This window comes from Macrotis lagotis, chromosome 7, assembly GCF_037893015.1.
Source record: "Macrotis lagotis isolate mMagLag1 chromosome 7, bilby.v1.9.chrom.fasta, whole genome shotgun sequence".
NCBI classification, from domain to species: Eukaryota; Metazoa; Chordata; class Mammalia; order Peramelemorphia; family Peramelidae; genus Macrotis; species Macrotis lagotis.
In genome coordinates this window covers 66,321,933-66,610,290 of record NC_133664.1, presented here as the reverse complement: position 1 = coordinate 66,610,290, position 288,358 = coordinate 66,321,933, and the positions used below count along the sequence as shown (strand labels likewise).

General features: G+C 37.5%; 5 protein-coding genes and 6 pseudogenes across 7 annotated transcripts; 8 read left to right on the top strand and 3 right to left on the bottom strand.

Annotated features, from left to right (window-relative positions):
* Positions 1–20,854: 20,854 nt before the first annotated feature.
* On the top strand, positions 20,855–22,245 carry LOC141493702 (solute carrier family 52, riboflavin transporter, member 2-like; annotated as a pseudogene).
* A 15,595-nt stretch (positions 22,246–37,840) lies between these two features.
* PTCHD3 (patched domain containing 3) lies at positions 37,841–49,382 on the bottom strand. The gene is given in 11 exon segments (XM_074195234.1): positions 37,841–38,160; positions 38,163–38,591; positions 38,594–38,696; positions 38,698–38,835; positions 38,837–39,238; positions 39,240–39,302; positions 39,304–39,389; positions 43,129–43,131; positions 43,777–43,922; positions 47,613–47,733; positions 49,379–49,382. Coding segments are annotated over 11 exon segments (1,815 nt in total).
* A 6,857-nt stretch (positions 49,383–56,239) lies between these two features.
* LOC141493701 (large ribosomal subunit protein eL38 pseudogene) lies at positions 56,240–56,490 on the top strand (annotated as a pseudogene).
* Positions 56,491–56,741: 251 nt separating this feature from the next.
* On the top strand, positions 56,742–72,129 carry LOC141494062 (uncharacterized; annotated as a pseudogene).
* A 22,082-nt stretch (positions 72,130–94,211) lies between these two features.
* LOC141494061 (small ribosomal subunit protein uS2 pseudogene) lies at positions 94,212–94,868 on the top strand (annotated as a pseudogene).
* Positions 94,869–107,488: 12,620 nt separating this feature from the next.
* On the top strand, positions 107,489–129,703 carry LOC141494060 (phthioceranic/hydroxyphthioceranic acid synthase-like). The gene is given in 10 exon segments (XM_074195233.1): positions 107,489–107,543; positions 112,513–112,633; positions 113,657–113,817; positions 116,943–117,146; positions 119,220–119,401; positions 124,192–124,656; positions 124,658–124,700; positions 124,703–125,692; positions 125,695–128,580; positions 128,583–129,703. Coding segments are annotated over 10 exon segments (6,228 nt in total).
* Positions 129,704–140,400: 10,697 nt separating this feature from the next.
* Positions 140,401–184,564, bottom strand: YME1L1 (YME1 like 1 ATPase). Its single transcript, XM_074193045.1, has 19 exons — positions 184,353–184,564; positions 178,283–178,414; positions 177,754–177,916; positions 176,300–176,398; positions 171,030–171,139; positions 169,890–170,040; positions 169,206–169,289; positions 164,025–164,107; positions 161,900–161,990; positions 160,544–160,696; positions 159,552–159,684; positions 159,051–159,113; positions 158,049–158,161; positions 156,390–156,545; positions 153,838–153,989; positions 151,500–151,626; positions 151,340–151,413; positions 149,170–149,256; positions 140,401–142,204 (listed from the first exon to the last, which is right to left on the bottom strand). Exons 1-19 carry the CDS (start codon positions 184,383–184,385, stop codon positions 142,061–142,063), a joined length of 2,148 nt encoding a protein of 715 aa, XP_074049146.1. The 5' UTR covers positions 184,386–184,564; the 3' UTR covers positions 140,401–142,060.
* Positions 184,565–197,982: 13,418 nt separating this feature from the next.
* On the top strand, positions 197,983–232,835 carry MASTL (microtubule associated serine/threonine kinase like). Of its 2 annotated transcripts, XM_074193041.1 has the most exons (12): positions 197,983–198,207; positions 204,235–204,372; positions 208,428–208,567; positions 209,341–209,429; positions 210,217–210,323; positions 210,549–210,699; positions 216,931–217,103; positions 219,326–220,504; positions 223,102–223,243; positions 226,393–226,506; positions 226,598–226,699; positions 231,599–232,828. In XM_074193041.1, exons 1-12 carry the CDS (start codon positions 198,022–198,024, stop codon positions 231,754–231,756), a joined length of 2,679 nt encoding a protein of 892 aa, XP_074049142.1. In that variant the 5' UTR covers positions 197,983–198,021; the 3' UTR covers positions 231,757–232,828. The 2 variants fall into 2 exon arrangements, with proteins under 2 accessions (XP_074049142.1, XP_074049143.1); XM_074193042.1 differs by lacking the exon at positions 226,393–226,506 and having other exon boundaries at positions 231,599–232,835.
* A 574-nt stretch (positions 232,836–233,409) lies between these two features.
* On the bottom strand, positions 233,410–282,362 carry ACBD5 (acyl-CoA binding domain containing 5). Of its 2 annotated transcripts, XM_074193043.1 has the most exons (14): positions 282,317–282,362; positions 281,362–281,511; positions 277,883–278,003; positions 274,625–274,697; positions 269,583–269,697; positions 269,401–269,433; positions 262,616–262,741; positions 261,718–261,918; positions 259,261–259,367; positions 251,485–251,761; positions 248,304–248,503; positions 241,534–241,578; positions 241,171–241,280; positions 233,410–235,519 (listed from the first exon to the last, which is right to left on the bottom strand). In XM_074193043.1, exons 2-14 carry the CDS (start codon positions 281,435–281,437, stop codon positions 235,507–235,509), a joined length of 1,497 nt encoding a protein of 498 aa, XP_074049144.1. In that variant the 5' UTR covers positions 281,438–281,511; positions 282,317–282,362; the 3' UTR covers positions 233,410–235,506. The 2 variants fall into 2 exon arrangements, with proteins under 2 accessions (XP_074049144.1, XP_074049145.1); XM_074193044.1 differs by lacking the exon at positions 269,401–269,433 and having other exon boundaries at positions 233,411–235,519; positions 282,317–282,358.
* LOC141492599 (large ribosomal subunit protein uL24-like) lies at positions 250,456–250,830 on the top strand (annotated as a pseudogene).
* LOC141493538 (SNW domain-containing protein 1 pseudogene) lies at positions 270,637–272,384 on the top strand (annotated as a pseudogene).
* Positions 282,363–288,358: the final 5,996 nt, after the last annotated feature.

Genomic DNA, 288,358 nt, shown 5'->3' with positions numbered 1-288,358 from the left:
CAGTGATGATCTGATCTTAATTCCCTAAACTCATAAATATATTAGTAGTTTAAGGACAAGGAGTTGAGGTATAACTAGTTTTTGGAGTGTACACTATATTTCTAAATAAACCATGATGATTTTATTGCCTTCCTATGATTGACTATTGAATAATTTTAGTACCATGCTTACTTTTTTCCTTTTTTTTTAATTTTACTTTCATACACTTACTCTCTGAAAAAATATGATGAGCTTATGCTGGAGAGGTCCAGAAAACAAATAGACTATGGCTCTGTTTTGAAGATCTCTGGAAATACACTACTTTAGCTCCTATTGCCTAAGCAGCCAAAACATTTCAGCTTAAGTATTTCTGAAGTTTAGTTGGGTCACTTTCTCCTTGTGGTTATGATGATATTTGTTTGTCCTTCATTCTCGAAGAAAACCATGACATCAAGGGAAGTGATGCCATGACAAGCACATGGTTTGGATTTAAGTGAGGGGGAGCTGTGCTAAGACCCCAGCCTCACTTTTCCCTCTGGGTCCAGTGGTCAGTTATGGATCAGGACACAGGATGCTTGGCAATCAGGGTGAAGTGACTTGTCCAAGGTCACACAGACTAGCTGGCAAGCTGTCTGAAGCTGGATTCAAACTCCTGTCCTCCTGACTCCAAGGCCAGTGCTCTGTCCACCGCATCACCTGGCTGCCCTTATGGCTACAGCACAAAAGTGAACCCCCCAATCTGTATTCTTCATCTGCAGCCTCCCAAGCTGATGTGCAGAGCTGGACTTGATTTTAACGATAATATAAATAATAAACTTGCTTTAGTAGCATGTCTAGTGGATAGAGATCAGGAAGGCATGGATCCAAGTCCTGCTTATGATCTGTGCATACTATGGGAACTCAGGGAAGTCATTTAAATTCTCATTGCCCCAAGTAACTCTCCAAGGGAACAAACTGCACAGCAATTGATTCCTCTACATTAATAGTAATCCATGGGTGGCTAGGTGGCACAGTGGATAGAGCACGGGCCTTGGAGTCAGGAGGACCTGAGTTCAAATCCAGCCTCAGACACTTACTAATTACCTAGCTGTGTGGCCTTGGACAAGCCGCTTAACCCCATTGCCTTGCAAAAACTAAAAAGAAAAAAAATAGTAATCCAGGAGTCTAAACAATCAATAGACATTTATTATCTTGATATTTATTAAGTATCTATTATGTGCCAATCACTGTGTGAAATATCAGGTATACAAAAACAAAACAGTTCTTACCATATGGTGCAGTAGATAAAGTACCAGCCCTGGAGTCAGGAGGATTCTGTTGTGTATGTGTGTGTGTGTGTGTGTGTGTGTGTGCAAAATAAAGATAAAGTAATTGGTAGAACACATTAGTTGCTAGATAAGGAAAGATCTCATGGAAAAGTTAGGAAAACTTATACAAAGGCAATGAAGAAAGAAGGTAGGATATTGCTGTGTGAGGGACTGCTAGTTTGGTTAGACTGTAGAATATGTGAAGGGAAATAAATGTGCAAGGTCTGGAAAAAAATATGCTAGGTCTAAATTGTTAAAAGCTTTGAATGCCAAATAGGAATGTGTATTTGATTCTAGAGACAATTGGGACCCACAGGTACCTCTTGAGCAAGGAAGTGATAGTATTAGACAATGGCTTAGAAATATCACTTTAACAGAGAACAGACTGGAGGGACCAAATCTAGGAAACAGGGAGATGAATTGGGAGATTATTGCAAGTGCATTGATAACAAGAGTAAGGATTGTACGAGTATAGAAAAGGTAGCACCAACAATACTTAGAAACTGATTGAATATAGAGAAGGGTGTAGGGGATAAGGAGTGGAGGCTGAAAATCGGATGACAGGAAGGATAGTAATACCTTTGATGGACAGAGGGAAATTAGAAAGTTGGGTAAGTTTATGGGGGAAATATATTGAGCTCTATGAGCATATTAACTTAGGGGATGTTTGTGGGATACTCAATAAGAGCCTAACATGGAATCAGGAAGAGCCAAGTTCAGATCTCATCTTAGGCATTTACCAGTTGTGTAACCCTGACCAATCCACCTAATCTTCTTAGATCCACTTCCCTAATCTGTAAAATGGGAATAATAGGGGCGGCTAGGTGGTGCAGTGGATAGAGCACTCACTGGCCTTGGAGTCAGGAGTACCTGAGTTCACATCCGACCTCACACCTAACTATGTGGCCTTGGGGAAGCCACTTAATCCCATTGCCTTGAAAAAAAAATGGGAATAATAGCTCTTACCTTAAAAGGTTATTGTGAGGATCAAATGAGATAACATGTATAGTGCTTTAGTAACTTTAAAGCATTACATAAATTATGGCTATTATAATTATTGTTAATAATTTTTACTATTATAAATTGTCCAATAGGTACTTTATGGTGTGGAATTACATTTTGGAAAGAGTAGACTAAATAAATGGAGCCTGCAATTTTTGAGACCGCTAGGTGTTTCAGTGAATAGAATGCTAGACTTGGAGTCAGGAAGACCTGAGTTCAAATGCGACTTCAGATATTAACTGGCTGTGTGTGACCCTGGGCAAGTCACAACTTCTGTTTGCCTTAATCTATCAGAGAAGAAAATAGCAAAGTATTCTAGGATCTTTGCCAAGAAAACCATATGGATAATATGGACTAGAGGGGGTCATGAAAAGTCTACTATGACTGAACAACAACAGGGCTAGAGAGATATCTGGAATTCTAGAAAGCTATATCTGGAATTCATCTGCTTAGAGGATCTGATAAAACATGAAAGACAGAGAGAGAGAGAGAGAGAGAGAGAGAGAGAGAGAGAGAGAGAGAGAGAGAGAGAGAGAGAGATTCATGACATAGCTTAAAATTACATTTAGGGCAGAGGTTATATATCATGACTATGGAAAGTACACTGAGAAATGAACAGACAATTAAGCAAGATAGTGTCTCACTGTTGTTGAAATTCATGTCTAGGAGGAAAGGAATGATCTTTTTGTTTTTGTTTCTACAAGGCAATGGGATTAAGAGTGACTTGCCCAAGTTCACACAGATAGGTAAATATTAAGTGTCTGAGACTGGTTTTGAACTCAGGTCCTCCTGACTCCAGGGCCGGTGCTCTATTCACTGAGCCACCTAGCTGCCCCTAGGAATGATCTTAATATCATCTAATGCTTCAGAGGGGTCAAGAAAGATGAGTATTGGAGAAAAAAGGTCATTGGCTCTAGCAATTGGGAAATCATTTGTAACTTGGAGAGAGTTGCTTCAACTTAGTAATGAGATCAAAAGTCAAATCACATGTGGTTGAGAACTGAGTAAAAAAGAATAGAAGTGAAAGCAAGAAGTATAAATGGCTTTCTATAGAAATTTGGCTGGTAAGAATGAGGAGAGCTATGATAGCTTGAGTGAGCAGTAGAGTTAAGGTGGGTTTTTTTAAGGTAGCTATCTTAGACATGTTTGCTTTCAGGGAGCTTAGTAGGAATCATTAGAGAATGATTGAAGACTCCAATGAGGGGATATTTGTAAAGGCATTCTGTCTAAAGAGACTAAAGAGGATGAGAACAAGGATACTTGATAAGGAGATGGTCCCCTTTGCCAGAGGTTGCATTAAAGGAGAGAATGGAAGATGATATAAAGGGATTGTGAAATGTAGAATGAGAAGGAAGTGAAAGCACACAGATAAGAAAACTATTTTTTTTTTCAGTAAAGTATAGGAGAATCCTCAGTTAAGAAGGTAGAAGGAGGGAATAATGTGAAAAGTTTGAAGAGAAAAGAAACTGAGAAAGCTTCTGTAGAGAATGTGATTGCAAGTTACTTAGGGAAGAGTAGAGGAGTAATAAGTGCTGCCATGAGCGTCCAGTAGAGATTAAGTAACATAAATTTGAAGTAGACCCAGTCAGCAGTTACATGACTTCTTCCAAAGGCATTTAACAGCACATGAGCAAGAGTAGAAGAGGCAGATGGTGAAAGCAATCCAGAGTTGATATAAGACAACACAGAAGTGCCAAAAGAGCAAGGATTTGCAGTAGAAGGCAGTATAGCATTGAACTAAGTTTCTATACCAATTAAATCATGGAACCCTCCAAAAAGAGTGGCATTTTGCTCTAGCTTCTGAACATTAAGTACAAGGATATATAAAGTGAAGAGAGATGTCATGGAAAGAACATTGGAATGAAGTACCTGGGAGGTCCCTACTGTGCCATTTAGGATTTGCATGACCTTGCAGGACTCACTTAATCTCTCTGAATCTCAGTTTTCTCATTTGTAAAGTGAAAGAATTGGAATAGGTGCTTCCAAAGATCCATTCCAGCTTGAAAATTTGAGGAATGTTCATTCTCAGAGCAATTTACCAAGAGCCTTCAAAATGTCATGGTGGAGACTTGGCGCCATCTTGTGGTGCATCTCAGGCACAATTTTAACCCAACCTGATTTTAGTCATTAATTAAGTCATTTAGAGTGGGAAAAGACATAAAGATCATTTAGAGCAAGAGTTCTATCTCTTTTGTGTCATAAACTCCTTTGGTAGTCTGGGGAAACCTGTGAAAAAAGTCATAAGAGGAACTAATTTAAAAATAGAATATGAGGGGCGACTAGGTGGTGCAGTGGATAAAGCACCGGCCCTGGAGTCAGGAATACCTGGGTTCAAATCCGGTCTCAGACATTTAATAATTACTTAGCTGTGTGGCCTTGGGCAAGCCACTTAACCCCATTTGCCTTGCAAAAACCTAAAAAATAAATAAATAAATAGAATATGAGTCGTTAATCAATTACTAATTGAAATTGATAAATTTTTAAAAAACAAATATGGAAAAATGACCAGGCAATAATATCAAAAAGAATGAAAAAAAAGAAAAAATGCCTGAAGGTAAATAGGTATTTCTTAGTACATAATGTAATAGCTTAAAAGCTACCTACAAAATAATAGAGATTTTAGACATTGAACCAAAAAAATACAAAAGATCAGTATTTCACAAACCTGTAGAAAATTAAAAACTATGGAAATAATTCACTATTTAATAAATGCACAGGAAGTACTGGTTGCAATATGGTAAAACATATAGATGGCAAAACATTGTAATTACCATTGCAATATGGTAAACCATAGACTTATTTCTCATACCATAATCAATGATGAATTCTTGCTAAATCATAAACTTAAATATAGTAAATTATTTTAAAAATAGAGGATGAAATTATCTCCATTATTTTGGAGATATGACATCCACTAAACAAAGAGAAGATATAATAAAGACAAGATACTTAGGTCTAATCAGTTGTAAAAAAAGAAAAGTAAACTGCACATAACAGAAAATGTCATCAAAAGAAAGATAAAAGGATATTAAGAAAAATATTTATGGTAATATGACAAATTAAAAGCAATATTTCAAAAATACCTAAAGGCAAAAGCCAGTTACCAACAAATAATTTTCTAAATAAGAAATTCAAATTGCTTGTATAAACCTAAAAATACTCAAACTCACAAACTAGCAATTAAAAATTTTAAAATGAGATATCATCTTATGTTCATCAAATAATAATAACAATAATAATAATGAAAAGTAATAAAACTCAATCCTAATAGGGTGGTAGAGAAATGATTAATTCATTGATGATGGAACCATAAACTGCTGTAATCTTTTTAGAAAGCAATCTAACAGTAATCTGAAAAAAATTTACAAAAATTAAGTAATGTCTCTATGTCAATAATTCCATTATTAGCACTACACATTGAGGATTAGCAAAAGTAGAAAAAAGGAACCATTTGTTCAAAGATTCTGATAGATTATTTTTAAGTGTAGGTAAATGGAAAAACCTAAAAGCTCCACCATCAGGGATTCATTAAATAAACTGAGGTAGATTGGTGTGGTAATGCATTTAAGATTAATGCATATGTGTGCAGTGGATAGAGCACCGGCCCTGGAGTCAGGAGTACCTGAGTTCAAATCTGGCCTCAGACACTTAATAATTACCTAGCTGTGTAGCCTTGGGCAAGCCACTTCACCCCATTGCCTTGCAAAAAAAAAAAAAAAGATTAATGCATATGACTAAGATAAAGCTATATAGAGCCTGGTGAAAAATAAAAAATGAAAAATATCAAGCCAGAATAGAGTACATAGTAATTAGATCACATAAGAGGAAAAGTCAAAATAAATGGAAAAAGAAAACTAGACAGATGGAGTGATTGAGATGTCATTATGGATAGCATTAAAATCCACTCATTTATATGCAAATAGATGTAAAACCAGTTTTAATTAGTTTTGTGTTTAATATTTATAATAACTTTTAAAAATAGAGACTTTAAGTAAGTCTCTATTACCAACCAAAATTAAAACAAATTCAAATAAACATTTTGACTACAATTATATAAAGAACAAAACATACTAAGTAGTCAGATGAAAAAGATCAGAAAGGATTCCAAAGCAAATAAGTTAGTTTTGTTTTTTTTGCAAGGCAATGGGGTGAAGTGACTTGCCCAAGGTTACACAGTTATAAGTTACTGTTTTCTTATTTTTTTTACTTTATCAAAATTTAAGTAATTTAGATTTTTATCACTTTAGTTGAGTTTTATTCTTCCGTGGTTTTTGTTTTGCTTTTAGAGAGATTAACTTTATAAATTTTTTTCAAAGTGTATTCTAACAATCTTCCATATCTCTAGTTTCCTTAATAATGCAGAATACCACAGCTTGGGAAGTATCTCTGGGCAGTCCCCTATACACTCATATCCTCCATTTAGGTACTCTGCCACTTCCATGCCTACTGGATAACAGATGGAGCAAGGAAGGGACCTTAGAAGTTATCTTGACCTCCCTCTTTAATTTACATAGGAGGAAACAGATCCAAAGAACTGAAGGGTCAGCCCAGCATTGAGTGGCAGTCCTCAGACTCCCAGGCTTTCCCTCCAGTCTTAGGTTTTGGGTTTGTTTTGGGTTTTTTTGGCAAGTCATTCATTATTTGGCAAGGGATTCATTAAATAAACTGAGGTAGATTGGTGTGGTAATGCATTTAAGATTAATGCATATGTGTGCAGTGGATAGAGCACCAGCCCTGGAGTCAGGAGGACCTGAGTTCAAATCCGGCCTCAGACAATAATTACCTAGCTGTGTTAAGTGGCTTGCCTAAGGCCACACTGCGAGGTTATTATTATTATTGTTGTTATTATTATTAGGATTTTGCAGGGCAAATGGGGTTAAGTGGCTTGCCCAAGGCCACACAGCTAGGCAATTATTGTCTGAGGTCGGATTTGAACTCAGGTACTCCTGACTCCAGGGCCAGTGCTCTATCCACTGCGCCACCTAGTCGCCCCTTTCCCTCCACTCTTGACCCTTGAGAGCTAGAGAGCTCCAGCCTTGGAAGTTGTCTCTTACCTTCTGGGCCACCCAATCATTGTAGGTGGTATGAAGCAATTCCTCTGACCATTCTCTCTTACCACTATCGTCCTTGTTGGTGAACTGGCTTCCAATAACAATTATAGTAGGCATTAACGATTTATAAACATTGCAGTGAATTATTGTAATAGCTCCCATGAGCTAAGCAGAGACAGGATTAATACTTTTATTTTAGAGATGATTAAATCAACATTCAGAGAAAGGGAGCAACTTCTCAGAGGACACACAGAGCTGAGACTCAAGCACATTCTTCTCACCTTCAATCAACTCTTTCCACTTGGCCAGACAGCCTGTGATTTCTCTTTATTGTTCTAAACTAAGGTAAATGTCCTCTTTATTCTGGAAGTGTTTTAACCCTCAGAACCATATAATCTAAGCCACCACAATTCTCTTAACTTACTTCAATTTTCATAATTTTCATAACATGGCCCCATTCTAGATTGCATTCTTTTTCCTATTAAAACACCAGTGCTCTGAGGTGACCCTGCCAGCAAGGACTCTTTTGAGACTTTCAGACTTTCTGATAGCTAGTTCACTATTAAAGCAATATTCACAGACACATGCTGGGGTAAATATTAATGAGCACCTTTTCTTTCACCCAGTTCCCTTCCCTGTGGATTTGTTTTTTTTAGAACTTTTCCAACAAGAGAAAATTTTGACAAATGTAAACTGAAATGTGGTAGTTTAAATGAAGAAGAAGCATTTGCCAGTATCTCCAGCACCACCTCAAAAACTAGATGACTGGGAATTTTTTAGATGGAAACCTCCATAGAATGGAAATAAACAATTCCTCAAGGAAACCTAATTTGATTGGAATATTCCTTAAGAAAAACCACCTCCTTGGCTTCATAATTTTATTTAAAAAAGAAATAAGACGATAAAATTACCTATGTCAAAACTGAAAAGTGTAAGCGCATCACCAATGAAGATAAAGTAATTGCTAGAAGTTATTTTGCCAAATTATATACAAATAAAATTGACAACTAGATGAAATTAATGAATATTTACAAAAATATAAACTGCCCAGATTAACAGAAGAGGAAATAAAATACTAAACAATCCTATCTTAGAGAAATAAATTAATAAGCCATGGATGAGCTCTCTAAGCACCCTCACCAGATGGATATACAAATGAATTCTACCTAAACACTTAAAGTACAATTAATCTCAATATGTATAAATTATCTGAAAAAAATAAGTAAGGAAGAAATCCTATCAAATTTCCTTTATGATACAAATATGGTTTTGATACTTAAAGCAGGGTGAGCAAAAACAGAAAAAGGAAAATATAGACCAATTTCCTTAATGAATATTGATGCAAAAATTATTAAATACTAGCAGGGAGATTATAGCAATAAATCACAAAGATCAATTATGACCAGAAGGGGTTAATACCAGAAATGGCTGACTGATTCAATATTAGGAAATTACCAATAAGATTGACCAAATCAATAACAAAAACCAAAAATCATATGCTTATAGCAATAGATGAACAAAAAGCATTTAAATAATATAACACCCATTCCTATTAAAAATACTAGAAAGCTTAAGAATCAATGGAACCTTTCTTTAAATAATTTGTGGTAGCTATCTGAAATCAAGAGCAACATTATCTGTAATGGGGAAAAACTGAAGACTTCCCAATAAAATAAGGAGTGAAGCAAAGGTATCCATTTTTACCATTTTTATTTATTATTGTACTAGAAATTCTAGTTATAGGAATAAAAAGAGAGAAATTAAAGGAATAAAAATGGGAAAAAACTACCACTCTTTGCAGATGATATAGTGGTATAATTAAAAGAGTCCCAGAAAGCAAACTAGTTAAAACAATCAACAACTTCAGCAGTTTTAGGATATATAAAATAAATCCTTATAAATCATAAACATTTCTATATTCTATTAACAAATTCCAACAGGAAGAGATAGAAAGAGAAATTCCATTTAAAATGAAAGACAGTATAAAATACTTCGAAGTCTACCTCCCAAGACAAATCAGGAAATATGTGTGTGTGTGTGTGTGTGTGTGTGTGTGTGTGTGTGTGTGTGTGTGTGTGTGTATGAACACAATTACAAAAACAGTTTTCACAAAAGTAAAGACCGATAAACATAAACAACCGGAAATATATTAATTGTTCGTGGGTAGGTAGGTTGAGCCAATATAATAAAATGACAATTCTACTTAAGATAATTTTACTTACTCGATGCCATACCAATCAAACTATCAAAGAAAACTACCTAGAACCTCTGAACACAGAAAATGAAATACTACTTAAAAGATCCATAGATTAGCTTTAGAAAAATACCCTCTGCCACAAACTTTAAGGTACTTAATAACTAAATTTTTTTAGGTTTTTTTTTTTAGTTTTTGCAAGGTAATGGGGTTAAGTGACTTGCCCAAGGCCACACAGCTAGGTAATTAGCTGCCTCACACCACCTAGTCGGCCCTCAGAGGGCATTTTGTACAGAAAGGACAAAGAATAATAAAAACTGAGTTAGGTAAGTAATGAGATTTCACATAGATGACATGGCTTTACAATATGCTTCTCTCAAATCTTATAATATTTGCTTAAAATTCCTATTGATAACCATTTAGACTGGAGAGCAAATGTTTACAAATAAAAATAGGATTTTCTCTCTCCTCATCCAAGATGTCTCTTATCTTGAGGTTTGTTGATCAGGTAAGGAATTTATTAGTGCTATCACTGAGATGACCAGATAGTACTGACACAGGTGAAGTCAACATTGTAGGAGGCAGGTCATACATAGCAGACTGACATTTATAACTATTAGTTAAAGGTTAAGAAACTGATTTCTGATCAGAAACATACAGATCAGAAGTATTAATTCCAAATTAAAGAATATCAGATTAGACAGTAAATATGTCAACTAAGGAAGGCATAGGTAATGAAATAAATTTCCCCTGGAGAAAAAAGAGGAAGGGGTGGCTAGGTGCACAGTGGTGGTACAGTGGATAGAGCACTGGCCCTGGAGTCAGGAGTACCTGAGTTCAAATTCAGTCTCAGACACTTAACAATTACCTAGCTGTGTGGCCTTGGGCAAGCTGTTTAACCCCATTTGCCTTGCAAAAACCTAAAAAAAAAAAAAAAAAAAGAGGAAGCTTATAATGTTAAAGTATCATCATAATCATTAACAACACAACAATAAAGAGGCCTTAAGATATTTCCTTCTAAAGGAGACAAAAGTAAAAGCAGAATTTAAAAGAAGGCATTGATGGTGGAAGAACAAGCCTAGAACACCATGGACACTACATCACACTACTTTGCCTACATACAGGTCAATCAACATGTTATATGAGACTAAACTGCAAAATGAGAGAATACATCATAAGGGAAGAAAAGAGGAAGAAGACAGATGTGAATGTAAGCAAGTCAATGGTAAACAATGAACAGAAAATAATTTTCTTAGTCTCTCCAAATGAAAAAGACCTGTCAGAGAATTACAGAATTAGACTGCAAAGGAAGGGATTAAAATAGGGTAAAGAAAGAAGGAAATCTTGATTCAGTGAATTGGAGCTTCCACTGATGAACACTCCTATGATGGGAGAGACAAGTTCTATAACAGGAGATAGGCGCCTTATTGTTAGGTATAGGCTGCAGTGGTTTGTCCTTAGACAGAACAGAATCACTGAGAGACTTGTACTTAAAGGACAGCTCCTGACTTAGAAGAAGGGGCTTGTGGTGCCACATTCAGTAAAGTGGGAAAGCATAGACTCAGAAAGGAGACTGTATAGAAAATAGGAAAAAGAGAGAGGGGGAAAATAAAGAAGGAAAGAAAGAAAAAAAGGAAGGAAGGAAGGAAGGAAGGAAGGAAGGAAGGAAGGAAGGAAGGAAGGAAGGAAGGAAGGAAGGAAGGAAAGAGAGAGAAAGAAAGAATGAATGAAAGAAAGAAAGAAAAAGAAGGAAGGAAAGAAAGAAAAGAAAGAAAAGAAAGACAGAGACGAAGGGAGGGAGGGAGGGAGGGAGGGAGGGAGGAAGGAAGGAAGGAAGGAAGGAAGGAAGGAAGGAAGGAAGGAAGGAAAGAAGGAAAGGAAAATGGAAGGAAAGAAGGCTTAAAGAAAAAAGGAAAAAAGAAAGAAAATTAAGAAAGAAAATCTATTTTCCTTCGCTCTTACTCTATATTACCACTCTCCTCCATTTCCTCCCCACTTCCACCATGAAAACATCAATTTTATAATTTGTCCTCTGATGGGCTTACAATACTAGAAAGAAGTGTTCATCTGACAAGTGATACTAGTTTCCATTGCCAAGCATATGTGTTATATTGTAAAATAATAAAATGCATTCCAGTTTAATTCCAGTTCTGATATTTGCTTATTATAACTCACTCTCCAAGGGCAAGATTATTTCTAAATGAATTAAAAAATTAAGTTCCTGAACATCCAAAGTAAACTATCAAAGGCTCGACACAAGACAAGGACCAGCCTGAGCAGAAATGAACCAACCACAGAATTTTCTCTCTCCAACTTTTCCTCCTTTTCCTCTCTATATTCTGTAGTAGAGATCTAAGTGGCAAGGAGAGGATATAATCATTCACTCAACAAACTTTGTGTGCTGTGTATTGCAATTACAAGGTTTTGTTCGAGAAAGGGATCTCATTCACTCAACTAATGATTATTGGATGAATGAATGTCTCCAGACTGTAGCCACATGTTATACATTCCTCCATAAAGAAAGTTAACTACCATGAAGAAAAATGGGAGCTGACCAGCCCAAGACAAACCCAAAAACCTATCACCACTCCAATCCCCTAAGAATGGGTTTTTGCATCATTTGAAAGCTAGATTTTTGTAAGCTGCCACTGTAGATGTAATTTAGGTCCACTCTGTTGTAGAAATCCAAATTTCCTCCATCTCCTGGACTTACCTTGATAGGGACTTATGGGTACCCCCAAAACAACTTTAGTAGGAAGAGGTAGATAAAGTATGAGAGGACTGAGCAATTCACATTTGCCTAGCATATGTGTTTGGTCTAATATAGGTAGCTAGTAGATTCATTGTGATAATTTAATACCACACATGATTTGTCTTTTTTTTCCAATGTGTCTTGGATTTCTCCTTGAAGGATCTATTATGTCCCAGAAACAATGGTAGGTACTATAGATTGAAACCACAAACCCCAAAATGACCACAGAATCATAGATTTAGAGCCAGAAGGAAACTTCAAGGCTATCAAATCCAACCCTTTCATTTTACAGATGAGAAAACTGAGGAACAGAGAGGTTTAATAATTTATTCACATTCACATAACTAATAACTTTCTGAGGTGAGAATTGAATCCAGATCCTCTTTACTTCAAGTCTGGCCCTGCCTGGCATGAAATGAAACGAAACATTCTTTACCTTCAAGTGGATTACAATCTATCTGTGGAGACTATATATGTATTAGTAGATATATAAAAAATAAATTCAAGGTAATTTGGGGCAAGAACAGGGCCACCAATTCAGGGGAGGCAAGGGGAATAAGAAAAAAATTTCCCATTCAAGATGATGCTTAAGTCAAGCTTTGAAAATAACTAGGAATTCTAAGAGGCAGGAGCATTTTAATAATCTTAAGGTCTTATATATGTCATCTAATATGATAATTCTATTAACCAGATTAGGGTGCTATATAAGTAGATGGACTAAACCCCAAAGGAGAAGATATTGACAAATGGTTATTGTTCTTCATCCTCATTCTTAAAAAGGATCAATGACAGCAAGGGAAGTGTTAGAGGTTAATGAGAAGCAAACACTATGATTATGCCTCTTCCTTCTCCTGGTCCATTATGTTGGGTCTGGAGAAGATACCAAGAGATGAAGTAATAATAACAATAATAATTTTAATAATTTATATAACACATTAAGGTTTGAAAAGTACTTTACAAATATTATCTCTGCAACAACTTTGGGGAGTGAGATGCTCTTTTTATCTTCCTTTTACAGATAAGGAAACTGAAGCATAAAGAAGTTAAGCAACTTTCCCAGGGTTATACAGCCAGAGGGTCTTCCTGACCCCAGTCCCAGAGATTTTCTTCTGGTTGTTCATTTAGATTTAGCACCTAAGAAGATGGTAGAAACAGGAGAGGAAAAGGTCTAAAATAAAAGGAAGTTTGTTGACAATAGAACAAGAGTTCCAAAAAAGATATTATGAAAGGAGTGACCAAAGGATAGGGCCTAGAAAAAGATAAAATTAAAGTAGATAGGAATAAGAGATCAGGGGGTGCTAATAAGGGAGCACTTGGCTAAACAGCCTGAAATTCTGAATGACATCTTGCTTCTGAAAGACATTTAGTACAGAAAAGAGAAGAAAGGAGTTTGGGATCCATAAAAGGGTAGATGTCAGCACCATCCTTCATCCCTCAACAAAATTTGCCTGTTTCCAGAATTTCTAATGATAGATCTAAAGGATAATATATTTTCTAAAACATAATAAAGAGGGCTGCTATTATTCACTTACCTTCCCCTGCTGACTTTAAACACTTATCTATGAGTAAGGATTGAATATATACAGTAGCATCATCTGCTGCTTAATACCAGGGCAATAATTCCCTATTGACTGATGAAACCAATAAGGAAATAAAGCAATAAGGAAAAGAAACTGAGCTGGGAAAAAATTAACTATAGCCCTGGCTTATCTTTCTTTTCCTTGCTTGATTATCTTTTGGGGGGATGGGGTTTACAAGGCAATGGGGTTAAGTGGCTTGCCCAGGGTCACACAGCTAGGTAATTATTAAGTCTCTAAGACCGGATTTGAACCCGGGTACTCCTGACTCCAGGGCCAGTGCTTTATCCACTATGCCACCCAGCTGTCCCTGTTTGATTATCTTTTGACTGTCTTTACTAGATATGTGTGCCTTTGTCATCCAAAGCCTTTCTCAAGTTTTGATTAAGCCAACAATAGGTAAAATAATATTAATAATAATAATAATAACTAGCATTTGTTTGGATTTTTAAGGTTTGTATTTTACAAATATCTCTGTTTATCTTAACAAGAACTCTATGAAATAGGTTATTAGTTTGAATTATTTATAAAAATCAGCTTCCATATGACTCGTTGTTCCCCGAAGTAGGAGACTAAGTGTCTGTGACACTAAATACCAGTGATGCCCTATTGTCGCTGTGATGATGGTGGTTGTTTCTGTGATGTTGGTGACTGTTGTTGTGGTTCCAGACTAAACACATCTAAACACCTACTCCATATCCTCAACCCAACATTGGGAAATGTCTGGAAGATTCCTCGCACAAGGAGCATGCAGAGAACCAATCCCTGGGAGATTTTTGATGGTTTTCAGACCAGGAGGACAGCAGATGATGACTTTGGTCTCTGTTCTGAGCTCAACACAATACCAAATCTATTGCCTTATCTTTGTGGGAAATGAGGCACCTTCCTCCAAATAAATGTCGTCTGCTTTTCACTCCATTCTGGAATTCCTTCATATTACTCAATTCAATGTAGGATTTGGAAAATGGGAGTACTTCAAGTGCCTTAATGCTCCAAACTAATTCAGTTGAATTCTCTACCCATCATCTGAATTGCATTTGTACCATGGTGATAGATCACACATAGAACATACACTTGAAAAGTAAAATATTTAATCAGAATCAAAACAGTTAACAAGAAGATAAAATAAATAGCTTCTACAAAACAATTAAGAAATTCAAAGCTAGAGAATTCTAAAACTTATCCTGGAAAATGCTTTCCACATCTAGAGAAAAAAACTATGGGGGCAGCTAGATGGCGTTGGGGTGGCTAGGTGGTGTGGGGCGGCTAGGTGGTGTAGTGGATAAAGCACCGGCCTTGGAGTCAGGAATACCCGGGTTCAAATCCGGTCTCGGACACTTAATAATTACCTAGCTGTGTGGCCTTGGGCAAGCCACTTATCCCCATTTGCCTTGCAAAAAAAAAAAACTAAAAAAAAAAAACCAAAACTATGGAGTCTGATTGCAGACCAAAGCATACTATTTCCACTTTTGAAAACTTGTTTTATGGTTTTTCTTTTTCTCATTTTTTTCTTTAGTCCTGATTCTTCTTTTTCAACATGATTAATATGGAAATATGTTATACATGATTATACATGAATAACCTATATCAGATTACTCACCATCACGGGGAAGGGAAGGAAGAGAGATAGGTAGAAAAATGTGGAAATCAAAAGTTTGCAAAAGGATGAATGTTGAAAACTTAATTTGCACATAAATGAAAAAATAAAATAACATTCCCCCCCCCAAAAAAAGAAAGAAATTCAAACCTGGAGGTGAAGGACAGAGTCCTAAAATACACTCCCCTTGGGTCTCTTAAAGGACAGAATTGAGTGTGGCATCTCATTAGCCATCCTGAAAAATTGTGTCAAGCCACAATTTAATGCAGCACTGGGTGATGGTTGGTACTCTATGGGTCATCCACACAGAGTTCAGTCCCTAAAGATCCCTAAACCTTAGACCGCATCCCACATCTGGATGTTCTGGGTCTATTCCCCAAAGCTCAGAATTTCTCTCCCTGCTCAAGGCAAGTTCCTGGTTCTCAGACTCTGCCTACTTCTGACCTGAGCTCCCTGTCAGCACCAGAGAGGATTCGACCACTTAGCTCTTCTCTTCTTGTCCCATCAGAATTTTCACTTACTGACACAATCCTTTTGCCACAGACACCCATCTCATGGAATTTCAGGCTTTATGGGAAGGAGTAGGTGAGTAATACTTTTCTTCCCTCAGACTCCATCCTTTTCAAGATTCAATGGTCTTAAAGACTTAGGCTCCCTTTAGGATAGATGATTTCTTTTCAGGGACACTGGAAACCTTTCTTTGTGACATCTCCTTGATATACTTCTCTTTGCTGTCGTTTAGTGAATAAGAATTTCTTAAGTTCTTGCTATGAACGAAACCCTAAGAATACAAAGAAAGGCAAAGGACAGGACCTTGCCTCAAGGAACCTCAAGGAACTTGCCCAGTGGAGCAAACAGCTTGTACAAACAAGCTATAGGTAAGATAAATAGGAAATAAGCAACAAAGGGAAGGTGACAGAATTAAGAGAGATGGGGAAAGTCTTCCCATAGAAGGTGGAACTTGAAGGAAGCCAGGGAAGCCAGGAGATGGAGTTTAGGAAGGGGAGTTTAGAAAGGAGAGCAGTCTGGGCCACTACCTTGGGCAGGTACTCATCATCATACCCCATGTCTGTACAATACCCTTTTAGCTGGTCTCCCTGCCTAAACTTCAATGGTTCCCAAGCACCTCCAGGATCAGAAATCAAACCTTCAGTTTGGTTTTAAAAATCTGATTACTTCCTATCTTCCATTTTAACACCTTAAATGTAATAATAATAATAATAATAATAATAATAATAATGATAATTAAAACAATCAAAACTTTTATATAGAAATTACAAGGTATGAGTTACTTTGTTATGCCTTCACAATGATCACTTCAATTGATCCTGGGAGATAGGTTCTATTATTATCCCTATTTTACAAGTTAGAAAGCTGAGGCAAACAGGTTAAATAATTTAAATGCCTAGAGTCAAATAGCTATTAAGCATCTGAGGTCAAATTTGAACTCAGGTCTTCCTGACTCCTGGCCAGATGCTTGCACTTGACCTACCTAGCTACCACATACACTGTGTTTCCATCTTCTGGCTTCCTTACCATTTCTTGGATAGGACACCTAATCTCCTCATTCTGGGAATTTTCACTAGCTCTTCCTCATCTGGGATTTTCTCCCTCTTCATCTCTACCTCCTGGCTTCCTTCAAGGCCCAACTAAAACTGCATTTTTTACAAGGAATTCTTTTTAATGTCTCTGCCATCCTGTGGTTGATTATCTCTAATTTATCCTATATGTATTTAGTTTGTACATAGATGTGCATGTTATCACTCCCATTAAACTAGGAGCTCCTCAAGAGGAGGGGCTGTCTTTTGCCATTATTTATTTTCCTAGAACTTAGTGTAGTGTCTGGTAATAATAGGCACTTCATAAAATGTTGGTTGTCTTGACTGGGAAAGAATAAAGTCAAATGTCCTTAACTTCATTAAATATTACAAGATAAATTTAGAAGAAAAAGTCTCATTTAAAAGAAAAAAGTATGGCATTTGTGCCCCAGAGCAGTAATATTTTAAGACTGAATCTAAATCAATAACTAAATTTAAATTAAATTCATGAAAGTAGGAGAATGATATGGGACACTTCTGGACTAGATGGCTATCTAAATAGGAGGTAGAACAAGCAGCTTTCATATATCACTTCTTTGAGACAGAGACTAGAACCTGGGTCTTAAAAGATGAGAGAGGCAGCTAGGTGGTGCAGTGGATAGAGTACCAACCTTGGTGTCAGGAATACCTGAGTTCAAATGCAGCTTCAGACACTTAATAATTACCTAGCTGTGTGGCCTTGGGCAAGCCACTTAACCCCATTGCCTTGCAAAACCTAAAAAAAAAAGATGAGAGAGACTCATAACAATGACTTAGAATTACTTATAAGTTTCAGTTTCTGAACTATGACCACTCTACATTCTAGATTACTTTTATAAGGAAGAAAGTCCAGGGGAAATAGTTTACAGAATCTCAATTCACAAGAAATTAAGTGGTAATGTGGAATGTCAGTTTATTCATTTATAATGAGAGATATGCCTTTCTAAATAATGAGTAAACACTATTTGCACTGTTGGCTGGGAAGTTTCAATTAGGAGATCAAATTATAAATCAAGGGGGATTTTGGTTATCATGGAATCAAGACAAAGGTCATTCAGAGTGATTTTCCACCAAGGTAAAGTCCTGTTCACAAGAGTCAATACCATAAGATTACTAAATCAACAAGTTTTTATTAAGCCTGCAATAAGCCAAACACTGCAAAGCACTGAAAAACAGAGAAAGGGAGAAACACAAAAGCTATTCTTAAGGAGCTTATAATCTAATGAGGAAGATGATATGCAAATAACTATGTACATACAAAATATATAGGGTATAAATGATAGGTGATCTGAGAGGAAAGTACTAAGAGGTGGTAACAAAAAAGAAATGGACTATGTATGAAAGGTCTCTGGAGGAAGGTCAGATCTGAGCTAAATTTTGAAGGGACCTGGGGAAGCCAAGATGTAGAGACAAAGACAATATCAGAAATGTAGGAGAACCAATAAGAAGGCTTAGTATCAGGAGATGGAGAGTTAGCAGCATTACTGAGGCATAAGATATGTTGAAGGGAATAAAATGTAAAAGGATAGGAAGGTCAGAAGGGACCACATTTAAATACCAACTAGAGAACTTTAATTTGGTCTTGGAGGTCATAAGGAAGCATCCTAATTTATTTATTGACTTTGGAGTTGGGATAGAGGGTGAAAAAAACCCTTTGGCAGGTCACCACTGGAATGGTCTCCTTGCAATAGGGTTGTTGCCAAAGTTCAAGTATGAGGTGGTGAAGGTCTTTGCTAGGGTGGCAGCTGTGGGAGTAGATAAAAGAAGACATGAAGATAGGGCTCTGGTCTTCTGGAGAGCATGTAGAATTTTTGTTCCAAATGTCAGACAACTCAAATTCAATATCTTTTTTTTTTTAGGTTTTTGCAAGGCAAATGGGGTTAAATGGCTTGCCCAAGGCCACACAGCTAGGCAATTATGAAGTGTCTGAGACCGGATTTGAACCCAGGTACTCCTGACTCCAAGGCCGGTGCTTTATCCACTAGGCCACCTAGCCACCTCAATTTCTGATTATATTTGAAAGAGGCCATAAGCCCCTCATAATAACTAAAGACATTGGTGACAATCCATGGATAGATTTAAGAGATTTTTGAAGTTCAAAAGGAAGTTACATCTATTTATATCATTCTTTTGTTTCCCTTGTACTGTATTTTATGCATTTAAAAACATCAAGATACAGACTTCACCAGATTGTCAAAGAGGTCCATCACCCCATATTTGACACAGCACAGTCATAAAATAAGATGTTGTTTTTACTTACACTTCACATAGTCTCCCTCTTCAGATGTATCCTGTGTTCCTGGCTCTCTCTGAATAATAATTTACAATAATTTATTATTATTATTATTATTATTATTATTATTATTATTATTATCTCATTTTATCCTCACAACTAACTAGGAGATAAGTGCTATTGTTATTTCCTTAACACAGATAAGGACATTGAGAAAGATAGAGGTTAAGTGACTTGCCCAAGTTAACGGTCAGTAAGTGTCTAAGGAAAGATTTAAATTCAAGTCTTTCTGACTCTAAATCCTGTGCTTTATCTGCATCTCCTTGTTGACTAACTAAAATGAAACCAAAACTATAATTATGAGTGAACATAGCAATGAAAAGAGGTAGGAAACTATTAATGTTAAACACATGCTGTCAAATTTTTTTTTATTAATCTTGGTTAATTGCCTATCAACCAGAAGAACTTACAAAGTACCTACTATTGTCAGCTGGAGATAAAAGAGTCACCAAAATATATTAGAAAGCATCTCATTTATTTGATTAATGGAGAGAGTCAACTGCCAAATGTAATTTGGGTAAGGATACAAAATGTTGTCAGATATATTGAAGTAATATGTATTTTTTTCCCTTCCAAGTTCACAGACTAATCTTCCTACCTATGGTCACAATTCACTTCCACCAAGACTGTGCATCTTAGATTAAGGAGCTTGGGGGCAAGATGAGTTCAAAGATCCCTTCCAACTTTGACTTTCTGTAATTCTATGATCCCCATAGTGTTTAACAAATTATAATGTTGGAGCTATCTCTCATCTTTCCTGACATATGAGGAAGGGAAAAATGAAGTTCAATAGCCTCATTGATTGGGAGGCTCAGAAAGAAAAGATATTAAATTGCCTACCAAACTAAAGGTCTATTGAATCATTGTTCTGACCTTATTGTTATACGTCTGTGAAACCTGGAGAGTCCACTGGTGCCATGGCAGGAAACTAGATCCATACTATCTGAATTGTCTTATGAAGATTCTGAAAATCATCTGGTTAGAAAAGGTAGAGTACTGAGGTCCTTTTGAGATAAACTGTCAAGCATTCCAACTCTTCTGCAGAGAGACCAATTGTAATGGGCTGGCTCCATTGTTCAAATGCCAAATGACTATTTGGTTTGCCTAAAAGATTATTTTACAGAGAGCTCACGCAAGGAAGATGCTCACATAGTGGTCAGAAGAAGTGATACAGGAACACTCTCAAGGTCTCTCTGAAGAATTTTGGAATTGATTGGGTGACAGGGGAGACACTGGCAAAGGACCACCCAGCATGGCACACCTGCATCAAAGAAGGCACTATGAGCAGAATTGCAGCAGCTCAAAAGAAATGTGAGATACACAAATTTAGAGAATGCATCTCAAATGTTCACATAGATCATATGTGCTTGACCTGTGAAAATGCTTTCATTGGTCTGATTAAGCAGTTAGACACACTGTAACTTGATGTCATTTTGGTCCTCTTTGAGAACAAAGGACAATTCATTTACTAGTTAATCTTTTAATTTTAATTCCCAGGCTCCGGGGTCGCGGCAGGCTCACTGGGATGGCAGCACCCAGTGGCCGAACAGTGCTCACACACCTCCTGGTAGCCCTTTTTGCCATGGGCTCCTAGTTTGCCATCAACGGGATCTGGGTAGAATTGCCAATACTGGTGAAGGACTTGCCTGAAGGATGGAACCTTCCATCCTACCTGTCGGTGCTGGTAGCCTTTGGAAACCTGGGACCGCTGGCTGTAACACTCTGGAGCCACCTATCAAAGGGTGAACTAGGCCCGATCTGGGCAGTGCAGGCTCTGGGTGTGGTGGGCATGGCACTGCCGGCTTCTCTGTGGTCCCACGTGGTACCCATGTCAGGGCAGCCCCATGCTGTGGCCTTCCTGGCATTAGCCTTTGCACTGGCCCTGAGCTGTTGCACCTCCAATGTCACTTTCCTTCCCTCATGTCTCATCTGCCCCCAGCCTTTGTGCGAACATTTTTCTTGGGTCAGGGTCTTAGTGCCCTGCTGCCTTGTGGACTGGCTCTGACCCAAGGTGTGGGCCACCTAGAGTGCTGACCAGCCCCCTCTCCCAGCTCTAGAGTCACTACCCTGGCATCCTCACCAGGTCCCACTGTTTCCCCCTCCCCTGACATTTCCCCATAGGGCCCCATGGTGCCCATCTACTTTGAAGAACGCTTTTTCAGCCAACACCTTCTTCTGGGTGATAACCAGCCTGCTTGCCATCTCAGCTGCAGACTTTCAGGGCCTGCTGCACTTACTGCTAACATCACCCAACACAGTTACTCCTAGGAGCAAAGGGCAGGCTCAGGGAACTACCCCAGAGGAAGAGGTGTCACCGCTTCGGGATCCAGGAGAAGAGATTGGGACACCTGAGCCAGAGTCGGAGGAAAGAGCCCAGGAGTCACTGAAGCTGTGTTCAGTCAGAGGGGCTTGCCTGCTGGTGCTGCTAGGGACCACCAATGTCCTGACCAATGGGGTACTGCCCTCTGTGCAGAGCTACTCCTGCCTGCCATATGGGTGCCCAGCCTACCACTTGGCTGTGGTGTTAGGAAGTGCCTCCAGCCCCCTCGCCTGCTTCCTGGCCATGGGCATCCTCTACAAGTCACTGTCAGGTCTGGGTGCCCTTTCACTGCTGGGCACCTTTTTTGGGACCTATGTGATGGTGTTGGCAGCCCTGAGCCCTTGTCCCCCACTAGTGGGCACCTCTGCGGGTATAGTCCTTATGGTGCTGTCATGGGTCCTGAGCCTGGGTACCTTTTCCTATGTGAAAGTGGCAGTGAGCTTGCTCCTGCACAGAGATGGCCAAGGTGCGCTGTTGGCAGCAGGCATTGCAATCCAGATAGGTTCTCTGATAGGGGCTCTCGCGTGTTCCCCCCAACGAGCATCTACCAGGTCTTCCACCAGAGCCAGGACTGCGTGGACATATGTAATCCCTGATAACCCTTTAAGGGGGTTGTCGGGTTCTTGCTGGAGTACCCTTGCCTTTTCTACCCCCCCACCCTCCCAGGAGTAAAGTTACTCCATCCCTGCTGGAGCAACATGAGCCTTGTTCCCTTTGCACAATTCTCATGACTCAGGGATGGTCCAGGGATTGACTCAGTGCCCCTACCCCCCAGAACCTTTTTCCCCACCAAAAAGAAAACAAAACCTTAGGAATAGAAACTGAGGCCCAAAGACAGGGATTCTGTTGATTTCCCTCCTGAAGGTTTCTCTACTGGCCCCTCTTGGGTCACTTGTCTTTGGGATCCCAGAACCAAATAAGTTCAGCAACATGTCCAGAGAGCAGCTGGTGCCCAAAGCCTTGGGCTGGGGATCACAGAGAAGATGACAATTGACAATTCCTCTTCTGGGTACAGGAGAGCAGGTGTCACTCTACACAGTGTCCCTCAGACTCAGTCCCCAAGTCCAGCTAGAACTGCAGTTTTAGAAGAAAAGTTCTATTTTCTTTCTGAGTGGGCTTCATCAGTGGGGATCAAATTCCTTTCCAGGTCTTTCCTAAGTTCCCTCCCTCCCTTCATCCTCAATGTCTGGCCTAAGTTGCCCTGAGACTCAGCTGAGAGTACAGGCTTATCTCAGCTTTCCTGATAGCTATAGCTTTGTGGGGTCCTGAAGGAGGAGACTATCATAGGCAGCGCCTTGTGGAATACAGTCACCACAAACCTAAAGTTTTCTTCATAAGCTTGCTGCCCAGGTCCAGAGAAATTGAAAAGACCACCAAACAGTAGCCCACAGACTAGTCACAAGGCCATTACGCTGTTGCCCAGCAATGTGTCCTCCCTGGCCTGAGCTCCCAAATAGCTGTAGAGAAAGAGTTAATTATACTTATGCATAGCCTGACTGTGGGGAGTCCAGCTCCCATTCATTGTTCTCTTGGAAAGACTATCCTGGAACTTGCCAAGGTTCCCTGTCCCTGACCTTGCAGGCTCTATCCACACAGCCTTTGATTTGGCCCTGGGCCCTGCCCATCTGTGCCTCCCAGAGTCCACGATCACAACCCCTGCCTCCTGTTGGTTTATGCGCCAACAGTTTGACCTTCTCCCAAGGCTGTTTCCTGAAAGCCTCACCTCTCCCAACATCAGTTCCCCACCACCCTGCTTCCAGCAGGCAATTTTTGAGGTCACTTAGTCCAATCCCCTCATTTTACACGGTAGAGAAGGGAAAAGTCTCACAGGCAATTCGTGGTAGAGCCTGGAATTCCAGCCCAGCCCAGCCCAGGTCTTTGGACTCCAAATGAACTGCTCCATCTTCTGAGAGAAAGGGCTAGGGTGGTCATTTTCCATCACAAATCACTGAAAAAGTATGTGGGTCTAGGGAATCTTGCCCTGTGCAATCTTCTCCACTGTTCTTCATGCCACTGCCAGTTCATCTTCCTCAGAGAAATCTGTTTTTTGTTAAAAAAAAATCTTAAATAGTTCCCTATTTTCTGCCAAATAAAATTCAAATTCTTTTGCCTGGGTTCAAAGCTCTCTACAGTCTGGCACCACCCTACCTTTCCAACCTTTTTGCTACTCTTTCTCGGTGCTCTAAGCCAAACTGGACGGCCCTGCCCTTACACTCTCCTCCCTCCATTTTTGCTCAGGCTCTTATTGATGTCCAGTTTCCCTCTTTGGTCCTGATCAATTTTTACTCACCCTTTAAGGCATTGGTCAAATGCCCAGTTATCCAGAAAGCTTTCTCAGATCTCCCAGGCAATCATTCTCTTCTCTTTAGACCTCCGACACCTTTTTGTATCTCTCCAAATGAACCTCACATGTCACTGTGTATTGTAATGTGTTTGCTTTATATGCTTTTACTGGACCATACCTTCTACCAAGAGAGGGACCAAGTGAAATAAATAGCTCCCATTTATATTTTAAATATTTAAATTATAAGTATTTAAATTTTAATTAAATAAAAAATTTTAATATAAAAAAATTTTAATTTCCAAATTCTTTCCCTCCCTCTTCTCCCTCCATCCATTGAGAAGACAAGAAAAACACACACAAAATATATATATATACAAAAAACTAATTTTCTCATGGGTCATGTCCAAAAGAAAGAAAGAGAAAAAATATGTTTCAATATTCATTCTAAGTCCATTGACTTTCTCTCTCTGGAGGTGGATAAGAGTTAAGAGTTAATATTCTTGGGGGCCGCTAGGTGGCACAGTGGATAAAGCACTGGCCCTGGAGTCAGGAGTACCTGGGTTCAAATCCAGTCTCAGACACTTAATAATTACCTAGCTGTGTGGCCTTGGGCAAGCCACTTAACCCCATTTGCCTTGCAAAAAAAAAAAACCCTAAGAAAAAAAAGAGAGTTAATATTGTTACTGAAGTCCTCTTGGGGTTAAAAATCATTAAAACAAAGACAGACTATCACCCTTAGACTATTCTTAGAAGAGGGGAGAGAGGCCTTGCATTCCCAGTCAGACACCCTCCTGATTCTGCTAGGGAGTGAAACAGTGGACTATTTCCAGAAAGACCTTGCACTGATTCTGCTAGGGAGGGACATAGTGGAATACTTCCAAAGAGACCTTGCAGTCTTAGTTAGCCACCTGTTTGATAGTGAACTGTGAAAATAGTTGCCTGTCTTTTCTTATTTGATAAGTGCTAGTAAAAGTCCCTTAGAAGACCTTGCATACCCAGACATTACTTCATTTAACAGAAGGTCATTAGAAATCTTCTGCTGATACCTTCACCATCTGGATGGTGAGATGATATTTTATGAAAATCTTTTATTCTTCTCTTTGTTGCTGAGTATATTTTTTTGCATAGATTCTAACTCTGAAAACCTTAACCAATCAGGTTGGAAGAGAGGGGGCTAAGGAGTGGGGAATCACGCTAGGCCATATAATCTTGCTTGACTGTCTCCTCAGTGCAGCTCCTTGATCTTCACTACCTTTGTGAGACTTGGGGGGGTGCCCTTTTCTCAAGAAAGAGTAGTCTCTATATTTTTTTAAGTGGATTTTTATCCCACACATTCATAAGTCCTTTAGAACTATAGTCATTTATCAACTAATATTAAGCAGTAAGTTATAAGATATGGCAAGCAAACAATGACTCAGAAGCAGTAATGTGGACTCAAAAAAGAGGCTGAGATTTGAGAAGTCCAGGTGAAAAACTGATCCAAAAATACCAACAAAAGGTGACCTGGAGAGGAAATAGTCAAGACTGGACTGCTGGTTGCTGCTTCTGAAGCTGGCAATAGATGGGCTGGCTTTTTTGTTAAGGATGTTGTAGACATAGGGAAAAGTGGATGTAAAACCATCCCTAGAGTAGAGTGAATCAGGACAATTCTCAGGGCAGCTAGGTGGCACAGTGGATAGAGCACTGACCCTGGAGTCAGGAGTACCTGAGTTCAAATCTGGCCTCAGACACTTAATAATTACCTAGCTGTGTGGCCTTGGGCAAGTCACTTAACTCTATTTGCCTTACAAAAACCTTTAAAAAAAAAAAGGACAATTCTTTCTGAGCTCTGTGTGTTCAAGGATTTGTGCTTTTGAAGCTTATGAAGAGAGCGGCTTGTGGCAAGAACCCTTTCAGGGGGTGCTTAAAAAGAAAAAAAAGGACAAACACAACAAAACAAAGAAAAAGGCCTCACATGTATGCAATCAAAAAATCTATACCTCTCCCAATCCTGCAAGCCTCATCTAAGCAAAGGCAAATAAAACTTTCCCTTTCCCTGATTACATATAAAGGTACCCTATTTAATAATTTGCATAATAGATCAAGTAAAGTGTAAGCTCCTTGAGGGTAGATACCATCCTAGTGTTTTATGTATACATATTTTTGGAAATAGCATTTTTCCAAATACATCTAAAGATAGTTTTCAAAGTTTATTTTTTTATAAAATTTTGAGTTTCACATTTTTTCCTCCCTCCCTCTCACCCCCATCCAATAAGCTATCTGATATAACATGTGCAATCATGTAAACATATTTCCACATTAGTCATGTTATGTGTTGCATGCCTGCTGGCTAACTTATCTGTTACTCATAACTAATACTTGTCTCAGACAAAAAGGCTGGAGACAATGACAAGTTCTCTGTTTATTTTACAGAGTGCAAGAGCTTAAATATCCCCCAAGTCCCTGGTCTACTTCCAATTCATGAGGTTTTCTTCAATTAGCAAATTAAACAAATGCCTCTCTGCCCCTGGACAGCAGGTAATAAAGTTTACTTCCTCAGGCTAATACTTCTCACAAACTGTTGCTATCACTGGCTTAGTGTTTAGCACAATGCTCCAGGAACTGCCTAAACATAAGGAACAAATGAGAAGATCTGAAGAGCCAACCCAGGTGATCAAGTCATTGAATGTACCTGGGCAAGAGGACCTGGAAAGTCATTCCCAGTCACACCTTCCTGTGATCCTCAATAGTCTCTTACAGTTGTGAAAGAAGAAACAGAACAAAAAAGGAAAATCACAAAAAAAGTATGCTTTGATTTGCAATCAGACACCACAGTTCTTTTACTGGATATGGACAGAATTTTCCATGAGTCCCTTGGGATTGTCTTGGATCTTTGTATTACTGAAAAGAGTTAAATCAATCATAGTTTATCATGTTGCCTTTACTGTGCACATTGTTCTGGTTCTGCTCAGTATCAGAAGTTTTTCTGTAAACAGCCTGCTCATCATTTCTTATAGCACAATTGTATTCCTTTACATTCCTATGTGTTCAAAACATTCCTCGATTCATGGGCATGCCCTTAATTTCCAGTTCTTTGCCACCACACAAAGAGCCGCTATAAATATTTTTGTACACATTGTTCCTTTTCTTTTTTAAAAAGAATTATTTTATTTTATTCCAATTACATGTAAAGTTTCATTCATTTGCAAATTTATGAATTCCACATTTTTCTACCATGCTTTCTTCCCTCCCTCTCTCCAAGGCAGTGAACCCTTTTGTCTTTTTAATGATCTCTTTGGGATACAGACCTAGTAGTGGTGTTGCTAGGTCAAACTGTATGCACAGTTTGATTGTCCTTTGGGCATAGTTCTAAATTGCTCTTAAGAAAGGTTGGATCTGGGTGGCTAGGTGGCTTAGTGGATAAATCACCCACCTTGGAGTCAGGAGTAATCAGGTCTCAGACACTTAATAATTACCTAGCTGTGTGGCCTTGGGCAAGCCACTTAACCCCATTTGCCTTGCAAAAACTAAGAAAAATAAAATAAAAAAGGTTGGATCAAAGTACCTGCTTTCTCAGTGATGGGGAGTGGGGTGGGAGGAAGGGAGAGAATTTGGAATTCAAGGTTTTGGAAGCAAATGTTAAAACTTGTTTTTATATGCAGTTGGGGGGGGGTTAAAATAAATAAAAAATAAAATTAAAAGATGGTTGGATCAGTTTTTAACTCCACCAACAATACATTAATATGATAATTTTCCCACACACCTTTCAGCATTGATTCTTTCCCTTTTCTGTCACATTAGCCAATCTTATAGGAATGAGATTAGTTCCTCAGAAATGTTTTAATTTGCATTTCTCTAAACAAAAGTGATTCAGAGTACTTCTGTATATGACTAACAATAATTTTACTGAAAACTGCCTATTCATATCCTTTGCCCATTTATCAATTGGAGAATGGTTTGCATTCCTATAAATTTGACTCAGTTCTCTATATATTTGAAAAATAAGGCCTTCATCAGAAACTCAGGGTTGCATTTTAATCCAAAACCTATAGCATGTAGGAAATGTAAAATAAACCACTTTCTTCAGACAAGATTTGCTCATTGCTTCTTTATATTAAAATTCATTTGAGTAAGCTGGGAGAAACAACTTCTTTCAAGATCAAAGTGGTTTACATCAAATAGTGAACATCAACAGCAGAATCTCATATGGGAAAGGACAGAACATTTGTTGGTTCCAGACATTCCAACAATTGGACAAGGACAAAGTTAAGAATTACTTACTGGTCACTTTGATTTAACTTTAATGGATAGACATACTCCTGGACACAGAAGTATTCAATTGGTGTAGAAAAAAATAGGATTCTGAGAAACATGCTTCTAGCAAAAGAGTGCCCCGACCCGCGGGGCAGAAAAGTGGGGTGTCGAGGAGGACCCAGCCTGAAATGGAATGGGTGAGAATAAGGAGAGTGAGACCCAAGGATGGTGGATAAGGTCTGAGTTTATTTGAGAAAAATACCTGCTTATATTTTGTAGAGAAGGAACAAGGGGATTAGCTTAGGGGTGGAGTTGGTATGCCTTGGCCTGAGAGAAGGGATAGTCTGTGGTCAGTTTGTTCTTGATAATGGAGGGTGACCTTCCTTTATCTTGGCCCTTGGTGTGCCTGGAATTTTGTTTGCTCCTTTTATCTTATCTGACAGGGGGCTTCTTGGCTCCTGGTATGTCTGGAATTTATTTGCTCTTTTTATGGGGGCTTCTTGGCCCCCTGGCATGTCCCCCTTTTTTATTTTAAATTTATGGGCAGGATCCCTGTCTTAGGCTGTGCAACTTGGTTTTCATGCTTGGTATCCGTGACCAGGAGGGGACCTTAGCAAGGTCCTTGTTATCTCCTGTAGGATCTGATGTTCCCAAGTCATGGAGTTGCACTAAATCCCGTCATTGGGTATCACTGCAGCCCTTAGGGGGTGCCTTTCCTTGAGCAGATGCGTGCATACCAAGGTGGGCGAGGTGTAAGAGCAGGGAACCTCAAGGGTTCCATTTGGGGGTCCTCACAGGACCCTTGGCTTTTCAATTGGTGATATAAGACCGAAACTGGTTTTCCAAGGGCTGAGTCAATTTGGGATTTGATAAAGTTGGTCAGTCTCCTGAAGGCCCATGGTCCAAAAGAAATTAGATTTAGGAAGCCAATTAATGGGCCTAGAAGGCTTGGGAGCAGAGTAGAGAGCCAAGGGGATGTGGAAAACCAATTTTTATACCATGCCTCACCTTTCTCTCTCTCTCCCTTTCTTTTTTCCAGGCTATCCTTAACCCTTTGCAGACTGTCTTCTACCAGGCCAAGTTTATCCTTAAAAAAACAGCATTCTTCCTTTAGTGCTGCGCAGAGTCCCCCCTGTTGTAAAAATAACAAATCAAGACCTCGTCTATTTTGTAATGCTACTTCAGCTAGAGAGGCAACAGAATCTTTTAGGTGTTTTAACCCTGCTTGAAGTTCTGAGAGATCCTTATCAATAGCAGAGCTAAGCTGGGTGTACTGTGCATTGGAGGAAACTAAGGAGGCAATACCTGTACCAGAGCCAACAAACCCAAGTCCAATCAGGACTGCGAGTGTAACTGCTGTCAGGGGTTCTCTTTTGTCTCTGATAAGGGTACCCCTTCCATGTTCCCAAAATTGGAGGAATTCCTCCGGGTAGTGGACAGTTAGGTGAGGAAAAAGGGAGACAAGGACACAATAGTCCTTTTTATCAAGGAATTGTTTGGTGTCCACAAAGGTGGTTAGTCCTGATGAGCAGGCAAGATAGGTATTAGGAGGGGCTACAGCATATCTATAGGAAGTATTAATAAGGGTATTTTGGTTACATACTGTGTCTAGCTGAAGAGGGGGGAGCATTTGTGGGCCAAGGAGACAATTTCCCTGACCAGAGATTTTTGCAAGAGTGAGGCCTTGGGATTCCCCAGTGCCCCATCTGAGATCATCTGTTCTGTTGGAGTGTGTGATGTTCCCGAATTGAGCAATACCTTCATAGAAGGGAGGGGAAGAGGAATAGCAGATCCAGCATTCTTCCAATGAAGAATTCTGTATCTGGGTCAAAGCTTGTACAGAGGCATTAATGAGAGTAAGTATAATATGAGTAGTAGAGGGAATGCTAACAGGGAGGGTGGGTCTGTAGGAGGGGGTGTCAGGAGTGGGTAGGTTAGGGTTAGGGTTAGTGTCAGGAGTGGGTAGGTTCAGGGGTCTTATATTGGGGAGGTTGACAAGTGGCCCGACATCTACCAGTTGGGGGGGTGTAGGGATGGTTTGGGTAAGTCTTATGGTAAATATTAAACCCTCATCGTTCCCATCCTTGTACAATCTGAGTCCCCAGGTGTATCCTTTTCCCCATCCAGATGCCCTTTTACCTTCTGTCGTGAACTGGATTTTTAGGGGGTTACACCAAGGATGATCTTTACAGGAGGAGATGAAAGGACAGGAGAAGGAGGGGGCATGGTTAAGGGAAAGGGGGGCATGGTTAACCACAGGGCTCCCCAGGGTTTTCCTTATACATTCCTTGGTGGAATAATTGGTAGAGACGGTAATGAAATCCGAGCCTGAGTTTCTGATCCAGTCCCCAGTTCCTGTTGTTTCACAGCCCCATTGTTTACAGAAAAAGTCTACGGCTCTGCCACATTGAGGCTTTGAGGCATGGGGTCCGGGACAAACATAAAAGGTGAGGAACCCAAGCCTTCCTCTCTGGTCCGGGGTAAGGCATAGAGTGTCCCATCCTGCGTATGGTCCTGCTAATCGGCAGAGGTCTGGATACAGAGGAGGCCAGGGTGTCGCGGAGTCAATTTTGGAGGTACTCCAGATGTGGAATCCTTGAGCATCTTCGACTGACCAGGTGTAATTAAGCAGTTGGTATGAGCAGGACAGCGGAAGGAGCAGGCACAGGATGAGTGCCTTCATGCTGGATCTTTTATCTACAAGAGAGCACAGAGGGAGATTCCTCAGGGGGTTCCCTGGGTGGATTATGTAATTTTACTAGACGCTCGGGTAGCCATCTAGCATTTTGAGCTGATGAATCATAAATACAGGCATGTCCTTTACCCCAGATAAGGACTGGGTCAGGTCCTTGCCATTTGTTGGAGATGGGATCTCTCCACATAGCCTGTGCATAGTTGTGTTTAGTAGTGGGGTGCCAAAGGCGATCTGCTGCAGATTTGGCATTAGCATCAAGGGAGAGGAAATTGAGGACAAAGAGGGCATGGTTAAGAATGGTTTTAGCATTATTAATCTTGGGGTAGAGTGTTTCTGACCCTTTCTGTAATTTAGTAATCATGTTTTTGAGCGTTTGGTGGGCTCTTTCTACAATGCCCTGTCCTTGAGGGTTATAAGGAATTCCTGTAATATGTTTGATACCTAAACTCTGACAGAAGTTACGGAAGGAGACGCTTGCATATCCGGGGCCATTGTCTGTTTTAATGATCTTAGGGTTGGGGAGTGTAGCCAAGGCGGCCAGAACATGGTTAATAACATGGCGGGTAGCTTCACCGCTCTGGGGGGTGGCAAAAATAAACCCACTGAAGGTGTCAATAGAAACATGGATGTACTTAAGCTTTCCAAAAGGTGCATAGTGGGTGACATCCATCTGCCAGACTTCACCAGGAACCAACCCCCGGGGATTGACGCCGAGGTGTGGCTCTGGGAGCAGGACAAGACACCCTGGGCACTGTTTGACAATTTGTCTTGCTTGTTCCCTGGTTATGCCAAATTTAAGCCTGAGTGTCTGTGAGTTTAGGTGGTGCAGCTTGTGGGCCCGCGTGGCAGCCTCTAGGGGACACAGCAACACAGGCTCATAAGCTACCCCACAGAAACCTGTTCCTTTTCCTAAAAATGGGTCTTGAGTTGCCCGGTCCACTTGTGCGTTCCCTTCTGTCAGGGGGCCTGGGAGGTCAGAATGGGCACGAATATGACCAATGAAAAAGGGTTGACTTCTGGAAAGTATGAGCAACTGTAACTTGGCAAAGAGAGGGGAGGCATTGGTAGATGGTCGTATATAAGGGACAGTTTCTAAAAGGGGTACCGAGTGGGCAACGTAGGCACTATCTGTGTACAGATTTAAAGGATCAGGGACTGCCTCAAAAGCCCAGATGATCGCAGCAAGCTCTACAAGTTGTGCTGAGGTGTATGGGAAGGTGAGGGAGGTGATCTTCCCATTTACGCTCACTGCGGCTTTCCCAGATGCTGAGCCATCTGTGAAGATGAGATGGGCCTCCTTGAGGGGTGTCCTTTTAGTTATTTTGGGGAAGACTACAGGTGTTATTTGCAGGAACTGAATAAGTTTGTCAGGGGGGTAGTGATTGTCTATGACTCCCGGGAATGAGATACAGCTCACAGCCCAGTCATCATCGTTCAATAGGAGCCAATTTATTTGTGATGCTGTGTATGGGCAAATGATGCGATCAGGTTCTTTGCCAAAGAGTCTTACTGCAGCTTCTCTTCCTCCTTTAAGGAGGTCAGCAGTGAGGTGTGGGTATGATGGGAGAATTTTGGTGGGGGTGGCTGGCATGTGTATCCAAAAAAGTGGATGATTTTGCCAAAGCAGGCCAGTGGGAGAGAGATTTGTGGGAAAGAGCAAAAGCCAGAGAGGCTTTTCAGGGCTATAATATCCTATGTGTTGGTTTTTTATGGCTTGCTCGACTAGCATCAGGGCTGAGCGGGCTTCTGGTGTCAAGGAGCGTGGGGAGGTGGGCTCTGGGTCTCCCTTTAAGATGTCAAATAATGGCTTTAATTCCCCTGTTGTTAGTTTTAAATAGGGTCGGAGCCAATTGATGTCTCCTAGTAATTTCTGAAAATCATTGAGGGAATTCAAATGATCAATACGAATATGGGCTTTCTGGGTCAAGATTTTGTTAGTAAAAAGTTCAAATCCAAGAAATAACTGGGGGGGTTGGGTCCGAACTTTTTCCGGGGAGATCCGGAGTCCTCTTTTTTCTAGTGCCTCTATAAGTTTCTGAGAGATAGTTACCAATTCTTTTTCTGTAGGTCCTGCAAGGAGGATATCATCCATATAATGGATGATATAGAGTGAGGGATATTGTATCCTAAAGGGGTCAATAGTCTGGGCTACGTACTTTTGGCAGAGTGTAGGGCTATTGGTCATGCCCTGGGGTAAGACTTTCCATTGAAAGCGTGGGAATGGGCCACGGCAATTGGTGATGGGCAGGCTAAAGGCAAAGCGTTTACAGTCAGCGGGATGGAGAGGGATTGAGAAAAAACAATCTTTGAGGTCAATAACTACCTTGGTAAAACCTTCAGGGATGGCTACAGGTGAGGGAAGACCAGGTTGCATTGCCCCCATGGGGATCATAGTTTTATTAACTGCTCTGAGGTCATGTAAAAGTCGCCATTTACCTGAGCGTTTTCGGATGACAAAAATGGGGGTGTTCCAGGGGGACACAGAAGGTTCGATGTGTCCTGCATCTAATTGTTCCTGCACTAATCTAAAGGCTGCATCCAATTTAGCCTTAGGAAGGGGCCACTGGTCAATCCAGACGGGATGGTCATCTTTCCATGATATTTTTTCCGCCTGTAGTGCAGGGGGACCAGTGGCCCTTATAAAAAATGGTTTTCAAACCCTAATCCTAAGCGCCCTGTTTTTCCTGTAATTTGCAAAGGGAACGGTTGACCTTGCTTTTCTTTTCCAAGACCTTGTCCAGGGAGAAATCCTTGAGCAAGCATCTGGCTGGTTACTGTAAAATTAGGGCTGAACATAATGACTCCCATTTGGGAGAGAATGTCTCTTCCCCAGAGGTTAACAGGGAGGCCAGGGACTACATAGGGTCGAACAGTACCTACATTTCCTTCCTCATCTTTCCAGGGGAGCCATTGAGAACTTTGTAGGGCATTTTGAGATTGTCCTATTCCTTGTAGGTGGGTCATAGAGGGCTGAAGAGGCCAGGAGGGCGGCCAACTTTCTTTGGAGAGGACTGTGGAGTCCGCCCCAGAATCTAGTATGCCAGAAAAGATCCGGCCCTGAATGGTTAATTTAAGTGTAGGGCGTTCCTGTGAAATGGTTTGAGCCCAAAAAACATCTGAAGACCCTGGGTTGGAAGCTCCCCTCCTTTGTGTAACTGTTGAATATTGGGTTTGCAGGGGGAGCGGGAGTGCTTGGGCAAGGCGTTGTCCTTTCTGAATAGTGATGAAGTTATTAAGAGCGGACACCATTATTCTAATTTCTCCTGTATAATCATTGTCTACAAGAGAGGGGTGGACAATAAGGTCACCCAAGGTGGAGGAGGCACGGCCAATTATAAGAAAAAGGAATCCCTGAGGGGGGGGGGCCATAGACGCCAGTGGGGATCATACTGGGACCATCCTCAGGGTTTAATATTGTACAGGAGGAGGAACACAAGTCCACCCCTGCACTCCCTGTGGTGGCTCTGCGTAATGGTAGGTGGGCAAGCTGTTCCCCGAGGCTTGCGGGTTGGGGGTTGTTTGAGGGGCCCGGGGCTGGCCCCTCTTGCCGTTTCCCGGAAACGGGACAATAGGTTGGCCTTCAGCGTTGGTGGTGGATCGACAGGTGTTGGCCCAGTGCTTTCCTTTCCTACATCTGGGGCAGAGGGTCTGTGGTTGATTAGGTCTTTGGAAAAAACCTCCTGTGTTGTTGTTGGTAATTGGGCATTGGCGGGCAAAGTGGCCTTCCTGGCTACACCTAAAACAGGTCTTAGATTGGTCAGAGTGCTGAAGGGCTGCCCCAACAGCTAAATGAACTGCCTGCGTAAGGGGGTCTATGTCTCTACAGAGCCTTATCATTTCATCTAAGGTTTTGTTTCTCCATTTTCCCCGTAAAATGGAGCGGCAAGTGGCATTGGCATTCTCATAGGCTAAGCGTCTAACAAGCTGGTCATCAGCCGCTTCCTGCCCTAGGGTCCTCTCTGTAGCTTCCAGGAGCCTGCTTACATATTCTGAGAATTCCTCCTGGTTTCCTTGGACGATTTTATTGAGGGGTGCAAAAGGGGAGCTAGTGTTGGGAAGGGCCCGCCAGGCAGAAATGGCAGCACTAGCTGCCTGAGCAAGCAATCCAACTGGGAGACGTGACTGCCGGGTTTCACTAGCATACTTGCCCTGCCCTGTGAGTTTTTCATAAGCTCCCTTAGAAGTTTTATAGGTAGTTGAAGCAATGGTTTGACAACGATCAAAAAAATCAGCCTTCCAGGTGAGGAACTGTCCTCGTGTAAGTACTGCCTGGACAACCCTGAGCCACTCGGAGGGGAGAAGATGTCCCCCACGGGGGATGGCTTCTAGTGCTGAGAGAGTAAAGGGGGCATTAGGCCCATAGGTCTTAACAGCTGTATGTAAGTCTTTCAAGTTTTTGAAGTGGATTTTTCTATAATTTAGTGGTTTTTGTTCCCCTTGACGATCTGCCACTTCCCTTTCATCTTCCCTGCTCCTATTCTCCTCTTCCTCTTCTTCGCTATGGGAAGACTCGGGGGGCTCAGCCTCTCCTGCATCAGGGTCACTATCATCTTGGCGGGATCTTGTCATGACAGGGAATGCCATTTGTTTTTTATAATTCATGGCAGCTTCTGCCTTAGAGTGTCTCTGTTTTGTTTTGCTTACACTTCTGGTTTTTGAATTAAACTGGTTTTTTAAGAGGGGGATTTTAAGGGACCTTTGTAATGAATCCTGTAGGGCAGACAACTCACTGGAGAGCTGCGCATATTGTGTTTGGAGATCTAAAACCTCACGGAGTTCTTTTACTTGCACGGATAGTTGCTCCCGTGCCTTATTGAGTGTGGTCATATTAGGTCCCAGGGGCAGGAGGGCAGGGGCAGTTAGGTATGGAGGGGGAGCGGAGGCTAGGGGCCAGTCTGGGTTATTATATCTAGCAGCTTCTTCCTCAAGTTCTGCCTCATTGCCTGGGTCTAGAGGCTCTGAGTCTGGGTCCATCTCTGGACTGGACTGGAGATTCTTATTTCTTGTAAACACTGGGCAGGTTATGGGCTCCTCTGCTGGTGTTATCTCAGAAGGGAGAGGAGGATAGAGGGATTTGCTTGGGGGGATTTCAATAGCTGCTGAGGGAGATCTAGCTGGAGTTTTAGGGGGTTTCGCTTCCTCTTCTTTCAAAGACTTTATAGAGGCTGTACGCGAAAGAGGGCGAAGGCAGGACTCTGCAACTAAAAGAAGCTGTTTTTTTGTGGGGTCCCTGGTTGCGCTTTCCACTATGTCTCTTATAAGACCCCAGTAAGAAAGGGCTGAAACAGGGACGGCATCGGGTCCTTCTATTTTCAATTTCTGATTAAGATCTCTTCCTACTTTCTGCCATTTGTCTGGGTGGATCTCAGGTCCTGTTACCAGAAACCACGGGCATACTTCATCTATAAAAAGGAAGAATCTAACAAGATCCTTTTTCTTTACTTTAACTCCCCTGTCTTTAAGTGCCAGTTTAAGGTCCCGTATAAAGACCTGTTCTTTAGACAGCTTGGAACCCATGAGAAAAGAATGAGGCAGACGTCACTTAACTGTTCGTGGGGCTCTCCGGAGCGATCAGAGGGGGTCGCGACGATTCTTCTTTACGGGGTCTGCCTGGCAAGAGTCCGTGCCTCGAGCCGCACGATGGGCGCCACGTGCCCCGACCCGCGGGGCAGAAAAGTGGGGTGTCGAGGAGGACCCAGCCTGAAATGGAATGGGTGAGAATAAGGAGAGTGAGACCCAAGGATGGTGGATAAGGTCTGAGTTTATTTGAGAAAAATACCTGCTTATATTTTGTAGAGAAGGAACAAGGGGATTAGCTTAGGGGTGGAGTTGGTATGCCTTGGCCTGAGAGAAGGGATAGTCTGTGGTCAGTTTGTTCTTGATAATGGAGGGTGACCTTCCTTTATCTTGGCCCTTGGTGTGCCTGGAATTTTGTTTGCTCCTTTTATCTTATCTGACAGGGGGCTTCTTGGCTCCTGGTATGTCTGGAATTTATTTGCTCTTTTTATGGGGGCTTCTTGGCCCCTGGCAAAAGAGAAAGGACAATTTTTGGATGGAAAGTTTAGCTGATTTCTACAGAAATAAAAAAAATAAAAATTCTTGTTTTATTTCTATGAAAAGAAAGACAACTCATTGGTTGGAGTAGGGGAGTAAAGATGTTATGGAATGGACCTGACCCAGACAGTACCCTGGTAATTTATGCTTCAATTCAAAAGACAATGATATACTCAGGGGTAGTCATTGAACATTTTAAAAAGATTTACTTAGCCATAGGTGAGAAGAATATTCAACAAAGACAGGCACTAAGGAGGTTAACCTGAGTTCATTCAGATTAGCAAAGCTCCCTATTTGCTCATTGTAGCCCACTGACCAAATGCTGGAGTAAGACTGGAGCTTCTTCTAGCAATTTCTGGACTTAGAAAATGAGAAAGTGATTAATAATAGCATGAGCCATTAGTCCCCTGAACCAATCAAGTCTCAAAGTTGATTAGAGAAAAATGAGCATAATTTGCATAGGGTTAGAAATGAGTTTCCTGTACCCACCAGAGAAGATGTGATTATAGAGAGGAGGAAGGAAAAAGTACACTGGTAAAATTCAGGAGAGGAGTATTAGGTGATATTACTGTGTTAGTCATTTAACCCTATCGGATCCTGTTTCTTATGATAACGGATTTAAAAGATTAGCACAAGGGCAGCTAGATGGCACAGTGGATAAAGCACCAGCTCTGGAATCAGGAGGATTTGAGTTCAAACCCTGCTTCAGACACCTAATAAATGCCTAGTGGTGTGATCTTGGGTAAGTCACTTAGCCCCATTTCCTTAAATAACTAAAAATTTAAAAAAAGATCAGCACAGGAAGGATTTTTGACCCAAATCATATCAAACAAGACATTACATTTGGGAAATGTGGATTTCAAGTTAAGAAAAAATTCATTTTGTCAACTTCTCTAAAGGAATCATTTATAAACCAGCATAATAATTAGGGACAGTCAGGATCTTTACAAGGAGTCTCTTCAGAAGCTCTACTACAAATTCCAAAAAAGGTTAAAAAAACTGGAATGAAGATGAGGCCATGAACAGCCCCAAACAAGATAGCTAGAAACATGATCTTGAAAAAGGTCCTGAAGATGTAAGCATTTGCCGCAGCTAAGGCAACCACCCCTATTATGGTAGAAGTAGTCCCTTGTATCACTGGGAAGCCCAGAAGATCCAATGCCTCATTGACTTTTTGATTTGCACTCATAGAGTCACTAGAAACAAATGCATAGGGAAAATGTGCAGAAAAGTCTACTGAAAATCAATACAAATGATAAGGTTGATCATGGATATGGAATCAAGATTGACATTCCAATATGACATGAAACCTGCCACACCCACAATCATAGATACAATAGCAAAGGTCACCCACAAAGAACATGGTGAATTGGGAATGAACAATAAGGAAACTATCAACATGGCACCAGCTGCAACAGCAACATTTTGAATAGGGTTGTCTACAATCACAGAATACTGATCAAAATAGATAAATGCTGGGTGATATACAACAAGCAGAATGTCCCACTGTGCAGCAATACTTCTTAGCTGCCTTAACAACATCTTTTCACTTACTGCAGTACTGACATTTACTGACTGAATGAAGAACCATGAAGACAATATTTCTCTTGCAGTTCTATTATCTTGAATATCACACTGATACTTTGGAAAGAGTTTTAAAAATGGGTCTAAGTTCATGAAAAAACAGTCCTATTATTTATATTTTGGTTTAGAACTTTTAAATATCCTTCATATGTCTTTAACCAAAAATCTGACAAAGTTTCATCCATATAATGATTTTTTTTCCGATAATTTTAAACAATTGTCCAAATTGTTCCAAGTGATTTCCACCCAATATGGAACAAATTTAGTGACAAGAACCATTATTCTGGGACCAAATTCTGAAAAATATTTCTTTTCCATAGAATAATAAGGAATGAATGACATAGGAGTTATCATTGACCAGATTTTGAAGGTCAATATGGATTTGGAGACACCCATAGATACTAGCAGCCAGGGAGCTGGCACAGATCAGCACCACAAACAACTTTGTCCATATGTTGGTAAGCAAAGGGCCATAATACTTCTTAAAGAATGTATTCATTGCATGTTCTTCTTCACCATTTGGTGAAATATAAAGACCTTTTCTACAGAGAATCTTTTTTGCAACTGAATATTTGCTCTGTTCCTGTTGAAAGGCAAATTGGTTCAGATATACTTCAACTTTACCATTAAGGGCAAGAAATGCTCCAAAACAGGTGATATTATGTAAAAAACAAAAAAGAAGGGTTGTTCTTGTACATATACAAAAGGTCTGCACAGATTTGAAAGAGGTCATGATCCCAAATATAGAAAGCGAGAGCATCAGTCAGCGTGGTAACTGTATTGGACACAGCTGCTTCTGCATTATGTGTCAGCCAGCCTCTGTTCAATACTATGTATGAGCTTGGTCCACTGCCAGGCAGAAACCATGATAAACATGTCATCAACACCAGCTCTTATAAAATAGGGGGAAAAGAACTGCAGTTTATAACAGTTCATTCGAAATTAAACAAATTAATCCAAATTTTTTGTCTATTTAATATTGACACTCTATCCTCTCCTCCCTTCTCTTCAGAGATGAAAGCTATATATTTTGCATATTATACATACTGTTGGACTTGGTTGATTTCCTGGTTAGTTGTACTGAATTCCCTTTTCATTCTTTGTTATAAAGGCTTCCTCTTTGGGTAGGGCAAGGGGAAAAGATATGTTTCATTTATTTATTTATTTATTTATTATTTTAATTTATTTTTAATTTTTTTACATCATTTTATGTTTAGAAAAGATTAATACAATTTTTAAAAACAGATATTTATTTAAAAACAATGGCAAGGTGCACCCTTTATGACAAGTAAATTGAAATTCTATAATTTAACCTGATGCCGTTATAGCATCCTGAAAAAAAAGGATCTTGGTTCCTGTATTATATGAAATATGTCTACCTCTTTAAAGTACTTGAGTCACAATCCTGAAATCTCAAAACAGACATTAAAATATGAATGCCTAGCATGGGGCAGGTGTGACCTTAACCTTAGAAGGTGATTAATCCACATTATGAATCCTTGTCAGACCATGAAAATGTACCAAGATATTCTACCATGAGAGATTCTAATCTCCACATGTATCCCAAGACCAATAATGAAATAGCTCACAACCCCACTGTAGGACCTGATATATTTGTATTAAGAGATCTGACCTAGCTGTGACATATGGGCAAAACAGAATCACAGAAACTCAGTTGGAAGGAATGCTAAATGTAGATCTAGTCCAACCTGTCCTGGAGGAAAAAAGTGGTCCTCTAGTCATCATTTGAAGATCTAAGGTAAGGAAGAACTCACCACCTCTGGAAGCAGATAATTCCACTTATAGGTTTCTCTAATCATTAGGAAGTTTCTCATTACACCAAGACAACAGTTTCCAACCACTTACTAAATCTACTAGCTGGAATCAACCAGAAAAGTCCGATGACTCCTTCACGTGGCTATTCTTAAAATATTTAAAGACATCTTCCATTTCTCTTTTAAGATTTCCTTTCTCCAAGCTAAATGACCCTGTTCCCTTGTCTGTCAAATAAACAGAAAAACATATATGCATTGTATTAAATATAGGTAGAAGAGTTATAATACTTGATTACATAATATTCTTCAAAAGATGGAGAAAGTGATGAGGAAAAATTACTATTCTGAACTTGAATCATACCCACAACCAGTCCTTCTTTGATCGAAATTATAGAAATATTTTCAGGAAGTGACACCACCAATTTAGCCAGGGAAGCCGGCAATAAATATTTACTAAATTCTATTTGAGAGATACTAAGTGCTACAGATACAATGAAATGCAGAAGACAGTCCTTGCTCTCAAAAAATTCAGTCTGATGTGAAAGGCAACATGCAAAGAATTACATACAAATAAAATATACACAAGACAAATTGTAGATTAAATAACAAAAAAAGGCATCAGAATTAAAGAAGTTTGTGAAGAAGGGAAGAAGATACTAACCTTCATTCCTATTACTGCCAAGTGGTTTCAGTCTAGTGACTATTGGAAAAAGGTGATAACAGTAGGCAAGTAGGCTCTGTTGGCCTAGGAACTTGTAAAAAAAGTTTTAGTGATGTGTTTGATTTTTAAAAGACAAACATTTATAAATCATCTCTACTTCCTACGATTTCTCTTTAAACAAAATAAAAAGAACTAAATAAAACTAACATTACAGTGATCTCACCTGAAAAATCTTTAAAAAAAAAAACCCAAACATTCCATATCTTTAGTAACCCCTGCCCCTATTTATCCATTTTTAATAAATTATTTTAATTAATAGAAAATACTTTATATCCCTCTTACTCCCAAAACAACAGGAGAGATAAAAATGAATAAAATAAATTCCTTGCCAAAAAGTGCATTCAGAGAGACACTGAGGGTACAGCTCATATGTTGGGAGCCAGGGTCTCTAAGCTGTTTGACACAGTTGCGGCAAGAAGACTCAGGGCAGTCACACTGCCTGATGGAACAACATTTCCTTCTTCAATATACATAGGGATTCCATGTATACCCATATTTATAGGTCTATTATTGATTGAAAAACTTACTCATCCTAATAGTGGAATGACTATAAGGAAGGATTTCAAAGAAATTCCTTGAATAAAACAGATTGTGAACTCTGTCCAAATTTAACAGGACTGCCTCTCCCTGAGACATACAAAAGGCTTCAGCATTATGAAATCTTTGGAAGATACAGCACTGGGAGTTCCAGGGAGATGTCAGAATATATACAGGGAAACCAGATATAAGATGGGTCAGATAGAATTCCAGGGAAATTAACAGTTTTGCCCCCTTATCATACACAGGAATATATGATAAAGATGGTGAGAGAATAGTTAGTATAGGTAACAAATATGTGAACTCTAACAGCCTTAGTTTATTGGCAAAGAATAAAAAGTCATAGAAACCATAGCGTCTACCAACAAGGGCTGAAAGGAAAATTAGTTATTGAAGGAGTCATCGGACAGGTGGACAAACATAACTACCCTCAATATAGGTTGTCAAGGGAGCATATCGAAAACATTACATATGTGGTACAAAATCATAGAAGCATTCCATTAAACAAATTATATCAAAGATTATTCTAAGGAAAGTTCTGTTTAATCAATAACTTTACTATGCAGCAACAAACTAGGCAACAGGCAGGTTGAGGTCATCACAGTCTGAGCAGGGACAAGAAAATTAACTACATGATTGATAATCACACTTGTAAGCACTACATGATCAAACTTGTAACCATATGAACTATGTGATTAATGATGAAAATTGTACATTTTTGTAACCAAGGAAATGATTTTAGTTTGCTTGTTTCATATGATTTTTGAGACTATAAAAATAAATCTAAGCAGCTGACAGTCAGACAACCTGCTCCTGCCTTTACCCACTTGTTGACTCAACTCATTTCGCCGACTCTATCCCTCCTGTCAAGTTCCAAGAACCCAGCAGAGGCTAGACCCCAGCACTCATAGTGATGTGGAGGATGATATTCCATTATACTCATCTTTAGAGTAGCCAGCAAGAACATCTACCTTAATGTGAAGCAGCACCACAAGATATCCAGGCTCATTCCCTGATCCCCCATCTCTGTACCCTAACAAACCTTTCTGTGGGGTGATGATAACTATACTTATTCCATAATCATCAAATTGATAATCATGGAATCTAAGTGGATAGAGTATTGAACTTGAAATCAAATATGATTTCAGATAACTACTAACTGTAAGACCCTGGGCAAGTCACTTAACTTGCTTGCCTTAGTTTCCTCATCTGTAAAATGAGGGTGATGATCACTTACCTGTTGTGAGAATCTAATGACTCATTAATTATAAAGTCTTAGCATAGAATTCGGCACATACCAAGTGCTATATAAATATTTGTTACTATTATTTTAATTTTTTTGCCTTGGTTTCTTAATTTGTAACCATGGGGTAGTAATAGTACCTATTTTCATAGAGTTCTCATGAGCATAAAATTACTTATATAAAACTCTTTGAAAAAACTTAAGACACTTTATAAATATTAGTTATCATTGTCATCATCATCATCATCATCAAGTCTGTAATCTCCCATATAGGTAGGACAACAAGTAAATAAAACCTGGACTTCCACTATTTAGGCACTAGGGAATTATAGTAATTACTTAATTACTTAAACTACCTTCTCTTTATATGATGAACATATAATTATATGAGACTCTAAGTTCATATCCTTCCCTTGTATCAAAGGATAAAAAATATGCCAATCTCATCACTCTGTGACAGACATGGCTTAAATGATAATTCTTATTTTAAAAAGAAGAATGGAATGAAAGATAAATGGTTATTGAATGAAAACAGTAACAACATAAATAATTTTGTGCCTTAAGTGTACTTATTTTGTTTCTTTGCTTATATTTACTGGTAAGGATAAAAATGAATCAATATTTTATATACATATATACATATATATACATATATATATATATATATATGTATGTATATATATTGTGTAGGCCTGGTCTATGAATTCAGAATTAGATGAGAAGCCTGGAGGGATCTAGGGAACCTAATCAACTTTTCTTTCCAAATGTTTTAACTTAATTTACTTTTTTTTCTTCTTTTTTTTAAGGATTTTGCAAGGCAAATAGGGTTAAGTGACTTGCCCAGGGGCCACACAGCTAGGTAATTATTATTAAGTGTCTGAGGCCAGATTTGAACTCAGGTACTCCTGACTCCAGGGCCAGTGCTCTATCCACTGCACCACCTAGTCTCCCCGTTTTAACTAATTTAAATCAATTTATTATCATATTTCTCTTTTGCTTACCTAGAATAAGAAATGGTGCATTGGAAACTGTAACAACAAATGGCATCCCACAATACAACAAGAGGTCAAAGCTGCTTAGTACTGCTAAACCCACTGAAATAACTCCAAATGCTGCCACCCATATTTTGCTGATTATATGGTTCATCCTGTAAAATCTGAAGAGAAACATTACTGAGATAGTGACCAATCTACTTAATTTTAGTTAATTCAAAAATGGTTTGTTGGAAATCTAAAAGATACTCCTAAATAGTGAATTTATTCAGAGACCTGTCTTTAACTACTTATTAATTTATAGAAGTCTCCACTTTGATCACACATTCTGTTCTTTGAAGGTTAATGCCTCCCTCTACATTGATCTGCAGAGAGGTATACAGCAGGCAATGCAAGCCTCTTTTTTTGAGGTATAGGGATAAACATGGGCCACATCCTCTTTCAAGAAGTTATTTAGGTTTATTTAGTGATCAATAAATGGTCAATGCTTTGAGCTAAATTACAGAAATAAAGAATTTCAATGTTGGGAGGGCCTCCATTAATCATCTAGTTGAACCCAATCCCTACTATAATATATTAGCATTTGCTAAGATCCCTTGTGTGGTCTATTCAAAATGTCTCCTACTAAATGCAACATAATTTGGAAGTTGAGGAAATGAAGAGAAACAAAGAGAAAAGCAAAGATTGAGAACCTTGGAAAAAATACCTACAGTACACTTAATCAGTGAAAGATTCAAAAAAAGGCATAATTAGAGAATCAAGAATCCCAAGAGTTTGGTGTCTCTGGGGTCCAAGAAAAAAAATTATATGCATGAGAGAGGTGGTAAACAGTAGAGAATTATTCATAAAGGTCAGGAAAGAAAAATTGGGGGAGGGGAATTCACTTGATCTATAATTAGAGGACTTAGAGAGAAAAATTTCTATAGAGCAATGGAAACTGGAGATCAATGATTGAGGAGTGGAGGCAGAATGTAGATAGTTTTTGTCATAAAATTTAGCTGTGAAAGGAAGGAAGCAGAGGGATGGTAGCTGGGTGGGATAAAAGAGTGAAGGAATAGACTTAAAAAAGACTTAAAGAAATCTAAACATGTTAAAAGAAAGATAGGTAGGAGCCTATGGTGAGGAAAAGATTAACAGTGAATGAGAAAAAAAAGTCCCATAAGAGGCATGGAGGAATGAGATCAAGGACCTCGCTAGAAAGAAGTAAAGACTTCTGTGTGATCTGAGGTAAGAAAACGACAGTAGATAAAGAAGTTTTGGTCTTAAGTCTTCTCAGTGAAGTAGGAGGCTGGGCCTTTTGTCCTGTGGGGAGACAACTGATTACAATAAGATTAAGGTTTGAGGAAAAGATCTTATGGGAACTCAAACTGAACCCAAGGGTGTGAGACTGAATGACCAATACAACTGGAGGAAGACTGCTGTAACAGGCACCATTGATGGAGAATTTACATTTTTCATCTTCCTCCAAGTACAAAAATGAATTGCCCATGTTGCCATTTGAAAGGGCACCAGGTTACTCATAGCCACTTAACTTTTGCTTTGCAATTCTAGGAAGGGGCAAGGCAAAGTAGTGCTGATGTGATAGCAGGCTTCCATATGGTTTCACATGCTCAAACTGTCAATAGTTCTATATTCTCTACCAAATATATTCAAAGTTGCTCAATCAAATTCTAGTTCATTCCCTGTTGTCTATAAATGTACACAAGTTTCTCCATGCTTAAAAACACAACAACAAAACAACCTCTTAATCCTATTAACTATAATTTTTTCTTCCATTTCATAATCAAATTCCTAGGAAAGGGTTATTCAATAATAACCAACATTTGTAGCTTGTAAAGCACTTTATAAATCATCTCTCATTTGATCTTTATACCGATCCACTTATCAGGATTTCATTGTATAGATGACAAACCTGAGATAGACAGAAGTCAAGAGACTTAGCGTGAGTATCTGAAGCAAGGCTCAAACTCAGGTCTTCTTGACATAAGACCTAGCATTCTACCCACCATGCTACCAGACTGTCTTACAGTCATTACCCCCACTTTCTCTCAGTTCACCTAATTCTTGGTCTTTTACAACTTGACTTCCAGCCTCACTGTTCAACTGACACTGCTTATTCCAAAATTATCAATCTTGAGTCAAGTTTTGAAGGAAACGGAGATTTTAAGAGTTGGAGGTGAGGCAAGAATGCATTTCAGGAATGGAAGATAGTCATTCCAAAGGTTCAGAGATGGGATGTGGAGTCATAGGAGTCCACTTTGGCTAGAGTATGAATTAAAGAGTATGGGAAGTAAATAATAAGGTTGGAAAAGGGAGGTTGAGGATAGTCTGTGAAAAGCTTTACAAGCAAAACAGAGGGATTTAGGCTGGACATAATGGCTAGCCAAGTCATCAAAATCCTCCATGTTTCCTAACTAGGTGTAGTGCAAGGGTCTGTCCTACACTACCTCTCTCAAGGTGATCCCATGAATTTCCATAGATTCAATCATCATCTCAATGCAAATGCCTTCCAGATCTCTATATCTAGCCCTCCCTTTCCTCAGTATCCCACAATATCAACTGCATTTTGGACATTTCCATTAGGATGTTTTGGGGACATTTTAGACATTTAGACATGTAGACATATGTTCAAAAGAGAATTTGCTATCTTTTCCTCCAGAAGTCAAGACTCTTCCACTTCTTCCTAACTTCCCTATTTCTGTTGAAGGCAATGCTTTTAGACATTAGGTTTGCAACCTAAGAATCACCTTAACTTCATATTCTTTCAAACCCTCTCCCTTCCACATTCTCATTGCCCCTTTATTGTGCTACCTTTATATGTGCTAACTTTATACATTTAACTATAAAAGAATAAATTATGATAAAATGTAATAAAATGAGGGAAGGGACTGCTATTTTTCCTTTTGTGTCTCCATCAAAACCTCTAACATGCTTTGATAAAAATAAATGTTTAATAAACATTTATCAAATTAATAAAGAATGCTAAAATAACTAGTTGAAATGGAAAAAAAAATAAATCAAACTAACTTTTGGTGTCACCAGATATGGCAAAATACAATTGCTTTGGGGTGGCTAGGGGGCGCAGTGGATAAACCACAGGCCCTGAAGTCAGGAGTGCCTGGGTTCAAATCCGGTCTCAAACACTTAATAATTACATAGCTGTGTGGCCTTGGGCCACTTAACCCCATTTGCCTTGCAAAAACCTAAAAAAAAAAAATACATTTGCTTTGCTCAATGCAAACAGTATTTTTAAACTGAGTTCAAATTTTTTCTTCACAACTTGTATTCCTTGCAAGAATGAGAGAACTTTCAACAGCCCCCCCACACCAAAGAACAAATAAGGATTTTTTTTATATTTGAATTCAGAGTTCAAAATTCTGTTTTATCGATATAGCCAGGGAGCAATTTATAACCAGAAAAAACAAAGATTTTCACAGTGGAAAAACAAACTCTCAATTCAGTGATTACTGCTATAATGCTTTAAACAACATAAAATCAATGACTTCCAGCTCTTTTAAAATAAGATAATGTTATGGTTATAGAAGTAGAGCCTATGTTACATTGCTTTCTATCAGGGGAAGGGGAAGAAAAATGTAAAAAAGATGTTGAAAACTACCATTACATTTAGTTGGGAAAATAAACATGTAAAAGTATATATAAAATTATGCTAAATACAAATACAGAAACAGGACTGTTAAGGTGGTGAATAAAGTAAATATGATGTGATACCATATGTCAGTTCATATCATTCTGTTGCTTCTAAATTTACTCATAAGTAAATGATGATGGGAGTTAAAGAGAAGATTATAAGAATTCAATTAAAGAATTAAAAAAAAAGAAGTTACCTGTAACATGAGACAATTGAAAAGAATATGATGAGAAAATAGGAGACAGAAAACAATGGAATTACTTCCTTTACGTTTCCTTCAAATTCCTCTTGTCTGGATAGTGATGTAAAGTAGGACACTTGTAATTAAAGAAAATCAGGGGGCGGCTAGGTGGCATAGTGGATAAGGCACCAGCTTTGGAGTCAGGAGTACCTGGGTTCAAATCCGGCCTCAGACACTTAATAATTACCTAGCTGTGTGGCCTTGGGCAAGCCACCATTTGCCTTGCAAAAAAAACTTAAGAAAAAAAAAGAAAATCAGGCAAATTGCGTTTTTTATTTTTACATAAATTTTTTAAGGATGAAATGCAACAGTTTATAATTTATATATATGAAATACAACAGTTTATAATTTACATATGTATTATATATAAAATGCTCATATATAACATGCAAATAATAAATAAATATAATAATAAATGTATACAATGTTAAAATGTTAAAATACAATGTAAAAATGTTAAAAAGAAATTTAAATATGCAAGATTCTATTTTTTGCTATAGAAAAATGCAAACTTGCTAGCACCATCTACTTCTCCCACATTTCTCACTGAGTCACACGCTTATGAGTGCAATTCTGAAGTCTGTTTTGAACCAAGCAAAATGAGGGGAATGGATGTTGCCAATATGAACAATCTAATATCAATGAAGGGAGCAGCTTCTTACTGTACCCATTCCTGAATATTTTCATACCCACCCAGTTGAACAGACTTCAGAGCCTATAACCTCTATATCACCATGATGATGAGCCTAGATAGGTCTGTAGGCAGGCAGCTGGGAGGTATAGTGGACAGAGCCCTGGCTTTGTTTGGCAGGAGGATCTGACTTCCAATCCAGCTTCAGACACTAGACACTAACTAGCTGGGTGACTTTGCGCAAGTCCCTTAACCCTAGCTTGCCTCGAATCCAGAGCCTTTTCCAGTTGTCTTGCTTCCTATCTGGCCACTGGATCCAGATGATTCTGGAGGAAAAAGTGAGGCTGGTGCCTTAGCAGGACCCTCTCACTCAAATCCAAGTCATGTGCTTGTCCCTGGTGCCTTCTTCGGGAATTAAGGACAAACATCATCCTCATCCGGAGGCTACTCTAGGGAACTAGGGAGGACACCCAGCCCGCGTGAAGCCGGGTCTCTCATTTAAAAGCACTTCTAGCCTGGAAGCTAGTAAGACCCGGATTCAAGTTCTGCCTCTGATGCAGCACATCATCCACTGGGTCACCCTTGGCAAGTGATCTAACCTGTGCTTGAGCAACTCTTTTATATATATTTTTTATTTTTCCAATTATATTATATTTTATTTTTCCAATTATATATATTTCATTTTTCCTATATCTTTATTTTAATTTGTCTAATTATATATATATCATTTTATTTTCCCAATTATATTATATATTTTATTTTACCAATTATCTTATATGTATTTTATTTTTCCGATATATTCATTTTATTTTGTCCAATTGTATATAACATTTTATTCTCCCAATTATATTATATATTTTTTATTTTATTTTACCAAAAATCTTATATGTATTTTATTTTTCCTATATATTCATTTTATTTCATTTTTCCAATTATAGTATATATATGTATATATATATACATATACACACACACACACACACACATATATATATATATATATATATATATATATATATATATGTATATATATATAGTTTCTTTTTCCAATCTGTTATCTATTCACTCTCTTTTTCCAATTCTACGCTACCCATTCCGGCCCTCACCCCGGGCCCGCCCCCGCGCCCTCCGCAGCTACCCCGAGGCCCGCGGTGCCCGGCGCAGCTCCGACCAAGGCCCAGGACGCTCGGGCGCCAGCGGCGGCTCCTCCCGGGTCGGCCGCCCGGTCCTCGCGCAGCCGAGGCAGCAGCTTCGGGGCTCTGGCTCCTCGGACTTCTGAGTCGGGCGGCGCCGACCTGCGCACCCCGAGCGAGGGCCCCGCGGCGCCGGGGTCCGGGGAAGGTGAGGGGCTGCGGCGCCAGCAGCGGGTCGGGGGCGCGGGGCCCGCAAAGCTGAGGGGACCCCGAGGGCGTCCTCCACCGCCAGCTTCTGCCCGGCCAGCAGCAGCGACCCCGGCCCCCCAGCTGAGTGGGACCCCCGGGCCCCAGAGACCCCGAGCCAGGCTGAAACAAGACTTGTGGGGGTGGGGACGGCTAGGTGTCGCAGTCTATAGAGCTCCAGCCCTGGAGTCAGGAGTCCCTGAGTTCAAATCCAGCCTCAGACACTTAATAAAGCCCTAGCTGTGTGGCCTTGGGCAAGCCGCTTAACCCCAATTGCCTTGCCAAAACCTAAAAAAGAAAAAAGTTGTAGGCAATGCACCTATTATGATACCCACGCTGTCTCAGACTTCTGCTAGACAGTAAGCTCCATGATGGAAACAAAAAAATTCTTCTCCCTCCATCTCCAACCTTGGGCAAAGCTTTACAGAATACATGTTGCTATAGATTTAAGCATCATGGACATAGAGATGATAATTAAACCTAGGAGAAGAGAGGAAATATTTCAGAAAATGTCAAGTTCTCGGAGAATTGGAGGACCCAGTCTTGTTGAATGAAAAGGCAGAGTGCCCATCTCTTGTAGGAAAAGTCAGTTTCTTAGTAACAATAGTAATAACAGCTAATATAAAGACGCTACCACTGTGGAGCTGATCAGGATCTCAGAAGAGTAAGCACTTTTATACTAAAATGAAAGGAGACTGGCATTTGAGATTCAATCTAGAAGGTAAAACAATTAGGATTACAACAAAAAATAATTTACTCAACAAAACTGAGTTTAATCCTTGTGAGGAAAAGTGGACATAATGAAAAGGCCAGATATGAATAGAAAATTTGACTTTTAGGGTTTTGCTTTGGTTTTTTGCAAGGCAAATGGGGTTAAGCGGCTTGCCCAAGGCCACACAGCTAGGTCATTATTAAGTGTCTGAGGTCGGATTTGAACTCAGGTACTCCTGACTCCAGGGCTGGTGCTCTATCCACTGTACCACCTAGCCACCCTGAAAATTTAACTTTTAAATACAAGACTCAAGAAAGATAACAAAGTAAACATGTAAGAGTAATCATAATTGATTCAATAAGCATAAATTTTTTACATTGCTATACAGGAAGATGAAACATGTAACAGGTGCACTAGCATAAGGAGAAAGGGAGAGAAAATGAGGAAAATTATATCATAAAAGAAATATACAAGGAAGAATTTTTATAGTGGATGGGGAAAAGGGAGAGATGGGTAACACTTGTACTTCACACACACACATATATATACATATGTGTATACACACACTCTCTATTGTCTTTAGAACTCTGTCTTATCCAAGAGACAAGTAGGAAGAAAAGAGAGTAAGAGAAAAGGGCAGGGAGACAAGAGTGATAAAAATGTTCAAATAGGAGCAGAGCCAAGATGACAACAAGAGAGGATCCTCTCTTAGGTGCTCTCTCTCTCTCTGATACTCCCAAACTTATAAAATAAGGACAATAACTGAATTTTCAAGAGACAGAACCCACAGAGGGATTCAGCGAGGCAATTCTCCAGCCCAAGGTAACCTGGAAAAGAGCAGAAAGGTTCCTTTCCATGGAGTTAGAGGGGTGGCCCGCCAGAATAAAGGAACTTCAGCCTCCCGGAGGCAGCCCCAGGGCATTTCCTGATCTACACCTCGAGTAGCAGCAGGCACAACTTGGGGGATCAGCAGGGGGACCTCTGCCAGAGCAAGCACTTGAAGCCCAGCCCTCAGGGCACTCAGCCAGCATCATGGCCACAACAGCACCAATCCAGGAACCGGAAGCAGAAGCCCCCAGGCGTGAGTGCTGAGCCTAGGTTGGGAGTGGAGAGAGACTGCCTAGCTCTGTCCTCTGTCCCTGGAACAGGACTCTGGGGTTCTGACCATATTCAGATCCTGATTGCAGTCTAGGCCCCCCATAGAACAGCAGGGCTCCCCGACCTCAGCCCTGTAGCAGAGGGGTGCACTTGTGGTTATTCACAGACCAAGAGGGAAGACAGAGCCTCACACACAGAGATCTTTGTGAGGGGGGTATCCTAATAATACTGAAAAGCTCAGGAAGTACCCCAAAACCAGGCACAGGCTGGAGAAATAAGTAAGCAGAGAAAAAAAGAGGAATACCCCAAGAAGGATCAAAATACTCAACCTGAAGATGAGGAAGCACAAGCTCCTGCATCTAAAGACTTCAAGAAAAAACAGAAATTGGGTTCAGGCTATGACAAAGCTCAAAAAAGACTTTGAAAATCAAGTGAGGGAGATAGAAGAAAAATTGAGAAAAGAAATGAGAGAGATGTGGGAAAAACATGAAAAAGAAGTCAGCAGCTTAGTAAAGGAGATCCAAAAGAATGCTGAACAAAACAGCATGTTTAAAAACCAGCATAGGTCAAATGGATAAAACAGTTCAAAAAGTTATTTAGGAGAATGCTTTAAAAAGAAGAATTGGCCAGATGAAAAAAGAAATAAGAAAGTTCTCTGAGGAAAACAAATCCTTCAGAAGTAGAATGGAACTAAAGAAGTCAATGACTTTACGAGAAGTGACACAATACTTCAAAACCAAAAGAATGAAAAATTAGAAGAAAATATGATACATCTCATTGAAAAAACAAATGATCTGGAAAACAGATTCAGGAAAGATAATTTAAAAATTATTGGGATACCTGAAAGTCATGATCAGGAAAAGAGCCTTGACATCATTTTTAAGGAATTCCTACAGGAAAATTGCCCAGATATCCTAGAAGCAGAGGGCAAAATAGAAATTGAGAGAATCCACCCATCTCCCCCAGAAAGAGATCCCCAAAAACCAACCCCTAGGAATATTATAGCCAAGTTCCAAAACTCCCAAGTCAAAGAGAAAATATTGCAAGCAGCCAGAAGGACACAATTCAAATATCATGGAGCTGCAGTCAGGATCACACAGGACTTAGCAGCAACTACATTGGAAGCTCGTAGGGGCAGCAACTACATTAAAAGCTCGTAGGGCTTGGAATATAATATTCTGGAAGGCAAAAGAGCTCAGAATGCATCCAAGAATCAACTACCCAACAAAACTGAATGTCCTCTTCCAGAGAAAAAGATGGACTTTCAATGAACCAGAGGAATTTCAAATGTTCCTGTTGGAATGGCCAGAGCTGAACAGAAGGTTTGATCTTCAAATACAGAACTCAGGTGAAGCATGGAGATTGGAGGAGGGGGGGAAATATGAGGGACTTAATGATGATGAACTTCATGTATTCCTGCATGGAAAAATAATACTGATAATACTCATATGAACCTTCTCATTTAATAGAGCATGTAGAAGGAGCTTTTATAGATGAAGCACAGGAGAAAGCTGAATTTGAAGATATATATTATATTGTAAAAATGGAGTCAATGGCTAAAAGGGAAATGTACTAGGAGTAAGAAAAAGGAGAGGAGGAACAGGCTAAGATATTTCATATAATAAGATTTTTCTTTATTACAATGAGCTATTGCAATGATATGGAAGGGGGGAAGGCAAGGGGGAATGAGGGAATCTTTGCCTTCATCAGAGGTGGCTAGGAGAGGAAACAGCATATATACTCAATGGGGTATAGGCATCTGGAGTAAGAAGCAGAGAAGGGCTAAGGGGGGGAAGGGGGGAATGTGTGATGGAGGAGAGGATGGACCTTGGGGGAAGAGTGGTCAGATATAACACATCTTCTTTTTTTTACTTCTTGCAAGGGGCTGGAATTGGATGGCCTGTCCTGGACCATAGGGTTGGGTGGATGTAGGCCAAAGGGGTGATATGTGGGCTCAGGGCCAGGGATCTGTTTGCTGTACCACTCAACTACCCTACAGCAGTCAGAATGAAGGGAAAGAGAAAATATAGTACATGGTAGTGGAGAAGTATAAATGGAGGGAGTTGCAATCAGCAATGGCAATGGTGGAAAATATGGAAGTAGCTTTTGTGATGGACTTATCATAAAGAATGTGATCCACCCATGACAGAGTTGGAGGTATTGGAACACAGACTGAAGCACATTTTTTATTATTATTATTTGGGGGGGGGAGTGCTCCTGGCTCCAGGGCTGGTATTCTGTCTGCCACCTGGCCACCCCTACTATTATTATTATTATTTTATTTTATTTTATTTCATTTTGGGTCTTTTTTTTTTTTTGGATTTTGCAGGGCAATGGGGTTGGAGTGGCTTGCTCAGGGTCACACACCTGGGTGATTGTTAGGTGTCTGGGGCCAGATTTGGGCTCAGGTGCTCCTGGTTACAGGGATGGTGCTCTGTCCACTGCGCCACCTGGCTACACCTACTATTATTAATATTATTAGTTTTAATTTTAATTTTAATTTTTTTCTCTTTAATTTATTGCTCATGCATGTCTATATTTTGGGGGGGAGGGGGTATTATGTTTACTCTTAAACAAGAATATTTTAGTAATGTATAAAAAAACAGCATTTGTACAAAATAAGAATAAATTAATTAATTAATTAAAAAATTTTAAAAAGATGATAACACACCAGGTAAAAGTCAGACAAAAGGAACAGCTCTTACTGAAGGGTAAGGTCATGGCTGGAATTTCAAAATAATAGGTTTTTTTTTTATTTGAACTAAACCTTTCATTCTTTTTTTTTAATGTTCTATTATTTGTTTATTCTGCTTCTCAGTGAGCCACAGGTCAGAGTGATTCATCTCAATCCCAGAAACTATCAAGGAATATTTAATATGCCAACAATGAAAATGAGAGCCATCAGTGACATCAGGGTACTTTGCAGTTATATAGGCCATGAAAAGCTAACAACATTCAATAATCAAATCTGTAGTAACCTTATCTCCAAGGATAAATTAATGGACAAGACCTCACACAAAGCATGAGAATAATTACAAGTCACATCACTAGTCATGTTTGTTCCCTGTATTTACAATACAGTCTTTGACAGATTTATTCAGAGCTATAATATTAATTTTCTTATTCTTATCCTTATTCTAGGAAATTCCTATTTTAGTTCAATCTACTTTATTCCTACTTACTAACCTCTGGGAAAATATGTATTAAAAAAGAAATTCTAACCTTGACTAGACTAACATCCATAGACATCATAATTTTATTTCAGGAAGTAGTGTGAACTTTCTTTGACATCACAACAAAGGGCCTATCTTGTCTCACTGCCTACTTCCATGCCATTTTGACTTGAACAGATTTTCTACTCAGAACAAATCTCACTGAGGGACTCTACCTTCTCTTTTTCTAACCTCAAAATTTTATCTACCCTCCAGGCTTGACTTTCTTCTCTTCATCAAAGTCCTGGTAAAGAATCCAAGTTTCACAAAGCCTTCCCTAAAAGGATGTAGACAAGCATAACCTTAGGCAAAATTGTGAGTTAGCAGAAATCTATCTTTCTTTCCTAAAACTATAAATCTCAGGAATCAAATAAAGCAGATCTGAACATTTAAATCATGAATTTTCTTCTTTTGTATTAGGAGAAATTATTATGGTGCTATTATATTAGTAATTAATTATTAAGTTAGGATCAAGACTTTTTCTTTCTTATTTTCTCTTTTAGGATCCCATGGCTGTGGAAGATCAGTCAATATTAGAACAACATGTAAACCCTTCACACTTGAAGTCATTCTAGTGACAATTTGTTACCTGACCTGACTTGTTTCTTTGTAGACATCTTCCAGTTATCAACCCAAACCATTCCCCAAGCAGAAAAATCAGAAAATCTCAGATCTGACCCATATCTGAGCAAGAATCCCCACTGTAACTTCTTCATTTAATAATCATCTTGCCTTTGCTTAAAGACCTCTAGTAAGAAGGAACCCACCACTTCCCTACAGAATGTTACCCTTTTGAATAGCTCTGATTATTGGGAAATTTTTATCTTAGATCAAACTTAAATATATCTGTATGCAAATTTTACTCATTCTTCCTAATTCTGTTAGCTGGTACCTAGTATTAGAGGTCAAATCCTTCTGCTGCAAGACATATTTTACCACTTATAGATGACAGTCTTTTTTCCTCATGATTTATTTTGAGTCTCTTTATTATCTTGAATATCTTCCTATGGATGCTCTCCAGTTTATCAATAGCCTTCCTAAAGTGCAGAACCCAGAACAAAGTGTGATATTCCAGATGTGGTCTAACTAGACAGACCATAAGGAGTCTATCACTTCTCTAATCCTATACATATCTCTTTACCCAGTGTCAGATATCATTCAGTGGTTTTTAATATTTTGTGCCTGTATCACAGTCTTGACTCACATTGCTGCTGCTCACTCACACTCTAAGATCTTTTCAAACTGCTATATAGTTAGTTCGAGGGACTCATTGGCACAGCACATAGAATGCTAGACCTGCAGTCGGGAAGACCTGATTTCATGTCCTGCCTCACTTATTAACTGTGTGATCCTAGGCAAATCACTTCACCTATGTCTATCAGTTTCCTCATCTGTAAGATAGAACTAATAATAACATCTGCTTGGAATGAGATGATATTTCTCAAGTGCTTTGCAAACCTTAAAGTATTACAGAGCTTTCCCGGCTTCCTTGGCTCCTTGTGAGAATCCCTCCCGAGGCTCTATCTCTTGGGCCACCCGCTGCCGCCACCATGCCCTGAAAAATTGAGGAAATAAAAGACTTCCTGCTCACAGCCAGATGAAAAGATGCTAAATCTGTCAAGATCAAGAAAACAAGGACAATGTGAAGTTTAAGGTCCGATGCAGCAGGGACCTGTACACATTGGTCATCACAGACAAAGAGAAGGCAGAGAAACTTAAACAGTCCCTGCCTCCTGGTTTGGCTGTGAAGGAGCTGAAGTGAAAGAACCAACTCACTCAATGTTCCATCATCTCCATTAAAATACAGGAAAAAAAAGTATTACAGAAATGCTTGCTATCTGTAATAGTAATAGTAATAGTAATAGTAATAGTAATAGTAATAGTAATAGTAATAGTAATAGTAATAGTAATAGTAATAGTAATAGTAATAGGAGGAGGAGGAGGAGTAGTAGTAGTAGTAGTAGTAGTAGTGGTAGTGGTAGTGGTAGTAGTAGTAGTAGTGGTAGTGGTAGAGGTAGTTTGTCAATGGTAGTAGAAGTACTAGTAATGGTGATGTCGTTTGTCAGCAGTAGCAGTAGTAATGGTAGTGGTGTGGTGGTGATTGTGGTGATTGTAGTAGTGGTTGTTTGTCAGTAATAGTGGTAGTGGTAATAGTATTAGTAGTAGTAGTAGTAACAACAGTAGTAGTGTAGGGAGTGGTTATTTATCAGCAATAGTAATATCAGTAGCAGTAGTTGTAATAGTAGTAACAGTAGAAGTAGTAGTGGTGGTAATGGTTTGTCAGTAGTAGTAGCAGTAGTAGCAGTAGTAGCAATAGTAATAACAGTAGCAGCAGCAGCAGGAGGAATGGTGGAAGTGGTTGTCTGTCTATAGTAGTAGTGGTAACAGTAGAAGTAGTAGAAGCAATAGCAGTGGTGGTGCTGGTTGTCAGCAATATTAATAGTAGTAGAAGTAGGAGTAGAAAAAGCAGTAGTAGTAGTAGTAACAGTAGCAATAGAAATAGAAGTAACAGAAGCAGTAGTAGCAGTAGCAGCAGTAGTAGTAGCAATAGCAGTAGCAGTAGTAACAGCAGCAATAGTAATAGTAGTTAGTAGTAGTAGTAGTGGTGGTGGTGGTGGTGGTGGTGGTGGTGGTGGTGGTGGTGGTGGTGGTGGTTTATCAGAAGCTGCAGCAGCAGCAGCAGGAATGGTAGTAGTAAAAGCAGTCTTAGTAACAGTAGCAATAGCAACAGTAGTTTGTCAGCAGCTGTAGCAGCAGTAGGAGTAGAAGTAATAGAAGAAGAAAACTACCCCCAAATTATACATGTGTAGCTGATAATTAAGATTTGGTTTCTGTCCCTAATAAATTTCAACTTAAAAGATTCAGCTCAATCTCCTTACCTGGTACATTGTACTTTATTATGTTTTTCTCCAGCACATTGAGGTCTTTTGAAGAGGGACATCAGAAAAGGAAGGCATATTAAGGAACTGAATTATAGAATCCAAATATTATTTATTATCATCATTGACTTATTAACAAATTTATTTCTTAGAGCTGGAATGTCAGCAATATAACTAAACAGTTAGTGGTGTGTCACTGATATCCTGCCCAGGTTACTTTATCTTTTGACTTAGTAAGATGAACTAATACTTCTTTTGATTTCAGTCACTTATAATTAAATTTAAGATAAACCCTTTACTAGGTTGTTTATATACCCAAATTTTAATTGAAAACTAGTTAAATTTTTAAAACTTTATACAATAAAACAAAAGGAAAAGAAAGTATATGCTTTCAAAATTACTTCAAGATCTTTGAAGAATTAAGGATTTTTTTTAGATTTTTTTTTTTTGCAAGGCAATGGGGTTAAGTGGCTTGCCCAAGGCCACACGGCTAGGTAATTATTAAGTGTCTGAGGTCAGATTTGAACCCAGGTACTCCTGACTCCAAGGCCGGTGCTCTATTCACTGCACCACCTAGCTGCCCCGAATTAAGGATTTTAACAGATAATTATTAGTAAAAAATATTCAGTAGATATTTCAAACAAAGTCTTTTTTTCTTTCACAGATTTAATGAATTTGACAAGTTATTTGGAATCAGTGATTCAGAAGCCAATCACATGGATCCTCAGCAAAAAGTACTCCCAGAATGTTCCTGTAGAGCCCTGGAGGATGCTGGAATCCCAATGGAGGATGTGGCCGGGTCCAGAATTGGTGTTTTTGTGGGTGAAATAGAAATCTAGTGATCTCTTTCATAGCTCTTCCAACTCGGGGACCAAGAAATTCTATAATACCATCAGGATCAAAAAACTAAATAGTGCTGCCAATCAAGGCTTTAAGGAACCAGTTCTTTCATCTTTCAAGAGTTCAGAAGCAACAGAGTTTAGTAACTAGATAGCAAGAAAAATTCATTTAAAAGAAAATTCTAGGAGCTTCCTCCACCCTTCCCAAGTCTCCCTGAGGTGAGCTCCTCCTTATTCCTCATTCCCTTATTGTTGATCCTAACAGTTTATACTAATTTTAAAAACACAGATTTTTTTCATTATGTGCATAAAAAAAATCCCATGTCATCTAGACACTGCTACATTCTTTAGCTATTAATAGATTTTCCTTTTGTAATACCAGATTATGAGAGGTGTCCTTCAAGGGGAAGGAGAGAAAAGGTCAGTAGTAATTTAACACCTGGTCAAGGAGGTCACAGCTGCCTTGCCAGAGGTCAAGCAAACACTATCTCTCTACCTCTTCCCTTCTCCAAAGCTGGCACAACAGCAGCAAACTAATGTCATCAGACAAAATGGTTCCAACCTTTAAATCAGGCAACTTTGTGGTTTGTCCTTTACTTGTTCACTTGCCCCAGGATTAAAAAAAAAAGGGAGGAAATAAATCTAGAAATGGATTATCTTTCCTAATTGGCTCTCTTGTACTCAGGGTGTTCAGGGAACAAAATTTAAAATTTGCTCTCTCCATTGCGTATTTCCTGTTCTTAATTTTATTCTTTGTATACAAAGATAAACAACTCCTAGTAGAGAGCCATGGAGTTTTAAAAGCAATAACTTTAAATCATTAAGGATGAAATGAAACAGTTAAAAAATAAAGCTTTCAAAAGCTGCTTTGGAGGGGTGCTAGGTGGTGCAGTGGCTAAAGCACTGGCCCTGGAGTCAGGAGTACCTGGGTTCAAATCCAGTCTCAGACACTTACTAATTACCTAGCTGTGTGGCCTTGGGCAAGCCACTTAACCCCGTCTGTCTTGCAAAAAAAAAAAAACTACTTTGGCATGTTCCTGTAAAAAATGACAGAAATTGAGTGCTTCTAAGTCCTGCCCACCTCGCCCCCACACCTCTGATATTATCAGAGAGGTAAGAAGCAAGTGATAAACTGGGAAATGGAAGAATTCCCTTTTACAGAGAAAGATAGAGGATAGAAATCCTGCATCTATACCAAAGTCACCCCCAGCTGAGCTCCTAGGTTATACTCCCAGGGAAGAGGGAGAATCCCAGTAAAACTGTAAATGAGCTCCAAGCATCTCATCACCTAACTAAGCTCCTGTCTCCATCTTTCTTTTTTTTTTTTGCCTTTACTTCTTGGCAGGTGTGGGTCAGCCTCCTTGGTCCACACTAATGCTGCTCATCACATTCCTTCTTTCATAGACTATTCACTAGGCTGCCACTTATCTGAGGAAACCATTCAATGTCAAAGGGCAGTTTTTGACCTTAGTAATGTCTACCTACCCACATATAGACACTTAAATAAAATCTCTCTGATCTCTAGAGAAGGGGAGATCTATGCCACAAAAGAAGGCTATTCTTCCATCGAGAGATGTTTCAAAAGATTATTAGTGGTCACTGCCTTCATGTCTTTGCTGGTTACTCATTCCTTATTCCATTTATTCATTAGCTTCTGACCCCATCACTCCATTGAAATGTCTCTCTTATATGTCAACTGGTACCCTTTTACCAAATCTCTTTGTCGTTTGCCCTCTATTTAACATCTGTATAATTTGACATAGCTGAATACCCCATCTTTCACGAAGCATTTTCTTGCATTGACTTCACTGCCCTTCTGGTTTTTCACTCAACCCTCTGACTCTGATATCTTCCACTATTGATGTTCCTTTACCCTAACCCAAATATAAAATTTTCCTTGATCTTCTTTTTTCTCTTTCTTCTTCATAGACCTGATCCATTCTCATGAGTTCTAAAAATTACATCTAAAATCTAAAATTACATTCTGACTTCAAGTCCCCTATCCCCTAAACCAATTCCTTCTTCTGACTTCCCTATTTCTATCATCATTCTCTCAGTCATTCATTCTTAAAAACAGTCAAAACAAAACATTAACAAAAACAACCAATGAGCATTAATCAAGAGCTTACAATGTGCTAGGAACATTGTAATCTTTAAATATTCCCTCACTTTTGTTCTCCAGAGCTAGTTAAATAATTCTGTCAATTCTTCTTTCTCAAACTTATTTCTACTTTTCTATTTCCAATACCACCATTTTAGTGCAGACCCTTTATTCCTTGGGAGCATTGAAATTTAGAGTCAAAAAAAAAGATCTCAAGAGTCATTTAGTCCAATCTCTACTTAAAATAAGAATCCCTTCTATACCATCCCAAACTCATTTCATATTTTGAATAGTTATTTCTCATACTTAACCAGGGATATGCCACATTGTAGCAAATTGAATTGCATCTCTATTTAATTCATACTCATTTCCCAACATCCTGATGAAATATTATGACTTTAACTTTCCCTAGTATTGTGCATCTTCTACCTTTTTGAGATCCTGTCTTCTGGGTATATACATGCACATGTAATCCATGTATATGTATTCAGTAAGCACTCCCAGGAACTGTAAAGAGAGACAAAAGTAAAAGTTTTCCCTCAAGGAATTTACATTATATATATGAAAATGACAAGTTCATTAGTAAATATATACTAAATATATAAAAATTAATACATGGAATTTTTTTTTAAAAGAGACATTATTATCTGGGATGAAGGAAGAGAATCAAGAAAGTCTTCATTGAACTTGGGCTGAGCTTTAAAAGAAGGGTGTTAAGCAGTGAATGTTGTGGAGGTAATGCATTGTAGTCCTGGAGCTAAATGGAGTTCTGAAGCTGAGTAACCAGAACAAAGACCAATGTGTTTATATGAAAGTTAGCAATGTATAATAAAACAGGAAAGGTAGATTCTAGGCTTTAAAAGTCAAGTATTTTGTTTGATTCTAGAATTAATTAAGAGTTTATCTAGCCAATGACTTTCTTTTTAGATTTTTTTCAAGGCAATGGGGTTAAGTGGCTTGCCCAAGACCACACAGCTAGGTAATTATTAAATGTCTGAGGTTGGATTTGAACCCAGGTACTCCTGACTCCAAGGCCAGTGCTCTATTCACTGCACCACCCAGCTGCCCCTGGGTCTAGCCAATGACTTTTACGATAAAATCTGTTTTTAGGAATATCACTTTGGCAGCTGAAGGACAAACTAGAATTGGGAGAGACTTGACATAGGAAAACTAATTAGGAGAATTGCCAGCTAAGGTGAAAGATCCTTTGGAATAGAGAAAGTGATCCAGGAAGGTTCCTAGATGTGAGCATTAGTGGGATTCAGAACAAATGGGTAGAATTACAGGACAGTTTGTCAGAAGATGAATGGTTCAGTCCATAGATGTTTTTTTGGGTCAGAGTCTTGAGGTTCTAAGAAATAGAAATCTGGTAGTGGCTAGTATGGGGAGATCCAAGTAAATCAGTAGTCACTCATCAGTAGAAGACATTTAACCAAAGGAGTTTTGATTCAGGAGTAAGGTCACACTTCTTGACCTGACTGGACGTGACTAGGTCCCTGACCAGGGTTTTAAATCTTCCTTGTTTGAGGCTTAAGGTAAAACTCATCCTGCAGGCTGGCTTAACAAGCCCAACCTAAAAGAATTTTTGGCATTATAAATATCATTCATATGATATATTATCAGGGCTTATCAGCCCCAAATATTCTGGCTTTTATTGATTGGCCAATCATAAGTCCCAAGCCATCCAACTTTAGTTCTGAGTGAATATAAATGGCAATTGTTTCTGTTTTGGCCAAAAACTATGAAGATCTTCCCCTCCCATATTGATTTGGGTTTTTTTTAACTCTGCAAAAAAAAAATAAGGCCATTATTTTCTTTATGTGTTTCTTACCTGCTTTAATCACCAAATGGGATTTGCCCAATCATTCTGAGATCTCTTTAAGATCTTAGCTTAAGAAGGTCAAGATCTTCCACTGCATCCAGGGCCATCTCCAGTCATTCTAATCCATATCTGGTGATTGGACACAGATGATTCTGGAGGAGAAAAGCACAGCACTGATGTCATAGTCCTCCAAGAATGAAGGACAAACAACAATAACACATTGCACATTGCCCTGTGATATAGTACTTGTGCTACGGAATCTCTCTCTCCTTTTTTAAGGTTTGTATTTTTGCAAGGCAATGGGGTTAAGTGACTTGCCCAAGGTCACACAGCTAAGTTATTAGTAAGTGCCTGAGGCTGGATTTGAACTCAGGACATCCTGACTCCAGGGCCAGTGCTCTATTCACTGTGCCACCTAGCTGCCCCTATGTAATCTTTTGTACTAAATTATAAGCCTCTTAAGTACAGGAACAAATGTATTAGTAAATCTTTGCATCCTAAGCAATATCTAGCAAAGTAACTGTACATAACAAAGTAGACATTATCAATTAAAAATTATTTCTTTGGTTCATGTTATGTAGAAAAATGTTGCATTAGATCCCTGAGTGGTGAATTTCCAAACTGCAGGCTCTTTTGATCTGGCATTGCCAAGGCAACTGGAAGCAGGACTCAAACTACAATAAATCTAGTAGCTTTTCAGGTATGAATTAATTACATGCTTGACCAAAATATAGCCTGCTATATCTTTATAGATTGTCCAAATAGTGTTATTTTATCCAAATAATCCTTGGCAGAAAAAAGGTTCCCCACCCTTACAAGATGCTGGAAGATACATAAAACATAGTCCATCACCTCCTGTATCTTAGAATACAAAGTAAGTTATATAATATATGCAAAAAAATATAAAAAGAATGCTATATAAACTAAGTATTTGTAGAAAGAAGGAAGGAAGGAGGAAGGGAGGGAAGGGAGGAATGAATGGGAGAAGGAAGGAAGGAGAGAGAAGGAAGAAAGGAAGAACAAAGAATGCAATTTCATTAAATTTAAAAAATAAACGAAATCTTGAAGTTCATATTTATTGATTCTTCATAAATATGTTATACTTCTTTGCATTTTTTTTCACTTTTTTACAGGTCTTATGAATCAAGATTTTGCAAATATGACTCACAGTTTTCAAAATAATGTGAACCACTGTGATGCCACTAGATCTTCAGCAAGTATTGCTGCAAACAGGATCTTATATGTTTTTCACTTAACTGGACCATCCCTTTCTATAGATACTGCCTTCCTCATCTCTTGTTGCCTTACGTTATGCCTCCCACTCAATTAAACAAGGTAGTCTTTGGCCTTGAAAATAGTCTAGAAAATACTGCTGTGCCATTTCATGCAGATGCTAACCCTATGCTGTTGTTTATCTTTTAATGGATGTACCATATCTACCCAACTAGATTAAGAGCTCCTGAAGGGGGGGAATGATGTCTAATGCTGCTTTGTTTGCTCTTCCACTAATAGTAATTTCTATTAATGGCAATGACCATAGTGATGGTGGTGGTAGAAGTGGAGTTGCAAATGGGTGAGAGTGAAAAGGTGGTATTCATCACCATGAGAATTATAATTGAGTTTATCCTCTTACAGTCAATCAAAAAAATTGCACAGTGAATAACTCAAATGTAAACATCACAGCAAACTCAAAACTAAACTAGAATAAACAAAATAGCCATGTTGGAGGGACTGGACAACAGTCATAATTTACATGATTGCAAGTGTATAAGCTTTTTCTCACAGCTTACTGTCTCATGGAGGAGGGGGGAAGAAGAAAAGAAGGAATATAATTTGGAACTCAAAATTTTAAATAAAAATGTTTTTAAAAATTGAAGAAAAAGCATCTGGTATAGCAACTGCCTCAGGAAGTTTACAGTCCAGTTTAGAAAATAAGACTCGTAGGTATGAAACAATCAGGGAAAAGAGTATATCTAAGTACTAAATGATAAGATATTTACTCTGAATACTATTGGTGTTTACAGGAAGGAGTAAGCAATACCAAACAGAAAACCTATGGGAATTTTTAAAGAAGAACCTTGAGGATATAGGGAAATAATTAGATTCTGAAGAGGGGGAAAACCAACCAGATCAAGATCACACTATCAGCTAAGATACTGAGAGAATTGAGTGAATAGAGTATTTACTAATACTATTCATATGATATATGATAAACTGCTTAGCAATATAACCTGTGCTTTATTAAACTGTAAGCCTCTTAAGGATATGAACTATGCAGTAAATATGTTTGTATCCTGTTGAAGCAAAAAACTCTGTGTTTTGTCCATAACTCTCAACAAATTTCAACAAAATTTTATTTAGTGCAGGTTTTCTTCTAGCATTTGAGGAGAAACATAAAGCATAGTCTTTGACTTCATAAGAATTATAAACTAGAAGTGGGGATATAATACACAGAAAGGTAAAAAAATGTATTAAATGACTCAGGGTGGGTGGGTGGGAAGGAAGAAAGGAAGGGAGGGGAGGGAGGAATGGGAGAAGGAAGGAAAGGAGGGGGAAAGGAAGAAGAGAAGAAGGGAGAGAGGAAGATCTCATGTTCATTTTATTGCTCATACTTTTACCTCATAGTTGAACTCAAGGAGTTAGTTTCTGTTCATTGTGAATTGTGAGAAATGGGAACTATGAGCAAGGAGGAAAAGTTATGGCCTATGTTTGGAACAGCAAGAATTTCTTAATGTATCTGCTTAGTAGGAGTAGATATTATAAAGTAAAGTAAAATCTTAAAGCTTTGCAGAAGTTGAAAAGTGGAAGAGATCACATCAAACTTGAAATGGCAAAGATGAGAAACTTCAAGAACAGTGAGAGAGAAAAGTATACTTCAGTCTGTGTTCAGATTCCAATGGCTCTGTCTCTGGGGTGAGTTGCCTTCTTTATCATAAGTTCACCAGAGAAGTTGCTTCAATATTTTTCTCACAGTTGCTATTACTAGCTGTATTTCCCTCTACTCTATTCCTCCCCACTCTCATTTATTCCATTCTCTCTCTCTCCTTTCATCCTGTCCCTGCTCAGAAGTATGTTGTATCTGAATACCCTCTTCCATGACCTCATTTCTAAGGTCAGATATGAACTCAGGTCCTTTTGACTCCAGGGCTGGTGCTCTATCTACTGAACCACCTAGCTGCCCCTCTAAACTAGTTTTGCATTTATTATTTTCTTCATTATTTTTTTGTATTTCTTTCACCAAGCTGTTGACTTGGTTTTCATGATTTATCTGCATCACTCTCATTTCTCCTCCCAACTTTTCCTCTATCTCCTTAAGTTGCTTTTCAAAGTCTTTTTTGAACTCATCCATAGCCTGAGCCCATTTTCTATTTCTCTTGGAGGTTTTGGATACAGAAGCTTCAACTTTGTCATCTTCTGAGTATGTATTTTGGTCCTCCGTGGGACTGAAGTAATTTTCTATAGTCAGATTCTTCATTTTCTGTTGTTTGCTCATTTCCTTAGCCTATGACTGATTTACTGAACTTCCAAGGCTTTGGGGGGTTTGGGGGACAATTCACAGGGACCTTAATTCCTCCAAGGTCTGCTCTCTTGCCTGTGCTGTGGGATATAGATGACCACAGGGCCTCCCCTCTGCCCTAGAGCTGTGAGGAAAGTCCCTACTTCGCTATGGTAGTATGGGGACCCAGACTGCAACCTAGATCTGAGTGTGGGGAAAAACAGTAGAGTACTGCCCCAGGGAGAGCAGAGAGACCTCTGCAGTCTCCCCTGACCCCCTTACCATCTGTGGGCTGGGAGCTCTGGAAGTGCTGATTGGCTCCACCGATTCCCTCTACAGGTTCTCACTGCAGGTCTGCTCTGAGGCTGGCACTCCACTCTGGTGCGGCAGAGTTCTCTCACCACCCCTTCCAGTTGTCCGGTGATCCCTGGGCCAAGAGGTCTGGAAACTACCCCCTCTGCCATGGACCCAGGCACCCAGCCCACTGCACTGTGGCTCCTTCCAACCCCTGGTCCCCATGAAACAGACCTTTCTTGCAGAACTTCTAAGTTGTCTTAGACTGGGAAATTGTATCACTCAGTCTTTCTGTGTGTTTTGCCCCTCTAAATTTTGGCTAGATTCATAATTTGACAGCTTTTGGAGTTTTGGGAAACAACTTTCCAGGACTTCATTATGATATTGATATAGCATGGTGGTAAAAAAAAAAAGCCCCAAGACTGAGAGAGCACAGAGAACCTGGCTCTAGGTTTTTATATTTACTACTAACTAAGTATATAAACTGGATAAGTCACTTAACTATTAATTTCATATACAATAAAATTAGATGCCCCTTTAGAGGAAAAATTACATCTAATTTTTCTTCATACCAAAATTTAATAAGCCCTGCATTCAAAAGAGTCTCTCTGCAAAGAGCTCTAACATAGTCTGTAAGTTAGAAATTTGGAACTCTAAAGGAAATTTCATGCTGAAAATGAAATTTTGATTCCATATCAATAAAAACCCCACTCAAGATACCTAGTAATAAATGAGGCAGAGATTATTTTGTCTTTCTCAAGCAGAACATGACAAATAATTAATACTGTTTTCTTTTTTACTATTTATATATTTTATATGGCTTATTATGAAAAAATGATTAAAATCAGTGAGTTTGAAGACAAAAAAAGTTGAAGTATTACTAATCAAGATTCTAACAATGAAATAAACATCATCACACCTAGCTCTTATACTAAATCACAAGTTCAAAAGAAATTTTTTAAAAATAACTCTTGTGGTAACTTGCAATATTACTGCTGAACATTGTGGCCTGTTATCTTAATATGTTCAACTGTTTCACAATTATTGCAAAGTTACAATGGCCTTTTAAACATAAAACAATGGAACTTTAAAAGAAAAGGCAAATTTTTTTCAAATGGAAAACCTATAACAGTGATTTCTGTCAATAATGTAACAGTTTCATTGGTACAGATAACTCAAAGATGAAAAAACTCCCTATAGCATTGCTGGGGTCTTTTTTGCAATTTATAATCTTAGAGGATTACCTGGGACACTGAAAAGATGAGAGACTTGCCCAGGGTCACAAGGCCAGCCTGTGTCAAAGGCAGGATTTGATCTCAGATGTTCTTGACTTTAAGGCCAAATTCACTCCACTCATCTACCAATAGCATGGAAAATGAAAACTAAAAAGAATCTTACTGTAAGGTCTAATTGATCCAATATGGGCTTCTAGTTAAACATTATTTTCATATAGTCCTATTTCTCATTAAGTGACTATATATTAAATAAAATTGTTTTGAAACATATTATCTAGAATCACTGAGTATTCTACAAAATGAGACACAGGAAGGATAAATTATTTGTTCAGATCCACAAAGCTAATTAGCAGTAAAACTATCATTCCTATTCCTGGATTCATTAATTCATGGTACATCTCAAAACATTACTCTGATGTCTAAAAGTTTTATGCTAAATTTGAAATTAAATTGTTTAGATAAGATGAAAATGTTGACTGTTAAGTGATTTTTGGTGAATGGTAGGAACTTTCTTGGATATTCCTTTTATTCAGAAAATGTTATTAACTAAATCCCACTGAATTTAATCTATTATAATAGTCACTGGAAGATGGCAACAAAATCTGGGGTGTTATCAGCATTAGTGCAGTGAGTCAGGATGAATGATCAATAACTCCCATCACTAGACCCTCTCAAACACAACAGGAGAAACTCCTAGAGAGCATTTATTCAAGTCACATCAACCCATCAATTGTGCAATACATCGAAGCTCATGGCACAGTAGCTGGAGACCCTACTGAAGCAGAGAGCACAGGCAACATTGCTGGCACAAGAAGATCCTATAATGCACCTCCTCTGAAGATAGGGTCAGTGAAAGGCAACATTGGGCACACCAAGTCAGCCTCTGGAATAGCTGGCCTCATTAAAGTCCTTTTGATGATGAAACATGAAAAGATTGTCCCATCACTCCATTATTCATAGTGTACCAGAAGCATAAATATAACAATGCTCAATCTTTCCATTTCAACATCAGTGGAGAAATGGGAAGAGTCTATAGACTTTGGCAGAGTAGCTGGCATAAATAGCTTTGTGTTTGGACAGACCAACGCCTACATTATTGTTATGCAATTTAAGCAACAACCTCAACATATTCATTCTAAAAGACCCTACGAAATATTTATACTTTCTGCAGCTTCCAGTAAATCCCTCAAACTCATAATAGAAGACACAGTTCAACAACTGCATCAGAGGGACCATGTATCTCTACAGAATCTAGCCTATACATCTGCCTGTAGAAGAAGCCATGCCAACTACAAATACCAAAAAGCATTTGTGATGACTTCCCTAGGAAATCTGCAGCAACAACTTGTTTCAGCAACTGAAGTCCAAATATCTCACACAAAAGAGACTCCTCAAGTAGTATTTGTCTTCTATGGTAATGGGGCCCATTACAAGGGAATGGGTAAGGTCTTGCTTAAGACAGAGCCAGTAGGGGTGGCTAGGTGGCACAGTGGATAGAGTACCGGCCTTGGAGTCAGGAGTACCTGAGTTCAAATCTGACCTCAGCCACTTGATAATTACCTAGCTGTGTGACCTTGGGCAAGACACTTAGCCCCAGTGCCTTGAAAAATCTAAAAAAAAAAAAAAAAAAAAAGACAGAGCCATTATCCAGAGAAAAATGTCAAGAAATCTCCAAAATATTTCTCCAATATGCACCTTTCAGTCTACTGAATTTAATAGAGGAAAAATTTGATGATTTTCCAAGATCTGAAATCGCCCAGCCACTTCCCTTCCTAATGCAGGTGGCTTTAGCATCCCTCCTGAAACTCTGGGGCATTGAACCCATTGCTATTGTAGGACATTCAGTTGGAGAAACAGCTGCTGCCCACTGTGCAGGGTGTCTTACCCTTGAGGATGCTGTGAAGGAGTAACTTTCAGGCAAAGGTTACTGGGGGGAAAATGTTAGTAGTTGGAAACATTCTTACAGAGGAAATCCCAAAATCCTTAGCCTCTCACTCTGGAAAAATATGCATTGCAGCCTTCAATAGTCCCAATTCCTGTAAGTTATTGGGAGAAGCCAATGCAATAAACATGCTTCATGAAGAACTATTTCAGCAATTTGGGGCAAGAAATATATTTCTATTTGGGTTGGAAGTTCCTGCTGCTTATCAAAGTCATATGATGGACCCAATTATCATGGATATTACAGAGAATCTAAATGATTTGGTGGCGCAGGCAGGAGCCAGAAGTGGAAATTTTCTCCACGGTGACAGGAGAAAAATCTTCTGAAGAGGATTTCACTACAAGTAAATATTGGGCCAGAAATGTACAAGAACCAGTTGCCTTCACACAGGTCATCAAAACTTTGGCTCAAGGAAGGACAATGTAATGTTCATTGAAATAGCCCCTAAATAAGTATTACAAAGGAATATTAAAGAGACTTTAGGAAAACAAAATGTCATTGTGTCTGCACTGCAAACAGAAAAAGAGCATGAGAACTTTTTTGCACTGGTAGGTACCCTATTTGAATCAGGATATAATCTTAATTGGCCCGCACTTCTATGATGGGTTGAAGTTCCAACAGAATATCCAAGATATATATTTGAACATCAGAATCTCAACATATACCTGAAAAGTCTTCAGCAGCAATACAACAGAGCCAATTCCCATAATCTTCTCATTATCAACACAGATAACAACTTGGAAATCACCTGTACAATATCTCAGAATACAGCACCCTATGTTTATGAGCACAAAAACAATGGAGTACCTTTGGTTCCAGGGGCCCTTTTTGCTGAAACTGGCTTAGCTTCAATAATGATCAGTTTGAAACCTAAAATACCTGTAAGTACATGTCAACTGAGCATCTGTTTATAGCTCCCTGTGTGGTAAACCAAAGTTCCCTTGACTTGCAGGTCAAACTTGAATTTAAAAAAACAGCAACCAAATTAAAAAATACTCTCAAAAACTGTAGTTTTTGCAACAGGGCAAGTTACAAAGATACCAGAAGGAAACTTAAGAGAAAGCAAATGTCTCTCTCTTAAGAGCATCTTCCAAAGATGTAAATCAGTCTTAGTCATCAAAGAAATGTATGAAACTCTCTCTCTTGTTGGTTTTCAATATGGTGCTATTTTTAGGCAACTCAGTGACATTTCATATAGTGATGAGCTAAAGGAATGCATAGCAACCATTAGATAAATGAGGTAACCAGAAGGGAAATGCATGATTATCATATTCATCCAGTACTGCTAGACTGTTTCTTGCAGATGACAGCTGCTATTGCCAGCAGAGGCACAAAAACTAGATGAAAGGGTGCATTTCCTTCTTCCCTAGGTAGCCTTGTAGTCTTCAGATCCCTGGAAGAGCAAATGTAGATATATATATGAAAGCCAACAAGTCCACTGAAACTATTTAGAAATCTAGATTTTTTACAGATAAATATGGCTAGATTTTGGCAGAACTGAAGCATGTTGGGATCTTATATATGACAAAGACCTTTTCTAATGATAACTTATTGTTTGAAAATAAACGGATACTGGGGGCAGCTAGGTGGCAGAGTGGATAGAGCACTGGCCTTGGAGTCAGGAGTACTTGAGTTCAAATTTGACCTCAGACACTTAACAATTACCTAGCTGTGTGGCCTTGGGCAAGCCACTTAACCCCGTTTGCCTTGCAAAAAAAAAAAGAAAATAAATGGATACCAATCTCTCCAATTCCAGTGACTAATCATTCCATTGAATCTCCCCAGTTTTTGGTATTTGCTGACAAATTTGGAATAGCTCATCAGCTAAAAAAATACTTACACAGTCAGTCCAAGTACATTTGAGGAGTGGGATATCAATTAAAAAAAAGAAAAGTCAGAAAGAGATGTGATGAGAAAAGAGATCCAGGGCTTCCACAATGTTTTATTCATGTGGGGAATTCAAAAATTAAGTGAAGAATCCCCAGGAATACTAATCATGCGACAGTCAGCAAAATGTTGTGATGCACTTCATTGTTCTGTAACACTAATCACTCACTGAACAACATCAAGAAACATTGATCACATTAATCCTGGCTTTTCTCTGTCTGGCATGATAAGGTGTTGTTTTGTAGATGTTCCAGATATCACATTTAAGATGATCGTTATCAGTTTTACAAGTACACAGGACATAGCAAGTTTAGCAGAAGCTGTCATTAAATATAAGGGAGAAGATTATCTTGAACTTTGATCAGGGAAGAATATATGTATATATATATATATATATATATATATATATATATTTATATATATATATATAAATATATATATATATATATATATATATATATATATATGTATATATATCTGAAGTCAGGCACACTCCCTTTGAACAGCCGACTTCCCAAAGATCTACAGACTTCAAGAATGTTTACTTTATGTACAGCAGATCCATATAAGGCAATGGATCTGTCTGCTCAGATAACAGAACCTGAGATCACTCACCTTGAAAACCACACTATTGAAGTTCAAGTTGAGAGGATATGTATTCATTCAGAAGACTATTTTCCTGTTAGCCACTCTAGTTCAACCTTTGGAAAGACCTTCTACTGGACTGAGGACATTGTGGAAAATCATCAATTGCTAGCCATGGACTATAGTGGTACAGTAACCAATATAGACAAAGGAGTGAAAGAAGTAAAGGTGGGTGATCATATCACCACATGCTTCCCAGTTGTTGCATCATCAAGGTTCTTAATTCCTGAGATGACCTGTTTCAGAAGCAAGAAATTACCAATTTTTAGAAATATACCCTATGTCTCATATTTCATATGAATGAATAAATAAATGAATAAACAAATAAATAAATAAAAATGAGAGATATATACAGAGTTAAAAATAAAGGGCTGGAGTAGAATTTATTATGCTTTGGCTGATGTAATAAAAGCAAGGGTAGCAACCAAGATCTCAGTAAAAAGCTAAAGTTAAAATAGGTTTAATTAAAAGAAATTAAACAGGGAAACTACATTATGATAAAAGTGCCATAGACAATGAAGCAATATCAGTACTAAACCTAGATGCACCAAATATTTTAGCATCTAAATTTTTAAAGTTAAATGAATTACAGCTGGAAATAGAAAGCAGTACTTTAAAAGTGAGGGGACTTCAATCTTTCTCTCTCAGAAATAGATAAATCTAACCAAAAAAAAAATAAAGAAGTCAAGGATATGAATAGAATTTTAGATAAACTAGATATGATAATTATCTGGAAATAATTCACTAAGAATAGAAAATAATATACCTTTTTCTCAGCAATAGTACTTTTTCAAAGACTATATATTAGTGCATAAAAATTTTGTAGTTAAATGCAGAAAAGCAGAAATATTAAATGCATCCTTTTCAATACAATAAAATTTATATAATGCAATAAAATTATATTTAATAAGGTACCACAGAAACAGAATAAAAACTAGAGTGAGTGTTTTTGAAAATAGGAAGACATAGATATGGTTATCCTTAGCAGTGAAGCAATCAGTAGAGATGGAGAGAGGGAAGATTAGTGAGAAACTGAGATGCTAAAGGGGAGATCTTCTGGGGAAGATGGGATGAAATGAGATCACTGGTGTTTAACCTTTCATATGCAGGTCATATTTTTGAAATTGTTCAGCTAAGGTGGACAAGTAGCAGCAACTGACTGGGTTGACTCTCTTCTAATTGGAGGAAGAGGAAGTGAGAATATTAGAGATCTCTCAATTAGAAGATGATTTCTTGGACTGATCCCGAGAAAATGTCTCAGAGATGATGACTCTGGTAATAGCTTCTTGATATACTGAGGTTGGCAGTTCACTCAGCCTTAGGGTATGTAGTTTTCCTTTGAATGTAAATCCTGGGTGGAGCAAGTTCCAACAACAATGCCCTATTCTTCACTTTATTGCCTAAGAGGTAGATACTCACTTGACTCAAAGTTGATTCTCAAAGCCAGTCCTCATAAACAATTATCTTCTGATTACTGGATGAAAGGGAGGGTGTTGTGTTGAACTTTCCCTAGAGACTTATATAAAATTGAACTGTCAATTATTCTCAAACTCCCAGATTGATCAAAAAGTAGCAAGAGTGAGAGATAAAGAGTAGGTTTCCAGTATCCATTTCTGCCATTAATTTTGAGAATGGGAAGTCATTCCTAATATGGCTTTCTAGATGTATTCCATATTATTCTCCTTTATACCCTCTACAGACAAATGAAAGTGAACTCCCTCTAGCTGGTCCCCAAACTCCTCACTTCATCTTTTGTCTCCATGTCCCCTTTGCAAAGGTTGTCCCCTGTCAGCTTCCACTTTTTAGTATCCCTTGATTCCTTCAAGGTTCTGCTAAAATATCACCTCCTACCCAGAGTCTTTCTCTATCCCCCCAACTGTTAGTGTCCTCTATTTACCTTTTGAAATTACCTTTTTTTTGTTTTTCTAAGGCAATGGGGTTAAGTGACTTGCCCAAGGTCACACAGCTAGATAGTTATTATGGGTCTGAGGCTAGATTTGAACTCAGGTCCTCCTGACTCCAGGACCGGTGCTCTATCCACTGTACCACCTAGCTGCCCCCTTGAAATTACCTTTTATCTACTTACTATGTAAGCATCTCTCTATTCGAAGGGAAACCCCTGTGTTGTGTGAGAAATTGTGTAGCCAATAAAAATAGAAAATTCTTGAAGGTGGAAATGAATATACTTTTATCTATGCCTCAACAGATAGAAGTTAATGACTGCCTATCTTCTAAGTACTCTATGTAAAACCAAAGGTTTAAATACAGCCTGAGACAATTACCAGTTCTGTAACCTTGGACAAGCCACTTAACCTCTGTTTGCCTCCATTTCCTCAACTGTAAATGGGGTGAATTATAGTATCAAATGAGATAATTTTATAAAATGCTTAGCACATGTCCAACACATAGTGCTCATTAGAGAAATACTATGATTTTTATCACTAGTATTGTTATATCAATATGAATGCAACCTGAACCTCAAAGCCCAGTTTTAGGTTCTCCTCATTGGTAAAAATTGATTATTCACTGCCCCCCCCCCCACCAGCTTTAAAGGTGGAGTAGTGGGGAACATGAGAGAAGAGAAATATTGGTCTTTCAGCTGCTAAGAGAAAAGACACAGACTTCCAGAATCTCTAGAGAGATGTAACCAAACATAGAGACTCTGAAAAAAAGCAGGTGTAGTGGAGGTAGGATCTTAGGATCTCAGTCATGGCACTCTCTCCATCTTATGACCCTAGACGCTTTGGGGAATTTTCCTTTGCTAAAGATATGGGACTTTCTCTCTCTCTCTCTCTCTCTCTCTCTCTCTCTCTCTCTCTCTCTCTCTCTTGGTTGAGCTGAGATTTCTCATTCCAATGGGATTGCTCAGTCCTTGTATTGTCTGGAATACATTTTCCTCTATATCCTTTTTCTGATTTCTGTTGGCAATCAGTTTGCCATTTGTTGTATGTGCTCATTGTGAACCTTGCATTTGGTAGGAAGAGAATCAACCTTGGTTATTTAGTTTAAGGCATCCCTCCATTGGTCAGTAAAGTGCTACAATGATAAAGAGCCAGACCCAGAATCAGAAAGACTTGAATTCAAATCCAACCTTGGATGCTTACCAGTTGTGTGACCTTGAGCAAATCACTTAACCTTGTTTATCACAATTTTCTCATCTCTAAAATGATCTTAAGATGGAAATGTCAAACTACCTCACTATCTTTAAAAAGAATACCCCAAATGGGGGTCAGGAGTTGGACACAATTGAAATGACTGAACAGCAAAAAAATTTCTCCATTAAGAAATAATAATCAGGAACACAGTTTGAACCTAAAAATAATTTCCCCTAGACCAACAACATTTAAGTGACAAGAGAGTTATAAATCTAGCCACCTAATCTCTCTAAGGAATGCAGAGTGGCTAGCCATGGCCTCAATAGCTTACTTCTGGCAGGAATCAAAGAGTCTCTTAGAAAAGAGTGGGTGGTGTAGTGGATAAAGCACTGACCTTGGAATCAGGAGTACCTGGGTTCAAATCTGGTCTCAGACACTTAATAATTACCTAGCTGTGTGGCCTTGGACAAGCTACTTAACCCCATTTGCCTTGCCAAAAACCTAAAGGAAAAAAAAGTGGGAGAAAGAGACTCAAGGGATATCTTTTCTTGCCTCCCTTCAAGTCATATGTTGTATCTAGACAGATCCAAGTGGGCACATTGTCTCTTTAAGGGCAACAATGCATATCAGGAATAGGAAAGCCTTTATTTAAACTTTAAACATGATCAAACCCCCCAAAATATGAAGAGGACACACATAAATGGTTGATATAATTTTCCTCCCTCTCTGGTAAGTCCCACTTTCTCCCAGTACCAAAACAATCCCCAGATTTGGTGGCCTGAATTCCTTTCAGAAGGGAAACAAACTTGGAGTTGATAAAATACCAACTATTAAATTCTGTTGAGTCCATTTGTTATCCTAGATTCCCCAAATTGCTAGAGCATCAACCTTCTAAAGGTGAAGCTAAGAAGGCAGAGTAACATCACCCCCTACCCCCCAAAAACCTCCTCCAAACAGATCTAGAAAATGTACCAGACAGAATCCTAATGGAAAATTTAAAACTCATAGTGAATTATTTTCTCAATCCAATCCTGTATAGGGAGGCAGACAGAGAACTTTGTGTTAAAAAAAGTTTTTATAAATGAAAATGAGATGACTAAAGGGAAAAAAATGAAAAAGAAATGAGTTGTAGAAGATATTTGTAAAGGGAATTAACAGCTTGGCACAAGAGGTACAAAACTTTGCCCAAATGACAAAATTTTTGAAAACTAAAATGGACCATCTAGAAGGCAATGACTCTCTGAAATGACAAGAAGTAGTAAAATGAAGTTTAAAAAATTGTAAAACAGTAGCAAATGTAAGGTATACCAGAGCAAAAAAGAATTGACCTGGAAAGGGAATTATTAAGTCTCTGAGGTCAGATTTGAACTCAGGTACTCCTGACTCCAGGGCTGGTGTTTTAGAGAGAAAGTAAGAATTATTGAGAATTATTGAGCTGTTTAAATTCCATGACCCAAAAGCCCAAGGTCATACAGATTTCATATATAAAATAAAACTGCCAAAATCTCCTAGAATCAGGGCAAACCAGAGCAAAGTAGAAATGAAATAAATCCTCCAGAAACCTCCTGACAGAAACTTCAAAATGAAACCTCCTAGGATAACCAAAATTTAAAGCTTTCAAATTAAAAAAAAAAATACTGCAAGCAACCACAAAGAAAGAATTTAAATACCAAGGTAGTATCTTACATAATTAAGCAACCACATTTATAAAGGAACAGAGAACTTGGAATACAATATTCCAGAAGCTAAAGGTTAAAGGCTTATAACCAAGAATAACTCAGAAAAACTGAGTAAAATGCTACAAAGGGAATGAACCTTTAATGAAAGAGACAATTAGGGGAAGCTAGGTGGCATAGTGGATAGAGCACCTGAAGTCAGGAGGACCTGAATTCAAATCCAGTCCCAGACACTTAATAGTTACCTGGCTGTATGACCTTGGGCAAGTCACTTTAACCCCATTGCCTAGCCAAAAAAAAGAAAGAAAGAGACAATTTCTAAGTATTACTGATGAAAAACCAGAGCTGTGGAGAAACTTTTAAGTTCAAAAATTAAGAATAAAAGAAACATATAAAGGCAAACAAATAAGCAATCTCAAGTAATTAAACAAAGATAAACATTACATTCAAATGTGGAGAAGTAATAAATAAAACCCCTTTGAACCCTTTCATCATCAGGATCCATAGAAGGAATCTATTAGATCTTGATGATCTTAAGAAAAGAATGGAATGAGAAGGAAATAGAAATGTAGCAGGGGTGAGGAAAGAAGGACCAAAAAGGCTAAGGGAAATTATCTTATTTAACCAAGATATCTATACAAATGAGTGGCATGGAGGAGTAGCAGACACTTAAACCACAATCATCTGAATTGGTCAGAAGAGAAAAGAATACATACATACATACATACATACATACATACATACATACACAGAGGAATATAGAAATACATTTCACTCAACAGGAAATTAGGAGGGAAAGAGATTAAGGGAGAAAGATAAATTAGACAGAGGATAGATTAAGAGAGGTATTAGTTCCAAGCAAAACAAATTCTAACTAAGGATGTACAGCAAAGAATGAGAATCTGGGAGAGTTCCCATAAACTGGGCAATGACTGAAGAATTTATGGTACACAAAGTGAAGGAATAGTGTTATGCTTTAAGAAATGATGAAAGGGAAGTTTTCAGAGAAACCTGGGAAACCTTAAGTGAACAGATTCAAGATGACAATACAATGCAATAATATGGTAAAGACAAACCAACGTTGAAAAATTTAGGAACTTTAATCAGTGTAATGACTAACTGAAGGACTAATGATGAAATATGCTACCCATTTCCTAAAAAAGAACTAAAGGACTCAGAGTATAGAATTAAACAGATGAGGTTTTTTGGTTGTTGTTTTTTTAATTTAAAGAAAATTAATCTCCCAACATTCTGGTGAATTTCACTTTCACCTGTACAGGTAACCAACTCTATGAGATTGCACTGAGGGTTTGAACCCTCACCCCACTACAGTTCTCTCTGTCAACTAAATCATCCCTAATAACTCCATAACAAATCAAGTCAGTTGTCTCATTCCTAAATGAAGAGACTCAAATTCCAATCCTCAATGAGGTATGATGAAAACAATAAATGCCATGGGGCACTGGCACACCCTCCATAGGAGATGCAATCAAAGTCCCAGACAAAAGTTCAACACTGTAAACTCATCAAGAATACATGTAGAGAGGGATGGCTAGGTGGTGTAGTGGATAACGTACCGGCCCTGAAGACAGGAATACCTGGGTTCAACTCCGGTCTCAGACACTTAATAATGACCTAGATGTGTGGCCTTGGGCAAGCCACTTAACCCCATTTGCCTTGGAAAAAACCTAAAAAAAAAATGAAGTCAAGGCTTTTTTCCTGATCATGACTTTCAGGTATCCCAATAATTTTTAATTATCTTTAATTATCTTTCCAGATCAGTTGTTTTTTTCAATGAGATGTTTCACATTTTCTTCTAATTTTTCATTCTTTTGGTTTTGAAGTATTGTGTCATTTCTCATAAAGTCATCAGCTTCCTTTAACTCCATTCTATATCTGAAGGATTTGTTTTCCTCAGAGAGCTTTATCTCCTTTTCCATTTGGCTAATTCTTTTTAAAGCATTCTTCTCCTCAATAACTTTTTGAACTGTTTTATCCATTTGACCTAAGCTGGTTTTTAACATGTTATTTCCTTCAGCATTTTTTTGGATCTCCTTGACTAAGCTGCTGACTTCTTTTTCATGTTTTTCCTGCATCTCTCTCATTTTTTTCCCAATTTTTCTTCTATCTCCCTTACTTGATTTTTGAAATCTTTTTAGTTCTGTCATAGCCTGAGCCCAACTTCTGTTTTTCTTGGAGTCTTTAGATACAGGAGCTTGTACTTCCTTATCTTCAGATTGAGTATTTTGATCCTTCTTGGTATCATAGACAATGTATTTCTCATTGGTGTTCCTCTTTTTTCTCTGTTTACTCATTTCCCCAGCCTGTGCCTGGTTTTGGGGTGCTTCCTGAGCTTCTTAGTATTATTGGGACACCCCCTCATAAGGATCTCAGTGTGTGAAGCTCTGACTGCCCTCCTGGTCTGTGAATGACCGCAAGTGTGTTCTTCTACCACGCGGCTGAGGTGGGGGGGGGGGGCTGTTCTATGGGAGGCCTAGATGGCAATCAGGATCTGATTGTGGTCAGAGCCCCAGAGTCCTGTTCCAGGTACAGAGGACTCACCTTGGAAGTCTCCCCTGCCTTCAGGGGCTGAGCACTCAGGGCTCAGTTGCCTGGAGACTCCTGCTTGCTAGCTTCACACCTATTTGCACTTCCTGGATCCGGGCTGCCTTAGCCTCTGCGGCTACGGGTACACTGACTGCCCTGAGGGCCTGGGCTTCACTTGCTCTGGCAGAGGTCCCCCATGATCCTTCAAGTTGTGCCCGGTGCTCCCCAGGGTGTAGATCAGTAAATTGCCCCCACTGCTGTGAGCCAAGGCTCCCAGGAACCCTGGGGCTGCCTTCTGGAGGCTGAAGTTTCTTCACTCTGGTGGGCCACCACTCTAACCCTGTGGAGCAAAGCCTTTCCACCATTTTCCAGGTTACCTTGGTCTGGAGAATTGCCTCACTGGATCTTTCTGTGGGTTCTGTCTCTCAAAAATTTAGTTAGACTCATAGTTTTAAAATTTTTGAAATATTATGGAGAGAGCACCTAAGAGAGGCTCTTCTCCTGCCACCATCTTGACTCTGTCCTCCCATTCTTTTTTTAAAAATCTTGTGTTCCAAATTCTTGCCTTCCTTTCTCTCCTTCCCTCTCCTAGACACAAAAAACAATGTGATACAGGCTATACACATGCAAACCATACAAAACTTATATATCATGAAAAAAAAAAACCAAAAAAGATGAAAAACAATATGCTTTGATCTCCATTCAGACTCCATCAGTACTTTCTCTGGATAGCATTTTTCATCATGAGTCCTTTGAAATGATCTTAGAGCATTAGTTTGCTGAAAATAGCTGTTCCTGTGCACAATGACCTCCTGGTCATTCACCATCAGTTCATGTAAGTCTTTACTGACTTTTCTGAAATCTTCCTGCTCATACGTTATAGTACAATAATTTTCCATTATAATAGTATACCACAACTTGTTCAGTCATTTCCCAATTGATGGGCATTCCTTAAATTTTCAATTTTTTGCTACCACTAAAAGAACAGCTCTAAATATGGATCCTTTTCCCTTAAAAAAAATTTCTTTGGGAATCAGACTTAGTAGTGGCATTTATTGTCAAATGGTATGCACAGTTTTATAGCCCGTTGGACATAGTCCAAATGCTCCCTGTGGCCCTATACTCTCACATCTTTAATCTCTCCTTGTCCTGGTTTCTTACCTATTTCCTACAAACATTTCATGTCTCCCCCCTCCTCAAAAACCCCTCACTTGATTCATTCATCACTGCCAGTAAAAAAATTTTCCTATATCTCTCCCTCTTTTAATGGCTAATCTCCATTAGAAGCCATTTACAATAGGCACCTCCACTTACTCTCTTCTCATTTGGCTCTAAACCCTCCACTGGAAGACCTCTGTCCTCATCATTCAACTGAAATTGCTCTCTCCAAAGTTACCAATGTTCTCAATCTTCATCCTTCTTGACCTCTCTACAGGCTTTGACATCATTTTCTTAAACTTGATAATCTATTGTCTCTGGGTTTTCATGACATCTTTCTCACGATTCCCCTCCTATCTATCTGACTACTCCTTCTCAGGCTCCTTTGATAGATCTTTATGAAATTATGCCTACTAACTGTAGATCCCTCCTGGCTCTTCTCATTTCCTTCTATATTATTTTACTTACTGGTCTCATCAGCTCCCATACAATTGCCTTCTTTAAACTTGTAAACTATCTGGACCCAACCTCTCTCCTGATCTCCACTATCCTATTTCTAAACAGCCTATTAAACAACTCTAATTAGATAGTCATAAAAAATTTTAAACTCAACACATCAAAAATTTGGTTTATATTTCTCCTCAAGACCTCCTCTCTTTCTAACTTTTCTTACTATGGAGGATTACCACCATCCTCTTAGTTACCAGAGTTCACCCTCAACTCCTTATTCTCTCTAAATCCATGACCCAATCAGTAACATCTCCCATATACTCCTTCTCTTCTCTAATACTACAATGATCCTGCTGCAGGTCTTCATCTCCTCACATTTGGACTATTGAATTAGGCTTCTGGATGATATTCTCCTCACCTCAAGCCTCTTTCCCTTCTAGTCCATTCTCCACTCAACTGTCAGACTAATCTTTCCAGCATACAGGTTTGACCAAATCACTATCTTATTCAGTAAATTTCAATGACTAAAATGAAATATCAAAGTCCTTTAAGACCTGTACCCTTTCTACCTTTTCAATCATCTTATTCCCCTCCATATGATACTTCATCCCCCAACTTAATGAATTATCTCTAACTCTTCCCCACATCTAGAATACTCTTTCTCTTCATCTTTACCTTCTGGTTTTCTTGACTTCCTTCAAGTCTCAAAGTCTAATCTTCTACAAGAAGGCTTTCCCCGTAATCCTTAATCTTAGAACCTTCCTTTGAAATTATCTCCAATTTATCCTGTAATTTCTTTCTTATACATTATTTTTTGCATGTTTATGAGCTTCTTGAGATCAGGGACTGTTTGTTATATCCCCAGCAGTCTTTAAAGTGAGTGTTCAATAGGTATTCATCAAATGGACTTGTTGAGTAGTACTCACACATTGACATTATCTCTTTTTGCATTCCATATCATCATTCCACTTTTTATCCTCTCATTTCAGGGTCTTTTCTCCATTTTCATTTCTGAAACTCCCTTACCAGAGGAGTAGTCCACAGACTGATTCTAACTTTTCTAGCTCCCCTGTGCCTTTCCAAATAAACCTGGGCTCCTTATTGGAAATTCATAAAACAGGTTCTCAGGTTGTCTAGGATTCACCAATACAGAGGTACCCTACTGTCCTCCCCATTGCCTTTTGTCTCATCCCCTCCAGACTAGATTTGTAAGTTTTTCACTTTTCATACTGATGATTAAATGATATAATAAACAAATGTATGCTCATGAGAGAAAGTGATCCTTCTAGGGAAAATGTTCCCACCTTTGTTGTGAGCATTTTAGTATCCTTGGGGAATTCCATTAAAGTCCTGATTCAAGGAAAGTGCATGGGTAGGATATCTGAAAATCAAAGAATCATAGAACTGAGAAATGGAAAAGATAGACTATAGAGTTTCTTAGTAACCCTTCGACAGATAACATTTTTCTCATCACCTACTCTAAATAAAGGGTGTTCTCTAAAAGCAAATTCAGAACTCTGGTTGAATGACTTTAAAGTGCCTTTATTATTGGCCTCATTCCCACAACTCCAAGGCTTCTGTTCTTTCAGATTTTATCAGCTGATTTTTAAAAATGTTCATTCTCTAAAAGAAGTACTTATTTTTATGTGGGTCAGAACCTGGGTGTGTTTCTCAGATGCAATTCAAGTCAATTTTCAATACTGAATTAATTAATTAGAAATTTTTTCCTGGATCTTATTCAATATTTTTAAAGCATTTTACAAATCACCAAGGAGAAATGGAAACATTGTGCAATTCATCTTTCCCCTTTCTCTATATAAAAGAAATATTAGGTATGTTCCAAAACTCATCTCTTCAGCAGAAGAATTACACAAGGTAAGAACTGTTTCAAGGGCAATTTTTTTGTGGGTGTGAGTAGTCTCTCCATCAATGTAGATCACAAGCCTTTTACACTTTTATCAGACATGATGTGCTAAAGTCAAAGAAGTCAATTTTATTCAAATTCAGTGAACATTTTTGTTTAGTGTGTGCTAGGCCTATGATAAATATAGGGAATGTTTTTAAGGAATCAAATGGTGATGGGGCGGCTAGGTGGCATAGTGGATAAAGCACTGGCCTTGCAGTCAGGAGTACCTGGGTTCAAATCCAGTCTCAGACACTTAATAATTACCTAGCTGTGTGGCCTTGGGCAAGCCACTTAACCCCATTTGCCTTGCAAAAACCTTAAAAAAAAAAAGAAATCAAATGGTTAAGCACTTTCAGTCTTCAAGGAACTTATTTTCAACAAGGAATTGCAAATGCATTCCAAGAAATAAATACAAGTTGTCACTTAAATATAACAGTGAGGATCTGGAAAGGTTCCCCAAAAGTGAAGGCATGAATACTGACCATGGAAAGAAAATAAAGTTTCTAAAATACAGAAAGGAGGCAGAACATAACAGCTGTAAGAGAAAACTTGAACAACTAGATGGAAGCAAGAGATTGAATTTCAAACAAAGAAGAGTTAGCAAGATAATTAGGTAGAACAGAGGGGGCGGAAGGTAGAACAAGGTACAGGAAGATTGTAAGTAAATGGAAAACTTTAGATATCAAATTGAGTCTGCTTCTTATTCTAGAAGCAAAAAAAAGTCTGTTTCTTATTCTAGAAGTGGAAAATCTCTGAGAAAAGGAGAATGAATCTGATGAGACCTGTGTCTTAAGAATCAACCAATCCTTAAAAATCTATTAAGCTAGGCATTGGCCTAAGCTGCTCTCAAGCTTACTTTATATGGAAACAGCAGGTAAAAAAAAAAATAGGTACATATAAGATACAGGTAAGGTAAGTGGAAATTAAACATGGATGAGAGGGTTTTAGTACCTGGGGTAATCAAAAAAGACCATGCAAGGGGCAGTGAGGTAGATAGAGCAGTGGCCTTGGAGTCAAGAGAACCTGAGTTCAAATGTGACCTCAGACACACCTAGCTGTGTGACCTTGGGCAAGTTACTTAACCTCATTGTCTTGCAAAAAAGGTAAAAAGAAAGGCAAAAGGTGGCATTTGAATGGAGTCTGGGGTTCTAAGTGGTGGAGGTGAGGAGGGAGAATATTCCAGGTATAGTGGACACTCAATGCAAAAGAGAGTAGCATGTGCAAGGAGTAATAATTAAGCCAATCTTGTAGAATGGAACAGGCCAGATTATTAAGTACTTTAAATAGCAACATCCTTTATATTTGATCTTAAAGGTTAAAAAAAAAGCCAGAAGTTTCTTGGGTAGGAAAAGGGGGAGAAGGAGGTTTGGAGTTGATTAAGATGGAGATGTTGACAATTTTAGAAAAATCACCTTGGCAAAGTGTGGAAGATGGATTGAGGGGGAAGAGACTAGACAAGCAGGACTAATTGGAAAGCTGCTGCAATAGTCTATGCCTGAAATAATTAAACTTTGAGTAAGGTGGTGACTATGTGAGGAAAGAGAAGGTGTTGTATAAGAAAGACATTGTGAAAGAAACAGCATAATTTGGTAATAGGTTGAATATGTAGATTCAGGGAGAGTGAGGAGTTGAGGATGTCAAAGAGGTTGTCAGCCTGGGTGACTGGGAGGATGATATTAAAGAAATTTTCAATTAGGAAGATTTTCTCTTTTGGAATTGTAGATTTTGAGATGCCTACAGAGCATTCAGTTGGGAATGAAACTCTCTAGGTGTAGGAATTCTCTGCATAGAGATAACAATCCCTAAAAGCTTATGGGATTACCATTTCAGATAATATAGAGCTAATGAGAAAAGAGCCCTAGACAATGTCTTGGGAGGAGCAGGGAGAACAATAAGAGGTTTATATGAATAAATATCCAGGGGAAAAAAAAAGACAGAAAAGAGATAATTAAAAGAAGAGAGGTAGTAGTGCCACAGAAACCCATTGAAGAAAAACTCTAGAAGTAACTTAATCATGTTAAGATGTCAATCAAAATGTCAACACAGAATTGAGAAAAGGAAAATTTCTCAGAATTGAAAAAAGGGAAAAAAATACATTTGTTAATTAAGAGGTGAAATTGGAGATATTGGAGAGAAGAATTTTAGTTGAAAGATGAGTTCAGAAACTAGAGTGCAGAGAAGAGGAGAGAAGTAGAGGCACATTGAGTCTAGGGATTTGGGGTGTTTTGTTTTTTCGAGGAATTTAATGAAGAAGGTGAGAAAAGAGAATGATAAGTCTTGGGAAAAGTAGGATCAAGTGAGACTTTTTGCATATTTTAAAGAAATATGTAAGTAGGCAGAAGGGAAGGAATCAATAGCTAAGGAGAGAATGGCTTAGAGGGAATCATGTATCCAGGAAGAACTCTATGAATTCATTTTGGATAAGATAGTGGTGAAGTGGGGAGGAAGGTTAAGGATGACAATCTACTTTCCTCTCCTTGCTAGTTCATCAGTTCAACTTCTAAAAGTTCAAAAGGAGGATCCAATATATTTTTTTTAAAAAAATTTTGGCTATTTTTATTGTATCACTATTTAAAAAACAAATTTTAAATGAACATTTGCTCTTAACCTAAACCCTCTGAAAAGTTCAAAAGTACAGATATTATGAATATGATCTTAATTAAATAGGCTATTCTCTGTCTCATGTTTCTTTTTAGAACCTTTAGAAATGACCACACTAAAATACTTCGAAAAATGGTCCTCCATAATGCAATCATTTTTTGAGGCCCTGTAAATTATAATAAAAAGCTACAAAATTTCTATGATCCCTGTAGAAGAGAATACTCACACTCATGCTATCTAGTTCCCTGTATAAAGTTTAAAATCCATAATATACCCCCCTCACTCCCAATAACTCCCACAAGCTGAGATCTTCCTATCCTAATGAATGAGAAAATTTACTATAGGGCATCAACCATTTGTTTCTTTTGCCTAGATGATATTTGAAATGAAGGAACTCATAGCTAATAGACTCAAGGCTAGAAGGGACTGTCAAGTTGTCTCATCCACCCCATTCTAGTTAGAATTCAGGTTATGGGGCAGCTAGGTGTTAAACTGTGTGGTACAGATTAAGTAATAAAGGATTTCTGAGACAGGAGTGATCAATTTGGGCTATTGCAAATGGAGAATATTGCATGGAAGAAGTAGGATTTGGGCTGGATCCTGAAGGATGAGCAGGTGAGGAAAGGTGAGAGTCTTCTTGAGGGGGAATTGTGTGTGTGTGTGTGTGTGTGTGTGTGTGTGTGTCTGTGTAAAACAGTGAGACTTACTAAAGTTGAAGTTATACATGGGGGGAGTAATGGGAATAAGACTGAGTATAGGATGATACCAGCTTATGGATGGTACCAGATTATGGAGAGATTTAAACACTGAGCAGGGTTTAGACTGACTGAATAGGGGCAAGTTTTTTGTTTTGTTTTGTTTTGTTTTAGCAAATGACATGATGAAAGGAATATTAAAGGAGCAATTAGACTGACAGAAGTAGGGGCGGCTAGGTGGCACAGTGGATAGAGCACTGGCCCTGGAGTCAGGAGTACCTGAGTTCAAATCCGACCTCAGACACTTAATAATTACCTACCTGTGTGGCCTTGGGCAAGCCACTTAACCCCATTGCCTTGCAAAAAACTAAAAAAAAAACCCAAAAGTGGTAAATTCTATTATTCCAAGGTCCCAAGAAGTATGCAGAATAGATCAGAGGAGAGATTGAATTTGGGATGGATAATTGAGAGACTACTTTACTTGGTGTGAGATGATAAAAGAATGGATAAAATTAAGGGAATGGAATAAAAGCAATACATTCAAGAAACAACCTAGAGGAAAAAGTGTATGTAACTCTATGAGGGATCAAAGAGAAGGGAGATGACAAAGTTTGGATTGGGGTTCAAGTGATTGGAAGAGTGGTGGTGGAGACAGTTATTGGGAGAAAAAGTAAGGGAATTACAAATACAGTTTTGGACATATTAAGTTTGATATCATCATCGCTGTCATCATGCACAATATTTATATGGTACTTTAAGGTTTACAAAATGATTTACAAATACCTCATTTGAAGGTAGGTGCTATTATTTTATTATTATTATTATTTTTTTTTTAGGTTTTTGCAAGGCAAATGGGGTTAAGTGGCTTGCCCAAGGCCACACAGCTAGGTAATTATTAAGTGTCAGAGATCGGATTTGAACCCAGGTACTCCTGACTCCAGGGCCAATGCTTTATCCACTGAACCACCTAGCCACCCCAATAGGTGCCATTATTAATCACATTTTACAGCTGGAGCAACTAAGGTAAACAGTCTAAGTGATTTGCTCCAGGTTACACAAGAAGAAAGTGTCTGGGGATAGATTTGAACTTAAGTATTCTTAATTCCAGATGTAGCCCTGTCTCCATTACATCAGGTAGTTGCCTCATCAATAAGTGTAAATGTTCAGGAGGCATATGGAAATAAGAATTCAAATGACAAGACAGAACTAAAAATATGGAAGACAAAGTTCATTACCAGTATGCAAATACACAAACACAAATCATCTGTGAGCATAAGAAATTCCAGCTGCCATAATCCCCTCTTCCTAGCAGCAAAGAACTAGAGAATTATTGGAAATAAGAAGTGCTTTACAGTGGGCAGTTAGGTAGTAAAGTGGATAGAGCACTGGCCCTGGAGTCAGGAGAACCTGAGTTCAAATCCGGCCTCAGACACTTTAATACTTACTTAACTGTGTGACCTTGGGCAAGTCACTTAATCCCATTGCCTTACAAAAATTTTTATTAAAAAGTGACTTAAGTAGAGCATATTGTATACCTACTAGTATATGCCAAAATTTGAACAGTTTTTCCACTATATTATGATATCTCTTCATTCCTAGGATTAGATAATTAATATATTTTTCTGTATCCTGAGTAATTCACAGATGCGACAGAAGTTAAGAGAAATAAAGGAACTTGTCTATGACATCACTAGTTAACAGCAGCAGGTCTAGATCCTAGTTAAAATTCTCAGTCTTAAACTATTTTCTTGACTATAAACCAATCCAGTAAAAAAATTATAGATTTTAGTTAAAGACAAAATTAGATACGTATAAAGCTATACTATTATTCATTATTTCAAACTAGAAATACCTTTTAAACAATTGCATACCAAAATAGGTATAAATATATGTATATATATATATATGTATGTATGTATACATACATACATATATATATATATATAAGTAAGATAGGAGGAAAAACATGGTACAAATATGGAGAACACCAAGGGAGATTGTTCTTGATGCCAATACACGGGCACTGTGCTAAATTGAATAAAAAAATAACAAATACAGAAGAAAAATCATTCAAAAGGATGAATAGTAACAACTAGGGCATTTTTTATACTCCTTTGGGAAGGTAGTTCTTTAAAAAAAGAACAAATATAAATTGAAGAAATTTATGAATTTATGCATAAGTATTTTCAGTTGAATATTTTTATGGGATTAGTAAGTTTAGAATTTAAAAAAATAACCACATCCTGACTATAACTTTTTATGAAAGCAACAACACAAATTAGTTGCCTCAAAAATCACACTCATAGAAGTTTCATTTTTCTTAACTTCATTTTACTATTTTGTGAACAAATACTGTTCATAGTTTTCCATCATTTTCTATTGTAATGTTTTGTAAATGAGCCTGAATTCTAAGCAATATGGGGTTTTTTGTTTTTTTTTTAAGGTTTTTGCAAGGCAATGGGGTTAAGTGGCATGCCCAAGGCCACACAGCTAGGTAATTATTAAATGTCTGAGGTCGGATTTGAACCCAGGTACTCCTGACTCCAGGGCCGGTGCTTTATCCACTGTGCCACCTAGCCACCCCAGCTATATGTTTTTATCAACTGCCTTCTCTCTTTATTCAGCAAAGAAATCGATGGCTAAAATGATTTCTGAGTTCTTTTGACCTCCTCATTGTAGTGACTGTTTTTATCAATTAAACTTCACTAGGAAATGATGACAGCATTTTTTCTTTGTCAAATCCCCATTTTGGGGAAACCAAAATTTTGTTGAAATAAATTGCTATAATCACAGGATATGTTTTCTTCTAATTTGGTATGCTATTTAACCACACTTAATTGTTCCATGGTCAGGGGACTTAGAGACAGATAATTCTGAAAATACTGGTGCACAGGTTTGATCTCTATCACTTCCCTATTCAAAAATTCCAATGGATCTCTTTTATTTCTAGGATCAAAGATAAAATAATTTCTTTAGTTTTCAAAGCCTTTTAAAATCATCTTTACATTTATTATATTCTCACTTCTATCAGTTATTTGTATATGTCTTTTTCTTCCCATAAAGAAAGGTGTGCCCAGGAGAACAGTAAGGCCCTCCTGAACCCTTCTCATGTATCATTAATGAAATGTTAAATTCTCCGGCCAGAGTAGCTCTTTGGTAAGATGCAAAGTCAATTGGCCTTGTGTATTTACTTCCCTTGCCATCTAAATACCACATTGTAAATTATTGATTAATTTATAATCCTAGGGCAGCTAGATAGTAGGCAACAATGAGTACAGCATCAGCCACTTACTAGCTGTGTGACCTTGGTTAAGTCACTTAACCCTGATTGCCTCACATCCAGGGTCACCTCCAGTTGTCCTGATCCATCTCTAGCCACTGGATCCAGATGGTTCTGGAGGAGAAAGTGAGGCTGGTGACTTAGCACAGCCCCCCTCACTCAAATCCAGTTCACTTACTTGTCATGGCATCACCTCCCTGATGTCATGGACTTCTTCAAAATCAAAGGACAAACATCATCATCATCATCATCAATTCATTGTCAATTTGTGCACTTTGGCTCTGCCTTTAAAGTTGACCTTTTAAGAGAGAGAGAGAGAGAATGATAACTAGATAGCCAGATAGACTGGGCTGGGGGAAGGAGGACATATCACAACTCAGACTCAGCTTCCTAGAGGAAACCGTACCCCCCACACAAAACCTTTCCAGGGGATTATGTGCATAGAGGAAATGGCAAAATAAGCAATCAGGAAGAGAGATTACTGGATTAATTGGATCAGTTTTATAACTAAACAGGAGTTAGAGCTGAAAAGAAACAAAAGATTGAATTATAGTGTAGAGCAGTAAACCAAACTTTGTGCTTTGTGGGCACTATGAACAATCTAAACTGTTCAGAAAAGCAAGGGGAAGAGACACAAAGAGTTAAGTGGACTATTTATCTAGGTTCAGGGGAAAGGCAGGATCACCTCTTTACTAGTTCCAAATTACTTCCTATTAAGGAAAAGCCTCAACCTCAGACTGATACAATAAAGTTCAGTGACTAAAGAGCTTTGGAAAAAATGGGGCTCATCATATCAATCAAAAAGTTATTAAAGGGGGGCAGAGCCAAGATGGCACCAAGAAAGGAAGCTTAGAAGCTCTCTCATAAAACTTCGAAACTAAGGACTTTAACTAAATTTCCGAGAGACAGAACCCACAGAGGGTCCCAGGGAGGCAGTTCTCCTACTCAAGGTAACCTGGAAAAGAGCAGAAAGGCTCTGCTCCCTAGGGTCAGAGGGGCAGCCCGCCACAGGTGTGACCCGCCAGAATTCAAAGAACTTCAGCCTCCTGGAGGCAGCCCCAGAGCGCTGGGAGCTGGCTCACAGCAGCGGGGGAGTTTCCTGAGCTGCTACCTGGGGAGCACCAGGCACAAATTGGGGGAACAGCAGGGGACCTCTGCCAGAGCGAGCATTTGAAGCCCAGCCCTCAGGGCATACAGAGAGCAGCTAACAGCAGCTTGGCCAAGGCAGACCAGGAAACAGAAGCAGGCAGAGCCTGGTAAGCAGGAGCCCCCAGGGCATGAGCCCATTGAACTCAGGGAGGGGAGTGAAGAGAGAGAGACTGCCTTCTGCCCTTGGAACAGGACTCTGGGGCTCTGACCACATCTAGATCCAGATTGCTGTCTAGGCCCCCCCATAGACCAGCAGGGCCCCCCCACCTCAGCCCCATGGCAGAGGGGGGCGCATATGGTCATTCACAGACCAGGAGGGAGGGCAGAGCCTTACACACTGAGACCCTTGTGGGAGTGTCCTAAAAGCTCAGGAAGCACCCCCAAAACAGGCTCAGGCTGGAAAAATGAGCAAGCAAAGAAAAAAGAGGAACACCATTGAGAAATATTTTGCATATAAGCCCAAGAAGGATCAAAATACTCAGTCTGAAGATGAGGAAGCATAAGTTCCTGCATCTAAAGACTCCAAGAAAAACAGAAATTGGGCCCAGGCTATAACAAAGCTCAAAAAACACTTTGAAAATCACATGAGGGAGTTAGAAGAAACACTGGGAAAAGAAATGAGAGAGATGCAGGAAAACCATGAAAATGAAGTCAGCAGCTTAGTCAAGGAAATCCAAAAAAAATGCTGAAGAAAATAACATACTAAAAACCAGCTTAGGTCAAATGGATAAAACAGTTCAAAAAGTTACTGAGGAGAAGAATGCTTTAAAAAGCAGAATTGGCCAGATAGAAAAAGAGATAAGAAACCTTCAGACAAAGAATAGAACTCAGGGAGACTGATGAATTTACAAGAAATCAGGAATCAATACTTCAAACCAAAAAAATGAAAAATTAGAAGAAAATGTGAAATATCTCATTGAAAAAACAACTGATAAGGAAAACAGATTTAGGAAAGATAATTTAAGAAATTTTGGAATACCTGAAAGTCATGATCAGGAAAAGAGCCTTAACATCATTTTCAAAGAATTACTACAGAAAAATTGCCCTGATATCCTAGAAGCAGAAGGCAAAATAGAAATGGAGAGAATCCATCGATTCCCCCCCCCCCCCGAGAAAGAGATCCCAAAAAACCAACCACTAGGAATATTATAGCCAAGTTCCAGAACTCCCAAGGCAAAGAGAAAATATTGCAAGCAGCCAGAAGGACACAGTTCAAATATCATGGAGCTGCAGTCAGGATCACACAGGACTTCGCAGCAACTACATTGGAAGCTTGTAGGGCTTGGAATATAATATACCGGAAGGCAAAAGAGCTTAGAATGCAGCCAAGAATGAACTACTCAGCAAGGCTGAATGTCCTCTTCCAGGGAAAAAGATGGACTTTCAATGAACCAGGGGAATTTCAAATGTTCCTGTTGGAATGGCCAGAGCTGAACAGAAGGTTTGATCTTCAGATACAGGACTCAGGTGAAGCATAGAGAGTGGAGGAGAAGGGGAAAATATGAGGGACTTAATGATGATGAACTGCATGTTTTCCTGCATAGAAAAAGACACTGATGATGCTCATATGAACCTTCTCAGTTAATAGAGCAGGTAGAGGGAGCTTTTAAGCACAGGAGAAAGCTGAATTTGAAGATAAAATATGGTGTAAAAATGCAGTCAATAGACTTCTAGCCAAGACAGCGGAGAGAAGACAGGCACAGTTCTAAAGTCTCCTGATCTTTCCCCATCTATCACATGAAACAAACCTCTTAAAAGAAATCCGACTCACAAAACCCAGAAAGAAAAGCTGGGAGAAAGAACATCTACCTCAGGATCTGTCTCCCACAGCAGCTTTAGCCAAATTCGGACAGGTGAGTTTGAGCTCAGAGGGAGGATCAGCCCGGGATCAGCCAGATTAACAGCTGAATTGGAACCGGGAGTCTGAGGGCTGGAGAGCCGGACCTGCTGGATCAGCAGTGGGGCTGGACTTGTGCGGCTTGGGTCCGCAGGAAAGCAGAGGTGCTGGTGTTGGTGCTGTCCCCCTGGAGCTTGGGGACCAGGCTGGGGGGGAAGAGTTCTGGTGCAGGAGAGCTGTGGACACCATCCCCAGGTGAAAGCCTCCATGCACAGAGGCCTCTTCTCAAACAAATGCAAACTACTTCTGCCTCAGGCCCAGGTGTGTGAGCAGAAGAACCAGCCTAGCTGAGGAATGACCTCAAGCCAGGGTAAAGCCCACCATTGATTGAAGGCAAAAGAATTCAATAGCTTCAATTCCTCCCTTCAGGCAAAGGGAGAAGGCCTCTCAACCAAGGTCACAGACACTCCAGAGAGGGCAACCAGCACTTCCTACTGGCCAGCCAGAGAAACTGCACTCAGTAAAGCCTTTAGCGATCCCAAGCCCAGGTGAACCAGCCTCCCCCCAGCTCAAAGTCTTAGCATAATGAAGAAGGGTCAGTGGAAAGGTGGATCCATAGAAAGATTCCTGGAAGGGAAAGACCCCAACTCAGAGACACCTGGAACCTCTGAGGAGAATACAATCTGGTCTCCAGCACAGAAAGACTTCCTTGAAGAAATAAGGAAGGAGCTTAAAAATTTGGGAGAGACAATTAATACCTTGCAACAAGAAAACAAAACCTTAGAAAGTACAATTGGACAAACACAAAAGGAGAATAAATCTCTCAGATCATCAATTGGACAATTACAAAATGAGAATAAATCTCTCAGATCATCAATTGGACCAATACAAAATGAGAATAATTCTCTCTCAGATCCTCAAATGAGCAAATGCAAAAAGAAATTAATTCTCTCAAAACTTCAATTGGTCAAATGGAAAGCTCTTTCAAAAGTAGAATTGACCAATTGGAAAAGGAGTTGCAAAAGGTTAATGAAGAAAACCCCCCCCAAAAAAAATAATGGAGTCTACAGAAACTAATGACTCCATGAGACAGCAAGAGTCAGTTAAACAAAATCAAAAAAATAGAAAAAATAGAAGCAAATGTAAACTACCTCATCAACAAAACCACTGACCTCGAGAATAGATTGAGGAGGGGCAACTTGAAAATTATAGGACTTCCTGAAAACATTGAAGAGAAAAAAAAAAGCCTGGACTTAATATTACAGGACCTAGTGATGGAAAACTGCCCTGATATCATGGAATCGGAGGGCAAAGTAGTTATTGAAAGAATACATCGATCCCCACCAGAAAAAGATCCTAAAATGAAAACACCAAGGAATGTTGTGGCCAAACTCCAGAACTATCAGATAAAAGAGAAAATCCTGCAAGCAGCCAGAATGAAACAATTTAAATATCAAGGAGCCACAGTAAGGATCACACAGGACCTGGCTGCATCAACTTTAAGGGATCGAAGGGCCTGGAATGAGATATTTTGAAGAGCACAGGAGCTTGGAATGCAGCCAAGAATCTACTTTCCTGCAAAGCTGAGCCTTCTCTTCCAGGGAAAAAGATGAACATTTAATGAAATGGAAGAATTCCAAAGATTTCTGATGAGAAGACCAAAGCTAAACAGAAAATTTGAACATCAAACAGGAGGTTCAAGAGGCACATAAAAAGGTAAAAAAAGGGGGCCTGCACCAGCTCGGGGCTGGTCGGCACTGGGTGGCTGACTGGAGCTGGCTGAGTACAGCTCTTTTGCCGGTTAAAGCACTCACCTCATAACATCCTTGTGGGGAAAAAGCAGAACAAGGAACTGAAGAGACAAGCTCATCCAGTATAGGGGTCTAAGGGCCAGAGCTGGAGACAGAAGGTCCAAGGCAGAGAGAAGATCTCCAATCCTATAATTTTATAGACAAGAAAATTAAAACCCTAGAGAGTTTCCCAAGATCATGAATAGGAACACTGGCCAGAGAGCTGTTCTGAAATTTGCTGCTGCCACTGGCACTACACCTATTGCTGGACACTTCACCCTGGGCACCTTCACTAACCAGATCCAGGCAGCTTTCAGGGATCCTCGCCTCTTGGTGGTCACTGATCCTCGTGCAGATCATCAGCCTTTGACTGAAGCATCCTATGTTAACCTTCCAACCATTGCACTATGAAACACAGACTCCCCACTTCGCTATGTGGACATTGCCATTCCATGTAACAACAAGGGAGCTCACTCAGTGGGTCTGATGCGGTGGATGTTGGCCCGAGAAGTCCTGCAGATATGTGGTACCATCTCCCATGAGCACCCATGGGAGGTCATGCCTGATCTTTACTTCTACAGAGATCCAGAGGATATCGAAAAGGAAGAGCAGGCCGCAGCTGAGAAGGCAGTGACAAAGGAGGAATTTCAGGGTGAATGGACTGCACCTGCCCCAGAATTCATTGCTGCTCAGCCAGAGGTGGCTGATTGGTGTAAGGGCATCCAGGTGCCATCTGTGCCCATTCAGCAGGTCCCTACTGAAGATTGGAGTGCTCAGCCGGCTACTGAGGACTAGTCTGCAGCTCCTACTGCTCAGGCCACTGAATGGGTAGGAACTACCACAGAGTGGTCATAAGTTTTACCCAGATGCTCTAATAGTGTTGGAAAAATGATGATGGAAAATAAACATTGGTTTCCTAACAACAACAACAAAAAAGATAGTGTGGTTTGCTTTTGCTATTAAGTTAATATAGACATTTTGAGTTTTTTGCAATTTGTAATACTATAAATAGCAGGGAATTTTTGTTGTTCAGCTTCAGTTGTGCCCAAATATTCATGACCCAATTTGGAGTTTTCTTGGCAAAGATACTAGAATGGTTTGTCATTTCTTTCTCCAATTGATTTTACAGATAAGGAACTGAGGCATACAGGGCTAAGTGACATGCCCGGGGGATCACACAGCTAGTAAGTATCTGAGACAAGATTTGATCTTAGGAAAATGAATCTTCCTGACCTTAGACCTAGAATTTTATCCAGCTTGCTAAAGCTAACTTGTTTGACTTCATAATAAAAATCCACAGCTATAGCTAATACAACCAAATAGAGCCTATTCAATTTGTCATGCTTTAAAGGGCAGAAATTTTGTCCCATTTCTTAATAATGTCTCTTGCCTTAAATTTGAATAAACTAATCTTTTTAAAACTTAAAAAAAAAGGTAAAAAAAAGGGGGGCAGTAAAAGGAAAGAAAAATGCAATCCAGTAAGTTGAAACTGGCTATATCCCAGCATGGGGCGGGGGGAAGATTCTCATAAATCTTGAGAAATGTAACTCTAACAGAGAGAATACACCTAGCCAGAAATGATGGACATTCATGACCTATCCATGAGACTGCTATCTAATGGGATGTAACTGGCTTTAGCCCCACTTGGGAGAAAGACTCTAATAACTCTCAGGAATTTTGACTCTATTCAATAGAATATACTGAACTAGAAAGGACAGACACTCAGAATTTTCTATGACTTAGATAGAATGATCTAAAAAAAAATACTACCTCCCTAAAAAGGGGGACAGGAAAGAGATGGGAGGAGGGAGGGGATTGAATGGGAAAAATTTCATTACACTAAGAGGTACCAAAAAACCTATGGTAATAGAGAGGAAGAAGGGAGCAGAGGAGAAACACCTGAATCTTCTTCTTATCAGACTTGGCTTAAAGTCAACCTACACATACTCAGGTAACTTATAAAACATCTAACCTTTCAAGTATTAAAAGGGGAAAAGGGGAGGGGGGGAACGGAGAAAGGGAAGGGGAATGGGGGAAATGAGGGAAAATAACAAAAGGAAGGGAAGGGAAAAGGGAAAAAGGTAAAGGGGAAAGAAAGGGGAGGGTGTGATATAGGAGGGCAAACACACTATAGGGGGTGGTATTCAGAAACAAAATACTGGGGAATATGGATAAAAGGGAGGGGAAGGGGGAAAAATACAAACAGGGAAGATAGCACAGAGGGCAATAAAGAATTAGTGATCATAACCTTGAATGTGAATGGGATGAACTCTCCCTTAAAACATAAGCAAATAGCAGAGTGGATTAAAAACCAGAATCCTACAATATGCTGCTTACAAGAACCTCATTTGAAGCAGAGAGATACATATAGAGTAAAGGTAAAAGGTTGGAGCAAAATATATTTTGCTTCAGCTGAAGTAAAAAAAGCAGGGGTAGCAATCCTGATCTCAGACAAAGCAGCAGCAAAAATAGATAGCATTAAAAGAGATAAGGAAGGAAACTTTATCCTCCTAAAAGGCACCATAGACAATAAAGTCATTTCAATGTTGAATATATATATATATATATATATATATATATATATATATATATATATATATATGCACCCAATGGGACAGCACCAAAATTCTTAGAGGAGAAGCTGAAAGAACTACAGGAAGACATAGACAGCAAAACTCTACTAGTAGGAGACCTCAACCTCCCTCTATCAGATCTAGATAAATCGAACCATAAAACAAACAAGAAAGAAATTAGGGAGGTAAATAGATTGTTAGAAAAATTAGATATGGTAGACTTATGGAGGAAACTGAATGGGGATAGAAAGGAATATACCTTTTTCTCTGCAGTACATGGAACTTAGACAAAAATTGACCATGTACTAGGACATAAAAACCTAATGATCAACTGCAGAAAGGCAGAAATAGTGAATACATCTTTCTCAGATCATAATGCAATAAAAGTCATATGCAATACTGGGCCAAGGAGCTATAGACCCAGAACAAATTGGAAACTGAATAACCTCATTTTAAAAAATGAGTGGGCCAAAAAAACAAATTATAGAAAGAATTAACCATTTTATCCTAGATAATGATAATAATGAAACAACATACCAAAACCTATGGGATTCATTCAAAGTGACTCTCAGGGGATATATTATAGCTCTAAATGCTTATATGAATAAATTGGAGAAAGAGGAAATCAATGAACTAAACATGCAACTAAAAAAATTAGAGAAAGAATAAATCAAAAATCCCCAATCAAATACCAAATTAGAAATTCTAAAAATTAAAGGAGAAATTAATAAAATTGAAAGCAAAAAAACTATTGAATTAATAAATAAAACCAAAAGTTGGTATTATAAAAAAACCAATAAAATTTATAAACCTCTGGTCAATTTGATTTAAAAAAAAAGAAGAAAACCAAATTGCTAGTATTATAAATGAAAAAGGTGAACTCACCACCAATGAGGAGGAAATTAAAGTAATAATTCAAAATTATTTTGCCCAACTCTATGCCAACAAATTTGATAATCTAAGTGAAAGGGATGAAATTTACAAAAATATAAGTTGCCCAGGTTAAATGAAGAAGAGATTAAATACCTAAACAACCCTATCTCAGAAAAAGAAATTCAACAAGCCATTATTGAACTCCCTAAAAAAAAAAATCTCCAGGGCTTGATGGATTCACAAGTGAATTCTACCAAACATTTAAGCAACAATTGGTTCCAATCCTATATAAACTTTTTGGAAAAATAGAGAAAGATGGAACTCTGCCTAACTCTTTCTATGAAACCAATATGGTACTGCTACCTAAACCAGGAAGAGTTAAAACAGAGAAAGAAAATTATAGACCTATTTCCCTGATGAATATAGATGCAAAAATCCTAAATAAAATCTTAGCAAAACAACTACAACAAGTCATCACTAGGATAATACATTATGATCAAGTAGGATTTATTCCAGGAATGCAGGGTTGGTTCAATATTAGGAAAACTGTTAGTATACTCAAGTATATCAACAACAAACCTATCAGAAATCATATGATCATATCAATAGATGCCGAAAAAGCTTTTGACAAAATACAGCATCCATTCCTATTAAAAACACTACAGAGTATAGGAATAAATGGACTGTTCCTTAAAATAATTAGCAGTATCTATCTGAAACCATCAACAAGCATTATATTCACTGGGGAGAGGCTAGAGGCATTCCCAATAAGATCAGGGGTGAAACAAGGGTGCCCATTATCACCACTACTATTCAATATTGTATTAGAAATGTTAGCATCAGCAATTAGAGAAGAAAAAGAAATTGAAGGAATTAGAATTGGGAAGGAAGAGACAAAACTTTCACTCTTTGCAGATGACATGATGGTCTACCTAGAGAATCCCAAGAAATCATCTAAAAAACTACTGGAAACAATTAGCAAAATTTTAGCAAAGTTGCAGGTTATAAAATAAACCCTCATAAATCCTCAACTTTTCTATATATGTCTAGCAAGAAACAGTAGGAAGAGCTAGAAAGAGAAATCCCATTCAAAGTAACATCAGGCAATATAAAATATTTGGGAGTCTATTTGCCAAGACAGACTCAGAATCTTTTTGAAAACAATTATAAAACACTTCTCACAAAAATTAAATTAGATTTAAATAACTGGGAAAATATCAACTGCTCATGGATAGGTAGAGCTAATATAATAAAAATGACAATTCTACCAAAACTAAACTATCTGTTTAGTGCCCTACCAAACAAAATTCCAAAAAATTACTTTGAGTTAGAAAAAAATTGTAAGTAAATTCATATGGAGAAATAAAAAGTAAAGAATTGACAGGAGCTTAATGAAAAAAAGTGCAAAAGAAGGTGGCTTAGCACTACCAGATCTAAAATTATATTATAAAGCATCAGTCATCAAAACTGTTTGGTATTGGCTAATAAATAGAGTGGTGGACCAGTGGAACAGACTAGGTGTAAAAGCAGGAGATGATTATAGTAATCTGCTGTTTGATAAACCCAAAGAGTCTGGCCATTGGGATAAAAACTCCCTCTTTGATAAAAACTGCTGGGATAATTGGAAGTTAGTATGGAAGAAACTTAGATTAGACCAACACCTCACACCCTTTACCAAGATAAGATCCAAATGGTTACAGGACATAGACATAAAAAAACAATACCATAAGCAAATTAGAAGATCAAGGACTAGTCTACCTGTCAGACCTATGGAAAGGGGAACAGTATATGACTAAGGAAGAGTTGGAGAACATCACCAAAAACCAATTAGATGATTTCGATTACATTAAATTAAAAAGCTTTTGCACAGATAAAACCAATGTAACCAAGATCAAAAGAAAGGTAGTAAATTGGGAAACAATCTTTACAACTAATGATTCTGACAAAGGACTCATTTCTAAAATATACAGAGAACTGAGTCATATTTTTAAAACAAAAAGCCATTCCCCAATTGACAAATGGTCAAAGGGTATGCAAAGGCAATTTACAGATGAGGAGATCAAAGTAATCCATAGCCATATGAAAAAATGCTCTAAATCATTAATTATTAGAGAAATGCAAATTAAAGCTTCTCTGAGGTACCACCTCACACCTCTCAGACTGGTCAATATGACCAGAAAGGTAATAATCATTGTTGGAAGGGATGTGGGAAATCTGGGACACTATTACACTGTTGGTGGAGCTGTGAACTCATCCAACCCTTCTGGAGAGCTATTTGGAACTATGCCCAAAGGGCAACAAAAATGTGCATACCCTTTGACCTGGCAATACCACTACTGGGTCTATACCCTGAAGAGATGAGGAAAAAGGGTAAAAACATTACTTGTACAAAAATATTTATAGCAGCCCTGTTTATGGTGGCAAAAAATTGGAAATCCAGTAAATGTCCTTCAATTGGAGAATGGCTTAGCAAACTGTGGTATATGTATGTCATGGAACACTATTGTTCTATTAGAAACCAGGAGGGACGGGATTTCAGGGAAACCTGGAGGGATTTGCATGAACTGATACTGAGTGAGATGAGCAGAACCAGAAAAACACTGTACACCCTAACAGCAACATGGGAGTGATGTTCAACCTTGAAGGACTTGCTCATTCCATCAGTGCAACAATCGGGAACAATTTGGGGCTGTCTGCAAAGGAGAGTACTATCTGTATCCAGATAAGGAGCTGTGGAAGGACTATTCCCTTTAATTTAGAAAAAAAACCAGATATCTTATTGTCTGATCTTGTTACCTCTTAGACTTCTCTTCGCTTTAAGGATAAGATTTCTCTCTCATCACACCCAATTTGGATCAAGGTACAACATGGAAACAAAGTAAAGACTGACAGAGTGCTTTCTGGGGGGGGGGGAAGCAAGATTGGGGGGAAGTTGTAAAACTCAAATAATATCTTTAATAAAAATAAATTTAAAACCTTAAAAAATGCAGTCAATAGAAAAAAGGGAAATGTAATGGGAGAAAGAAAAAGGAGAGGGGGGAATAGGCCAAGATATTTCATATAATATTTTTCTTTATCACAATGAACTATTGCAATGTTAGGGAAGTGGGGAAGGCAAGGGGGAATGAGGGAATCTTTGCTCTCATTAGAGGTGGTTAGGAGAGGAAACAACATATATACTCAATGGGGTATAGACTTCTGGAGTAAGAAGAAAATGGGGGACAGGGATGAAGGGGGGATGTGAGTGATGGAGGAGAGGATGGACCATGGGGGGAGAGTGGTCAGATATAACACATTTTCTCTTTTACTTCTTGCAAGGGGCTGGGATTGGTTGGCCTGTCTGGGACCATAGGGCCAGGTGGATGCTGGGCCTAAGAGGTAGTAGGTCAGGACCAGGGATCTGTCTGCTGCGCCACTCAGCTACCCTACAGCAGAGTCAGAGTGAAAGGAAAGAGAAAATATAGTACATGGCAGTGGAGAAATACGAAAGGAGGGAACTGCGATCAGTAATGGCAATGGTGGAAAAATATGGAAGTAACTTTTGTGATGGACTTATCATAAAGAATATGATCCACCTGCGACAGAGTTGCTGGTGTTGGAACAAAGACTGAAATACATTTGTTATTATTATTATTATTTTGAGGGGGTGCAGGGCAAATGGGGCTGGGTGGCCCGCCTGGGGCCACATAGCAGGGTGATCTTTGGGTGTCTGAGGCCGGATTGGGACCCAGGTGCTCCTGGCTCAAGGGCCAATGCTCTGTCCGCCACCCAGCCACCCCTACTATTATTACTATTTTATTTTATTTTGGGTTTTTTTTCTTTTTTTGGTTTTTACAGGGCAGTGGGGTTAGGATAGCTTGCATGTCACACAGCTGAGTGATTATTGGGTGTATGGGGCCAGATATGGGCTCGGGTACTCCTGGCTCCAGGGTTGGTGCTCCATCCATTGTGCCACCTGGCCATACCTACAATTATTACTATTTTTTTATTTTAATTTTTTTCTTTCTCTTTTACTTTATTTCTTAAGCGAGTCTATATTTTTTGGGGGGAGGGGGTATTTTGTTTACTCTTAAACAAGAATATTTTATTAATGTATAAAAAACATTATTTGTACAAAATGAGAATAAATAAACATTAAATTAAAAAAATTTTAAAAAGTTATTAAAGGGGTGGCTAGGTGGCATGGTGGATAAAGCACCAGCTCTGGAGTCAGGAGTACCTGGGTTCAAATCCAGGCTCAGACATTTAATAATTACCTAGCTGTGTGGCCTTAGGCAAGCCACTTATCCCCATTTGCCTTGCCAAAAAAAAAAAAACCTAAAAAAAGTTATTAAATATCTTGTACTAGCTGTTTAATAACTTTTTTTAGGTTTTTTTAGGTTTTTTTTTTACAAGAAAAATGAATGATACAATTTCTACTTTGAGGAACACAAGGACATACAGAAGTGTGTACTAAAGAAAATACAAAGTACATACAAGCATAAACCAAGTAAATATATATGTATGTATGTATGTATGTATGTATATAAATGGTTTAGGAAGGAAGGTACCAGCAGTTGAGAGATCAAGAAAAACTTCATTGTTAAAATTTTACTTTAGCAGCTTACTAAAGGAAAAAAGGCAAAGGTTGGGAGATCAAGAAAGGCTTCATTTTTAAAGTTTTACTTAAGCTGCTTATTAAAGGAAAAGAGGCAAAAACTAGTACATTCCAGGAATGTACATATTAGTATGTATTCACTTTTATTCTTGTGGTATTTTTGTCCTTATTGATTCTCCCATTAGAATGTAAATCACTTGTGAATAGAGTGTTTAATTCTTTATATTTTTATCTCCAGTAAGTGCCATATATATATATATTGATTGCCCTAGTTTCCCTATGGCTTTCTATTCTAGTAAGTTAAAGCTTATAACCAAAAAAGTGTTTTGATTTGGATTTTTTATTTGAGAATTTTTCTCATGAATTTTAATAGTTTATATCTTCTCCTTCATATACTATCTATTCATATTCTTTGACTTTTGCTCTAATGAGAAGAGTTTATTAGTCTTATAGCTATGTACAAGTTTTTTGAGGTTCTGGATATCAGACTTATTTGATATGTGTGCTGAAAACAGTTTCCCAATCTTTAATTTTAGATATATTATCAACAAGAGATATCAAGCCCATCAATTTTGCCTGCAGTAATTTTTTCCATCTGTTTGATTAGTAAAATAAAAATCTTGCTCCCTACAATTGTGCTAAATACACTATTCTTTTTTATAGAGATTTTTTTGGGAGAATTTAATACATTTATATTTTTAAAATTTATCATTTGTCATTTCATTCATTCTATAGAAAAGGAATACATTTTTAATATTTTTGTTTTCAACTGGAATATAAAATTACAGTAAACAAATTCACTCTTTTATTACTGATTGATAGGTTTCTTCAACCTGAACTCCTTTTGACAAAGACAAACCAATCCCTTCTTCCCTCTTATTCATTCTCTCTCTCTCTCTCTCTCTCTCTCTCACATACACAGACACACACAGACACACACACACACACACACACACACACACACACACACAGAAATACACTATTTTTCCTCTATTTCTCTGAAAGACCTTTCTGAAACATCTAGTGATTTAATTGTTGATGCTTTGTTGGCAACTGGTTCATCTTGTTTTGAGAAATGTCAATTGTTTTAATGATCATTTTTTACTTAGAAGTTTAGCTGTAGTCCCAAGACTTCCTTGAAGTACTTATGTATCTCTGCAAATTTTAAGATGTTTAAATGTTCAAATGTTCATCTTTTTCTTTAACAAAACATATTGAATTAGGTTGGATTGATGATCCTGTAAACAGTTTGTTTTTTCACTTTGCATTTTATTAGTGTTGTTTTACAATTTTGGGGGTCATTCTTTGAAATATCTTCAATGATCTTAAATAATTTTCCTTAGCAAATAATTTCTGTCTTCTGACATCTTGGAGTTATTTTTTATAATTAGTCTTTAGAGTTCTGGCTTTATCATGTATCTAATAAAGTTGAAACTTGGATTCTTCCTTATTGGGGTTCTATGGAATTTTTTTCTAATTGTATATTTTTGCTTGCATTTGCTAATTCTCTTAAGATTTCTTGAATGATTTCTTGGGAGTTTAGTTGCTTTCATTTTTCTAAATTTTCTGGGATGCTAATAATCTATTACTATGTCATGACTTAGCACCACACCCCTCACTCAAATCCTATTCATGTGCTTGTCATGGCATCACCTCCCTGATGTCATGGAACTCTTTGAGAACGAAGGACAAACATTATCATCATCACCATGTCATGACGTATCCTTTATATCCATCTTTTGGCTCATCATGTTTTCAGATTCCTTGTATAGATCATCAACTTCCTGAGCATGTAGGTTTTCCTTGAGTATTTCTCCAGTTGATCTATGTTCATTATAATTATAATTCTGCTTTGTTGTTACAGACTTCATTTTCAGTTAATTCTACAGGTTGCCCCATATGTTCTCCATATCATTGTCTTCATTCTTTTTTCAAATTTTTTTAGCATATTTTAAACTTTAAACTTTTCCTTTAACATTTATAACTTTCTTCACACTAAACTTTTAATCTTTTCTTAGTTATATTGATTCTTACTTCATTTATTTAAACCATTTATGTATTTGAAATTTTCTTTTTCCATCTATTTTGCTTCTAGAACTTCAGAGTTTGTTTTTGTTTGTTAATTCATATACAAACACATATACAAGATTTTTACAAATTGAATCATCATTTTTCTTCACTTTTTTCAGTTTATATTTTGAATTATTTTGTTATAGGCTTTTAGTAACTTTTTTCTTCTTTGGTATTTCTATTTGTTGTTTTTTTTGTTTTGTTTTGTTTTAGAGTTTTTTGTAAGGCAATGGGATCAAGTGGTTTGCCCAAGGCCACACAGCTAGGTAATTATTAAGTGTCTGAGGCCAGATTTGAACTCAGGTACTCCTGACTCCAGGGCTGGTGCTCTATCCACTGTAACACCTAGCCACCCCTATCCTCTCCACCATTTTTCATGGAAAGCCCAAACCCAAGTCTTCTGAACTATTTCTATGGGTGTTTTTGTGTGAGTGTGTGTGTGTGTGTGTGTGTGTGTGTGTGTGTGTGTGTGTGTGTGTGTGTGTCTGTGTGTGTGTCTGTGTGTGTGTGTGTGTGTGTGTGTGTGTGTGTGTGTTGAAAGAGGTTACCTGGCTAGCACGGGGGCACTTTCTTACTGGCCCAATTGTTTGGAGTTCACAAGTCTTCAAGGATAGCATCCTCTACTCCGTGGATTGATGTTAACCAAACTTAACAAAATATGATTTATAATTCAGGTCATTTCATTAAATTTAAAATTGAAATTATAGGGGCTAGGTGGTGCAGTGGTTAGAGCACCAGCCCTGGAATCAGGAGTACCTGAGTTCAAATCCGGCCTCAGACACTTATTACCTAGCTGTGTGGCCTTGGGCAAGCCACTTAACCCCATCTGTCTTGCAAAAACCTAAAAAAACCAAATTGAAATTATACCTTATGTTTTACAATATTTATTCATTTGAGACTTGGGGGAGTGATGAGATAGTGAATGAATGGTTAGCTTTTATTCTATCCTGTAGGAAGGAGGTGAACTTTTAGACTTGAAAGAAAATAAAGGATAAAAAAAGTGTGAATTTGCTGTTCTTTTATCAACAATAGGAATGGCTCCAACTACTCTGGGCCTGGTCCATCTAGCTTTAATTTATTTCAGTTATAGCCCTTCTTTAGCAATGTTTACCTTCTTTCCTTTGACATTTCGCTCACTGCTCAGGGTCCTTTTAGCCACAGTTTCCCTCCTGCCCAGGGTCCCAGTAGAGAAACATGGGAAACTTAAATCCATGGGCAGATGATTTATTTCCAACATCTAAATATGTTGGCAAAAATAATTGGCATAACTAGTATATTGACTGACAAAGGAAGCAAATGATAGATCAGAAGGTTGTTGGATGAACAAGAAATCAGAAAATGAGTTGGATGATCTTGAAATACATTTCCATCAAGTTGGGCCATTGGAGGGAATTATGATTCTCCACTCTATGATTATAGGACTAGTCAACCAGTATTAGTCACTAAACTTCACACCCTTTCTTCTAGACACTAATGTTGACACATCAACAAATTACTTTTCCTTTCAATTTTCAGCTAACCAACACCCTTTTGTTATGACAACCCTGACATAACAAATGGATATATATATATCATGGACTAGATTATCTCTAAAGTCTTTTCTAGCTCTAAATTATAACTTTAGTTACTACAACCAATATATCTCCCTCAGAAAATGTCAGTATGCTCTTGTCTCACCAACAATAACCCATTTATATATCATCACTTCAAGTGTATTGATTCTAATATCATCAGACTTAGATTGGCTCATATTAGCATAAACTTCAAATAGTGACTTCTAAAAAAACTTCATTCTCAAATTTGAGGGATATATTCACTTGCAGCCCACTATATACTGATTAAAGAACATGTATTAAGAACAAGCTTATTTTAACCTAAAGAAATTCTTTATTTTCTACCTAATCTTTCATAACTCAAACTATCAGTCTTTTTTTTATTTAATTTAATTTGTTTAGGTTTTTTTTTGCAAGGCAATGGGGTTAAGTGATTTGCCCAAGGCCACACAGATAGGTAATTATTAAGTGTCTGAGGCTGGGTTTGAACTCAGGTACTCCTGACTCCAGGGCCGGGGCTCTATCCACTGTACCACCTAGCCACCCCCTCAAAGCTATAATTCTTAAGACTTTTTTAATGGGAAGCTTTCTTTTAAAACCCTTTTAAAACATCTTCATTGAAACCATATCTATACTGTTTATTTTGGCCACAAAGTGATAATATCAACCATTTCACAAATACCTAGTAAGGACAAAGGATCTAGGGATGATGAGAACCAAACAGTGCCTATCCTGTTCTCCCCTGATAGCACCAGAAACAGAATGTCTGCCTTATCCCCAGTCTAGTTTTCTCTCTAATCTAGGGTTATGGTCTTCTTTTTTTCAACAATCCAATTCAATTTGTTAACAACATTTTGCTTGTTATTTCATTTAATTCCATTAAGCATCTGCATAAGATGACCATATAGCCAGAGTGGGTTGTTCTACCCCCTAGGAATGCTAAGCCTCAGCCCTAGCCATTTCTGCACCACTCCTCCTCTACCCATCTCCTCCCCAAAGGATCTAGAGTTGGCAGTAACTTCAGAGGCCATTGAGTCCAATAGAAGTGACTCAATTACTTGCCCAGTTTCACACAAATAATAAGTCCAATATGAGTAAGACACTATAGTTGAAACTATCATAAGGATGAGAAATAATAGTCCCTATTCATTTTTCCCCTCCCTAGTTCCCAGGAGCAGAATGTCTCTTTCTTTCCAACTCCCAGGTTCTTTGCCCAAAATTTGTATTTACTATTTATTTCTTTGTGCACATCTTAACCTCACTGGGTTTCAATTTCTTCATCTGTAAAATAATAATGTACTGGATTATCAGCTCTAAAACATATTTCAGTTTTAAATTCTATGACCCTCTAGTCTTAAAAGGTGAAAATGATAATCATATCACTACTACCAAACATTTCTTTCTGTGAATTAACACCATTTCAATAGGATGTGAGCACCAAAAATATACTCATCTATTTTTTTCTCACCAGTCTCCCTTATTCCAAGGAAGTATTCAGATAGTTTAATAATTAAGTCAATCATTTAAAGCTGAGTGCATAAACATTTTACTAGCCCCAGATAAAAAGGCAAGTAACCACTTGTAGGTACATGTAATTTTTAAAATTAAAATGATTTCATATAATCTTACAGGCCAGTTTTTAAATAGATGCAGAATAAAATACCATTAGCAAAATGTCTGGGGTGTGTTTTGTCAAATAGTCCTTTTTAGTAGAAGTAAATTTTATTTTTATTTTATCTGAAATTGTTGGTTTTACTTTATTTCCATATTTATTTGTTTATTTTTCAGTTGTAAAGCAACTGAGAAATGATGGAAACCAGCAATGAAATTGCAATTGTGGGAATAGGATGCAATTTTCCAGGAGGTAAGTGTGGTAACAGCAGTGATATGCCATAGGATTTTTGGAACTTATAAAATATACAAATATCCTATGCTTCATTTATAACATATTTAACAAAGAAGTTTAATTTCCCAATATACTTTATTTTTATTATATAAATGTTTTATTTCTAATTACATATGATAATAGTTTGTACCTATCACTTTTGGAAGGTTTTGCATGTTATAGTTTTTTCCCCACCCTCCCTTCCTTCTGCCTTCCCCTCCCACAGAAACCAATCTGATAATCTTTCCTTTTTTTCCCATGCTATGCATCCAATGTATTTTAAAGATATGAGAAAAGTTCAAATTTTTTTAGTCTGATATTTCTGAGGATCTACCTATCTGAGGTTTTACCAGTCTAACCAAATTACTCATGATTTACTGTCCCATGGGAAGGAAAGCCTAAAGATTATCTATAAAATGTAGCCATTAAGTAATGGAATTGATTTTTTTTAACAAATATAAAGAATTATTTTGTTATTCATGATTATCAATATCATTTTATCTAAGGATACATTTAGCTAAAATGTTTTAAAATATTTTTATTTATTTGTTTTTCCAACAACATGCAATGGTAGTTTTCATCAATCATTTTTTATAAGGTTTTGAGTTATACATTTTTCACCCTTCCTCCCTTCCCTCCCCTGACAGAAAGCTCCTCATGTTTAATTATGTTAAATGTAGATCCATACTAATCACATTGTGAATGAAAAATCAAATCCAAACAGAAGGAAAAAATTAGAGAGAAATTAACAACATAATACATAAAACAAAATTGAAAAACTGAAAACAGTAAGCTTTGGGCTGTATTTAATCTCCACAGTGCCCTCTCTGGATGCATCTGGAATGTAGAGTTCATTAAGAGATATAGTATGAGTTATAACTGGAAAAGCAAATAGGAGTCAGACTATGGAAAGTTTTAAATGTCAGGACAAGGAGTTCATCTATTATCCTTGAGGTAATGGAGAATCATTTTTGAACCTGGCATTGATTTGGTTAGAATTGTACCTGAGGAGTAGCTGAGTTCATATCCGACCTCAGACACTTAATAATTATCTAGCTGTGTGACCTTGGGAAAGTCACTTAACCCCATTGCCTTAAATAAATAAATAAAAATTTTAAAAGAACTGTACCTGAGGAAGGTCATTGTGGAAGGTGTTTGGTTAGGGAGTGAGAAAGAGAGAAAGGAGTCATGCCATAGAAAACACCTTGAGAAAGCTGCAGGAGAAAGGAGGTACTTCGGAAGAGACGAGATCAGAGGATTCAGGGGTGGCTTGGTGGTGATATTGCTCTGTGATGGATTAATCAAGGCAGTTTTGAACTGGATTCTCATTTCTATGTGTTGGTTGAGAGGGAACTCCCAGGTTGCTTCCTGAGTTTTTCCTCAGTTCAGAGTACTGACTTGGTTAGAACTGTACCTGAGGAAGCAGAACCAGGACAACACTGTAAAAACAACTATATGATGATCAACTATGATAGACAGCTCTTCTCAGCAATATAATGATCAAAGACAATTCTAAAAGATGAGATGGAAAATGCCATCCACAACTAGAGAAAGAACTATGGAGTCTGAATGCAGATCAAAGCAGACAATTTTCATTTCTTAAAATGTTTTTGGTTTTTCCTTTCTTGTGGTTTTTCCCTTTTGTTCTGATTCTTCTTTCATAGCATGACTGTGGAAATATGGGGACATTGAAATAGGTGTTATGTGATTGTGCATACATATATAACCTATATCATATTACTTAAGGGGGGATAAATTTTTTTTAAATGCACATTGAAGCTATCTATCTTTACATAGAATTAGAAAATAAATAAATACATTTTTAAAAAAAGAAAAGAAAAATCTGGAAAGACTTATATGAACTGATGCAAAGCAGAACCAGGAGAACAATTTAGACAATAGCAATGTGTAAAGGTGATCAACTTTAGGTGGGTTTTTTTTGCAAGGCAAACGGGGTTAAGTGGCTTGCCCAAGGCCACACAGCTAGGTAATTATTAAGTGTCTGAGATCGGATTTGAACCCAGGTACTCCTGACTCCAAGGCCGGTGCTTTATCCACTGCACCACCTAGCCACCCCTAGGGTGATCAACTTTAAAAGATTTAGGAACATTGATCTATGCAATGACCCACCACAATTCCAAAAGACTAGTGATGAAACATGATATGCACCTCTAGAGAGAAAACTGTTGATCTCAGAGTAGAAATTAAAGCATATTTTTTCTTTTTTTTTTTTGAGGGCCTGGGTGGGTGGGTGAAGAATGGTTAATATGGTTAATATTGTTTTGCTTGACTATAAATATTTATAACAGATTCTGTTTTTCTTTTCTTTTCATTGAGTGGGAAAGAGAGATCAGGGAAAGAATTCAAAACTGAAACTAAAATGAATTTAAAGTAAAGCTAACTGGCATAAAAGGTAAAATACTGACTCTGGAGTCAGGAAACCTGAGCCTAAACCTCAAGTTTCCACCTCTGGCAAAACCTTACCTCTTCCCTAAATTTCCTGTATTTCTTAATATATAGTTGACTTCTCAAATGAATAGATAGAACTTATTTAACTGTATACAGTATTTTATTTGACAAAGATTCAAAATTTTAAAACTAGTAAAGTATGCATGAAAGTTATAAGTGATGCAAAAACAAAATGTCAACCTATCTGCTGTGGGTACCTTGGGGATTTCCAAGATCTTGCACATCCCAATACTACGATATCACATCAGTCTTTTGTTCTCAATAAAGACCATGACATCAGGGAGGTGATGCCAAAACATGCACATGAAGTGGATTTGAGTGAAGAGGACTGTGCTAAGTCACCAACCTCACTTTCTCTTCCAGGGTCACCTGGATCCAGTGGCCAGATATGACTGGAGATAGCCCTGCATGTGAAGCAATCTGGTTTAAGTGATTTGCCCAAGGTCATACAACTAGTACTTTAAAAACCTTAATTTCAGAGCAGTTTCTTGCCAATCCTCTGAGAGTAGTCAAAGGGATGTCACTGATGCAATACAGTTCTAACCTTAATATTTATCTCTCACTTCCAATAGGTAAAGCCTTTTTTTTTAGGTTTTTGTAAGGCAAATGGGGTTAAGTGGCTTGCCCAAGGCCACACAGCTAGGTAATTATTAAGTGTCTGAGACCAGATTTGAACCCAGGTACTCCTGACTCCAGGGCCAGTGCTTTATCCACTGCACCACCTAGCCACCCCGTAAAGTCTTTAGTTAAAACTAAACTTTGACTGAAGACTTCCTCGATCCTTTCCCTCCCTATTGTTCTCCCCCCCCCCCCATAATTTTCCTTGAACTAGATTTAGTCTTGTACATTTGAGTTCCCTCAGTGGAATGGAAGCTTTCTGAGGGCAGAGAGACTGCTGTGCTTTTCCTCTCTGTATCCCCTTTGCCCAGCATCTTACCTTGCATATGATGGATGCTTAGTAACTTTTTTAGTTGAATTTCCCACATCTACATTTGGGAGTTCTTCCCCCTTACTTGGATTTTCTGGAATGTCCAGTTTTCTTCAAGGTTCACCTCTGAGAAACCTTTCCTGCTTCTCCTTCCCTCCCAATGGTAGCAATTCTCTTCTTCCTCAACTGTATTTTCTAAACCATATGTCTCCTGTATCCCCTGACCTTACACCCTCAGTAGAATGTCAGCTTCTTGAGAGTAGGGACTGTTTTCATAATTATTTTTGTGCTTCCAGATGATAATGTTCTGCACATAGTAGGTACTTTATAAAATGGATGTTAAATGACCCCAAAACACTTTGCCTTGAATTTATCTTTTTTTTTTGTACATATCTAGAGTATGTAATTTACTGTTCTTCCATCTCTCTAGCAAAGCTTAGCATCTAGCCCAGGGCAACCTGAGAAGGTGATAAATTAATGTATATTAGGCTAAATTAAAGCAAACATAAATCCCAGAAGACCTATCACCAGGCTGGCATTAAATGAATCTCATAAGGGAAAAAAATACATTTACTGTATTAAGAAACTTCTACTGATTTCTTCTACCCAAATATTCTTTTTTATATGACATATTTGAAAAATATCTCACTCAGTTGCTTCTGCTCTGATATAAATAGCATTTCTGTGAAGTTAGGAGACCAAAATCTGATGCATAATAATCACTCAACCTTTTTAGAATGATACAATGGAAAATTACATTATTATTTCAATTCAAAGAAGAGGAAATGGCCCAGAGAATGTAAATGACTTGTCCTGTGACAGTCATGCAATTCTCCTTGACTTCAAGTCCAATACTCTACTCTGGCACACCCAGACTAGATGAGAGGCGATAAAAAATGAGTTATAGGGTGGTGGCAATGTCACTAGAAAAGAGGTGTGTATATATAGATATATATATGCAAGATGTTATAGAGGCAAAAATAATGGTTAAGAAGACTTAAATTATGAAAGTCTCTCTCTAAACATGATACTATTAAATTCAATTAAGGATCTACTATATGCATAGAACATTTTCAAAACTATAAACCCCACTTTTCACATGCATTTATGTTAAAAAGAAGTCATCAAAGTATTTTTCATATAGGTAAGCTCCTTATAGTTCTTTCTTTCCCTCCTTGTATTCTTTTTGGTTGCTTTTATAGTTTATTTTTGAGAAACTTTTGCCATTGTAAAAACATTTGGTTTTAACAGGTCAGGTTTTATGTTAAGCACACAAAAATGAAACTCTATCCTCAAACAGTTTATGTTCTATGGGAAAGAAAACACATATTACAGGGAGACAACATAAAAAATAATTATATGCAAGACATATACAAAACCAGGCAGTTTGGTTGGGAAGACATTGGTTACTCTGGAGGTTTTCTAATATTCTAAGGCTTTGTGAAGATGGCTCTTGAGAGTGAGCTTAGAAAGAAATCAAGAAATGAATTTAGTTGAAAGCCATTCAGCTAATTATTAAAACAAATAGAAAAAATGAAATTATTTCAACAGGAGAAGGCCGAAACTGCACAACAGAGATACCCTGTGAAAGGTTTAATGTTGAAGAATGGTATGATCCAGAAGAGAACAAACCTGGTAAAAGCTTGACAAGACAAGGCGCTTTTGTTGAAGGGTGAGACTGTTCCTAGAATTTCTGTAAATATATATTCTAATTATTCAGAACCAGACTTCATTCTTAAAATCCTATTAAAGATTCTAATATTGATGCTGATGACCACTCCCTCCTTCTGAATACTCTCTCTTTCCTTGGCTTTTGTGATATTGTTCTGTCTTTATTCTCCTCCTACATATCTGTCGGTTCCTTCTCCATCTTTTTTGCTACACTGGCTGCTTTTTCATATCTTGAACTGGATTTCCTTTGAGCATTTTGAACTCAATATGTCTAAACAGAATGAATCATCCTTTTCCAACCACCCACTTTCAAACTTATTTATTATTGTCCTCTATGCCAGCATCCTCCCAGCTACCCAAGGTTTGCAACTTCGGTGCCATCTGGGATTTCCCACATCCCACATACACTCAGTAAACTCTAATGACTACCTATAGCCCTTGTGATAAAATGTAAAGCATCTGGTTGTCATGCAAAGGTTTTTGTTACTTGGCCCCTTAACAACATTTCCAGTCTCTTCCCACTTTACTGCTTTTCATGATCACTCCAGTTATATTGACCAACTTGCTCCTCCTTGCCCATGGCACCCCATGCCCTATCTTTGTCCCTCATGACTGGAATGTCCTTCCTCATCACCCCAGCTCCTTAGTTTTCCTAGATCCCTTTAAGACTCATTTCAAATCTTCTGGAGTCCTAACTCTCTGAAATCACCTTCTATCTCTTCATTTTACATATATATGTAAATATATTATATATAATACATATATAAAAATTACATTTATATCCTTTATATATCTATTTATTTGTTTTTTTAAAATCCTAAATGAATGAGGAATTTAGTGAAATTGATCATGGACAAGGGGAAGTATTTGAACCAAAATGCTTAGCTTCCTTGATGCTTTCAATAGATGTATGACAAGAAACTATCATGATTCTAGTTCTTGTAACCAGTTTCAAAAAAATGCCAAAGTAACTACTCACTAGGTGCTATTTCAATACTCTTTTTTTTCTACTTGTCTTTCATAGGTTTAATGAATTTGACAACAAATTCTTCAGTATCAGTGATGCAGAAGCTGAGCGTCTGGACCCACAGCACAAGATACTCTTGGAATGCGCTTACAGAACTCTGGAGAGTGCTGGAATCCCCAGTGATGATGTATCTGACACCAGCATTGGAGTTTTCATTGGTGAGCCAGTAGGAGTGGAATGATCTATGCTTAGTCAGGAACCAATTAAAAAATGCAAAGAGCAGTGACTGTAACACTATGATGTATCAGCAGAGTTTAGCTTTTAGGTAAAAATGAATGTATATTGAACAAAAATTTTAAATGCAGGAAATGTTTGGCTCTCCTCTTGTCTATTCACTCCTGAATAGACTTGCAGTTCATGAAAAGTGAGGCTGGCATGATTGCATTATATTTCTATCTCGTAATGTTTTTTCTTACTTTCTTTTGGTAGGTTTTTTCCCCAATGCAAATGGGGTTAAGTGGCTTGCCCAAGGCCACACAGCTAGGTAATTATTAAGTGTCTGAGGTCGGATTTGAACTCAGGTACTCCTGACTCCAGGGCCGGTGCTCTATCCACTGAGCCACCTAGCCGCCCCTTTTCCTTACTTTCTAAGATATTATTTTGCAATCATATAGAATAGAGGCCTAGTTTTTTTAAAAGTTTGTTAGCTACAATCTAGTGATATTATTTTTATTAATAAGTTATTTGGTGAATTTAATTTCAGTTTTCATTTGTGTATATCCATGCCATAGTTTAAATTAATCATTTTATTTATTTTTTTATTAAAGATATTATTTGACTTTTACAATTTTCCCCCAATCTAACTTCCCTCCCCCACCCCCACTCCACCATGGAAAGCAATCTGTCAATCTTTACTTTGTTTCCATGTTGTACATTGATCCAAATTGAGTGTGATGAGAGAGAAATCATATCCTTAAGGAAGAGACATAAAGAATAAGAGATAACAAGATCAGACAATAAGATATCTGGGTTTTTTTCCTAAATAAAGGGAATAGGCCTTGAACTTTGTTCAAACTCCACAGCTCCTTATCTGTATACAGATGGCACTCTGCTTTGCAGACAGCCCAAAATTGTCCCCAATTGTTGCACTGATGGAACGAGTGAATCCTTCAAGGTTGATCATCACTCCCATGTTGCTGTTAGGGTGTACGGTGTTTTTCTGGTTCTGCTCATCTCACTCAGCATCAGTTCATGCAAATCCCTCCAGGCTTCCCTGAATTCCCATCCCTCCTGGTTTCTAATAGAACAATAGTGTTCCATGACATGCATATACCACAGTTTGCTAAGTCATTCCACAATTGAAGGACATTTACTTGATTTCCAATTCTTTGCCACCACAAACAGGGCTACTATGAATATTTTTTGTACAAGTGATGTTTTTACCTTTTCCATCATCTCTTCAGGGTATAGACCCAGTAGTGGTATTGTTGGGTCAAAGGGTATGATCATTTTTGCTGCCCTTTGGGTGTAATTCCAAATTTCTCTCCAGAAAGTTTGGATGAGTTCACAGCTCCACCAACAGTGTAATAGTATCCCAGATTTCCCACAACCCTTCCAACAATGATTATTATCCTTTCTGGTCATATTGGCCAGTCTGAGAGGTGTGAGGTGGTACCTCAGATAAATTAATCATTTTAATGGAAAAACCAAACTCTGATTGGTTTAGGAATATCAAGTATTCCTAACTACATGCCAATTTTTATTGATAGATATTTCCTATACTAAAAAGTTCAAAATATAAAAGTTTGAAGTTGCAAAATAAAATAATGAGACATTTTATCTGTGGATTTAAGGAATTGTCAAACTGAATTTAATGAAATGAAAATGATTACACCCACAGGTAAACTATGGTATTGTGCCCATCCTCAAGACATCTTAGAGATACCTCAGAAAGAAAAAAGAATGAAGCAAAGTTTTCAGAATCACATGTTTGAAGTTAGCAGGTTCAATTCAAATTGATCTATATTCATTATGTCTAATAAGTGCAGAGCTCTGTACTTTGCACCAGCCTTGGAGTCAGGAGGACCTGAGTTCAAATTTGGCCTCAGACACTTAATAATTACATAGTTGTGTGATCTTGGGCAAGTCACTTAACCCCATTGCCTTTCAAAAAATGTTTTTAAAGTCTTAGTGGAGTCATAAGCTTATTTAAAAATAAATCTATCAAAAAAATTTTTTTAAAATTTTAAAAATTAAAAATAAAGCTACCAAAACTTCAAACTGCACTAAGACTTTTGGGACAAACCAATTAAAATTTGGATAAAACACTGTCTCTCATCACAGAGTGTTCAGCATACAATAATTAAAATACACAACAATACAGAACAAATACATTAAAGCTGAAGCTATGGAAGGATTAAGGCTGTCCAAGGGAGGAACTAAAGGACAAAACCTTTTGAAGAGGTCAGGAAAGTGAGGAGTCAGAAATGGAGTAATTGCATAGATAGGAAAAGGCATAGAAAGAAAATATGGAGAGTGGGACTTTGCAAAATGGATTTTCCCAAAATTGATAATATCCCAATGAAAAAAAAGTATTAATAACTTGTCAACAGTGTCAAAAGCTATAGAACAACCAGGAACAGAGGAAAAAGTCATTGGACTTCATGATTTATGATCAGTGGTACAATTTGAGAAATTCTTTTTGTAGTGGTGGGAGTTGAGGCCACAATGATAAGAACTAGAACATCTTGCAGTGGTCACAAATCATTGTCCGTATTTCACAAGAGTTCTATGAGGGAGCATTGCTTGGTTTGGCTACACTGATTTTTTTTCTTTTTTTTTAAAAACTATGTTACCAGGGATGGTTCTCTCAGTTGAGAGGAAAGAGGGAAATATTTGCAAATGAAAGTAATAGAAAAACAAATTATAGCAATAAAAATACTTTTTATATGTCACTCAGAACTTGAGTAGATATTTAATAAATCCAACAAGAAACTAAAGTATGTCATGTTAACCTTTCAGATGTCTTTCAGCTGGTCTTCCTTAACAATGTTTTCAACTCATTTTGTTAGAAAACAATGCTGGGTGCATGGGTGTGATGTGTGTGTACCCTCCACATTTCACATTAGCAAAAAAAAAGATTCATTTTGCACAGATCAATTTTATTGCCAATCTGGTTGGAAAACTGATAACTATGTGAAGTAAAGATGCTCGAATAAAATGAAAGCACCCATTGAAAATAATACAGATATTCAAAACAGAAAAATAATTTAGATTCAGAATTTACATTTCTGCTATATATTCTTCCTAAGTCTCTCACTTAAATTTTTTAATTTACTTATAGGTCTTATGAATTGAGATTATGACTGCATGACCTCCAAACTTCCAAAATCTTTGAACCATTATAATGTCACTGGATCTGCAATGAGCCTAGCTGCTAACAGGATTTCATATGCATTTAATCTAACTGGACCATCGATTACATTGGATACTGCATGCTCAGCATCTCTTGTTGCATTGCATTATGCATCCCTTTCAATTAAACAAGGTATTTTTTGAACTTGAGTAACCTATAAAATAATGTAGTATTGCTGATAAGTACTGCATTACTTATTATTGGGTTTTTCTTTTTAATAATTTATTCATATAGTTTTTAAAACATCACTTTTCTTTTCCCAATAGAATTCTTCCTTTATAACAAGTAAGTGCAAACAAAACATTGTCCTTGTCTGAAAACATATGACTTAAATATTAATCTGCCTCTTCATAATCTATAATTATATTATCTACCTAATAATCTATAGTTATAATCACCTATAATCTACTACCTTCACCTTTGTTTATGGAAGATATACTTCACCAATCAATCCTCAAGAGTCAGTATTGATTATTACATTGGTAAGAGTGAGTAGACTTTGGTCACCAAGAAAGATGCGATTGAGATTCTCTGTAGTTGAATGAAACTTCAGTTTTCTTCTTCCCTCTATTTATCACCAAAAATGCTGCAATTGAGTTTATCTATTGTTGGCTGAAACATCATATGATTTGCTTGATCAACCATATCCAGAAAGTCAAATGCTTCAAAGCAAAGTGAGAAACAATAGTAGGTTTCTCAAATTCTATTTCTAGGTTCTCTATATTTAATTAATCTGAAAACCATTGCAGAATTTAGGAACAAGAATTATGACAAGTGAAAGGGCCTCCAGAGATCAAGCCATTTGAATCTCTATTTTGAAAAGGTAACTTGACATGTCAAGGTGATAATGATTAATTAATGGCAAAAAATAGGATTAGAAATTCCATCAATCATTCAATCAACAAACATGCTAAGAACAATGCTAATGCATTGTGACAAGCCAGCTTTTAAATCTGAAAACTGCCCTGAGATTTTGAGGATACCTTGTAGAATAGGAGCCAAGATTGACATAATATTTTAAAGTTTACAAAGCACTTTCCATGCGTTATTTCATTTGATCCTCACAACCCTATGAGATGCCATAGATATTATTGTTCCAAATGTCTAAAATTCAAATGAAGTTAAGGGACTTACCTATCTTAATAACACATCTTTAAAAAAATGGGCTGGGGGGCAGTTAGGTGGCACATTGGATAGAGTAGCAGCCCAGGAGTCAGGAGGACCTGAGTTCAAATCCAGCCACAGACACTTAATAATTGTCTAGCTGTGTGATCTTAGGCAAGTTACTTAACCCCATTGCCTTAAATAAGTTTTTTTTAATGGGCTAGGTAAAATCTGACCTTTTTTCACTACTCTAGCACTAATATTCTTCTTTTTTTAGGTTTTTGCAAGGCAAATGGGGTTAAGTGGCTTGCCCAAGGCCACACAACTAGGTAATTATTAAGTGTCTGAGACCAGATTTGAACCCAGGTACTCCTGACTCCAGGGCCGGTGCTTTATACACTGCGCCACTTAGCTGCCCCAACTAATATTCTTCTTAAGTAACATTTAAAACAAGAATTCCGGATGTCATAAGCACAATGCTTTGCTCACGCATCCAAAGTCCAAATTGAATCTGGTCCTTAAAAAAAAAAAAATGGGTAGTTAGATGTTGCAGTGGGTAAATCGCCAACCTTGGCCTCAGGAAGACTCATCTTGAATTCGAATCCAGCCTCAGACACTTTAACCCTATTTGTAGAATGAGCTGGAGAAGGAAATAGCAAACTCCTTCAGTGTCGTTGCCAAGAAAACCCCAAATGGGATTGTGAAGAGGGAGACACAACTGTAAAGACAAACAACATAAACTAAAGGAATAAAAATAGGCCTAACCAGTGAAAATCATTTCTTTCTGTTAAACTCTAAAAATCCAATAAAACATTAACTCATAGAGCTGAGAACACAAAGTCTACAGCATTAAAAATTTAACAATCAAAAGGAGTATACACTTATAAGAGGGCTGAGGAATATGTAGCTAAAAAATAGAGAAGACTTAAGGGAAAGGAAACATAGATTATTGAACATTTACCTTTAGGAAAAGGTTTTTTTTTTTTACATTCACCAGATCCTGTCACTGAAAAATTGTTTTTTTAAAACTCTTATTTATTTAAATCAAAGTCTATTTCTTTTAGGCAAATAGTCTCCCCCCCACCCACCCACCCACTGCAGGAGACTGTGAAGCAGCTCTCTGTGGTGGAGTGAGTTACACTTTAGATCCTCATGTTAACATAATGCTGAGTAAAGCCAAGATGATAACACCAGATGGGATGAGTAAACCCTTTACCACGAGAGCAGATGGTTATGGAAGAGGTGAAGGCTGTGGTGCTGTCTTATTGAAGCCTCTAAAGAAGGTAAATTTTGAGTAAAATTTTTTGTATGAAAATTGTTGAATACAACTATAATTTGTAAGACTCATTTTCCTGGATTCAAATCTGGCCTCTGGGCAAGTCACTTAACACTATTTGACTCAGATTCTTCATTTATAACATTAGTTGGAGAAAGAAATGGCAACCATTCTAGTTTTTGCCAAGAAAATCCCAAATAGGGTCTTGAAGAATCAGACATGATTGAAAAATTACTGAATAGGGGTAGCTAGGTGGCACAGTGGATAGAGCACCAGCCCTGGAGTCAGGAGGACCTGAGTTCAAATCCAGCCTCAGACACTTAATAATTACCTAGCTGTGTGGCCTTGGGCAAGCCACTTAACCCCATTTGCCTTGCAAAAAAAAGAAAAGAAAAGAAAAATTACTGAATAACAACAAAATTCATTCCACCAATAATATTAAGCTAGTCAATATTATAACAATACCATATATTTTGCACAATCCTTACAACCACCCCATGAAATAGGTAGAAAAAATATTATATCCATTTTACAGATGAGAAATTAAAATAATTTCTTCTGTAAGTATTAAAGTAGGGACTTGAACTTCTTTCAATTAATTCCAGTTCTTATGTTTACAGAATCAAAGAATGTCAATGATAAAAGGAAACTCAGAAATTGCCTTTATTACCTTTTTCACCTGAATAACATATCCAACTTATGGTTATCAAGATTTTCCTTGAAGACCTACAGTCAGGGTTGACCTAATACATTCAATGTAGCCCATTTCATTGTTGACCCCTGTCTCAGAAAGTTTTTCTTAATATCATGCCTAGATTTTCCTCTTTGCAATCTCCTCCCTTTGTTTCTAGTTCTTCCCTCTATGACACCAAGAAGAATATATTTAAGGCCTCTTCTCATCTTCCAGGCCTTCAAATAATAAAATAGTTTTCATGTCTTCCCCAAGTCTTCTCTTCTCCAGGCTAAATATTCCCACTTATATCAACTGATTCTCATATGCCATAAATTCACGGTCCTTTCCCTCCTTTGGACAATCTTAACGTCCTCTTCAAAATATGGTATATGCAAAAAAAAAGGTATACACAACATAATATAACATGGGTTAATATAAACAAGACAGAGTCCAAGAGAACTATTACCTTACCAAACCAGAGCTATGTCTTTCTTCAGGCAACTTAAGGTGGCATTAGTTTTTTTGGCTAACATATCATGTTGCTACCTCATAATGAACTTGCAGTCCCCTATAATTACCCCAAAATTTTTCAGGTGATCATCTAACCATGCCTACTGCACACTGTACTTGTAAAGGTGATTTTTGAAACTATACTGTCCTTTATTTATCGGTACTAAATTTGATGTTACTATAATTGGTCTGATTTCATCTAGTATATTAGCTCTCCCACCCAGCTTGGAATCAGGTACAACTTTGATCCATGTGCTAGCTATAACTTTATTCAAATCACTGGTAAAAATGATAAACAGCATGCCACCATGCCTAGACTTCCAGGGCACTTGAGACCTCCAAAGCTGACATCTAACCATTAATCACTACTCTTTAGGTCTAATCATTCAACTAGTTTTTAAATTCACCTGATTATAATACAGTCAAGATCACATCACAGCATCTTTTAAGCATACATACATACACAGCATGAGAAACTTTAATTTCTCATCTATTAAAAATTAGTTTTTAATTTCTACCTCTCAAAAAAAATCTCTACTATTCAAACAGGAACTTTAAACCCTAGGGAGGAGAGATGTAGGATGATAACTAAGCAGTGAATACCCACTAAAAGTGTTGGAAATCATAAGAAACATGATTAAGGTTGTTCTTTAATAAGATTAACCTGGTAACAGAATATGCAACATATTCAAAGTGAGGAAAAACTGAACAAACATAAGCAAAACAATTTAGAAACTATTGCAATGATCCAGGTAGGAGATAATGAAGACAGACTTAAGTGATGGAAATTACACTGGAAAAGAATGTAAAAGGCATCTTCTTCAAGTCAGGGTCTGTTTTTTTTTAATCACCTTTATATTCTTAGTGCTGTGTACACATACTTAAATATTGGTTGTATTGTATAGAATAAATTGAATGCAAATAGCAATACAAGTTTATATAAGAGGAATGAAAAAAATGCTTTGAGATCAGATGATGATATTTAATATACTTTTTAGTTTAATCTTATCTCTCAGGAGGAGACCAATCAAGGAATAAACATTTATCAAGTTTGTGCTTAATGTATCCCCAAAGTTCTTCATTTTCTTTAACAATCTTCAGAGAAACTTCAAAACTTCCTTGGATTGAAAACAAAAGTTATATTCAGGAAATGTTCACTTCCATAACATCCACATTTCTTGAACCTTATAGCACATCTAAAGTAAAATTAAAAACTTTGAACTTTCAAGAAAGAAAATTCCATGTTTCCTTTTGTCGGTTGTAAAATAAGTATATAACACTTCTGCTATGTTGATTCTGCTTGGATTGTTTGTACTCTAAAGGATAGGGCAGGGAGGAAAGGACATTTTCCCTCATGCAGATCAGCTCAATTTTGATGCTTTAATACTTGATGAAACCTGTGATGACAACAATGTGGGTCCTCTTTCCAATGATACAGACAGCAATCCATCATTACCATTTTATCTTGTGTGATTCATATCTCTATTTCCCCAAAAATTCCCCAGAGGAGTTCTACCCATTGGGCAGGTGGCATTTCTTACTTTCTCTTAACATTGCTTAGATAACAGTGAAGTACACAAGCTATTTTTCCTCCACTTTCATCTTCTTTTGTTGTTTTTATTCAATTGTTTCAGTCTTGTCTGACTCTTCATGACTCCACTTGGGGTTTTCTTGGCAGAGATATTAGAGTGGTTTTACCAGCTCATTTTACAGATCAGAAAGTTGAGGCAAACAGAGTTAAGTGACTTGCTCAGGGTCACAAAACTATTAAGTGTCTGAAACTGGATTTGAACTCATTAAGATAAGTCTTTCTGATTTCCAAGTTTAGTGCTCTATCCTTTGCACCACCTAGGTAACCCACTTTCTTTTACATAGATCTAATTTATGCTACTCTTTCATGATTATTGGTTGGTAATATATCATAATTTATTCATTTTTATTTTCCATTATCCTTTGGATTGCTCTTAATTTTAATACTTTAAGGCTTGTGGTATTCTTTTACCTGGGTCCATACAGCATCACCAAAAGAGAAATAGTACTAAAAAGATAAGCCTTTGTTTCATGGAGAAGCTTGGGGCCATTCAAAGCACCGGTGCCCCAAAGTATTCACTCTGCATTCTGGGTTCTGTTCAATTCTGAGTCTGGTAAATGTCTGTACACAATGTCCGTCCAAGATATATGTACTAATGTACTGATTCTACATACTCTATATACATTAGCACCCCTAGAATAATAGACGTTTTAGATGGGGTCCATGTCAGTTCTCAGAATTAGAGTAGCTCAGACCTTAGATGCCAACTAATATAATCTATTATATACATAAATAAGAATCTTTTCTATTATACCCTTGATAAGTGATCATGCAGCTTTTGCTTAAAGATCTCTAGGGAAAAGAATTCATTGTCTCAAAATAGTCCATTTGTTTTTCAATAGTTCTAAGGGTTGCCATTGGGGCTTTTCCTCATATCAAGCCTAAATTTTTTTTTTGCTTCTTCTGCCTATTATTCCTATTTTCCCCCTCTAGTGCCAAGCAGAACAAACATAATCCCTCTTGCAGAAGTCTAATCCCTCTTTTAGATCATAGCCCTTTCAAATATTTGACAGGCTTTCCTGTTGACCATAAATCCTTTGTTTTCTGTCTTAACAGACCTAACTTCTTCAAATGAGCCTTGTATGCCATGATCATGATATGCTTTACCATCCTGTTTACCTTCCTCTGGACATAGCCAAGCTTATTAATGTCCTTTCTAAAATATAATATCAAGAACTGAAAGAGGTATCAAACATATGGTCTAACCAAGGCAGAGTACAATTATATTCCTAATCCTGGATACTACCTGATAATTGATAACATCTTTCCCCCCCAATCAGGTTTTATAAAAGAAAACAGATATTGTGCCTAACATGTCAAAATAGACTATACAACCATTACCAAAAAACCATACTATTATAAGTCAATCTATCACATTCTATTCATAACCTGGGTCATCCCCCCCAAAAAATCCAGAATTTTAAAAGAATAGAATGGTTCCTGATCCCCAGTAACTCTGATCTGGTCCTTGGAGACTTGGAACTACTTTATCATAAATAAGCCCCTGGGTCACTCAGAACTCCTAAAACCAATTCTGGATTGGGTCCCATATCAGAGTCTCCTTCTTACAACTACAGATTCCCATGTTAAAGAGTATATATTCTTCTGCTCCCACAAAATCCATAAGAAAAAACTTCTTACTAGAAGAAAATAAAAAAGCATAAGAAATAGAGTTAAATCTTAAATTCCTTGTGTGGTTTTCAGATAAATATCAATGTTCTAACTTACAAATCACAAAATAAAAACTAACATAGCATAATGGTCAATTGCCCAACTCCATAGCTCTCAAATTGCTTCATTTTTATAAATACATATTAAACACACACATATATAAACACATACATAATATATGCATGTATTTCTCTATTGATAAAACTACTTCAAAAATGGCAAAGCAAATTGATAATTCATTCCAAAATAGCAAATTATTCATTCAAAATAAAACATTCCATTTCCCCTTTGGATTTTTTAAATTAGGAAACCTATACTATTCCATGTTACTGAGTCATATTTTCTATAACAGGCACTAGAAGACTGCAATAAAATCTGGGGTATCATCAGCATCAGTGCAGTGAATCAAGATGGGCGATCAGTAAGTCCCATCACCAGGCCCACACAGAAGCAACAGGAGAAACTCCTCAAGAGCATTTATTCAACCCACATCAACCCATCCAATGTCTAGTATATTGAAGTTCATGGCACAGGAACGCCTGCTGGAGACCTCACGGAAGCAGAGAGTTTAGGTAACATTGTTGGTAAAAGAAGATCTGCTAACGTACCTCCCTTGAAGATTGGGTCAGTGAAAGGCAACATTGGTCATAGTGAGTCAGCTGCTGGAATAGCTGGCTTCATTAAAGTCCTTCTCATGATGAAACATGAAAAGATCGTCCCATCTCTCCACTATTCAGAGAGTGTGAGTAGCATAAATACTGAAAATTTAAATCTTTCCATTCCAACAAAAGTAGAGAAATGGGAAGAGTCCACAGATATTTGGTAGAGTGGCTGGTATAAGCAGTTTTGGATTTGGGGGGACCATGCTCACATCGTTGTCAGACAATATAAGCAGCAACCTCAGTATATACCTCTTAAAAGACCCTATGAAATATTTATCCTTTCTGCAGCTTCTAGAAAATCCATCAAGCTCACAATGGAAGATACTGCTCAACAGCTGAGTCAAGGAAACCAAGAATCATTGCAGAATCTAGCCTACACATCAGCATGTAGAAGGAACCATGCCAATCACATATATAGAAAAGCACTTGCGACAGCTTCCATAGAGAATCTGCAACAAAAACTTAATTCAGCAAGTAAAGCACAAATACTTCATACAAAGGGGACCCCTCAATTAGTATTTGCGTTCTGTGGTAACGGAGTCCATTATAAGGGGATGGGCAAGGTCCTGCTCAATTCTGAATCAGTGTTCAAAGAAAAGTGCCAAGAAATTGCTAACCTGTTTCTTCAATATGACCCCACTAGGTTCCTGGACTTGATAGAAAAAGAATTTGATGATTTTTCAAGACCTAGCATAGCCCAGCCCATCCTCTTCATAATTCAGGTGGCTCTAGCATCCCTCCTGAAGTTCTGGGGTATTAAGCCTGCTGTTGTCCTAGGTTCATCAATTGGGGAAGCAGCTGCTGCCCACTGTTCTGGGTTTCTTTCTCTTGAAGATGCTGTGAAGATTATTCATTATAGGATCATGCTTCAATCAAACATGATTGGAGGAAAAATGTTGGTCGTTGGAAACATCCCTACAGAGGAGATCTCAAAAACCTTGGAGCCTTACTCTGGAAAGGTGTGCATCGCATCTTTCAATAGTCCCTACTGTTGTACTTTGTCTGGAGATACAGATGCTGTGAGTGTCATTCATGAAGAACTCACACAGCAGTTTGGGAAAAGAAACATATTTCTATATATCTTGCCCGTTTCAGCTGCTTACCACAGTTATATAATGGATTCAATGATCAAGGACATTATGGAAAAAATAGGAGATCTGGAGAAACAGGAACCAGAAGCTGAAATGATTTCAACACGGGAAGAGCAATTTCTAAAAGAGATTTAATTAATGGCAAATATTGGGCCAGGAACGTTCACGAGCCAGTTGCTTTCACAGATGCCATCACGACATTACCTCAAGGAAGGAAAAACCTAGTATTTGTTGAAATAGGCCCTAAGCCATATTTCAAAAGAATCATCAAGGATATTTTAGGAGAACACACACTTATTCTTCCTTCCCTACAAAAGGAGAAAACTTATGAGACCCTTTTTACTCTAGTAGAAAATCTATTTGATTTGGGATATAAAATCAATTGGCCACACTTCTATGATGGGTTGAAAGCAGTTCCAACAGACTACCCTAGATTTCAATTTGATCATCAGAATCTCAAAGAATACCTGCAAAGTCTTCAGCAGCATCAGAACACTGTAAGTGTCAATCATCCTCTTGTTAGCAATGCAAATAATGGCTTAGAATTCACCTGCACAATATCCCAAGATACCACCCCCTATGTCTTTGAGCACAAAAACAATGACATGCCTTTGGTTCCTAGTGCGCTGTTTGTAGAGCTCGGCTTTGCCTCAGTAATGAATAGCGCAAGACCCACAATACCTTTAAAGAATTATCAGATGAGCATCACCTTTTTAGCTCCCTGTGTGATAAAACAAAATTTCCAAGATTTGAAGATCCAAGTGGAATCAGGAAAAACAGAAACAAAATTCAAAATTGTTTCCTTATCATCTGCAATTTATGCAACAGGTAGAGTTGTAAAAATGACTAAAACTTTGAATGGAAAAAACCATCTCTGCCTTAAGGGCATCCTACAAAGGTGCAAATCAATCATAGACATTAATAAAGTTTACGAAGCCCTCCCCCTTATTGGTTTTCAATATGGCCCCATATTTAAACAACTAAGTGATATTTTATACTGTGATAAGCTAAAAGAAGGCATCACAATCATCACAGTGAATGAAGAAACCAGAAGAGAGATACATGACTATCACATCCACCCTGTGCTATTGGATTGTTTCTTGCAAATGACTGCAATGACGGCCACCAAAAGCATAGAAAATGAAGGAAAACCTGGATTTCCAACCACCATCGGCAGCCTTACAGTCTTGGGGCACCTGGAAGAGGAAATGCATATATATATAAAAACCACCAAGTCCACTGAGAACTACGTTGAAGTGTGTGGATGCTTCACAAATAAGCACGGCCAAGTGTTGGCCGAACTGAAGAATGTAGGGTTCAAGTTTGTGATGCAAATGACTGGCACTGATAACATCTTTCTAGAAAATGAATGGACAGAGATCTCTCCTATCCCAATGGCCCAGAATTCAGATAAACTGCCACAGTTCATTGTGTTTGCTGACCAATTCGGAGTAGCACAACTGCTAAAAAAGTACTTACACAAGAAGTCCAAGTGGGAAGCCACTCAAAATTCTGAAGGGACAGGTGACATTATGAGAAGGGAGATCAAGGACTTCCATGATGTCTTATTCATGTGGGGAATTCAAAGATTAAGCGAGGAAACTCCAGCAATGCTAATTATGCAACATTCAGCTAAGTGTTGTGAGGCCCTCTGCCAAATTATCATGGCCTTGCGAAAACAAAAATGTCATTGTTCTGTGACAATCGTCACCTACCGCACAACCTCAAGAAATGTGAATCACATTAATCCTGGATATGTTCTGCCTGGGATGATAAGAAGCTGTTTTATGGAAGTGCCAGAGATCACCTTTAAGATGATAGATATTAGTTTTACAAATAAACAGGACATAGCAAGTTTAGCACAAGCGATCATTAATTATAAAGGGGAAGATTATCCTGAACTCTGGATTGATCAGGGAAAAATTTACATGAATGAAGTCAAACTTACCTCTTTTCAAGATGCTGATGATATCCCATCTTCAAATCACCTTCAGAACTCTGAAATGTTTACTTTATACACATCAGATCCATATAAGGTAACAGATCTGTCTGCCCATTTATTAGATCATAGGGTTACTTACCTTGAAAATCACACTGTTGAAGTTCAGATAGAAAACATATGCATTCATTCAGAAGACTATTTTCCTGTTAGCGCCTCTAGTTTGACCTTTGGAAAGACCCTGTATTGGACTGAGCACACCACAGAAAAATATCAGTTGCTAGCCCTGGACTTCAGTGGTAAAGTAACCAACATAGGTAAAGGGGTGAAAGAAGTAAAGGTCGGGGATCATATTGCCACATGCTTCCCAGTTGTTGCATCATCGAGGGTCTTAATTCTGGAGTCTGTCTGTCTTGATACCACAAAGTTCCCAGTTCTTGTAAATGCACCTTGCCTGTCATACTTCATAATAGCCTGGAAGATTCTTACTCAGATATTATCTCCAAAGGCAAAGCCTCTTGCTTCCCTTGCCATCATCTCCACTGAATCTGGGTCTATTCTAAGCAAAGTGATAACTTCTGTTGCCAAAGATAAATGGAAAGTCAGCCATGTCTCACCTTCATCCAATCTATGAAATAAGGTGAAAAATTGTCAAGCTCTCATTTTTCTACCCCCATTAACAAGCTTTTATGTAGAGATGTTCTCTGGTCTTTCCCACCTCAAAGATGTGGTGTTTGTTTATGGGAGTCACCAGCCTGAATTTCTGCAGAAACTCTTTTATAATGGCTGGGAACATATTCAGATTCACACAGTAAACCTGAGCGAGATTTTTCAGAAATCAGCTCTGCTACACACCAATTTGGCTGTCTTTGAATGGATAGATTCAATGAAGTCGAAACAGATTACAAACTTAGATTATTCTGTTTTTCAAAAAAATAAATCATTTGCATGTGCAGAGCCAGCTCTTGTCTCCTACTTCACATGCACAGCCATTCCACTTGTTGTTCTGGGAGGAAGTTTACCAGAAGGTGAATTTTCATACATACCTAAGAAAAGAAATTATTTAAATCAAATGCAGTGTATATTGTGGCAGGTGGACTCTCTGGTCTTGGCTTAGAAACAGTAAGATTTATTGTCCAGAATGGGGGTGGCTCTGTGGTGATTCTTTCAAGAAGTCCAAATGCTGAGCAACATAAAGAAATACAATCTTTTGAAAGTCAGAATGAAAACTGCAAGATCATCAGCTTACAGTATGATGTGAGTACCACCTCTGAGGTGAAAAAGGTGTTCAATTATATTGGCCATATCTTTCCAAAGGATACAATCAAAGGGATATTCCACAGCGCAGTTGTGCTGGATGATGGACATCTTGAAACTCTGAACCTCACTCACTTTGAGAAGGTGCTAAGTCCCAAAGTTGCAGGAGTGATAAATCTTCACTGTGCTACTAAAGGGTATGAGTTGGATTATTTTGTCTGTCATTCATCTGTTACTTCATTCCTTGGAAATGCAAACCAAACAAACTATGTTGCTGCTAACTCCTTTCTAGATATCTTCTGCCATTATCGGAGGAACTGTGGACTTGCTGGTCAATCTATTAACTGGGGAGCTTTGAATCTTGGGCTATTGCTAAACAAAGAAAACATTCAAAAATTTTTGGCAAGCAAAGGAATACTTACTCTTCAGAAATCTGAAATTTTTAACTACTTTCATAAATGCTTGCTTCTGAATAATCCTCAACAAGCAATTATTAAATTTGACTACAAAAATTTACAAGATTACTATTTTACACAGGTTCCATCTCTCCAAGTCCATTTTTCGACAATTTTCCAAGAAGAAACCAGGAAGTTGGATGTTAAGTTACTTGTTCATGAAAATTCATCTCAGTCAGAGAATGACATTTATGTTAACTCCCTAGTAAATGAACTCAGCAATACCAATCTTAAAGACATTTTGATAGACACATCTCTTAAATCACTTGGCATAGACTCTATGGCAGCTATGTCCCTGAAAAATAAGTTCTTCCATGACAAAAAGCTGGATGTTCCTTTTGTCAAACTACTGGACCCTGATGCAACTATGCTGACCTTAAAATTGCTTTTGGATGAAAAATCAAATGAAACAGTCAACTATGAAGACAATGACAAAAATAAAACAAATGAGAAGACTTAGAATAGCTGGAGGAAGAATAATAAACACAAGTTGGAAAATTAAAAACCAAAAATACATAATGAGAAACATGGTGTTTTGGGAACAGTAAATAATTAATTCACCATTTTATATCTCTCTTATTCGGATTTCAAGTGTAATATTAAGATTGAAATAACATAAAATAGAATTCAGGTGGCAGAAAAACCTTTGGGGAACAACTCCAAAAGAATATTTACAAGACAAAGGAACTATGAACTATAACACTATGTAATATCAAAGATTATATAGCTGTATATAATCCTTATTACTGTAAAATAATTCCAATCATCAGATGAACAGAAATTTCTGCAATAAACAAAAAATCTTCTGCATTAATATGGGATAGTCTGTCTTACTTGAAAAAGAATAAAAGTGATGAAAAATATTTTTTGGAGAGTATATATCCCAGGAAAAGATTTTTGTATAGGATCATAGAATTATGGAATCTCAAGAGTAGTCAAGGTCCTCTGAACCCTTCTGGTTTATCCTGCTCCTAATGAAGAAACCCCTCTCTGACATATCTGATGATTGGTGGTCCAGCATCTACTTGTAGTTTTTTAATAAATGGAAGCCCACTATATCTCAAGGCAGTCACTCTACTTTTTTGGAAGCACATCAGAATTTTATCTTTAATCAAACCTTTCACTGCTGCTATACAATTCTGGCCCCTATTTTCAACAATCTTCTCGGAATTCTACTTCTCCTAGAGAATGTTAAACCACTGGATTAAGCCTATCATTTAGATTATATCTTATTTTTTCAACTCCACATTCGTGATGTAGGAGACACTGTGCTAGATTCTTGGAATACAAAGGCAAAAAGGAAATATCCCTACTATCAAAAAAGCTTATATTTTCCTGGGGAGAATGAAACGTATACACAGAGAAGGAAAGAAAAGACATTTTTTTCTTGATGAAAGCGAGAGTATTAAAAATGGGAGGGATCAACAAAGTCCCTACATAGGATGACAAGATCTAAGTTTTGAAGGAAAACAAAGGGCTCCAGGACATGGACATGAAGAGTAGATTGACAGGAGAAAGAATGCCAAGTTCATTCATTGAATATTATATTGACCGATTTGGCTGAAACATGGAGTATATGAAGGAATGTAACATGTTAAAGAAAAAGATGTCTAGGAAGGTAGACAGAAGACAATTGAGGAAGGCTTTAAGTGGTAGGTTGAAGGAAAAAATCAGATGATGATAGATAGATAGATAGATGATGTGTATATACATATATAGATACATTAAAATGTGAAAGGCAATAGAAAGCCACTGAAAGCTTCATGAACAAGAAAGTGACATGGTCATTCTTGCACCTTAAAATTGTCTTCTCAGCTATATAGAGGATGGATTGGAGGAGGAAAAGACTTGGAAGCATGCAGATCAATTAAAAAGTGATAAAAAATAGTTCAGGTGAGAGATAAAACCCCAATAAAATTTGACAACTGATTGGATTTCAGGGACATGGGAAAGAGAAAAGCTAAAGATGACTCTTGAGGTCAAGGATGATGACAAGCCTGACAGAAACAGGAAGGTTCAAAACTCATCAATTCTATTTTGAACCAGTTGAATTTGAGATCCCAGCAGCATCCTAAGAGCATTCCAGCAGACAGGTGACAATGTGACATTGGAGTTGAGGGGATTTGATCTGAATATATATCATTGTGGATCATCAACAAAAAAGATGAGAATATAATCAATAAGAACTAATGAAATATAAGGTCTCAGAATAGAAAGTTGGATTATATTCATCCTTAGAAGGTAGAAGATAATAATCTAGCAAAGGAAACTTAGAATGATCAGATAGATGGGCAGAAGAACAAGGAGAAAGTGTGGCCAGAAAGGTCCATTAGAATGAGGGCAGAAGAAAGTCTATTTAGTTTATCAATTGAAATTATTGATAATTTTGCAGAAAAATGACTTTTGTCCACTGGCAGTACCACAAACCAACTTATCAGGTAAGAGAAGAGGCAATGAGAGTAGGTGACTTGTTCTAGAAGTCTGGCTGTGAAATGAAGATGATGTAAGAGGATAACTTGAGAGAATGAAAAGGTAAAGTGAAAAAAAATAATAAAGGGAAAGAACAGGGTTTATTTGTAAGAGAATAGAGAGGAGTAACTAAGAACAGAGAGGAGGCATGATGGAATCTTCCTGAAGTGACATGAGAGGATGTGATCAAGGACATAAATGGAAAGACAGACTTTGATAATAAAAAGGGCACCTCTTCCTCAGAAACTAGAGTAAACCATTGTGGGGGAAGGCCCCAGCAACATAATTTGGTGATGTGGGAGATGAAGAGAAAAGGGAATCTCAAGACAAATAACTTCTGTTTTTTAATATAGTAGGTGACAAGGTCCAGTACTGAAAGGGGGGGTGGAGCCAAGATGGCAACAAGAGCGATGTGTCTTAGGTGCTCTCTCAAAAATCTTCGAAACTAAGGACTTTAACTAAATTTTCGAGAGACAGAACCCACAGAGGGACCCAGTGAGGCAGTTCTCCTACTCAAGGTAACCTAGAAAAGAGAAGAAAGGCTCTACTCCCCGGGGTTGGAGGGTCAGCTGCCAGAGGGGTGGCTCGCCAGAGTGAAAGAACTTCAGCCTCCCAGAGGCAGCCCTCGGTGCTGGGAGCCACAGCTCACAGCAGCAGGGAAGTTTCCTGAGCTACGCCCCTGGGGAGCACCAAGCACAAATTGGGGGAACAGCGGGGGGGGACCTCTGCCAGAGCAAGTATGTGAAGCCCAGACCTCAGGGCACGCATAGAGCAGCATGACCACGGCAGCCCAGATCCAGGAAATATAAGCAGGTGGAGCTGGTAAGCAGGAGCCCCCAGGGCATGAGCCCATTGAACCTAGGGAAGGGAGTGAAGAGTGACTGGGGAGCTCTGTCCTCTGCCTTAGAACAGGATTCCGGGGCTCTGAACACATTCAGATCCTGATCGCAGTCTAGGCCCCCCCCACCTCAGCCTCATGGCAGAGGGAGGTGCTTATGGTCATTCACAGACCAGGAGGGAGGACAGAGACTCACACACTGAGACCCTTGTGGGAGTGTCCCAAAAGCTCATGAAGCACCCCCAAAACAGGCTTAGGCTGGGAAAATGAGCAAGCAGAGAAAAAAGCGGAACACCATTGAGAAATACATTATCTATGGTCCCAAGAATCAATATATTCAGTCAGAAGATGAGGAAACACAAGCTCCTGCATCTAAAGACTCCAAGAAAAACAGAAAATGGGCTCAGGCTATGACAGAGCTCAAAAAAGACTTTGAAAATCAAATAAGGGAGTTAGAAGAAAAACTGGGAAAAGAAATGAGAGAGATGCAGGAAAAACATGAAGTCAGCAGCCTAGTTAAGGAAATTCAAAAAAATGCTGAAGAAAATAGCATGCTAAAAACTTAGGTCAAATGGATAAAACAGTTCAAAAAGTTATTGAGGAGAAGAATGCTTTAAAAAGCAAAATTGGCCAGATGGAAAAAGAGATAAGAAAACTCTCTGAGGAGAACAAATCCTTCAGACAAAGAATAGAACTCAGGGAGATTGATGAATTTACAAGAAATCAGGATTCATTACTTCAAAACCAAAAAAAAATTAAAAATTAGAAGAAAATGTGAAACATCTCATTGAAAAAACAACTGATATGAAAAACAGATTTAGGAAAGATAATTTAAAAATTATTGGAATACCTGAAAGTCATGATCAGGAAAAGAGCCTTGACATCATTTTCAAAGAATTACTACAGGAAAATTGCCCTGATATCCTAGAAACAGAGGGCAAAATAGAAATGGGAGAGAATCTACCGATCCCCCTGAGAAAAAGATCCCAAAAAACCAACCCCTAGGAATATTATAGCCAAGTTCCAGAACTCCCAAGTCAAAGAGAAAATATTACAAGCAGCCAGAAGGACACAGTTCAAATACTGTGGAGCTGCAGTCAGGATCACACAGGACTTAGCAGCAACTACATTAAAAGCTCATAGGACTTGGAATATAATATACCAGAAGGCAAAAGAGTTTGGAATGCAACCAAGAATCAACTCCCCAGCAAAAATGAATGTCCTCTTCCAGGGAAAAAGATGGACTTTCAATGAACCAGGGGAATTTCAAATGTTCCTGTTGGAATGGCCAGATCTGAACAGAAGGTTTGATCTTCAAATACAAGACTCAGGTGAAGCATAGAGACTGGAGGAGAGGGGGAAAATATGAAGGACTTAATGATGATGAACTGTATGTATTCCTGCACAGAAAAATGACACTGATAATACTCATATGAACCTTCTCGGTTAATAGAGCAGGTAGAGGGAGCTTTTATAGTTGAAGCACAGAAGAAAGCTGAATTTGAAGATAAAATATGGTGTAAAAATGGAGTCAATAGAAAAAATGGAAATGTAATGGGAGAAAGAAAAAGGAGGGGGGAATAGGCCAAGATATTTCATATAATAAGATTTTTCTTTATTACAATGAGCTATTGCAATAATATGGAAGGGGGAGGGAGGACAAGGGGGAATGAGGGAATCTTCGCTCTCATCAGAGGTGGCTAGGAGACGAAACAGCATATATATATACTCAATGGGGTATAGGCATCTGGAGTAAGGAGGGGGAGGGACAGGGGCAAAAAGGGGGGATGTGAGTGATGGAGGTGAGGATGGACCATGGGGGGAGAGTGGTCAGATATCACATTTTCTTTTTCACTTCTTGCAAGGGGCTGGGATTGGATGGCCTGTCCAGGACCATAGGGCCAGGTGGATGCTGGGCTTAAGGGGTGGTAGGGGGGCCTCAGGGCCTCTTGGCCCCAAGGCCAGGGATCTGTCTGCTGCATCACTCAGCTACCCTACAGCAGAGTCAGAGTGAAAGGAGAGAGAAAATATAGTACATGGTAGTGGAGAAATACGAAAGGAGGGAGTTGCAATCAGCAATGGCAATGATGGAAAAATATGGAAGTAACTTTTGCGATGGACTTATCATAAAGAATGTGATCCACCCGCGACAGAGTTGTTGGTGTTGGAACAAAGACTGAAGCACATTTTTTATATTATTGGGGGGGGGGTGCAGGGCAAATACGGCTGGGTGGCCTGCCTGGGGCAGCATAGCAGGGTGATCGTTTGGTCTCTGAGGCCGGATTTGGACCCAGGTGCTTCTGGCTCAAGGGCCAATGCTCTGTCTGCTACCCAGCCACCCCTACTATTATTACTATTTTATTTTATTTTGGGTCTTTTTTGGGGGGGGGTTGCAGGGCAGTGGGGTTAAGGTGGTTTGCATGTCACACAGCTGGGTGATTGTTGGGTGTATGGGGCCAGATATGGGCTCAGGTGCTCCTGGCTCCAGGGCTGGTGCTCCATCCATTGCACCACCTGGCCATACCTACAATTATTACTATTATTTTTTTATTTTTTTTCTCTCCCCTTTACTTTATCTCTTAAGTGAGCCTATACTTTTTGGGGGGAGGGGTATTTTGTTTACTCTTAAACAAAAATATTTTATTAATGCATAAAAAACATTATTTGTAAAAAAAAATGTGCATACCCTTTGATCCAGCATACCATTCCTCGGTCTATACCTTGAAGAAATGATGAAAAACGGTAAAAACATCACTTGTACAAAAAATATTTATAGTAGCCCTGTTTGTGGTGGCAAAGAAATGGAAATCAAGTAAATGTCCTTCAATTGGGGAATGGCTTAGCAAACTGTGGTATATGTGTGTCATGGAACACTATTGTTCTATTAGAAACCAGGAGGGACGGGATTTCAGGGAAGCCTGGAGGGATTTGCATGAACTGATGCTGAGTGAGATGAGCAGAAAGAGAAAAACACTGTACACCCTAACAGCAACATGGGGGTGATGATCAACTTTGATGGATTCGCTCATTCCATCAGTGCAACAATTGGGGACAGTTTGGGGTTGTCTGCCATGGAGAATACCATCTGTATCCAGAGAAAAAACTGCAGAGTTTGAACAAAGACAAAGGGCTATTATCTTAAATTTAGAAAAAAAACCCTGATATCTTATTGTCTGATCGTATTATCTCTTATACTTTATGTTTCTTCCTTAAGGATATCATTTCTCTCATCACACTCAATTTGGATCAATGTTTACCATGGAAACAACGTAAAGACTGACAAACTGCCTTCTGTGGGGGTGGGGAGTAGGGGGAGGGAAGTAAGATTAGGGGAATAATTGCAAAACTCAAAATAAATAAAATCTTTAATAAAAACATTTTTTAAATAAAAAAATTAAGAGGGTGTGGTATTAAAATAGCATTTATATAGTTTTAACACTTGCAAAAACACAACAATCCTGTGAATTAGGGGTTATTATTATTCCCATTTTTACAGATAAGAAAATTGGGACTGAGAAGATAAGTGACTTGCTTGCTCAAAAACACCCGGGAATTTAGTATCTGAAAATTTAATTCATGCCTTTATCCTTCCAAGCACATATCTTATGGACAATGTGATCTAGCTGTTAATCAATTTTAAGGACAGAAGAGCAGAGCTTGTGATAGAAAGTCAATAAACAAAGAAAAAAATTTCTCTGTAACAAAGAGTATCCATTTAAAGTAACTTGCCTTTAGGGGCAGCTAGGTGGCGTAGTGGATAGAGTACCAGTCCTGGAGTCAGGAGGACCTGTGTTCAAATTCGATCTCAGACACATAATAATTACATAGCTATCTGACCTTGGGCAAGTCATTCTTCCCATTGCCTTGTAAAAACTTAAAAAAAAACCCCTAAACTTGTATTTATAAGAGAACCAATCAACTCCACAGTTCTCTGACTTCCTCCAGTAATCCTCAGAAACTCCCAAATAGGAATGAAGAAGGCAGTGAGAAACCCAGTGTTAGAAGTTGGCAAGGTATAGGGGGCAATAAGGGAGGAAGAAAGAAGGAAGGGAAGAAAGGAGGAAGGAATTCAAGGTAGGGGATGAAATTCCAATAAACTGGTTAATTCTGGGGGGGGGGGGAACCTGAAGGGGTAAAAAGAGGGGTCAGATCCAGAGTGATAGACTGGGAGAACAGAGAGCATAGAAATAGCAAAGGTCATGATGAAAACAAAGGATCAGTTTTGGAGGAAAAGAGCAAAGGAAAATAGGTAGAAGATTATAATCAGAAAAGAAAAATTCAGAGTTCAATGTCATGAGGTTGCCAAGATATGTGAATAGCAAGAAATAAGTCACGTTCATGCTAATGAGGACTTTGTTCTGACATTTCTCTCCAAATGGAGATTTTTTTTTTCATTTTTTCAGTTGGATTGAATAAAACCTATTCTTCATTTGATATTATGTTAACCTGTTTGCTTGGTAACTGATGGTCCTTTTCACTTTCTTTTAGAAATACATAGACAAAAGCCAAATTCTGATATTCCAAGGGGGAAATCTTGGCTAAGGAATGACAAACCCAAAAGAGATTTGTTTAAAAAGAATTAAAATCAAACCCAGTCAGTATAGACTTGGGAGTTTTAGTTTTGAACTGCAGATTATACTTGCATTAGATATATTAAAATTTAAATGGGATAAAGAGTTCTTAGATTATTTCTATCATACTTATTTTAAATATAATTCTATTAAAATTTTAAACCAGAATCAGAAATGACTCTTGGGTTACTTCTGTTTAATTCAAAAACCTTCTGAAGTTAGTTGTGAGACTTTGAGCAAGTCACTTAACCCCACTTGCCTTGCAAAAAATAAAAGCCCTCTGAAGTACAAAATGCACCTGGGCTATTCTAGGAAAGTTAATTCTTCCTATATTCAAGGGTGATTCAATCTCTAACCAGTTATGCCTTTTAAGGCCAAGGTCCTACAAAAGGCCTGCCATGTTTAGCATGACATTTTCTAAAATCCCCCAAGTACAAAGAAAAACACAAAGCATTTAATGTATCATCACTACTTCTCAAAAAATCAAATTAAGTCATTTTAATTCTCTTCAAGGTGTTTTCACTTCAAGGCAAAGTTGATTTGCTTTGAAAATTTCAATTCTCAAGATGATTTTTAAAAATGCATATTGAATTCTATTAATACTCAGTAATGACCATGTTAGATGCAATGACTCATTTATATAATTTATGGTGTATTATGTTATTATCCCACTGAGTCTCCCAGAAGTGGTTTGACCAATATTATATTCAGCTAAGAATTAAAGTATCTGAGGTGATGCTTGAATCCAGATTTCCAGATTCCAAGTCCAGAGCTCCCCATTCACCCCACTTGCTCAATTACAAATGAGGGGTAATTAATTAGGTGGTGTAGTGGCAATACACCGGGTGTCTTGGAGTCAGGAGAACAGGAGTTCAGACACTAGATGTTTACTATATTGGGCAAATCATTCAACCTTGACTGCCTCACATCCAGGGCCATCTACGGTCATCCTGATTCATATACGATCACTGGACCCAGATGGTTCTGGAAGAGAAAGTGAGGCTGGTGACTTAGCACAGGTGCCCCCCCCACTCAAACCCAATTTATGCACTTGACTTAATATCACCTCCATGATGTCATGATCTTCTTTCATAATGAAAGACAAACATGATTGTCATCATTAACTTTGAATGAGAACAGGGTACAAGGAAAATCCTCAAAACAGAAAAAGTCAACCTGGAAAAATTTGAAGTGATATTGGAAATCATCTAATCCAACAAACCACTGCCAAGAGGTCAATGATGCGAAGCCCGACTGCATAGCTTAAAATGTCTTCTTTCTGTGAGTCTACTACAATGGTCAAATGGGTTAATTTTTCTCAAGGGCTTACCCCATGAAGGTTAGGCTAGTTTTTACTTGAAAGTCGCTGAAATAAATGGTTTTCAAGACTTGATTGACCTAGGGAACCACTGATGTAGCCACCTACCCACCTGAACAGAATAGCTAGCTGCTCCTGGTAGCCTGACCAGCACTGGGAAGTTGTGCAAAACTGAATTAATGCCATGTCCTCAAAGAAAAAAAATCCTTTCTCTGTTCTGAATATCCTTCCCTAATTAATGGCAGAGTAAACCTCTGTGTATTAACTATAGAATGGACTTTCATTTCATTACAATCTTGAGCCAGAACTACTCGCCCAGCTGAGGCGGTCTGGCCAACTATACATATGTGCGGATAGCTGCCTCTTTGTTCCTCAGTCTGCCCTTTGGCCAAACGAGCATCAGCTTTATCCACACCCACCCAAACATCTGAAGATAATCCATGGTAGTGAAGGTTTTATGGCTAGGAACACAGAGGGCATCTAGATGTCTATCCTGAAGGTAGAGAAATCAACCCAGAGATTTAGTCAATGACAGAGCTAGGTCTTCCGACTCCAAATCTATTTCTATTATATCATCCTTCCAATACTGGTGGGAGGGATGAATGGAGGAGAAAGGTGGTTTGCAACATTCCTACTGTAACTTTCCCTCTGAGTTACTTACCACACCTAAACCCACTCTCTCATTCGAAGAACAACCCTATGATATTACACCATATGAGCTCATTGTCCAGTCATTTCAGTCGTGATGCCATTTGGGAGTTTTCCTGGCAAGGATACTGGAGTGGTTCACATTTCCTTCTCCAGCTCATTTACAGATGAGGAAACTGAGACAAATAGGGTTAACTGACTTGGCCAGAGCCACAAAGGTAGTGTCTAAGATAGATCTGAGATCAGGAAACTGAGTCTTCCTGACTTCAGGCCTGCCACTATCTACTTCACAGAAGAAAATATTTTTTAAAGTTTAAGAATTTATGTAATGTCATTTTCAACTGCTACACATGCACGCGCGCGCGCGCACACACACACACACACACACTTTTTTTTTTGAGGTGCCTCCTCCTACATTTGGCCCAATACTTTTCTTTCTACATTTTCAACACACAAGTAAGACTTGCTCCTGTTTGATACAGACAGTTCTCTTTTGTTAAACTCTTATAAGTAAAGATTAGAAACTTTGGATAATGACAAGATAAAGACATTTTCAGAGAAGATGGTAGAGAAGAAGATAGTTTGACAGAACTTCAGCAGCAAATTCATGAAATGACTGAAAAATTAAGGGACTAAGAAACCATGTACTAATTTATATGACCATAGGTCACAACCTCTCTGAAATTCAATGTTGTTTGTATAGAATGGGGAAGATACTAATTATGCTAACAGTTCACAAGCCTCTTGGTAAAAATCATATGAGAATATATGTAAAGAGCTATATAAATGTTATTTTTTTAAAACTATTTTTAAAGTATGCTAATATTTAAGATTTTCTATATTTATAGTTAGAAATGTTCCCAACCAGTCATTATGAAATAACCAAGTTATCATATTAGCAAATCTAGAAAGAAATAAAGTGTCTAAAACTGCTTTCTATTAAAAAATTGTCTCAGATGAGGTGACAGAAGTCAAAGAAGACTGAAAAATAAATACTCAACTTATAAAAGTAAAATATAACTATATGGAAAAGAAAATAAGCATTCTGATTATTTGTAGTCAATCACATAAAAATATCAGGAAGCAAATGCAATGCAAAATTGGCATAGAATGATAGATATTTTTGTTTACCATAGAGAATCTGAAACAAGTTTATATTTCTCCATTTGAAGGAATCAAAGTGCCCAGTGCTTATTCACTTCTCTAAAATTATAAAATATGCTTTTATTGCACACATAATCTAACAAACTTTAAGTTAAAAATTTATAATTAATGTTTTAAGATTCTTTTGGAGGAAAAAACAGAACAAGACATCTAATTAAAATTTTTATTTCAGAAATGAGACAAAGCATATTTTTGAGGTTCCTTTCCCTAAAGCACGTTACCACAATACATATATAACTCAAATAGGCTAGCTTCTCACTTGTTAATTATGTTCCAGACCAAGATTCTTGAGACTATTTGGAAAACACAGTGAACCATGTATAAAGCTGTACTAAGCATTTGTTCCGAAAGAAAAGGAAACCATATTCTTAGCTAAAAAATGGGGATCAGTGGCATAATTACAAAAAAGAAATATTTCTTGTAGAAAAAGATGATCTTTATTCCATCTTTTGTGAGGTGCTCATTTTCACTGGTATAAACTATTTTTAAAGTATGCTAATATTTAAGATTTTCTACACTTATAGTTAGAAATGTTCTTAAGCAGTCATTATGAAATAACCAAGTACTCCCATCAAAATGCATGTTAAAAAAAACCTAGAAATATAACATTGCTGAAACCGATCATTTTTTTAAATCTGATCATATTCAATTCATAAAAGTTTTGATATTTTGACAGTTTGAACGCCTTTTACTGAAATGGTAAATTTTTTAACATAAGTCAACAATATCTTTGATAGACAAGTTCAATTATATTCATCTTCCACAAGAAAGAACATGCATATTTTGGAGCTCTTTTAAAAACAACATACAATACTAATAAAAATCACTTTAATGGGTATAGTTTATTATAGTAGCAGTATATCGACACTGCTCAAACAATATCTCTCTACTGGTTTAAATAAAATGTATTCAAGAATCTTTTGCAGCAAATAAGTGATTCCTTTTTAATTAGCCAAATTCTGACCCAAATATAAACAACTCCCAATGTCTGACAAAGACCAACATGTACTTCAAAATCAGATGCTTGTATTTCTTTGCCTTCTGGCATAATTACACAAGGATAAAGATTTTTTTGAAGGCAGTTGTTCATTTTCTACTTTTAACAAAATTCCAGGAAAGAGACAATCTCCCCTTAGAATGGTGGTACCCATGGTGATACAAAGAGATATGCAGAATATAGATAAAATAAAGAATATTATCTTTTTCATAGTTTTGCATTTGTCTCTATGCCCACAAAGTCCCTAATTTTCAGATTTAAAAACCAATTTACTTTAATTCTAGATTACAACTAGGATTTATATGGGTTCCCTTTGAAACTGGCAATTCAAGGTTTATAACTAGATAACATCATTTCTTGCCAAAATCCATTGATAATATTAAATTATAAAGATGATCTTTTAACCACTTAAGTCATCAAGCTCAAAATACTCTACATGAGCTAATGAGGCATCATTTTCCCTTTACATCTAGCAGCACAGCTCACCTTGAAAAGTATGCTGCTGCACTATTTCCAACTTACTTAAGGTCTGACTGAAGTCTCTCAAACAAGCTGTATTCAATCCTGATAGTTCTTTATTGTCTATGATGATATTTGCTATGGAAAACTAATTTGTTCTAAGTGTCACTGAGAATAACCAAAATCAGTGAAATGTAACAAAAGGCTCACAAAAAAGTATATTATAACCTTGAAAATGTCATTACAGCACGCATCAGGAAGGGGGAAAAAAGCGTTGCATAAGGAGACTACTGCACTGCTAGATTTACAATTCCGCAAATGAAACCAGATATGAATCCGTAAGAAGGGCTTTATCATCTCACTTCCAGTTTCTTCCCTTCAAGAACAATTTGAATTTCTTTGGCATCCAAAGTCTCATAAGTCAATAAAGCTTCAGCTAGATTCTTATGTTCCTTTGCATGTGTCTTCAAGATGTTTTTTGCTCGTTCATATGAGTCCTAAAATGCAAAGATAAAACACAAAAGCTCAAAAAAATTACTGTGAAAATTTAAAAGGAAAATAATTTAGAAATTGAGTTTTATATTCCATAAAATCCTACTCCCAACATTTCATCATGGTCAGGAGGAAATCATAGATTCTCAAGGCTACATCAGCCGCAAAGCTGCTGGCAGGATCCTCAGTCCTGAAAGGCTTGAAGGATGGTCTCCACAACCAAAGGCATCTGCTTTCCAAGGAGCAACATAGCTTAAAGCCTTGAGGGTCCCTAACAGTAAGTGAAATACTTGCTGAATCTGACTATAACAACCCTCATAACAAAGTGACAAAAAAAGAAACTGCCTCCCACTCACCTTCTACCTTTTCCTAAGAGGATAAAAGCAAGTGGCATAAATGGGAGCCAAGCAAGGCAAGCTGTAGTGCAGTTTAGAGTTATCTAGAAACATTTAGCTACACACACACACACACAAACACAAAGTACTACTAAATGAAGCATGAGAGGTTATTCTTTGAGACTCAAAAGTGTTAGTAGTGTTGCTATACATTAAGAGATAACAAAATTAGATTATCCAATCTACTGTTGCAGTTCTCATAAGACAATAACACAAAAATAACTGTAGGTAATGTACACATTTCTGTTACAGAGAAGGAAAAATTAAAATTCTATGAAGAATTTGATAATGCCCTCCAAATTATATCGATACACTTTCAAATTTAATGATGATAATGTAAAATTGAGCATTAAAAAAGTTAGTAAAAACATGTTAATGAGCTGAGTAAAAAAAAAAGAAATCAAAGGTTTGGGATTTGTAAGTCATTCTTTTAGGAAAAGAATAGAATTGCTGAAAATGGTGAGCGCAAAATAATAAAAAAGAAATTAATCATTTTAACAACTAGGAAATGATGTGAGAATTATTCCTACATCACCTGTCTATATAGTCAAATCACTACCATGTAAAAAAAGTTAACATAAAAGTAGAAAATACAAAGATATGAAATTTAAATTACTAAGTGACCCACATGAAAAAAAATTACACTTAAAGTGGAAAATAGAATAGACATCAATACAAATTATGCCCATTTATTAAGCAGTTTAATCAATGTACATCAATTGCCATAACAAGACTTTTTTTTTTTGCAGGGCAATGAGGTTAAGTGACTTGCCCAAGGTCACACAGCTAAGCAATTATTAAGTGTCTGAGACTGTATTTGAACTCAGGTACTCCTGACTCCAGGGCTGGTGCTCTATCACTGCACCACCTAGACACCCATAACACTATTTCAGTCAGCAAACACTTGATTTCCCTGTTAAGCAATAAAATATGGCAGGCAAGAAAAACACCAGTTTAGAATATACACTTCCAAAAATATGAAGATAAAAAGACACACATATGCCTGGTTGGAGCAACTTTGAAATAGTTTAGCAATTTTGGAAAATAAACTTGAATTATATGAGAAAAGTCACAAAACTTTTTATACCTTTTTACCTAGAAAGATCTCATTACTGACCATGTATTCAAAGAAGGTCAAAGACATGAATAAAAGCACAATATGTAGCAAAATAGTTATAGTAACAATACTTTTCATGGCTGCAAAAAACTGGGAAAAAAGCAAGGACCCATCAATTGGGAAATGATAAGCTAACATTATTTAACATATATTTAACGTACATAAGGAATATTATTGAAGTGTAAGAAATGAATATGAAAAATTCAAAGAAACACAAGAATTAAATGAAATGATGTGAAGTATACAAAAAGAACAATATACTCTCATAACAATGACATTTAAAAAAAAGAATGAGGTGACTAGATGGCACAGTGGATGGAGCAAAGGCCCTGGAGTCAGGAGTACCTGAGTTCAAATTCGACCTCAGACACTTAATAATTATGTAGCTGCGTGACCTTGGGCAAGCCACTTAACCCCACTGCCTTGCAAAAACCGGAAAAAAAAATAAACAAAAAAAATAATGTAGAAATAAAAGCTGAATGCTGAATTTGATCAATTTTGGCTCTGGAGAAGAAATAGCATAGTAACCTTTTTTTTGATAGAAATAGGAATGAAAGATGTGGAATATCACATACACTCTCAGAATCATTAGATCAGTTGGTTTTACTTAACTAATATCTTTATTAAAAGGGTGGGCACAATATCAAGAAACTGTAACAAAAACAAAATATCGTCAGAAGAAAAGTTAGCAGAAGATCAGGAACGATATTACCGTACAAAACATGAGAATTATTGGAAAGAAAGCTTGGTGAAAAATAATGTGAGGACATTCAAAGGTAAAATGCAAAAAAGGACAAGAAATAGATGAAAATGAAAATAATCTATAAAGATTTTCTCCATCAAAGAAAATGAAACTATCCCATATGTGGACTCAATAACCCAGATTTGGCGGCAGAAAAAATGATGCTATCAGGGGCAGCTAGGTGGTGTAGTGGATAAAGCAACAGCCTTGGTCTCAGACACTAATTACCTAGCTGTATGGCCTTGGGCAAGCCACTTAACCCCATTTGACTTGCAAAAAAAAAAAAAAAAACTTAAAAAAATGATGCTATCATTGAAAAAAGCATACAATGAATAAAAACAATTGGATAAAGTATATACAAAGGTGGAACTTGTTGGAAGTAACACAACTTTGAAGACACTAAACTGATCCTAAAAATTAAGTAACAGGAAGGAAAAAAATAGATCTTGTTTACTTCATACCATCAGAAAACTACCAAAAGATTAAAAAACCTAGGCAACTTTTGAAAGACTGAGTCTCCTTATTTTGCCTAGGCTGGGAAGTACACTCCTAATTCCACTCCTGGTCAGCATAGGTGCTTTGACTTCCTCTTTTTCTGACCTGGATTGATTTGTCCTTCCTTAAGCAGCTGGGTCCACACTACCCTTCCCTTTCTAAATAGTTCACCACATGGGTATATATTGGTTTCAGTACACTGCAATCCATTAACCTCACAGGGTTTTCACAGTAGTAGGAATTCACAGGGATCAGCCACTACACCTAGCAATACTTTCTCTTCCACATAAGCTTTATATGAAAATAATCTACATCAAAATGTATCAAATGTATTATTCTTAATGAAGATATGAGAAGGGAATAGGAAGGTTTCCATAAACAACATCCTATGAGACCACATTTATACTATGACATAATTGAAGGAACAGAATAGAATAAAAATGTTATTGCATTTATTATTCACTATTTTCAAAGTCATTTACTTGATTTAATAACACTAGTTAATACTTATATAGCACTCCCTTTGCCAAGCACTTATACTAAGTGTTTTATAAATATAATCTTACTTGATCCTCACCACAACCCATCTTACAGATAAGAAAATTGAGGCAAATGACAGTTAAGTGACTTGTTCAAGTTCACACAGCTAGTTAAGTGATTGAGGCAGGATTTTAGTCCATACCTTCCTACTCCATGTAGAGCCAATATCATTCACACACTCACAAAGTTTGGTGTCGATATACATCCAACTCAGCAGAGGACAGGAAGAGAGAGGATGATACCAGGGAGGAAATAGTAATAAACAAACACTTTCTGATATTGAAAGGGAAACTAAATGTGAAAGAGAAAAAAAAAAGACTCTAAAAGAGGATTTCCATTTAGACCACTAGGCTGAACAAATAATGGCATATGAGCATAATGAAATATTACCATACCATAAAAATGACAAGACACAGTTTCAGAAAATCCTGAATAGAATGAACTGATACACAGTGAAATAAGCAGAACCTTCAGGACAATTTCCAAGACATTATATAGAAAAACTTTTTTTTAAAATGACAATGGTGGATTTATTGATTTCTAAAAAATGTATTTAGTATTTTATTTTCCCCCAGTTACAAGTGAAAATAATTTTAACATTTATTTTTAAAACTTGGAATTCCAAATTCTTTCCCTTCCTCCCACTTCTGGAAGATTTAGAATGAAATGAATAAATGTGGATGAAATGATCAATGATATCTCCAAAGAGCATGATAAAGCATGTTAGATCTTGTTCTCCCTGACTATTCTGGTCTATCATGAGAGTATCTGGGAAAGGAAGTTAGCAACAGACCAAAAAAGGGCTATTTTAAACATTTTTTTAAATACCCACAAGAAAAGAGGTAAATTCTAAAAGAAAATTTATTTTAAAACATTTTTTCAACTATATATTTGGAAATGCTCTTTATTTTTGGTGTTTATATTATGAATAATTTTTTAAAAAATAAAATAACAAAACTGAAGAGGTTGCCCAGAGATACCACAACTGTGCAACTTCTATTTTGATGGAACCTGGCACCAATGACTTCAACACACAGAGCCTGTGTTGAACCCTGAAAGTGTGTTGGATTTTATATAGGACTTAACTCAGACCCCCATTTTCAGAGGACTGAATATGGTCTAACAGTTGATCTGGACAGAATTCTTACCTTATACTTATCCTGGGGGCAGCTAGATGGGACAGTAAGAGCTCTCAGCACCAGCCCAGGAGTCAAGAGAGTTCAAATGTGACCTCAGATGCTTGATACCTACTAGTTATGAGACATTTGGCAAGTCACTTAACCCCAAAAACATAAAAACTTCACAATAACAAAAAAGATTTATCCTGCAATACCTCATGATTTTGTTAAATATAGCCTTGGTCTACAAATCAGGAAATTAAATATTATGGAATCACAGCAAAAACTGCGATTTGAAAAACATGATTATACCTGTAAACTTAATGGTTCACTTCTTAATTTAAATTTTTTTTAAATTTTTTATTTAAGCAATGAAATTGTCCTGCCCAAGGTCACACATTTATTATTATTTTCTTTTTTTTTAGGTTTTTTTGCAAGGCAAACGGGGTTAAGTGGCTTGCCCAAGGCCACATAGCTAGGTAATTAGTAAGTGTCTGAGACTGGATTTGAACCCAGGTACTCCTGACTCCAGGGTCGGTGCTTTATCCACTACACCACCTAGCCGCCCCTACACATTTATTATTAAGTGTCTGAGGCTGGATTTAAACTCAGGTTCTCCTGACTCCAGGGCTGATGCTCTATCCACCATACCACCTAACTGTCCCTTTATTAATAATTTTTTGATAAATATGTAATCCCTCCCCATCTCCTTCCTGATTTATGTTGAAATCTAGATCTCTCCTCTCTTCATGAAGTATCTTTGTATTTAGAGATCTCTGAGTAGAAACTAATCTAAATTAACCAATGTGGGAACATTTTAAAAACATTTCCATTGTACTAGTATTTGATATTTTAAGGTTTTCAATAAAATTAATCCTTATTTCTTCTATTGTGACTAAATAACATAAGATAATCTCTGCTGCTCAAAGAAATAAATCTCCCATTTTGCAAGATCTAGAAGTAAATGTTTTAAAAAAGGAAAAAGAAATCAACAGTATGTGCATTTTCTTCTTTTTCTAAAATATTTGTGGGAATGCTAATCTTGATGAAAATATGATTTCTTAATTATCAGATAAATTGCTGGACAATGTAAATGATGTTAAAATTCTGTCCTATTTATTGTCTGCATTTTCTGAATCATCCAAAAGAACTCCAAAGTACACATGATGAAAATATTATCTACCTCCAAAGAACTAATGAATTGAACCACACTTATCTTATTTTTTCTTCTCTCCTTTTGACACAACATGGCTAATATGTAAATATGTCTAACGAATATACTGGTAACTTCACATACGTAACTGATATATTACTTGCCTTCTCAATAGGAGTAAAGAGGCTAGAAAGAGAGAATTTAGAAATCACATTTTTAAAAAATGTTAAAAAAAAAATAATAACAATAAAAATGAGAGTACTTGGCTCAGTAGAGCAGGTTGAACTCAAGGCAATGGGGTTAAGTGACTTGCCCAAGGGTCACACAGCTAGGTAATTATTAAGTGTCTGAGGCAGGATTTGAATTCAGGTCCTCCTGACTCCAAGGCCAGTGCTCTATCCACTGTGCCACTTAGCTGCCCTGTGGGTACATTTTTTTTAATTTTAAAGATTTTATTTATCTTGAGTTTTACAATTTTTCCTCTAATCTTACTTCCCTCCCCCCCCACCCCCCACAGAAGGCAATTTGCCAGTCTTTACATTGTTTCCATGGTATACCATTGATGGTGGGTGTATTCTTAAAGGCCCTCCTCCAACTTGACTTTTAACATTTGTTAAAATCACACAAGATTTCTTGGTAAATTCAATTATGGAAAAAATCATTCTGCGACTCTGAATAAATAGGCAATTCATTTTAAAAAAAGGGACAGAAGCTAAAAATTGTGGTTCAGCAAGGTTCAAATGGACAAGGGATTCCCCAAAGATGGTGAAGTATTTCAGATGACCCTTTACACCAATCTTATTGCACTAGTTCAATCAAATATAGGGATGTTACAGGATGCCCTCAATGAGATACATAATCGTTTTTTAAAAATGGCCTCACAATCAATGAAGGAAAAACTAAGACATTCATTTTTAAGACTATGTATGAGGCCCAGTCCACTGAATTAGTAAACCTATTTGGGACATGGGTTAGAGGGCATTTGGAAACTAAAAGTGGTTTCCAACAATTCCAATTTTCAAAATAAAAATCCATATCTTTTTAACTTAAATATTTTCCCATGGATGTTATTATATAGTTGCAAATCACCAGTCACTGAAGAACCAAATTTACAAATGAACAAAAGGGAATAGAGAAACACTCAGGGCCACATGGAAGTTAAGCTATAGCATATTTTCAAAGAAGACCTATCCAAAAAGATATAGACATGTATGACTGGGAAAATAGATGGTGAAAGTGAAAAAAGACAGGTAGAATTTGGGTCAGTTCTACTGAAGATCACTGGAAGATCATGGACCAGAAAAACACAAGATAAGAAGACATCTATTATCTTTTCTTAACTAGATGCTTTTTATGAATACCATATGTCTTCCTATTACATAAATAAAAGAAGAAAAAGAATAGTCTTACCCTCAGAAGTATTCTTATTTCTTGTTCAATAGCAGATTGAGTTTCTGGACTTAATTTCCCTGTATCAGTATATGTCATGACTCCAAGCTAAAACCAAATGGAAGAAAATAAAGTTGATTAAAAAATGTAAAGTCTATAAATTTTCATTATACTAGGAGACAGTAACTATCTCCCACCACATAAAAAGAAACACTATTTTCAAAGGTAAAAATAATTTCATGAACAAAACATAAATATTAATATAAAATATAAAAAGTACAGAGCAAGCACAGGTTTATGTACTAAAATTAACAAGAGGCAAAAATTCCATAAAGTCAAAATTATCCTTGAAAAATTCATGCTTAATATCTTTCAAATAAAAAGATCTTTTTAAAAGGTCTATGCCAATCAGTTTGATATGAAATATTTGCTACTTAAACAACTGCATAAAGATTTTATTTTTAATATAACCAAATAAACTATTGATCAGAAGATTTGATAAAACTTAAGTTTTACTCTAATTGAAAAAAAAACCAACTGGTAAGAAAAAAGTGGGTTTCATATCCAAATATGATCATATCAGAGGGTGATTGATCATTAAGTTTCTTCTCCCTGTCTCACTATGAGACAAGATAATTCACAAAAAGATCAAAGGGAACACAGCAGGAGCAATTCCACCTAACCAGAAATGGAAGAAAGTCCAACCACAATTGTCCCTCTCCTAATTTTCTACCAATTTAAGGAAGAAAAAAAAGACTCTCTTTGAGAATGAAGAAAAACAGATTCTAGAGTGACATTCAATATAGAGTAAGTCTGATATGGAAACCAATGAGAAAAACAACCATGTTACGCTCACTTGAAGTATTTTCATACTGAAAGGAAAGTCATGCTTAATCTTTTTAAGTTATTACTTCTTTCTTTGCCAAGCATTGAGGTTTAGATTTATGTAAGTTAAAAAATATATGGCACCAATAAATATGACTACTACATTTTATGATGAAAAGAAAAGAACATTGGATTTGAAAATCAGATCACTGGATTAATGTCTGTTTTTAACCGTTTATATGACAATGGGTCAATCAACTAATCTCACTGGTCTTCAGTTTCCTAATCTGCAAAACAAGCAGACTGAATTAGATCAGTAGAGTTCCCAAGAGAAAATTTTTTTCTTCAAAAAGTGATGGTGAAAATGTTTGTCCTTCATTCTCAAAGACCATGCATGACATCCAGCATGAACTGGATTAGAGTGAAGGGATACTGTACTAAGTAAGCAGCCTTTCTCCTCCAGAGCCATATGGGTCCAGTGGCCAGACAGGAATCAGGATGACTGGAGGTGGCCTTGGAAGCAAGGCAATCAAGCATTTTTTTTCAAATGCGTTCTAAATAGCCATGATAATTTAATATATACTACTTGTAATATTCTTGAAAGTTATTTACTTCTCAAGATTGTAGCATTAAAGAATTTTTAGCATGAATTCTGGACCATCATCAAGAACCACTGAATGGGAACAATTAGATTAGAAATATCTCTTTCCTCCCTTCCAGCTTTGAATCCTGCAATTTGTATTTTCTTTCACATTTCTTCCAAACTAAAAATGCAATACAAGAGCAAATGTGGGGGCAGCTAGGTGGCAAAGTGGATAAAGCACCAGCCCTGGAGTCAGGAATACATGGGTTCAAATCTGGTCTCAGACACTTAATTACCTAGCTGTGTGGCCTTGGGTAAGCCACTTAACCCCATTTGCCTTGCAAAAAAAAAAAAAAGGGCAAATGTGTACTACACAGAGTAATTGTGACAATATAGTAGAATTAAACAAGATAAAAAAACTACAGTCTATCAGAGGTCATTACTTTCATTCCATTTGTAGAAAGGTCAAATTCTAGTACAGTATAAATACTAGTTATGCTGCCACAAGTTTCAAAATTTTCTCCAAGAGGCAACTAAAAATCAATGCAAAAAAGGTGAATAAATGTAAGTTAGAAAATAAAACTGAACCAAACACATCTTTTCTTATAAAGTGAAAGACATTTGTATTGATTAAGTAAGGGGAAATACTGATATTTATTTCACCATTTGCCTAAATAATGGATAACTTTTTATACTTATTTATGGGGAAAATACTGAAATGAAGCATCTCTCAAAAAAGAAAAGAGAAAAAATAAGAAATGAGATTAAAAAATGAGCTCTTACCTTTTCACTCATTCCAAATCTAGTCACCATTCGTTTTGCTATTTTAGTAGCATTATCAAAGTCACTAGAAGCACCTAGCATTAAAAATGAGAAAATTAGTATTTAAAAGTTATTGAATTGATAAACCAATATTTGAACCACAGCATTTTTTGCAGGCAACCTGTTGTAATATGGTCAGTTCCAAATATAAGCTCCTCTGCAACTCTTCCTCCCATACTAACATCCATTTGTGCAAGCAGCTGAGACCTTGTTTCATTCCATCTGTCATTCTCAGGTAGAAGTGACACCTAGAAAATTTGGGAAACATTCACATTATAATAGAAAAAGTCAGATTACAATTGTCAAAAAAAAAGTTAGTATTCTTATTGTATTCCACCTAGTATTATGCTCTTAACCAATTAATTAGAAAAAGAGCAAAAGAAAATGAAAATTATTTCCACTTCAGAACCAATGTTTATTTCATGCCAAGAGAGTGAATTAAGTAATTATGATGATAACTGCACTCATATAAAGCCCACTAAGGTTTCCAAAATGCTATACAAATAGTTATCACTTCTTAATCCTCATGGCAATACTTTAAGATAGAAGCTATTATTTATCCCCCATTTTACAAATGAAGACACTGAGACATGAAAAGTGAAGTGACTCGCCCAGAGTCACTCCCACAGCTCAGTCAATGTTTAAGGAGAGGCGCAGCTATGGGGGCAGAGGATAGAACACTGGCCCTGGAGTCAGGTGGATCTGAGTTCAAATCAGACCTCAGACGCAATAATTATCTAGCTGTATGACTGTGGGCAAGTCACTTAATCCTACTGCCTTGCAGAAAATCAAAAAACAAAAAAAAAAATGTCTAAGGAGGGCTTTGAGTCCAGCTGTCCTGACCCCGGGTCCAGCACTCTATCCCACTGCTACACCAAGAAGCCTAACTATACAAAGGCTGTATAATGCTATGATAGGATCTGGTGCCTTCAAAGATGAATTTATATAATGCTTTCTACAGCTAGGAAGAAATATTAGAATGGTACTTGTGCTACACGACCCTAAATCAAGAACATTTAAGAAAAATAACAAACCAGTGATTTGTAATCCACATATTTGGCTTTTGTGACTTTCGAGAAATAAGTTATCCAAGAATTGAAGCTGGGATAAATTCTGAATCTATATAAAATTGAAAAAGGCACTTATCAAGAAAAATACATTTCTGAAGAATTCTTGGTTCACAAAGAATTGGTTCAACTATTGCTCTATTAGAAACCAGGAGGGATGGGAATTCAGGGAAGTCTGGAGGGATTTGCATGAACTGATGCTGAGTGAGATGAGCAGAACCAGAAAAACACTGTACACCCTAACAGCAACATGGGGGTGACGACCAACCTTGATGGACTTGCTCATTCCATCAGTACAACAATTGGGAACAATTTTGGACTGTGTGCAATGGAGAATACCATGTGTATCCGGAGAAACAACTGTGGAGCTTGAACAAAGACCGAGGACTATTATTATCTTTAATTTAGAAAAAAAAACCTGATATCTTATTGTCTGATCTTGCTCTTATACTTTATGTTTCATCCTTAAGGATATGATTTCTCTTTCATCACACTCAATCTGGATCAATGTTTACCATGGAAACAATGTAAAGACTGACAAATTGCCTTCTGTGGGGTGTGGGGGAGAAGTAAGATTACGGGAAAAAGTATAAAACTCAAAATAAATAAAATTTTTAATTAAAAAAAAGAATTGGTTCAGAAAGAAAATTTCAAAACGAATTTCCTTTTCTTTTAGGTTTTTGCAAGGCAAATGGGATTAAGTGGCTTGCCCAAGGCCACACAGCTAGGCAATTACTAAGTGTCTGCGACCAGATTTGAAACCAGGTACTCCTGACTCCAGGGCCAGTGCTTTATCCACTGCACCACCTAGCCGCCCCATCAAAACAAATTTCAATTCATGTGCAGGATGTTCAGAAAATCAGGAAAGGCTTACATGAGTGATGAAAAGTTAACAGTAATATCGTAGGATGATCATCTGAGATTGACTTACAATGACCCAAGAAAACTCTGAAGGACTCTGATGAAGAATTCTACTCATCCCCAGAAAAGAGCTGATGGTTTCATAAAAGAGGATTTTTTTTTGGGGGGGGGGTGGTTGAGAAGGTAGGGAGTGGGGAATCTTTTCTTTTATGACATGACTATTATGGAAATGTTTCACAAGAATACACATTTATAACCCATATCAAATTGCTTAATTTCTCAATGGGAGGGTAGGGAGGAAGAGAAATTGGAACTCAAGGCTTTAAAAATGAATTCTAATTATTTTTACCTAAAATACTAAACTTTTTAAAAAGAAAAATACTTTCAACTAAATCTGTAACTAATTTCTCCCCATTAGAACACACTACATTTAGACAATTTACACAACTTTATTACTAGAGGGTTCACTAGTGATTGCTATAGGAACCTTTATCTTAAAAATCAACATACAAAAAGTTTCTAAAGTCTCACATGTCCAAGTGTTGGTCCTCTTGGCATGATTGTAGCTTTGTTGATAGGCATAGCATCTTTAGTGTAATAAGCAATAATAGCATGGCCAGATTCATGATATGCAGTGATGGTTTTGTTTTTATTATCAATTTCTACACTTCTACGTTCAGGACCTAAAAATAAGAAATGACTTAATTGAAACAGTACAAACAAAATAATGTTTTATTGAATCAAAGAAATTATTTGACTTAATACAATACTAGTGTTATAGTATCTGATATTGTTATGTACTTAGCTGGGTAGAGGTGGAAACAGACAAAATAAAATACATTCTGAAATATCAATCTCATTTATCTACAATAAATGCCAGTTTTGCAATAACTGAAAGTCAAACTTTTCCATTGTTAAACCATAACAAAGCTTTGGGAAATGAACCCAGTTCAGTTTCTAGAAAATACATGACCTGCTTCATGTAAAAAAATCCAAAACATGACAATATTTAGGATCTATTAGTCCCCCTCCAAAAAGCATGTAGCATCAAAAAAAAAAAAAAATCAGAACAATATATATATGCTAACCACGACTATATAAATAAATAAAACAATAAGAGCAACTAAATCAGGAAGAACTACAAGAAAGATAGTTATGAAGGAATCATAGAAGCAGTTTTTGATACCTTCTGCCAAAGTCAAAAAACTTTTTTTTAACACTTAGATATTTAAATTTATTTTTCTGGATGGTTACAACTCTATGTTTAGAAATAACTTTAAAAATTATACTTTAAAGGTCAAAGATGGAATAAAAATTTCAAAATTAAGTACTGAAAATGGACAAAGAAAATTATCCTTTTTGTTACTATATGGGCCTTTAGAAACAAACTGAAACTCGATACATGACTATATGGAATATCATGTAAAAACATTTAATGCATTACAAATTAATGAAATATTTTTACTTAACTTCATTCAAGCAAATATGTCTCTGCACTACAGCCATGGGTTTGTAGTATAGTAATATGTTTGCAGTCTGGGTTCTATGCACTCTAATATGATTCCTACTATTGCTATCCTAACCTTTAGTGTTCTACCATGAACTACCTATAGAACATTTTGAACTGGAAATACTTCAGGAATCTCAGACTCAATATGCCCAAACTATAACTCATTTTTCCTCTAACACTCAAAACCTCCTACTAACTTCTAGACAACGAGGTTTTCCCATTTCAGAGTTAGCCTCAATTCTTTAGTCTTCTTCACTCCTAATTTCCAATAATTTTCAAAATCTAAGATGACAATACCTTTCATACTTATCCCCTTCTTTCCATTTACAGTTACCACCCTAGCCCAGGTTTTCAACATCTTGTCAAAACTATCAGAATATAGACTCCAAACTGGTCTCTCCCCAATATAATCCATCATCCATACTATTGTCAAAGTGTTATTAATATAATAAGGACAAATCTAATTATGTCACTTACTCTATTTAAACTCCAGATGCTCCTTATTATCTCTAGCCTCATCTGTCATTTAAAGTCCTTCATAGGGGTGGCTAGGTGGCGCAGTGAATAGAGCACCAGCCTTGGGAGTCAGGAGTACCTGGATTCAAAGCCGACCTCAGACACTTAGTAATTACCTAGATGTGTGGCCCCGGACAAGCCACTTAACCCCATTGCCTTGAAAAATCTAAAAAATAAATAAATAGTCCTTCATAACCTGACACCAACATGCCTTTCCAGCTCAGCATTATTCCTCTTTATCCATTCTATAGTTTAGTTGAACAGGCCTTGTTACTCCAATTCATTGCATCTCCTATTTCTTTGCCTTTGCCCAGGATGCATTCATTTCCTCCTCACTTCCAATTCTTTGAATGCCTAGTTTTCTTCAAGGCTTTTTTCAAATGTCACTATTTTCAAACTTTTCTGATTCTCCAATTTCCAGTACCACTCAAAAATTAACCTGTATATTCTTATACACTATATAGGTCATCTACCCAAACATAACTGTTACGTGAGGGCAAGAATTATTTCACTTTTTTTCTTAACTCCAATACAGTACCTGCCTCAAGAGAGATGCTTCATATAATGCTTGATTAACACCTCAGACCATTGTACTTCTCTTCAGTTCCTTTTGACTTTTAAGGCTTTTAAGATCAAAATGATGCATACTTGTTACTAAGTGAAAAACCGAATTGTAGGACTAGACAACTTTGGTATCTTGCAAAGAAAATTGGAAATAGTGCTCAAGGACATTTAATTCACACTGCAGCATTCTTATAGCTAAAACTTGAAACATGAAAATGAGAAAATTTTATGTATCTAGTTTAGTTCTACAGAACACTAGAACTCAATAATTTTATAGGTGGAAAGAACCTTAGAAATGTAATAATTCATTTCTCTTATTTTACATAATTATTAACTGACTTGGAGAAGTTTTGACTTGCCAGAAAAATCTAATGATGAAAGGCACCCACAATCAAAGGAAACTGGAATTTAACATGTATATGAGAGCAATTTACTCTCAGAATTATTTCAATTACCTGAAAAGTAAGGAAGTCAAAGTACATAAGAAACATACCCATTAAAATTTTATCCTTGGAGAACTCCAGTTCCTTCATGGTAACCATATCTTTCCCATCAACAGCTGCTTTTAATGCAGCTTGATTCACAAGATTCTCTAATTCTGCTCCAGAAAATCCAACTGTACCACGAGCTATTATTTCTGGATCAACAGCTATATAAAAAGAATATAAACACTAAAATTTAAAAATGGAAGCCAAGCTTAGATTATTAAATACAAGATGTTTACTATTTAATTCTGAAGGATACTATTAGAAAATATTTTTTCAGGTACCATCAAGGCAAAAAGGGTATATGGCACAATGCTTTATTCTAGACAAGAATTAATTCATCAAAAACGTTTAAAGTATCTCTCCAAAGGAAACAACGATGGAAATCAGCATTCACAATTTAGTAAAAAGTTAAGAACAAGATTTTATTTCCATAATACATTCATTCAAATGAACCTTAAGTTTCTATTATGTAGTCATGCCAATGGATCTTAAGAGAACTATCACCATTTCTTCAATACTTCCAATGACCTATAATGTCGTCAGTGCAGCTATTATCCCCCCCACACACACACAGATGGCAAATCCTCTAAAAAAGATGATTTTCAAAAATCATGGTGGTCCAAAAATTCATCACTTTGGGCTCTCATTTTAAAGTCGTTCCAGATTGGCAAGACCTAGGAGAACTCAAAGGCATCCACTTTCAGCAACAAAGAATTATCTACAAATCACAATGAAGTATCAAAGCTATTATTTAAAGAAAGAACTCAATCATGGAAGATATCTAAAACAGAATTCAGGGATGACCAACGATGTGCAGCAATAAAATCCATAAGATGGCCTGCCTTAAAACAGTAAAGAGGTAGAAGAGGCTATGTATCTGATACTCAAATCAGAAAACAGTATACTTGGAATTCCAAATTCACAGAACTAATTTCTCAAAGATAATTAAAGTATTCATTTCCTGGATAGGGAAATAAAGGCAGGTAATTTTACACTACTGCCTAGAATTTACCTCTGCTGCTTCATTTTCACTTTCAGAAGTTTATGAGGACATCAGAGCCTGAATATACATCAACTCCTAAAGGGCTCAGAAAAACATCTACTGTAGAAGTGTCATTGCTCCTGGGATAGCAATGACTACTAAGTGTGAAAAACAGTTGAATATTTAAATTCAAAGCATAAGGCTATTATTTTGTTAGCCTTTGACTGCAAGTGGTGAAGAAAGAAAGCTTCTTGTGTACTAAACCTTCAGCTAAGCATAAATTTATGATAGCTTCAGACAGGAACAAGTTCTTCAAATACTTCCTAAATACTAGCTATATGGTCATCAAAGTAGAAATCTAATGGGGCTATGGAAAAAAAACTGTCAATCTAGCACTAATATTTTGGTTGACTGCATAGAGATTTCAATCACAGAAGGTAGAATCACTGTGAAAACCAAATATGTCCATATATAGTGAGCATTTACAGACCTATAAAGACAAAATTTTAGATGGGAAAGTTTAAAATAACAGATGAATTTTCTAGCATGCAATTCTTAGAAATTAATTCATAAAATAGAAGGAGTTCCAGGTATTTCAAAACATTCACCAATCTATTATTATTGTGTTGAGAGAGAAATATATACATATATATATATATATACAGCTGGAATTTTAACTTACATTGATCAAATTTTATTTTATTCAGATACCATTTGAGAATTTCTGTTCGACCTTTTACATCTGGTCTTGGAACTGTAACTTGCATGTCAAAGCGACCAGGACGTATTAAAGCACTATAAACAAAAAGTGGAAAAAAAAATCCACAATCCAGGTTCAATAAATTCAAAGTCAGCACTGAAATTTAAGACCTCCCTAGATTTATTTCATTCGAGGGAAAAAAAAGGGGTGGCAGCCAGAATTTAGAAGAGGTTGTTGAACCAAGTAGTTTCTGGAGAAATATTCAAGAATATAAGGGCATAGCTCATTTCTAACAACATTCACAGAAACACAAAATATGGGAAAGGACTAAGCTATGAGTTCTTTTTTTTTTGTTTGTTTTTGTATTTTTTGCAAGGCAGTAAGGTTAAGTGACTTGCTGAGGTCACACAATTAGATATATTAAATATCTGAGGCTAAATTTGAACTCAGATCCTCCCAAATGCAAAGTCAGTGCTCTATCCACCACCTAGATGCCCCTAAGCTTTAAGTTCTTAAACTCTTTTTTGTATTAAGGACACTTTTGAAAGTCTGATGAAATTTATGAATCTCTTTTCAGTGTTATTAAAAGGCATAAATAAAATGCACAGAATTATAAATTTAAAAAAACAATTATATCAAAATAGTTATCAAGATATCTTTTAAGAATAAGTTCACCAAAACAGATTAAGAACCCCTGGCCCATAGTGTAAGCAATATCATTATTTGATTACTGAGATAATTAACACAGGATGAGAACTTTGAAAGAAGAATCTGAAACGAGTTTCTGGTGAATTGACATACACATAGTATATTAATTGAACAAAAAGCAAAATCTTTATCTGTCTATGAATCCCCAGAAAAATGTTAGTTTTTAACAAACTAAGAAATTTCAGTACAATTTAAAAAAAAATTAGGAAATATCCTCAAAGCAAATATAAAGATTTCTAAACAGAAGTTTTCATGAAAAACTAATTTTATACATACTTATCTAAAGCTTCAGGGAAATTCGTCGCTCCTATGATGATAACTCCTTCATTAGGTTTAAAGCTATTAAAAAAAACCACATTGATGACAAAAGTGACATATTTCATTTTCTTTTAAAAAACCACAATGATTCTAAAGTAGCAGTTATTTATCTCCCATCTTTAATGTCACTTAATTAAAACCAAATGTGAGAGCTGAGTAACCAGAAAAACAAAATTAAGTCAAGGGGTAGTTTACAGCTTAGTAATGTTAAGAAAAAAACAACACAGCACAACATTAACATTAGAGCAATATGCACTTCACAGAGTTCCTATTGTTCACTTTCAGTAGAGAATAACTGCCAAATCAATCAGATACAAATATGATATGTAACTAAATGTTTTTCAAATTTAAACTTATCAACTCAGATTTTCTTTAAATTTTAAAAATCTTATAAAAGGGGCTAACTGTTAGTTCAGATGTTAATAAGGTGTAGGGACATAAAAAACAACTTTTAATTACCCATCCATTTCAGCAAGAAGTTGATTTATGGTTTGTCTTGAATATGGATGCATCGGAGACTCAATCCTCTTTCCACCAACAGAATCCAATTCATCAATAAATATAACACAAGGTGCATTTGCTTTTGCTTCCCCTAACAAATGAGAAAATAGATCCAAATAGATTTAAATAAAAAAGTATTTTTTTCCCCACAAATTGATAAGTGGAGCAGTTAAGTACAACTTAATTGGATAAGTGGAAAGAGTGCCAGACCTGTAATCAAGAAAATCTGGGTTCAAATGCAGCCTCAGACACTTACTAGCTGTGTGACCCTGGGCAAGTCACTTAACCCTAGCTTGTCCCAGTTTCCTCATCTGTGAAATGAACAGGAGAAGGAAATAGCAAACCACTCTAGTAACTGTGACAAGAAAACTCAACTGTCAAGGACCTAAACCATATTTGAATACAAAAAGAAATGTCCATTGTGAAAAAATAAAACTTGACGAAGCTATAAAACTCACTTTAAACTTAACATAATCTTTTTCAGTACAAAATTAGTAAACACCACTACATTCAACTACAGAAGTTATATAACATAAGAGTTGCAACCAGCATTCCTTTTTAATGTATGATTATTTCAATGGATTAAAATGTGGGAGGAAAAAGCTTCAGTCCTAAGTAGTCTCCAATCTAATTTATCCTTGGATCACACTACATTCTAACCCATCCTACTGCCATCATGCTAAACCCTAGAGAAACAACCGGCTTTGTACAAGGCTGCAATTCTATTTTAATTCACCACACCGAATTCTGTAAAACCAGCCCCTCTCTAAACTATAATGATCCTGACCCACTGTCATTTATGATTCATCAGTTCAGAAAGAGAGACAGTTGAATTGGTTAACTTCTTATTTTTTTTAAAGTGGAAATTCTTGTGAAGGTGCTTCTCCCCAATGCCCACAAATAATAAGTTAATTCTAGCATTTTCTAATATGCAAATCATTACAACATACTAAAAAGATTTCTGATACGGCTGGCTCCCACGCCCACGAACATCTCATCAAATTCTGATCCGGAAGCATAATAAAAGGGAACATCAGCTTCTCCAGCCACTGCTCGAGCAAGAAGTGTCTTTCCTGTCCCTGGGGGTCCAACTAAAAGAATACCTAAAGAAGAAAATATTCATGTTGTCCAATGTTAACAAAACAACCTCTCAAATCAAATCTCTACAAGCAAAATAAAATATAAGAAGTAAAAGACACTAGACATCACTCTCTAGGCTAGGGGGGTCTAACTGGAGATCTGTGACCTCAATGTACATTTCAAATGGTTTCCCATAACTAGTTTCCCCATATTAAAATTATTTTCCAATCAATTTAGGAACAGAACACTAAGTTTTTTAAGTACTTGAACAACCCTGAGATAAGAAAATAATATTTTACAGAGAAAGAAAATGAGCCTCAGATAAGTTCAAGTGATTTGTCTGTGAATATTCTGCCTTAAATAACATTAAAAGAATACTGGGGGGGGGGGGGGGGGGGCAGCTAGGTGGCGTAGTGGATAGAGCACCAGCCCTGGAATCAGGAGAACCTGAGTTCAAATTTGACCTCAGACACTTAATAATTACCTAGCTGGGTGGCCCTTGGGCAAACAACTTAAACCCCACTGCCTTGCAAAAAAAAACTTAAAAAAAAAAAAGGAAACTAGGATGAGAGATTTAGACTTAGAAGCATTCTTCTACTTCAAAACCTTAGCCTAAGGTCTATGGAAAATATAAAGTTCCTCCATTTTTATGAAGAATTTAGCTACATAAGGCAGGTGTTAACTCATATTAGTACTAAATTCCAACATTTGATATTTTATTAAAGAAAGATAAATGTCACTGGGTCTATACCCTGAAGAGATCATGAAAAAGGGTAAAAACATTACTTGTACAAAAATATTCATAGCAGCCCTGTTTGTGATGGCAAAGAATTGGAAATTCAGTGAATGTACATCAATTGGGGAATGGCTGAACAAATTGTGATATATGTGATGGAACACTACTGTTCTATTAGAAGCCAGGAGGGATGGGAATTCAGAGAATCCTGGAAGGACTTGCATTAACTGATGCTGAGCGAGATGGGCAGAACCAGAAGTACATTGTACACCCTAACAGCCACCTGGGGGTGATGATCAGCCTTGATAGACTTGCTCATTTCATCAGTACAACAATCAGGGACAATTTTAGGTTATCTGTGATAAAGAGTACCCTCTGTATCAACTACTGCTCTGAGGGAAGATAAATTCTAAGTTAATGCAGTCTGAATTAATTAGGTTTTATTTTATTTTTAATTTGAATTATCATGATTAAAGAATTACTCTCTTACCTTTTGGAAGTTTACCTCCAAGCACTGTAAATTTTTGTGGGTTTTTCAAGAATTCAACAACTTCTTGTAATTCCTGTTTAGCTTCCTCCACCTACAACAAATTAAATATATACATACATACAATTATATACACACATACATTTATGAGCAATGGAAAATTTATAGTATCCAAAAAAAATCATTTGGTGTTTTGGTTAACTTGGCTTCTTTCTGATTTTAATTAAAAAGGCTTACTTACATTCTATCATCCCAAAGCTCATATCTAGTGCTTTTAGGTTTACAGATACTTTCTTCACAACAATTATCTGGTGCCCAATGCAAATATTATTCCTATTATACAGATGAAAAACTGAAACAGAGAAAAGCTAATGGGCATGTTAAAGGTTTACAAAGGGTATATAAATATCAGCCCCAAATCATAAACATTTAAGTGAAAGTTAAGTAACATTCCACTTTCCCCTATTTGCTACCATCCTCCCCCCAAAAATCTTAGTTTATGCTTTATAGATTTAACAGTCAAGCTATATGCCCCTCTCTAGTCCAGAAAATTTCAATCTGGGGAACATGGATTTCTAAGAGGGCCCCCATAAACGTTTTTGCAATATTTTGCAAGATCTTGTCTTCTTGAATTCTGACTGGTTTTGGTAGTTCTTGAACCACTTCTGGATATGTGCAACATTTTTTTTTCAACATGGGAACTCTGAAGTTCAGCCATGACAAATGGGACTTTTCCTTTGGGAGTTTTTTTCCCAGAACGTAAATATTGTATTTTTCTATTTTCAATTTGCTGATTCTAATAGGTCTGTACAATTTTTCACATACAAATTCATCAATATTAAAAATTCATCAATTTTAAAAATCTTTAGGAAAGTCACTTTTTTTTTAGGTTTTTTTGCAAGGCAAACAGGGTTAAGTGGCTTGCCCAAGGCCACACAGCTAGGTAATTATTAAGTGTCTGAGACTGGATTTGAACCCAGGCACTCCTGACTCCAAGGCCAGTGCTTTATCCACTGCGCCACCTAGCCTCCCCGATTCTTTTTTTAAAACTAAATTATTGAAGGGCAGTTAGGTGGTGCAGTGGATAAAGAGCAAGATGTACATTGTACACCCTCACAGCAACATAGGGGTGATGATCAACCTTGATGGACTTGCTCATTTCATCAGTACAACAATCAGGGACAATTTTAGGTTATCTGGGATAGAGAGTACCCTCTGCATCAACTACTGTTCTGATGGAAGATAAATTCTAAGTTAATTGTAAAAACCTAAGGTTGATCATTTTCTCCTTTATCTTCCTAAATATTTATTCACCTTCCAAATCTTTTCTCCAGATCTTTTATTTCATTTTTAATCTCTTGCTTCATTTTTTCAAAATATTCAAGTATTTCTTGCAAAAAATCCATTGTTTTAATTTGAGTTTATAATTGTTATATGTTAATTCTAGGTTAAATTTTTGAGGATCTCTAAATGTACAGTAATTTCTTATATTGATAAATGTCTTCTTTGGCTTAGTCATCTCTCCAGATCCTGAACTCTGGTTCTGTGCCCATCTCAGGCTCTTTCGCCCCTCCTTCCTTGAATATTTTTGGGTAGAATGGTTGAGTTGACCCCACTAGGTCTTGCCCTGGGTTATACCTGCACAATTTTTCACTCCTAGGAATTATTATTCTCTCTTTCCCACCCTGATCCTTCAAGTTCAGAGGACGGAATATTCAGGGTCTTACAGTATCCTCAAGACAGAGTGCTAGGGACTTTGAGGCTCTAGGAACCTCTGATCACAACCCTCAGTCTGCTGCTGTCTTTAGACACACACTCTACAGTTTATGTATTATCTCTGGCCCAACTTTTGTTGCAAAAGGAAGTCACTAGTTGACTTCTATCTGTAGTACTGGATTTGCTGGCAGATCTCTTTTCTTATTGCCTATAGGCTTCTGACTGACTGACTTCGAGGTAGTTCTGTGGTAGAAGTCATTATTTCTCATTGGATTTCTTGCTCATTCTTTAGTATATTATATTTGTATCGTATCTTATGCAAAGCATAAGCTTATGAAAAGGCAAAAGGCATGTAGAATGATATTCATCCCATTCAGAAGCTATTTGAAGAGAATTAAACTTTTGAACTTACTCCTTTAACATGTTCAAAGGTCACATTTTTCATCTGGACAGGGTCAACTGCAGAATCAAGTCCAGTTGTTGTCCGGAATCGGACTATAAGCAAGAAAAGAAGAATATTATATTTCACAGAATCATAAAATGTTAAAAGCTTGAAAGAATCTTAAGGAATGTAAACATGCATGTTTTATATGTATGTATAGACATACATAAACACACAAACATGTGTATGTAATAATTACACATATATGCATATCTATGTGTATATTATGTAGTTAACCCAACAACCTCATTGTATAAAAGGAAAAACCCAGACTGTAAAAGATTTATATGTTTTGCCTGTGGCCAAAGAGGTAATCAGAAACAGAACTGGAAATAAAAATGTAATCTTCTGATTCAAAGTCTTAATTTGATAACATGTGTAATTTTCATCTTGGCTACTTACTTTCCCTTTAAAGCAGATGTTTTCTTATCCTATTTCTCTTAACACATGGAAAATAATTCTTTTCTGCAAAGGTATAAGCCTACAACCTAAAAATACTAGGTTTGGTCTGAAAGAAAGCAGTCATTTTAACTTTATATTTAAATTATAAACTCCAAATCATGGGTCAGTTGCTGCCTGTAACTACTTCCTGGTTGTATCCAGATACAAAGGGGGTGATGAGATCATTAGGGTAAGAAAAAAAATTGAGAGGACAAGCAAAAATATTTCTAAGTATCAATTTGGGAGAAACTTCTGAGTGAAACTATTTTAAGGGGCAGCTAAGGTGGCATATAGGATAGAGCACCAGCCCTGGAGTCAGGAGTACCTGAGTTCAAATCCAGCCACAGACACTTAATAATTACCTAGCTGTGTGGCCTTCAGCAAGCCACTTAACTCCATTGCCTTGAAAAAACTAAAAAAAAAAACAACTATTTTAAGCTTTTAAATTTTCAGATGCATTCACTGACTTTCTACAGTGATTTTTCATTTTTTATATATGCAGAATCTCCTACTATCCCAGGCTTCCTCATATTCTGGCAAACGGTGATCAATTTAGAACTTTTTCAGACCTAGTCAGATATTATTGCCTAAAAATAAATTTTATTCTCCTTACTAACAAAAGGACTATCATTAGCAATCTGAGTAAAAATGAACCAGACCATATAGTATCCATATCACTTTTAATTCTCTCAGTAAGAATACCATCCTCTCCCCAAAATATTCCAAGTATCTTAGTTTATTCTTTGAAGATTTGACTAATGAACACAATTAAGAACAAGATGAAATAGAAAAAAAGAAATTGATTTTATTATAATACTAAACTACAACTACACTAAGCATATTACTTTCAGAGAAAGAGGATACAAAACTTATATTTAAATATTATCACTTGTACTTCCTTAGAAACTGAAATAAATTAAGAAAAGTATAAAAGTAATCTTTTTCTCACATACCTCCACTTTGTTTCTAGATCTTAAGGTACTATTAGAGAAGCAAGAAAAGAGAATTTTACCTTAGAATGGAATATATACCTACAAAAATACCACGTGACTGAATGACTGAACAAGTCATTCTAGAATAGTATATTTCACCAAGAAGGGTAAGGATGAGCAAGGGCCATTAAAAGTGACAGTATGGCATCCTTACTCATTCATTCAATACCCTGGATACACACAGCAATTTTCCTTTCATTCATCAGTACGGAAAAGCAAAGAATTAAGTGTGAACAACATGATTAAAATGGATCTATGTTAGTATGATTATATATGTATAGTCTATGTTAGATTATTTTCTACTGGGGGAGAGAAGGGAAGGGAGAAAAATGTGAAATTCAAAACCCTGCAAAAAAAAAGATTAATGAAAACTGTTACATGTAGCTGGAAAAATGAATAAAATATTCATTCAAAAAACCGAGTTTGAAAAAAATTGACTATGTTTACTGTCCAAGTATGTCTATCTTTTAGAAAAAATTGAAAACATTCTATGGAATCCTGCTATTTTTAAAGAAAATTAGCATTTCATTAAACAATTAAAAATTCATCTTTGCAATAAAAAATGAATTACAAAATCTATAAACTTATTAAAATAAGGAACATTTGACTATCATTATATATAAAATGAACTGTTTTATGTACTTTGCCTATAGTACTCTCAAAAAATGTCTTTTAACTGAAAGTTAATCAACTGCCTAACCCTGAAGAGTTTTAACTAGTTTAAATATATTTTATTATACTATTGTCTACAGTTTTAACCTCAAGTTCTCCATTTATTTTTACAATAAATGTAAATTATACACACACACACACACACACACAAAGTAATATACAGAAAACTCTGATGTGACAAATGACTTGGAAATGTGCCATCACTCACAAATGTATTACTTTTTCATGTTTGAATTCCCGAAAGTCCCTTATCTAATCGTAAGCTATTGCCATTTCATCTCTCCCTCAGCCTTGAGCAACTCAAACTATATTCTTCATTCTCAATTCTTCAAGTTTTTAGCTCTTTCTCCACATAATCACCTCCACACTGGCTACAATCATCTTCCTTTCTCATACTAACTCCTAAGTAAACTCTATATTGTCTTCTCAAGTCCCTTGTTTCTACCTTTATCCAATCATTGATCTTGCCCTGCCAAGGCAAAGGCTGGGGTTACTTCCACCACCTACTAATGCCTCTGCTTCTTCTTAGGAGCTGCTGACTGCTAAGTGGAGGTGGAGAAAATCATGAAACCTTCAAAACCTTTTTAGGCCTCCCTCAAACTTCCCATGGTGACCCTTCCACAGCTGAGAATCTTGCCTCACAGTTCACTGAAAAAAAAAAAAAGAAAAATTGAGGCCATTCTCTAAAAGTTCCCTCTTCTCTACTCCTAACCCTTCACACATCACTCAGAGCTTTCTGCTATTATCTCTCCAAGACTACTCATCACTATCCTTTATTCCTGCCCTTGAAAAGGTAAACTACACTATCCGAATATATATTCCCTTTCCATTCCATCTTGAGAAAACTGTACCCTCTCTCATCCTTGATCTCTCGCTTACCTTCAACCTGCTTCAACATGCCCATGTCACCAACCTCAAAAAACCCTCATTTGATCCCTGCTAGCTATTATCCCATATCTCCTCTCTTTATTAGAGGTCATCTACAATCAATGCCTCTATTTCTCTTCCTAATTGGCTACAGCCTGGCTTCCAAATTTCATCATTCAAACGAAACTGCTGTCCTAAATGAGCAATGATCTTGTCATTGCGAAATCTACTGGCTTTTTCTTGATGTCTCTGTTTGACACTGCTGATTGCCTTCCTCCTCTTGATACTCACATCTCTCTAGGTTTCTATAACGTTTACTCTATATTGGTTCTTCTCCTACCTGCTTGACTACTACATCTCAGTCTCCATTAGTGGATCTTCATCCAGATCATATTCACTAATTGTGGATATTCTCCAGGACTATGTCCTGAGTCCTTTTCTTCCTCTATATTATTTCCTTTGGTGAACTCATCATTCCCCATAGATTCAACTATTATCTATTATTAGATCTATCAATAGAGCTATGAATTCATTATCTATAATTATTCATTTATTATCTCTCCCCTGATCTTCAGTCTTTTATCTTCAACGGATTATTAGACATCTCTGTCCCATCTTAAATGCAACATGACCAAAAATTAACTTATTCTCTATCCCCTCAAAAAACATCACTTTTTAAACTTCCTTTACTGTTCAGGGTACCACTTTGCAATTACTGAGGGTCACAACCACATCACCCTCAACTCCTCAATCTCTCACTTTCCTCCCCAATATAGAATCTGTTGCCAAATCATGTCCATTTTACTTTCATAAAATCTCTGGGAAACTCTCCCTTCTCTCCTCTTAACATTGCCATCACCTGAGTACAGGCCATCACATCTGGTCATTAATAACAGCATTTTAGTTAGTTTAGCCCTGCCTCAAGTCTCTCCCTAGTCTAATCTATACTCCATTGATTTTTCAAACTGGCCTTCCTATTGTGCAGGTCTGATCATGTCAACTCTCTATTCAATAAGTTCTGGTGGTTCCCTGGTACCTTCAAGATCAAATGTAAAATCCAACATGTGGCTTTTAAAGCTCTGCATAAAGCTGTCTCTCTCCCATCTCTCCAGTTTTCTTATCCATTACCTTACTTACCTCCACATACTCTGCAGCTTCTAAGCTGCTCCTCACATAAGACATTCCATGCATGCCCTGACTCCAGTTTTCACTGGATCTTCCTCTTGCCCATAATTCTATGCCTCCTCAACTCCACCTCCTGGCTTTCCTGGGCTCCTTCAAGTCCTGGATAAAATCTCGGCATCTACAGTAGGAAGTTTTTTCCAAACCTGCTTAATGCTAATGCTTTTCCTCTAATGATTACCTCTAATTTATCCCATTTTGTTTGTTCCATTATTTAACTGCTGTCCTGATGAGACTGTGAGTTTCTGGAGAGCAGGGACTGCTTTTTTTCTTTCTCTGTACCCCCAATGTTTCTAGCACAGTGCCCTAGTACATAGTAGGTGCTTAATAAATTCTGATTGATTGAACATATGTTTCTCTTCTAATTCTCCTGAATTATCGGTCAGATAATTCTTTTTTTTTTAGTTGTTTTTTTTTTGCAAGGCAAACGGGGTTAAGTGGCTTGCCCAAGGCCACACAGCTACGTAATTAGTAAGTGTCTGAGACGGGATTTGACCCCAGGTACTCCTGACTCCAGGGCTGGTGCTTTATCCACTGCTTCACCTAGCCGCCCCAGATAATTCTAAACTAAGAAAAGTAACTGTTGATTAGTTTTAGATTGGTTGATGATAATGTACTTCCTAGATGATGAAATATTTATATGAAAACAGAGAGCAAGGAAGTATAAATTTACAGGAATGAAAAGTTAACCAACTGTTGTTAGAAAAAGAGTCTTTGGGGGCGGCTAGGTGGCGCAGTGGATAAAGCACCAGCCTTGGGAGTCAGGAGTACCTGGGTTCAAATCCGGTCTCATGACACTTAATAATTACCTAGCTGTGTGGCCTTGGGCAAGCCACTTAACCCCGTTTGCCTTGCAAAAACCTAAAAAAACAAACAAACAAAAAAGTCTTTAACAGACTGCCTTCTGTGGGGGGGTGGGGGGGGAAGGGAAGTGAGATTAGGGGAAAAATTTTAAAACTCAAAAATAAATAAATGATTTTTTGAAAAGAATCCTTACCAGATAAAAATGGGTTTTTTAATAGTCCATAGATACCAAGCAGCAGGAGAACAAGGAGGAATAAACGTGTTCTTCTTAAGGAATCTGAAAAACATGAAGTAAAAATAAAAGACAGTCTTAAAACAAGGCATATCAAAAGCAGGTTCACCCTTAAATGTATAATATAAGCAAATTAGCCCTCAAAAAAGGCTATTAAGATCATAGATGTAAACTGATAAAGGAAATTAAGAATCTGTCTAATCCAAACCCTTCAGTTTACAGATGAGGAAAATGAGGTCGAGGGAGGACTTGAACCAAATCTTCTGCATCCAGACCTAGTGTTCTTTGCACTATACCCTATTAGAATACTGTAGTCCCCATCTTATTGTGGAACTCTAAAATCCCATAGCTCTTTAATCCAGATCTTTAAGTAATTATAGCGAAAAGCTATCTCACAAGACTACTAGTACCAAAAACTCATTAATGCTTTTCCTCTTACCTCTCAGTATGCTAAATAAAGTTTAAAAGAAACCAAAACAGACTGGGGGTGGATGATGGGAGGGGGTTGAGTCCACTACTGTTCTCCCAAACTGGGAAAAGAAGTAGATAAAACAGAATGGAAAGATAAAGGATTAGGAGCTGACTGTTACCCCTGGATTTAGCACTGGCTTCTACAAGCACTAAAAGTCAATGAAATTAACTTACCATTTGTTTTTTGAGTCAATGCTTGTGCTTTCAGAAAGCCCTCTGCAAAGCCAGTTTTAAATGCATCCTGATGTGCTTCTGGTATGTTTTTTGTTTTCATGAGTTTGTCTAAACTTTCAACATCTGATCCTCGGTCCCGCAAAAGAAACCCCTGAAGATACAAATTTATTAACTTTTTCCAAGTATACAGACAGCAACATTAACAAACCAAATACATGGCTACAGAATTCATGGGATTTTTTTTTCAGATCTAATACTCCATTTTTAGTAGTATTTATCATCATTCCAAACTGGCACTATGGCCTAGTGGATATAGAACCTGTCTCAAAGTCAGAGTCACACAATTCAAGCACCACTTCTTACACATATTGTTAAATGATTTGTCATTGCTTTTGGCATTTCTCTAAGGTTTGGAATAGCAGAGAAGGTGCTGACCTACACTGGTAGTGTCTCCTCTCCTGGCAATACACTATGTCAATGAAATCAAAGATCCAGTCCTCTTCCAAAGGGATAAACAATAGGATGTTGATTTAGGAATTTATAATGTTGATCCTGTATTTTACCATAAGTTTATTGTATCAACCCAGACAAACTAATTAACTAACCTATACCCAAGATCAGTTACAGGAATATTAAATAATTAACACTGGAAAGCAGTGGAATCACTAATCACTCAGATTCCTAATGTGGAAAGAATTACCTAGATAGCTGTGCTTACTAAAAGTACAATCTATTTGCTTCTCCTAATACTGGAAATAATATCCCCACTACACACTCATTTCACTGCAACTGACCTCCAATATTACTATCATGGTTTTCACCCAAATTGCCATAAGTCTAAGATCTTAAAAAATATATATATATAAGCAGGGAAAAATGTACTTAAAACTTTTGCTTACTATATTAGTAGTCATTTTGGCATAAAGAGTTAGAATACATTTCTGACCAAAAGCTAAATTTAAAATTTAGCTATATATAAACATGGATTAGCTAGGAAAAAAATGTGGTAAGTTACTATTATCTAAGTCTGTATGCTGAAAAAAAAAGTCAAACAACAAATAAAAGGTACTAAATGTGCTTGTTTTCACAATTTGAAAAAATAATGCTTTCTGCACTCTTACATTAAGACAAAATAAGTACCTTTACAAACGATGGGGTCACATGTTGTGTTTCTGTGAATCGTTCAGAGGTGGACTGCAAACGCCGTGTCCTTGATTTCAAAGTCTTAAAACCCCGAGATTGTACAAAAACTGAAGAAAAAATATTTATTGTTTCTTTTCTTTTTATTAAAATTGGATACACAGAAAAAAATAAAAAAAGGAAAATGAACACATATACACATAAGATATCCTCTATCTTTTAAAAGTATTTTTACTATTACCTAATACCATACACTTTATACTTTCTTATTGCCTTTATCTCCCCCCCAAATAAAAAGCATCTTAACATTTAATTCACTCCTCCATATGAATTTCCAGTAATTTAATTTCTATTGCAAAATTGATTTACTCTGCAAGGCTGCCTCAGCAATATCATAACAAAAATTAAAAGATTTTGAGAATTAAGAAAAAACATGTTCATAAATTATGTAGCATAGTGTGTAAACAGCAAAGCAATAAAACAAAAATGTAACACTAAGTTGAGCATTTCTTTTGAAGGCAAAAATATAGAGAGAAGCTATCATTTGAAGGCCAAGAGAAATAATTTTCTAAATGTTAACCAAATACTAAGAATTATTTTATGATTTGCCCCACAAATATCTAAGTTTTGAATCTAACCACCCCTTTTATACTATCTTAATTGGTGATCTCATCAGTTCTTATGGGTTCAATAATCATTTCCAGGCACATGATTCTCAGGTATACAAGATACCCCAAAAGTCTTACTGCAGTTTTAAGCTTATTTTAATAGCTTAAGACTTCTGAAACACTGTATAATCAGTCCTGTTGTTTGATCATAGTTGTGTCGGACTCTTCATGACCCTGTGGACTACACCATGCCAACAAACACTGTCCATGAGGTTTCTACTTTGGTTTATCATTTCCTTCTCCAGTGGATTAAGGAAAACAGAGGTTAAGTAATCTGCCCAAGACGACAAAACTGGTAAGTGTCTAAGGCTGGATTTAAACTCAAGGCTTCCTAACTCCAGACTCAACATTCTGTTCACTGAGTCACTTACCTGCTTCCATAACTAACCCTAATCTGTATATATTGTAGAAGATACAACATATTTTCTGCAGTGCTCTAAACATGCATCATGAATTGCCTTTTGGACATTTCCAAGTGGATATCCCATTGGCATCCCAAACTCAATACATTTTTTTTTTAGGTTTTTGCAAGGCAAACGGGGTTAAGTGGCTTGCCCAAGGCCACACAGCTAGGTAATTATTAAGTGTCTGAGACCAGATTTGAACCTGTACTCCTGACTCCAGGGCTTTATCCACTACGGCACCTAGCTGCCCCGACTCAATACATTTTAAAAAGAACTCTAATCTTTCCTCCAATTCTCTCCCCCTTTGAACCACACTACCAGGCAACTAAGCTGCCATACTCAACTTTGTTCTCACACTCACCCAACATATCTGCTATCATGTCCTGTTATTTTTACCTTCACATATCTTAATTATATACCTTTCTCTCCACTTACAAAGCTTCCACTCTAGTTCAGGCCTTATCTCTTCCTGCCTGGAAAAATGAAAAAGTTTTCTAATTGATGTCCCTACTTTTAGTTCTCTATCTTTTCTCTCTCTCCAAAAGACCTATGAAGAAGAAAGTTACCAACTTCATGAAAGAGGTGAAAGAATTAAGGTGCAAAAGAAAACACAAATATTGGTACAAGGCAAGGATGTGGATTTTGAACGCTTATTCATTTTATAAGGGATTTTCTTTGGTTTATATGGAGAGGGTAAAACTGACACCAAAAAAATAAGGTCAACTGAAACCTATCTTAAAGTACACAGAAGATTATAGAAAGAAGACTAAATTAGGACAACAGTTTTGAAAGCAAAATGGCGAATTTATTATATATATATATGTATATATGTATATATGTAAATAAACTAATACAATTTTTTTAAAAGAAAGTTGTGTAAAAGCATTAAGGGGGGGGGCAACTAGGTGGCGCAAAGGATAGAGCACTGGCTCTGGTGCCAGGAGTACCTGAGTTCAAATCTGACCTCAGACACTTAATAATTACCTAGCTGTGTGGCCTTGGGCAAGCCACTTATCCCCATGGCCTTGCAAAAAAACAAAACTAAAAAACTAAAAAATAAATTAAAAAAAACATTAAGAGGGAGAAGCAGCACAAAAAAAAGACTGAAACTGCCTAGTCAATTTCGTACTTTTTTAGCTACAAAATATATGATAATTATTAGTTTTCAAAGGAAAATTAAAGTTAATGGTGAACTTTGAGAAAATAATTTCAGTACAAACAGGGGAATGATAGTCTAAATGCCAAGTGACTCTCAGCTACTCTTTCTTCAAAAGAGTTATATGGAAATAAAAGCAAAAATTTAGATTTTTTTTTCAAGAAGTTAGGCAGGAAAAGGGAAAAGAAAAGATGTCATAGTTAAATAAACTACAAAAATCAAAAAAAGACTTTTTTTTAAGGATTCAAGAAATTTAAGCATGTTTGTCAGAAGTCAAGAAGGAACCAGTTAAGAATGTGATAGTATACATTAGAGAGGAAAAATGCCAGAGAAATTCCGAAAAGAAAATGACAAAGCGGGGAAAGCTAGGTGGCATAGTGGATAAAGCACTGGCCCTGGAGTCAGGAGTACCTGGGTTCAAATCCGGTCTCAGACACTTAATAATTACCTAGCTGTGTGGCTTTGGGCAAGCCCACTTAACCCTGTTTGCCTTGCAAAAACCTAAAAAAAAAAAAAAAATGACAAAGAATAGACTCAAAGGCCAAGGTAGAAGGATTAGTCTCAGTTATAGAGTCTTTTAATCTATCACTAGAGGGAAGAAAGTTTAAGAAATGCAAGAGGTCCATAGGGCCGGGGGGATGCTGGGTAAGGGGTGGTATGTGGGTTCGGGGCCTCTTGGCCCCAGGGCTGGGGATCTGTCTGCTGCGCCACTCAACTACCCTACAGCAGAGACAGAGTGAAAGGAGAGAGAAAATATAGTACATGGTAGTAGAGAAGTATGAATGGAGGGAGTTGCGATCAGCAATGGCAATGGTGGAAAAATATGGAAGTAACTTTTGTTATGGACTTATCCTAAATAATGTGATCTGCCCACGACAGAGCTAGTGGTGTTAGAACACAGACTGAAGCACTATTATTATTATTATTATTTTCTGGGTAGTGTTTCAGGGCAAATGAGACTGGGTGGCCTGCCTGGGGCCTCACAGCTGGGTGACTGTTGGGTGTCTGAGGCCGGATTTGGACCTGGGTGCTCCTGGCTCAAGGGCTAGTGGTCTGTCTGCCACCCAGCTGCCCTTACTACTATTATAACTATTTTATTTTATTTTGGGTTTTGTTTTGGTTTTGTAGGGCAATGGGGTTGGGGTGGCTTGCATGGGGTCACACAGCTGGGTGATTGTTGGGTGTGTGGGGCCAGATTTGGGCTCAGGTGCTCCTGGCTCCAGGGCCAGTACTCCTTCCACTACACCACCTGGCCATACCTATTATTATTATTATTATTATTATTATTAAATTTTAATTTTTTTCTCTCCCCTTTTATCGCTTAAGTGGATCCTATATTTTCTTGGGGAGGGGGTATTATGTTTACTCTTAAACAAGAATATTTTAGTAATGTATAAAAAAATATTTGTACAAAGTAAGAATAAATAAATTAATTAATTAAAAAAAGAAATGTAGGAGGTCCAAAAAGACAACAAACATAAAGAAAAAATGTAAAAGAAAAAAATGACAATGATAAAAGTCAAAAATGAATGTTGTAAAATTAAAGAGTAAGAATGACCCCAAAGATAGAAGACATCCCTACTCCACCTCCTTTGAAAGAATACGAAGTGATATTTTCAAATTTTTTAACATACTGATTGATTTTATTGAAGTTTTTTCTTTTCTTCCTCTTTCTTTTTTCTTCCTTTAAAAATATTATTTTTCATATTAGATGACTCTCCAGGGGATGAGGGAGGAGATAGTTACTAAGAGATACTAATACTAAGAGGATATAACAGAATTATGTAAAAAGCAAAATATATCAATAACCCCATGGAAAAAAAAATTTTTTTAATGAGAGGGAAGCCAGAAAATTCCTGCCAGATGATTTCAATCTTCTCAGTGAAATAGGTAGCCTAGGTCATTTACTATAAATGTCACAACAGGGTTAATTGTCAATAAATAGTGGAAAAAAAAGTTTTGATTGGTGCTATGGCCAAACAGCCAAGTGGTTAACAGCATGACAGTCGGAAAACTGATCAGAAACAGCAATTATGCAGGTAGATAATCATTAATTTGTTGTAAGAAATCAATTGAACATGTTTAGTTTTATTTGTTTTTTAGTTTTTGCAAGGCAATGGGGTTAAGTGGCTTGCCCAAAGCCACGCAGCTAGGTAATTATTAAGTGTCTGAGGCTGGATTTGAAGTCAGGTCCTCCTGACTCCAGGACCGGTGCTCTATCCTATCCACTATGCCACCTATCTGCCCCTGAACATATTTAGTTTTCTTCATCAGTATATAAGAATGGCAAATAAGGCACCATGCTACATGAAAGATTTAGGGAAAAAAAATCAACTGTTCAAACAATGTAAATAAAAAGAACACTATAGAATTGTTTTCTCTCAGGGGGGGATGGGGCATAAGAAAAGTGTAAAACTAAAACTTTACAGAAAAATGACTGCTGAAAGTTATCATTCCACGTAACCAGAAAAATAAATAAACAAACAAACAAATAAATAAATGGCCAAAGAAAAAGAAAACTAAAAAAGAGCATTAAATCTTATCAACAATTTTTTTTAAAAAATCCTCTGAATTCACTCACACATTCATTTTTAAAATCTTTAAAGTACATAAGGGGCAACTAGGTGGCACAGTGGATAGAACACCAGCCTGGAGTCAGGAGGACCCAAGTTCAATTCAGGCCTCAGACACTTAATAATTTCCTAGCTGCATGACCTTGGGCAAGTAATTTTAAACCTCATTGCCTTGCAAAACAAAAAAACAAAAAAAAATTTTTTAACATACTAATCAGGTAGGTATCACAGGATTTGCAGTCAGGATGGGAGTTCAAATTCTATCTTAGATTTATACTAATGGCACTTAGCCCGCCCTAACTCCTTGATCAGTAAAATGAAAATAATAGTAGCACTTATCTCCCAGGGTTATAATAAGAATAAAATAAGGTACTTGTAAAATGTTTCACAAATCTTTAAGCATTATATAGAAAATCAGGATACTATTCAAAATTAATTTGCTTATGCAGTACAATTTTTTGTTTCATACCTGGCCATCGTTGAAGATCTGCACAAATACTCTGAACAGTCTTAGGATATTGTCTGTACAGGCAAGAGGAACGTAAGGTACTAAATATGTCTAAGAAACCTAGGAATAAAATTGTACAGAGAACATATTTTCTGTCACATAAAAGATTTGACATAAAAATCACTAAAGTAAACTCAATAAAAAGCCTAATGATCAATAATGATTAATAAAAAGCCTAATTATTAAGGTTAAATTGGCTACATCTGCTATTTATTTTTAAGAAGTAATTTTTCTTAACATAATTCAAAGAATTTCTAAAAAAAAGTACTCAATTATTTGGGATCTCAACACTTTTCATCATTCTTATAATTTGTCTATAATTCAAAAGAATATTTAACAGATAGATGACTGCCAATTAAGATAGTATCTCTAAGTATGATGTTCAAGTAAATATTTTCTATAGAGTAGTAAGTTTACTTCAAAAGTACGAAAATTTGTCTTTCTAGGAGCAATTCTAGTAGCTCCAAAAAATAAGTAACCAATTGTTCTTCCATTACTTCTAAGTAATTCAGAGACAGTATGCCAGCAATTCTTTCTTCCTCCTTGGTCAAAGCTTCCCTGCATGGTTGGTAAAGTGAGATGGCTTTTTGATACATGGAAGAAATGCATATTTTCAACTCCCCATAATAATTCTCCTAAATGGATCTCTCCTTTACTTAATAAATAAAAATATTCCCCTAAATCAAGAAAATATATAGTAGCACCAAGAATTAAATAGACAACAGTTGTGAAACCAGACTATGTACCACAAGTTCCCTAGATCATGGCTTAAAGTTCTATACACATATATAAGGGACCCTCTGAAAAGAAAACACTAATACTATAACTTAACTAAATCTAGAATAGAGCTATTGATATGATACATATTTTGAATGACTGCTCAAAAAGGGATGACAACAAAAAGGAAAGGAAGTGATAATAGAATTTTTAAACTAAATTCTAAAATGAATGATAGCTTGTCTTTTTCCTCCTGTCTTCCTATTATGACTTAAGAAATAATGTGCATAAAACTCTTTGAAAACATTAAAGAACTTCATAAATGACTTACTGTTATTTCACAAACATTCAATTGAATAAGGAAAGAAAAAAGTAGTACTCTACATCAATTCTCAACATCCTAAAATATCTTAAGCTCTTTGTAGGCTGAACTCCTGTATCTTCCTTTCATTAAAAACAAAGCAAAAAATACTCCTTTTTCCTCTTTTCTGCTTCTCAGAGCAAACAAAATCATTGTAGCTTTCTCATCTGTCTCCTGTTACATTACTCATTTTAGATAACTCTACAAAGATGCTGGGGGGGAAAAAAATCCCACCAACTGATATTATTTCCATAAATATCTATTATTAAGTTATAAATACCCATGATTAAGTTGGCTTTCATGTTCATTAGAAAAATAAGTTGATAATTTCACATACCATGCTTATTTTCAAAGAAGGACTGTGAAGAAATGTAAGATGTATGCCATCGAGAAGAAACTCTGTTGCCTGTACAAAAACCAGGAAGTAGACTATCAACTAGTTCATCAAGCTGTCTGACTTTCAATTCAGATAATCCCAAATCCTTTAGGTTAAGCACAGGCTGTAAAACAACAAAATAAAAACATTTAGTCATGGGATCTTTACAACAAAAAGTATTTTTTTTACCAGAAGAAAAAAAGCAAAATAACCAAAATCTTATACCTGAATATAAAGTCAAACTGTTGACCAATATTTTTTACAAACCAAGTCAAGGTTTAATGTCCTTTTCTTTTCTAACAGGAAATATTTTTCTGTGATCTTAGTTTTACTGAAGTCAGTCACATACAATGACCATGGTATTTGTTTCTAAAACCTTGAGTAATATTTAAAAGTAATAGCAATTTTGAGTTTTAGCCCACTCATCTGACTTCATTGGTTTAATGAAAAAATTCTCTCCATGTACTTATACATGTAAAATTGACAATACCTCTGTGCTTGGAGCCTCGTGTTCAGGGGCTGCTTCTCGATGCTGACTCTGAGAAACCGATGCACTTTGAGAAACAGATGAGCTTTTCGGTGAATGGAAGGCATTGATGAGGTGACTCAAAGGAACAGTAACCTGAATCAAATTAAAGATTTATTGGAAGGAAAGTATTAAAGAGAAGTAATTTTAAATTTTAATGAGGATCAAATAATTTTTAAAAATTTACTTATAATCAAACCTGCCTTTCATAAACGAAAGTATTTTAACACTTTAAGAAAGATGAAGTTAGTTTTCTTGCCAATTAAAAGACAGGTGGTGGGGTGGAGCCAAGATGGAGACATGAAGGGATCCAGTCTTAGGAGCTCTCTGATAAAAACTCATGAACTAAGGACTCTAACTAAACTTTCGAGAGACAGAACCCACAAAGGGACCCAGTGAGGCAGTTCTCCTACTCAAGGTAACCTGGAAAAGAGCAGAAAGGCTCTGCTCCCCGGGGTCGGAGGGGTGGCCCGCCAGAGTGAAAGAATTTCAGCCTCCCAGAGGCAGCCCCCCATGCTGGGAGCCACAGCTCACAGCAGCGGGGGAGTTTCCTGAGCTGCACCCAGGGGAGCACCGGCACAAAGTGGGGGAACAGCGGGGGACCTCTGCCAGAGGAGCACCTGGAGCCCAGCCCTCAGGGCACACAGCCAGCAGCTTGGTCTTCCCCCAGCCCAAATCCAGGAAACAGAAGCAGGTGGAGCTGGTAAGCAGGAGCCCCCAGGGCACGAGCCCATTGAGCTGAGGGAGGGGAGTGAGGAGAGAATGCAGAGCTCTGTCCTCTGCCCCAGGAACAGGACTCCAGGGCTCTGACCACATTCAGATCCTGATCTAGGCTCCCCCATAGAACAACACCTCGGCCCTGTGGCAGAGGGGGGCTCTTATGTTCATTCACAGACCAGGAGGGAGGACAGAGTCTCACACACTGAGACCCTTGTGGGAGTGTCCCAAAAGCTCAGGAAGCACCCCAAAAAAACAGGCTTAGGCTGGGAAAATGAACAAGCAAAGAAATAAGAGGAAGACCAATGAGAAATATTTTGCAAATGAGCACAAGGATCAAAATACTCAGTCTGAAGATGAGGAAGCACAAGCTCCTACATCTAAAGACTCCAAGAAAAACAGAAATTGGGCTCAGGCTATGATAGAGCTCAAAAAAGACTTTGAAAATTAAATGAGGGAGTTGGAAGAAAAACTAGGAAAAGAAAGGAGAGAGAGATGCAGGAAAAACATGAAAATGAAGTCAGCAGCTTAGTCAAGGAAATCCAAAAAAATGCTGAAGAAAATAGCATGCTAAAAAACAGCTTAGGTCAAGTGGATAAAACAGTTCAAAAAGTTATTGAGGAGAAGAATGCTTTAAAAAGCAAAATTGGCCAGATGGAAAAAGAGATAAGAAAACTCTCTGAGGAGAATAAATCCTTCAGACAAAGAATAGAATTCAGGGAGACTGATGAATTTGCCAGAAATCAGGAATCAATACTTCAAAACCAAAAAAATGAAAAATTAGAAGAAAATGTGAAATATCTCATTGAAAAAACAACTGATATGGAAAACAGACTTAGGAAAGATAATTTGAAAATTATTGGAATACCTGAAAGTCATGATCAGGAAAAGAGCCTTGACATCATTTTATTTCCCTGATATTCTAGAAGCAGAGGGCAAAATAGAAATGGAGAGAATCCACCGATCCCCCCCGAGAAAGAGATCCCAAAAAACCAACCCCCAGGAATATTATAGCCAAGTTCCAGAACTCCCAAGTTAAAGAGAAAATATTACAAGCAGCCAGAAGGACACAGTTCAAATATCGTGGAGCTGCAGTCAGGATCACACAGGACTTAGCAGCAGCTACATTGGAAGCTTGTAGGGCTTGGAATACAATATACCTGAAGGCAAAAGAGCTTAGAATGCAGCCAAGAATGAACTACCCAGCAAGGCTGAATGTCCTCTTCCAGGGAAAAAGATGGACTTTCAATGAACCAGGGGAATTTCAAAGGTTCCTTTTGGAATGGCCAGAGCTGAACAGAAGGTTTGATCTTCAGATACAGGACTCAGGTGAAGCATGGAGATTGGGGGGGGGGGGGAATATGAGGGATTTAATGAGGATGAACTGCATGTATAGAAAAATGATACTGATAATATTCATATGAACCATCTCAGTTAATAGAGCAGGTAGAGGGAGCTTTTATAGTTGAAGCACAGGAGAAAGCTGAATTTGAAGAAAAATATGGTGCAAAAATGGAATCAATAGGAAAAAAAGGGAAATGGAAAGGGAGAAAGAAAAAGGAGAGGGGGGATAGTCCAAGATATTTCACATAATAAGATTTTTTTTATTACAATGAGCTATTGCAATGATATGGAAGGGGGGAGGCAAGCGGGAATGAGGGAACCTTTGCTCTCATCAGAGATGGCTAGGAGAGGAAACAGCAAATATACTCAATGGGTTATAGACATCTGGAGTAAAAAGGAAGAGGAAGCTGGGGGAAGGGGTGGGGATGTGAATAAAGGAGGAGAGGATGGACCATGGGGGGACAGTGTTCAGATATAACACATTTTTTTTTACTTCTTGCAAGGGGCTGGGATTGGATGGCCTGCCCAGGACCATAGGGCCAGGTGGATTCTGGGCCTAAGGGGTGGTATGGGGGCTCAGGGCTTCTTGGCCCCAGGACCAGGGATCTGTCTGCTGTGCCACTCAGCAACCCTACAGCAGAGTCAGAGTGAAAGGAGAGAGAAAATATAGTACATGGTAGTGGAGAAATAAGAAAGGAGGGAGTTGTGATCAGCAATGGCAACGTTAGAAAAATATGGAACTTTTGTGGACTTATAAAGAATGTGATCCACTCACGACAGAGTTCATGGTGTTGGAACAAAGACTGAAGCACATTTTTTGTTATTATTATTTGGAGGAGGGTGCAGGGCAAGTGGGGCTGGGTGGCCTGCCTGGAGCCACATAGCAGAATGATCTTTGGGTGTCTGAGGCTGGATTTGGACCCAGGTGCTCCTGGCTCAAGGGCCAATGCTGTGTCTGCCACCCAGACACCCCTACTATTATTACTATTTTATTTTGGGTCTTTTTTTCTTTCTTCTTTTTGGTTTTTGCAGGGCAGTGAGGATCGGGTGGCTTGCATGTCACATGGCTGGGTGATTATTGGGTTTACGGGGCTGGATATGGACTCAGGTGCTCATGGCTCCAGGGCTGGTGCTTTGTCCATTGCGCCACCTGGCCATACCTACAATTATTACTATTATTATTTTTTTAATTTTAATTTTTTTCTCTCCCCTTTACTTTTGCGCCCAAGCAAGTCTATCTATATTCATGGGGGAGGGGTATTTTGTTTACTTGTAAACAAGTATATTTTATTAATGTAAAAAAACCATTTGTACGAAATGAGAATAAAAAAATTAGAAAATAAAAAAAATTAAAAAGGTATCAGTATTTTCTTCCCTAATTTTATGAACTATATGAGAACTTCATATCAGAAAAAAATATGCAGAATGTAAGTTCCCTAGTTTATCATTTTTACTTTTGTTTTTCTATTCCCAGCTTACAGCACTGTGCCAGCACAATACATTCTGAATTGAATTATATACAATTAGAATCCAGGAGTCATGATATGTACATCAATATGTATATGTGTGTGTATGTATGTTTGTATGTATGTATATATATTATATATATATGTGTGTGCACAGACATACATATTTCACTCTCTTTCCCTTTGTATCATAATTTCATCAAGGTCTCATGTCAGCATATTTAGAAAATATTACTAAAAGGAAAATAAAGTAGTATATTAGATGGAGGGTCGGAAGATCTTAACTCTCAGTTAAGTTACTGGAAATTTTGTAAAAAAAAAGTTAATAAAATTTACTTCTATTGCAATTTCCTCATCTGAGAAAGTTCCAGAAAATTACCTGTAAGGCTCTGCCCAACTTTTAAATTCTTAATTTTTGAATTAGCACAAAAAATATTTCATTATTAGCACAAAATTTTTCCAGAGCCCTTGGGAATTAACCTGGCATTATTATTATTATTATAGCAAGGTTACCAATTGATATAGAATTTCACCTTTCTCTATATATCTATATCTTTACGAATGGCTATCTAAACAACATTGCAGTCAAGAAAATCTGGGTTCAAATCTTGCCACAGAGCAGTATGACCACAGGCAAATCACTTAAATTTTCAAGTAATTCCTTCCAACTGCAAATTACACAAAAGTTGTCATTCTGCATCCAAACTAGGAAAACCCTGCACAGCTAAGAATCAGAGATCAACAGAAGACAGTTTAATTCATATCACTTCACAAAGAACTGAGATAAGGAAATTAGTTTTTAAAAACTTCTAAAGCTTTATTCAATAAGCCAACTATATGGGGTGGCTAGGTGGCCCAGTGAATAGAGCAGGTGCCCTGAAGTCAGGAGTACCTGAGTTCAAATCCAACCTCAGACACTTAATAATTACCTAGCTGTGTGGCCTTGGGCAAGCCACTTAACCCCACTTGCCTTGCAAAAACTAAAAATAAACAAATAGATAAACCAACTATACTCAATTTTAAGCAAAAACCAACAAAAATGAAAAAAAATTTTTATTATTAAATGCAATCACATCATTACATCAAGACATCTAAATGTTACAGTAGAGAGAGCACTGGCCTTGGGAGAAAGGACAGAAGTTCAAATCTAGACTGAGACACTTGACATTTACTATCTGTGTGACTTTGGGCAAGTCACATCCAGAGCCAGTGGTCCTGATCATTATCTGGCTACTGGAAACAGATGGACCCAGATGAAAAAGAAAATGAGGCTAGTGACTTAGCACGGCACCTCCTCTCAAATCCAATTCAAGTGCTTGTCATGGCATCACTTCTCTGATGTCATGGTCTCCTTTCTAGAATGAAGGACAAATATCACATCAAGAAATAAAGTTCTCAACTAAAGAAATGTGTGGGGGCAGCTAGATGGCTCAGTGGATAGAGCACTGGCCCTGGAGTCAGGAGTACCTGAGTTCAAATCCTGCCTCAGACATTTAATTACCTAACTGTGTGGCCTTGGGCAAGCCACTTAACCCCATTTGTTTTGAAAAACCTTTTAAAAAAAAAAAGAAAGGAAAAAAAAGAAATGTGTGGAGGCTTATGACAAAGTCATTTTGCTATTTGAGCCAAGGGGTACTATTTTATCAATAACTTCCTAATGTACTGACTCCTAAAAGTATTTAATTTCCTTCTAACTTTAGGATTACAAAATCAAAATATCTTAATAATTTACCCCATCTACTAAGAATTAGTGGTCAAAAAGTTTCATTGCCTTTTTTTTATCCAGAATTTCCTTTCCTTCGCAGATTCCTCTCTATCAAGTCCTTGAATGAATACAAAGCTAAAAGATCTGCAGTAAGTCAACATTTATAAAATTAGGAGCTAATCAAAAACAAGTAAAAAAGGCAACGTCTAAAAATATTTCAAAATTTAGATCCGGAAAGCTGAAGAGAGAGAAGCGGGGCGTGGGTGTTTTTGAGGGCCGTCCGGGATTTGCCATGAGCATGAAGGAACACCTTGGAGCTGAAGCTTTTCATTTGGGGGGCTGCGGACCCCTTCGGCCCAACGTAATCTACAGCAGGTGAATGATTAAAACAAGCCGCTCCCCTGGACTTCGTGGTATATCTTTCCAAGGTGTCTTTTCATAGTTATAAAGATCCCTTCTTGGAGACGTAAGTTTAACTTATCACTAATATTCAGGACAGGAGCTGACCCTGTGGTTTTACTGGAATAGGGCGCTCCCAGATGAGGACCCCCCACACGCGTCCGACAAGGGAAGCGCGCCCGGGTCTGAGCTCCCCCGGCGCCACCTCCGGATGGAGCCCCCGGCCTTGCTTCGGGGCGGCGGCCTCGGCCCCGGGCCTCCTCCTCCCCCGGCGAGGCCGCGGGGCCGGGCCCGGGGTAAAGCGCCGCTCATCACGGCTCCCTCCCACGTCCCCGCGGCGGGGCCGGCTCCAAGCGGGGCGTGAGCGGCCGGGCCCGGGCCGGGGCCCCGCGGGGCGCCTCACCTGGGGCTGCACCGTGCTCGACAAGGAGAACATCTCTCCGGGCCCGGCGGCGGCCTGGCCCTCCGGCTCTGCCCCCCTCTGCTCGGCCGGGAGCGGCTGGACCTTGCCCCCCTCTTCTTCCGCCGTCCACTCGGTCCGCTCCCGGGCCCGTCCGATCGCCCCTTCCTGCCCGAGATGGAAAATGGCCTCCTCGCCCGGCGGCCTCGGCAACGACGGCGCGACCCCGGAAGTGGGGCTCGGGAAGGGGTTGTGCTTCCGGGGCAGACGGCCGGCCCCCACGAGGCGGGGCTCCGCAGTCTCCAGTCCCAGCTTGGCTGGGGGACCCGGGTGTATGGCCCCCTCCAAGTGGGCCGGGGGCCCACAGGGAATTTTTGACGAAACGGGGAAAATCTTTGAAAGGCGGGGGGAGGGGCGCCGGGCGGGAGCCGCCCACGGGAGAGTGGGGGTGGGGCGGGGAGAAGGGGGCGAGGACGCGAGAGGCCTCGGTAGGCCCGCCCTTCCCTCTTCCTCCCTTCCATCCTTCATTTTCCTCTCTCCCTTTCCCTCATTTTTCAGCCCTTTCCTCCTCTCCTCTCCCCTTTCCCCTCTCTTCCGTTATTCTTTCTCTCCTATTGCTTTCCTACTTCTTCCTCCCAATGTTTTATGCCCTTTATTAGAATTAACATTACTGCTTTACAGATATTATTTGCATTTTATCCTCTCAACAACCCAGAGAGATAAAGGCTATTAGATTATCCCCATTATACAGATGAAGAACTGAGTCTGAAAGAGGTTAAGTGATTAGCCCATACGGGCATCTTAGGCTCAATTTGAAGTCCAGTGCACTATATCCACCCCTTCTCCTTGCACTTCCCTTATTTTTCATTCCCCTTTTATTTTCTTTCTCCCATCATCCCCCCTTTTTAACCACCCTTCCTTCCCTTCTACTCCATATCTTTTTCTCCTCTTTCTTCCAATTTGAAATATCTTCCCCCTAAAACATCCAAACCATCTTTAACCTGTGCAAGGCAAGAAAAAAAAGAAATGAGAAACCATGCAAATAAAAGTTATTCTCAGTTCTTTGGTCTTTTACATCTAACACCTGACAACCCAGTTGTTAGAGAGAAAGAACATTTAAAAGTTCTCTTTGTTTTTGACCCCTGGTAGGGAACTGACCTTGATGTCTTTTTTTGTTTTAGTTTCTTTTTTTGCAAGGCAAATGAGGTTAAGTGGCTTGCCCGAGGCCACACAGCTAGGTAATTATTAAGTGTCTGAGGTCGGATTTGAACTCAGGGACTCCTGACTTCAGGGCTGGTGCTCTATCCACTGTGCCACCTAGCTGCCCCATTGACCTTGATACCTTAAAGGCAATGCCAGTGAAGCATAAGCCCAGTGAGATTCTGCCAAACTGTAAAGACTTTAGGGGCAGGCCTGGAATCTAGGAATCTTAAGATCTCAAAATTTAGTGCTATTTTTGTGAGACAATAAATGGTTAAAGGGACTGCCCAAAGATTAGTTATTTCTCTCTGCATTTCAGCTTGGAAGGAGGTCTCCAGTAGAATGTCCCAAAAATCTAGGCTTAGATCTGTGCTATTTACTATTTTTTTCTCAGTAACTTAGATGAAGATATAAATCACATGCTTAAAGCTGGAAAAGATAGCTAACCCATTCAATGACAGATTGAATCTAAAAAGATCTTGATGTACAAGAACTATGAGTTGAGTATCAAATGTAATAAAGATTCTTAGACGGATTTTTTTAAAAATCAGTTTTGCAAGTACCATGGACAGCAATTTGGAAAACAGGTTGGGGAGAGGAGCCTATTCAAAGTCAGTCAGTGATATGAAACCCTAAAAATCTAATGCAGTCTCTAAGAAGGTTTTTTTGTTTTTATTTTTTTTTAGACCTTTAGCAAGGCAATGGGGTTAAGTGGTTTGCCAAGGCCACACAGTTAGATGATTATTAAGTGTTTGAGGCTGGATTTGAATTCAGGTACTCCTGACTCCAGGGCCAGTGCACTATCCACTGCACCACCTAGCCACCCCTAAGTCTAAGAAGGTGACAATCCCACCATATTTTCTCCTGATCAAATGCCTTCTGAAGTATTGTGTTTAATTCTAGGCACCCTCTCGTTTAGTTGCATGCCCAATTCAGTGATCTGCTCTTTATTTGAATGATGGTAACATTTAGAAATATAAAATTTCCCCTAAGTACTGCTTTGACTTTATCCCATAAATTTTAATATGTTATCTTAGTGATATCATTCTCTCTCTCTCTCTCTCTCTCTCTCTCTCTCTCTCTCTCTCTCTTTCTTTAGTTTTTGCAAGACAAAGGGGTTAAGTGGCTTGCCCAAGGCCACACAGCTAGGTAATTATTAAGTGTCTGAGGTCAGATTTGAACTCAGGTACTCCTGACTCCAGGGCCGGTGCTCTATCCACCTAGCCAGCCCTAGTCATTCTCTTTAATGAAATTGATTGTTTCTATAATTTGTTCTTTGACCCACTTATTTTTTTTATTTTTGAAAGCAATGGGGCTAACTTAAGTGACTTGCCCAAGGTCACACAGCTAGGTAATTATTAAGTGTCTCCAATCATATTTTAATTCAGATCCTCCTGACTCCAGGGCAGTGCTCTAACCCCTGCATCATGTAGCTGCCCCCAACCCATTTATTCTTTAGGATTAGATTATCTAGTTTCCAATTAAGTTTTAATCTCAGGTGGCTAGGTGGCGTAGTGGATAAAGCACCAACCTTGGAGTCAGGAGTACCTGGGTTCAAATTCTGTCTCAGACACTTAATAATTACCTAGCTGTGTAGCCTTGGGCAAGCCACTTAACCCCATTTGCCTTGCAAAAACCTAAAAAAAAAAGTTTTAATCTCTTTCCATTGCCCTTTTTTAAAATGTAATTTCTATAGCATTATGAACTAAAAAAGGATTCATTTAATATTTCTGCTTTTCTGCACTTGGTTGTAAGGTTTTTATGCCTTAATACATGATCGATTTTTTTTATAGTGCCACATACTACTGAGAAAAAAGGTATATTCTTTTCTATTCTCATTCATTTTTCCACAGAGATCTATCATATCTAACCTTTCCAGAATTCTATTCACCTTCTTATCTTCTTTTATTAATTCTATAGTTAGATTTATCTAGTTCTAAGCTGGGAAATTTGAGATCTCCCACTAGTATGGTTTTATTGTCTATTTTCTCCTCCAGTTCATTTAACTTTTCCTTTAAAAATTTAGATACTGTACCATTCAGGAAAGAAACTAAATTTTTTTAATCCTTGAATCTCTAGCAAGTAGCACAGCTTCTTAAATATAGTTGCCTCTTGTTAAATATTTGTAGGATGGTACAGGAATGAACTGAATGGAAAAGAAACCACTGGATCTGACAAGTAAGAGGTGGTTTGTGACTTTCAGAGAATAGGGATAAATGCTAAATTGTAGATTAGGAGGGGTGGTGATGAATTAGAGGCAATAAGTATAATCATATGGCTACTAAACTCCATTTAAGGATCCCTGCTGCTGCTGCAGGGAACCTATACAATAACTATCTATTTCTACTGTATTTTATTTATTTTTAAAAATACTGTATTTTCCAATTACATTTTATCTGGTGTGCACATTTGGGAGTTTTACAGGATGTCCTTGGATCATCTTCTGTGATTTTTGTGTTAGACTCATCTGATGTTAACTACTCTATTATGAGAAACAGATTATTTCTTTACCTACATTATTTCTTTCATCACAGATATAGCTTTTTATAAACCCAGTCACAAATCTGATTCTTAAAGGAAAAGGAATTTGTGGTCACTAACTCTTTATTCCCCTGTAGGTCATATTTCAGGTTTTGCTATAAGTTTCTTCTTTTGTAAGCAGGCATTGCCATCTCATGAACCTAAAATTAATAAAAAATCACTAAATATTTCTTAAATTACTGTTGTGTACCAGGAGTGCTGTGCTAGGTACTAGATAAGAAATATCATAAATGAAACAATCCCTTATATTTTATATATATTTTATAAGAGCTTATATTTTAAAAAAAGAAAGACAATAAGAACGTTTAAGTATCTAGAGAATAAATACAAAGGAGTTTGAAAGGGAGGATACTAGTTCTTGCAATTAGGAAAGGTTTCATGTGAAAGGTGTTACTTGAACTATATTTTAAAAAGAGCTTCTTTGAGGTAGCAGTGAGGAAGAATGCATTTCAGTTATATGTGAATGCAAGTACAAAAGCATGGAGACTGAAGATGAATATTGTATGAAGAACAGTGAAAAGACTTGTTTGCATCACAGAGTGTTGAAGGGGGACTAATGTCAGATGGGACTGAAAAGGAAGATTGTGATAGGATTTAAAAACTAAACAGAGGAATTTATATTCTGTTTTAAAGGCAATAGGGAGCTGCTAGAATCAGTGGTAGAGTCACATCATTGATCTGTGCTTAAGAAAAAATATTTTTTGCTATAATGTGGAAGATGATTCAAAGTATAAACTTGAGGTATAGATGACCAATTAGAAGTCTACTGGAATACTCTTGGTGAGAAGAGAAAAAGACCTGAACTAAGGTTAATGTGGTGGATATGAGTAGGAAATATCAGATTCCATAGGATGTGGAAATGGCAAAATTTAACAACCTAGACTCTATAACTGTTTTGAAGGAGAAGAGGAAGTCAGCAGTAATGTCAAAGTTATGAACTTGAAAGGCTAGAATAATGGTGATGACTTAAACAGAATAGAGAAATCTCTAAATGGGGCAGGTTTGGAGAATATTCTATGAGGGTTGCTAGGTGGCTCAATGGATAGAGCACTGGGGTCAGGAGTACCTGGGTTCAAATCTGACCTCAGACACTTAATAATTATCTAGCTGTGTGGCCTTGGGCAAGCTGCTTAACCCCATTTACCTTGCAAAAAATCTAAAAAAAAAATTCTATGAGTTCACTTTTGAATATGTTGATTTTGAGATGTCTCTGGGTGTGAAATGTCCTATGGCAAGTAGTGATTCAGACCTGAAACTCAGAGGAGGGGCTGGAAATAGATATGAAGATGATAGGGATGAGAACTGAATTTGATTGTTTTTGAGTAGTTATTTCAGTTGTGTCCAAATCTTCATGGCCCCATTAAGGGTTTTCTTGGCAAAGGTACTGGAGAGCTTTGCCTTTTCCTTCTCCAGCTCATTTTACAGATGAGGAAACTGACTCAAATGGGGTTGACTAATAACTCCAGGTCCAGTGTCCTATCCACTGTGACACCTAGTGTGACACTTTGATGCCAAAGTTATCAAAGAAGAATGTAGAGGCAAAAAAAGGAAAGGAAACACAGAACTTTGGGAAAGATTCATAGCTAAAGGGTTCTATATCTGGATGGAAACAGAAGGAAAAGATAGGAGAGGCAGGAAAGAGTTTTGTCTCTCAAAGCCTCAGGACACTATCCTGGTCTTCTCTTCTCCTTCTACTACACTTGGTGTTCCCATCTATTTCCTTAGATTTATTTACCATCTCTATCTTGAAGATGCTCAAATCTATATTTCCTGCTCCAATCTGTCTTTAGACCTTACATTTTACCTCTCCAATGAACTTAAAATTCAAAGTCTAGTATATCTTAAAGTCAATATAACCAAACCAAAATTCCTCATCTTTTTTCCTAACTCCTATCCCCTCCCTGCCCCCCCCACATTATTGCTAAAGCCTACATCATCCTCCCTGCTCCCGCTCCTTAGACTCAGAAACTAGGATTCCTTACTTCCTCTAACCTACAATATTTAAGCTGTTGTGAAGATCTGCTCATTTTATCTTTGCAAAGGTATTTCAAATGTACCTTTTCTTTTCTGATACTGCCACTGCCCTGGTACAAGCCATCATCACCACATGTTTGGATTACTGCAACACCATGCTGGTGGGTGTGCCTAGGGAGTGGAGGCAGTCATCAGATATCTGATATTTAGGGAATCACACTTTTTTTTTTGAGGGGGGAAGGTTCAGGATAAAAGTCACTTTCCCTGGGAGGATGGAGAATGAAAAAGAAGTAGTTTTGCCTAGACCAGGAAGGTCTTGACCAGGTTAATTTTTCCTCCTACCAAGTACTTATTTCAAATAGCCACAACCATGAAATACTATTTATCAAACTTATTTATGGAAACAAGCAGAGTCTAGGAGATAGAGTACAAAAGGTTTAAGGGACTCTGTTACCCAACAGTAAGATTACATCTCGGTTCAACTGAGTGCAACCTGGATCCCAACCTAGTAGTCCACTTACTTTCTTGGGGGGGGGGGGTGAATGTGCCAGAAAGCAAGGGACTTGTTAGAGAACTGGTTTTTCCAAATGCCTATGATTCCAGGGTCTCCCAGTCACCATTCTCTTCACTTTCTTGTCCTGTCTTTCACTTTCCTTTTCTGTTTCTCTCTCAGAAGTTTCTCAGTCAATTTGGAGTCATCCCTTCTTCAGGTACAGTTTGCAGGGTCATAAGTATGTCATTCAGGGTACTACCAAAGCCACCTCAGTGGGGTGATATATATAAAACTAGGGGAGACTTGGCATTTGGGGAGGAATAGTCAGAAAGAAACCAATGGATGAGGACAGATTAGTTTGGAGGTGGAAAGATGATTGAGATCATGCAATCTTCTGGATAAGATAGGAGGAGAGGGGATCAAAAACTCATGAAGACATTCAGAGAAAGAATTAGACCAAAGCATACTATCTTCACTTTTCAGAATTTATGTTTTTCCTTCTCATGGTTTTTTCTATTTTGTTCTAATTCTTCTTTCACAACATGACTAATATGGAAATGTGTTTAACTTAGTTAAAGTGGGGAGGGGAGGGAAAAGAGGGAGGGAGAAAAATGTGGAACTCAAAAATCTCACAAAAAATGAATGTTGAGGGGGCGGCTAGGTGGCACAGTGAATAGAGCACCAGTCTTGGAGTCAGGAGTACCTACCTGGGTTCAAATCCGACCTCAGACACTTGATAATTACCTAGCTGTGTGGCCTTAGGCAAGCCACTTAACCCCACTGCCTTGAAAAATCTAAAAAATAAAATGAATGTTGAATACTATCTTATGTGTAATTGGAAAAAATAAAAAAGTTAGGAATAAAGGTAATAAGGACCTGAACCAATTCTTAAAAAAAACCCATAAAACAAAAATAAATGCACATGAAGAAGAATTAGCTTTGGAAGAAGAGACTGAAGAAAAGAATAGAATAGGAGATGTTGTCAAAGGGTTGTAATATTAAGAGAATGAAAGAAAAAGGTGTTTAATTTTCTCAGTATAATAAAGTAGAGAGTAGGGAAGATTTGGAAAAGAGGTATCTATCAGTACTGCTTCAAGTTGCAATCAGTAAGAAAATGAGATACTGGCCTGGGCAGTAGATGGTGGAATTCAAAAGGCCCAATGAATGAATCTTAGTGATCTAATTAACATTTTCATTTTACAGATGAGAAAACTTTTTTTTGTTAGGTATTCCTGAAATAATACAATGTGTATTAGGATCTACCTTGAGATTCAACCCTCAAAAATAAGTTATCCTATTCATTCAGGTCTTTAATCATGTTGAAGGTTACAACCTGCTAGAAAGCCCATATTCCAGAATGAACAACTGATTCCTCTTCTTTCACTTTTTTTACATTCCAAGTCTTCACTAGAATCAAAGAATTTTATGGTGGTAAAACTGTCTATCAAGTGTTTTACTGAATATTCTCAAGTATTTCAAATATCAATGTATTTATTGAAAGGCGTTCACCCTAAATGTTCACTTTAAGCTTTGTTAGATGATTAATAAGTTGCAATAAAAAAATAACTAAATTCATTACCTCATGGCAAATCCTCTGGTTTGGATTAGATAAGTTTCTGAATTTAGTTAAAATGATCCTTAGAGAAAGAAGTAATTTCTCCAGTAAAATTAGAAGCCTTTCAAATTTAGTTATGTATATTTACATTTATATATATAGCTCATATTTTTACTATATATTAACACATATGGTTATTGTAAAAACTTAATTATTTAGGTCTAAACAATAGAAATTTAGACATGAAGTTTATTCTTTAAGTTTTATCATGAAACCTATAGTAGAAGCCATTATAAATAACAAGCGAAGGGAGAAGGCTGTATTTATACATGGAAAAGAAATAGAAAATCATTGAACATTTTGAAAGCCAGTCTATTAGGTCACACAATTGTTCATCCTTATATAATGTTATGTTGTCTAAAGGAAAAAGCATAGTTAATTATTTTCCAGATTATTATAAAATGAAGTTTCCAGCTTTCTAATCATCTATCTTCCTGGAATTGTATAACATATAGAGAAAGAGAGAAATTCCAAATTTATAACTGCGTTACAGATTGAGAGTTTAGACTTTGGCCAGTAGCATAGACAAATTATTAACTTTGACGCTATAAAGATTAGAAAGTAAATTTTTTCACAACACTATGAAATATGGAAGTATGATTATTTTAACACTTGTTTTACAGAAAAGGAAACTTGTCTAGAGACATACTACTAAGTGGCAGGGTTGAGCTTGAAAATCTCATTTTATGAAGCTATCATCCTTTGTCATCTTTTACCCTTCACTGATAAACTTGTAGAAATTATAGTGTAGTTTAGTCTATACTTTCCAAACCAACTTTATTCATCAGTCATCCTGAGAGTTTAGAAAAAGATTGAATCTGAGTGGTGCCAAGTAATGGGATGTAGCCTAGAAGTAGGGTGAAGATCTGGGTCCAGGTATCAATCAGTCAAGGACTATGGTAAGTAAGAAAAATACCTGTAAGAAATATTCTACTTAATTTATCCCCCAAATCAAAAGTAACATTCCCTCATTCTAAGGCCCTGGTAAAAAAAATCTTGATTTCCTAACCAGGTCTTCTTTGAGAACAAAGGACAAATAACCTCTGTGAGTAAAAGGAGCAACCCCAGGGATGTCAAGTTAGGCTACTCAGCTCCCCTTCCTTCCTCCCTTTCCCCCCTCTCTTCTCCCTCCCTCCCTCCTTCCTTCCTCCCTTCTTTTCTCTCTCTCCCTTCCTTCCTTCCTTCCTTCCTTCCTTCCTTCCTTCCTTCCTTCCTTCCTTCCTTCCTTCCTTCCTTCCTCCCTTCCTTCAATTATTGTGACTCTCCTAGCTCTTGTGGTCATGCCTCAGGATAAACTTACTTGTTCTTGGCTTGGGCCTGTTTGAGAATGAAAGCAAGTAATCTCTGTTTCTATTTTTGGTCAGAAACCCTGAGGGTCTCTTTCCCTCCAAGACTGATTTTTTTCCCTTTGGAATATGCAAGAGTCTCCAGTTGCTTCTCTTTCTTTCCTACCTTAATCACTGAGAAGCCCTGAGGGTCTTATTCTACTAACAAATTTTATTTTAATAGTCATCCTTGACCTCTGCCTCCTTTCTTTCTTGCCTAATCTTTAACAACTGAATGAATTTTGCCTAAGTCAAAATGTGACCTGAGAAAGACCTAGCTTTAAAAGGCTAAAGCCTCCCACTGCATCCAAGGCCATCTCCAGTTGTCCTGATCCATTTCTGACAACTGGATGGCTCTGGAGGAGAAAGTGAGGCTGGTGACTTTGCACAGCCCCCTCTATTCAATTCACTTGCTTGTCAAGTGTCACCTCCCTTATGCCATGGCCTTCTTCTAAGGAAGGACATAAAGAATAGCAAGCAATGTCACCATTTCTGATCACTCATAAGAGTCTGTGCCAGGCCATTTCCACTTCTTTTTTTCCTCTCATCCTTTAATTCAGTAAACATGCATTAAATCCCTATTTTGGGTAAGATACATCCTAGGAGTTGAAGGACTATCATATGGAAAAGGAGTTTATTTTGTTTGATCCAGAAAGAAAAGCTAAGAAAAAAGGGTGAAAGTTGCAAAAGTGGTAGATCTAGGATTAATTTAAGAAAAAACTTAACATTCAATGCTAAGTAAAATTGGAATTGTCAACTGGATGGAATTGACCTCTAACCTGTGGGTAGCCAGAGCCAAATAGAGCAGATTAGAGACAGGAGAGGCACTCAAAATTTCAAATTGAGGGAAATTGCTGGGACCTGAGCTCAGATAGCAACAATGAAGTTTCATTCATATCAAGGACTTATGACAAAACTTGTTCAAGCTTATCCAGTGCTTATCTAAACTCAGAGAACACCTGGTGTTAGTCAAAGAAATAATTATATAATTTTGCCAGAGAGTGAGATATCCAGAGGTAAATGCAAATGATTGCTGTTAAGCCAAGTCAGGGCACAGCTTGCTTCCTGGGCCTTAGCTCCAGAAAACAGGGTGCTTTTAATATGTTTTTTTTGCGAGGCAATGGCGTTAAGTGGCTTGCCCAAGGCCACAGGGCTAGGTAATTATTAAGTATCTGAGACCGGATTTGAACCCAGGTACTCCTGACTCCGGTGCTTTATCCACTGCGCCACCTAGCCGTCCCTGCTTTTAATATTTTTAAAGAGTGAAAAGGGGGGAGGTAAAGTTATTTCTCCTCACCAGGGATCTACAAGGATAAAACAACACTACTGGTCCCTCCCTACTCCTGTCCAATTCTTTTTTTCCCTATTTGGGGTTTTCCTGGCAAAGATACTGGGGAGGAGAGGTTATATGACTTCTCCAGGGTCACCCAGCTAGCAAGTGTTTGAGATTGAATTTGAAATCAAGTCTTCTTGACCCCAATACCAGTGTGCTATCCACTGAGTCACCTACCTGCTTCATATAACACCAATTAATTTGGTGACTTTTATTTTTCCTCTCTTTAACCTCTTAACACCAATGAATTGTCTTGATTTCCATTTTCCTTAACCCATTAACACCAATTAACTGAGGGACTTGATTCCTCTTCTTTTCCTGAGCCATGGGACACATAGTCCAGCTGAACTGAACAGCTTTTACCTAGAGGAGGGCATGTTATTGTAACAAATGCTGGCTGACTTATTGGTATTTAAAAAAGCATTTTTCTTAATTTAATTTTATCCCCCCCCCTTACATGCAAAGATAAGTTTTATCATTCACTTCTAAAATCTTGAGCTCTAATTCTCTCCCTTCCTCTTACCCCACTCCCTGTCATTGAGAAAAGTAAGTTATTTGATCTAAAAATATGTAGTCATGGAAAACATTAGTCTTGTAAAAGGAAACATAAGCCCATATCCCCCTCCTTAAAAGTGAAACCTCAGAAAAATTATGTGGAAAATAAAAATGCTTCAGCTGACTCTGGGATGGATAGCCATTCTTTATCTTAAGTCCTTTGGAGTTCTCTTGAGTCACAACTTTTGTACTGGTCATTCCCAGCGGATCATCCTGCAATGCTGCTGCTACCTTGCATCCAGTCCATTTCCCATTGCATCTGCTCATGTAGGTTTTTACAGAGAGCAGCAATTCATCACTGCTGGTAACAGAACAGCCTCTCAGCTCACTCACACACCACAATTTGTTCAGTCATTCCCTCCACAATGCGCATCCCCCCATCTCCACCCCCAGAAAACAGCTGCTATAAATATCCCTATTCATATAGATTCCACAAAAAGCAGTTTTTTAAAATTAATTTTTATTAAAGATATTGAGTTTTACAATCCCCCCCCCAACCTTACTTCCCCCCCCCCCCCATGGAAAGCAATCTGTCCGTCTTTACTTTGTTTCCATGTTGTACCTTGATCCAAATTGGGTGTGATGAGAGAGAAATCATATCCTTAAAGAGAAGGGAAGTCTAAGAGATGACAAGATCAGACATTAAGATATCTGTTTTTTTCCTAAATTAAAGGGAATAGTCCTTGAACTTTGTTGAAACTCCACAGCTCCTTAACTGGATACAGATGGCACTCTCCTTTGCAGACAGCTCCAAATTGCTCCCGATTGTTGCACTGATGGAATGAGCAAGTCCTTCAAGGTTGATCATCACTCCCATGTTGCTGTTAGGGTGTACAGTGTTTTTCTGGTTCTGCTCATCTCACTCAGCATCAGTTTATGAAAATCCCTCCAGGCTTCCCTGAAATCCAGTCCCTCCTGGTTTCTAATAGAACAATAGTGTTCCATGACATACATGTACCACAGTTTGCTATGCCATTCCCCAATTGGAGGATATTTACTTGATTTCCAATTCTTTGCCACCACAAACAGGGCTGCTATAAATATTTTTGTACAAGTAATGTTTTCACCCTTTTTCTTCATCTCTTCAGGATATAGACCCAGTAGTGGTATTGCTGGGTCAAAGGGTATGCACATTTTTGTTGCCCTTTGGGCGTAGTTCCAAATAGCTCTCCAGAAAGGCTGGATGAGTTCACAACTCCACCAACAGTGTAATAGTGTCCCAGATTTCCCACATCCCTTCCAACAATGATCATTATCCTTTCTGGTCATATTGGCCAATCTGAGAGGTGTGAGGTGGTACCTCAGAGAAGTTATAATTTGCATTTCTCTAATAATTAATGATTTAGAGTATTTTTTCATATGGCTATGAATTGTTTTGATCCCCTCATCTGTAAATTGCCTTTGCATATCCTTTCACCATTTGTCAATTGGGGAATGGCTTTTTTGTTTTAAAACTATGACTCAGTTCTCTGTATATTTTAGAAATGAGTCCTTTGTCAGAATCATTAGTTGTAAAGATTGTTTCCCAATTTACTACATTTCTTTTGATCTTGGTTACAGTGGTTTTATCTGTGCAAAAGCTCAAAAAGCAGTTTTTAAAAAATACATTTATTTTTGAACTTTACAATTTCCCCCCAAATCTTGCTTCCCTCCCCACCTCCCACTGTGAGTCTTTACGCTGTTTCCATGTTGTAGTTGATGTAAATTGACTGTGTTGAGAGAGAAATCATATCCTTAAGAAAAAAATAAAATATGAGATGGAAAGATTACATAAGATAACTTTTTAAAATTAAAGGTCTTTGGTCTTTGTTCAAACGCCATAATTCTTTCTCTGGATACAGATGGTTTTCTCCATTGCAGACAGTCCCAAATTGTTCCCGATTGTTGCACTGATGGAATGAGCGAGTCCTTCAAGGTTGATCATCACCCTCATGGGGTGCTGTTAGGGTGTACAGTGTTTTTCTGGTTCTGCTCATCTCACTCAGCATCAGTTCATGCAAATCCATCCAGGCTTCCCTGAATTCCCATCCCTCCTGGTTTCTAATAGAACAATAGTGTTCCATCACATACATAGACCACAGTTGCTAAGCCATAACCCAACTGATGGACATTCACTCGATTTCCAATTTTTGCAAAAAAGCATTTTTTTTTTTTAGATTTTTCAAGGCAATGGGGTTAAGTGGTTTGCCCAAGGCCACACGGCTAGGTAATTATTAAGTGTCTGAGACCGGATTTGAACCCAGGCTGAGATTCACTGCCACCCCAAAAAGCATTTTTTTTAAAGTTTTTTTTTTTGCAAGGCAGTGGGGCTAAGTGGCTTGCCCAAGGCTACACAGCTAGGTAATTATTAAGTGTCTGAGGTCACCGCGCCACCTAATGCTATAAATGCTGTTTATGCCCATTACAGGAGAGGAGGCGGCCAGTGGACGTGGGAGAAGGCCGAGATCTGGGCGGCGCCTTCCTCCTGATGCCTCGCGCCGGCCCCCGGAAGCCGGCGTCTACGTCACGGGGCGTGCCCGACGCCGCGAAGCGCGGTGACGTCACCGCGCCCCTGCGTCAGCGGCCGGCGGGGCGGGGCTTGACTTTGAAACCCAGGGGCGGGAGCGGCGGGTCCGGGCGGGTCGGTTGCGGCGGCGATGGAGCCCGAGAGCGGAACCCCGAGCGCCGCGGACGGCGGCGAGGCCTCGGAGGCGCCGGCGAGGCCGGTGCCCGTGCCGAGGCCGCCCTCCATCGAGGAGTTCGCCATCATGAAGCCCATCAGCCGCGGCGCCTTCGGGAAGGTGTACCTGGCGCGGAAGGGCGGCAAGTTGTACGCGGTGAAGGTGAGGCGCGGCGGGGGCGCGGGGCCGGGCCGCCCGCCTCGGGGGCCGCGTCCTGGGCACCGGGCTGGCGAGGCGGGCGGCCCCGGGTCGGGAAGCTGAGGCGGGCAAGGCCGCCCGAGCAGCTCCGGGCGGAAAGGCTGACGGAGGCCGGGCCGGGCCGCGGGGAGCCCCAGGAGGCCCCGGAGTCACTCACCTTAGTAACGACCCGGCCGTGCGGCCTCGGGAGAGCCGCCTAACCCCAGTGCCTTGCAAAAACCTGGAAAAGACAAGAAAAGAGAAAAGACGCGCGCCTCCGGAACCCCTGCTTCAGAGACTCACCGGCTTGTTTTCTTTGACAGAGTCATTTCCTCAAAAATAACGACCGCTCTCTGACTTATTTCACATAATCTGATTGTCTTTGCTTTTGAGGAGATGAAGCCAGAAGTGAAGGCTGCGCTCCTCCTCCGGCAGCCGAGAAACACTGTCCGCATTCCTCTTCTAATATTAAGAATAACCTAATCCGTAATAAAAAGTCTAAGCTAATCACCAGTTAATATTAATTAGTCTGATTGGTATTGGGCTACATCTTTGTTTTTTAACTTTTCCTTTTTTTTTGCAAAAATCAAAGGTTGCTGGTTAGTTTGAGGATGATTTCTGAATTTAAATAGTTAAGTGGCTTGCCCAAGGCCACACAGCTGGGTCATTTATTAAGCATCTGAGGCCGGATTTGAGCTCAGGGACTCCTGACTCCAGGGCCGGTGCTTTATGTACTGTGCCAACTAGCCACCCCTATAATTGATATTCTTAAAAACCAGATATTTGAAGGCATAAGACAAATTGATACGCATCATTACTCATTAAAAAGTGTAAAAGGGGGGGCGGCTAGGTGGCAGTGAATAAAGCACCTGCCCTGGAGTCAAGAATACCTGAGTTCAAATCCGGCCTCAGACATTTAATAATGACCTAGCTGTGTGATCTTGAGCAAGCCACTTAATCCCACTTGCCTTGCCAAAGAAAAAGAGAAGTGTAAAAGAAGACAGCTAGGTCCCACAATGCTGGCGCTGAAGTCAGGAGAATCCAAGTTCAAATTCAACATCAGACTCTTAATACTTAGCTGTGTGGCCTTGGGCAAGTCATTTTACCGCATTGCCTTGCAGAAAACAAAGTATAAAAGTCAGCTGTTTACCTTTCCAGCTGAAAACTGTTAAATAGAAAAAACTTGAAATTTATGAATGTTTACCCCTCCCCCCAACTTGCATTGATCTCTCTCATTCTCCCTGTATTAGATCACTTTGCTGGTATCAGTTTGCCCTTCTAGTTCAGGTATGTTCAAACTGCAGCCTGTTTTTGTTTTTTTACTCCTTGGTGGTGTAGTTTATATTGTAATCAAAAATGGGTATTGACCACAGGGCAATAAAACTTGTTATATCATTTGATCCAGCAATACCACTGCTAGCTCTGTACCCCAAAGAGATCATAAGAAAGTTAAAAAAACATTGTACAAAAACATTTATAACAGCTTTCTGTAGTGGCAAAGAACTGGAAACCAAGGGAATGCCCCATTAATTGAGGAATGGCTGAACAAATTGTGGCGTAGGAATATGGAGTACTGTTGTTCTCTAAGAAATCATGAGTGGTGGGATTTCAGAAAACCCTGGAAAAACTTGTATGAACTGATACTGAATGAAATGAGCAGAACCAGAAAAATACTGTGCACATTAATAAACAGCAGTGTTGCGTGATGATCAGCCACGATGGACTTGTTCATCTCAGCAATATAATAAAGACAATTCTAAAGGACTTGTGATGGAAAACACCACCTCATCCAGAGAAGAAACTATGCAGTCTGAAAGCATACCAAAGCTGACTGCTTTAAAATTTTACAATTTCTTTTGTGTTTTATGAATTTTTTTCCCCTCTCATGCCTTTTTTCTTTTTGTTCTGATTCTTCTTTCACATGATGATAAATATGGAACTATGTTTATCAAAGTTATAGCTCTATTAGATTGCTCACTTGTCAGGGGCAGGGGAAAAAAGATGTGAAACTCAAAAACCTTACCAAAAAACGATTGATGAAAACTATCTTTGCCTGTAGTTGGAAAAATAAATTAATTTTGAAATAAGAAGGGGGGTGGAATTCTGTGTATGACTCTTGATGGGCTTTTGTTGGGCATTTCAACCAGGCAGAACAAAAGGTTTGGACACTCATGTTCTATTGTGCTAATTCCCTGGAGCTGAGTTGTGACTTGGCTAAGGTCACACAACTAGTAAGTATTGAAAAATGGAGGTTTGAATCCAGATCTAAGAGTCCTTCCTGCCTCTCCCTATTATGAATACTTTTAAAAAAATAAAGATGACATGTTTAAAAATGCAAGTGTGGGAAGACCAAGACATAAACTCAAAAGAAGACAATAGTGTGGAAACAGCTAAAGACAAAGTCTCAAAGAAAAATGCTAATTGGACCCAAATCCAACAAAAATTTCTGAAAAAAAAGAAAGAGATGATTGGTAGAGGAAAAATTGGGAAAAGAAATAAGAGTAATGATAGAGACACCCCAAAATGCTTTAAAAAACCCAGAATAGGCATAATGGTAAAAGAGTAAAAAAAAAATTCTCTGAAAAAAGAACTTAAAAAAAAAAAGCAAAATTGACCAACTAGGAAAAGTAGTACAAAATCTCACTGAAGAAATTAATTCCTTAAAAATTATAATTGCAGGGGTGGCTAGGTGGTGTAGTGGATAGAGAGCACTGTCCCTGGAGTCAGGAGGACCTGAGTTCAAATCCCACCTCAGATACTTAGCTGTGTGACCTTGGGCAAGCCACTTAACCTCATCTGCCTTGCAAAAAAAAACCTAAAAAAAATTATAATTGGGCAAGTAGAAACTAATGATTCCATGAGATATAAAGAAACAATAAAACAATTAAAAGAAAGGAAAAATAGAAAATGTGAAATAATCTCATCAGAAAAATAAATAATTGACCTCAAAATTGGTCAAGGAGAGATAATTTAAGAATTATTTGACTACCTGAAAGCCTTGATCGAAGAACCTAAACATTATATTTCAACAAATTATATATATATATATGTATATGTATATGTATACACATACACACACGTGTTTGTGTGTGTATCAAGAATATATCAAGGTGCCCTGATGTCTTAAGTCCAGAGGGTGAAACAAAAATCAAAAGAATCCCAAAATGAAAATTCCTGGAAATATTTTAGCCAAATTCTAGAGCTCCCAAGTCAAGGAGAAAATACCACAAATAGCCAGAATGAAATTGTGGAGCCACAGTTAGTATCACTAAAGATTTAGTGACATTGAAGGAGCATAAATCTCTTCTAGAAGGGAAAGGAGCTAGAATTACAACCAAGAATTAACTACCTAGCAAAACTGAGTATAATCCTTCTAGAAGGGAAAAGAATATTTAATGGAAGAGTACTTTGAAGCATTCCTAATGAAAGACCAGAACTGAATAGAAAAATTTTGATTCAAGGGAAGCATAAAAAGGAAACATGAGAAATCATAAAAAGAGAATTCTTAAGTCTTGATAAAAATTGAACTGTTTATATTCCTGAATGGAAAAATGATACATGTAACTCCTAGGAACTTTTTCACTATTTGGACAGTTAAAAGGAGTTTACATAGTCAGAGGGCATGAATGTGATGCTGGAATGATCTCCAGATTAATGAAAGGATGAGAAAGAAAGATACACTGGGAGAAGAGGGAAGGGGGAGAGAGAGAAAATGGTAAAATTTTCTCACATAAAAAAAGGCACGCAAAGAAAAGCTTTTGCAATGGATGGGAAAATGGAGAGTCAATGCTTGAATGTCACCCTTAATAGAACTGGTTCAAAGAAGAAAGAATATATTTACCCTATAATTAGAAGGAAGTAAGATTAAGGTGGGGAATGATAGATTAAGGGAGGTAGTGGTTAAGAACCAAAAAAGACTTGAGAAGGGAAAGGATAAAAGGACCCAGAAGAAAATGGGATGGAGGGAAATACACAATTAGTAATCTTAACTGTGAAGTAAATGGAATGAGGTCAGCTAGGAAACAAGCAGATAGCTGATTAGATTAGAAACTGTACTAACTGTATGTTGTTTACAAAAGCTACACTTGAAAAAGACACAGTTAAAATAAACAATTGGAGCAGTTTGAGCTGAACTTAAAAAGATAGGAGTTACAACCATTATCCTAGATAAAAACAAAAAAATAAACCTAATTCAAAAGGATAATCAGGAAAACTACATTTTGCTAAAAGGTACCATAGACAATGAAGTAATATCAAAAAATTTCAAAACAAGTTTCTGATAAAGGTCTCATTTCTTAAATATTTACTGAGAATAGAACTTTAGAAGTTTTTTTATTTATTTATACATTATTAAAAAAAACTTTATAAAAGTAGGAGCTATTCCCTGCTTGATAAATGGTTGAAGAATATAAATAGTCAGTTTTCAGAAGAAATCAAATTTATCTCTAGTCATAAAATTATTCTAAATTTGATTTGAGAAAGATAAATTAAAACAACTTGGGGAGGGTACTACTTTAAACCTATCAAAATGCCTCAAAGAGCTATAAAATGGTGATCTGTGATCTAAAGAGATAGCAGAAAAAGGAAAGGAGGGGGCAACTGTGTAGTGCAGTAAAGAGAACACTGGCCCTGGAGTCAGTAGGACCTGAGTTCAAATGTGACCTCAGATGCTCAATACTCAATTGTGTGTGTCCTTGGGCAAGTCACTTTTAACCGTATTACCTTAAAATAAATAAATACAATTGCTATTTTTAAGGAAAAGGGCCTATGTGTACAAAAATATTTTATTAACTTTATGGTGGCAAAGAATTGGAAATCAAAGGAGTGCTCATCAATTGATGAATAACTGAACAAGTTGTGACTGTTGTGCTATGAGAAATGATGAAAGGGGGTCATATAGCAAGACCTATATGAATTGATGGACAGTGAAGTGAGATGAACCAGGAGATCATTGTACACTGTAACAGCAATATTGTGATCATGATCAACTGAAAGATTTGTCTATTCTGATCAATATAATGATGTAAGACACTTCCAAAGAACTCAAAATGAAAAAATGGCTATACAACTCCAGAGAGAACTGATGAACTCTGAGTGCAAATTGAAATATAAATTTCTCACTTTTCTTTCTTTTTAGAAAAATATGCCTAATATGGAAATATATTTTAAATGATCCCAGCTGTGTAGTGATATTGCTTACTGTCTGAATGGGTGGGGAAAGTTTTAGAAGGAAGGTAGAGAATTTGGAACTCAAAAATTTTTAAAGATTGTTATAAATAATGCATTTAAAAAAATAAATTGGTACTATATCTTTACCTATAGAAAATATATTCTCTAGACACCTTTGGTGTCTCATTTTGCCCATGCTCATCCTTAAGCAGGAAGAGAAAGTACTTTGGGTGATTCCCACACTCCTAGCATCTTACACAGTATTCCAGGCCCTTGGTAGGATCTCCCTTTCAAGGGGGAAAATATTTAGAGATAATAAGTCGTTGACTCTTCCTAGAATGCTTGGTCCAAAAAACTATTCTGTTGCTTTGTCATGCTGTTAGCTCTAGTTTCAACAACTCCTAACTTGCCCCAAGAATCCCTTGCCACTGACCTGTTGCCTCTGTCTATTGCTGTCCCTTCAACTCTTGTTTTCCTAGAGCATATAATTTCTTGGTAAGGCCTTGTGGTTGCTCAGGCTTACTTTTATGGAACTGACCATCCTATTTCTGTCCCTTTACTATACCAGCTCTCCAAAGTAAGCAATAATTAAATTCCTCATGGTTTCAGAGTCTAAGACACATAAGAGGTTTCACAGCTGACGATAAACCTAGGATAGAACTGAGGACTCCTGATTTTCTAGTCTGTATGATCCAGGTTATTCATATGCCATAGTTTCAGTTGTGTCCCTGAAGAATTTAAATTAGTCTTTATCAGTTTACTTAATTTTGTATTGTATGAATTTCAGAATATAAAATATAATTGAAAAAATTCATGTACTAAGTATCATGACTCTCTTTATAGGTTGTCAAAAAGGCAGATATGATCAACAAAAACATGACTCATCAAGTCCAAGCTGAGAGAGATGCACTTGCACTCAGCAAGAGTCCCTTTATCGTCCATTTGTACTATTCATTACAGTCAACCAATAATGTCTACTTGGTGAGTAATTTTTATTAATAAAATAGGGGTGTGTGACCCAGTGGATATAACTTGTAGTTATCAAAAAGTTAAAGGTGCTGTTCCAGTGTTAATAGGAGTTCTGAGAGACAATAGTAGAAGATGGCAGTGATTCTTAAAGTAATTTTTGAGACTATACTACTTTGTGACAATGCTTATTTTTGGAATGTATGTGTGAATAAATTCTGTACTGATTAAAAATGAGACAGTATTGGTATTTCATCCTTCCCAATTATTTTGGAGGAAATTTATGATAGTATGTATGTAAGTAGATTAAAAAATCATGGAGTTGGTGGTTCATTCTTAAAGTAATTACCAGGTCCTTTGGTCCTCCCTTTTCTCAGGGTTTTGTTGATTCTGCTCCTTGTTCCACCTCTTCTCAGTGTTGTTTTGGTATTTCATCATCTATATCAAACCCTCTAACTGTGAGTGGACATTCCCCAAGGTTTTGTGCTACGTCCTCTTCTCTTTTTAAACTCTCTCATTTAGTGACCTCTCCTCCTTTGGATGGGTTCAATGATTATTCTCTATGCAGATGATACTCAGGTGTTTTATTTACAAGTGTCTTTATTTCATCTTTCTCTTGAAATTTAATTCCACTTCACTAACTGCCTTTGGGCACCAAATATACCAGAGATGTTTCAAACTCAGCATATCCAAAGTAGAAGTTGGTTTTTTTTGTTCTTTTTTTATGTTTTTTGATTAATATCAGACATGCAACAATATGCAAATGTTGAAGCTTATAGTCAGAACTCTGGATTTTTTCTTTTAGCCAAAGGGAGAGAGGGATCCTGAATATGTAATCTGATCTCATAACCATGTTCTTCCTGCAAGTGGAGTAAAGCTGGCCAATTGGTGGAGGATATAGAACAATTGAAGGTAGTTAAAAAGATAAGAGTTGGTATAGGGAATGCAAAGCACTTTACAGATATTCACTTATTTTCTTCTTGAAGGAATCCTATTAGATGGGTGCTGCTATTATTCCTATTTTAAAGATCAGAAAATTGAGGCAGATAGAGATTAAGTGACTTGCTCAGGGTTATGTACTTACTAAATATCTGCTGTCAGATTTTTAACTCTGGTCATTCTATACATTACTTTCCTTCTGTAACACCTTCTTGCTGTTTCCATATCTAGTCTCCAAGTCTAGAATGATTCTCTTCATTTCTGTCTCTTAGAATTCCTTGTTTTCTTCACAACTCAACCCATGTAACATTTTTGAAAAGAAGTCTTTGCTGATTCCTATCCAACTTTGGTGTTCCACCTATACATACATACATACATACATACATATATAAATATATATATATATATATATATATATATAAATTTAAACTTTATATGGGGGTGAGTGTGTCTGCATGTGTATATGTGTGTATAAAAGAGTTTAAATTGCAGTTTTTGTCATTTAAGAAGTTTTTATTTTAGTTGGTAAATTCTTTTTCAAGTGTGAAATTTGTTCTGGAGATGAAACAAAATATTATGACAATTACATCTGTTATGTTTTAAAATTTGTTGATTTTATTTTTCATTTCCAACTTTTGGGTGTCCCAAGCATTGCTTTTTTTAATTTTGTTTATTTAAGGCAATGGGGTTAAGTGACTTGATCACACAGCCAGGTTATTAAGTGTCTGAGGTCAGATTTGAACTCAAATCCTCTTGACTCCAGGACTGGTGATCTATCCATTGTGTCACCTAGCTACCCCTCCCCTGCCCACAAGCTTTAAGTTTTAAGAGCTTAAAATTGCACTAGACTTTTGGGATACAGTGTTTTCTTTCCCAGAGAGCTGTCCTTTGTAACAAAGAATAAAAAAAGTAAACGAAAAACAGCAGTTCAGCAAAATGAGACTTTTCAACATATTAACCAAAGTCCAACAGTTATCCAGTGTCCTACTCTTATGTTTCTTACCTCTGCAGAGAAGGAGGGAGGTACATTTTCTTTTCTCTTCTTCAGGGCCATATCAAGTTTAAATTTATGAAGAATTATAGAAGTGATTTGACTGAAAACTTTTATGAGAAGAATAGTGTGGATTCAGAAAGATTAGTTCATTGTTTGGGAATGGAAGTCTAGATTAGTGGTTTTTTGATGGGTAAAAGATGAAATGACTGAGGATAGCAAAAGGTGGAGCTACCAAGCATTTCAATTTATTATGCAATATATGCTAACAAATCAGAAACAGTACCCTTTATCAGCTTTGGTACTGGACTCCCAACTACAGAAGGAGACTTTTATAGGTTAAAAACAATTGGATGAAAGATTAGGGACTTTACAAGTTGGGAGAGATGCAATTCCCCTGAATTCAGGAAAATAGGTGTTTACTTTCCACCTATCCCCACCCCCCAATGTCTGTAAATAATCAGGAACATGGAAATAATAGCTGATTAATAATCATAGGACAAGTTTTCAGATAAGACATGTGGCTTGCTTGAGATGTACAGTTGTTTGGATCTGACTGAGTTTGTGGTCAGTATTACCAGGGTCCTTAGTTAAGGGTCTCTAAAAAACAGAACTGGTCCAGGTTCCCAACTACACAAGGCTAGAATTCAAACAATACAAAAGGTTTTCTTCCAATTCACACACTTAAATAAGACTTTTCTCACAAGATAGAAATTGGACTAGACCATAACTAAATAGAAATGGAACTGAATTAGCTATAGAATTGTCACAAGAGGGAGTCACAAGTTCACTCCATTCCCACAGTTAACCTCTTACTTTTCAGTCCCCTCATTTCCCTAAATCTTTGAAGATGGAGCTATGGCATGACTCCAGGGAGAGCAACCACTTGGAGAATGGGAAGACTGTCTCCCCCCCCCCGCCCCAGAACCGATCATGGGGCTTTTTTCCACCCAACTGTTATATATCCCCGGGATGTCATCACTCTGATCCCTGCTATCAGGATCCAGACTTTCCCCTTTTGAGCCTGTCATCAGCCCCTTGCTGCAGTTAACACCCTAAGTAGGCAAACACTGCATCTTGGGTCCCACTGGGAAGAGGCTGCCATCAAATCGTGTTGTGGCTGTTGCCGGTGTTCCTAGAAGACCCTCTCCTTTTCCTTTTGGATGGTACAGTGAGTCACACAGGAAATAAGCACCCTTGGATGGGGTTCGTCTGTCATAAAAATCTTGACACTGCCTTTCCTCCCAAATCCATCTCTCTTCTGAACCTCCCTATTGTTGTGAGGGCATCATCTCCATCCTTCCAGTCACCCAGAGTCACACTACAGTGTCACCTCCTTCATCCTGTAGATCTAACCAGTTGCCAAATCTTGTCATTTCTCTTTCTAACATATCTCTTTCATTTGTCCTCTTATTTCTCTTCATGCAATCACAATCCTAGTTTAGAATCCCACTAAATTATTCTTGGACTAAGAGCCTCCTAATTGGCCTGTTTTTCTCAAGTCTCTCCAGTTAATCCTTCCCAACTGTCAAAATGAGTTTCCTAAAGCCATTTTCCTACTTATTAAACTCCAGGCTCTTGAATCCAGTATTAATTTCATCTTTATCTTATTTTTGAAAAAATGTCTATTTTGACATAAGTTTTATACTGTAATTATTTATATATTAGTACATCTGTATGGTTCATAGAAATAGGGACTGGCACTGTGATTTATTTCATACTTCTATATAGAGAAACTTGTACTGATGAAGGTTGTCCTCTGGAACTTACAGAGAAATGCTCATAGCATTGAGATGTTAAGGGATATACCTAGGGTCATATAGTCAGTGAAGATCAGAGTTAATAACCTTGAACCAGGTCTTCCTATTTCTACAACCAACTGTATTCACACGGCCATGCTAAATAAGTAAATATTCAGCGTGACACTTCATGATCAGAAGTTTGAAGTCCATTGTCTAAAGAGGACCGAAGTTTCCAGTAAGATATGTTCTTAGTTATTTAATTTTATAATTATGTTGTAGCACATCATGTAATTTTAAATGCTGTTAAATTTTCATTAGATTATAAATTATAATGTTAGATGATTAATATATCTTAAATATAATTTTTATTTTAAGCTGTACAAATGCTTTTGTGACAGGTGATGGAATATCTGATTGGTGGAGATGTCAAATCTCTCTTACACATTTATGGTTATTTTGATGAAGAAATGGCTGTAAAATATATTTCAGAAGTAGCACTAGCCCTAGATTACCTTCACAGACATGGAATAATCCACAGGTAAAGACTAACTTAACTTTAATCTGTATAAATATTTACATGTGATCATTTATACTACAAATACTATATTTACTATATAATTGCTTCTAATACATATAAATACTTACCTATTTAGCCAGAGACTAAAGCCCAGAAGTAGCCCGACTGAGCATGGGTATTTGCTTCATTATTCCATTATCTTCAAGTTATTGCCTGTTCTGCATCACTTCCTCCATTGTTGTTTTGGAAGAGTTCCTAGGCTTCTAGCACAGCATTTGTAGGCATGGTGGTGACTGTTTGCCTTTGCTGCCTCCTACAGGGCCTTGCACTAGCCTAGCTAGCTTGAAGTCTTTAGTGAAGTAGGTGTTAGTGTCTTAACCTTACTGGTTCTCTTCTTCTTCCATTTACCTATTTCCAAATTTTTTAAACTTGTCTCTGTACTTCTGCCTCTTCTGGACAGAAAAGACGAGAATCATATAGGTCAACTTGGTTTGGGATCTAATATTCAGGATGGCATGAGTAGGGATCTCTCATAACTGAGATATGCACAATGTCAAGCACAAGAAATATGTTGCTATTGAGATGTAATCATTTATCTAGTGCTTTTTTAGGTGGGATTTCAGAAAGATAAGAAGCCAAATGCATGGATTTTAGAGAGGATAAGAAGACTAAAATCTTAAGAAGCTGGCCTTGCTAGAACTTATGGATTTCTTTTCTTCAAGAGATTTGTATATTCACTCTAGCTTTTCACTACCAACTAACTTTAGATTTGTATAATTTTTTTAATTATGCAGGGATTTGAAACCAGATAATATGCTTATTTCTAATGAAGGTCATATTAAACTGACAGATTTTGGCCTTTCCAAGGTTGCTCTGAATAGAGGTAAGAAAATATTTGGTATTCTAAGAAAGAAAAACAAATTTGATATTAGTTATTTTTTATTATTTTGTATTTTATATAGTTATTTTATATTTTATTGTTTGACTTTTTTTCTTTGTAAGTTGACTCTTGTGAAGAACCCAAGGATTATTCACTCCAAGGTGTAGTGGAAAGTTCTAATACTATATTCTTTCTCTAAAGATGAATCATGAAGAAATTTTTTACTTCCTAATCTTTTATCTCCCAAGGTAGATATTGCATTTGATATCATTACTGATGAATGATAGCCATTAACTTTTAGGGAAAGACGCTCTCGGAATTCCAATTCCATCTGTATAATTCATTCAAGTATGGATCCATTTCACCTATGTTGCTTTGGAATCTTTTTGTGTTTATGTATCCATTGGGTATTATTTCAGTTACTAATGACAATGAATGTCATAAATTAAAGAAATATTTTTATCGCACAAAATGACTTTCCAAGGTATATTTTTCTACATATAATTAAGCAATTTTCCCTAGTTATTGAACACGTTGGTACTCACAAATAACCAATTGAAAATTCCAGTTTGATATGATTATTCATTTAGGAAAATAAAAAACTTGGTCATATCAACTATTCAGTAAATTGATGACATACTGACTTCTGGTATATTGTTATAAAACAAAGTAGGTTTTTTGGAAAATTTGTTTTATGTTGGACTTTTTCAAGTAAATGACTATTGACTTGAGAGGCACATGAATATTTTTAAATGAATTAATGTAACAGTATTTCCTCTTACTTATTTAGCAATTAATATGCTGGATATTCTTACAACACCATCAATGCCTAAACCCAGACAGGACTATTCAAGAACTCCAGGACAAGTTTTATCTCTCATCAGTTCTCTGGGATTTGTAAGTATTTCTCTAAAAAGATTTGTATAACCTACCCCCTTCCAAACACACATTTAAACTTTTAAGAGTTTATATAGCATACTTCAAAAGACATTTGGTCAAAATTAGAACATCTAAAATTTTAGGTGCATCAGGGAATTCTAACCAAGCTTACTGTTTGTATAAACTACAGTTGTTCTACTTAGTGTATTTTCAACAGTGGGAATTTTTTTTCTATATATATAGTATACACCAAATGGTGAGAAAATGCAAGAAACAGTTGAAGCTATTTCAAGCCCTGTAACTGAAATTTCACAGACTTCTAAGGATTCTTCTTGTCCTATGTCTATAGATCAAAAGGATAATGTTCTATATTCCAGTAAACTTCTTCAATCATGTGAGTATATGTAAACATACCAATCAAATAAGTTGTGGCTTATAATATTTTATTTTTATTATAATGGTTCTTTATTAAGATATCTCAATAAAATGACACATCTCTCTCAAGGTGAAGAGAGGTGAGGAAATCCCAAAATGCTAGGTCTTTTATGCTCTTTGTTTTTTTTTTTAATTTATTTTTATTAAAGATATTATTTGAGTTTTACAATTTTCCCCCAGTCTTACTTCCCTCCCCCCACCCCTCACAGAAAGCAATCTGTCAGTCTTTACTTTGTTTCCATGTTGTACATTGATCCAAATTGAGTGTGAAGAGAGAGAAATCATATCCTTAAGGAAGAAACAAAAACTCTAAGAGATAACAAGATCAGACAATAAGATATCCGTTTTTCTAAATTAAAGGGAATAGTCCTTGAACTTTGTTCAAACTCCACAGCTCCTTATCTGGATACAGATGGCACTCTCCATTGCAGACAGCCCAAAATTGTTCCTGATAATTGCACTGATGGAATAAGCGAGTCCTTCCATGTTGATCATCACTCCCATGTTGCTGTTAGGGTATACAGTGTTTTCCTGGTTCTGCTCATCTCACTCAGCATCAGTTCATGCAAATCCCTCCAGGCTTCCCTGAATTTCCATCCCTCCTGGTTTCTAATAGAACAAGTGTTCCATGACATACATATACCACAGTTTGCTAAGCCATTCCCCAAATGAAGGACATTTACTTGATTTCCAATTCTGTGCCACCACAAACAGGACTGATTTAAATATTTTTGTACAAGTAATGTTTTTACCCTTTTTCATCATTTCTTCAGGGTATAGACCCAGAGTAGTGGTATTGCTGGGTCAAAGGGTATGCACATTTTTGTTGCCCTTTGGGCGTAGTTCCAAATAGCTCTCCAGAAAGGTTGGATGAGTTCACAGCTCCACCAACAGTGTAATAGTGTCCCAGATTTCCCACATCCCTTCCAACAATGATTATTATCCTTTCTGGTCATATTGGCCAATCTGAGAGGTGTGAGGTGGTACCTCAGAGAAGCTTTAATTTGCATTTCTCTAATAATTAATGGTTCAGAGCAATTTTTCATATGGCTATAGATTGCTTTGATCTCCTCTCTGTAAGTTGTGTGGCTTACATATCTTGTATGTGAGTTCAATAAATATTTATTGAATGTATGATTTAAAGTAAAAAAAATAATGCTTTCCTTCAAATAAAAATGTTTACTTTGCAAAGCTCTTTAAAAAGATAAAATCTCCATTATCTGATAACAATATTTTAAATGTTTGAGAATATTTGGAATAGTTAATGACACATCAAATTATGTACATAATTATCCTTTTTGACATGCATCATAGTAACTTTATTAAGTCAACAATTTTATAGTGTTTTTATAGTTAAGAGGAAAGTTGCTTCATAATCTGCAACTGTTTGAGTGACCACTGAACAAATGTTTTATTCTATATTTACATTGCCAGTGGTACCTAGCATTTTTTGGAATAGTCATTTTTTTTATTTCAAGAATTTCATGAACTTTTGTGAGATAGAATTCATTCTGTTGGAATCCATTAATTGAGGAAAATATGTGAAAAGGTCTTTGAATTTAGTAGTGTCTTTAAATGGTTTTGTATTTTATTAATCACAACAGTATTTTCATACATTTGAAAATAGTGATAGATATTGTGAAACATTCTCAAAAGATTTTATTTTACTATGATTCATGTTCTATTTTAGACCTTAGACCTTAGACTAATTCTAAGGGTTGGAGAGGTGATCAGGATTTCCTGCCCAATTCCCAACATTTTAAAGCTAATGTCTATTCAGTGAAGAGTTACATAATAAATGTTATTACACTTCATCACCTAAGGCAAAAGCACAATCCAAGGTGAACCAGATATGCATATTTTGGTGAGATTATTAAAGGAATTTCTGTTTAACTGAGTTATAACCAACAGTCTCAGAATTGGAAGACTTAGACTTTGATCTTTGATATATCTTTTGATCTTCCATCTTTGTGAGGGTTGCGATATGTCCAGTGCAATCTTAGGTTACATTGTTCTTGCTTTCTTGGTGAAAACACTCCACCTCTGCCATTCATCCTTATCCCTGAGGTCTCCTGCTCTTGGGATGTCTTTCAAGATTTGTGAGCACGTATTAGCCCAAGCTAGTAACTGGTGAAGGACAGCACAGGGTTGTGAGATGGTGTGTGTTGTGTTGTACTAGGACTCTCAGATGTTTAGAGGGAAGTGACACGAAGATGCCCGAGAAGCTAAGAAGGGGCCAGCAAAGAGTGGCAGAGTCGGAACTTTATTTTGGGAACATCATTTTGGCCACTGAATGATAGACTGGAAAAGAGTGGAGGCAAGGAAGCTGAAGGCTTTAGGAAGTACTTACATCAGGGTGATATCACTGTCAGAGGGGAGAAAGAGAAACGCTAGGAAAAAATTCTTTAGCTCCTTGAAATCCTGATAGCAACAAAATGTTCTTGTCAAATTTTTGCCTCAGGGGAAATAAAACCAAAAGCCTAGAACTTCAGGACAAAGCTCATGCTGGGTTGAGCTGTGCCTTGAGGAAGACTTCATATTGTAAATCTTTGGATACAGAGGTGTCTAATTCATTATGAAATATATTGGGTAGAGGGCAGCTAGTTGGCGCAGTGGATAGAGCACCAGCCCTGGAGTCAGAAGGACTGAGTTCAAATGTGACTTCAGACTTTTAATTACCTAGCTGTGTGACAATTGGACAAGTCACTTAATCCTACATTGCTTTGCAAAAAAAAAAAAGAAAAGAAAAATATGTTGAGGAGATTTAGCATATTCTGATAAATATTCTGATAAGTAGATTTTGGAGTACTATTAATTTTTTTAAATATATGTATATATGTATTTTGGAATCTTTAAACTGTCTTGAGAAAGTGAGTTTTTGTTTAAATAGGAGAGAGGTATTGCCCCTCTTGGAGTAAAAAAATCCATTAGTTTAAATGTCAGCTGGAAGGGAAGGGAAGAAACATGCAATAAGACAAAATTTTATATTCTTTTTTTTTTTTAAGATTTTGCAAGGCAGTGGGGTTAAGTGGCTTGCCCAAGGCCACACGGCTAGGTAATTATTAAGTGTCTGAGGTCGAATTTGAACTCAGGTACTCCTGACTCCAAGGCTGGTGCTCTAGCCACCCCAAAATTTTATATTCTTGATAAAATAATGAATTCATGTCAAATAGCAAAAAAAAAAAATTACAAGTAAATTCTGGCAAACATTCAAAGAATAATTATTACAATCCTACATAAGCTATTTGAAAATATTAGGTAAAAGGAGTCCTACCAAATTCCTTCTATGTTATAAATGTGGTTTTGATATTAAAGTTGTAGGATATAAAATAAACCTACATAAATTCAGCATATTACTAACAGAACCCAATAGGAAAAGATAGAAAGAAAATTTTCATTTAAAGTTATTACAGAAAATAAAAAATACTTGAGTCTACTGCTAAGACAAATCAGAAACTATATATAAACACAATTATGAGACACTTTTCTCACAAATAAAGAGAGATCTAACAATTAGAGAAATATTAATTGCTCATGGGCAGTCTGAGCCAATATAATATTCTACCTAATTTATTTATTGAGTGCTATACCAATCAGACCACCAAATAATTATTTTTATAAAGCTACAAAAAAATAATGAAACTCATCAGGAAGAGTAAAAGTTCAAGAATATCAAGGAAATAATAAAAAATGTGATATAAATTATGTTTATATATATATACATAACTGTTTTATATATATATACACACATTACTGTTATAAAGTAATATATATATATATAAAACTGCCATAAAATATTATTTAAGAAATATGGTAGTAGCTTAGGAACCCAATATACAGTAGTAATAGCCACAGTGATCTTGTGTTTGATGAACCAAAGAACCAAGATTTGGGGGTAAAACTCACGTTTTTGCCAAATTATTGGGAAAACTGGAAAGCAATTTGTCAGAAACTAGGCATAGACCAACATCTCACACCATGTTCTAAGATGAGGTAAATGATTTAGACATAAAAGACATGACTTAGATATAAAAGATAATGTAATATAAGCAAATTAAAGGAACATGGAAAAAAATTTTTTTTAGGTTTTTGCAAGGCAAATGGGGTTAAGTGGCTTGCCCAAGGCCACACAGCTAGGTAATTATTAAGTGTCTGAGACCAGATTTGAACCCAGGTACTCCTGACTCCAGGGCCAGTGCCACCTAGCTGCCCCAGAACATGGAAAATTTTAGCTGTCAGATTTATGGATAAAGGAAGATCTTATTGATGAAACAAGAGATGAGAGAACCATGGGATATAAAATGGACAGTTTTGATTACATGAGAAGGCAAATCCAGTGCACCTCATTTCTCAAATATATAGGCAACTAAGTCAAATTTATAAAAAATTTTCCATTTGATAAAAAGCTTTCAATAGTCATTTCAACAAATACTCTAAATCATTACTCATTAGAGTAATGCATATTAAAATAACTTGCAGGTGCTACTTCACACTAATCAAAATATGACAGAAAAGGAAAATGATAAATGCTAGAGGCGATGTGGTAAAATTGAGATACTGAGGCACAGTAAAGTTGTGAATTGGTCCATCCATTCTGGGGAGCAATTTTTGAAGTATAGCCAAAGAGATAAAAAGCTGTGCATCTCTGACCCAGCTATAATACTATTAGGTCTGTATCCCAAAGAGAGCAAAGAAAAGGAAAAAGGATCTATTTGCACAAAAATACTTTGGTAACTCTTTCTGTCGTAGCAAAGAATTGGAAATTGAGGGGTTGCCTATCAATTGGGGAATGATAGAATACTGTTGTGCTACAAGACATAATGATTATGGTTTCAGAAAATCCTGGAAAGACATTTATGAAATGATGCAAAAGGAATTGAGCAGAACCAGGAGAATATTGTGCACAGTAATAACAATTTTGTAACAATGGTCAACTGGGAAAGATTAAATTACTCTGATCAATAGAATGGTCCAAGATAATTCGAGAGGATGCAGCAATCTCCAGAAAGAAAACTGATAGGAATGCAAATTAAAGCATATTTTCTAGATTTTTCTTGATTTCATTTTTGCAACATAGCTAATAAAAATATGTTTTACATGACTTCATGTGTATAAGTGATATTTTTTCTTCTCAATGTTTGGGGAGGGACTAGAGGAAGAAGAGAGTTATTAAAAAAATAAGAATACATTGACATAGAAATCAACAAGACATAGGATAAACAAAACTGAGTTTTTTAAAATGGAGGAAAACCAAAAGAAAGATTTTACGAAGGTAGAATCAATAGGATTTGGCACTATATTCAGTATGGGCAGATGAGAAAGAATTAGGAGTCCAAGATGATAGTGGTACACTGTGTGTGTCTGGGAGAATGGTGGCACCTTTGACTCTAATAGGAAAGTTAGGAAGTGGGGAGAGTTTTAGAGTAAAAGTTTGGTTTTGGGTGTGTTGAATTTGAAATGAGACATAGTTTCAGATGACCATTAGGTATTTGTAAATGTGAGACTGAACATCTGGAGAGGTTAGGGCTGGACCTTAGGTTAGATATAAGAATTATCAGTTTAAAGAAGATAATTAAATCCATGGAAGCTGTGACTCAAAATCTCAAGAGAATAATCAAGAAGAGGCTGCCATTGTTGGGTCAAAGAATACAGAGAAGTCAAGAAGGGTGACAAGAAAAAGTCATTTAATTTGGCAACTAAAAGATCATTGGTAACTGTTAATGTAATTGGGAGATTGCATGAAAGGAGAGGCTCCTGAGACATGGATTTTAGACATGGGTTTTTTCTTGGAGTTTGGCTGGGAAAGGGAGGAGAGACCGAACAAAACTGGTTGATTAGTTTTGATTTAGACTACTAACATTTGCCCCTTCTAACAGACTCTTGATTTAACTTTGGATTTTCATGATTATTTTTTTAACTTCTAAATTATTTAAGTCTCCATGGATATGTCTATAAGTTATACATATGTCTGTATAGATAGATAGATATGTTTGGTAGAAAAAATAGTATTGTTTTGGATTAAATGTTAATGTTATATAGAAAATAGTTCTCTTTCTAGCAAAAGTGATTTTTATTCTGTTGATTATGTTAGCAGAGGAAAAAGTGCACTTAAATTAGTAAAAAAAAATGAGTATAAACTTTACATTATAGCTTTGAAGTACATGAACTTTTACTATTTCTTCATTTCAAGGTCTTGATACTGCTATTTTAAACCCTGGGATGCCAGTGAAGTATCTGACTCCCAATCTCCTTCAGTCCAGAGCTACACTTGGTACTTCTAGTACCAGCAGCCAGTCTCACACTTTTGTGTCCAGCCTGGAGTCCGAGTGTTGCAGCAGCCCCCGATGGGAGCAGGACAACCAGGTTAAATTTGGTTCTCTCCCCGCCTTTTTCCAATAATGATGATGAATGTCATGAAATAAGTGTAGTACACTGCATAGCCAGTCTTATCTAACCAACAAGATAAATATTCTTTGTTTTCCAGATATTCAGATTGCTCTCTGTTCTGTTAACTATTCTCAATTACACTGCGTGTTGGATGAAATCCATTTAGACTGTCTTCTGAAAAAATTTTTGAATAAATATTTCTAACTTAATTTTGAATAAACATTATGGATTGTAGACCTTAAAAATGTTGAATCGTTGTTCCACTTATTGGCTAAGATTCCATGTCCTACATCTTCTATATACTATTTTGATATGATTATTTGATTTAGTTGATAGCTATACTCTCTACCTTTAACTAAAAATTAATGGTCTCTACAAATATTAGTGATTAAAAAGAGGATTAACTAATATCTTTATATTAAGGTCCATGTGTTTCTCAGAAATCACATAAGATCCATAGATGTTTATTGGACTTGATTTTCTTTTTTCTTCTCCCAACATTTGTATCTTAATAGAAATTATATTTTATCATAAGTATAATTATTGTAACTTGTGATTTTAAGGCAGTATTTAAAAGAAAAATTAAATAAGATGGGTTTTGTATTGTTACTACAGGTACAAGAGCTAGAGTTAGTTATGAGGTTCTCTTTTCATCATAACAGAAAAAATAAATCATGAAAAACTAAAAGAATGAGCATCTTTAGCCTCAACAAACATGGGTTATTAAGAGAAAGCTAATTCTCCATACTTAGCACAGTGATCACTTTTTCTAACATAGAAGGCATTAACCAACCACTAATTCAATGAAATATGCTCTTAAAATTAATGTAGGAGAATTATTTAGCCAGATTATTTTCTCAACTCTTTTTAGCCTTAATTTGCATGTTTAAGTATTAAGTCTGAATTTTACTAAGTGAAATTAAAATTAATACTAATCTTTTAAGGCTACTTCATTAGAGAAGACTAGAATTCCTATTATTTACCAACAGTGCATGATGAGCTAGCCTTAACTCAGGAAGACCCATGTTCAGGCCTTAACTCTACCTCATCATCTTGGCTGTGCTGTTCAAACTGAATAACCCGTTAGTGCCTCAGAGGCTCACATTCTGAAGAAATGCTGCTCATAGAGCATGTGCTGATTGAACTGGTATGGAGGAAGTTTCTTCACCAGGAATTTCCTCCATTGAGATAAAATCACAGTCCAGTTCAACTTAAATCAATTAATTTCATAGAAAAGTGGTAAAATATTGAGATGGCTTTTTACTGACCCACAAGTTGATTTGATCTTGATCTACTAATATTATGCAAGATCAACCTGACATAATGATAGAGGGCCGGATGCCTGTCTCACCTTTGGCACACATTGGCCCCTGGGAAGGTCCACATAACCAACTAGAAGGCACAGAGAAGGTGTTGACCCTGAAGAGGAGGGAAGTGTTCACCCAAGAGCTCTGTACCAGTCATATAATAGGTCTAGCCCTTAGGATTCCATTGCCTATAATGATTATTTGTAAAGTTTCCCATTTATACTTGTTTGCTTTTTTTTTCTAGCTTGCCAGTCTACCTGTAGCCTCTTTAATCTTTTAATTTTTCTCACATTTCCAGGTTAATCTTTCTTTTGTGTAGATCTGCTTAAAATCCTTCAGTGGTTTTCTACAGCTTGCCTTAACCCTCTACAACCTTGTGGGTCTTTTTCTTTTCCTCATCTTGTACTGCCCTTCCATATGTCTTCTGTTCATTCCTCACTGTCAATTAGGTACATCAAGGCTCCTTCCATTTCCTTTGTTTGACACACCATCACCCTGTCCCCCCTGTCCCCAACCCCACTATCTCTTAATCCTCCTTTAGATTTTGAAATCCTGTATCCTCCAAATGTTCAAAGACAAGAAGTCTTTTCACTTGGGAAGGAAATGATCACACAAAGAACATAAACTTTTGAAATGACTTCAGTTTCTTTAGTATAGTTTTTATATGATTTGAATATTTATATGTTCTGTGTTCCCTGCTAAATTGCAAGCTCCATTAAGAAAGGAATCAATTCTTATGATTTTGAATCCCCATCAAAGCTTAGCATAGTGCTCATATGTAGTAGATACTTGACAATTGTTTTTGAAAGTCTATTTGAATAAAGGTAAGAATGTGAAATAATTTGTCATAAGTTGGGGTGGAATTATTAAATTATAATTTTTTTTCTTTAGGAAAGTGATGATGCACTTTGTTCTGCATCTGTGAAAATGAGTAGTGATGCAGTGGAAAAGCCTTCAAGTTCTCAACTTGTGAATGCTAAAGAAACCAAAAGTTTAAAGAAAAGGGATCTTGAGTCAGCTATTTCTCCAATTGGTGTTAGTAATGCTTTCATGCCTGGTAATGGAGGGACTGCTTCATCAATTACTTCAGAAGCCAAAAATATTGTTAGAAAATGCCTTTCTGAAGATAAAGTTTGGGAAGCAAAAGAACTTTCAGTAATAAATAAAGGTTGTAAGAGTGCTGAGGCCATAGAGTCTGGTTTCCAACAGCCACCTCATTTTTTAGTGGATTCTGGCAAAGGTGATATGGTTGAGGAGCATGAAGAGAAAAAAACCTTAAAGAGGAGCTTTAAATTAGTTGACTCTAGTCCCTGTGAGGAGATTATCCAGAACAAAAAAAACAGTTCAGAGTATAGACGTGGTTATAATATCGATTTTTATTCAAATCAAGATACAAGTTTGACAACTGATAGCCAGTGCCTTATACTGCTTGGAGATAGAAACCATCAAGTTGACTATGATAACAAGGAGAATATTGTCAACAGTTCTGTTTGTGAGCAACAGACACCAGAAAGATTAGCTGCTGAAATGGTAGAGAAAAATCTTATGTGTGAACTAGATGAAGACTGTGAAAAGAACAGTAAGAGGGATTCCTTGAGTTCTAGTTATCTGTATTCTGAGGATGATAGAGCTCAGAAAAGTATATATATGGAGTCTGATGTGTCTTTTCCTGGAATGTCTGTAAATGAAAGCTCCTTAGAGAACCACTCCTTGGATCAAGATAAAAGTATTAAAGAATTCTCTTTTGAAGAATCAAAAATTGAAGACCTAATGACCATATCACCAAGCTTTCAAGAAAGCAACTCACCCGGAGAGGATATTCAGAATGCTAAACATCATAGCATGTTAGCCCCTTCCTCATTGGAGGTGGTAAGGGCATTAAATCTATTTAAGAAAAATGCTGTTGCTTTTCGAAGTTACAACAGTCAAATAAATACATCCAATGCATCCGAACCATCGAAAATTAGTATTGCTTCTTTGGAAAGAATGGATATCTCCTATGCTTATACTGGTTCTTATCCCATGTCATGTACCCCTGCACAAAAAGATAAGACATCTTTGACATATCAGGTATGCATATAATTTTTCTAATTTTTAATTGCAAAAAGTATTTACCTTATGAAATTTGTAACAATTCCACCTAATGTTTGCATGATACAATATTTTTCAAATGTTTTCATCTTCTTCCTTTTGATATAAACTCTGATGTTTGTCCTTCATTTTTTGAAGAAGACCATGACATCAGGGAGGTGATTCCAAGACAAGCAAGTGAATTAGATTTGAGTGAGGGGATACAGTGCTAAGTCACCAGCCTCACTTTCTCCTCCAGAGCTATCTGGGTCTAGTGGTCAGATATGAATCAGGAAGACTGGAGATGGCCCTGGATGAGTGGCAATCGAGGTTAAGTGATTTCCCAAGGTTATACAACTAGTGAGTGTCTGAAGTCAGATTTAAACTTAGGTCCTCCTGACTTCAGGACAGTGCTCTACCCCCTGACTCACCTAACTGCCCTAATATTGATTAGATATAGCTAGTCAAGTCCAAGTGAACTCAGGTTTTTCTCTGGCTCTAAGCCCAAGGCTTCTTTGACTGTAACTCTGGGAGGTAAATAAGTACTATTCCCATTTTCGAGTTGAAGAAATTAAAATTCAGAGATCACAAGGTACTTTTTTCAAGGTGAATCTGTAGTATACATAGGTTTAGATTAAGATCCAGGTGTTCTGACCCTCACTCCATTGTTGTTTCAAGTAAAGGGTGTTCAGGGAGGACTAGCGCCTCTGACAAGAAGGCTTGTTGAATCCTTTTCAGGGTTGCTCATCCATCTTTGGTGTCCACCTCTGGCCTCTAGAAGCTGTAGCATGGGCAGTGGCCACAGCCTGATAAAACCAGCTTGGCAGATGAGCTCAGCCGGGGGATGGTAAACCAACAGGCTTCAACCCCATCAGCAAGTTAGGGAGATGGGTGAAAGAGAACAATTTGATCTCTCCAAAGAGAATAAAGCTAATAGCTTTGTGTAACTTTTTCTTATTTAAATCTAATTCATGAGCAAATTATCACTGGTTCTTTTTGAAAATGAAAGATGGAAGACAACAATAACCATGCATACTTTTTGATATATTGATTTTTTTTCTTTCTTTTTTTGGGAAGCATTCAGGGTTAAGTGACGTAGCTTTTAAATGTCTGGACTCAAGTCCTCCTGACTCTAGGGCCTGTGTTCTATCCAATTTTGCTACCTGGTTGCTGTGATTCTTTTTTTTTTTTTTTTTTTTTTTTTAAGGTTTTTGCAAGGCAGTGGGGTTAAGTGGCTTGCCCAAGGCCACACAAGCTAGGTAATTATTAAGTGTCTGAGGCCAGATTTGAACTCAGGTACTCCTGACTCCAGGGCCAGTGCTCTATCCACTGAGCCACCTAGCTGCCCCTGTGATTCTTTTTCAAACCCATGCTTTCCATTATAAAAATTCAATTCATAAATATAAATTCTTGTGCTCACTTCGGCAGCACATATACTAAAATATAAATTCTTTTTTTCTTTTCGTTTTTTTGCAAGGCAAATGGGGTTAAGTGACTTGCCCAAGGCCACACATCTAGGTAGTTATTATTAAGTTTCTGAGGCTGGATTTGAACCCAGGTACTCCTGACTCCAAGGCCGATGCTCTATCCACTGTGCCACCTAGCTGCCCCTATAAATTCTCTTTTAAAAATACTCATTTTCTGAGAATCTTTTTATTTACAAACTCGTTTTTTCCCCCATGATGAAGTTTAATAAACACATTGAATTTGAGCACGTCCCTCAGCTTTGGAGTTTCAACTATCTCATCTATCTAATCAGAACCCTATTTCATAGAAGGCATTTGTGTTACAAAGACCAAATGAGATAATTCACGTGAAAGTACTGAGAAAGTACTTATGAAGTTGTACCATGCCGTGTAAATGTAAGAGGTTATTTATGCCTTCCTCTTACTAATTATTCTATTGCTCTCATAAACTCACTTATCTTCTTTTTTAATGAGTCCTAGTGATTTCTCAAGCATGTTCTTTGTGTTTCTTACAACTCTAAATCTGAATGTGCCTAGGCTAGACAGTTGAACAGTATCAGTAACCTTAATTATCACTACTTACAAGTACACATTTTTTATTATTATTTTTTTATTAAAGATATTATTTGAATTTTACAATTTTTTCCCAATCTTGCTTCCCTCCCCCACCCCCACCCCACAGATAGCACTCCCTCAGTCTTTACTTTGTTTACAAGTACATATTTAGTCTTTTACAGTTTACAAAACAGTTTCCCACTTTCCCAAAGCACTTCTTTGCAAGTTTGTAACAAATCTGAAGGTTTGTAGGTAAAGGCTCTTATAGAGATGAGGAGCCTGAGAAACTGAGGTTAAGAAAAATCTTGAAGGTTCCATACTGGACAGAGCTGGTCTTTGGACCTAGGCTGTTCATTGATTCTAATAGGAAGGCTTTAAAATTAGGCTTTTATTATGATTCCATTTTCAGGATATATTTTAACAATTGTCATTTCATAATTGGCATTTCTCAAGTGTATGTTTTAAGTCTAATAGGCTGTAATTTACAATTTTCATTTACTGTTAGGGTGACAAAGTACTGTAATATTTAAATATTAGAAAATTAAGGACTTTTATGGTGATTTTAAAACTTTGTAGCAGACTCCTCGTCAAACAAAGTCAGGGACTCCATATCGAACACCGAAGAGTGTAAGAAGAGGAGCAGCCCCAGTGGATGGTGGGCGAATTCTTGGCACCCCTGACTACTTGGCACCTGAGTTGTTGTTGAGCAGTTCTCATGGTAAGACACAAAAATTAAGTTAAGTGTTTTTTTAATTATTTATTTGCCTAGGTAGTTATTCTATTCTGTGCAAGGGTTAAACTCCAAAATAAAAAAAAGTCAGGCCTGTCACTTTTCTCTTGGCCTCAGCTTCACCTCTGAAAGAACATGATGACATCCACATTCATTTACAGCTTTGGCTCTAGGATCCTAGAAAGACTTGATTCATTTGTGATTGGAGCTAGAAAGAACTTGGAGAGGTGAACAAGAATAGCTTTTCATATTATATATAAAGAGCAAAGGATCATCTAGAGCTTTTTTGTACCAGGCACTGTTCTAAGCACGTGACTATTATTACCCCATTTGATCTTCCTAACAACTGTGTGGGGTGGATGATAAGGAAACTGAAGCAGCCAGGTTAAATGAGTTAGTCAGGGTCACCTAGCTAGGCAGTATCTGTGGCTAAAGTTGACCTTAGGTCTTCCTCTGTCCACTGTACCCACAGTAGGGTAGATCCTGACACGAATATGGTAGAAAGGGTGAATAAGATTTGTAAGTCCCTCTCCCGAACTTCATATAGTTTTAAGATTTGCAAATGATGTGTCTAATTACTGTTCTCTTATATGCAGGATTTCTGACTTCTGGTGAGTGAACTTTCTATAAAGTATTTGACTAAACAGAACAGTCAAAGTATAACGAGATCATATTTCTAAGGAGATTTTTAAAAAATTGATTTCAGATATGTGTCAATTACCTTACTGTTTCCTGAGTAGTAAGGTATCTAGACAGGACCCCGAAGGCAAGATTCATCTAATAACATAAGTTGAGTTTCCCGTCTTGGGATAGAGGGAGCACCTGAGAAACAAGCTGGAATGAGAAGTTAAGAAATTATTCTAGATTCCATATACAAGATTCTATATACAAGAATTTACGTTTCATTTTGTCATTTCAGATTTTAGAAATGGGTTTCATCTTAGTATCCAGGTTTTATAAACCATAAAGTTATTCTCTTTATTTATCTGGATGACTTAATGTATTCTATTTAGCAACATCATAATAATGTCCTTTTCCAAACTTGTGATCTTATTAGACTTTGACTAAAGTATATTCGCAGACATGGCATATATTTGTAGACATCCATGTATTTATTTTTGGTGTATTGCGTGTTTGGGCTTAACTGGAAAAGGGGCTTTAATTTCTGTCTTTAAAACACACTAAAAATGCACTTTTTCCAGACTTTCCATTCTTATTTCAATGTAATGAAGCTTCAGTTTCCTAAAATAATTTTAAAGACTCAAAATTACAGAAGTAATTTTTAAATGTTTCATTACATGGTTTACTAACTCTCTTAAGACTTAGGGGAATTGTGCTTCTCTGAAGCCAAAAAAACCCAATCTTGCCAAGTATATGTATTTAATGTGCTTTAGGGAGAAGGTAAAATTGTTTTGTATCATAGGTGCAAAAGCACTTTTTTCATCCTATTGGCACATTTCATAATCCTTTGCCTGCTTTTATAATGAAATGGTGGCAGTTGCTTGACTAAAATATAATTTTTTAAAAAAATTAGCTTCTGATTCATTTAAATAAATTAATCTTTGTATGTCTTAACACTGTAGTACATTAGAATTCCTCTGTCAAACTTGTGGTAATTAAGGTAGAACCTGGGCCAAAGTTTATTTTGTTTGGCAAACTTCTTCAAATATAGACCAGGTCAGAAATGTAAACCATATTTTGCAATCATTATTTGAAAAACTTTTCCAAATAATTTTAGATCTACTAAAAGCATCCACTTATCTGCACACAGTATACATACTTTGCAAAAATCAGTTTATCGGTTAAAATAGATCCCTTCAATAAAGGCAGCTGAGTTGCACAGTGGATAGAGGATTGAGCTGGAGTCAAGGAAAGCTCATCTTCCTGAATTCAAGTCTGGTCTCAGACAATTTATTACCTGGATGACCCTTAGCAAGTCATTTAATTCTGTTTGCCTCAGTTCCTCATCTGTAAATGAGATGGAGAAGGAAATGGCAAGTTGCCCCAGTATCTTTGCCAAGAAAACCCCAAATAGGGTCAAGAAAACTTGGACACAACATAAAAATGACTGGACAAATAGCAACAGTACTTAAAACCATCGTTTGAATGAATGTGTTAGCCTAATTTGGATTACTATATGTATTTTTTTAATTAAAGATTTTATTTATTTTGAGTTTTACAATTTTTCCCCCAATCTTAACTTTCCTCCCTACTGTATGTATTTAGATGTAGAAACTAGAAAAAAATTCACATTTTGACTTCCTATAAAAAATTGACCCAAAGTAAAGGGATTTTGTTGTAAAATAAAGTTGTATTAAATTGCAGTAACAAATTATTCAAGATGACTTAGATTTAACTAGCTTTGCCTTTAAAAGAACATTAGCATATCAAATTAGAGGTTCTCTCTCTTTTAGATTTTGCATGGCAGTGGGGTCAAGGCCACACAGCTAGGTAATTATCAAGTGTCTGAGGCTGGATTTGAACTCAGGTACTCCTGACTCCAGGGCTGGTGCTCTATCCACTGCGCCACCTAGCCGCCCCTGGTTCTCTCATTTTTAACCACCTTACCTAAATTAATATTATTAAATTAATAATTGCTAAATTAATAGTGATCTATTGTTCATCTATTTAAATAGAGGAAGGATCTTAGAAATTATTTTTATTTTCCTGTTTTTGTTTTAGTTGTGAGCTAGGATTTTAATCATGATTATGTTCAGGAAAAGAACAAATATGGGGAGCATTGCCCAGTGGTAGAATGGGAAGCAGTAGGTCAAGATGTAATTCTTATTTCTTAGTGGTTTTTTAAATTCTAGATTTATTATGTATTCTTAGTGATTTTTTTAATTCTTAGACACTTCATCAAACTCTTAAATTTCACATAAAAGATGCCATATTAAGATATACAGAACATTAATTTAAATGATTTAATTAAGGCCAGCCAAGAAATGCCTTTTCTTTGACTCATTCTGGGTTATGAATAAACCAAAATTTCTTAGAAGATAAAGGAGGAAGTCTTAAAGAAGAATTATTTCACTTGAGAAGATTGGCTCATCTGTATCTAATTAGATAAAAAGCTCAAGAAGTCATGCTTTGACCTTGGAAAATGACTGTAATTTCAACTCCTTCTTAAATTTCAGGTCCTGAAGTAGATTGGTGGGCACTTGGAGTTTGCTTATTTGAGTTTCTAACAGGAATTCCACCCTTTAATGATGAAACACCACAGCATGTATTTCAGAATATTTTGAAAAGGGGTAAATTTTTTCTGTTAAGTCTTATTTTATTAATGTGTTTTATTTATTTTAGCAATAATTGACAAATCTGTGTATATATATATATTTGTAGATATTCCTTGGCCTGAAGATGAAGAAAAATTATCTGATAATTGTCAGAGTGCAATAGAGGTCCTTTTAACAATAGATAGTTCAAAAAGAGCTGGACTAAAAGGTAAGGTTTAATATCATTTGACTTAAAATTTAAGTTATTGATGCCTTTGTTTTTAACCTGTTTTTTTCCTTTTATATTGTCTTCCCCTTGGGGCAGCTAGGTGGCGTAGTGGATAGAGCACCGGCCTTGGGAGTTAGGAGTACCTGGGTTCAAATCCAGTCTCAAGACACTTAATAATTACCTAGCTGTGTGGCCTTGGGCAAGCCACTTAACCCCATTGCCTTGAAAAAACACTCTCTCTCTCTCTCTCTCTCTCTCTCTCTCTCTCTCTCTCTCTCTCTCTCTCTCTCTCTCCCTCTTAATATATATATATATATATATATATATATATATATATATATATATATGTCTTCCCCTTACTTTATAAAATGTATTTCTCTGATTAAATTCCCTATCTCATTTTTAAGTTTTAAAAATCTTTTGAGTGTTGAGTTTCACATTTGTCTCCCTCCTCCCCAACAGAAAGCAACCTGAAATAGGCTATACAGGTATAACCATGCTAAACATAGATCCATATTAATCCTGTTGTGAGAGAAGAATCAAATTGAAACAGGAAAAAATTTATAGAGAAAAAACATAATTTGTAAAAACAACTTTTTAAAATGAAAATAGTAAACTTTGGTCTGCATTTAAACTCCACAGTTCTCTAGATATGTCTTTATTGTACTACTTAGTCTTTATTGTTCTACTGAAATATAAAGTCCATTGTAGTTGATCATCACCCAATGATGCTGTTAGTGTGCACAGTGTTCTCCTGGTTCTGCTCACTTCACTTAGCAACAGTCCATGCAAGTCTTTCCAGCTATTCTGAAGTCCTGTCCCTAATGATTTCTTAGTCGTTGTTCCATCACATTCATATACCAGAACTTGCTCAATTATTCCCCAATTGGGCATGCTCTCAATTTCCAATTCTTTGTCACTATGAAAAGAGGTGCTTTAAATATTTTTGTGCATGTGGGGTTTTTAACACTTTTGGGGATCTCTTTGGAATATGAACCTAGTAGTGGTATTACTGTCATATCTCATTTTTTAAAAATATTTTTATTTCGGGGTAGCTGGGTGGTGCAGTGGATAGAGCACTGGCCCTGGAGTCAGGAGGTCCTGAGTTCAAATGTGACCCCAGATACTTTTACCTAGCTGTGTGACCTTGGGCAAGTCACTTAATCCCATTGTCTTGCAAAAACCAAAAATAAATTTTTTATTTCATCTTTACTAATGTCCAATATCCAAGATAGGGAATTAATACAGATTAATGTTATCTCAACAGCGAAGCCTGTAAATGTGACCAAAAGGTATGAGCAGAGTTTGAAAGAAGAATTGCAAGTAGTTAATCAATTTGAATTGCTTCAAATCACTTGTAACAGGAGAAATGTGATTTAAAACAATTTTGCAGTTCACTTTGTAGTCAGCAAATAAAAAAATTAAAATGTCAAAGAGACTATGAAAAGGCAGACATAACTAATCCACTGTTGGGGGTATTTCAGATTTTCTAAATTCTGGAAGACAGTTTGGAATTTTATGCTCCCAAAGTTTTATTGAATGTATTTTGACCCAGTAATACCACTACTAAGTCACAAGGAGATCATGCACAAAAATATTTTTAGCAGTTGTTTATGTTTGTTGGTTTGTTTTTGTAATGGCAAAAAAAAAATAAAAAATAAAAAAACGACCCTGGAAGCTAAGAGGCAGAATATGCATCAATTAGGAAATAAGACGAAAAACTCATGGTATTCAAAGTTAATGAAATACTTTAATGAACTAAGTAAAGATGAAAGGAATAGTTTCAGAGAAATATAGATGACTTGTTTGAACTGATATAGAGTGAAGTGAACAGCACCAGGAGAAAAAATGTAAATAAAAGCAGCAGCGTGGTAAAAACAAACCACTTTGAAAGATGTAATAACTCTGATTGATGAAGAGAACACACAGTCCCAGAAGACCAGTGATGAAGCACACTCACTTCCAAGATGCCAATGGATGCATTTAGGTTTAGGTCAATGTGGGGATTTGTCTTTCTTGACTATGCATTTGTCACAAAGATGTTTTTCTGATTTTTAAATTGGATAGAAGGTGAGCAGGAAAGAATATATGCTCATTGATGGAAAAATATTTTTTATGTATACCAGGGAAAACAAAGTAAAGACTATCAGACTGCCTTCTGAGGGATGGCCGGGGGGAGGGAAGCAAGATTAGGGGAAAAATTGTAAAACAAAATAAATAAAATCTTTCTTAAAAAAGAAAAATAAAAATAGTTTTTAGAACAAGATAAAGGAAGTCCTCAACAACACTGTAAGATTTGAAAACTTTTCAATTCTGTGCTACATTTTGTCAACTTCAACTTGCTTTGTCCTTTCAGTCCTCTGATAATGGAGGAGAGGAGACTGGTCTCTACTGAATAATAATTCTTTCTACATACATTTTTTAAAGCATTTTTTTAAATGTAATTTTCTTTTATTTTTTCTAGTTGCATTTTGAGTTCCACATTTTTTCTGCCACCTCTTTCTTTTTTCTTTTTCTTTTTTTTTTAGGTTTTTGCAAGGCAAACAGGGTTAAGTGGCTTGCCCAAGGCCACATGGCTAGGTAATTATTAGGTGTCTGAGACCGGATTTGAACCCAGGTATTCCTGACTCCAGGGCCGGTGCTTTATCCACTACACCACCTAGCCACCCCCACCTCTATTTCTTGACATAGGTATACATGTACAGTCATGTTTAACAATTCCATATTAGTCACTTCAGACCACCTTTTGGAAGAACTGAGTCATTTCACCTCAGATTAGGGAAGAATCAAGATTGGCCATCAGAGTACTAAATTAGCTCATGTGTGTCTACTGTAGAAATAGTGTGCTTCAGTTGCATTTCTTTTTCTTTTTTTTTTTAGGTTTTTTTTGCAAGGCAAATGGAGTTAAGTGGCTTGCCCAAGGCCACACAATTTGGTAATTATTGTGTCTGAGACCGGATTTGAACCCAGGTACTCCTGACTCCAAGGCCAGTGTTTTATCCACTGCGCCACCTAGCCGCCCTTCTTTCTTTCTTTTTTAATATTCTGAATTTAGCTAATATCACATAAATTAATATTTCTTTATGTAAAGTAAAATTGTTCATGAAGTCATAAATCTGTTATGGACAGATTATTTTTTCTTAAGTTTATGTAAATACAAAACTGATCTATTTGTTATCCACTCACCTCTTAACTTTCATATGTCTATGTTTATATGTATACTTGCACATTCAAACTCATACATGTATACTAATCTAATACATTGTATTGCAACCACTATTCCTTCTATTTTAACAAAAAACAATATTGAAGTGATCATATTTCTCTATTCCTGTCTCCTTTTCTTTCTCTCCTCAGTAGACTTATTATTCAGTCACTTTTTTTCTAGTTTATTTCCTTCTTCCTGTCTTTTTGTCCTAAGGAAGTTTTTTTTGTCTTCCCAATTTCTGCTACCTATAGAGGTAACTTTATATTCCTAGAGATTGCCTAGATGGGCAGCTTGGTGGTGAAGTGGATGGAGGGCCACCCTGGAGTCAGGAGCACCTGAGTTCAAATGTGGCCTCAGACACTTAATTGCTTAGCTGTGTGACCTTGGGAAAATCACTTAACCCCATTGCCTTAAAAAAATAGAGAGATATTGTCTAGAGCCTCCTAGAGGTAAAATCATCTACTCAGATCAACAGTATTTGCCCAAGATGGGATTTGAACCCAGCTCTTCCTGACTCACTTTGTTTCTACTATTTCACAATGCTTCATATTTATAGCAGCATCTTTTATAGGTTTCCATTAATTGAGGAATAGCTGAGCAATTAATCTAATTGAATAAAATATTATTGAGCCATAAGGAAGCCTTTCTACAATTTTTAAACATATGGATAGAAAAAAAAATTTGTGTATGTGGCACCCTTGTGAATATTTACATATTTGAAGATTATATTCCTCTACTATTCTACTAATCATTATGTACATCATAAAATTTGCACAAGGGGCAGCTAGATAGTGCAGTCAATAGACAACCCATCCTGCAATCAAGAGGAAATCCGGTGTCAGACACATACTAGCTATATGACCCTGAGCAAGACATTTAACCGGGATTGCTTCAAAAAAAAAAAAAACCTTAGCAAAAAAAATAGCAATTTAAAAGGAAGAGACAAAGATGAACTAATATTTGATTCTAGAATCAAAAGAAAAGTCACTGGAATTTGAGTAGGGAAGTAACCTAGACTGGTATGTGCTTAGGAATCTGACCTTGGAGGTTGAGTGGAGGATAGGTTGCAGATGAGAGACCAATTTTAGAAGTCTATTGAAATACTACTTCTGGTAGGTGATGAGAAATCATGACTCCCATGAGCAGAGAGGAGATGTATGGATGTGAGAAAGGTAGACTTAGAAGTGATAAAATCCACAGATTGACTTTGTAGGATGAAGGAGAATGAAGAGGCCAGGGTTCCTGTGGAGTAGTTTATGGTGGCTAGCATTTACATAGCTCTTCAAGATTTGCAAAGTTCTTTTTGTAGGCCCTTTACATTGCCCCCGAGGGCCTAGATACCCCTTTAGAAGGGATAAGAAGGTTGGGACTGTGCAGTGAAGAGTGGGGAGTTAGGGATTTGGGCACCAGGATGGATATAGTTTGTGTTGAAGAAAAGGACCATGATTGACTTTCACAGGAAGGGTAGGTTGCTGTAAATTTTCCCACCTTCCCATTTGGCAAAGGGGTAAGTGGTGACTGGGGAAGAGGAAGAAAGTCCTTGGTTATAGGAAGATGATCTTACACTTCTATGCCACTACTGTAAAGTACCATTGGGAGGCATTTTCATTCTATAGTTTAACATGAATATGCATTGAGTGAAGCAGAATTTGGTAATAATATCCTACTTGGGTTTGTTTTTCTTTTTCAAGAGCTGAAAGAGCATCCTCTCTTCAGGGATGTGGACTGGGAGAATCTACCAACTCAGACAATGCCTTTCATACCTCAACCAGATGATGAAACAGATACTTCCTATTTTGAAGCCAGGAATAATGCTCAGCATTTGACTGTCTCAGGGTTTAGTTTATAGCACTATAAAAAGATAACTTTCCTATTTAATGAGCAATCTTAAGAATGGGCTTACATTTTCTGTAATAGAGCAGTAGTTTACGGAAAACTGAATACTAATATGGATGAATTTGCTTTTGCTTTATATTGACTACCACATATATATATATATAGATTTATAAAATCACTAGTTTTATCTTCATCTAAGAGATTACTCCAACTTTAAATTTGCATTTTTTTCAATACTTTTTAGGTTGTAACCTGAAAAATTATATATATCTTCAAATTTCCTTTTTTTCCACTTTATTTTTATTGCACTTTACAAAAGCTAAAGTTTTAGCAAAACTGAAATATCACTTTAGAGAGAGTGAACTTGATTTTCCTCCCTCATTTGCTGCTCTTAATGCATCCAGTTTCTAGAATTGTTTGCAATTAAAAATATTTTTGATGTACTTAAATGTTACTTAGCTTGTATATGTTTAGTAGCAAAAATTTTGTTCTCAAGGTTAGTACTTTGAGGCTCTAAGATATACTGTCAGAATTTATGTCCCTGCACAGCAGAAAACTCCTTTTCATAGTGTATTTCTGTTGAGGAATTTGAAATGATCAAAAGAAGTATTAGCAATTTGGGTCACTTATAGCTAGATATTATTCTTAGTAGTGTTGCTGAAAAAACTTTGAACTTCCTGCATTTGTAGCATTTTTATGTTTATTCAATTTCAGTATTTTTCTATTTTGTCTAATTAAAATGATCTGGAAAAATACTCATAAGCAACACTGATAGCCTACCTCTAAAAATGACTAGTAAAATTATGTCACATTTTAATAATTGATGTATCAGTTTGAGAAAGTACCAGTCTTTTAAAAATCAGTGTTAATGAAAATTTAAAATGGCGGTTTTAAAAATCTCATATTTGTTCAGAAACCTTGTGCACTTTGTTAAATGATAAAAACGAATGTCAAATTTGAAGAAAATGAATGTAGATTCTCTGCTAATAGAGAAAACAATTAAAGGCTGTGTTCTTAAATATTTGTTGTAGTTTTTACATTTAAGTATTGTTAAGAGATACGATTATCTGAGGTTCTAGTTGTGTGAATGTAGTGGCAATGGATGCTGCTGGAGGGAGGGGGAGGGGCAGATCCCAGCCCCCCTGTACAGTGTATTTGACTTGCCTGTGGTAACTGCTGTAGGCCTCAGAGCTCCTCCATTTTATCTCCTGTTTTTTCTTGCTCCTCATCTTTTGCCTAAAGTTACCTACTATTTGGAGCTGAGCCTCCAACCTTAGCCCTCTTTTTTGCCTTCCACTGATTGATCTCCCTACACATTTGAGTGTGTTCTTCCCCAATTCTAGAGAAACCGGCCCTTCTCTTCACACCCTCTGCTCCTTCAATCTTACCTTGGCCATATTTTTAGTTCATCTAGTCTCTGGGACTCTTGCCTTTTGGAATCCTCTTCTTTCTCCACAGAGGACCAGGACCCTGCCTGCCTTCTCTCCTATCCAATGACTTTGTCTGTTTTTTTTTGTATGTAAGTTTTGTGTACATGTTCTATTTCCCCAGGAGAATGATGTTCCTTTAGGACAGAGATGGGGTTTTTTGTATTTCTCCCCGATACAGAGTGAGGACTTAACCAATGTGTGTTCTCTGATCCTCTGAATTCTAATTCAGACTATAAGAATATAGGCAAAGTAATTTCTCATTACTGTTTTATTTTGTACTCAGCTTTACAGTAAAGAAAAAACTGAAGAAAAGAAGTATTTCATTAAAAAAAATACCATTGTCGATTTAAAATCAGGTTTTGTTAAACAAAGCATGAACATTAAATCCTAAAATTACATCTTTTTTTTTTATATACAAGAGCTGTGTGCAAAGTGCTTTTCAAACTACAAAATAAGATTTTGGGACAGGATAGCAAGTATTAACCCCCAAGAAATGACAACCCCTGAACTACCTGCAACAGCTGATCGCAGCTACCTACATTCGAAAAGTCTAATTAAACTAGTCAAAGTCATTTGTGTCCCCCCTCAAAATAAGAGAAGCCCCTAATTTTATGACCCTTTTTGAAAATGTATAGTTTTATAGCTACTTCACCTATCTAGGTTTGATCTTCTTTTATATGCAATCCAATGGCTTGCTTTAATTATTTCTCCAAAAGGTAACTATTTGCCTTGTTTGCTCCTTAAGCAGATGTTAGCAATCAATCCCTTTCATACAGATAGGATAAAAGAAAAAGCTAGCAAGGAGGGGTAGGTAAAAAAATCGGGGGAATGCCAATTTAAAAAATATATATATATATATATTTTTTTCCCCTCTAGAAAAAAAAACCATCCTTGTGAATTAGGGTTAGATTAGTTTTTCCTGATTAAAAATACACTGCTCTGTATTAAAAATACAGTGCTCTGCTGTGCTGGGTTTCATTTTTAGGGATGCAAATAGATGACACCATGATTTTTATCAGTGACTCTTAAAGCATATGCTAATAAAGAATGAGCCAAGGAGTAGTATAATTTCGTACAAAGAAGTAATCATTCCCAAAAGAGAGCTTCCCAGGGCACCAATTCAAATCTTTCTATCCTCAAAACCCAAAAATTACCTTGCCTTTGAAAGTTTCTGTCACTTGAGGTATAGTTTAATCGAATGGCAGCCAGATTCCCAATATCTCACATTATCTTCACATCATTTAGGTATATTGCAGATATTATCCCCGGGTGGATAAACTGAGGCACTAAGAGGTTAAGTGATTTATTCATGGCAACATGAATGACTAAAAATCATCTGTTGAGCAACTCTTAAGTCATGAGTTTTCTATATTTTGTTAAAAAAAAACCAGTATTAAATGTTTTTGTTTTATATTTCAAAGCACCCCGTGCAGAAACTACAGTTCTTCCCCTAGAGAAAGTTGATTATCAAGGAATAGGTATAGACGGTTGGATCCAACTATTATCTGAACGTTGCAGTGTCAGTCTAGACTGGGAACCATCTAGCCCAACTCATTACTTCTATCATGCAGCACATGCACCTCCCCTGAATTGTTTCTAGAAACTAAGTGAGAGGAGTACAGGGACATGACTTCCATTCTGGCCAGGTGGGAAATACAGGAACCCACCCACGGAGTGAAGGAAGACCCCAAAACAAGGCCAGGATCTGTAATGCCCCTAAATTGTAACATGGCAAAGCACTGGGCAGTCCACAAAGTGAACTCTGAAGTAGCTTCCCTTGGCAATTTGTCCTTTGCCATGGTAATTCAATGACTATAATATAAAGTCAATTTATATTCACTTGACATCTAGATTTTTGCCCCCAAGTCACATGCTTTCTCACATTCAGAGCTTCCCTCCCACCCTGCCCCCAACCCCCACATTAGTTCACAGCCAAAAAGCCAAATCAAAATACCCTGAAGAATCTGGACTCATTATCACTGTGTGCTGAAAAAGCAGTTAATGTTTCTACAATGGAGATAATCAGGTAAGTATGTTACCAAACAATAATTAATAATTTAATGTCCTTCAAGTTCAAGGGTGGGATAATTCTATGTATGCTATTGGTCACCTAGTTGAGAATGATCATTCAAGTATCAGTAATATTTAGTCTTGAATATATCTTTGTAGTGCTAAAAGAACAAAAGCCCAACACCACCCACCGAGGCTGCTGAAGCAACAAAAAGCAGTCTAGTCATCATCAAGCCAGTGGTTCTGGGGGGGCACACCATGCTCTTTTTCATTCAGAGGTCTTTGAGGCCCAGCAGTCTTGGGTAAAGCATGATCTCCCCCACTCAGTTCAGTTTCCTAATAAAGAAAAAAAAAGGGCAGATGCCAGTTAGCCCAAGTTCTACCTTTTAACTTCTACCAACCCTAAGAATGATATTGCTCACATGGCAGTCACAATTGAAGAGAAAAACAATCATTGCAAACAATCATTACATGCTCAAATGGCAACACTGAACTATAAATGGCTGGGAAAAGATGAATAATAGCATTTATACAATGCTTCATGATTTTCAAAGCACTTAAAAATATTTTACTTATGCCCACTGGTTGGGGAATGGCTGAATAAATTATGATAATGTGATTGTGAAGAAATGCTTATAAATGATGAAGATGCTCTCAGTCAAAAACTTACATGAGTAGATGTGATGGGAAATGTATTGGATACAAAGTAGCAATAGAAAATTGCAGGACGATTGTGGGAATGACCTGCCGCTTCCCAGCAAAGCTGTGACCCAAGAGGCCTCTGGAGGCAAGATGACAAGGCACTATCCATCCCCAAAGGCAGAGCTGAAGGTGTCTCAATATAGATTGATACATGCTTTATTGTTTTTTTAAACTTATTTTTCTTGGTGGGAGAGAAGGTCATGTTTACTGTCTTTTTAAAAAAAATTATTTAAAATATTTAAGGAAACAGGGTTAAGTGACTTACCCAAGGTCACTCAGCTGGGTGATTATTAAGTGTCTGAGGTGGCATTTGAACTAAGGTCCTCCTAACTCCAGGGCCAGTGCTCTATCCGCCGTCCTACCTAGCTGCAACCCCCCCCCCCCCAATAAGTTTACTCTTTTTCTTTCTTGCTTGCTTTTTTTTTTTAAGGTTTCTTTGCAAGGCAAATGGGGTTAAGTGGCTTGCCCAAGGCCACACAGCTAGGTAATTATTAAGTGTCTGAGACCGGATTTGAACCCAGGTACTCCTGACTCCAGGGCCAGTGCTTTATCCACTATGCTACCTAGCCGCCCTGATAAGTTTACTCTTATATGATTAATGGGGTAATATTTTTCTTGACTACACATTTCTATCATATCAAATAACTTGTTTCTCAAAGAGGGGGATTGGGGTGGGAGGCAGGGAGAGAATTTAGAAGTCAAGGTTTTAAAAGTAACTATTGAAACTTGTTTTTGCATATAATTGCATAAAATAAAAGGAAAATTTTAAAAAATCTCATTTGATCCTCATATAAGTGTTATTAAGTGTTATTAAACCTCTTACAGATAAGGAAATTAAGGCAGACAAACAACTTGCCAGGTTCCTGACTATATTCACTGTGCCACCTAGGGGCCTCTTTTTTAACAAAATGCAATTTAAACTATTTTTTTTCTGAATACCAGATAGATAACTTGCTTAGCAGAGCAATTATTCCTTTGTGATACAACCTGCAGAGGCCACCTGTCCAGACTTATCCCTCTTTAACAAAGTACCATCATACCCAGAATTTTATCGGCAAATAAGGGGCATTCCTTGGTGAAGAAATACATTTGTCAGATCATTTTTCTTTTGATCAAGAGAGGGTCCTAGAAGAACTATAAGAGAGTTCCTGTTTACTCAAAGGTAGGAAGAAGGCAATCAACGTGTGTGGCATATAGAAAATAAAAGAGATGACCTGAAAATTCATTGGGACTGGAAAATGGTTAAAAATCTACTCCATACACATATTTTTTTTTATTTAAGGCAATGGGGTTAAGTGACTTGCCCAAGGTCACACAGCTAGGCAATCATTAAATGTCTGAGGTCGGATTTGAACCCAGGTCCTCCTGATTCCAGGGCCAGCACACTATCCACTGTGCCACCTAGTTTCCCCAAAATCTACTCCACACAAAAGGCTCTCTAGCCACTCAGCACTAAAGAACTTTAATGGGGCGCTCCCTTCAGTATTGCAGTATACATTGCAACCACTCAGCCTCCAGGTAATAGTTACCTTGTGGCCAAAGCCTCAAGGAAGAGCCTTTCTCAGCTTCACTGTGCTCATCTCCAGACAACAGAGTCTACTGTGGGGCTTGTACTTGGAAGTCTTTCATAGCTTTGAAGAATTCAGGGACATCTGTACTCTACAGCAAGGAATCTGGGTCAGATATCAAGGGACTTATACTATGTAAAGGGAGGTGTGGGAACTGTACCAGGCTTCACTCTCTCTCCTTGATCTTTCTATCCTTCATCCCTACCTCTACAATTTCTATCTTTTTACTTTGTGTATCATCTTAGAACAGAGAAGGGAAGGAAGAGGTAGGGAAGGAAAATAAAGCAAAGGAAAGGTAGAGTTGACTTTTTGCAACATTTTTGCTTTTAAAAACAGGTGAGAGGCAGATTGGCCAGTATGACCAGGAAGGATAATGATCATTGTTGGAAGGGATGTGGGAAATCTGGGACACTATTACATTGTTGGTGGAGCTGTGAACTCATCCAACCCTTCTGGAGAGCTATTTGGAACTATGCCCAAAGGGCAACAAAAATGTGCATACCCTTTGACCCAGCAATACCACTACTGGGTGAGGAAAAAGGGTAAAAACATTACTTGTACAAAAATATTTATAGCAGCCCTGTTTGTGGTGGCAAAGAATTAGAAATCCAGTAAATGTCCTTCAATTGGGGAATGGCTTAGCAAAATGTGGTATATGTATGTCATGGAACACTATTGTTCTATTAAAAACCAGGAGGGATGGGAATTCAGGGAAGCCTGGAGGGATTTGCATGAACTGATGCTGAGTGAGATGAGCAGAACCAGAAAAACACTGTACACCCTAATAGCAACATGGGGGTGATCATCAACCTTGAAGGGCTTGCTCATTCCATCAGTGCAACAATCGGGAACAATTTTGGGCTGTCTGCAATGGAGAATACCATCTGTATCCAGATAAGGAGCTGTGGAGTTTGAACAAAGTGCAAGGACTATTCCCTTTAATTTAGAAAAAAAAAATATCTTATTCTCTGATCCTGTTACCTCTTAGACTTCTCTTTAAGGATATGATTTCTCTCTCATCACACCCAATTTGGATCAAGGTACAACATGGAAACAAAGTAAAGACTGACAGAGTGCTTTCTGTGAGGGGTGGGGGTGGGGGTGGGGGGAGGGAAGCAAGATTGGGGGAAAATTGTAAAACTCAAATAATATCTTTAATAAAAATAGATTTAAAAAAAATAAAAAACAGGTGAGAGGGGCAGCTAGGTGGCACAGTGGATAGAGCATCGGGCCTGGAGTCAGGAGTACCTGGGTTCAAATCTGGCCTCAGATACTTAATGACCTAGCTGTGTGGCCTTGGGCAAGCCACTTAACCCCATTGCCTTGCAAAAAAAAAAAAACAAACAAAAAGGGGTGCTAGGTGGCATAGTAGATAAAGCATGGGCCCTGGAGTCAGGAGTACCTGGGTTCAAATCTGGTCTCAGACACTTAATAATTACCTAGCTGTGTGGCCTTGGGCAAGCCACTTAACCCATTGCCTTGCAAAAACCTAAAAAAAAACAAAAAAATGTAAGAAGGGATAAAAGAGTATCAAGGAGATGAAAAAAAAACCAGCTGCATACTTCACTGTCTTGCTTGTCAGTTCTACAAAATAAGAGACTTTATAAACACTATCTACATACAAACATATTTATGGATATTTGTGGATATGGTCTGCATATATATAAACCACTCTGTTGTGGTTTGTCCTTCTTTCCCAAAAAAGACCATGCTATCAGGGAGGTGATACCATGACAAGCACATGAATTGAATTTGAGTGAGGAGGTGCTGTGCTAAGTCACCAGCCTCACTTTATCTTGGGGAGCCATCTGGATCCGGTGGCCAGATATGGATCAGAATGACAGGAGATGGACCTGGATGTGAGACAATCAGTGTTAAGTGACTTGCCCAAGGTTATTGCGTAGGAGTACTGTCAGTAATTATAGAACTGGGAAGTTTCGGTAAAAAAATAAACAAAAAACCCAACAGTAATAATACATCACCTTTATATAGTGATTTAAGGCCTGTAATGGAAATGCTTGGGGAGGTGGCATGATTCTGGAGTCTTAAGATCCTGGCTTTAAATGCTCTCAAGTCCCTCAAATGTGTATTGTATTGCCTCTAAGAGCTTCCTCTAGATCTATGATCCTATACCTTTTACTTCATGATTTCCTTTGGCCCTCACAACCACCTTGTCATGGGGGTACCTTCAGGTCATAGCTCCATTTTACAGCTAAGTAAACGGAGGATCAGAGGGGTTAATTCACTTGCTCATGCCTAGCTACCAAGGATTAGAAGTGGGATTCAAACCCAGGTCTTCTTGCCTTCAAGTCTGATTTTTTTTCACCTTCTTGCTAGCTTGGTAATAGACAGCTGGAGCTGGGCACAGTCTGTTCTTTATAGTTTTTAATGAAGAATGACTGGCCTTGCCTCTTTTAGACATGGAACAAGTTGTTAACAAAAGTGGTCCTTGTAGTCTTTTTTGTTCTACTCCCAATTCTCTTGCCCAACCCTTGGCCCTGTACAAAAGAAATGGAAGGAGGAACTTGGAAAAGAGAATGTATTGCAACACAATTCACACTGCTTTTCATGCCCTCAAGTTAATATAATCCTGGTACTTCAGGCAAGAGTACTCCTGTATTTAAACAAGTCTCTCCATGCTTTCCCTACCATCAGAGAAACCCAAATATTAAACACTGATTGACTGAACCCAACCAGCTGCCAGAAGGGAGAAGGGGAGGAAGAAGGAGGATCAGAGCCTAGGTCTGGTTTATTCAATTACAACTAATGAATACTTTAAAAACTCTAGGAAAAGAGGAGAATCCTTGGAAAGGAAATTTGTGTCTGTGGTTACTTTTTGTATTAGCACTTCTGAATCCTACAGCTACTAAGTGTCTAAGGCCATAGTTGGGGCCCTGGACTGGGCAAGCTCTCCACCAGTTTTGGGATCACCTTAGAGTCAGTTCAATTCTGCACTTGGACAGGCTTCAGAAATCTAAGGAACTGGAGGACTGTATCAGAGAACTCTCTCAGTCTTCTATGTCCAATTTTAAAGCCCTCCTTTAAAGACCCTTAACTGACAATGATCCAACCCTAGGTGCCATCTGTACCCTATGGTCAAGTCTAGACTTAACCAAGAAACTAGAGTGTACAGTTTGGATGCAGGAGGAAATTCTTACCCAATACTTTACCCATTGGATTCCTCCTTGTTTTCTTTTTAACATTCTTGTAAGCATGATTTTCTACAAGAAGCACTGCCCCAGATTTCTAGGGCGTGAGATCGCTTTTGTCTTTTCTAGTTCCCAAACCATAAATGTACAAAGTGGAAAGATGCTCCCAAGGAACAGATGAAGAAACCAAGAAAATATATTCCCCAGTAAATCTCATCTTCAGTCAAGGCTAGTTCCTATGTTCAAAGCAAGTTTTTTGTTTTTGTTTTTTAGTTTTTGCAAGGCAATGGGGTTAAGTGGCTTGCCCAAGGCCACACAGCTAGGTAATTCTTAAATTTCTGAGGCTGGATTTGAACTCAGGGACTCCTGACTCCAGGGCCGGTGCTCTATCCACTGTGAAACCTAGCTGCCCCAAGGCAAGTTTTTCAATTTAGCCATGGACCAAGAATCTTTTATAAATCAAATATAATTTCAACAGTCACTAAAAGACAGACAAAGGTGACTTTTGCCATTCTGGCAGAAGCTAAACATTGTTTTGAATAGCAAGATTATTAACAATTAGTATTACCTTCTCCTTCTTTGATAATATAAGTGTACCAGCCACTGGGCAATAAAAGGCCATATGATAGCAAAGGTGAGTGCACTTGGAGACATCTCAAATGGCCACCATGATGGTCTCTGAGAAAAGAAAAACAAAGTCATCAGCAATAAACAAATGTTGTGGTCAGAAATAAAGCTACATTTTATTTTAAGTGCTCAAAATTTTAAAAGTGGTCATGACATTTATAGGAGTATTTCAGACTTGGCACAATACAATACAAGCTTTTCTGGAATCAAAATGGTAGAATGCTTTCTGAATGTGTTGAAAGATGAAATAAGTCTTGAATTCGTTTTTGCGAATTTCAAAAAATTCATAAGAAAAGTCTCTTACCAGTGAGGAAGGCCGACTATCAGTCTGCAATGCTGATGATTTTGCCTACAAAGAGAAATAAAAGGAAATTGGTAACATGGTAAATGGTGGCAATCTTTTTTTCAGTTCATATCCAATAATCTGTTGAATCTTGTTGAAAATAATACTGTCTATGGGGTGGCTATGTGGTGCACTGGGTAGAGCACCGGCCCTGGAGTCAGGAGTCCCTGACTTCAAATCCGGCCTCAGATATTTAATAGTTACCTATGCGTGTGGCCTTGGGCAAGCCACTTAACCCCACTGCCTTGTAAAAAAATACTGTCTTAAGTGTCAGATAACACAGTCCCTTTGTCCCAATTCCATCCATTCACTCAACCAGTCCCGTCTTCCTTGTGAGTCAGAACTAAATCTAGAGAGGCTCTTCTTTTTGTTTCTTGTGCCTTGTAAACAAGAGTTGTGAGACTGGCCTGGAATTTAGCAGGCTAAAGGTCTCTTGACAAGACCAGTGAGTCTCTAGCCAGTCTTCATGAGATATATTCTGTACCCAGAAAAGGAGCCTGTTGTCCTCTGATATTTGAAGGTGTGGTTCTAAAACCCAGGGGGATGCAGGTGACACATATTAATTTATAAAAGTCTTCCTCTTGCTGCTTTGTATCTCTGCTGCTTTGATAAGGAAGAGATTAGGTCAAGTCACTAAAGGCTGTATCAGACCCTGGAATAGCTGTCTCTTATCTCTAGCTCTGCTCCTGAGGAACTTGGAACTGGAAGGAAACTTCTAAGTCATCTGCTTTATGGGTGGGGAAACAGAGACCCAGACCAGTGAAGGTCATAGGCTGAGTCTCAAATAGTGGCATCCTGACTTCAAGATCAGGGCCCTTTCTGGCACGGCCAGTTCAGTTCTCCAGAATTAGCTATACTCTTAAAAGGAATGCTATTAACAAGAGATTTTCCAATTTTAACCATATGATTGTGTATATCCAATGAATCAATGAAAAGACATTGATTAAAAGGGTCTATGAGGCATCCTGGGCTTACAGAAACAGAAGAGCAGAAATTTAGAGCAATAGACCACTCACAGTGGTGAGCAGTGGCTAGCAAAAGGATTTCTGGTCTGAGTAACACTAGAAGAAATAAAATATGTTGATGATTTATTGCTTCAGAGTAACAATGAGCATAAATTTTGATTCTATGATTGTATTTTGTTTTTTGTTGGGGGGGGTTGTAATCCCTTGGGGTGAAGTGATTTGCCCAATGTCACACAGCTAATCAGAATCAAGAGCCTGAGGTTGAATTTGAATTTGGGGTCCTCCTGATTCCATAGCTGGCACTCCATCCACTGCGTCATCTAGCTGCCCCCATGAGTATATTTTGGATCAGGTATAATAGGTCAGGCCAATAATTTGATTAGGGGTAAAAAGGAAAATGACAATGCTAGAGGGGAGGTGACAATTTGGGACACAATTCACTGCTGGCAGAATTGAGAACTGGTCCATAAATCCTGGAGAGCCATTTAGAACTATATCCAAAGAGATATACAATCTTGCATACCCTTTAATCCACCAATTCACTACTCTATATCCCAATGAGATCAAAAAAAAAAAAAAGGCGAAAGGACCTATAGGTAAAAAAAAGATTTATAGCAGCTCTTTTTGTGATGACAAAGAACTGGAAATTAAGAGGATGCCTATCAGAATGGCTGCACAGGTTGATATGATAGTGATGGAATACTATTTCGTATGAGAAATGACAAGCAGGACAGTTTTGGAAAAATCTGGGAAGACATCTATGAACTGATGCAAAGTGAAGTGAGAAGAACTAGGAAAACTCTGTATACTATAAAAGCAATATTGTAACCATGATCAACTATGAATGACTTAGCTATTTTGATCAATGGATCCAAGACAATTCTGAAGGCCTTAGGATGAAAAATAACTATCCATTGATCAACTATGATGGACATCACACCTCTCAGAGGTTTAATGATCAAGGACAATTTTAAAAGACTCGTGATGGAAAATGTCATCCACATTCAGAGGAAAAAACGATGGAGTTTGAATGCAGATCAGTCACCTTTTTCTTTTTTCCTTTTTTTTTTGCAAGGCAATGGGGTTAAGTGGCTTGCCCGAGGCCACACAGCTGGGTAATTTATTAAGTGTCTGAGGCCACATTTGAACTCAGGTCCTCCTGACTCCAGGGCTGGTGCTCTACCCACTGTGCCATCTAGCTGCCCCTCAAAGTCACTTTTTAAAACTTGTTATTTTTCTTTCTTATGTTTTCCCCCTTCAGTTCTATGTTCTATGACTAATATGGAAATATGTTAAACTTTTTCAGATTACTGTCATGGAGAGAGGGGAGGGAAGAGAGAGATGTAGAAACAGGTGGACCTCAAAAGTGTTCAAGAAGATGAATGTTAAAAATTCTCTTTGCATGTAATTGGAAAAAATAAAAAAATAACATTAAAAAAAATGCAATGTACCTCCAGAAAGAGAACTAATGGACTCTGAATGCAGACTGAAGCATAATTCTTTCATTTTCTTTATTTTTCTTATTTTTTTCTCCTTTACTTTCCAACATGGCTAATATGGAAATATTTTACATGACCTTATATGTATAATTGATATCATATTGCTTGCCTTCTCAATTGAGGGTGGTGGTGGTGGTAGAAGGAATGGTGGGGAGAGATTTTAGAACTCAAAATCTAAAAAAGTATACAATATTTATAAAAAGTATACAATAAGGAATACAATACTTGTGGGTTATAAGAATGAATTAAAAATGACTTTGCTACTAATCAGTGATTACAAAATTACTGTTCTTAAGGTTATAAAAAAGCAGTAATTCAGATTAAAGGGTGATTTTCTTCACCTGAATATACACCACAGCAACTAGTTACTGGTTGAGAAATGCAGGCTCACCATAGGGCAGTGGGAATTCCAGTAAACCCTGGCATCATCAGATGTCCACAGGATAGGCGAGATCTTTGATTTTTCAGGCAACAAGGAAGCCAAAACCAACATGATCCTAATAGGAGTTTTCCCACCCACCAAAGGGAAACCAGCTCAGCCCAGTTGAAAGTGGTACCACTCCCTCTACAAAGTGATGTAAGCTGTGCTGGCCAAGGTGAAGTTAACCATTCAGTGCACTAAATAAAAGTCCAATGCTGGGAGTATCTGACTCAACACAACAAGGTCTTTCTATTATTGTAGGTGTCATAGCAATATTGTGTAGGCAGAGCACCTTTCAACCAAGAAGCTCACATTCTCATTATCTTACAAACCACATTCCTCTAAAATTGAACAGGGGAGGATTTAGAAACCAAAGGTCTCAGGAATGATAATACAATTCAGTGAGACAAATTTCATCCAGTGCCTACACTACTGTAGGTCCTGGGAGAGATTTAGAAAGGATAGTCTAGGGGTAGCTAAGTGGTGCAGTGGATAGATCACTGGCCCTGGAGTCAGGAGGGTCTGAGTTCAAAATGCTCAGACATTTAATAATTACCTAGCTGTGTGACATTTGGAAAGTCACTTAACCCTATTGCCTTGCAACCCCCCCCCCAAAAAAAAGAAGAAAAGGAAAGGACAGTCTGCTTTCTATAGGACATTCAGCTTCAATCTAGCGATTCCAGAAAAGCCCTAAAGTTTAACTCCACACTGAATTATGATCAAGAAATCCAAAGAGCAGCTCCAAGGCGGCCAAGAAGCCTCAGTGTGGGGATCTTAGAAGCCTCAGAGATCAGTGCTGAACACATCTGAGTGGGGGCTTGGGGCTCTGAGGGTCTTAATAGCCTTGAGACCTCAGAGAGGGCCCTGAAGATCAGAGTCAGCACTCTAGACTTCAAACACCCAGGGGCTCATCCAGGACAAGACAAGAAAGGCTGATTGATCCATCCAATAGCATAGTGAATAAGAGCAAAGCCTAGATCCAGCACAAAGCCCCAATTCAAAAACTAAAGCCGGAGATGAATAGATCCAAGAAAGCACTGACCAACATCAAAAATCTAACTCCACAACAACAAGCAGAGACCCAAAAGGAAAAATAGATTTTCCACAAGGAAAGGAAGGAGAATTCATAACTAAGAAAAGAAAACAATCAACCTTAACTCAAGACACTTAACTCAAGACTAAATAAATCAACTGCAAATCAGTGACTCCATGGAACCACAAAAAATTTAAAGCACAATCAAAAGATTGAAAAAAATGGAAGAAAATGTACAATACCTAATAATAAAAACAAGTGACCTAGAAAATAAGCCAAGAAGTGATCACTTAAGAATTGTTGAACTAGAGGCAGCAAGGTGGTGCAGTGGATAAAGCACCGGCCCTGGAGTCAGGAGTACCTGGGTTCAAATCTGGTCTCAGACACTTAATAATTACCTAGCTGTGTGGACTCGGGCAAGCCACTTAACCCCATTTGCCTTGCAAAAACCTAAAAAAAAAAGAATTGTTGAACTACTTGAAAAACTATGATTTGAAAAAAACCCAAAATCACAACCCTGAATACTCTTTCAAGAAAATATAAGGTGGGACAGCTAGGTGGTGCAGTGATTGAGCACTGGCCTTGGAGTAAGGAGGACTTGAGTTTAAATCCCACCTCAGACACTTAATTGCTTAGCTGTGTGACCTTGGGCAAGTCACTTAATCCCATTGTCTTAAGTAAATAAAATTAAAAAAAAAAAGAAAATATAAGGGAAATTTGCTGATGCCTATTAGAACCAGAGGGAAAAGTAAAAATGGAAAGTCTATCTTTCACCTCTTGTAAGAAAATCCAAAGGATAAATCCCAGGAATATAATGACAAAAACCCAGAGCTCCCATGTTAAAGAAAATATATTACAGGGGCAGCTAGGTGGCACAGTGGATAAAGCACCGGCTCTAGAGTCAAGAGGACCTGAGTTCAAATGTGACCTCAGACACTTAATAATTGCCTAGCTGTGTGACCTTGGGCAAGTCAATTAACCCCATTGCCTAAAATAAATAATTTTTTTAAAAAAAGAAAATATATTACAGGTACCCAGAAAGAATTGGGTAAAAGTACCAAGGAAATGCAGGAAGAACTGCAGGATGACCCATAACCTGCAAGTTTCTACTAAATTAAAGTCACTCCTGTGTGATGGGCACAAGGTAAAGAGATTTACCCTTTCAGACATGATCAACATATCAACTCATTCTATTTGTCTAAATGATATTTTATAGCCATCTCATTTTCACAGTAAGAAAACTCACTGAAAGGGTAAAAAATACAAAATCCCACTGTGTTTATTGTTAGTTGATTATTAAAAACATTTGATTTAGTACATGCAACAAAATGCCACTTGAAAGGCTCTCCATCAATAAGACATTTGCCACACATGTGAAGATTATACATGATTAGTTATAACATGTGAAGCAAAAAACAAGAACATACCTGTCCATCAAAAGTATTTGACAATAAAATGGAAGATATCTAATGCAAATTCTGATAGACTGTAAGGGGAAACTAGGTGGCACAGTGAATAGAGCACTGGCCCTGGTATCAGGAGTACCTGAGTTCAAATCTGGCCTCAGACACTTAATAATTGCCTAGCTGTGTGACCTTGGGCAAGTCACTTAACCCCATTGCCTTAAATAAATAAAATTTTAAAAAAATACCCTCCTGGGGGTGGCTAGGTGGCACAGTGGATAGAGCACCAGCCCTGGAGTCAGGAGTACCCAAGTTCAAATCTGGCCTCAGACACTTTAATAATTACCTAGTTGTGTGGCCTTGGGCAAGCCACTTAACCCCATTTGCCTTGCAAAAAACTAAAAAAAAATACCCTCCCCCCAAAAAGATTGTAAAGTTCTCCATTTATGGATGATGGGGTGCTAATGGCATCCAGGGTCAGGATAGTGCAAAGATTCTGCCAAACTAAGGTGGGCAGACACCCTATTGCTCAGATTAGGCTACAGGGTTGGTTGGCCTGCTCATGAAACTGGTCCACTAGTACACACATCATAGAAAAACACTGCACAGACCCCAAGCTGGAACTTTTGGACAAAAAGTCATTTGAACAAGAGGCCATTTGCAAAGTTCGTGTGCTTTTACTGAACCAGAGTTTCTCCATCAGACAAAGGCCCAGCCTTTCCATATCACTATTTTTCCAATTATGCTGTGGCTAACAAACACAGAAGACCAGTTTCCATAGAACTGAAAGGGTAAATCACCCAAAGGGAGGCAGATGAAGGGCTGCAATGTAACACCAACAAAGTTCATCTCAGAGGTATTAACCATGTACAAGGAGAGCCAGCAAGCTCCACTGCAGGGACCTGATTGACACAGGATGAGAGATGCAGACGAGCTGCAATCTGAGCCATGGAGGGTGTGTCCACATGAAGGAGAGCAAAGCACTAAAGTCTGTATTTAATGCATATACCTGGGAATGTAGGCATGGAACATGTCTCTGTTGACAAGAGGTTAGAGTACAGCTGTGCTCAGAGAGGTTCTGGGGAAAGCCAGAAGAGCAAGGAGATACTGCTCTGCTACCTGCCCAAAGAGACAAGGACATGAAGGGGATGGACAGGAACCTAAGCAGTACCCTGCAATGGCACTTTGAGACTGACTACACATTTCAGCATGAGACAAAACTCAACGAGTGTCTCCTTTCCTTTTCGTTCATCATTTTTTAGAGACCCAGACCTTGGTACCTTTGAAGCACACAGACACAGACAGACAGACAGACAGACACACACACACACACACACACACACACACACACACACACACACACACGCATAAAACTGACAATGGAATCAGAGGAAAAGAATGTGTGTCCACCTGTGATGCAGCCAGTGTTTCCAGGGTGTGCAGTCTCTGAAGGATGTTCTTCATGTCTTCTTGCAATCGCATGAGGGCCATTGCAATCTGCTCATTGAGGCTGCCTCCAGATCCTCTGTCAGAACCCCACCGCTCTCCATCCCCTCCACTGCCCATGTGTCCACTGTGAATCCCATCACCCACATGCTGCATCCGGTGGCCTACAGTGAAGGAACCAAAATAGATACAGTGAAAAGACAATCATGAGCAACTAATTCTCCTCACAAATCTTTAATACGTGTTCATGGGAAACAGGAGAATGAATCTGAGCATGGACCATGGCGTCTCATGAATTCTATGCCAGCAGACCATTCCTAATGTCTATTCTTAGGGGCATTATCTTCCAGGGTAGGATTAGGCAATGGGTAATGAAAAACGAGGCTAGCAAAATAAATGGAAGGCTAAGCTAGGAGAGCTGGCTGAGGGTCTTATCACTTGGTGGAGGAGTCTGGGTTTTATAGGAGAAACCACAAAAAAAGACAACCAGGTTTTTGAGCAAGGAGTTACTTATTAAAAATGGCCAAGAAGATTATTCTAACTCCTGGGAGCAAAGAGGGCATGTATCCTGAAAGGCCAGCTAGGGATGGGACCTGGAAAGTAAGGAGAGCTGGGCAGCTTTGGGTTCTGGCTAGAAAAGGCTGACCCATGTCACTCCAAGCCTTTCTCTTTTCCCCTAAGTAAGATCAAACAAAAATTATTTTTATATCACAGTCATTTCTTCTTCCTCCAAAATTAAATCTTTCCTCCTATTTTTTTCTTTGGTAGGAGTCTTTGTTTGTGAGTGTATCTTATCACTTCTCTAGAAAATAGGCTTCCAGATGGTCGTGTTCCATTTCCTTTTTATCTCAGTTGTCCTGGGGTTCAGCAGAACCAGTGAACAACACAAACCAAAGCTAGGCAACTTCTAGAGTTATCAGGGAGCCCTGAAATGAAATTCTCTTCCTGAGCTTGCAAACTCCTGTATGGTGTCCGGAGAGAGGCTAGATTCTACAATCAAAGATCTGGGTCCAATGCCTACCTCTGACTTTTACTCACTATTTGGCAAAGTGTGTCCTTGGACCAGAGTCTCAGTGTCCCCATTTATAAAATGAGTATGAATAACAAAACTGTAGTATCTATTCTCATAGGATTGTTGTAGTTCGAATGAGTCAATGTATGTAAGATACTTTGTAAATTTTAAATTGTTATATAAAGGTTACTTACTTTGCTATAGAACACTGTTCAGAAATTGTGGTAAAAATTGTTTTTTATAACATATGATTTGTCTAAGAACAATTAAATGTTCTAGTTGTAGTTGAGGATGAAAACCTGGATTTCGTGTACTGGCTTAGGGAAATGAAAAAAGAAAGGGTGGACTTGAGATATGTGACCAATAAGCAATTTTCTGATGGCACAAGGAAAGTGATGGGAAAATCTGGAAGGAAGTGATTTGTGACAACTGGAGGAAAACTTCAATTTTTGATATGTATAGAAAAATCTCTGCTGGCTTGCCACATGACTAGTAGCATAATTATAGTGGTTGTGTGAGGATGCAAGCCTGGCCACTTCAAAGGCTCCACAAAAGTATGGTGGTAGAACCATCTTTTATACCATTTTAAGAAACTTACTCACTCTATAACTGCCAAAAGGAGAGAATGAGGCAAGAAGCAGGGTAACAGGATTTGGTCACATCAATTCTATATTTAAAAAAAAAATCTTCAATGGCAAAATGGGGTACCCATCAAGTGGGGGAACTAACATAATTTAATATCACTTTACCAAAAGAAATAACAAATATTAATAATTCAGGAAAGCATGGTTAAACTGGTATTGACACTGAGAAAAATGAGCAGAGCCAGGGAAATGATGACATCAATGTAAATGAAAGGAAGAGGAAAGTGAGGCCTGGTATGATTGTACTGCTAACCCTAGCCCTAGAAGAGAGATGAGGAAATTCATTGAGAAAATGGGGGATGAAGACAGAATGTTATATATGCTTTAGAATGTTTTGGCTGGTTTTGCTTAACTTTTTTTTTCTTAGTTCAAGGCTGAGGTTCAACAAGTGAGAGCAGGGGAGGACAACATTAGAAATGACTATGATGCTTTTCTCTTCTGTGGTGTCTCTGAGGTCAAAATGAAGTTCATTCCTTTTGTGACCTCTGACTGAAGCAAGAACTGCAAGAGGCATTTCAATGCCCCTTCCCACATACGGAGAAAAATGATGTCTTCTCCTCTTTCTAAGGAGCTGAGACAGAAGTACAATATCCGCTCCATGCCCATTCGAAAAGATGATAAAGTTCGAGGACACTACAAAGGACAGCAAATTGGCAAGGTAGTCCAAGTTTACAGAAAGAAATATGTGATCTACAATGAGCGTGTACAGCGCGAAAAGGCTAATGGTACAATTGTCCATGTAGGCATTCATCCCAGCAAGGTGGTTATCACAAGGCTAAAACTGGACAAAGATCACAAAAAGATCCTTGAATGAAAAGCCAAATCTCGCCAAGTAGGAGAAAAGGGCAAATATAAAGAAGAAACTATTGAGAAGATGCAGGAGTAAAAATTATACAGCTGTAATTAAATTGTGATCATTAACAAAAAAAGACTATGATGCAAAAAAAGGGCATCAATTAAACTTTTTAAAAGTTTAATTTTGTAAATAAGTAAAGTTCTGATTCCTTCTGCTGGTATTCAAGACCCACCACACTCTAGCAACTCTCCCTACGTTGCTAGTCTCTGTTCACTCAATACCCCAGACCAAAGCAGACTAGTGTTTACTCCCAGAACTCCCACCATGGCTGTTGCATCTTCACTCACAAGTCTAAAATGTTTTCTCTTCCAAATGCCGCAGCTACTTCTACCCTATTATCATCTTCCCCTTGCATTTAACATCTTTGCTTGGCAATTCACTAAAAGGCTTCTGCAGAATTTCTATTAGCAGATACCTGTCTTAAGAGTCTTTTTTTTCATCACGTACCTCCTTCCAGGCCTCTTATCTCACTTTGTATCTCCTCTAGAGCTTAAGAAACAGCTTGGCGTTCTTGTTTATTGAAATCTCAGCTGTCATACTGCATGTCCAGATGCCTCTAGTGTCAAGGCATTAACTAATGATTAAACTGCATAATGTTTAGACAATTTAAAAAAATACAAAAGTGAAACATACCTCTCCCTCTTCTCACACCCGAGAATTCCTCCTTTTCCCCACCACGTTTCTCTCGCTGGGGCACTCCACTACTGGGTCTGCCATCCTCCCCACCATGCTTTACTTCTCCTTTTCTTTCAACAGCAATCGCCTGGGTATTTCCAACATGAAGATTTCCTGAGGCAATGCAAATGTCTTCAGGAAGACCAGAATTTTCCAAGAGTTGACTGTGATCTCCTCCCAAGTAATGAGATGAATATCTAAATGGTCTTTTGTTTGATGAAAAGATTTCTAAAGACTTAAAATCAAAAACAGAATTTGTTAAAATCATAACCCAAAGACTTCAGAATAGCCTGGAAAGACTCACATGATGTGATGCTGAGTGCAGTGAGCAGAACCAGAAGAACATTAAATACACTAACAACAACATGGGGTCATGATCAACTACGATGAACTTGTTCATTTCAGCAGCCAAAAAAATCAAAGACAATTCCAAAAGACTTGTGATGGAAAATACCCTCCACATCCAGAGGAGGACAAAGCTTACTATCTTCAATTTTTTTTATATTTGTCTTATGTATTATGTTGTTCCACATCCAGAGAAGAACCAAAGCTCACTATCTTCAATTTTTAAAAGTTTTCCTTCCTTTGATTTGATTCTTCTTTTACAACATGATTAATATGGATCTATGTTTAGCATAATTACACATGTAGAGCCTGTATTAGACTACTTTCTGTTGGGGGAGGGAAGGAAGGGAGGGAGGGAGAAAAATGTAAAACTCAAAACCTTGCAAAAAAAATGATTGGTGAAAATTACTGTTGCATGTTTTTGGAAAAACAAATAAAAATATTTTTAAAATGTTAAAAATAAAATAATATCCCACAAAATTTCATGATTATATAATCTTTTTCTAAAAAGATTTCTCTGATTAATTTTAATTTGATTAAAGTATAACATATTGACATTTTTTTCTTAGGCAGGCACATTAAGGACTAGGAACAGAATTTAAATTTCATTAAGCTGGCTGGACATTTTAAAAGCAGAAATTCAAAATTATGACCTATTAATAAGTAATTATTTAGAATTTTTAATTTAATAAAAAAGGTTCAACTATCCTAAATATTAAGATTACTTTGAAAAGTGATTTTTACAACAATTCAGGGACAGTACTTAAAATTTCAGATAATGTAATCTGAACACTCTAGTTGCAATTTACACAAAATAATAAAATTCATTCTCTTATGGGTAGATTGAGGTGAGACAGAAAATATTTGCTGATTTTAAAAGCATGAAGTTTTATAATCATTTTCCCCTCAGTTTCTGTTAGCACATAGTAGCTGCTTAATAAATATTTATTGAATAAGTGAATGAGTAAATTAATTTTTCATATCTCCTAAAATTAGTTATTTAGGAGAAAAACCAAATTTCTTGAATGAGCAGTTATATAAATTGTGAAATGTTTCTACAGTAAAATTCATTTTGAACTGAAAAGATGCAAAAACATTAAGCATTCGAATACCTAAAAAAAGGACTATAGTCTCACTTACAAACATATAGCTACCATCCATACCCACACAATTCTTTTGCTACTGGTATCCTAGAAACTAAAAAATAATCTAGTGGTTTTCAAACTGATATTTTATTTTATTTTTGCAATTACATGCTAAGGTAGTTTTTCAGTATTCATCCATTTGCAAGTTTATGAGTTCCACATTTTTCTGTCACTCTCCCTTTCCTCCCTTGGTAGCATACAGTGTGGTAAAAGTTGTTCATTTACAATAGTGTTTAACATATTTACATATTAGTCACTTTGTGTAAGAGGAATTAAGACAAGGGGAAAGAAAGAAAACCATGAGACAGGAAGGAAAAATATAAAGAAGTATAAAAAAAAAGTGAACATAGAATATATTCAGATTCCATGGTATTTTTTCCCCCCTCTGGAGAAGTCCACTAGAGCTTTTAAAAAAATTAAAAATATGAGCCTCATTATAAGGTAATGGTCACAAGCAGATTGTTTATAGCCTTTAAATTCATCAAGTACCGGTTTAGATTTAGCCTAGGACTTCTAAATCATTATCCAGGTCAGTTGTAAAGCCTCTTTTAGTTGTAATTTGGGGCAACTCAAAAACTGTTAATGATTCTCTGTGGGGCAGCTAGGTGACACAGTGGATAGAGCACTGGCCCTGGGGTCAGGAGTACCTGGGTTCAAATCTGGCCTCAGACACTTAATAATTACCTAGCTGTGTGGCCTTGGGCAAGCCACTTAGCCCAATTTGCCTTGCAAAAAAAAAAACCTAAACTAAAAAAAACCCTAAAAAAAATGATTGTGAACTAAACATCAACCTCTCAGAGAGAAACTGGGCTGAAATAGAACTGTGAGATAAAGCTTGTCAACTTCTTCATCTGAGAGACTTCCTTAAAGGGCTACATGGTCTTTACAGTATACAAGATCTAAAGGAAGCATGAGGTCTGAGGAATGTGAACAGGAATAGAGTAAAAATGTTATTGAAAAAATAGTGAATCTCAGAATGAAAATTCTATGCTTTTATGTTAAAAATGTAAATGTAATGATAGGGATACTGAGAAATGAGAATGTGAAATGAGAAGTTGTAGGAGGCAGCGAAGTGGTACAGTATCTAGAGCAATGGCCCTGGAGTCAGGAGGATCTGAGTTCAAATTCAGCCTCAGACACTTAATACTTACTAGCTGTGAGACCTTGGGTATGTCACTTAACCTCATTGCCTTGCAAAAAACAAAAAAAGAAAAAAAATGAGAAGTTGCAAAATTCAAAGAGTCCAAGGAGCAACAAAAGTTAGTTAATTATCTTAATACAAGAGTGGAACACTCAATTTAATTAAACATTTATGGGGAAAAAAGTCACGTTAGACACTGAGGTTAATACAGAAGATCATTTGAGTGAGAAAAGGAATAGAGCTAATGGAAGAAGAGACAGAACCAACACCCCTGCGTGCTTGAACAGGCCATTCCAGAATCAATAAGGAGAGGAAACAGATGGGAATTAGTTCTGAATAGAAAATGGAAACAGATGTAGGGAACACTCTGTGTGAGCACCATGCTGACACAGAATCAATCTCCAAATCCCTGAATTGGAAGGGAAAAACCAGAGACCAGTAAGACTAGCCCAGAGCTGAATAAAAACCCCTTCTGTAACTTCAAAATAAGTATGCTTTGAAGACCTCCTGTGAAGGGGGATTCAAGATGTCTTCCTAAGACATCTCATTCCACTTTGTTATAGCTCTGTTAGGGACTGAAGCCATTTAAATGTATCACCATACAACTTCCCCTAACCCCACTGCTCCATGACTGTCCAAAAAAAATATTAATGAAAAACTGTTCAATGCTTTGAATTCAACTTACACTATCATTACAATTTACTGTGATCTCACAACCTAGCAAACCTATCAAAAAGGGGATTGCTACTAATAATAACCATCTTCTTTTCAATGTTTTTAAAAATAACTGATTTGATAATTCTTTCTAGGATTTGGTTAATAGTTAACGTCAACTTTATAAATTGCAATTGTCAGCATCTGCATTTGTGAGAAATGGAAACTATATTGACCTGGTTCCAGACTTCTGGTAACTTTTCAGTCTTCTGGGATTTCTCAAATAGCAGCCAGTGGCTCAGGACAGAACCTTGAGTTTCTTTTAGCCCTCTGGGAGATATATGGACATAATAATCTAAACTCCCTTTGTAGGCTACATGCTCCCTTATTATGAACTTTCCAACCATCTTGGTATTTTCTTATGTTGATATTCTAGCACTTGCTAATAAGTCAGTGTTTCTTCAATCCAAATAATTTTTCTTGGTTCTGGTTATCTTCTCCTTCCTCATTTTTCTGGGCTGAAGAATCATAATCTCTTTAAACTATAAAAAGGTCGGCCTAAACTTTGACCACTGAAGTTGGCCTTTGAACCTTAGCTTATGAAGGGAAACTAGAATGTTTAGGGAACCCCAACAACTTTGAGGATAAGCTCAAGGAGGACAATCATATCCTCCAGAATGTCCAAAAAGTGCTTCAATCAGACCTAGAATTCTGGATGAATGAATCAGGTGCTGATTTTATGTTCTTATTACTGAGCTACTAAGAACAAGTTGCAATGACATATGGCAAGAACAGAAACAAACAAAAAAAAGGATAAAAAACCAGAGGAAAATGAAAATGGCTCACATTTTCCTATATATAAAAAGTGTTGGGGGGCAGCTAGGTGGTGCAGTTGGATAGAGCACCGACTTTGGAGTCAGGAGTACCTGGGTTCAAATCTGACCTCAGACACTTAATAATTACCTAGCCGTGTGGCCTTGGGCAAGCCACTTAACCCCATTGCCTTGAAAAATCTAAAAAAAAAGTGTTAACTGATATGACACATAATTTATTTTTCTATAAGCTTATGTCCAAGGGGCAAAATGGTGTCAAATACACAGGCCACACCACTCCAGCCTGAACCAGACCATAATGTAACTGGGAAATGTTTAATAAAATAAAAATACCATAAAATATAGATAATGTTTACATCTTGGTTTTCTTTAAGATAAGATGTATGGCCCACAAGAATTCTTATTTTTGCTGTGGTCACCCTGTAAGACCCTGAGTCTCAAAATCTGTGAACTTTAGCCTGAATGCCTGTAAGATCCTGAGTGTCGAAATCTGTGAACAATAGCCTGAATGCCTGTAAGACCCTGAATGTTGAAACCTGTGAATTGTTGCCTAAATTCTGCCCCCTAAGTCCCTGCTTGGTCAGCTAGCTGAGTTTCTGCCAGATCAGCTCCTGAAGATTCTGCCTGGTCAGCCCTCAGACCGGCAGGGGGGCTTCTCCAAGGACCTGCATCCAATAAGAACACGCCGCACCATTTCAAGACAATCAGCAGGCAGACACTTGAAACTCCCCGACCAAACCATATATAAGGTCTTTCCTCACTTTACTCAGGGTTCCAGGATCCTAGTCCTGACCTAGGATGGAACCCTAGCTCGAGCTAGTTTAATAAACCCTTGCTATTGCATCTCCATCATGTCGAGTGCCTCTGTTCTGTAATTGGGGACATTTCTCGGACCTTAACAACCCCTGCTTCTATTTGAATTTAATATCCTTGGGGTAGTGGCTAAAGAGACAACCTCTAAGACATGGAAGACTTGTGTTCAAGTCTTGCATAGGACACATATTGGCTGTGCAATCCTGGACAAGTCCACTTAATCTCTCAAGATCTGCTTATGGGCATCTAGTGATCTCAGTCTCACTTCAGACACTTCCCAGCTATGTGACCCTGGGCAAGTCACTTCACCCTGTTTGCCTCACTTTCCTCATCTATAAAATGATCTGCAGAAGGAAACAGCAAATCACTCCAGTATCTATGCCAAGAGAATCCCCACTGGGGGGGTCATAAAGAGCCTGACACACACACAAAAAATATTGAACCACAAGATCTGCTTCCCTTGAGAGAATTTTGTCACTGAGACTTTTCAATATAAATGAAATTACAATGGGGGGGGGGGGAAGCTGACATTCAGTAAGTGCTTGAGATATTGTTTATTAAGGTCCAACAGTAGCCTGAGGTGGTTGACTGCACTTTTGATTTCTTCATTATTTCTTTCCTGAATGATCTTGCAAATTCAATTCTACAAACTTTAAATGCCTGTTATGCAAAACTGACTAAAAGAATTCATACAAGAAAGATAAAGGTGATGAAATGCAAATATTTTGGTTTACATTAAACAATGAATTTTAAAAAGACCTTAAGGCTCATTAACAGGTTAAGATCTACCATTCTCTTGTGATTAAACATTAAATGTAATTATATACATTTATATTCAGAAAAAATACAAATATTCTGCCCTCAATAGATAAAAGATCACAACTATTTTAAAACCACAGAACAGGTAGAAGAAACCACTTAAGATGTCCTTAAGATCATAAACATTATGGTTCAACTTGCTATTTAGTCTAACAACTTAAGCCAAACCAAACAGAAGGCTTGTCTGATTACTTTCCATAGACTGATTAAACTATAAGGTTGTTCTGGAAGAATTTGGCCAAAGTTGCTTCAACACCAAGTGAGAAAAAGAGCAAATGCATTTCCCCTACAAAAGGAATCAAATTTCTGCTTAACAACAAGAAGGGAATGATACTTTCAGTGAAGAAGAGAATTTCATCAAGAAATAATCAGGACATCACAAGGAATAGCAGACAAGATTGAATGGGATCCTGCATTTTTGAAAAAGTTTTTTTAAAAAGCACAGGAACTTGATTTATGAGACATTTCAAAATGTAATCTTTGGCCAACCTGTTCTTTTTTTCAAAGAACTAAAAATAGGAGCAGTTAGGTGGCACAGTGGACACAGAACCAGCCCTGAAGTCAGGAGGACCTGAGTTCAAATCCGGCCTCAGACACTTAATAATTACCTAGCTGTGTGACCTTGGGCAAGTCACTTAACCACACTGCCTTCCAAAAAGGAATTAAAATTTGAAGTCAAACACTTTGAAGTAAGCAATGAAAAAGAGAATAAATACATAGAACTTATGCTATTCTGGATTATTCTCGATAATTCAGACTTCAAAAGTGGAATTTCTGTTTGTCCTGTCAATACAATCCAATTAACTATTTATCAAATCATTTCTATTTAGTACTATTAAGATAGATATAATAAAAATATGGCAGATCTTAATATCTATCAAACAATAGAATACCTATAGTTATCAAAAGGATTGGAGAACTCAGTTTTTTGAGAAAAAAATTTTAACTCTCTCACAAAAACTGAAAGCTAGATTCAGTTATGCACCCAAAGATTGGAACATTGGCCCCAATGGCAGGAGGATCTGAGCTCAAAAACCATGAGCAAAAAAACAAAACAAAACAAAACAAAACTGTGAGCAAGTCACTTAGCCTCTGCCTGCCTCAGTTTCTTCAACTGTAAAAGGAGACTAGACTTAGTAATCAAGGGCATTAATTTTTTTGTTTTGTTTTTTAGTTTTTTTGCAAGGCAATGGGGTTAAGAGACTTGCCGAAGGTCACACAGCTAGGTAATTATTAAGTGTCTGAGGCCACATTTGAACTCAGGTTCTCCTGACTCCAGGACCAGTGCTCTATCCACTGCACCACCTAGCTGCCCTCAAGGGCATTATTTTAAATGATATAACATTTATAAAGCACTTGGCTTCACATGTGCCTGCCACACTGTAGGGGCTTATAAATGCTTATTTCTTCCCTTCCTATGGATTTCTTCTCAAGAAAAAATGTCAAAACTATTTTTAAAGGGAGAGAAGAACCTACAAATTTCAAACATTAGCAGCTCTAAGGCAATTTAGTTCTCCAGCTACTCTTAAAGATCATAAAGCAGAGAAATTTGGGACAAAAAAAAGAGCAGTTAGATTATTTTTTCAAAGAAATTTTTGCAAACATATTTCTATTTTCAATTTCAACAATCTGAAGAGATAAACTAGAAAACATGAATCTGAATTACACACAAAATCAAAGTTTAAGTCAAATGTTTTGCGACTACTGTTTCTTTCATTGCTTCAAAACACACATAACTGAGACCTTTATCTTAAAGAAGTCACCACTTCTCTAATTCATGTCACTGACTATTTAACAAGTTGAAAATTCTAGAAAATTTAAATAATTATTAGGAAAAAACAAATGTTTTAAAATTAAAATAATAAAATACAAATAACTTAAAATTTTAGAGGTATGTTTTCAAAGTGATGAACAGATGTTGCACATGTAATTTCTGATGAACCACTTTGAAAATTTACCTATCAGAAAATATTATTTTTTTTACCTCTTCTTGTCCAAATTGCTCCATAGAGTCACAGTAAACTTCACTGTCTGAATCACTTGTCAAATGCTGAATTCCTGAAATATCTTCAACATGATCATCATATGTGCCTGAACATAAATAAGAAAAGCTAGGTTAGTCTGACCATACTCTAAGAAAAGAAAAATACGTTAGCTCAATTATCAAAAGATTTTTTGTAAAAACTAATATTCATTCAAATTTCCAAACAGGAAAAAATACCTACAGATTAATTTAAATTTAAGCTTTTTTCTCCTAATTTGCCAAAGTCTTAAATGAAAGTGATGATACTCATCTGAAAAGATTTCAAGTGGTTTCCACTATAATAGAATATAAAATACTGATGAGATAAAGTATTACCAACAACATAAAGATTGTAGGAGAAACTAGCAAAATGCAAAATGAAGACTGGTCAAAGATTCTCCTGGGATGAACTTGAACTTTGCTTCTGGTCCTATTAATAAAAGGTTTTTCAACATAAATTCTGTAAGTGACTTAAGACTCTAGTTTGTTATTTATGAAGATGATATTCCTGTTCAGCTCTGATAAGGGTTTTGATTTGGTTTTTTCCTAGTGGCAGTGACAAATAAACTACCCAAATCTCTTGCCTAATCATTGTTAATAACATTTGGGAGAAGCCTGGTTAGATTTAGAAGTGTAGTCTGGGACTTCAAAAGAGAAGTTAACTAACTGCCCATGACCATGGCCCATTCACATCATACTTGAGCTCACTTTTCCTACCAATGAACTAGGATATTTTGAAATCATGAAATAAAACTTTAGTGAGTCACAAAGTCTTATGAGTCACACTTTCCATTTGACAGTTTTTTAATACAAAAGTAAAGATCAGGGAAAAATAACCAGAAAGACAGAAGTAGGGTGTATGCTAATGTGTTTGTGTACATGCTGAGAGATGTGGTGAGTGGGTAAGACTAAACCAGCTTATACTAGTGCCTGGGAAGCATCTATGTATCTGTCCCACACCCAAAATCACAGGTAACACATGTTGTTGGGGAGGGGGAAGAGTTGGTAGTATACTGAATGGAGTGATGGATTTGGAGTCAAGACCTGTATTTGATCCTGTTGCTTACTAGTTTGTGACTATGGGTAATTTTAAGCTATCTCGATCTCAATTTTCTTAATGTAAAATGGGGATAACACCAATATCAGAGGGTTGCAGGGAAGTGAAAATGAGATAATATGCACAAAGCATTTTAAGAATTTTTAATCAAAATTTGAAAAGAGGCAGCATAGCTCTGTGGAGCAGGTTGATTAGCTCCACATCAAGGAGACCTGTCAATCATATCCCACCTCTGACACATACTAGTTAACAGTGTGATCCTAGCAAGGTCACTTATCTTTCAGGGCCCAAGGCCACTTTCTAAATCTACCAGTTGCTGATCTACCCTGGTAGAGGGATTTCCTTTACTGGAAGTCCCTACCTGATGAAATCACAGGTTTCAATAATAATGCCAATAATAAAAATGAAGAAAACAGCAAACCACTCCAGTATCTCTGCCAAGGAACCCCAAATGGGGTCACAGAGAGTAGGGCATAACTGAAAAATGACTGAACAACAATAAATTTGCTTTCTACAAAGACTATCATAGAATCATATTCTAACTGGAATTATTAATATCTAAAAATACCTAAAATTGTCAATGCAGTTACATGAGTTGAAGCTAACAAAGTATGTGAGGTAAAGTATACAAAAAAACTCCTTAGCTGAGCCAACAGGAAGCCTCAAATGCAATGGTCAGCCACATGGAGAGCACTTAAATTACATAATGTTATTATTTCTTATTTCCTTCAAAGCTGCAGTTCAGGAGTTAATTGATATTTAGATTCATGTTTAAAGAGTGATGGAGGACAGGAACAAAAGTAAATAACTACAAAGGTTATGTTTTAGAATGTAACACAACTGCAGAAAATTCTACTTTCCAACTCCTCAAACAAAAACATTTTTAGCTTAGGCCCAAATACTAATAGCTTTCAAAAGTACAATGTAATTCCTCACATATAGATTCATGTGACTTGTCTCTTTTTGGAAATTACATTGTTAATAATCTATTACCATATACATGTAAAAGTGTCAACTTCGTATTTTTTAAAATTCAAAGTGGCCTAAACAAAATTTTGAGCAATTTCTTTTAGAAACTGACCATGAACTAATATGGAAACATGTCTAACATGATTGTATATGTATAATATCAGATTATATTGATATCATAGGGAGAAGGGAGGGAAGGAAGGGAGGAAGAAAAATATGAAACTTAAAATCTTACAGAAAGTGAATTATGAAAACAATCTTTATATGTATTTGGAAAAAAAATAGAATTTAAATTAGGGAAAAAAAGAAACTGACAATGAAATGACTGAATCTTGGGATATCTCAAGTCTTGCCTAAGGAGAAGGAATACAAAATTAGTAATGCTTTAATACCTTGACAAATGCTGACAGTAGGTTGTCCAGTTTCTTTTAAATTTTGGTCCCCATTTTTTACTTCTCCAGTGCTTGAGTCATTTAGGGAAGAATTGGCATTGATATCACTTGGTATATCTTGGACAACACAGTCTTTGTCATAACCATTAGCGAAAACAATTTCCAAATCTTTAATGTCAGTTGGCTCTGGAATCACTTTATCTTTTTATATAGAAAAGAAATGAAGTACCAGTCAGGCAGTCAACTTTTGATCATTCAGAAGAAAAGTATCCATACAACCAGGCCTTATCATTCCTAGGGATTATACTCCTAAAGCAGTTCCTTTTAACTTAGGACCATAGCATGCTTGCTCATGTGCACAGAAGTTCTACACTGGCTTCAAAACTATCCAAACTTCCTCTGTGACCTTTGAAACCAGCTTTCACCATTATAGAAGAGGAAAACCCTCCTCTAAAACATCTGGATTTGTAATAGAAGTGTACAAAATTTTCTACACCTCCACCTCCATATATAGTATTTGGATAATGTGGAAAATCACACAACACACACACACACACACACACACACACACACACACACACACACCTAGAGAAACATACATGCAATTTAACAAAAGTGTGACTCTTTACCCAAAAGAATTCTTCTCTAATGGTGGCATTTCTACTATCATGGATGGCCAGTGGATGACCTCTTTTTGGACTAAGGTGCTTTTCTCAACACCTCTCAACTCAAACCACAGATGTTACTTAAATAGAATAGGAAGCAGACTCCCTATTCTGCAGATTCATTAAGCTGGCCTATTAGAATGAGAATTCTGGCCAATTTGGGTTTTGTGGCTGACATCATAAACATCACCGTGTTTGGCATGTTGAATTACTAGAAAAACTATCATTTTTACTTTGCTTGGCTTCTTTTACTTCTTCTTGGATGTCTTCCTCTTCAGATTCAGCTCCACTATCACTGCTTTCAGCTTTCCCATTTACAGTTTTGACTTTTGGAGTGGAAGACAGAACATTGCCAAGATCTAAAATGTAAAATAAGACATTTAATTTAGAAATCCTTAACCAAATTAGTCACTAATTCTGTAAAAGTCTTTAAGAATAACTGATTGTGATACATATTACAAAATTTTTCAAATATAGAATAATTATATCTTACTTTTGCCTATAAAATATTACATTCGAAACTTCTGTTCTCTCCTTTTTGGGATTAACATCAACAAAGTAATGAAGAATTCTCTTTAAATTGATTAATTAGGTCTGTAATGTGTCATGCTTGCCATGCTATTGACAACAAAAATGCATTATCTTTAGTTTGTATCACTTGTAGCAACACTATAGGGAAGGTTATTTTCAGAATCAACATGTTTAACACTGGTTAAGGTTAGATTTTTTTTTTCTACCCACAGGTTACTTTCAAAACTGAAATTCCTTCTATTAAGTCTACTTAGGGGCTTTTGAATAATTGGAATAAATAAAGGAAACCTCTGAGTACATGTGACTCCATGGTAGCAAATTAGGTTGTTATGGAAGTGTATTAGCTTCTGTGTTATGTTCCTGTTAGACTAGCTGCTCAGGAAGTGTTAGGTTCCTGCTGGCTAGCTTATCCTTACCCAGGCAAATGTTAAAGAGGCAGGACACAAGAAGACAAGGGAGACAAGGATGATAAGTTCTCCTTAAAGTTTTCCTAGTTCTCCCTAAAGTTCTCCAAGATCTCCCTTTATTCATGAGAATACAAGTGCTTAAATATCCTCCCCAGTCCCTGGTCCACTCCCACTCCCATGGCACTCTTCACTCAACCAGTAAAATAATGCTCTGGTGCTAGAGGACACCAGGTGATGAAACTTTACAGTACTCCCACACACAACAGCCCCTTACACTTCTGCAGGTCATTAAGGGACCAAAGCAGTGCCCTACACATCCAGCTTTCTACCAAAGAATTTTTAGATGTTTGCAACCTTACCAAAAACCTCTGACAAACTAGAGAGCATTGAGGAGAAGAGGACCAGAATGGTAAAAGGCCTGTGCCGTATAAAAAAATCAGTTGAAGGAATTGGGATCTAGAGATCAGATTTAGTAACAAAGAAGGCACCAAGAAGAACATAGCCCAAGTATTTAAAGACTCTTTTACCATCCAAACAATTAAAACTCTGGTGGACTGGCCACATTGTTCAAATGCCAAATAGACACTTGCCAACAAGACTATTTTATGGAGAACTCACACAAAGCAAGCACTCAGGAAAAGTGAAAAAAGGACATTCTCAAGGTCTCTCTTAAGAATTTATGGAACGGGGTGGCTAGGTGGCACAGTGGATAATGGAGTCAGGAGTACCTGGGTTCAAATCCAGTCTCAGACACTTAATAATTACCTAGCTGTGTGGCCTTGGGCAAGCCATTTAGCCCCATTTGCCTTGCAAAAATCTAAAAAAAAAAAAAACAACTTATGGAACTGATTGTGTAACATGGAAGACCAGCCAGTATGACATGCCCTCATCACAGAGAGGGCTGCACTCTATGAGCAAGGCAGAATTAAAGCTGCTCAAGGAAATGCAAGATGCACAAATTTAGAGTATCCACCCCAGGTGTTCCCATGGTCTATTTGTGCCTGACCTGTGGCAGAGCATTCCAAGCTTAGATTGGACTGATCAGCCAAAGTTGGACACATCATAGGACTCTAATGTAGTGATGTAGGTTTGGTCCTCTTTGAGAATGAAGAACAACCAAACCAATGTATACAGGTCATTTCCTGAATCTCTGTCCCATATAGATAGCTTTCTAATCTAAAAACAAGCACATGAAACACAGAGCCTAAAGCTAGAAAGGCTGAACTTAAGCAAAAAATCTGGGTGAGCCAATTTACTGTTTAACTGTGCATAGATGGATTTAATAGAGAATAGCTCCTGCTGATATAGGAAGAGGTCAATATTAAACAGTTTGGTAAAGTACAATTGTGCTATCCCTGAATGGTTTACTTATCATCCCAGTGGAAAACAAATAAGCTAGCTGTCTGAAGATCACTTTCAACACTAAGATTTATTGAATATTAGCAACAACATTCAGTTCAAGATCTCCAAATTGTATGAAAATTATAAATATTAAACTCAACAAATAAGGAACAATACTTTTGCCTACTCCACAGTGTTGTATAGGTTTATATTATTTTAATATATTATTTTAAAGTATTTTGTTTCCTGGCATAGAAGTACATATGAATTCAAGGAGAAAACCTTCAAACAAATGATCACTATTTAAAAGATTCCCATTTGTCTTCTCAAATTCTGCCTTCCCTCTTCCTTCTTTACTGGGCAATGATAATGGAGCTCTTCCAACACATTTACTCACACATGAGTTGAGGAAAGAATCAGGAATACAGAATGGGTGAACAGAAAGTGCACAGTTCAGAACCTGACTAAAGAGTCTAAACTCAGTCATTTTGGAAGCTATAAGCTGTCAACAAACACTGGAAAGCAAGTATTAGTGAATATCCAGTTTGTACTACCTACTCTGCTCTGACATAAGCTCTGAATAAGCCAAAATTATGGAACAAGACTAAATGATTTCTCAACAGAATCCTGAAAAACAGTTAATACCTGTTAAACACACATCTCAGACTTCAAAATCCTCAAAAGGATTTAAACCCATCCTGGTGGCTTTGGGGTAGAATGGAATATCATCAAAGGAAAAGCTTAAGACTCTTGTAGAAAATGTGGTCATTTCTGATTTTGTGGCATCTCTATGAAAACCTCCAGACTCCTGATATATAAAAAGAGTGCCAGACTTGGAATCAAAGAGTCCTGGGTTCAAGTCCTATCTCCAGCACCAATGAGCTTTCCAATCATACACCATTCAGTTTGCTCCTGAGCTCCAGGGTCTTTAATCTGTACAACTGAGATCCCAATATTCCTCCCACTAGCCATCTTAGAGCTTGTTGCTGGGGTAAGCACTTAATGGCCACAAATATGATAAATCGCTATTACCAGTTTCACAATTCACATGCCAACACACTACAAACAAAGGCACTGTTCATAGGTATCTAGCTTAGACCTGGATAAGATGTCTTCATTTCCCCTGTTATTACTTTGATGTGTGGTCTCCTAGGTACTGATGTACCATAAGGATGGCACAGTATTAACTTACCTTACTCTCTGAAGGGAGTCTTGGATTGAGTTCATTAAAACAGTGAAGATTCCTTTAGATCTAATTCAAATGAAAAGTACTATCTACCCAATCAGTCATTCCACTTCCTGAAACACCTCAGTGTTCCTTGGGTTTTGTTATACATATGTGGACATGAATCAAAACTGTTCAGCTTGTAAAATTTTGATCACTACAAAATGTAGCAGTACAGAAATGGAGAGTGGATGGTAAGGGAAAAGGATATGCTCACACTTAAATGCAATGATTTTTAAATTTGTCCTTTTTATTTCTCTGACATTGGTGGGATTTTTGACTCAAACAGAGTGGACATTAAAAAGGTTAATCTAAGTTTCGTAAATTGAGTTTTCTGTTTCAGTGGAATTCTTATAAAGCATTGTAAGACTGGCTTAACTTGTTATGAGATATTATCAAGCTTGCCTAACTGCTCTGGCAAATGTGCTAAGATAGATTCAAGATAAGTTCTCAGTCTTTAGTAATCTGAGGAGGCAGCATGATACAATCATTAGTGGACCATCTTGATGAATTAATAAAGTATATAAACCAGCCAAGTAAAGAATAACTCTGATATTACTATAGTTCAGAGATCTGATAACTCCTAGCACAAGTTCTTAAAATTTAATAAAACTTAATAAATTAAACAACAAATAGCTGTGAAAGGGAACAGATCTACCAGCACTTCTAGAATCATGTGATTTGTGAAGATGAAGTCAGGAAGAGATGCTGCCTCTAGATAAAGGATAGACATGCAGACACACAGACAACATTTTAAAGGAATACTGGGATTGCTTTTAAGAAACACAATTTAGTTAATTCAAAGAAACACAAATTAGGAACTAATTCAAAAGAATAGAAATATTAAGGGAGTTCAAAGAAACATTTTAGGAAATGAAAGAATAAAAATAATATTGAAATTAATAAAAGACACCAATAATAGTTTACCCATATATTTACTTTTTTATCTCTTTTAAATATATATATATACATGTATGTATATATATAGACATATATTCAGCATCAAGAGCATCCCTGATCAAAACATGAAAAAAACTGTTGAAAGCATCTGATTTTTTTCCAATGCCAGAGTCTCCTCCTAGGAGAAACCAGTTTGTCTCGTCTAATACCTCTTCACAGAGAGAAGATTAATTCTTTATGCACAGATACAATTCTTCACTACTAGCTAGTAAACATCTTGTCCTGGAATTCCATTCAAGATTTTCCAGAATCTAGTGTCACCAAATGCAATTCAATTATTCAAACATTAAGTGACTTATAGGATGCCACATCAGTCCCTGGGGAACACAAACAAAAAAGAATCAGTCTCTTACTTCAAAGAGCATACACTTTACCAGGAAAATATAATGGATACAAAGATAGGTAAATACAATACAAATTTCAGGATGAACAAAACACTAATAGATGAGGAGGTCATGGAAATCAGAAAAGGCTTCATGTAGGAAGCTCTCCCTGAGCTAAGCTCTGTAATATGAGGACAAAGAGAGCACAGATTACCTTCCACACATGAGGGGAAGTGGGAGTAAAGGGACTGGAGTGGGAATGCCAGATTCAGGCCATAACAACAGATCAGCTGACTGGGACAAAGAAGGTGTGATGAGAAATAATATAAAACACATCTGGAAAGACAGGGTGGAGTGATACTGTGGAGGCTTCATGGAAATGCCAGGCTGAAGTCGGTATCATCCTGGAGGCCACAAGATGTGCTAGGCTTCTGAGAGTATTTGCAGTTGTGCCTTAGGAAGACATGTGGGGGTCAGACTGCAGTGAGGAAGTAGAGTCAAGGATCAGAGCCTTTTTCCCCAGCCCCCATCACTCTGGGAAGCCAAAGTGGCCTCTCCTTCCCATTGGACTGATGCAATCATACTCCATCTCTGCCTCTAGAAATCCAATCTATCCTTCAAGGATCCCCTCAGGCACAACCTTACTTCATCCAAGGAGCCTCCCAAGACCACTGCAGTTGGCCTTTCCTTCTTTGGACAGTGGATTGTATTTTATACTTTTCTAATGCAAATAACTGCAATACAAATATGATAAATACAGATATGTATGTAGTATGTCACTTATTAAAAATAAAATGAATTTTTCACTTTTACTTATAAGTTGGCCTTATAACTCTGAAACCTAATTTCTTTCATTCCAACCTGAATAGGGATCTAGTACATGTACAACTTATTAGGAATAATGCCTCCTCTGTCTTATAAAAAGGTTAAAAGCTTGAATTGGAAGGGAGAACTTCCAATGTCATTCCCTTGGAGATCTGGCAGCAGTGACAAAAGAAATTTGAAATATTAACAATTATTATGTATTTAAATTCAACAACTTCAAAAGAGCTATTATAATTCAATTTTTAAAGATCAATGCTAGAAAAAGTCCCAGCCTCCTGCTGAAATTTTAAATAAACTTTTACCTTAAAGTATTAGTCTAACTTTGAAAGTGAACACTTAAAAATATTTGCATCTCACATCTTTGAGATTTCCTATAAAATTAAAGAACCCAATTATTTTCAATATATAATAGCATAATTTTCATTGGTCTATCAAAAGCATTTTCAATTGATGTATTAAAAAACTATCTTTCCAATATTTTCCTTTTCCATTTTTATCACAAAAAATTGAAAGCTCACTTTAACCATTGACTTTACTAATGGCTAGTTTTAATTAACCTCACTTTGGTTAAATTTTGCTGATAATATCTTACAGTCTAAAAGCAGTAAAGGAGGGAAAGATTACCTCAACTACAGTATTGCTACAATATGATTTCTGAAAGAGTAAAGAAAATATGGATTTAACTTAACAAAAATCATTTAGGAAGAATTTTATCACAGTAACATAATAATTAAGTTGCCACCTGTCAGATTTTTAGACAAGTTAAAAGTCTCTTCTTTGCATTCTATATAATATTGACCCTAGTAAATAACAGCTATCTTAAACACACATGCCTGGAGGGAAGCAAGCCAACTAATGACAGTTCTAGATACTACCACGAAAAGCATTTGGCCATCAGAGCTAAGATAACTATCATTTTAATTATAAGTATGCAAAGAAAAGGCAAATTTTATATTGTTATTCATAGTAGTATTCATTTTTTAAAAAAAATCTTCTCTATAATATACCTGTCAAGTTCCTTTTGTCAATAAGACAGATTTTAAGAGAGTTTTCTGCAGCAAAAGAGAAAAGGGTCTCTTTTTGAAATTGCACCCAGCATAAGTATTTTTTTTTTTTAGGTTTTTGGAAGGCAAATGGGGTTAAGTGGCTTGCCCAAGGCCACACATCTAGGTAATTATTAAGTGTCTGAGACCGGATTTGAACCCAGGTACTCCTGACTCCAAGGCCGGTGCTTTATCCACTATGCCACCTAGCCATCCCTCCAGCATATGTATTTTCAAGTGACAACTCACAGGTGGCAAGTTCAATAGTTGCAAAAATTCTTTTGACAGATAAAATGAAAAAGAGAACACATATATACACATATATATCTATATACATATATATATAAATTTCATCATTCCTACCTTCTAAATATTTAGTGACTTTCTCCAGTCGGACTGATATATAAAAATAAGAGAATGAAAATTTTTTAAATGTAGCTTAGAAAAACAGCATCATTTTAAAATATAACATCCATTGAAAAATACAATAATCTCAACTCATGATATAGTCAGTTGCTAAATAACAAAGAATACTGTATTCCAACCTGAAGTTAAATCAGAACTTCTGCTGCTCTTTTTGTCCTCTACAATTTCATAGAATGGACCTATTACATGGAGTAATTCTTCAACTTTCTCCGTCATTGGCATGGTCTCAAGAATCTGTGATCAAAATACAAGTCTTATGAAATCAGAAATAAAGGGTTCATTTGATTTACACTGGTTTCAAATATTCCAATTTCTTTTTTTTTTATTTCTGAGGCATGAAGTTCACTTACATAAAATATCCAAATTCATTAAGTACAGTAGACATATGTGCACATGTTCGCCTAAATGAACTTAATGCAATGGCTAAAATAATTAAGCACCCATAAGTGTTTCTACTATGAAGTCCATTTTATGAAGCAACTGACTTGTTAAGTAGAAGACAGGCATGGTGGTCTCTAATGAGTTAACTAGTTATTAGTGTGATAAAATCCAGGGCACTAGACTACAAGATGGATGAGCAATAAGACTGGGTTAACGTGCACAATGTAAGAGCTCGTCCCATCCCAACCTCCCCATCCTGCCCCAATCCTAAGTATGAAAGGGCAGCAGGGAACCCAGGAATTATACAGTTGTTTAACATTTCATCACATGTTGACTCTGTTCCTTTTTGGATAAAGTTAATCAGTTGAAAAGGCAAACAAAATGGAGATTCTTACATACACCCCCCGCCCATGTATTGCCTCGAGTGTATCAAGATTTTTTTCATGAGTACATTTTTGAAGGAAAAAAATCTATGCAGAAAAGAAAGGAAAATAAATTGGTATAGCATGTTTTATTTAGTCATGCCTGGAATGTGGCTTCCCTCTCCACCTACTTGCCCACCTCAAGCCCCATCCATCCCCTGCACCAACAGGGCTCTCTTTCCTAAAATAAAATTGACCTCCTACGTCTGGTACAAAAAGAAATATTATGACTAGCAATATTATTTTCACTTCTAAATGACTTCTATATGGATGACAGCCTACTGTTAAGTTAGCAATTAATAAGTCTATTACTTTAATTCCAAAAATACTTTTCCCTTATAAGAGAGAAACAAAATAAAATATATTTAAAATGACAGCTATTATTGGTTTTAATATTGGCAAATTTGAGGTTGGCAAGCTGTTAATGATTGATTGTTCCCATTAATTAGTGCTCTTTCATGTAAGTCAACAAATAAAAATAATGCTGTTCAAATTTTCTCTTTAATGAAGGACAGCCCTGAGCTGAGCAGGACATGATTCCTAACTATCTGTCCAAAGCCAATATTTAATTATTTGAGTTAATGAAGCAGAGAAAAAGATAATTTTAAAAATCATTTATATTAGGTTTACAAATCTTAAAAAATTGTTTTGGCCATTAAACTCTTCCTAGCTCAGCCACCACAAGCACTGGAAGCAATGGAAGAAGATAGCACTGACCAGCTTTTTATATGCTCCAACTAGGCTTTCTCAGAACCAGTTTGAGGCTGAGGGAAAGGGCAAGATCACAGAGATGATGATGGCAGACCATACTGGTCTTGTCATGAAGATGATCTCCCTCTTATAGGTTTCAGGATACTTAATTTGTTAGAGGATTTTGGAGATAGTGTTGCCTTTCCAAAAATACACGTAACCCAATGCCCACTAGATAGAAGAAGAAAGGAAGTGTCCAAAGCATTGGTCATTCAGGAGGATGCAGAATGAGAAATAAAATATGATACAATTGCTCAATAGAGACAATCAAAGGACTAGGTAATTTATAGTGAGTACACTGACCTATTCCCAAAGAAATTATGTATGCAGATGATCCAGACCTGCAAAGATCTGATGAAGAAGTCATTACAGATGTTACAGAGAAGACATGGATAGCCCTAGAGAAATCTGTGTCTCAGAAGGTTACTCATTCTGCAACAGAACAAAAAAGTTATTCTGAGTGTAGAAATGCAAAGAGATCCCAAGGAGTCTCTATTAAAAATTAATAATAAAATTCTTCATGGACCTCCATCTCCTCCTGAATTTGTCATGTATTCTAGATAAAAGATGGCTGTGAAGGAACAGAATAGAAAATTCCGCCTTGTATTTCAAATTGGAACAATGCAAGGGTTATGCCATTTCAATAGAGAAATATCTAGTTGCTGATGGGAGAGGCCTGTAGTCAGTTCACATTAATGAAGATTTGTCACACTTGCTGAGACTCTCTTCATTGATGATAGAAAGGCTAGTGAAGCAGTGAAGATGCAGGTTCAAGTGGAGAAAAAGATGGCCCAAAAGGAAAGGGAGAAACATGAAGAGAAGCTTCAAGAAATGGCCCAAAAAGCATAGGAGAAAAGAGCCGGAATCAACAAGATCCATGTAGAAAAAGAGGATGAGGAGGCTCAGGAACAGAATGAAATAAGACTTGATAGTTGTACAGAGAGACAACATGATGGGAAATCTTTCCAGTGCAACTCCTGATAAGAGGTCAAAACTACAGAGAAATAAGAAGTGAGTGTATCAGTGAAGTCATTGTTCTTGATGTGTCCAATCCTCAAAGTTCCAATGAAGTTCAATATGACCAGAGGCTATCAACCAGACTATTATTGTTGAAGAAGATGAAACATAATGTTTATGATCAAGCATGGAAAAGTGGCAAAAATATGGCCTAAAATATCTGCAAACCCAGTAAAAATATGGACAAAAGATTTGTATGATGATGGCCTTGAGAACTGAATAAAGATCAACAGAGTTGTTGCCAACAAGGAGTTCTCCGGCTCAGATCTTAGGCAGCAAGGCCAAAAAGGATCAGCTCAATGGGATGACTACTACTTTGTTCTGGAAAAGTTTTTGGAAGAAGTCAAATAAATGGAGATAGCACTTACCCTAAAGGAACAAAAACATGGAGGCAAGAAGAGGTGGAAAGAGTAAGGTAGCCTCTTTAGAAGTGGGGAAAAGCTAAGAGTTTTGGTTTCAAAAATTTTCCTGCTAAGGTGGAAAGTGAGAATAAACTGAATTTAGAATGTAAACAATTCAAATCATTAAGATGAGTTCTTTAAATTCTGTCAATAAAGCAAAGTTTTCCAAAAGCATAGTGAATATATTCCAAAAATATAAGCTGAATTGAAAGTCATGAACAATTTCCCATATATGGACCAAAGAAAGTTTCACCCAAATATTCTCTAAAAATGCAAATGAGTTTGATTTTTTTTGGCAGGAGAATAATAAAGTAAAAACATAACTATCTAACCAAAAGATTCAGAGAAAAAAGGATTTAAATTATCTTTAAGATATTTTCACTTTTTTTTGTGTGATTATACCTAATAGAACTAACTTCTGCCCCAAATAAGGCAGTGAGCGACAAAGTCCATAGAGCAGAAGTTGTAAAAATATAACCAAGGGTGAGACTCTGGTCAAAGTGTAAAAGAAAAATCAACTGAATCTATCAAACATAAGAGAAGATGCTAACCAAATACATGTGGCACTACTAAATATTTATTCTATTTTATAAATTCAATGTTTGTAGCCACATTGTAAGGCAGCCCCCAAGGCCCAGATTTCACTAGTAATAAAGTATCACCTTAGGCCACTCTTCCTCTGTTCTCTGGATTATTTTTAAAACCCCCATCTTCCTTGGTCAATTCTTTCTTCTCTTCTTTTCTCCTCCCCTCCCTCTCCTATCAAACCTCATTGTTTTTTAAATTCTGTTTAAGTTCTGAAATTAACTTTAAATCAGAAAAGAAATACAGGATCCTGTTCCCCCCTCCCCCCACATACCTCATCATAAAAAAACCAGTAAGGAGTGTTCACCTAGGATCTCAAAAATTAACACTGGATTCTTTGTTATACTAGATGACTTTCTGAGAGAGAATAAGGGAAGGAATAAAAAAAGGGAAATTTGGGTGATATAAAAATGAAAATATATCATTAAAAGTCTATTGTTAAAAAAATTAACATCAGGCAACGGATGCATGATGGAAGATTCTATTTTAATAGCTAATTTTATGTGGACAAAATTACCAGTTGTTACCCTTAAACGAGAAGCTCACTGGCATCTCAATGGCATTTCAATGCCATTTCAATACCAATAAAGGCTTCTCCTTTATTGGAGGTGGACAGAATGATAGTATTAATAGGCTGAGCTATAACTCAATATGAATGACCTTGGTGGAGGAAGACCCTCCTCCTAACTAGAAAGACCTAAGGACAGATTACATGTCTGGCAACTGAGAATCAGCCCAGTCAAGTGCAGAAATACTAATCATCACATTGGCCACAGGCTGCTGAATTTTTAGGTTCATAAAGACCATCAAGAAACTTGCCATTGGTATTGGAAAAGGGAGTGTTTTGAGTCAGAAGTCTCAAGGTGGAGGCAGAGGGGCTCAGATACAAGGCACAGGAGCCACACGTAGTGACTCACTGAGGAAGAGAGCTGACATGCCAAAATGGGCAAAATGATGACCTTAAAACTGCAGGACTCAGATTCTAGAGCTGGCTCTGAACTTTATTACCTGCTGAACTCTGGACTAGTAACTTATCTCACTGGACTTCAGCTCCTCCTCTTTAACATGAAGAGGTTGGAATTCAAGGCTTCCAAGGTCCCTTCCAGCTATAGAACTTATGACCTTATAATCTCTAGATCTTCAGGTGTGGGAACTCCTTCCAGCTTCTATTTCTATCTTAGATAACTTCCTGAGTCTCTACTAAGTCAGATGGAAGATCTGAGTCCAGGTCTTCCTGGCTCCAAGGCCAGCACACTACTATCTCATGCTGCCTGTAGATGAAAGCAGTCTCCAATGTGAAGAAGTTTAGAAACTGGAAAAAAAAAACCCATGACAGCAAAAACTACCAAAACACCAGATTTTTCTAATTTAAGAGTTTTTCCAGGTAATATTATCTAGGAGGAGAAAAACAGGCACCATTGTGCTCTTCATCAGCTAACTTGCACTCAGCTGAAAATTGAAAGTCCAATGAATATGGTCTCACAATTTTCTGATTCATCTGACAAATTATCATTTCCATACTTGGATCTTGTAAGTTAAGAAAATTACATTAGGATTTAGTGTACCCACATTTTATCTGTTTTTATGCAGAATGATTGTTCTTACCTTTTTCATTTCTTCAACATATGCAATCATAGCGTCTTCTTTGGTCATATCTCCCAGTGAACTCCAAGCATCCCTAGAAATTAAAATAAGGGAATAAGAAAGCCCACACCAATGTCTTAGATTTTATAGCTGACAGTTTCTCACCTGCAGCCAAACTACATAGCATAATTAATTTGAAACAGGCTCTTGTAGAGCCATCCAAGGAAGGGGCGGGGCTCACCCCTCTTAAACTGGTTCATACCAAAGAAAGACAGGGTGCTATGGAAACTTGTGGATTGAAAAAGTCAAATACATAATTACTTCATATTTCATCCATACTACTATAAAGAAGATTTTCTGAGAAGTCTTTAAAAGATGCTAATTAAATTATTACACAGGAAGAAACATCAGTGATATGGACGTTTGGGGAAGGTTAAATGAGTTATTGGGTAGAGTCTTCAATGAGAAGACATTTTGGATATAAGCTAACATTAAACAGAAGATAATACCAACACAAGAAGATATTTATATTTCACAAAGTATTTTGGATACATTTTCTTTTGGTTTTTTTCCCCAAAAACTATTAGGTAGGTAAGAGCAGATATTCTGTTTTCCATTTTACTGATGTAGAAAGAGGCTCAAAACAAGTAACAAAGTCCCAAGTGAAAGTAGTAGACCAGGGGCGGCTAGGTGGCACAGTGGATAAAGCACCAGCCCTGGAGTCACGAGTACCTGGGTTCAAATCTGGTCTCAGACACTTAATAATTACCTAGCTGTGTGGCCTTGGGCAAGCCACTTAACCCCATTTGCCTTGCAAAAACCAAAAAAGAAAAAAGTAGTAGATCAGAGTTCCAAATTCAGTTGTATCTACAATGTTATGCAAACCCCAAAGATTTCACATATGATATGCCTGAATTTTGGAATAAAGACAGGTTTGAGAGAGACGATCACTTTGGAATATCGAAGTTGTTTTGCTAAATAGTGTGAAATGACTCCTGAAAATATCACAACATAGATAAACCCTCTCCCATGAACTCCCCTCTCTTCTATCACCTAATTCCCTTCCTTCTCCCTTATCCCATCCCTTTCCTCTCATTTTTCTCTAGGTTAAGATAGATTTCCATACCTCATTAAGAGTATAAGTTATTTCTTCTCTGAGCCATTTCTGATGAGAATGAAGGCTCACTCATCCCCCCCCCCCACTTTCTCCTTTTCCACTCCATTGAACAAGCTTTTTCTTGACTTTTATGTGAAATATTTTAGTCCCCTCTTCCTCCCCTTTCTCTTCTCCTAGTACTTTCCTTTATCACCTACTGACTCCATCTTTTTATGACATTATATATTATATTCAGCTCCTTCCTGTGCCTTGTCTATAATATGCTCCTTCTAACAGCTCTTATAAATGAGAAAGTTCATATGAGTTAACAATATCTTCTTCCCATGCAGGAATACAAACAGTTCAATATCGTTAAGTTCCTCATAGTTAGTCCCTCTCTTCCACTGTCTCTATGGTTCACCAGAGTCCTGTACTTGAAGATCAAACTTTCTGTTCAGCTCTGGTTATTCCAGTAGGAAAGTTTGAAAGTCCCCTGTTTCATTGACAATCCATCTTTTCCCCTGAAAGTGGATGTTCATTTTTGCTGGGTAGTTGATTTTTGGTTGTAAATCAAGATTTTTTTTTGCTTTAAAGAATAATATATTCCAAGCCCTACAAGCCTTTAATGTATATGCTGCCAGATCCTATATAATTCTGACTATAGAGCCACGGTAGTTGAATTGTTTCTCTTTGACTTGGGAGTTTGGGAATTTGGCTATAATATTCCTGGAAGTTTTTCTCTTGGGATCTCTTTGAGGAGGTAATTGGTGAATTCCCTCAATTTCTATTTTATGCTTTGCTTCTAGGATCTCAGGGCAATTTTGTTGTATTATTTCTTGAAAAATGAAATTTAGGCTCTTTTCCTGGTCGTGACTTTCAGGTAGAATTCCAAATCTTTTAAGGAGAGAGCTAAGATCAGAACACCTTATTTCTCATCTGGCCCCATTAATTTGGGACTTCTCTTACTTTTTTACTAGGCCTAGGTATAGGGGGCCTTCTCCTGCTCCCCCCCCCAAAGACCCCTGCTTTTCATTTTTTTCCTGTCTTAGATCAGAAACTACTTGAGGGCAAAGACTCTCTTTTTTCCATATATATATATATATATATATATATATATATATATATATATATATATATATATATATATATATATATACATATATGTATATATGGAAACTCATTCACCCTCATCTTCTCTGGTTCCACTCCATTGAGTAAACTTTTATGAAGTACCTACTCTCCTATGTGCCAGTACAGTGCTTGGCACATAGGAGAGTAGGTGCTTCATAAATATTTACTGACTATTGATTTTACCAAACAAGTGGTCATTGAGACTTTGCTTAAAGGGACAAAGAAACCACAACCTTTCTGGCAGCTCATTCCAGTTCTGGCTTTCTTTTATTACAGTCTCTGAGAGATTTCTATTCATTCCTCTTAGCTCTGCCCTGTATGGCCAAGCCATCTTCCTTTTGACCTTCAAATACTTGCAGACAGCTCTCTTGTCTCCGCTAAATCTTTTCTTCTTCAGGTCAATTCTTTCAACCAGTTCTTCAACTAATCACACAGTACTTTAGTGAAGTTTTTCAAGAAGTGGATGGCAAACTCTGGAAATGGCAATGAGAAGTCACTATTTGCTATCCAGCCTGCCTTTTGGAAGTGTCCCCAAAGTGTCTGTGATCAGACATTGGCATTGGAACAGTGGGAGAATTAGTAACTGGTGGTGACTTTTTTTTGCCCCATGACTATGGGAAAGCAATGAAGTACATTTTCCAGTAGATTAGGAGAGGGGAGAAATTTTAGATATAATCCTACATTAATTTTAGTCCCCCTTCACCATTTATCATCAAAGACAAAAGTGAGTAATTTTAACTGGTAAACAGAAATTACTTTACCACACATTTTATTGACAGAAGTAGAATGAAGACTTTGGAAGGCATGAAAAATTTCTTTTGGTGTATTTCTAAGTTTTTACCTCTCTATAGAGGAAAATCCATTTAGCTACCTGTTCCCTCTTATTTTTTCCCCTCCCTCTGTCAAGATCTTCTTTTCTGAATTATTCTGTTTAAAATTCAACCTCTTAGAACTTTGTGAAAAACTTGTTTTGGTTTCTATATGGACAGTAGCTAAATGAATGATTCACCATTCTAATTACATGTCACAAGTCATCACACCTCCATAATTACCATTTATATCTCCCAATGGGATCCCAGAATCCAGGTCTTGAGATATTGCAGGGTCCTTCTGTGGCTTGTTTATAGAAACTGTAGAACTTTAGCATCATTTCATTTGTTGGCTGAAATGAACCTATGGAAAACAATTTGAAACATAGTGTTTTGATCCTGGAGGGGAAAAGAAGTGTTTAACACTGTTAATTCATTTTACAGGATTAGAATTTGGAGCTGGAAGGCATCTTGGTGGTCAACTACTAGTCCAGCTCCTATAATTTTCATTTAGGTAAACTGAGGCCCCAAAAGAAGAAGAAGCAATTTGCCCATAGGGAATAAGTAGTAAAGCTGGGATTTGAATCTAGGCCATCAGGCTCAAGATGTTTTTTTTCCTAATAATACAAAATGTTCTTTCCCTCCTCCACTAACCTTCCATGCCTTTGATCCACCAAGGTGGATTTCCTCATTTAATGATGAGGAATTAAAAATTCAAGAAATAAACTGTTCAAGGTTACACAGAATGCTTGTGGCAGTCAGAACTGAGCTCTCATGAGGCAGGGTCTATTCTGCTACACCATGGAGCTTCTGTTATCTCAAGATTGTTTCTTTGTTTCTTTTTCTTTTTTGTTGAGGATTAAAATAATATGTAAAGTCAATACCAAAAAGCAAGGACTCATACAAGCTAAATTATTTATAACTGTACTTTTTCTGATAACAAAGAATAGGAAGCAAAGTTGATGCTCACTGAATGAGGAATGGACAAATGGACTGTGGAACAGGAAGGTAATGGAATCTTCATGTGTTGTGAGAAATGATGGATATGATGAACTCCAAGAAGCACAGGAAGTCATTTTCCTCTGAATGTCATATATAGCTATTTCCCCCATTTTAATTATTTTTTTCCTTTAAATCTAAACTTTAAAAACTGTTCAAAGACTTTTTTAAAGGCCCTGTGAGGGGCAGAATAGTATAGTGGGAAGAGTGCAAGACTTGGGGTCAGGAGTTCTGGATGTGACTTTTGTCACAAATATGGACATAGACAGGAACTTTACCTTTCAGAGGCTCAGTTACCTTCTGGGTAAACTCAGGATAACATTTATACTACATAACTTACAAAATTGCAGGAAGAAAAGTTCTTTGTAGCCTGAGCACAGTCTGTGTGTGTGTGTGTGTGTACATGTGTGTATACACACATATAAAACATATATGTATGTTATAGATATGTTATTTCAAACACAGGACAATTATTAACTTATCAATTCTTGCTGGATCAAAATGATTGAATCAGTTCACAACTCCAACAAGTGTATTAGTGTCTCAATTTTCCCACATCCCCTCCAACATTTCCCACATCCCTTTTCTGTTATAGTCAATCTGATACCAATCTTTTCAACTCTTCAAAATAATCATAATAATACCTGATAGAGGGGCTTATCGTGCCACACTGTACTAAACACTATGCAATTATCTTATTTGATTTTTTACAATAGCTCTGGAATGTAAGTGTTCTTCTTATAATCCCCATTTTTACAGAGAAAGTCACTGGAGGTTCAATGACTTGCCCCTTCTGAGGTTGGAATGCTGCTAGAAAACAAAGTCATCAGTTTTTATTTTAATCTTGGTAGAGGTAAAAGAAACAATTACAAAAGTATCCAAATGAGTAACTCTACAGTACCAACATCTAAAAGACATCTTGTCCAATTTAGCTAAAAGATAAAATGTCTAAAATGTCTGTCAATGCTCAATGGGTCTTGTTAGTCTTTCTTTTGTGAATCTGTCAAGCTCTTTTTTATATTAGTTACTATGTTATGCTTATTTGATTCACCTACTAGATAAGTAACTAAAGGACAAGCAGCATTCCCTGTTTATCTGTGCATCTCACACTACAACAATGTTCTGTATACATCAGGCATGGGATACCTGTTGTATGAATAGTAAATGTGCATTTAGGAGTAACTCTAAAATATATCTAGCAAGGAGGGGAAAGAGCTGTTACATATTGTTACATGTTTGGGAAACAGAATCTTAACTTAAAATGTCAAAGAGTTCTTTCCATTACATCTCAGTTGTTAAGCAAAAAAATTCAAAAGATTATGTATAATAAGCCTGTATGTCTAATAACACCTCAGTATTACCCTCTGAGAACTTAACTTTGTAAAGGCCAAGGACATGCTAGATATAAGCTCTACAGAGGATTCAGGTTTACCAAAGGTTCTTATAAAGGATTAAGGAACAAGGAAAATAAACCTCAAGTTGTTCAAGCTTTTACACAATATTTTCAAGTAGCCCAAAACCTTTCAAGGAGAAGAGGAGAAACAGCTGTTTAGTTAATCAGTCTAAATACTCATTTTTTACTCTTGGTTCACAAAACTGATAAAAATAAAACCTTTTGGCTCAAACTTCACATGGTTTGATTCAAGTGAGCTCTCTAGAGCAAAAACTAATTAACAGACAAACTTGCTCTGTGTAGTGGCCAGTCATTGCTACCTGTGAATGTACCTGAGTCCTAGGCCAATGGGAGTTAAGTTATCTAGAGCTATGACATGTAACTTTTCCGATTAGAAGGACAGGAAGAAAAAAAGGGGTGGGTGGGGGGAGAATAGTTTATTTATTGTCATTTACTCCAAATGTACTTGGAAAAGATTGGTTTTAGAACTCTTTTTTGACTAAAGAACAGGTTGTAGACCTATTTCTGACAGAAGAATCCTGTCACTGCCAGTTTGAAGGCATACCAAAATTAATTGTAGAGGTCAAATATGAGAAGTCAGAGCTGTATCTATATAGCTTTACTCCATGATGCCCTAACCAATTGATAACTCTCAAAGGTACATTCATTAAAAAGGCCTTTTGGTAGAGCATTCTAAGTAATGACTCCTAAGTCATGGAATTCCCCTATAATCTCATTTTCCTTTCTGAATTCCCTAATATTCTTCCTTCCCCCCTCCCCTCCCACTTTCCTTCTTACTGAAGAGGAGAAAAAAAGTAAAGTTACTGTTTTAGTTTTTAACAGTTACTCCTAAAAACTTAAGTTACTAATGGAGGGAAATGCATGGGCTCGTGTTTGGTCCCTTTCACTTTTTGTTGAAACAAAGAACCAGAATTTGAAAGATGACTTTGGAAAGCGCTTGTCGCTGTCGTTTTTTTATGATGCTGGTGCAGATGTAAAATAAATGAAAATTAACATCATGATAACCCGGTAAGGGTAATAAAACTCAAGCTTCTAAGCTCGAATGAGAGAACCGGCTCTGGCGTGCATGAATCCATAGACGTGCGGTACTGCCCGAGGCTCCCGAGCCTTTCTCCGGGGTAATGGAAAACAAGGATGAACTTGGAGCCGGACTTGAGTGCAAAGGTCATCCGCCGCCTCTCTGACCTCGGGCCGCGCTGAAGCAGAGGCACTTCCCCAGAAGTTCAAGGCGCTCCGGGGGGGGGGGCTCTAAGCTGACGGGGCGGGGCGGGGTTTCGGGGCCCGGGGGGCCCGGCCGGGGGGCACCTACCATTTTTGGGCAGGCTCTGGATCACCTTGACGGCCGCCTGGAACCGGGTCTCGTGCACCGACGGGGTGTCCGCCATCTCCGGGCCCGGCGCCCCGCGGGCTGGGCGGCGATCACGCGGCGGCCGCGGCCTCCCCGGGAGCCTGCATGGGACTGAGGACAGCGAGCGCAGCCGCGGATCAGCCCTCCCGCGGGGGAGGGGACGCGGCGGCCCTCCCCGGGCTGGCCCACCCCCTGCGGGGCCCGGCCGGGCTGGCCCACCCCCCTGCGGGGCCCTCCCCGGGCTGGCCCACCCCCTGCGGGGCCCGGCCGGGCTGGGCCGGGCCGGGCCGGGGCTGCCCCGCCCCGCGCTGCCCCGGGGGTCGGGACCCCCGAGCCACCCGAGGGGGGCGCCCAGGAAGGGTCCGCTTCGGGGTCTCCTCTGGGAGGGCTCGACCCCGGCCTTTACCGCCCCCCGGAGCCCGGGACAATCGCCGGCCGCCCCCTCCCCATTTAATAGAATGTGGGGTGGGGGCCGGAGTGCAGGCTGCGGGGGGGGGGGGGGCGGAAAGTGTTAGGTGAAGCGGCCAGAGACCCCCAAAGTCCCCGCCCTCCCGGGAGGGGGAGGGGCGGGGCGGGGCAGAGGGAGGGAGAGATGCGCCCCTCCCCCAGGGGCCACCCCGAGGGCCACAGCTGCGCCCCTGCCCCCTCCCCTCCCCTTCCCCCCGGCCAGGGGCGGCCCCCCAACCCGCTATTCTGCTGCCTTCTCCAAAAGCCCCCTTGGAGCCCGGGGGGCGTCCTCCCAGCCCCCGGGACGCGTTCTGGGGGGCCCTAAACGTGGGGGGGGAGGAGCTACCCCAGACCCCCCGAGATCTCTACGAATCTCAGGTCTAGTCTCCAGGGGACAGTTTGGGATGCGGGAGGGGGCGTAGACGGGTGAGGGGCTCCTCCCCCGGTCCCCGGCGGCGCCGGCATTTACCTTGGCATTGCCAGGCCCGGCGGGTCCAGAAATGTCCCTGGCCTTGGTCCCGGCCCCGCCCCCCGCCGCACTGGCTTCTGGGAAATGTAGTTCGCGACTTCTGCTCCACTTCCGGCATCGAATCCGCTCCGAGGCTCCCCCTAGCGGGCCCGGTCCGTCCCTTCAGGGGGGGCGACCCGAGGACTGACCCATGAGCTACTGAGGAATCCCCATCAAGTGTGACTTGGCGTGGCTAAGAAGCCTCCTCACCATACACATGAGGTAAGACCCAAGAGGTGACACATACTGACTTCCAGGCTGGCCAGGGTCACAGATGTATCAAGCACCTACCAGTCCCTGCCCAAGACTATAAGAAAAGCAAAAAAAAAAAAGCAAGTGAAAATACCTAGTATGAGGAAGCTATAGATACAGGATAAATTAGAGAGAAAACAGAGAGAAGGCACTAGCAATAATTCTTCAAAAGGAGCTGGTAGCTAAGGACTCACTGCTATGCTGCCAAGACACTAATTATTTTCTTTTATCTCTCCCCTCTCTTTCCTATTCTTTTTTTTTCTTTTAGCATTTCTCTTCTTTTATTTAGTTTTTTTATCATTCCTACAATAGCCATATAGTAAAGGTAAACAACACTCCCAAAAAAAGAGGAACTTCAAAAAATAAAATAAAGTGGAAAAAAATGTGCTGTATTCAGACACCATCAGCTCTGTCTCTGGGATGGATAGCGTTCCTTATCCCAAGTCCTTTAGAATTCTCTTGAGTCACAACTTTGCTGGGGAGAGATGGATCCTTCACACTGGATCATCCTACAATACTGCTGCTTCTTTGTATAAAGTGCATTTCTCATTGCATCTGCTTATATAGGGTTTTTTGTTTTTGTTTTTTAGGTTTTTCAAGGCACACAGGGTTAAGTGGCTTGCCCAAGGCCACACAGTTAGGTAGTTATTATTTAGTGTCTCAGGCTGGATTTGAACCAGGTACCCCTGACTCCAGGGCCAGTGCTCTTTCTACTGTGCCACCTAGCCACCCCTTCATATAGATTTTTGACTTAGAACATTCTGTTCATCATTTCCCATAATGGAACAGTATTTCATCTCAACCCCATTCCACATTTTCTTCAGTCATTCCCCAACTACTGGGCATCCCCTCAATCTCTAGCTCTCTACTACCAGAAGAGAGAGCTGCCATAAATATCTTTATACATATAGATTCTTTTCTTCCCCTATTTCATTTCTTCTGGAATATAGACCTAGCAGTGACACTGATAGGTCAAAGGGTAGGCATGGTTTTATAGTCCCTGGGGCATAATTCCAAATTGCTCCTCCAAATTGCTCCTCCAACTGTGCATCAATGTCTCAATTTCCTTACATCCTTTCCAACATTTATGACTTTCTCCTTCTATCATATTAAACTAGTAATCCTATTAATAGGTATAAAATAGTACATTAGAATTATTCCAACCTGAATTTCTCCTATAATAGAGTTGAGACATTTTTATAAAAAAATATTTAAATAGATTGCATTGATAACTTCATCTGAAAACTGTTCATAACTTTTGATCATTTATCAATTGGTGAATGGCTCTTCTTTTTTCATAAATTTGACTCAGTTCTCTGTTTGAGAAATGAAGTCTTTATCAGAGAAACTTGTTTCAATATTTTCCCCAGAGTTGTTATTGCTTGCTGTATTCCCTCCATCCTATTCTCCCACCCCTGTTTCTCTCCAAAAGGGTATTACATCTGACTACCCCTTCCACAATTGTCCCTCTCTTCTATCACCTATACCCCCACCCCACCCCTTTCTCCCATCCCTTTCCTCTCCTATTTTCCTCTAGGGAAAGATAATTTTTTAATACTCAATTAAGTGTGTATGTTATTCTCTCTCTAAGTCATTTCCAGTGAGAGTAAAGCTCTCTCACTCTCCCAAACCTTCCCCTTCTTCCATGCAAAAGCTTTTTCTTGCCTCTTTAATGTGAAATAACTTGCCCCATTCCATCTCTCCTTTCCCTTCCTCCCAGTACATTCCTTTCTCCCCACTTAACTCCAGTTTTTTAATATATTACACCCTCAAATTCAACTCCAACTTGAGCCTTGTCTATTATATTCTCCTTCTAACTGCCCTAAGAAATGAGAAAGTTATTATGACTTATCAGTCTTATCTTCCCATGAAGGAATATAAGCAATGAAACCTCATCATGTCTCTTATGATTTGCCTTTTCAATTTGCCTTTTTATTTTTTGTTGTTTTTTGACTTTTATCATTTTCCCCCAATCTTGCTTCCCTCCCACCCACCCCCCAGAAGACTCTCTGATAGTCTTTACATTGTTTCTGTGCTATATATTAATCAAAATTGAATGCATTGAGAGAGAAATCATATCCTTTAGGAAAAATAAAATATAAGAGATAGCAAAATTACCTAATAAGATACCTTTTTTAAAAATTAAAGTTAAGTCTTTCATCTTTATTTAAACCCCACAGTTCTTTGTTTGGATACAGATGGTATTCTTCATTGCAGATACCCTAAAAGTTGTCCCTGATTGTTGCATTAATGAAATGAACAGGTCCATTAAGGTTAATCATCACTCCCATGCTGCTGTTATGGTATACAATGTTCTTCTGGTTCTGGTCATCTTGCTCAACATCAGTCTATTTACCTCTTTTTATGCTTTGCTTGAGTCTCGTATTTGAAGATCAAACTTTCTGTTCCACACTGGTCGTTTCAAAGGAAAGTTTGAAAGTCCTCTATTTCATTGAATATCTATCTTTTCCCCTGAAAGAGAATGTTCAGTTTTGCTGATTGATTCTCAGTTGTAATCCAAGATCTTTTGTCTTCTGGAATATCATATTCCAAGTCCTACAAGCCCTTAATATAGACATTGTTAAATCTCACGTAATCTTGACTGTAGCTTCATGATATTTGAATTGCTTCTTTATGGCTGCTTATAATATTTTCTCCATAATTTGTGAGTTCTGAAATTTAGCTATAATAGTCCTGGGAGTTTTCATTTTGTGATTTCTTTCAGGAGGTGATTGATGGATTCTTTCAATTTCTATTTTATCCTTTGTTTCTAGAATATTGGGGCAGTTTTCCTGGAAAATTTTTTTTTTTGGTCCTGGCTTTCAGGTAGTCCAATAATTTTTAAATTATCCCTCCTGGATTTGTTTTCCAGATCAGTTGTTTTTCCAATGAGATATTTCACATTTTCTTCTAGGTTTTCATTCTTTTGGTTTTGTTTCATTGTTTCTTGATTTTTCATAAAGTTATCAGTGCCCATTAGCTCCTTTTCAGGAATTGTTTTCTTCAGAGAGCTTTTGTACCCCTTTTTCCATTTGATCAATTCTGATTTTTAAGGTGTTCTCCACATTGGCCTTTTGGATTGCTTTTTCCATCTGACTCAACCTGGTTTTTAAGATGTTATTTTCTTTAGTACTGCTGATTCAGTTTTCATGATTTTCCTGCATCATTCTCATTTCTCTGCCAAATTTTTCTCTATCTCCCTTACTTGATTTTTCAAAATCTTTTTTGAGCTCTTCCATAATCTGAGGTCAATTCATATTTTTCTTGGGGTCTTTGGTTGAAGAGGCTTTGACTTTGTTATGTTCTGAGTGTGTATTTTGATCCCTCATAGGACAAAAGTAATTGTCTATGGTTAGATTTTTTTTTCCTTTTGTTATTTGCTCATTTCCCCAGCCTGTGACTTGATTTTAACTATTTGTTAAGGTGGGGCTCTGGTTCCAGGGTGGAGGACACACTCCCAAGCTTTTTGAAAGTTTTTGCAGCTGTTTTCAAGAATATACTCCCTCCCACCCCCCAACCTCCAAATTCTTAATTCCTCCAAGGTATTATGAGAGGCTATGATTGTTCCCTGGCCTGTGCTCTACTCTGTGGATGACCACAAGTACTCCTTTCTGTACTGAAACAGGAGGAGGGTCCCTGCCCTGCTACAGGCCATGAACTCTGTGATGCTTTTACTCTTTTTCCTGAGACTGGGGCCCCAGACTGTGACCTGGATCTGAGTATGGGCCAAGCCACAGAGTTCTGCCTCAGGGAGAACAAAGAGACCTCTGCCATCTCCCTCGAGCCCTCTCCTATCAGTGGGCTGATGGAAGCAGCTGCCAGGTGGCTCTCCAGGTCTGCTCAGATCCCCTGGGCCCAGGTCTGTGCTGAGGCTCCACTCTCACTCTGGTGCAGCAGAGTTTTCCTGCTGACCTTCCAATAATCTTTTACAAGCCCTGGGCTAAGAGGTCTGGAGATCACCACCACTTCTACCCCTGACCCAGGCATCCCCAGGGACCCAGCTGGCCCACAGTCTGGGTATCTTCCTGGATGACTGGAGCCAGTTTGCTCCAGTACATCAGGGATGCACTATGTATTCCCTCTAACTCCAGGGCAATAGATCCTTCCCTCAGGTCTGTTGTCCTGAACTAGGAAATTGTTTCTCAGTCTTTTTGTGGGCTCTGACAGGGTAGAATTGGATGTAAATCATCATTTAAAGGTATTTGGAGTAGTTTGGGGGAAAACTCGGGGGAGTCCCTGCCTTTACTCTGCCATTTAGGCTCCATCTGGTCCTCTTCTTTTTAGAAATACTCCAAAACATTGTTGTCCTGTCTGACTCTTCCTGATCCCATTTAGGGTTTTCTTGGCAAAAATAATGGAGTGATTTGCCATTTCTTTCTCCTATTCATTTTACAGATGAGGAAACTGAGACAAAAGGGTTAAGTGGCTTGCCCAGGGTCAAGCAGCTCATGTCTGAATTTGATTTGAACTCAGGTCTTCCTGACTGCAGGTCCAGGGTTGTATCCACTGCATCTCCTAAATACCAATTTGGCAGCTATTTATTTATTAAGGTTCTTAATAAATGTTGACTGAAACTTATTTCAGTTTGTGTGCTTATTTCTAGTATATGCTTAAAGTTATCTCTGTATAAATCTAAAACATCTGACAGAAGAGAAAAGAAGCAGAAAGAGGAAGGTTAGATTTCCTGGCAATGATAGTTACAAGAATTGAGTAAGGTAAAAGATGTAAGAAGATAGAGGAAGTTTCTTCTCTACAACTTCTAAAAATAACCCAGATTCTAATGTATCCATGATGTTTTGTGTTTGGTTTTGCTAGGATTAGGGGCATAAGTTTAGATGACTTCCAAGACTGAATTTCTGTATGATGAACTGAAAATATGCTAATATGTTTATCAAAAAAAGCAAATGAATCATTTGTTCAGGGTTCAATTTTTGCTATTCTTTTTGCTACTTATTTTGTTCTCAATCAATGAACAATCAATTAATCTCTTGGTTCTTTTTTGAATTCCAAAAATATCAGTATTTTGAAGTTGAATATATAAATTACATGTTATTTTTATATAGTTCTTGGCCCACTGAAGCTTCAAATCTTAAAAAGAATGCGCTTTCCTTTCTAGAAAATTATATTAGTAATTCTATCAATTGAATATATGCTTTTTCTATTTTATTTACAGAGGTAGAACTAACTAGGGAGTGCAGTGAGTAGAGGCTGGGCCTGACATTAGGAGACTTGATTTCAAATCCAGCCTCCCACACTTGGTATGTGACCCTGTTTTGTCAATTCTACCCCCATAACATCTTTTGAATATATTCCCTTCTCTACATTCATAGACTGCCATCTTCATTCAGGACCACTTCATCTCTACTCTGGACTATTGTTAGGATTATTATAATAGCCTTCTAATTGTTTCCCTTGCATTTAGTCTCTCCACTACTCAGTATATCCTCTACATAGGTATCAAAGATATTCCTAAAAAACTATGTCCACACTGGTATGAGTTTGTTTCAGAGATTCATGTGGCAATCCATTCATACTTACCCATCCAGTATGACTCTTGTCCTTGTCTTCCATAACATTGTCCTAGGGTTTGAGAGGAGTTTCCTACAACATACCTGTGGCTTGCCTTGCTTTTTCTTGACATGTCCAACACAAACCACATATCCAGCTTATTTTTTCGCATATGCTTTTCTTTAATGACATCCTTCACTCTGCAACTCCTTTATCATGCCACAATTGCAATGTGGGAAAGCC

Excerpts from the sequence above, each read along its gene's own strand:
- YME1L1 (XM_074193045.1), bottom strand. The coding sequence starts at position 184,385 with ATGTTCTCCTTGTCGAGCACGGTGCAGCCCCAG. Across the intron at positions 178,415-184,352 it reads CGAGCACGGTGCAGCCCCAG|GTTACTGTTCCTTTGAGTCA; the intron begins GTGAGGCGCCCC and ends AATTTGATTCAG. Across the intron at positions 158,162-159,050 it reads TTCCCTGAAGCTTTAGATAA|TGCTTTAATACGTCCTGGTC; the intron begins GTATGTATAAAA and ends TTTTGTTTATAG.
- MASTL (XM_074193041.1), top strand. The coding sequence starts at position 198,022 with ATGGAGCCCGAGAGCGGAACCCCGAGCGCCGCGGACGGCGGCGAGGCC. Across the intron at positions 208,568-209,340 it reads AGACATGGAATAATCCACAG|GGATTTGAAACCAGATAATA; the intron begins GTAAAGACTAAC and ends TTAATTATGCAG. Across the intron at positions 217,104-219,325 it reads GATGGGAGCAGGACAACCAG|GAAAGTGATGATGCACTTTG; the intron begins GTTAAATTTGGT and ends TTTTTTCTTTAG.
- ACBD5 (XM_074193043.1), bottom strand. The coding sequence starts at position 281,437 with ATGGCGGACACCCCGTCGGTGCACGAGACCCGGTTCCAGGCGGCCGTC. Across the intron at positions 251,762-259,260 it reads AGCAATTTGGACAAGAAGAG|TCTTTAGAAATCTTTTCATC; the intron begins GTAAAAAAAATA and ends TTTGATTTTAAG. Across the intron at positions 241,281-241,533 it reads ATAGTCGGCCTTCCTCACTG|AGACCATCATGGTGGCCATT; the intron begins GTAAGAGACTTT and ends TTCTTTTCTCAG.